This window comes from Pristiophorus japonicus, chromosome 6, assembly GCF_044704955.1.
Source record: "Pristiophorus japonicus isolate sPriJap1 chromosome 6, sPriJap1.hap1, whole genome shotgun sequence".
NCBI lineage: Eukaryota > Metazoa > Chordata > Chondrichthyes > Pristiophoridae > Pristiophorus > Pristiophorus japonicus.
Genome location: NC_091982.1, coordinates 264,649,575 through 264,937,932, shown reverse-complemented (window position 1 = coordinate 264,937,932; position 288,358 = coordinate 264,649,575). Strand labels below are relative to the sequence as shown.

The 288,358-nt window shown below is 44.4% G+C and overlaps 1 protein-coding gene and 1 pseudogene across 6 annotated transcripts; both read right to left on the bottom strand.

Annotated features, from left to right (window-relative positions):
* Positions 1–46,864: 46,864 nt before the first annotated feature.
* tnk2b (tyrosine kinase, non-receptor, 2b) lies at positions 46,865–279,538 on the bottom strand. Of its 6 annotated transcripts, none has more exons than XM_070883932.1 (16): positions 279,362–279,538; positions 111,446–111,623; positions 109,146–109,216; positions 101,880–102,089; positions 99,281–99,433; positions 97,056–97,333; positions 93,344–93,470; positions 86,705–86,851; positions 85,766–85,860; positions 75,062–75,256; positions 73,186–73,277; positions 69,340–69,459; positions 62,029–63,485; positions 50,041–50,136; positions 47,758–47,885; positions 46,865–47,167 (listed from the first exon to the last, which is right to left on the bottom strand). In XM_070883932.1, exons 2-16 carry the CDS (start codon positions 111,606–111,608, stop codon positions 47,161–47,163), a joined length of 3,339 nt encoding a protein of 1,112 aa, XP_070740033.1. In that variant the 5' UTR covers positions 111,609–111,623; positions 279,362–279,538; the 3' UTR covers positions 46,865–47,160. The 6 variants fall into 6 exon arrangements, with proteins under 6 accessions (XP_070740033.1, XP_070740030.1, XP_070740032.1 ...); XM_070883929.1 differs by lacking the exon at positions 279,362–279,538 and adding an exon at positions 229,404–229,519; XM_070883931.1 differs by lacking the exon at positions 279,362–279,538 and adding an exon at positions 229,404–229,519 and having other exon boundaries at positions 69,415–69,459.
* LOC139266337 (U2 spliceosomal RNA) lies at positions 77,617–77,817 on the bottom strand (annotated as a pseudogene).
* Positions 279,539–288,358: the final 8,820 nt, after the last annotated feature.

Below are 288,358 nucleotides of genomic sequence, written 5' to 3'. Positions count from 1 at the left end.
ACTCGCCCAGATGGGTGCAACTGCAACAACAGTCAAGAAGCTCTACACCATCCAGAACAGAGCAGTTTTCTTGATTGATGCCCCTACCACTGGGCTCAATATCCACCTCCCCCTCCCCCCCCACCCCCCCACCATTGGCACTCTGTCACTGCAGTATATACGGTCTACAGGATGCACTGCAGCAAATCACCAAGGTTAGTTTGACAATAGCTCACTCCCCTGCGACTTCTATCACCAAGAAGAACAAGAGCGCCAGTGTTGTGGAAACACCATCACCTCCAAATCACACATCATCCTCACTTGTTCACTGTTCATTCCCTCCGGAGTTTATGTAGACAATTTTACGCCTTAATTCTTAAGAATGACGTGTAATTACTGCCTGACTTTTTGCTGTTCACCTCACAAGGCAGGATTCTTCATATCACCTTGCAGTGAGATGCACATAATATTCCTTGCCTGGGCTGTTGTGTGCATGCACTGCATAGCTATACAGTACAATAATCTCCCACAATACAGAAAGAACATCAGCATCTTCAGTGACCTAGAAAAGTGATATCTTTGTATCCTAGGGAAACCCACTGTCAATGATATATTAATATAATAAATATTAATAGTATTAATGTCAATTAACCATTAGTATCCTTGGGTCCATAATAATTTGTGGATTTGAATGGCCCTACTTCAGGAAATGGTACGATATGCACTCCATTGCCAGACCCGTGTGACTCGTCTCAATGCCCTTCCTCATTCTGCAGTAATGGAGGAACCTGTGTACCCAACCCTGACGATGGCTGCAAACCATTCTGCCAATGCCCAAGTCAGTACAGTGGGAAGCGGTGCACATTTGCAAGATTGCAGTTCACTGCAGAACTATTGCCAAGTACGTAAATACATCTGCTGTACTGTTACTTTAGAAACGTGTTTGTTGCTCAAAGTTTGGTTTTCAGTTTTGTTACGAATGAATTATTGTAAATATAGATAAGACTGCTCCCATCAAGTATTTAAATCATACATTTAGTATGTCAAGTAGTAGAAAATCTTTATTTATAAAATATAATAAGGATTTTCAAAAGTTGATTGAGATAAATATCATGATTCACTTTTTTTAAACTTTAAAATTCTTTGAAAAATATATTTTTAAACTATTTTATGAAAGGGTTAGAAAGTATATGGGGTACTTTTTGTTTAAGGAAAACTAAAACTGGCCATAACTGCTGGCTATGTTCAAAACAAAGTCTATTTTCTATCCAACATAGAGACGTTTGACCAGAGTCTCACTCCCTGCAAGGCCACTCTGGTGACATCAAAAGTTCCAGAGCAGCTTCACTAGAAATAGAAGGGGTCGGACTTCAAACCAGCCTAAGGTGCATAGTAGTGTCTCCTGCCCATGGGAAACCCTGCTCCAGGCTGAAATATTCCTCTCTGAACACTGGTCAATTTCTGTACGTGATTTTTGTGGGTGTTGATTAGTCTTATCATTGTATTATATAGCCCTAGTATAACTTCTGGTGACTTGTAGGGCTACATTTTCTAACTATTAACTATCAATGGGAGTTAAATCTAGCCCTAGTACTCTAATGTTCTGGCTATATAATACAATAAAAAATAACTCTCTGCAGATCACACCATTAAATCTCCAACTGCCATAACCCCTTTCCCTAACCACATTTTTTCCCTGTTCCATCAACCTGTTCTGACCTTTCCTCAATTTCTTCTACCTGAGTATATGAAAAGTATTATTGAAACTATTATTTCTTGTATTACTCCACTGAACTTCTGGCCTTTCTTACCACCATTTCTTGCCTCTGTTGGTCTCTTTCTCCACCATCAACTTCCTAACATGCTTTTTATGTCCCTCCTCCAGCTGAACCTCAAAGCTCAACGGTCTTCTATTTGGTCCCACACAAGTCACATGTCACTGATGAAACTTTCACAATCACCAAGAGCATGTGAAACACTATCCTTTCACTTCCTTGTGTCACTAAGGCCCTGATCTAAATGTATTAACACAGTTCTTTCAATGTGAAACTATTCTTCCAACCACTCAAAATACAGCTTAAACATTGAATTAGTCTTTAAACAAATTAAATTTTGTTCTATTTATCTTAAAACTGTCAACTGTTGTTGAAGGAAGTTGATGAATATAGAATGGAATCACCAGCAAAATTGGGAAGATGATGAGAGAAAGGGGCCAGAAAGGGAGAGAGAAAAGAGCACTTAGAAACTAGTGAGGTAATGGGAAAATGTGCCAGGTAATGAATGGTAGCTATTAGTTAAATCTGTGACAAACTGGGATAGATTTTGAACTTACTGCACGAGCATAAAATTGACGTTTTGTATCAGCCGCCGGTTATAGTAACTGCCCGATTTTCATTCTGTTGAAATCAATAGAAAATGAAAATTGGATGGTTTCTATAATGGAGGGCTGATCCGCAGTAACCTGAAAATCTACCTCATGTATCCATGAAAAATTTGGAGAAGATTTTCATTGATCTATCAAATGGTATGGACAAGATCACGGTGTAATGGTGTAGGTGGCTGTGAGTAGGTGGAAGTAATTGTGAACAAGGACTGGAATGGACGGAGGCCTGAGAAATCCCTGAGTAAAGTCAGATGACTTTTCTTGTTACTACAGCACAAATAAAGCAATTTAGGAGAAAATTAGATATCCACAAACGTATTGGGGCTGAATTTGTGGCCCCTACGAGTGCGTACATACCCAAGATCCGACACTTCGGGAACAGGCATGCACTGTAACCCAGAACTTGCGATTGGTCAAGAATCCTCCTGTCAGATCGTACAAATCTGACAGAAAAGGGCATTGGCAGGCGGAGAGTTGGGCTATTTGCCCAACTTCTGCCCAACAAAAGCCCTTGAAATTCTTATGCCTGGTAAAAGCAAGCGTAAGGCTTGCTTTGATCAGCACAAGTGCTTTAAAAATAGAAAAATAAAATGTCATCACTCATTTATACATTAAAAACCCTTTCCAATAAGGTAAGTTTATGTTTAGCCCCGTTAAAACATAATTTTTTTAAATAACATTTTTGTTTAAAATATTTAATTAAATAGCATTTTAATTCATTTTAAATATGTAATTGTATTTATTTATTTATTTTTTAACTGATCCCCATTTATACTGAAGTATGAATGTGGATTCCCTTCTTTGATTGGTTGGGCCAGTCCATGTGATCCCAGGGACACTTGCGAACCACATGCGCCCCTGGGATAGGTGGGCCTCTACGCAGGCCTACGCAAGTCACCGAACCTCCGGACCACCAGGAAAATTCGTCATTTGTATTGCAGGTCGGAGGCATTCACTGCGGGAAGCCTCCGACCGCAAATTTTGGGCCATTGTTTATATGATTTTAGTGCTGTCATCTTCTATTGTGATCAGCAAATACACCTGAAAAAATAAAATACTAATTATGGGAAAATATATTTTGCTGTTTTTGTTTCCAGCTGTGCCAAAAAGATCAGTCAATATTACACTGCGACTACAAGGTGTTAATGTGAGTGTCTTAAATAACAGAAACAGCACAGATTACATCTCTCTGACTATTATCATCACAGAAAAGGTATGATCTGATTTCGTGGCTTAATACGTGTTTAGTGATATTCAGCAGTGTTGTGTCAGACAGCACAAGTGCAAATTGTTCTAAAATAAGTTGTTCTCCAATATTATAAAAATATGGGAATAGATTTTCAGTAATTTAGTGAAGCAGATCGCCTGCCTTTTATAAAACCCGCCCAATTTTCATTCAATGAATTCTAGAAAGGGCAGGTGATCACATCTGCCAGATTGCCACCCAAGAAGTGAAGATGAAAATTTACCTCATGGAATTTAATTAGCCAGTTATATTATTTTGCATCAATGCAAATTGATTTCTGATGCACAGGACACAAAACCAGAAGCCAGAAATCTAATTGTGGACCACATGATAAGCAAGAGGGTTAAGCCTAACCCATGTAGACAATGTCCCACTGCTTTGGTTTCTCAGAGCCAAGTTTAAAAAGTTCTAAAAATCAGCAAAAAGATCCAAACACAATATTATTGGATCACCTGGACTTTCATTTTGAATGATCAGTGGATGATGAACTTAATGTTAAATATTCTACGTGCATTCAGAAGCCAGTGAATGGAGCTGGCATTGGGACAGCTCTGTTGAGAACTTCAGTGATGGCAACATAACTGAGGTTTGTAGGCCCTACATCACATTGTACAGAAACCAGGCTGAGAGGAATCATAACAAGGAGAAGGCAGGAAAATATAAAAATGAATTTATGATGATAACTAGCAGGTGTCCAAGCCATTGTCTTTGTGGGCACATGGGTGTATACAATGGAGCCTCAAGTGCAACTTATAAAGTTTAAATCCATGTTCCCACTAATTTGCATATTAACCTTTCTTAACAGATCTTGGTGTTCTAATTTAGGATTCATCCACAGAGGCAACAGTACTAAAATGTAGCCTTTTACAAACCTCCAAACTCACAAAATTCAAAAAGGACAAGTCAGCTAACAAAGAATACAAGTGCAAATGTCACATGTAAACAGTGTCAGGGGACAGGACAAAGTGTCCAGGGCCCAGGCCCCTGGAAGATTCCCCTCCATTCCACCCTTGGGCTGCCATTTGGAAGCTGACTGTCGACCCCATCAAGTGGTGATGAAGGCCCTGATTTCTCCCAATGGCAGGAGAAGGCCATGAAGTGGTCTCCTTGCCTTCCAGTTGGCCCCACACTTACTGCTAAAGGTCTCATTCTCGGGCAAAGTCTTCAGTATGAGCCTTCCTTTCAATCTTTGGGGCAATTCTGCCCCTTTAAAGTCCCTCCCCATCTCTTCTGATGAAACATTACTGGAGCTTCCTCGCTGGCCCCCGATGCAGGAAATGCCTGAGAGATGGGGTAGCTATGGAGAGATGTGGAAAAACCCCCACACAGGCACTTCTCATTTCGAAAAGGTGAATCCCCACACCCATATCAATATTTGAATCAGCAATAAAATTAATATGGAAACTAACAGTTGTATAAATGTTATTTAAATGAGCAGCATTTTGAAATCATTTCTCGCTTTCCAACTGAATTCAGAACAGGAAATATTTTATGTTCTGATGGTTTCTAAAATATCTTAAACATATCATACAAAGTACATAATATGCTTAGTAATTATTATTTAACTCATAAGTTAGACAATTATTGGAGTTGAAATTACTAAATTTGCATTTGTCTGAAATTCCATTGTTTATTATTTTAGTAAAGGAATTAACATATTTATTTTAAATAGGTTTTCGCCTTACCTTCACATACATTTATCTCTCCAAACACAAACATGATTGTTATTAATATTAGTCTTATTTCAATTCCAAGCATTTTATAGAAGATTTATTTAACTGTTCATTTAAATTTCATAGGTCCTTCAAATTATGTCCAGATTTCAAAGGTTTGATGACAATTCGAAGCCGAATTTCTGGTTGGTATTTTTGAAATTTTGATCAGTAAATTTGCTTGTTTATTTTAAAACCACACAGTGTATTAAAGAAAGTATTTCTTTAAAATTATCTATCATTTATATATTTGAGTTCAAATTCAACCCATAGATGAGAATAAATAATGGCCCAGAAATTGTGGTCGGAGGCCTCCCACCAGAACGATTTCTACGAATTTACCTGGTGGTGCAGGAGGTTCGGTTGCTTGTGGTCCTGGGCCTCCGGGCAAAGGACTGCGTACACGCTACGTATTTCAGGGACGTAGGCGCTTTTCACGCGACCCTGGGATCATGTGGGCCGGCCCAACTAATCAACCTTGGGATATTCCCATTCATAATTGTGATGAGTTCCATATGTATGGAATCACCATAAGTATGAAAGGGAATGCCTGCAAAAACACACACTTAAATATATATTTTTTAAATCACATATTTAAAATTAATCAAAATGGAATTTAATGATTTAAAACAAAAATTTAATTTTTTGGAAAATAAATTTACATATTTTAAAGGGTCTAAAAATTAACGTATTTTATTTAACAGCATTTTGAATGTTTAAATTATTGAAAAAAAAGTATTTTTCTGTCCTTTAAAAGTCTTACGCTAATAAAAGCATGTCTTATGCCTGCTTTTATCAGTTGTAAGATATTTATGGGCATTCTGGGCAGAAGTTGGGCAAATAGTCCAACTCTTCACCCGCGGAGGCTGTTTACTTCCAGATGCATGCCTAAACCCGGAACCTGCGAGGTTCCTACGGGCGTGTGCACACCTCATACACACCCATAGGGACCACGAATTCAGGGCCAATAAGTATCAATTCAGTAAAACAAAAGCAAAATATTGCAGATGTTGGAAATCTGAAATAAAAACAGAACATGCTGGAAATACTCAGCAATTCAGGCAGCAGCTTTGGAGAAAGAAACAGAGGGCCCGAAATTCATCGCACTACCGCTAACAGCCGCCCGAAAGTCCCAGTTTGGTGAAAAAAAACTCATGGACCGCCGACCTACTGCCCGGCGGTAAATTCATCAGAGAAGTATCGCCGGTGGTAGTCCATGCTGCCCGCCTATGGGAAAATCCCCAAAAACACAAGTTTCATCTTTAAGATCGTGTAAGATCCTGTTACCGCCTGGCAGAAAGACATTTTGAAAAAGGTGGTCTTACCTCAATCTTGAGTGGACAGTACGGACAATGGAGCTGAGCCATTCAAAACAGTACATCCCAGGTCTGACTCACTATTTGAGTAGTTGTTGGATCACTGCAACCATCTCTGCTCACACCATTACACAAAGTAAGAAGCCTGCGTTGAGGGAGAACAAATACATTTTTTGGGTCATAGAAATTTCCTCCGATCAATTTTAATTCCAGACTCCCCACAGCTCTCCGGAATATCACGTTGTAGTAGGGGATGCAGAGATCAAAGTTTGGCTGCAAGATCTTGGTCATTTGAATATTGATGTTCACCTCCGAGCCATCAGTTTTTCTTTGCAATTTGAGAACGAGCACCTCGGATAGTTTCACAGGCAGGTAGCGCATGGTGCCATCAAAAGCGGTGACTTCTCCAGTAACTGGCCGATGCTCCCTCAACATTCCATTCCGACATTCGATATTGGGCCTGAAGGTGATGTGGTACTGATACACGGACTCGTTCCTGCAGTGTATCTTGGTATCATTTAGTGCCAGAGGTATGGGCATCTCCGATGATCCCTTCTTCACAGCCGGCTCCTTGGTGAGTGATCTTCTGATTGGGCATCTGAAAAGCCACCTTTGAGAACCACTTGGTCATTGCCTTATTCAGGCTGGCAACGCGTCCAACGATCGACTGCTTTCCCCTGATGGGGTCGTGGTACACGTCGTTTCTGATCACCATCAGCTGTTTCAGCGGGATAGCCACACCCCACAGCTCGCTGCCCAGTTCACTGTTGTTCTGTAGCAGGATCCATTTGAAAATTACATTTCCAGGTCTTGAAAGGGGACTGTACCCCTCCTCCTCTTCCATTTCATCTTTATTGAGCACATTGAAATTGTGCACCCCCTGCTTCAGTATAGGTTTCCACCTTGGAAACGGGAGCATTTCCTCAACAGTGGCTGAGGTGGCAGGGATTCTGACAATTTTAGCAGACTGCACTACATTTAAAGGACATTTGTGTGTTTCTCAGCACATAGCCCTCATTATCTAAAGGTTAAGACACTGATGGAGTGGTTAAAAAAAGTATCTGTATTGAATTGTACAACATTCAAAAGTGGCAGAAGATTCAAACATGTCAAGCAAAATATTTTACACAATTTCCAAAAATTTAGCATCAAAAGGCAACATCTTAAGCACCAGTGAACCCCATTCTCCTCTGGATGGGTTACCCATCCTCACACCGACCCACATCCTGCCCCTCACCATATCGGTACCATCATGTTGTGCAGCCGTGCACCTGGAGCACTGCTGTCGTGTTCGTCGGGGAGAGGATGGCGGCGCTGAGCTAGAAGACGCTGGCATCTCCGGACCTTCTGGTTCTGTTGACCTGGCTGGTATGGTATGGGGGGCTGGTTCCATGCCATATCCCGAGACCATCGATTGTCGCTGCACCGCAGTGATCGGCAGCAACATACTGTTGGTATGCTGCTCTGCAAACGAGGCGATGTTGGCAGCTATCCTAGCCACGGCCTGGAGGAGCTCTTGACCTAGGTCAACGCTTGTCCTCGACAGCTGAACCATTTCCTGCATTGCTTCCGCCGTCTTGCATCATTATCTGCTTGCTGCATCAACCTGGATGGATGCGACGTAGAGGCTTTAACGGCACGGGCACAGTACTTCACAACGCTTGGTCCTGCTTCCTCCGAGTCGAAGCCCAGAAACTCGGACCCGTTACCAATGTTGTGCGCACAGGTGGCACACATGTCAAGAGGATGAAGTCCTCCTCTTCCATCTCCTCGAGCTTAAGTGGGACAAACACTGGGCCTTGTCCCTGCTCTTCCTCCTGCTTTCGAAGGATGAGAGGGGATCTCATAGAAACGTATAACATTCTGACGGGACTGGACAGGTTAGATGCGGGAAGAATGTTCCCGATGTTGGGGAAGTCCAGAACCAGGGGACATAGTCTTAGGATAAGGGGTAGGCCATTTAGGACTGAGATGAGGAGAAACTTCTTCACCCAGAGAATTGTTAACCTGTGGAATTCCTACCGCAGAGAGTTGTTGATGCCAGTTCATTGGATACATTCAAGAGGGAGTTAGATATGGCCCTTACGGCTAAAGGGATCAAGGGGTATGGAGAGAAAGCAGGAAAGGGGTACTGAGGTGAATGATCAGCCATGATCTTACCGAATGGTGGTGCAGGCTCGAAGGGCCGAATGGCCTACTCCTGCACCTATTTTCTATGTTTCCTCTCTGTGGGTTGCGGAGATGGATGTGGCGCCTATGGAGGACATTGAGGGGGCGGGGGGGGGTGGAAGGAGCTGCTGTGGTGGGCTCCTGATGAGGTCGAGGTGGATGGTGTTGGTGTTGCATATGGCCTTTGCGTGCCAGAGGTGGATGAGGTGCCTAATTCAGTGCTATCCAATTCATCACCTGCAAGTACAATACAACATTTCAGTGTTTAGCAGCGGGGGGGTTGGTCATGCTGACGAGTACCGTCACGTATCACAGTCTTATTTCAAGGACCACCAGTGCTACATCACCACACCCTAAATGGCCGACAAATAGTACACTAAAATGCATTTAACATTACATTACATGACCTTGCATGACATGAGTGTAACTCAGACCAGAGATTATGATCAACTTACCAAGCTGTAGCACGGGAACGGCACCATCATGTGTGGTGGCACGGAGATGGTCACCCACCAACGTCAAGGCTCCTCAGTGTCAGTCAGTTCGATGACCTCTGGTGGGGCCCCTCCCGTGCCACACTGCTTTGAGGCGTTCGCTGTTCTTTTCCTCTGCAGAAATAAAAGATGCACTCTTTAACCGGTTTGCAGATGCAACACACACACTACGGCTACATATACTTTTTGAGTAGTACGTGAGTGCAACAATAAGATCTTTATTTACTCTTGCTGCTGCTACCACATCGCTCCATCTCTTCCTGCACTGGTCTCCATCATGAACCATGGTGCCCACTGTGGACATGGCCTCCCCAATCTCCCACCAAATGCATTTATATTGGAGTGGGGCTGGCTTGCCATGATCATCCCGGGTGAGCTCTCTGTAACGGAGATCCACCTCAGTATCAAGTGTGTCCAGCTCATCATCAGTAAACCACGGAACTCTCAGCCTCCCTGCATTGGACTTCCTGGCAATTTTTCTACCACTCATGATAGGTTTTCAAGGTGGATGGCTGATGATTCTTTTCCCTCTCTCTCTCTCACTGATTTCCGTCTCTGACGGTCAGGTGCAAGTTGGTCATGTGCATTGATCCACATCGCAGCTGACCCCTCAGCCCCAATCACGGGAAAAGTGAGGTCAGCATTAAAAAAAACCAACAAAAATCCAAATGTCGCGCATGTGCAGTACACGGCCTCTGATCTTTCCCAAGTCGAGAGGCCTGCACCTACCACCGACTCCGACTACCGGCCGCTGTCTGCCGCTCCGCTCCCGCCGAGGAAACCAGGATGAATCTCACGCCCAATCGGCCCAGCGGTAGTGGGCAGTAAAAACGCAAGGACCACCCGGTAACACCGAGAAACGGGTGGGAACTGCAGTTGACGAATTTTGGGGCCAGAGTTAACATTTCAGGTCAATGACCTTTCATCAGAACTGGGAGAAGTGAGAGATGTAACAGTTTATAAGCAAGTAGAGAGTCAGGGAAAAGTGGGGGAGGGAGAGGAGCAAAGACTAAAGTCTGTGATAGGGGAGAAGGAAGGAGTGATTAAATGACAAAAAGGATTATGCTGCAAGACAAAAGGGAGTAGTAATGGGACAAGTAATGAAACAAAAGATGGGTCTAGAGGAACTGTTGTTGTTAATGGTAAAGCAGAATCATTACCAACACCTGCTGACTGATAAAATGAAAGCGGTGGTTATGCTCTGAAGTTATTGAAATCAGTATCGAGTACGGAAAGTTGTGAAAATAATTTTTTGTTCTGTTTTTTTCACTATAGTTGCAGGCTTGTACATTGTCTAATCTCCCTCAAGAAGGAAGTAGACAATGTTTCCCATATCCCTACTCCTAGTTTTCTGGGATGAGATCTATCTCTGGGAATGGTATTAGCAGAACAGCTTTGACGAGCTACATCTCTTTCTATCAATCTGGGTACATATCAATATATGAACAATGACGGACAGGTAAAGACTATCTGGTGTATCGAGTCTGTCCACACAATTGCGATACCTTGTGTATCACAACTTATACATTCCACCCCACCTGAAACCACGTTAACTCCTGGAAGAGGCCAAAAAACAGATAAACAACCCAAACCAATTTGGGAAAAAAAAATCTGGGAAATTCCTTTCCGACCCAACTAGGTGATCGAAACTAAGTTCAGGAAATCACTTTGGCCATTAAATAACCTGCAGTACCTACCTTCTGTAAGAGTTAATCTCCGCCACAGCCAGAAACAAATCCAGCTTTTGCTAGAATCAAATTCACTGGGTTTATGCTTCTTTCAAATCTGGAAAAACTTGGCTGATGTGTCAAGGCCTTGGTGGTGGATGGGAATAGAATTCATGGCAAGGGCTAAACTTAAAGTCCTAAAAGACAAGGTAAAAGGGAATTCTATTGTGAAGTGCTACCTGTCCAATGACAGAGATCTTAAAATCTTCCTCTTATCCGAGCCGAGCGCAAACATTGGGCTGTTAAACTGTCACTCCCTGTAGTTTGTGAACCTGACAATATGATGGAGTGGTTAACACATTCATAGAAACATAGAAACATAGAAAATAGGTGCAGGAGTAGGCCATTCAGCCCTTCTAGCCTGCACCGCCATTCAATGAGTTCATGGCTGAACATGAAACTTCAGTACCTCATCTAGGCCTTTTTCGGATTTCACTATTCTCTACAGGCCTATATAGACCCATCTGAAATAGCTCAAAAATAGTGTATGTGCTGGAATATTTCTACAGCATTTGTAGAGATGTGGTTTCTGTGGTTTCTTCAACAATTACCAGAGTCAAGTTTGTGAGACATCTCCCCTTACAATACCTCTAGTTATGCCCTTTATTGTGGCACCCGAAATATTAAAATAAAATATATTGAAATAACAAACCTAATAAGCTACAAATAAACATTACTCATTTTTTTTGTCTGTTACCCACCAACAGGCCACAGGGAGAAACAGTAACTGCTGCTGTAGTATCATCATTCAGCTACAATGAAAACAAGACTGTAATTGATTTCCTAAATGACGGATTATACGCTGCAATTCTGAATGCTTTTAACAACGGACAACGGTTTACTCGTGCTCTAAACACTGATGATATTAGTTATAGGCCTTTAGTAAGAAATGACATTCAAGATATAACTAGATGTAAGTGTAAATTTTCACATTTGGTAGGTGACATATGATAAAAAACGCTTTATCTGATTTCCTGAATGACGGATTATACCTTTAACAATTTACGCCGGTTTAGTCGGGACCTGAGTCTGGATGCTATTTCTTTTGAGTGTTTAAGTAGAGCCGATATTGTAGATATGACTAAATGTAAGTGTAAGATTTTAACATAATATTCTACAAACAAAAGAAATCCTACCAAAATGATTTACGGTATGATAGCACTGAGCATGTGCTAGATGACACCATGTGATATTAATGTTTTGTTTACTCTGCATTTCAAAATTTCAGACATATTAAAAATAAATTCTCTGCTATCCATCTAGCCATAGACGAATGTAATTAACCCCAGACAACATAAAGCACATGTAAAGCCCAGTAAGATCTCATTCTTGAATATGCTCTGCACAGCTTAACTTGCAGCAGAGAATCTCTATTCAATATGCAAATCTAAACCATTTAATCACTAACTACATTCTCCTAAACATATTATATTAACTTGTAACATAGTATAGTAATTGAAAAGTACTAGGAGAAACATGTGGCTGTTTCCTTTATCATATTCATAATATATACAAGAATAAATAATACATTTCTGGTATGGACCTCTGCAGAAATATTATGGGGCTTTTGAATACATTCTCCATTTAAAGGGAACTGTAAACATTTGTAAAAATAATGTTATATTAAAGTCTATTTGACAATTTTGGAGGAGGGGGGAATATGACCTAAATTGACAAGAAAAAAGGACAGTGATCAAATAAATCACAGAGCTGGAACAAATTGCCCAAAGAGGTAGGTTGATGTGTTTTCCTTTGTCACCTAATTTTAATGAAACAGTAGACCAGCAGTAACTGTGGGTGACACCAACAGAAAGAGCTAACCCACTATTCATCCATCTTTAGCACTCGAGGGTCCTTCCAGTCAAAAAATATTGAACGTGAATTTAGCAAAAAGAAAAAGAACACCCTTTTCTTTATTAAGGGATTGCTAAAGGCAATTGAAGTGAAAGTTATGCAGAATCACACACGGGGTATAAACAAAATATGAGCATTGAACTCCAGGTCAGACCTTGCTGTGTTGGGCTGAATGAACAGCAACATTTCAATCAGCTCAGGTTTCAAAGAAAAGAGTTATAACAGTTAAATGAACAAGGTTGTATGATTAACCATTTTACAAAAGCCAACATTTGTGAAAGCAGATGTTTTAATTTGCATTAGTCCTCTGGGTTATGCAGTTGCTCTGCCTACACAGTTAACATGCATACACAAGTCACAGAGCATTTCCCTGTCCTTCTGGTTTTTTGATCAGCTCATTATAACAGCAGTTTCCATTTTACACAAGATACATACTGAAAATGAGTGTTTAATTTGAGCTTCAAATCTTGCTAGCAATGTACTGTTGGACATTGTGTCTCCCGTGTATTCAATCTCACCTGTAGTGATTTTTATATGGAATATTGTGAACTTTAATAAAACGTTGTACTTTATTATACACAACCACCACCTCCCCTTTCCAAAAAATTGATCACTTTTTAACTTTTCCAGCAACATCACTAGATTTTAGTATATTCTTCACTGAAATCACACGAATGATTTTTTTTAAATTACCTTAAAAAATACAATTTGAGATCGCATCCATTTGCCAAATCTGTATCCACTGCAATATTCTTTTAGAAATATGAACATTAATCCACCATAACAAATTGAATATTTAACTGTACTTATGAAGTGGATTTACAGTTTCACTGTGGCCCACCAGTCTACCTACACAATTTCCCCAAACATACAGAGGTCTCACCCGCACTTATCCATCTCTCCATTTCTTCCTGGAATCTTTTATTAATCAACTTTGTGGTCAGCTCATTTGTCTGTGTAAACAGTCATTGTGGTTCTACAATCAATTCATTTCATGAAGCTCCTGAGGACCTTTGATATGAAAGGAGTTTTAGAAATACAAGTATTATTATTTCTTGTTTCTAATAATTAATAAGCTTGCAGAATGGGTATATAGCTGGCAAATGAAATTCAACAAATATAAATGTCAGCTATTATATTTTGGTAAGACAAATAGGAAGGTCACATATTACTTAGAAAATAAGAATCTAAATGGGGGGAGGAGCAAAGGGATCTTGGTGAACAAATACACAACTCACAAAGTATCGACACAGGTTAACAAGGCCATAAAAAAAGCAAACTAAGCACTAGGGTTTATTTCTAGAGGGATAGATTTGAAAGTAGGGAAGTTAGGCTAAACTTGTATTGACCATACTGGGAGCACTCTGTGCAATTCTGGTCGCCATATTATAAAATGGATATACAGGCACTGGAGAGGTTGCAGAAGATTTATAAGGATGATACCAGAAATGCGAGGGTACACCTATCAGGACAGGCTGGGGTCCCTTTTCTCTTGAAAAGAGAAGGCTGAGGAGTGACCTAATAGAGGTCTTTACAATCATGAAAGGTTTTGATAGAGTGGATACAGAGAGAGTGTTTCCACTTGTGGGGAAGAGCATAACTAGAGACCATCATTATAAGATAGTCAGCAAGAAATCCAACATGGAATTCAGAAGAAACATCTTTACCCAGTGAGTGGTGAGAATGTGGAACTCGCTGCCACAGGGAGTGGTTGAAGTGAATAGTATCGATGTATTTAAGGGGCGGTTAGATAAGCCTATGAAGGAGAAGAGGTTAGAGGGTTATGCTGATAGCATTAAATGAGGAAAGATGGGAGGAAGCTCGAGTGGAGCATAAACACCAGCATAGACGGATTGGGCCGATTGGCCTGTTTCTGTGATGTATATCCGATGTAATCCTTTGTAATCCTATTTATGGAAAAACTCTGCCCTCAATGCTCCTGTGTGTCTGCATAAGCATCAGTGATTTTCCAAACATTCTTTTGAATTTACACCCATGTGTTTGTGGCACAGAAAGTATTGTAACTTTTATATAATAGGCAATAACATGGAGTGGTGCTGTCAGGTTTGAGTCATGGCAAAGCATTTTTCATTTTGTAGCAGCATCAGAGCAACTGACAGTGCAACATCAGAGCAAGGCCGTGATGTGGGTCTGGTAGGCAGCTATCGGAGAGCCTTCAGGGAGGTAATCTCACACAATATCAACAAAATGTTAAATTAGACCACTGCACCTCCTGGACACTTCAGAAACTGAAGCAATGCCTTTTTTTAAATGTTTTTCGAATATCGAGCGGGGGTGTGGGACTAAGCACGACAGCTCTTTCAAAGAGCCAGCACAGGCACGATGGGCTGAATGGCCTCCTTCTGTGCTGTAAATTTCTTTGACTATGAAAGTCACTGCTCTCAAAACAGTCAGAATTTATCATCTAGGAGAGAGCTCTGTGTATGGATGTACGTAAGTGCGGACTCTCTCCTGGCACTGAGTATGATTTCGAGCCAGGGAGGGCCTACATTATAACTGGCACTTACTGGTCTCAGACCTATATATTTAATATTAACAGTGCTGCCACTGTTGTAGTGAAACTTCCAAATGTTTCTGTTAAATTCACTCATAGCAGGTCAGACTAGAAAAAAACGGCTGATTATAATGACAGGTGGAGAATTGGTGGGTGGCGCCCACATACTTCCCACCTTTTCTTGCTAGCGTGAGCTCTGAGCCTTATTTACATTCTGTTGGTGAGCTGTGGGCTTGCAATCGAGGCCCCTTGTACATCAGAGGACCTCAATTTGCATATTATGTGATAGGCGGGTGCCTATCTCAGGACTGTACCAAAGATGGCAGCAACCAGAGTGGCATTGTAATTGGGGTTCAAAGTGACCCGTTGCCATTTTCGTGCTGCTCCTGCCCTGTTTGCCAGGCAGAGGGAAGGGGTTAAAATTGGCTCTAAAATACTTACATCTTGATTTGAGTGAGCAGCTGCAGAACATGACACCAGATGCTGATTAATGATCTTTATTAAGGCCCTGAACAAGCAAACTTCACCTTCTCTCTGAAATGTTTGCTATGGTCAACCTGTTTGTGCAAGGGTATGAATCCTCAGATAGCACTGAATCACCTTGTACTCACATCAAACTTTTTTTGTTTAAATTAAAAGAAAATATGACCTAAAATGCTCTTATTTTCTTCTTACAGTATCATATGATGAATTGTTGAAATACGCAACTTGCAATGACAGTACTTTTGGTGGATACGTGCTTCAATGGGATGATCAAAGTGGGCTGATTTGCCGATCCCACTGTGATTTGGGTTACTGTAAGCATGAGGCAGAGTGCACGCATCTGACGACTAGAATTTTGTGCAAGTATGAAATGCTTTTATTTCACCAGCTGTAAAAATGCAAGTCTTTCTTTCTTAGTGCAACACATTAATAATACAATACGGTATTATAAACAGAAATCTCAAAATGCCTTCATATCATTTATATACTTTTAAAGTCATTTGCTAGTCCTCTTAAAAGATAACTACTTCATATTTGAGTGAATATTTTCCCTTGAACCTGCACTCTCATGTTTATCAGTCAGAGTTCTAAGAAGCAACATCTGTTATGTCTTAGTTATCTCCGAAATCTCCAACCTCCACAGAATTCTTCCAATTCCAGCCAGCAGTAAACCTAGAGGGTGTCTCAAACATTGGCCATCTAAGAGCACGATGAATGGGCAATGCCTCCAATGGTTTCATTTCTCCTCCAGTACGGTTAGTTTGGTCTAGTGTTGGCAGCTAGGTACAGATACGGTGCTTTCAACGTTCATTATAAATAAACGCTTGAAGAAGAAAAAACTTTGTTGGGTAGACCTTCTCAAGTCTTGAGTAATGGCTAAAGCAGCCTCTGCTAACCTATTTCTTGAAACAGTGTCCAATGGAACAGATAATATAAGAAACAAACAAGATAAAAATGGCATTATATGTAATCTGTGTGGAATGCTTTTCAGACTGCATCCAAGATTGCTTCCCAGATCAGTATGTTTCTAGTGCAGCATTGATTGATCTAGTTCTGGGAAAATAAATGATGCCAATAACTGTCATAAGGGTCAGAGAACAATTAACAAGCGGCAACCACAATATCACGTGCTCTCTTTTCTCTTTCTTTGTGCATTGTCCTGTCTGTTCTCTGTACATTTTCCTCCATTGCTCATGATTCTCTGACTCCCTTTTTATTTTCATGATTTTTTGTTTCAGGAATTCATTTTGTTTTTTATTCCTTCATTATTTCATTTATTCCTCTATCAACTTTTTCATTTATCTTCCCATATCTCGAACTGTTTCATTGGGCCCAAGTTTCCGATGCTGGGGAAAACGGCACACCTCCGAGATTTACATGACCTGCCTGGGATAAAAAGCGCGCTGGAATCTTCCCGAGGAATTCTCCGGTCGACCTGGAGTGTAGCGTGGTACAGCGTAGTCTCCCTGGGGCGGAGCAAGCCGATCACAGCCAGCAGGGGGGCGGGGCTAGGGATCAGCGATCTCCTGAGTGCCAGCAGCGGTGTGTGCGCAATGGCTCACAGCAGGGCGTTGTTCCCCCAGTCTGTGTTTGGGTACCGGGGAGGGATGGAGGAGCGTGGGAAGGGGGCACTCGAAATGATCGAAGGGTCAGAGGAGAGAGCAGGGGTGCTTCCGTCCAGCCTCCTCCCCGCGTTCAGCCACCCACAACCCCCCCACTGCGTTCACCACCCCCCCACAGACACACCCCCCACAGACACATCCCCCACATAACCCCCCCCAACACACACACCCCCCCCACCTTCTCCCCCCCTCACACACATACCCTCCCCCACACCCATCCCCCACACACACACACACCCCCACGCCCCCCCCCCACACACACCCCCATGCCCCCCCCCACACACACCCCCACCCCCCCCCCACACACACCCCCACCCCCCCCACACACACACACACCCCCACCCCCCCCCCACACACACACCCCCCCCCGCCCTCCCCCTGTTGTGATGGTGATGTGTCCTTTGTGTTTAATGTTTCCCACCCCCCGTCTCTGGCTGAGACTGCACTAAACTTAACTCCAGGTAAGGTATTTCAGAACTTACAAAAGTGAACACTTACTCCATTCTAAGTTAGTTTGGAGTAAGTTTTCACTGCCGAAACTTGCAAAACAGGCCAGAGTGGCTGGACACACCCCCTTTTGAAAAAAAATACCTGAACTAAAACGAACCTAAACTAACTCACTAGAACTGGAGCAAACTCAGTGCTGAGAATTGTGATTTCGAAGATACTCCAAACTAGTTGCTCCAAGAAAATTGGAGCAACTTCACCCGAAACTTGGGCCCATTGTCTTTTCAGTGCATCAAAATTACTGAAATGGTCCCACTGATGGCCCTGTGGCTGGTATAGCAGTGAGCCATACAGACTCGAGTTCCATCCCTGGTTGATTACCAAGATGTCTTATCTCAGCCGAGACAACCGTTGGAGCACCACAATTGGCCTCAATGCCCCTGGGCTAGGAAAGGTGGGGTTGGGGAGGAGAAGAGTGACCAAAAAAGCCAAGGACCCGAACCTTAATTGCAATCATTGGTCCTGCTGAAGTGGAGTGAGAAGTGGACCAGACTCAGTCAAATAACCTGCCAAAACTCACACATCGAAAATGCTCACAAAGGGCAGCTGGCACCTGTGGAACAGTATCCCAGCAAGAGTCGACATTTCCCAGCTAAAGTTGACATCCTGAGAGAGAAAAATGGGGAGAAAAGTTTCCAAGGATATCGATGAGATGTCAGAGGTAGGAAAATGTTGAAAGTAAGCTATATCTAAGCAACATGCAGGTTAAGGAGAGTTATGGAACACTATAGTGTTAAATTGAGATCCATGTTCATGATTCTCTGAACAGTGAACTGTCAGCTTTGACTGTGCCGTCAGTGAATTTACAGTCAGTGTGGAGACCAGGCATCTGCCTATGGGAGGGGGGGGGCATGAAAAATCATAGGGCAGCACAACCGCTCAGTCTCTCACACTTCACAGTGTGGGGAGTTAGAGTGTGGCATTGGCAAAGGCCTCCAAGCATTAATCTACTCTTTGTTTGGATGGGACGGAACACGGTTTTGAGACTTTAAAGAAAGGAAAATATAAGAATTACAAATCGAAAAAAATAAAACTGAGGCATTACCCAAGTTATTTAAGCTTCATGAGTGGCTTGTGTGATGATTTTACTGCTATTTATCAGCCATTAGTCAACACTGAAATATCTTAGACTAATGACGTTTGTGTTTATTTCCAGATGTGTTCCACAGAAAATATATTCCACTTACGGTGATCGCTGTGAACACCTATCGCTCAACCTTCGGGCATTTTTTGGCATTCTATTTGGAGTCTTGGGGTTTGTGCTGATTGTATTTTTTGTTGTTGTATGGATATCAAGACCACCTAAAAGAGAAAGACTCGTAAATGACGTGAGCAGGTATGTTATATTGCTTTATATTCCTAAATGCAAAAGAATGTATAAGATATTACTATTTTCATCTCTTTATGGTTTTCAAAATTGTAACATGTATTATATATTAGCATGGGTAATATATTAGCATGGATAGAGGATTGGCTAACTAACAAAAACCAAAGAGTTGGGATAAATGGGTCATTTTCCGGTTGGCAAACAGTGACTAGTGGGGTGCTGCAGGGATCGGTGCTGGGTCTTAAGCTATTTACAAGCTATATTAATGACTTGGATGACGGGACTGAGTGTAATGTAGCCATGTTTGCTGATGATACAAAGATGGGTAGGAAAGTAAATTGTGAGGAGGACACAAAAAATCTGTAATGGGATATAGACAGGCTAAGTGATTGGGCAAAAATTTGGCAGATGGAGTATAATATGGGAAAATGTGAGGTTATCCACTTTGGTAGAAATAATAGAAAAACAAATTATAATTTAAATGGAGAAAAATTGCAAAGTGCTGCAGTACAGAGAGACCTGGGGATCCTTATGCACGAAACACAAAAAGGTTAGCAGCATGCAGGTACAGCAAGTAATCAGGAAGGCAAATGGAATGTTGGCCTTTATTGCAAGGGGGACAGAGTATAAAAGCAAAGAAGTTCTGCTACAACTGTACAGGGTATTGGTGAGGCCACACCTGGAGTACTGCGTACAGTTTTGGTCTCTGTATTTAGGGAAGGATATACTTGCATTGGAGGCTGTTCAAAGAAGGTTCACCAGGTTGAATCCAGAGATGATGGGGGTTGACTTATGAGGATAGGTTGAGTAAGTTCGGCCTATACACATTGGAGTTCAGAAGAATGAGAGGTGATCTTATTGAAACTTATAAGATAATGAGGGGGCTCGACAAGGTGGATGCAGAGAGGATATTTCCACTCATAGGGGAAACTAAAACTAGCGGACATAGTCTTAGAATAAGGGGCCGCCCATTTAAAACTGAGATGAGGAGAAATTTCTTCTCTCAGAGGGTTGTAAATCTGTGGAATTCTCTGCCTCAGTGGAGGCTGGGTCATTGAAGGCAGAGATAGACAGATTTTTGAGCGATAAGAGAGTAAAGGTTTATTGGGCAGGGAAGTGGAGCTGAGTCCATGATCAGATCAGTCATCATCTTATTGAATGGCGGAGCAGGCTCGAGGGGCCAAATGGCCTATTCCTGCTCCTATTTATAATGTTCTTATGTAGGTATGTACTGCTAATCATAAAGTCCTGAATCACAAGATTGTGCTCTGAACTGGAGCTACACTGCCAATCTACCTGAATTACAATTCAATCTACTCAGAGGCAACTATATTTTGTTGTTACTGAGTGTATCATTTAAATCAAAAACGCTGCACAACAATTTGGATCCATGTAATACCTTTAACATAAATGTCCCAAATCAATGGGGCATGGACGAGGTGGGGGATCTACTTGATTTAACTATTTTAAACACAGGTGGCTATACTTTCCGTTTTCGAGGAAAAGGGACAAATCTTCAATATAGCAGGACTTCTACTTGTCCCTGATCCTGCCTCAGGGGTGTTTGCCTCCATTGATGAGTCTTCCTGGAGTGATGGAGTGATTGTTTAAGGTGGTGGATGGGGTGTTGATCAAGCAGGCTGCTTTGTCCTGTATGGTGGTGAGTGTTGTTGGAGCTGCACTCATCCAGGCAAGTGGAGAGTATTTTATCAGGTTAATTATGTCCCCTTATGTGACACTCCTGATGTGCCTTGTAGATGGTGGAAAGGTTTTGGGGAGTCAGGAGGTGAGATCGATAGATTTTTGAATATTAAGGGAATCAAGGAATATGGGAATAGTGCAGGAAAGTGGAGTTGAAGTACAAGATCAGCCATGATTTTACGGAATGGCAGAGCAGGCTTGAGGGGCTGAATGGCCTACTTCTGCTCCTAATTCTTACATTCTCATGTGAGACTCTCGTTGCAGAATACCCAGCCTCTGACCTGCTCTTATAGCCACAGTATTTATGTGGCTGGTCCAGTTAAGTTTCTGGTCAATGGTGACCCTCAGGATGTTAATGGTGGGGATTCAGCGATGGTAATGCCTTTGAATTTAGCACAAAAATCTCAGCAATTTTTAATTTTAAGTAGCCCTGCACTGCCCATAGGATGCAAAGGAGGAATAGGAATCCTTTGTATTCAATGTTAATGAGAAATATGCTGGATGACTTATTTGATTATAATACAGCCACTCATATATGGATGGATATATTGTCCATCCCTTATCTTCGATCAAACCATCTTGGATGCAGCTGCAGCAAGCGGGGAGCCAGCAGATCAGTGCTCCCTCAATTTCCTGTCCAAGTCCACACGTGTAACTCAAGTGGAAAATTTAGGCATGGGTTCTATCTGTGGCTGAAAATATGTTATCCGTGATAAGAGAATATGATCTGTGTACTACTTTCAGATTTTTAATTTTTCTTTGTTGCATTAGATGTCTGAAAGTTTGTACCTCGTGACTGAAATTCATCAGGGCACTGTTTTGAGCACACTGATTAACAACTTATTCATATTAAGTATATTAACTCCATTAAAATTATGCAAACACAAATTTGACAAATACATTAATGAATGTGCTAAAATAGGCATTTGAACCCCTTAGGAAATGAAGACTGTTGTAAGCATTGCATACATCCTCAAACTGCATGCTAATAATCTTGCAGTGTAATTAGTAATACAGTTCCAGTGTCATGAGGCAGTGTTTCTCAGTAAGTTGCTATGTACAAGTTGTTCAGCCAGGTCTGTGATGGAATGAGTTAGAATTCCCATTTGTGGCTCCTGGGAGAAAAACACTACAGCTGTACTGTGAATGAACCATTGAAATCATCACACACATGGTATGAAGCACATTACACCATTCAAGGACCTCTTCTGATTACATGGAATTTTCTTTCTTGCAGCACTGGAAGTGGGGAATATAATGGAAGATACTCTTTACAACAGAATAAATGGTAATGTAAGTACCTTTACCAGAAATGTGAGTATACCTAGCAGGAAAGGATGAACAGGGATTACTTTCGCTTGAAAAAAGGCGGCTGAGGGGTGACTTAATTTTTGGGAAAGAGCATAGCTAGAGGCCATTAATATAAGACAGTCATCAAGAAATCAAATAGGGAATACCCAGAGAGTGATGAGAATGTGGAACACGTTGAAGCGAATAGTATGGATACATTTAAGGGGCAGTTAGATAAGCATATTAGGGAGAAGGGAACAGAGGGTTATGCTGATATCGGGTTAGATGAGGAAAGACGGGAGGAGGCTCGAGTGGAGCATAAACACCAGCATAGACGGATTGGGCCGATTGGCCTGTTTCTGTGCTGTATATCTGATGTAATCTTTTGTAATCCTATTTATGCCAGTTCTCTGCCCTCAATGCTCCTCTGTGTCTGCATAACTATCAGTGATTTTCCAAACATTCTTTTGAATTTACATCCCCTGTGTTTTTGTGGTACAGAGAATGTGAAATCTATTGTAACTTTTATATAATAGGCAATAACATGCAGTTGTGCTGTCAGGTGTGAGTCGTGGCAAAATGGTTTTCATTTTGTCGCAGCACAAAACTGACAGTGCAACACCAGAGCAAGGCCGTGATGTGGGTCAGGTAGGCTGCTGACTGAGAGCCTTCAGGGAGGTAATCTCACACAATATCAACAAAATGTTAAATTAGGCCACTACACCTCCTGGGCACTGCCTTTTTAAAAAGTTTTTAGGATATCGAGCGGGAGTGTGAGACTAAGCACGACAGCTCTTTCAAAGAACCAGCACAGGCACGATGGGCTGAATGGCCTCCTTCTGTGCTGCAAGTTTCTATGATTATGAAAGCCTCTGCTCTCAAAACAGTCAGGGTGTAATTGAGGCTAATAGTTTGGATGCATTTAAGGGGCGTTTGAATAAGCATATGAGGGAGAAGGGAATAGAGGGTTATGCTGAGAGTTAGGTGAGGAAAGACGGGAGGAGGCTCGAGTGGAGCATAAACGCCGGCACGGACTGGTTGGGCCCAATGGCCTGTTTCTGTGTCGTATATCCTGTGTAATCCTGTGTATTAAAGCGATAATTTTACAATTCTGACTGACCTACAGCCCAAGTATGAGTTGGCTCCAGTGTCAGACCCTGAACTTTGCATCGGGCTGCATTTACACTAAAGTGGATTGAGTGCTCTCCAAGACCCTGTGTGATTCTGAGATACCCTATTCTTTTTAGCCCTTTCTTTTCCAATGGCATCCTCCCATCTCCAAAATACCCACTCATAGCTTAATGATCTCTCACTGTGTCCCCAGCCCTTGCTCACACTGTCAAATCTTCTCATGCCCGCCATGCTTCTAAAATCTCTCCTTCTATGTGTAATAACTCATGATTTCTCCGTCACCATTTTATTTCTCCAACCAGTATCAGCTTCGAACCTCATTCTATCACTGCCCATCAATCTTAAGTTGCTCCACTAACCACCATATCAGGGTGATAGTTCCAAACTCTGGTCACTATGTGCTGCTACAGAGCAAATCTTACCTTTCAACCCACCCTTGCTCAACTATTTTTTTTTATTCTTCCAGGTGTACATTTTAGATGACCTACTGAATGTATTTCGCTTATTATACAAGTTTATTTCTTTTAGTATTTGAATAATAAATATAAAGAGAGATCTTTCATTACTCTTTCTCACCCATCACTGGAGCTCTCCATCAGAACCAATTTTGGCTTCTTGCATTATTGGCTTCAGGTTGCCTGAGCGCACTGGGTAATATTGTTGAAAAAAATACTTGCCGTTCATCCTCGATGCTTTGGTCCTCCAGTTTTGCGTCAGTACCTCTGGCCAACTGCTCAATCCATGTTCTCCCCACCGCTGATGTTCCCATGCTGCTCCACAGTTCCACCAGTCTTTGGGCTCTTGCCATCGATTCACAGCCCATACCTTTGTGCTACTCTTTCTTACTCCCGCTCCTTTGGTCACTGCAATTCCTGATTTCCCACAACTTTATTAAGATGAAGAAGGAAGCTGTTCCTGCCAAAGCAGACTAAATTCAAGTCTAAGAAGTCTGTCTTGAAGAGAGCTTATAATTACCACAAATACCTCAGTGGTTCAAGGAGAATGCTCAAAGAGAACACAAAAAGCCTCCCGTAAATAGTGGAGAACCAAGGGTCTAGCGAGAATGAGGAACTGAACGAAATTAGTATTAGTAAAAAAAATAGAAATGGAGAAATTAATGGGACTGAAAGCCGATAAATCCCCAGGACCTGATGGCCTGCATCCTAGGGTTTTGAAAGAGGTGGCTATAGAAATAGTGGATGCATTGGTTGTCATCTTCCAAAATTCCATAGATTCTAGAAAGGTTCCCGCGGATTGGAAGGTAGCGAATGTAACCCTGCTATTTAAGAAAGGAGGGAGAGAGAAAACGGGGAACTACAGACCAGTTAGCCTGACATCAGTAGTAGGGAAAATGCTAGAATCTATTATTAAGGATGTGGTAACAGGGCACTTAGAAAATAATAATAGGACTGGGCAGAGTCAACATGGATTTATGAAAGGGAAATCATGTTTGACAAATCTGTTGAGTTTTTGAGGTTGTAACTAGCAGAATAGATAAGGGAAACCAGTGGATATGGTGTATTTGGATTTTCAGAAGGCATTCGACAAGGTGCCACACAAGAAGTTATTAAACAAAATTAAGGCTCATGGAATTGGGGGTAATATACTTGCATGGATTGAGGATTGGTTAACAGATAGAAAAGAGAGAGTAGGAATAAACGGGTCATTTTCAGGTTGGCAGACTGTAACTAGTGGGGTACCCCAAAGATCGGTGCTGGGGCCCAGCTATTCACAATCTATATCAATGATTTGGATGAGGGAACCAAATGTAATATATCCAAGTTTGCTGATGATACAAAGCTAGGTGGGAATGTACATTGTGAGGAGGATGCAAAGAGACTTCAAAGGGATATAGACCGGCTCAGTGAGTGGGCAAGAACATGGCAAATAGAATATAATGTGGAGAAATGTGAAGTTATTGACTTTGGTAGGAAAAGTAGAAAGAGAGTATTTTTTAAATGGAGAGAGATAGAAACATAGAAAATAGGTGCAGGAGTAGGCCATTTGGCCCTTGGAGCCTGTACCACGATTCAATATAATCATGGCTGATCATGCAACTTCAGGACCTCATTCCTGCTTTCTCTCCATACCCCTTGATCCCTTTAGCCGTAAGGACCACATCTAACTCCCTTTTGAATATATCTAACAAACTGGCCTCAACAACTTTCTGTGGTAGAGAATTCCACAGGTTCACAATTCTCTGAGTGAAGAAGTTTCTCCTCATCTCGGTCCTAAATGGCTTACCCCTTATCCTTAGACTGTGACCCCTGGTTCTGGACTTCCCCAACATTGGGAACATTCTTTCTGCATCTAACCTGTCCAATCCCGTCAGAATTTTATATGTTTCTATGAGGTCCCCTCTCATTCTTCTAAATTCCAGTGAATACAAGCCCAGTCGATCCAGTCTTTCTTCAGATGTCAGTCCTGCCATCCTGGGAATCAGTCTGGCGAACCTTCGTTGCATTCCCTCAATAGCAAGAATGTTCTTCCTCAGATTAGGACCAAAACTGTACACACTATTTCAGGTGAGGCCTCACCAAGGCCCTGTACAACTGCAGTAAAACCTCCCTGCTCCTATACTCAAATCCCCTCGCTATGAAGGCCAACATGCCATTTGCCTTCTTCACCGCCTGCTGTACCTGCATGCCAATTTTCAATGACTGATGTACCATGACACCCAGGTCTCGTTGCACCTCCTCTTTTCCATTCAGATAATATTCTGCCTTCCTGTTTTTGCCATCAAAGTGGATAATCTCACATTTATCCACATTATACTGCAATTGACATGCATTTGCCCACTCACCTAACCTGTCCAAGTCACCTTGCAGCCTCTTAGCATCCCCCTCACAGCTCACACTGCCACCCAGTTTAGTGTCATCTGCAAACTTGGAGATATTACACTCAATTCCTTCGTCCAAATCATTAATGTATATTGTAAATAGCTGGGGCCCCAGCACTGAACCTTGGGAAATGTTGGTGTTCAGAGGGACTTGGGTGTCCTTCTGCATTAATCACGGAAAGTTAACATGCAGGTACAGCAAGCAATTAAGAAAGCAAAGGGTACAGAAACATAGAAAATAGGTGCAGGAGTAGGCCATTCGGCCCTTCGGGCCTGCACCGCCATTCAACAAGATCATGTCTGATCACCCACCCCAGCACCTCCCCCCCCCCCCACGCCCCCTTCACACCCCCGACCCCCTCAGCCGCAAGGACCCACATCCAACTCCCTCCCGAACACAGCCAATGAACTGGCATCAACAACTTTCCGCGGCAGGGAACCCCACAGGCCAACAACTCCCCGAGTGAAGATGTCTCTCTCGATCCCAGCTCCCACCCCCCCTTCTCCGGACCCACCCAACACCGGGAACACTCCCACAGCACCCAACCCGCCCCGTCCCGTCAGAATCCTTCCCAAATGCCGAACACCCCCGGATGTCGAGCCCCCAGCCCCTGCCACCCCGGAGCCACGCCCCCGCGACACCAACCACACCACATCCACCAACCGCCATCTGCACAGTCAACCCGTCCACCCCACTCCGAACACTCCCCGCACCGAGGCACAGAGCCCCCAGGCCCACCCCTCCAACACACTTCGCCCCCCCCAGACCTTCGCTGCAATGTGGCCCCTCCATCCTCCGCCTCCCCTCATCTCCCCTCTGCCTCCCCGCACAGGCTCCCATCTTGGTAACCTTCTGGGGCAGGGAATTTTAGCCCCCAGCGTGGATGTCCTGCTCCCGCCGCAGAATTGGCCTTACCCCCCCTCAATGGAAGCAGAGTGCAATTTCCCCACTCCACTTCCTTTGGGGGCAGTTACCGGGGCACGACTGGATGCTCCTGTGACAGTGGGAACTGGTGCTCTCCTCTCTGTCCTGTGACAGTGGGAACTGGTGCTCTCCTCTCTGTCCTGTGACAGTGGGAACTGGTGCTCTCCACTCTCCCGTCCTGTGACAGTGGGAACTGGTGCTCTCCACTCTCCCGTCCTGTGACAGTGGGAACTGGTGCTCTCCTCTCTGTCCTGTGACAGTGGGAACTGGTGCTCTCCACTCTCCCGTCCTGTGACAGTGGGAACTGGTGCTCTCCACTCTCTGTCCTGTGACAGTGGGAACTGGTGCTCTCCACTCTCCCGTCCTGTGACAGTGGGAACTGGTGCTCTCCACTCTCTGTCCTGTGACAGTGGGAACTGGTGCTCTCCACTCTCCCGTCCTGTGACAGTGGGAACTGGTGCTCTCCACTCTCCCGTCCTGTGACAGTGGGAACTGGTGCTCTCCACTCTCTGTCCTGTGACAGTGGGAACTGGTGCTCTCCACTCTCTGTCCTGTGACAGTGGGAACTGGTGCTCTCCACTCTCCCGTCCTGTGACAGTGGGAACTGGTGCTCTCCACTCTCCCGTCCTGTGACAGTGGGAACTGGTGCTCTCCACTCTCTGTCCTGTGACAGTGGGAACTGGTGCTCTCCACTCTCCCGTCCTGTGACAGTGGGAACTGGTGCTCTCCACTCTCTGTCCTGTGACAGTGGGAACTGGTGCTCTCCACTCTCTGTCCTGTGACAGTGGGAACTGGTGCTCTCCACTCTCTGTCCTGTGACAGTGGGAACTGGTGCTCTCCACTCTCTGTCCTGTGACAGTGGGAACTGCTGCTCTCCACTCTCCCGTCCTGTGACAGTGGGAACTGGTGCTCTCCACTCTCTGTCCTGTGACGGTGGGAACTGGTGCTCTCCACTCTCTGTCCTGTGACAGTGGGAACTGGTGCTCTCCACTCTCTGTCCTGTGACAGTGGGAACTGGTGCTCTCCACTCTCTGTCCTGTGACAGTGGGAACTGGTGCTCTCCACTCTCTGTCCTGTGACAGTGGGAACTGGTGCTCTCCACTCTCTGTCCTGTGACAGTGGGAACTGGTGCTCTCCACTCTCTGCCCTGTGACAGTGGGAACTGGTGCTCTCCACTCTCCCGTCCTGTGACACTTGGAACTGGTGCTCTCCACTCTCTCTCCTGTGACAGTGGGAACTGGTGCTCTCCACTCTCTGTCCTGTGACAGTGGGAACTGGTGCTCTCCACTCTCCCGTCCTGTGACACTTGGAACTGGTGCTCTCCACTCTCTCTCCTGTGACGGTTGGAACTGGTGCTCTCCACTCTCTGTCCTGTGACAGTGGGAACTGGTGCTCTCCACTCTCCCGTCCTGTGACAGTGGGAACTGGTGCTCTCCACTCTCGCGTCCTGTGACACTTGGAACTGGTGCTCTCCACTCTCCCGTCCTGTGACACTTGGAACTGGTGCTCTCCACTCTCTCTCCTGCGACGGTTGGAACTGGTGCTCTCCACTCTCTGTCCTGTGACAGTGGGAACTGGTGCTCTCCACTCTCCCGTCCTATGACAGTGGGAACTGGTGCTCTCCACTCTCCCGTCCTGTGACAGTGGGAACTGGTGCTCTCCACTCTCCTGTCCTGTGACAGTGGGAACTGGTGCTCTCCACTCTCTGTCCTGTGACAGTGGGAACTGGTGCTCTCCACTCTCTGTCCTGTGACAGTGGGAACTGGTGCTCTCCACTCTCCTGTCCTGTGACAGTGGGAACTGGTGCTCTCCACTCTCTGTCCTGTGACAGTGGGAACTGGTGCTCTCCACTCTCTGTCCTGTGACAGTGGGAACTGGTGCTCTCCACTCTCCCGTCCTGTGACAGTGGGAACTGGTGCTCTCCACTCTCCTGTCCTGTGACAGTGGGAACTGGTGCACTCCACTCTCTCTCCTGTGACGGTTGGAACTGGTGCTCTCCACTCTGTCCTGTGACAGTGGGAACTGGTGCTCTCCACTCTCCCGTCCTGTGACAGTGGGAACTGGTGCTCTCCACTCTCTCTCCTGTGATAGTGGGAACTGGTGCTCTCCACTCTCTCTCCTGTGACAGTGGGAACTGGTGCTCTCCACTCTCTGTCCTGTGACAGTGGGAACTGGTGCTCTCCACTCTCTGTCCTGTGACAGTGGGAACTGGTGCTCTCCACTCTCTGTCCTGTGACAGTTTGAACTGGTGCTCTCCACTCTCTCTCCTGTGACAGTGGGAACTGGTGCTCTCCACTCTCTGTCCTGTGACAGTGGGAACTGGTGCTCTCCACTCTCTGTCCTGTGACGGTTAGAACTGGTGCTCTCCACTCTCTCTCCTGTGACACTTGGAACTGGTGCTCTCCACTCTCCCGTATGTTGGCTTTTATTACAAGAGGAATTGACTTTAAGAGTAAAGACGTCTTACTGCAATTATATAGGGCCCTGGTGAGACCACACCTGGAGTATTGTGTAACAGTTTTGGTCTCCTTACTTAAGGAAGGATATATTTTCCATAGGGGGAGTGCAATGGAGGTTCACCAGACTGATTCCTGGGATGGGAGGATTGTCCTTTGAGGAGAGATTGAGTAGACTAGGCCTATATTCTCTATTATGGGATGAATTTCCCTCAGATTTTTCATTTACAATTTTTGCAACCCATTGCGAGCTGTCCATTGAAACCTATTCCATTTACCATTTAAAAGAAGCAGTCCTCGCTTCAGGTTTGCAAAGCTATGGGAGATCAATTAGTACATGGGTTAAGTATCCTTTCCATAAATATTGGTTGCATTTAACAAGTAGGCTAATTAGTTAAACTCTAATTAAATCAAAGAACTTCAAATACTGAAAAAAGTAATAATTCATTCAAGTTGTTCATTTGTTCTGTTCCTTGCACCTTAATTCAGTTCCTTCTCACTTGCTGTCAATTTGCGTCATATTTAGCTGTCTGCCCATTCATTCTCTAATTGTTATGGAAACCAGGTAAAACATAATCTCTAGACTTGGTTATATGCACTAATTTAGTTATTGAATATTTGGTTCATCTAACCCAAAGTGTTGATAAAATATTTCTGGCAAAACTACAGAAAACTCCAGGCTCAGTTCTGTATTGGGTCATTCCATGATCCTGTGCTCACAGGAAGCACAGTTGGGCTACAACAGTGTACCCCACTTCTTGGGAACACAGGATCTCCTGGTATGTTATGTTGAAACTGTAACTACTGTATCAATTATACTTCAAAATTATATTCTTTTTTCAGAAAAATAATGAAAAAGGTCACCGGAAACAGATGCTATTAATCCATCAACGTAGATCTGACAAATTCAATCAAGTGTCTGTCAGTATTTTGCTAAAAATAACACACTAGCCCAAAGGAAATGCTGCACCAAAAACATACTACACTTTTATAGGACCAATCAATATTTTACTGATGTCATCTTTCAGTTACTTAGCCTCTAAATTGACAATATTTTACAATTATAGTTGACAATAAAATTATTTCATGTGAACATCTAATCAAATCATATGTACATTTTATATATTAGCAGTTTAATTTTTGTGAAAAATAAGATCTAATTTTAATACACAAGATGACTTTATTTAAACAAAGCAAAAATAGAACTTATTTTTATGAAGGGGATTGGAGGAGGAGTTGTTCATTTAATGTATTTGAAAGCAAATGATTTAAAAGTTATATAATGTTTTTTAAATCAATGCATTCTATACCAAAATTGTGTAATATCAAACTTTAAAATAAAATAATTAATATGTCTAATCAATGACTGGTGAATGGATTACTTATACAGAGCATTACATTTATGCACTCCAAAATCCATGTACGGGACCAAATAGTTTATGTCTCTTGATCCATTGGATGAAATCTAATTTGTGTGTCATACTTTAGTGCCAGCTGTGGCTCAGTGGATAGCACACTCGCCTCTGAGTCAGAAGGTTTGGGTTCAAGAAATCTAGGCTGACAGGGAGGCTGAGGGAGCACTGCACTGTCGGAGGTGCCATCTTTCAGATGAGACGTTAAACCGAGGTCCCATCTGCTCTGTCAGGTGAACGTAACAGATTCCATGGCACTATTTCGAAGAAGAGTAAGGGAATTATCCCCAGTGTCCTGGCCAATATTTATTCCTCAATCAACATAACAAAAACAGATGATCTGGTCATTATCACATGCTTGTGGGAGCTTGCTGTGCACAAATTGGCTGCTTTGTTTTCCACATTACAACAGTGACTACACTTCAAATGTATTTCATTGGCTGTAAAGCACTTTGAGATGTGTGGTGGTCGTGAAAGGCTCTATATAAATCCAAGTCATTGTTTTTTTTCTTTATACACTCAGCACTACTGACTGATATAAATGAATTGATAAAGTCACTGGTGGCTGCACTCAACTTCAAGATGCAGTTAATAAACTCTATTAAAACACTCCTTCTTGTTAAAACAAGACCTGAAAAAAACTAGAAAAATACAATAGTTCTCACTACTCACATTAGTGCTATTATTAATACAATATACAAAGCAGAGTGACATGATGACACACTGATGATAATGTATTCACACCAATAAGCATAAGATTGTGCCAAAAACTAACGAGTTCAGTTTCTCTCCTTTGTTATTTGGTGGATTTCCCGTCCAGGGTTGTGGTAATTTCCATGGTCTCAGTTTATATTTACTGCATCCTTTTTAACTAATGTTCAGCGCACTTTTATGTTAGCATACTGAAATTTTAACTGGTGCTGAAAAATAGATCACCACAGGAATTTAAAGGTCATTTCTTCCTTAAACATAATAGCAAACATTTATAGAAAAACAATCACCAAGACCATTGGATACCTCGCCCCAGTTATGAATCAATACGTATCTGTTGATTTTTCCTGTCAAGAGTAAAGAATTATGTAATCTCCCTGGTTACGGAACTTCCAAAGTGTTAATACCAGTGCTACTAAGTGGTATCCCTCATGGCACGGAGGTTGGTCCACTACCAATTCATTTTTAAATACACAATTACATTAGATTCTTCTGTGGATTATCTCTCCTTGGGTACGCCACAGAAAAATCCTTTGACTTTTCAATGGAATGCCCAAAGGATGAGGGAAATAAATTACATGGTTTTCACATTGCCAACACTTTTCAGTGTCCTTTTGGTGCAATAATAATGTTGAGCCCACTACCTCAAAATCAGAAAGTAAAAATGTGACGAGACAAATCATCAGCAGGATGTAAAAACTTAACAGCATTACTTTATATCAACTCACCAAGGAGAAAGCAATTTCGAGTTGTTTTTATACACATTTTTACAGGTAGTTCACAGGACTGGAACCAATGTCCTAGGGGGAGTGTTTGCTAGTGCTGTTGGGGAGGAGTTAAACTAATATGGCAGGGGAATGGGAACCTATGCAGGGAGACAGGGGGAAGTAGAATGGGGACAGAATCAAACGATAGAAAGAGGAAAAGTAAAAGTGGAGGGCAGAGAAACCCAAGGCAAAAGGCAAAAAGGGCCACATTACAGCAACATTCTAAAGGGGCAAAGTGTGTTAGAAAGATAAGCCTGAAGGCTCTGTGCCTCAATGCGAGGAGTATTCGGAATAAGGTGGACAAATTAACTGCGCAGATAGCAGTTAACGGATATGATGTGATTGGCATCACGGAGACATGGCTCCAGGGTGACCAAGGCTGGGAACTCAACATCCAGGGGTATTCAACATTTAGTAAGGTTAGACAGAAAGGAAAAGGAGGCGGGGTGGCGTTGCTGGTTAAAGAGGAAATTAATGCAGAAAAGTAAGAAAGGACATTAGATTGGATGATGTGGAATTGGTATGGGTGGAGCTACGGAATACCAAGGGACAGAAAACGCTAGTGGGAGTTGTGTACAGACCACCAAATAGTAGTAGTATGATTGGGGACAGCATCAAACAAGAAATTAAGGATGCATGCAATAAAGGTGCAGCAGTTATCATGGGTGACTTTAATCTACATATTGATCGGGCTAACCAAACTGGTAGCAATGTGGTGGAGGAGGATTTCCTGGAGTGTATTAGGGATGGTTTTCTAGACCAGTATGTCGAGGAACCAACTAGGGAGCTGGCCATCCTAGACTGGGTGATGTGTAATGAGAAAGGACTAATTAGCAATCTTGTTGTGCGAGGCCCCTTGGGGAAGAGTGACCATAATATGGTAGAATTCTTTATTAAGATGGAGAGTGACACAGTTAATTCAGAAACTAGGGTCCTGAACTTAAGGAAAGGTAACTTCGATGGTTTGAGGTGTGAATTGGCTAGAATAGACTGGCAAATGATACTTAAAGGGTTGATGGTGGATAGGCAATGGCAAACATTTAAAGATCACATGGATGAACTTCAGCAATTGTACATCCCTGTCTGGAATAAAAATAAAACGGGGAAGTTGGCTCAACCATGGCTAACAAGGGAAATTAAGGATAGTGTTAAATCCAAGGAAGAGGCATATAAATTGGCCAGAAAAAGCAACCAACCTGAGGACTGGGAGAAATTTAGAATTCAGCAGCGGAGGGCAAAGGGTTTAATTAAGAGGGGAAAATAGAGTACGAGAAGAAGCTTGCCGGGAACATAAAAACTGACTGCAAAAGCTTCTATAGATATGTGAAGAGAAAAAGATTAGTGAAGACAAACGTAGGTCCCTTGCAGTCGGATTCAGGTGAATTTATAATGGGGAACAAAGAAATGGCAGACCAATTGAACAAATATTTTGAATCTGTCTTCACGAAGGAAGACACAAATAACCTTCTGGAAGTACTAGGGGACTGAGGGTCTAGTGAGAAGGAGGAACTGAAGGATATCCTTATCAGGCGGGAAATTGTGATAGGGAAATTGATAGGATTGAAGGCCGATAAATCCCCAGGGCCTGATAGTCTGCATCCCAGAGTACTTAAGGAAGTGGCCCTAGAAATAGTGGATGCATTGGTGATCATTTTCCAATAGTCTATCAACTCTGGATCAGTTCCTATGGACTGGAGGGTAGCTAATGTAACACCACTTTTTAAAAAGGGAGGGAGAGAGAAAGCAGGTAATTATAGACCAGTTAGCCTGACATCAGTAGTGGGGAAAATGTTGGAATCAATTATTAAAAATGAAATAGCAGCGCATTTGGAAAGCAGTGACAGGATCGGTCCAAGTCAGCATGGATTTATGAAGGGGAGATCATGCTTGACAAATCTTCAGGAATGTTTTGAGGATGTAACGAGTAGAGTGGACAAGGGAGAACCAGTGTATGTGGTGTATTTGGACTTTCAAAAGGTTTTTGACAAGGTCCCACACAAGAGATTGGTGTGCAAAATTGTTGTAGGCATTAGGCACCTGCTGAATATATCAAAACACTAGGCATTATGCACCTGCTGAATATATCTAAACTCATACAGGTTTAAAGTGGCCACATATAAAATGGCTGCCCAAGCATGATGGGAACTCAGTTAGTCAAGCAATGACCTGTTGACTGAGGCTGACCGAGCAATGACATAGTGAGGCCCACTACCGGGAATGCCTTGGATCATCCGCTTGAGACAAGATAACTATAACGAACCATTATAGTACCTGGTATGGAATGTCCTAAATCAAGGACTTCGCACAGCAGGGCCCCGAGGAACAGAGATAAGGGGGGGCCTACCTCACATAACGAGGTCATTAGTCAGCCCGAGCTGCCAAGAACCGAACATACAGTCCCTGAGGTATCAGGGGAATTCTATTGGGTAAAAGAAACCTATATGTAATCTATAATCGTTATGATTGGATTGTGTCCAGCCGAAGTGGGCTGAGTAACTGTAATGAACTATTGTAAAACATATAAATATCGATGGATTTCTTTGTTCGGTGGAGTGGAGTGCCTGGAGTTAGACCAGAGGCTCTCTCCCCGCCGGCGTAATAAAAGCCGTTTTGGGATTGGAACCGACCCAGAGTGTCGAGTGATTCTTTCAGGAAAACATTCGCGCTAACAAAAATCAAAGCACATGGTATTGGGGGTAATGTACTGACGTGGATAGAGAACTGGTTGGCAGACAGGAAGCAGAGAGTTGGGATAAACGGATCATTTTCAGAAAGGCAGGCAGTGACTAGTGGAGTGCTGCAGGGCTCAGTGCTGGGACCCCAGCTCTTTACAATATACATTAATAATTTGGATGAAGGAATTGAATGTAATATCTCCAAGTTTGCAGATGACACTAAACTGGGTAGCGGTGTGAGCTGTGAGGAGGATGCTAAGAGGCTGCAGGGTGACTTGGATAGGTTAGGCGAGTGGGCAAATGCATGGCAAATGCAGTATAATGTGGATAAATGTGAGGTTCTCCACTTTGGGGGCAAAAACACGAAGACAGAATATTATCTGAATGGCGGCAGATTAGGAAAAGGGGAGGTGCAACGAGACCTGGGTGTTATGGTTCATCAGTCATTGAAAGTTGGCATACGGGTACAGCAGGCGGTGAAGAAGGCAAATGGTATGTTGGCCTTCATAACTTGGGGATTTGAGTATAGGAGCAGGGACTACAGTTGTACAGGGCCTTGGTGAGGCCTCACCTGGAATATTGTGTTCAGTTTTAGTCTCCTAATCTGAGGAAGGACGTTCTTGCTTTTGAGGGAGTGCAGCGAAGGTTCAGCAGACTGATTCCCGGGATGGCAGGACTGACATATGAGGAGAGACTGAATCAACTGGGCCTTTATACATTGGAGTTTAGAAGGATGAGAGGGAATCTCATAGAAACATAAAAGATTCTGACGGGACTGGACAGGTTAGATGCGGGTAGAATGTTCTCGATGCTGGGGAAGTCCAGAACCAGGGGACAGTCTTAGGATAAGGGGTAGGCCATTGAGGACTGAGACGAGGAGAAACTTCTTCAGTCAGAGTTGTTAACCTGTGGAATTCCCTGCCGCAGAGAGTTGTTGATGCCAGTTCATTGGATATATTCAAGAGGGAGTTAGATATGCCCCTTTAGGCTAAGGGGATCAAGGGGTATGGAGAGAAAGCAGGAAAGGGGTACTGAGGGAATGATCAGCCATGATCTTATTGAATGGCGGTGCAGGCTCGAAGGGCTGAATGGCCCACTCCTGCACCTAATTTCTATGTTTATCGTTGTGTGTCCTTGGTTGTTGGTCACTTAGAAGATGAGAAGGGGGATTTAGTAATGGGAAATGTGGAAATGGCTGAGACCTTAAACAATTATTTTGCTTCGGTCTTCACAGTGGAAGACACAAAAACCATGCCGAAAATTGTTGGTCACGGGAATGTGGGAAGGGAGGACCTTGAGATAATCACTATCACTAGTGGGGTAGTGCTGGACAGGCTAATGGGACTCAAGGTAGACAAGTCCCCTGGTCCTGATGAAATGCATCCCAGGGTATTAAAAGAGATGGCAGAAGTTATAGCAGATGCATTCGTTATAATCTACCAAAATTCTATGGACTCTGGGGAGGTACCAGCGGATTGGAAAGCAGCTAATGTAACGCCTCTGTTTAAAAAGGGGGGCAGACAAAAGGCAGATAACTATAGGCCGGTTAGTTTAACATCTGTAGTGGGGAAAATGCTTGAAGCTATCATTAAGGAAGAAATAGCGGGACATGTAGATAGGAATAGTGCAATCAAGCAGACGCAACATGGATTCATGAAGGGGAAATCATGTTTAACTAATTTACTGGAATTCTTTGAGGATATAACGAGCATGGTGGATAGAGGTGTACCGATGGATGTGGTGTATTTAGATTTCCAAAAGGCATTCGATAAGGTGCCACACAAAAGGTTACTGCAGAAGATAAAGGTATGCATAGTCAGAGGAAATGTATTAGCATGGATCGAGAATTGGCTGGCTAACAGAAAGCAGAGAGTCGGGACAAATGGGTCCTTTTCGGGTTGGAAATCGGTGGTTAGTGGTGTGCCACAGGGATCGGTGCTGGGACCACAACTGTTTACAATATACATAGATGGCCTGGAAGAGGGGAGAGTGTAGTCTAACAAAATCTGCAGATGACACAAAGATTAGTAGGAAAGTGGATTGTGTAGCGGACACAGAGAGGCTGCAAAGAGATTTAGATAGGTTAAGCGAATGGGCTGAGGTTTGGCAGATGGAATACAATGTCGGAAAGTGTGAGGTCATCCACCTTGGAAAAAAAACCGTAAAAGGGAATATTATTTGAATGGGGAAAAATTACAACATGCTGCGGTGCAGAGGGACCTGGGGGTCCTTGTGCATGAATCCCAAAAAGTTAGTTTGCAGGTGCAGCAGATAATCAGGAAGGCGAATGGAATGTTGGCCTTCATTGCGAGAGGGATGGAGTACAAAAGCAGGGAGGTCCTGCTGCAACTGTATAGGGTATTGGTGAGGCCGCACCTGGAGTACTGCGTGCAGTTTTGGTCACCTTACTTAAGGAAGGACATACTGGCCTTGGAGGGGGTACAGAGATGATTCACTAGGCTGATTCCGGAGATGAGGGGGTTACCTTATGATGATAGATTGAGTAGACTGGGTCTTTACTCTTTGGAGTTCAGAAGGATGAGGGGTGATCTTATAGAAACATTTAAAATAATGAAAGGGATAGACAAGATAGAGGCAGAGAGGTTGTTTCCACTGGTCGGGGAGACTAGAACTAGGGGGCACAGCCTCAAAATACGGGGGAGCCAATTTAAAACCGAGTTGAGAAGGAATTTCTTCTCCCAGAGGGTTGTGAATCTGTGGAATTCTCTGCCCAAGGAAGCAGTTGAGGCTAGCTCATTGAATGTATTGAAATCACAGATAGATTTTTAACCGATAAGGGAATTAAGGGTTATGGGGAGCGGGCGGGTAAGTGGAGCTGAGTCCACGGCCAGATCAGCCATGATCTTGTTGAATGGCGGAGCAGGCTCGAGGGGCTAGATGGCCTACTCCTGTTCCTAATTCTTATGTTCTTATGTTTCTCTGACATCCACATTACACTATTGGACTTCTCCATCAAATGACAGATCTGTTTAACCTGGCACAATAGCATCTGTAACAAAGTCAAATGCTCCAGAAAAATAACTGTGAAAAACACATTCCAAATGTGTACTCAAGCTAGAGGTGCCAAAACCATTGAAGCTGCATTCTTTATGTTATGGGACAATAGGAAGGCTGTTATCTCATCTCAGAGATCCATCCCAGCAAACATCCACACCGAATATTGTTGGGATGACCCCATTCATTTCAGGTCAACCGACGCCAGAGTAGTTGGATGAGAGTCCAGTTTGGATGGGGTGCAAGCTGGTTTAATTGGATGGCCTGCTGCCTAACCTCTGGTTAGGAGAGAAGAAAGAGAGATATTGCTCTCCCACTTTGTGACTAAAAGGAAAAAAATAGAAAGACAAACACAGGTGCAAAAGTTAGATGGTTTGTTGAGAGAAAGGCAAGACAGACATACTGCAAAAGCTTCTATAGATGAGAAGAGGAAAAGATTAGTGAACACAAACGTAGGTCCCTTGCAGTCAGAATCAGGTGAATTTATAATGGGGAACAAAGAAATGGCAGACCAATTGAACAAATACTTTGGTTCTGTCTTCACTAAGGAAGACACAAATAACGTTCCGGAAATACTAGGGGACTGAGGGTCTAGCGAGCAGGAGTAACTGAAGGAAATCATTATTAGCCAGGAAATTGTGTTAGGGAAATTGATGGGATTGAAGGCCGATAAACCCCCAGGGCCTGATAGTCTGCATCCCAGAGTACTTAAGGAAGTGGCCCTAGAAATAGTGGATGCATTGGTGATCATTTTCCAACACTCTATCGATTCTGGATCAGTTGCTATGGACTGGAGGGTAGCTAATGTAACACCACTTTTTAAAAAAGGGAGAGAGAAAATGGGTAATTATAGACTGGTTAGGCTGACATCAGTAGTGGGGAAAATGTTGGAATCAATTATTAAAAATGAAATAGCAGCGCATTTGGAAAGCAGTGACAGGATCGGTCCAAGTCAGCATGGATTTCTGAAAGGGAAATCATGCTTGACAAATCTTCTAGAATTCTTTTGAGGATGTAACTAGTAGAGTGCACAAGGGAGAACCAGCGGATGTTGTGTATTTGGACTTTCAAAAAGCTTTTGACAAGGTCCCACACAAGAGATTGGTGTGCAAAATTAAAGTACATGGTATTGGGGGTAATGTATTGACGTGGATAGAGAACTGGTTGGCAGACAGGAAGCAGAGAGTCGGGATAAACGGGTTCTTTTCAGAATGGCGGGCAGTGACTAGTGGGGTGCCTCAGGGCTCAGTGCTGGGACCCCAGCTATTTACAATATTACAATGATTTAGATGAAGGAATTGAGTGTAATATCTCCAAGTTTGCAGATGACACCAAGCTGGGTGGTGGTGTGAGCTGTGAGGAGGATGCTAAGAGGCTGCAGGGTGACTTGGACAGGTTAGGTGAGTGGGCAAATGCATGGCAGATGCAGTATAATGTGGATAAATGTGAGGTTATCCACTTTGGTGGCAAAAACATGAAGGCAGAATATTATCTGAATGGCAGCAGATTAGGAAAAGGGGAGGAGCAACGAGACCTGGGTGTCATGGTACATCAGTCATTGAAAGTTGGCATGCAGGTGCAGCAGGTGGTTAAGAAGGCAAATGGCATGTTGGCCTTCATAGCGAGAGGATTTGAGTATAGGAGCAGGGAGATCTTGCTGCAGCTGTACAGGGCCTTGGTGAGGCCTCACCTCGAATATTGTGTTCAGTTTTGGTCTAATCTGAGGAAGGACGTTCTTGCTATTGAGGGAGTACAGCGAAGGTTCACCAGATTGATTCCTGGGATGGCAGGACTGACATATGAGGAGAGACTGGATCTGTATTCACTGGAATTTAGAAGAATGTGAGGGGATCTCATAGAAACATAAAATTCTGACGGGACTGGACAAGTTAGATGCAGGAAGAATGTTCCCAATGTTGGGGAAGTCCAGAACCAGGGGTCACAGTCTAAGGATAAAGGGTAGGCCATTTAGGACTGAGATGAGGAGAAACGTCTTCACACAGAGAGTTGTTAGCCTGTGGAAATTCTCTTTCGCAGAGAGTTGTTGATGCCAGTTCGTTAGATATATTCAAGAGGGAGTTGGATATGGCCCTTACAGTTAAAGGGATCAAGGGGAGAAAGCAGGAAAAGGGCACTGAGGTGAATGATCAGCCATGATCTTATTGAATGGTGGTGCAGGCTCGAAGGGCCGAATGGCCTACTCCTGCACCTATTTTCTATGTTTACTGGAAGGCTTGGTCATCATCATCATCATTATAGGCAGTCCCTCGAAACGAGGATGACTTGCTTCCATGCCAAAAAAGGATAAGTTCACAGGTGTTCCAATGAAGGACCTAAAATTCTAGGTCCTGAACTACATCCTGAAGGGTGGAAGATGCCTGTGGGTGGATTTTTTTAACGTGGGGTGGTTGTTGCACACCAGCCACCACACGGGCTTGATAGAGCTAGGACTTGGTCCAGTGGCAAGGATTGGTATGTTTCGATGGTCAATAGATCTCCTAAATCTCTCTGCACTTCCACAGTTCCTAGCTTCTCGCTATTTCAAAAATACGCTGATCTATCTTTCTTGGGTCCAAAGTGGATGACTTACACTTCCCCACACTGAACTCCATTTGCCCACTCACTTAATCTATCAACATCACTTTACAATTTTCTGCTCCCATTTACATTACTCACTGCCTAACATAGTGCCGTCAGCAAACTTGGATATACGGCTCTCTATTCCTTTATCTAATTCTTTGATAAATATAGTGAAAAGCTGAGGCCCAGTACAGATCCCTAGGGTCATCAGTAGTCACATCCTGCCAATCAGAGTACATACTCCATTATTCTTACTCTGTCTCCTACCTCCCGGCAAATTCACTAACCAGGTCATTAGATTGCCTCCAATTCCATGTGCTTTCATTTGGAACCTTATTGAGTGCCCTCTGGAAGTCCATGTAATTAACATCCATAGACACTCTCTTATTTCCTACGATTTCTTATGACCTCCTCAAAAAATTCAACTAAATTCGTTAGACATGACTTTCCCTTTACAAATCCATGCTTTGATCAGCCCATATTTGTCCAAGTGCTCAGTCACTCTGTCCCCAATAACAAATTCTAATAACTTCCCACAACTGACATTAAACTAACAAGTCTTGAATTTCCTGGGTCTCTCTTTAACCCGTCTTAAATAATGGAGTGACATTAGATAATAAATTAAACATTTAGCTTAAAATACCTCAGGTCTTTTTATATTAACTCTGGAGTCTCTCCTGATAATCTGTAAACATAGAAACATAGAAATTTACAGAACGGAAGGCGGCCATTTCGGCCCATCGTGTCTGCACCGGCTGACCAAGAGCTACTCAGCCTAATCCCACTTTCCAGCTCTTAGTCTGTAGCCCTGTAGGTTACGGCAGTTTAAGTGCACATCCAAGTATTTTTTAAATATGATGAGGGTTTCTGCCTCTACCACCCTTTCAGGCAGTAAGTTCCAGACCCCCAATACCTTCTGGGTGGAGACATTTCCCCTCATAGCTCCTCTAAACCTCCCCCCAATTATTTTAAATCTATGTCCCCTGGTTGTTGACCCCTCTCCCAAGGGAAACAGATCCTTCCTATCCACTCTATCCAGACGCCTCATAATGTTATACACCTCAATCAGGTCTCCCCTCAGCCTCCTCTGTTCCAAAGAAAACAGACCCATCTTCTCCAATCTTTCCTCATAGCCAAAATTCTCCAGTCCAGGCATCATTCTTGTAAATCTCCTCTGCATCCTTTCCAGTGCAATCACATATTCCTTGTAATGTGGTGACCAGAACTGCACGCAGTACTCCAGCTGTGGCCTAACCAGTGTTTTATACAGTTCAAGCATAACGTCTTTGCTCTTGTATTCCATGCCTCGACTATAAAGGCAAGAATTCCAGATGCCTTCTTAACCACCTTATCTACCTGGGATGCTACCTTTAGGGATCTATGGACCTGCACTCCAAGTGTCATACCATTTCATGTGTATTCCCTTGCCTTGTTAGACCTCACCAAATGCATTACCTCACACTTATCCGGACTGAATTCCATTTGCCACTGTTCGGCCCACCTGACCAGTACATTGATATCTTCCTGCAATCCGCAGCTTTCTTCTTCATTATCAACCACACGGCTTATTTTAGTGACATCTGCAAACTTCTTAATCATACCCCCAACATTCAAGTCCAAGTTATTCTCCTCCATAGGCTGAACCCTTGATCAAATTCACGTATCATCCACAAACTTGCAGACCACTTCCCCAACACCAATATTGAGATAATTTATAAAAATGGTAACTAGCAATGGCTCCAACAACAAATCCTATGGACACTACTGGTAACTGGCATTCAAACAGATCCACCTGAGCCACTGGAACAAGACAACAGTATCTCGGTTTAACATCTCACCTGAAGGACATTTGTACCACAAATACTGTTTTTTAGAATTTTGTGGTTGCTGCAGATATGGTCCATATAAAATCAGCCGGAACATAACTAATGTTTCTCAATACTTCTAATACCTGTAATTTTATAAGTGCAGTGCCAACTTCCTTTCTCTCACAATTGAATTTAAAAAAAAATGTATATTTCAATATAAATAAAAAATGAACCCATATCATTTTATTTCAGAAATAAATGTAGTTTTTATTTTATGAAAAAAAACACAATTTATACAATGCTTTGAACATGCTACTGTGTTTCACACCATATGATAGATTCTCCTTGGACTGGCTAAAGCAAATGAAGGGCTTTGTTGTGTGGCTGTAAATTATTTCTGCACTTCCTTGCTCATATACCAGTGTGGTTCCAGCTATGGCTGATATTCCATTACCAGTATTGGGCAGGGGGAAAGACATGTCGGTACAATTGTCATTTTACTAATGAAGTATCAGCATCTATGCCAATGTTAGAGGTATTTGCACAGGATTATATTTATTTACTGGTGTCTGGGGATCAGTACCAGGACCATAATGGCCAATTGTACTTTTCTGATCCAGAAAATGCTCTTCAAACGCAGAGACCTGTGAAAAATGCAATCGAAAGAGAAAGTGAAATTGGAGAAACACAGCAGCACTGCACTAATGCCCCTTTTCAATTGTGAGCATTCGTTTCACGTTGACGGATACTACAGTGAAATTGTACAGACCTAGTCGATCACGAATAGAAATGCATGTACAGTCTTTACAAATATTTAAGGAATTCAAAGGAAAACATCCAGACAGTTCTTGTATTACAGAGGGAATTACCTCAGGTTTCAATGTACACAACTTTTATTTTTTGTTTTGCAAGGATCCAACAGACCTGAGTTAACACTACCTCAAATGTAGCATTCTGACAATGTTGCAATCCAAGCAATGCTGAGTACAAGACATGCAACAACCAAACTTCTACAAAACAGATTGAAAAATAAAACTTTATACAAATGTGCAGTGTTCAGTTTCTCAGAAATCCCCGGCACCAACAAAATGTCTGTACATAATGTTATTAAATCTTAACATTGCTATTTTGACGGCTTTAAAACACGGAGTTGTTCATTACAGTAACAATGTCTCTTTAATTCACTTACATAGGCCATTTTCAAAATGAATCTGTTAAGCACGCTTCTGACCTCGACATTCGCGTGGCAGGTTTTAGGCCCCAAGCTGACCAATGTTGTCACTCTCTAGCACCACTTCTGTTGGGTATTGTCAGGTCCAGCTTAATGGGGGGGAAGATGAGTAAAACACATTGAAGTGCATGTGCTCAATCACACAACCTACACCGCTGGTAAGATGTTTTAATCTGATTGGAGAGAAAGGCTTTTAGTAGCTCCAGCATGTGTACTGGCAGTCAGCCAAAAACTTCATCTCAAAATACAAACAAGCTTGGTCAACTTGATCCATTTTTTAATAGTTCTCAGGCAGGCACTGTACTGTGCAGAAGACCGTTTCATCTGGGGTGGATAGTTAATAGATTACACTTCACTTGTGGTTGTGATGGAAAAGGTTAGAGATCAAGACAGCCCTGCCCTGACCTCCTGGGGGAAGTCAGAAGTACAATGGCAGGGACCAGCAAGGGGGAAACTGACGGTAGGAGAAGTAGGGGCAACAGGGTGACTGCGTGGTGTCTCGCCCCGATTCTCTGATCCACACTGCCTTTGGTCATGACACCTGCCGGGACCATGGAATCACCCATATACAATTGAAGATTATTTAGTAAATGAATCAAATATTGCTTCCTCAGCCGTGCTTTGCCCTGATGTAGTAACCCTTTGAACAAAGCAAGACCTTTTCCCACGAGAATAACTTGCTGTCTGTTGTAAGTGGCAGCTTTTATGAAGTAGAATTACCAAAATATGCAGAACATAATTTAATCAACATTATCTTTGAATAAATTAAAGGCTGCAATATTGTTCTAGTTTTGATTCTGATACAGAAATGTTACTGCAGTTCTCAGGAAGAATAGAATGCCACAGTCCACAGCATGAATCCCCACTTCGAACAGACTCTACAAGGTTAGCCTCACACTGTCAGTACATGAACAATGATATAAGTTTATTCATACTTGCAATGAATGCACCTCTTATCACTCAAGTGTGGAGTTAGATTGGGTTGAGAATCTGGACAGAAATCAGCAGCTAGTCTATCTGCTCTCCCAGCTAAAGGTCGAGATATAATGAGATGAACACTTTAGCCCCTCCAACCCTCCTTCCTCAGGATGGAGCCAGATTTGGAATAGAACCTCCCAATCTCTCAGTTGTGGGTGGAGTTAGCCTGACAATAGCAGACCTTGAAAAATCTGAGACTGGCCCATCCAATTCCCTACCAGAATGATGATGTTTAAAAACAGGCACCTATGAGCAGATCCACAAGTTAAATTAGCAAGTTCTTATGGTTCCACACAAAGATCCTAAGTATACTGTCGATAGTTACCCACAACATGCACCTTTGTAATACTGGACTGGTATCAAATTTAAACATCGGAGAAATTGTGAAATATCCTGTGTTACCAGAACAGCTGTCTTTTGACATTTATACGGGCTGCCAAGACGGTTTTTGCTGCAGCACTGATTGCAATCTGGATTTTGTGGTACTATAATATTTTTTCAGTTTTGGATTGAATTTAAATCAAGGGCAGAGCAGGGCAATGAGGGAGTATTGCAAGCCTAATAGGTGAAAGGAATCCTTTGAAAGGCAGCTGTTCAGGGAGGGAGACTGGAAGGTAATATAGGTCAGTGAGCACAGGGGTGATGAGTGAATGAAACGTGACGCAGGATAGAATGTGTGCATTTATGGAGGGTGAGGGATGGAAGGCCAGCCAGGAGAGCATTGGAATAGTCGAATATGGAGGCGACAAAGGCATTGGAAAGAGTTTCAACAGCAAATGGGCTGAGGCAGACGAGGTTACAAAGGTGGAAATATGTGGCCTTTGTGATAGAGAGGATACTGAGATTGCGAACAGTACCCTTTAATAACTGATATAATTATAAACTATTTGCAACGAACCACTTAATCTGTGTAGGAGGACGGGTACCTGATTTGATAAAATTGAAAGCCATTACACTCAGGGAGGAGTCTTGAGAAATGTCACTCAGTGTTGTGCGGATTTGATCTAAATTATATTAGAGTGCCAATGCAACACAAGAGGGATACTGTGCCTATAAAAAGAATACATATGGATCTGATTTCTCAAATAAATGTTTGTCATCTTGAGCTAAGTTTCTCTCCTAAATCAATTACTGTCTGTTTATTCATAACTAAACTAAATTTATCATCTCCCCCTTCTTTATTTGCAACACAGATAAAATCGATCACCTCCCAAATTTAATCAATGCTCCCCTATGTTACCCAAGGCTCTGTTGCCACATCATAATCTTGAGCCAGTGGGGCAAGACTGTAAAGTGCAATATAGACTTCTCACTTCCAGTTTTTGTATATCTGTGATTGGTTTGTAGAAAGGGGGTGTTTCTACTGAGGTAACACCAGTTGTATCAGTTCTTTCCTTGGCTCATCATTACTTGCCCTGCTATTAGGAAGCACCAGTGCTCCACCTAGCAAACTAATAAAACTCATTCGAACTTAGGCTGACATTTTACAGGTATCAAGGAACTCTGGAACTTGGAATTTCAAACATTGAGGGCCTTGCGCTCTTACTATTGGGGATAGTGACCCAACCCCAGAACTCTCCTGTAGTTAAGTCTATCTGTGATCTTAAATCCATTGTTCCAATTTACAGGTTTGGTCAGAACTGCAGGAAGGAGGAAGAGGCAATTAAGTGCACTGTAATACTGAGGAAGAGAAATACTTTGAAAGATTTAGCGTGACTAGCTTAATACAAGCGCTCCTTCGGTAAACTAGTGCCAATGGCTTTTAAAAGTCTGCATCTTCTGAACGAATCTAAAATGGATAAAACTTTACCTTGATATGAAATCCAGAACGTTAAACTGAACCATTCAACTGTCTTTTAGAAAAACAAATTAAATAATTATTAGAACATTCAAAATGACAAATTCAATGCAAAATATAAACACAACTGCAATCTACTGTCAACAAATTGTCAAATAAAATTTATATTATATATTTATTTTATATATATATATATATTTATATACAGCAGGCTGTTGGATTACAGTATGCCACAAAATTACAAATATTTTCACCAAGAACAAAACAAATAACCTGTTGCCTTTGAAGAATACTGTTATTTCAGAAGCTGACTCCCATCTCCCAGTAGCACCTCAATTCACAAGCAGTGCGAGGGGGAGTTCGTGACAGTCATTTGCTTCAAGAAAATTGCTCTGGAAAATTCTGTCCGGAGTATGCAGGTCGAATATTCCGCCCTCCCAGCAAGATAAGAAAGATGCTGGGGCAATAATCCAGTTCGTCTCGAGTTCCTTCCTCTGCTGAGAAGCTGGTCAGCGCCTGTAGGTTAACAACAAATGGTTAGTTTGGCTGCTTGTGTGGCTTGAGCTTTTGGCCCTCTTTTATGGCTCTGAGTGGTGTAGACATCACACACATTAAGTTGTTGTTCCATTTAAAGTTTCTGAGACCTTTTCATTATAAGACTATCTTTATGACAGAAAATGTAGCTAAATAAGCATTAAGAACATATGAAATTAATAATCTATATAACTGCAGTTCTGGGCTTACGACAATGTGTGGAGAACCATAGCTTTGGGTGACACAGGGAATTTACTGGGGACATTGCTCACTAATCGTAGCATTACATCCCATCCCCCAAAATGGCATGGTGCCCACAGAATCCAACTGCTGCTCGAGTTCATTTTTTCATGTTCATTTTGTGTAACGAACAGTATGTTGCAACACACACGGCAGAAGTATCTTTGATAGCTCACGTTAGCATAGTAAAGAATCATGAACTACAAACAATGGGAATGAGGATGAGATTATAATATAGTGCAGTAGATCCCTTTTTCTACCCAAAGGGCAGGAACATAGTTTACATCTCCTTCCTTATTTTTTCACATCAATAACCGAAGCAGGAGAAATACCTGTGTCGAGCTGTACTGTAAGTGTCTAGCAGGTGGCAACTGGATAATTCCAGATTCCAGTCAAACATTTCCAGAATCTTCTGACATTCACTTCTCGTCTTCAACCCCAGACAGAACAGCTGCTCAACCTACCAGGAAAACAATGCGAGATGCAGCAGTTAGACCTCACATAGTCACAGATCATTTGAGATCGCTTGGGCTCAGAGCTGGAGGTAAAAAACTCAGCCTTCCATTGCATACAAGTAACTAGAATACCCTTCTACTGGTCACGAGACAAAATCTACTTACATCAAGAAGACTTGGATTGTACTCAATCAGGTACCTTCACTGTGCAAGCATCTGAAACAGCTCTGAATACCAGGGACAGAAACAACATGATATAACAGCAAAACGGAACCACCTCAAACAATAGTAGGAGTAGCTCATGACAAGAACACAAATGCAGAGTTGCGCTAGTAGGAATAAACGATTCAATTTTGCCCTCAAGATTTGAAATGCAGGCTGAATGCTCAGGTACCTGTCTGCCACCTTCCCCAGACTCCACCATATCTTTGCATTTATTGTCAGTTAATCACCACTGCAGTTTTATGGATTATAACCATCACAGAGCTCTCTATAATCAGTGCACTAGCCTGTATCAGTTCTTTGGTTAAAGCAACTCTCCCAGTAGAAGCAAAACATTTAGGCAGGGAGGGGTGATAATATAGCAGAAAGAAGAGACAATAGAAGAGGTTGAGAATCTTGACATTCACACGGATTCACCCAGTCATTTCCCAGAGTGGTCTTCTCAGTTACTAGACTCTACATTGTGCTCTGTGGTGCTCCACATCACCAGAGCGCTCCATATCTTAAATTTGAGTAAACCTTTACAAAAATTAGACATTGAAGCAGCTTTGTAATAGCACAGCCTTCAACATCGGAGAAATGTTAGGTGAAAAACTGATTACACCATTGAAACATGTGTAATGGTGTTTACTTTTTTTTAAAAAGTGAAATACACTATGGTCAGTTACATTTTCAAACCAAGCCATGGCTCAACATAACGATCGACAGAACAATTTAAAGCAGAAAACAGGACCTGTGCCACCATGTGAAGATATATAAAACTACTTCGGTTTGCAACCTTCCAAAGTGTGAGGGTGAGTTTTGTCCTTTTTTAGGAAGTGCTTGTAACAAGAGGAAGCTGGATTGAGCTGTACTTGGGCAGATGCCTGTATCTGTGCTCCTGCTCACATTCATGGATGTGTGGTTTGATTACAAATTACCGTTACACAATGCAGACTGAAAAGAAGTACAGCCACTTTAATTGTTGTCAAACCATGGTCAGCAGATTAAGTAAAACACCCCCCACAGGATATCTCAGTTTGTACAAATCTGTGCTTGACTGTGAACATGGCTGAATATTGATCCAGTATGGCTCAAGTTGAATTTTAAACTATGTGCTCTTATTTTAACAAGTCCAGTTCCTCTTCTCCATAATCTCTGGAGAGCAGGAACCATTAGTTGCGACACCAAGGGCACTGCCACTGCAAGAGTTTGAATAAGAGTTTTTCTGCTTTCTCCGTTAGTGATTACAAACTATTCCCAGGTGAGCAGGGCCAGCCAGGCCCTACACCTGGACCATTAACTCTCTGACTACTGGAAGCTTTTTGCAGCTTTCCAAACTTGTCCTGGTTTCCTGATACATAGCAAGAGTTGCTATCAGAAAATAAATGTATGCACTGAAGTACAGAATATGAAGTAACCAGAAGTAGTAACTCACTCTTTGAAGAATTAAAGAGGAATGTCACTCTTGGGGAAGAGAGACAGGAAGTAGCTTCATCTACAATATTACTCAGTGTGCTAAAATATATTTAGAATTCTACTATCCAAGAGGATGAACTCTAACCTCCTCAGTGCAGATGAAGCCTGTTGGAAACCGACTGATAGAGCAAGGGGAGTTCTTCTTCTAGGGGTTTAATGTAATTAAAAAGTTCAGGCCTGGTTGGTATCCCAGCAAGCTCTTGACTTATTAGTAGCACTGGCGCAGGGATTGACATGCAGGGATAGGAATGCATTTGATCGCCACTCAACCCAGTGAGAACTGTGCAACGGCGGGACTGCCACATACATCACCCAAGATGGTCCTTTGTTGGCAAAACCTCTCAAACGATGGACTTTCGGTACAGTGTTTTCAAAAGGTTAAAAGCTCGAATTTCTCTTATTTTTCAGTGCCCCCACAGCACTGTTCTCACTTAAGGTTGGTGCGATTGAGGTAAAGGGCGGATCCGAGCTCACGGTTACCTTGAGGTACTGTACGGCTTTTTGAATGTTCCAGGTGTGGTTCTGAAGCGCGGTCTGACATTCCTCCGTCGTAACGCCATGAACATTCTCCTGAACCTGAACATAGAAACATTTCTCAACATCTGATTTATTACACCACCGCTCTGGTGTAAATGTGACTGCCTCTGAAAACCACTGTGCCTCTTGTGGAACAGTCCAACAGAAAGCATCAATGTTTACACCACTTTTGCTATGCCTGTAGTGATGGTACAATGTCATTTTTAATTGCTCACAATATTGGGAACTATACCACCTTCAATGAAAGTAATTTTATTCCTCCGAGATCTGCATTTTATATTCTCTTTCATAATTTTTTTTTTAATAACTAAAATATTACATGTGGCATAAACAACTGCTACCAATGGTTTATTAAGCATCCTTGCTTGTTAGTAATGTTTAAGACTGGTATGAATAGTTACACCTTCTACAAATTTGTATGTACAGCTAAATCTGGGTAAACTGGGCACATTTATACAGGTTACCTATGTGCACATGATATGCAACTTACAGTATCTCCTATAGAAATAAATTACAGGTGGCCTTAATGTAATCTAGAGTCAATGAGTTCTACCTGTAACTTTAGTTCATTAGGATCCAGACTTTGATATACATAATTAACCTGCAAATTATGTCAAACTCTTGATTGTGAGTAAGGAGGATGACGGTCAAAACTAACCAGCTGTGCACTATTTATTAATGAATACAAGTTTGACAGCCCTATCATTATTTTAACAATTACTTTGCTATGCTTCCTTAACAATTTTCACCCATTACAGACTGTTCAGAAAACATGCTGTACACTTCTGTTACACAAGACAGACATATCACCGTTATATAAGCAATTATCTAATGGGATATAGTTCTATGGTGATTCAGGCTGTGTTCTCCAAATTGAAGAATTATTAGGTGACAAATGGCACATGAACTCTATCCAGGACAGTATCGCCATGTTTAAGTATTTTACACTTTTGTTACGAACACCACATGGCTGAATTACAGCTGCTACAGATCCCCAAAGTAAGAGCTCCATCTAGTGGTGGAATGTAGATTACATACAATTTGAATTTACTGCACAGGCTCCACATCAATTACAATATGTCCTGTAAGTTTGGACATTTAAAAAAAACACAGGACCAAGAAAAATTTCCCGCCTGGGAAGATTAAGTTCAATACAGTACTGACTGAACTAGCCAGCATATTCTGCCTCTCCCAGTGGAGAACAAGTGGAATTGTGCTGGGATATATCTAGCTGCAGATTTCTATTACTCAACTCGCTGATCGTACTGTAAAATAACCAGCCAGCCTAGCTGCTGTACAAGTAGAATAGGCGAAATGCAGAGAAAATTTACTGGAACACAAATGCAAGTTGCACCTGCAGTAAAGTCTTAAATCTAACTTTCTGAAAATCCAACTTTCTTCATCTAGAGAATGGAACCTTTTAACAGTAAGTATTTGAAGGGGTCAAGGCACCAATCCCTCGGCCGGGCTGAACTAGCTGATCTCAGTTCGGATATCACTTAAGGGATTACAAATAGCCTTATAGCTCCTTCATTCCAATCATGTCAGAATTATTGTTTATCTCCTATGATGGATTGTGTGAACATTCATGCAAGTGCCTGTTGTGGGTCTTCAACTTCTTCCAGATAAAGTTTCAACCACAATTATATGTATAGAATGAAGTACATTTAATCATAACCAGTAACAAGGATAAAACTCATCAGCAAATGCAACAGCACCTCACCTTTCATAGTTCTCTTCCCCCAGAACCTTTTAGGTTTTGCTTTCCACACCCAAATCCCCCTCCCCTTCACCCTGTCTTCCACAGAGCCACAACTCTACTCTCCTATAGTCCAGCCCCTCAGCATTGTTACAGCTGCACGCCAGTAGTGGCTTGTACAGTGATTACTTCAGGTGGGGGGGGGAATTATTTGGTACATTAACTACTTACATCCACAGTTTCAACTGTTCATGCATCATTACAGGATCTCATTTCTTCTCCAATAACTTTCTTACTATTACTGGGAGAAGAATGCCTTGCTGTTATGCTTAGTGCCTACAGCTATGTTCATTGATTCTTTTACACTTTCTGAAAGTTCCTGTATTATCGTCTTGTTAATGCATTCATTTAGGGCTGCATGTGTTCAGTCTGCGCTTACGACCTCTCAATAGGTATTTATTATGCATGCTTAGCAGTCTGTCCTAAAGGGCCTCAAGTGAGGTTTTCTTAAATACTATTCCCCCTCCTCCAGTCATAACTCTATAGTAACCCCTACCGGAGAATGTACATGTCTGGCTGATGGGTAAGGACAGGATCAGAACTCGATCTTAAGTCCCATTATTTTCTCCATTTTTAAAACTTAAATTAAATCCAATTAAGTTCCTCCCTTTGACTTGTTAGTTTCCCTTGTACCACTGGTATTTTGGCCTCTTCCTCCACTGTGAAAGCGGATACAAAGTATTAATTTAATGTCTGCCATTTCCTTATTACCCATTATATCACCTACACCTGTTTTTAATGGGCCCACATCCCCCTTTACCACTCTTTCTCTTAAAATATTTATTAAAACTTTTACTGTTAGATTTGATATCCTTTGCAAGTTTTTTTTCATTTTCCCTTTTTGCACCTCTTATTACTTTCTATTTATCTCTCTCTTGCTTTTTATAGCTCTCCCAGTCTGCTAGAATTCCGTGCATTTGTTTAAGCCATTTATTTTAAACTTGATACTGACTCTTACCTTGTTTGTTGGCCATGGTTGCTTAACTGTATAATTGGAGTTTTTGCCTTTTAGGGGTATGTACTCATTCTGTATTGTACCAAAAACATTTTTAAATACTTCCCACTGTTTGTCTGTGGGTTTACTCATTAACAACTCAGCCCAGTTTACTGTTGTCAATTCATTCTCATCCCTTCAAAGTTTGCCGTACTTAAATTTAAAACCTTGGTTTGTAATTCACGTTTCTCCCTCTCAAACCTAGTATCAAATTCAATCATATTACGGACACTATTCGCAAGACGTTTACTTATAGTCAGATTGTTAACTAATTCTGGTTTGTTGCTTATCACTAAATCTAGTATATCCTTTATCTTGTCAGTTCTAAAACATAATATTCCAGAAAATTATCCTGAATATATTCTAGAAATTCATTGCCATTACTACTTGAGCTATTCTGCTTCTGCCGGTCGATATGAAAATTAAAATCTTCCATTATAACAATGTTGTTTCTGCTATATGCTTCACTGCTCTCAATATTTATACTTCGTCCCAGTACATCACTACTACCAGGAGGTCTGTAGACAAGTCCCACCAGAGTCTTGCATCCTTTACTGTTCCCATACTGTATCCACGATCTGTTCACCCTCACTGATGTCCTTCTCTCCACTGCTGTAATTGCTACTCCTCTTACTTTCTCAATCCTTTCCAAAGATCCTTTAGCCTGTAATATTTATCTCCCAATCATGGCCAGCTTGTATCCAGATCTCTGTAATGGCTACTATATCATACCCTTGAAGCTGATTTTGTGCTCTTAACGCATTTGTTTTATTTCTTACACTACGTGCATTGCACATTGCTATACAGGCATTTTTCAGCTCTCCTGCTTTTTTTTTGAACAGGTATTTTATTATTATGGCCCCACCACTTACACCGCCCATGTTGAAATCGGGCAATCAGGGAAGTCTTGCCAATTGCACAAACCAATTTCTATTCCCATTGCTGTTAATCACAAAGTTGCTGCTTACAGCGAGTTAAGTGCACCATCTATTTTGTGTAGAAGTGTCCAGTGAGTAGTTCGCACCTGGTTAAGGTGCAATTAACTATTATATTTCTTGGTTATGTATCCACACGGGAAATTCAGCTGAAGGGAAGCAAGGCAAAGTTAACTGATCTCTGGACAGCAGCAGTATGGATGCGCAAGTGAGGAGTTTGTAATTCTTTGTCATGTCCCCTCTGTGCGAGAATCGCGCAGTACATTACACGGTATACACTGCACCAGAGAAAAGTATGAGCGGGTCTGAAATGGAGATGTAAAATTCCAGTGAGAGGAGGAGGAGAAACAATGTCACTCTTTAATGCCAAGTACTGTATTAGTTTAGCCTGACTGAAAATTGCTCATTCATTGTGTATAACTGGCACACCCAGGTGATAATCTGCACAGGTGTTACACTAACCTGATACCAGTTTGTAGCGGGATCTTGATAGTTATGCTATCAATCTGTTGTTCAGAGCTTTTAATCAGTTAGACAATAATGGATGATGTGTGCACTGCATGTTTCCCAATCTGAATTTAGGTTGCATGAGAGAAAGTCATCAAACTTGGATGACATCAGTTTCAGCTTTCTCTTAATTTTGCAAGTACATTAAATCCAGATCCACATCTGAAGTCAATAAAAAACCCCACAAAAGTGGACCGTTTGTGCAGTTCCCGTCTTATCGATACATTACAAAACATTATATTATCGACATGTACTTAATTGAGCTCAACTGCCCTTTATGAACACCTAGCATCATAATACAGTCAATGTCCAATTAGATCACTGTTAGCTACCATACACAGCCTTGTAATTACTTTTTAATTACTAGCAGCACTATTGCAGAAAAAGTTTTTTAATTCACATCTCAGCACTAATGATCAGCTAATATTCTCACAAATCTGATCCCAAGATAGAAGAATCACTAACAATTTACAGAAATAACCCTTTCACTGCAAATACATGTCACTCGCCATATAGAACAACAAATCAAAGACTCTTACAGTACAGGAGGCCATTCGGCCAGTCGTGCCTGGGCCCGCTGTGCCTATACTGGCTCTTTGAAAGAGCAGTCATGCTGAGACCCACATCCCTCTTTTTGTCTTTAACCCTGTAAGCTCCTCGTCCTCAAGTACCTGTTCAACTCCCTTTTAAAATTATTTATGGAATCAGCTTCCACCATCTTTTCAGGGAGAGCGTTTCAGATCCCAACATTCGTATTTCCCCTGTCGACCTTTTGCCAACGGTTTTAAACCTCTGGTTATTGACCCACTCACCACAAGGAATAAATTTTCTTTATCTACTCTATCAAAACCTCTCACCATTTTGAAAACCTCTATTAGGCCATATCTTAACATTCTCTGTTCCGAGAACAGTCCTAACTTTTCCAATCTCTCCTCATAACTTAAGTCCCTCATTCCTGGTAACATCCTAGTAAATGTCCTCTGTACCTTTGCTTCAGCCTTTACATCGTTCCTGAAGTGCGGTGCCCACAATGTGATTGGAGTTTAAAGGAGATACAAGGCACTGCAAACTAGGTTGTAAAAACATATTTTTTTTACAAAGACAATTTTTGTTTGCAACAAAATTGGATTGGTCTGTTAGGAACTTTTAATAGTACCTTTCTGTTGTGCAATTTCTCAGATGCCTTTTAGTGTCATGGAACATTTTGTGCAATGGTTTCCTACTATGGATTTTTTGACTTAACATTTCAACAATCTACCAAAATACATGCTGTGCAGTTTATACAGACGGTAAAAAGTTGTAATTACACTGGAAATAGAAAGAAATGTACTTGGCCAAAAAAGTTGATGGATCCACACAATAAAAGAAAGCATCTTCCACAACCTCAGGAAGAACTTGCCTTTATATAGCGCCTTTCATGACCATCGGATGTCCAAAGCCCTTCACAACCAATGAAGTACTGTTGCAGTGTAGTCACTGTTGTAATGCAGTAAATGTGGCAGCAAATTTGTGCAACGGTGCCACAAACAGCAATGTGATAATGGCCAGATCATCTGGGGTTTTTTCCCCCAAAGTGATGTTGGTTGAGGAATAAATATTGGTCAGGACACCTGAGAGAACTCCCATGCTCTTCTTTGAAATAGTGCCATGGGAGCTTCAACATTTATCTGGGAGAGCAGATGGGGCCTCGGTTTAACATCTCATCTAAAAGATGGCACCTCTGACAGTCTTTATAGCAGCACTCAACAACAACTTGTATTTATATAGCGCCTTTAATGTAGTAAAATGTCCCAAGGTGCTTCACAGGAGTGTTATAAGACAATTGGACATCGCGCCACATAAGGAGAAATTAGAACAGATTACCAAAAGCTTGGTCAAGGAGCTTCATAAAGGAGGAAAGAGCAGTAGAGAGGCAGAGAGGTTTAGGGAGGGAATGTCAGAGCTTAGGGCCCAGGCAGCTCAAGGCATGGCAACCAAATGTTGAGCGATTAAAAGCAGGGATGCTCAAGAGTGCAGAATTAGAGGAGCACAGATATCTCGGGGGTGGAGGAGATTACAGAGATAAGGAGGGCTGAGGCCATGGAGGGATTTAAAAACAAGGATGTGGATTTTAAAATCGAGGTGAGGCTTAACCGGGAGTCAATGTGGGTCAGCGAGCAGAGCGGTGAAGGGTGAACGAGACTTGGTGCGAGTTAGGACACAGGCTGCCAAATTTTGGATCGCCTTTAGTTTACGCAGGGAGGACAGCCAGGAGTGAGTTGCAGTAATCAAGTCTACAGGTAACAAAGGCATGGATGAGGGCTTCAGCAGAGGATGAGCTGAGGCAAGGGTGGAGACGAGCGATGTTATGGAGGTGGAAACAGGCAGTGCATTATGGCGCGGATATGTGGTCGGAAGCTCATTCGGGGTCAAGTATGACACCAAGATTGCAAACAGTCTGGTTCAGCCTCAGACAGAAGTTGGGGAGCGGGATGGAGTTGGTGACTAGGGAACACAGTTTGTGGCAGGGTCTGAAGACATTTGGAGAAAATGTCTGCTCATCCAGTACTGAATGTCAGACATGCAGTCTGACAATTGAGAGACAGCGGAGGGGTCAAGAGAAGTGATGGTGAGGTAGAGCTGGGTGTCATCAGCGTACATGTGGAAACTGATTTGTGTTTTCAGATGATGTCGCCGAGGACCAGCATATAGATGAGAAATAGGAGGGGCCAAGGATAGATCCTTGGGGGACACCAGAGGTAACGATGCGGGGGGGGGGGGGGGGGGGGAAGAGAAGCCGTTGCAGGTGATTCTCTGACTACGATGAGAGGGATAAGAATGGAACCAGGCGAGTGCAGTCCCACCCAGCTGGACCATGGTGGAGAGGCGTTGGAGGAGGATGGTGTTCTCAATCATGTCAAAGGCTGCAGACAGGTCGAGAAGGATGAGGAGGGATAGTTTGCCCTTTGTCACAGTCACAAAGGATGCCATCTGTGACGTTTCAGTAATGTGGCAGGGACGGAAAACTGATTGGAGGGATTCAAACAGAAAGATGGGCATGGATTTGGGAGGTGATAACACGTTTAAGGACTTTGGAGAGAAAAGGGAGGTTAGAGATAGGGCTGTAGTTTGCAAGGACAGGGGGTGATGATGGCAGATTTTCAGGAGGGGGGCACAGTACCCGAGGAGAGGTGCAAACTAGTGAGTAAGGACAGCTATTTCTACCGAAATAAACAGAGAGCTTAAGACACAACAACTGGCAACTTTGAAATTGATGTTCTGCAATTAGTTAACTCACTAGTTCGCACCTCACTAAGGTGCATTGAATGCAAGAGCAAACATAAGTAAATAGCACCTCATTAATGTTACAGTTTGAACTAACCACTGACTACAGTTAACATCAAGCTAGTTACAAGTGCACCTCCTCACGTGAGTTCGGGGCCCAGAAGAGGCGAGGGCCCAGGGGCAGCACGGGTCAGCCCACACTGCGATATGTGTGCGCACTGGGTCCGTGCAGCAGAGCTGGTCTCCAGTCGTCTTGGGTAATCCTTGCCAGTGGACCAAGACCTAGCTCTGTCAAGCCCATGTGGTGTGCAACAGTCACCAAACGTTAAAAAAATCCACGCAGAGACATCTTCCACCCTTCAATATGTAGTTTGGGACCTGGTATGTCAGGTTCTTCATTGAAACACCTTTGAACTCATCCCTTTTTGGTGTGGAAGCAAGTCACCCTCGATACAAGGGACCGTCTAAGAAGAAGAAACCTGAGGAGAGAGAACTGTTAACAAAGTTAGCTAACATGGGAGTCAGAAAAGGAAGTTGAGTGGTCAGCAGGTAAGTGGGAATAAGGTCGAGGGAGCAGGAAGTGGGTCTGATAGACAAGGTGAGCATGGAGATGTCTTGAGGGGAGATCAGAGAGAAACTGGAGAAAGATGCAAATTCAGGGCTAGGGCAAAGGGAAACCTTAGAGGAAGTTTGACCTGGTGGACTAGGGGAAGAAAGGGAAGTGGCTGATGCAGCTGATCGGATGGTCGCAATCTTAGAGACAAAGAAGTCTATGACTGAGTTCCTCACACTTGTTGGAGGTGAGGGTGGAGGAGACAGGGGAAAGCAGTAGAGAATAGTAACTGGGGTTTATCTTTGCATTCATAATGATCCTGGAATAGTGGGCAGTTTTGGCAGACATGGGCAGGACCTGATAATGCATTATGTGGTCCAGCCAGATCTGGTGGTGAATGGCTCAACCGGTTGTCCACCAAATCCATTCCAAGTCTGCATCCCTTGGACTTAATAGAATGAAGATGAGGACCGTACCAGGGAAAGGGCCATGGTGAAAGAGAGTAATGGTATTAATAGGGACTGGGGAATCAATGGTGGCAGTGACGCTGTAGTTGAGCAGATCAGTAGCTGAAGAAATGTCGGGATGAATGGAGAGCCAAAGACGGGACAGTTGGGAATTTGTAGATGAAGTTGTAAGAGAGTTGGGAGTTTTTTCCAGGGGCTAACACAGAAGGATGTAGGGTTTGGGGGGAGGGAGATGTGGGTGGAGAGCGATACAAGGAAGTAGTCAGTGATGGCCGCATCTGCGATTGACACGATGGGAGTACAGAGGCCACGAGAGATGGCAAGATCGAGGGGGTGGCCATGAATATGGGTTGGGGAGTTTAGATGGAGGGAGAGATTAAGGGAGGATAGGAGGGTAGTGAACTCAGAGGAGCAAGAGCATGATGAATTGAGATGGAGATTGAAATCATCAAGGATGAAAAGTTGCTTGGTAGAGACTGAGGTAGGCCTTTAAATCAATGATAAGTGAAGATTTGGGTCCTTAATAGGGAGACAACAGGTACGAGGAACCTCACATGCGCTACACGGCGAGCTGTGCAACTTGCCATAACATGTGTGGGTGCCTTGTCACTGTCCTCCTGGCCACAGTTTAGGGTACGGTGTGTGTTGGCATACCATACCGCGTCAAACAGTGGCCCATCAAGTGGAAGCGTGGAGTTTCAGCCTCGCTGAATCTAATCATGTTAGGCACCAAACCTATATATGAGCATATATTTTCATATTCGGCCTCCAGATAATGCCTTCCTGCAAGCATCATCACGAGGTCTCAGAGAATCTTCATCAACTGTACAATGGATATCTGCTGTATGTATGTGGGCAGAACTCCCACAGGAAATTTTGTGACATGCCAACCATCTTCAAGTTGCAGTCCCTCAAGTCCAATGACACTTACCAGGCTTACTCATCACCAACTGCTTAATGTGTGTGGTTTTGGCAACAAGATGTGTCCACCATACCTCGGGCGCCTATTATCAGCAAGGGCAGACATCAACGACGAGGTCCAACACTGCCTCCAGTGCGCCAGCGCAGCCTTCGGCCGCCTGAGGAAGAGAGTGTTCAAAGGTCAGGACCTCAAATCTGCCACCAAGCTCATGGTCTACAGGGCTGTAGTGATACCTGCCCTCCTGTGTGGCTCAGAGACGTGGACTATATACAGTAGACACCTCAAATTGCTGGAGAAATACCACCAACGATGTCTCCAGAAGATCCTGCCAATCTCCTGGAAGGACAGATGCACCAACTTTAGCGTCCTCGATCAGGCCAACATCCCCAGCATCGAAGCACTACCACACTCAACCAGTTCCATTGGGCAGGCCACATTGTTCGCATGCCTGATACAAGACTCCCAAAGCAAGCGTTCTACTGGGCACTCCTACACAGCAAGTGCTCCCCAGTTGGGCAGAGGAAACGTTTCAAGGACACCCTCAAAGCCTCCTTGATAAAATGCAACATCCCACCGACACCTGGGAATCCCTGGCCAAAGACCGCCCTGAGTGGAGGAAGAGCATCCGGGAGGATGCTGAGCATCTCGAGTCTCATAGCCGAGAGCATGCAGAAACCAACGCAGGCAGCGGAAGGAGCGTGCGACAAACCAGTCCCACCCACCCTTTCCTTCAACGACGGTCTGTCCCACCTGTGACAGAGACTGTAATTCCTGTATTGGACTGTTCTGTCACCTAAGAACTCACTTTGAGAGTGGAAGCAAGTCTTCTCGATTTCGAGGGACTGCCTGTGATGATGATGATGATGGCTTCTTGTCTAGACTACTCAGTGATAAGTCCATCTTCTTTTTCTGCAATCATTTTCTTTTTGTAGCAAACCCACCTCACAGCTTGGCCCTGGGATCTCGCACATGAGCCAGAGGAAGCCCTTCACACTGAAGTGTGGAGATCACTTCTTTTCATTGAACTGGTTCATTAAAGCCTTTTTAGATTGCAGCAAACTCTAGGTTTTCCAACCTTCATACTATGGTAAATTGATTCAAACATCAACTCATTATGTTGTTCTCTCCACACACAAAATATGTCCTCACTGGTTTGTTGTCCCAGAAGAAACCTTTTGGACAATGATTAATGACATACTTTAGCCAATGGAAACATTATTTATGATTTTTTTTTGTGTATTTACATGTCCACGTGGATGAATGTAAACTATTGATACTGTTTCATCTTCCCAATGACACTTTTGGCCTCGCAACATACATCATAATCGGTGCTCTACGATCCTTCAGCCGTGGAATATTGCCTCCACTGTAATTTTCCCTTGCAATCCTTCCCCAAACAATTTCCCCATTGTGATGGCATAGGAACCAACACCTGGTGTATCAATACTAATTATTCAGTGTCCAAATATTGTCATTTGACACCAACTTGCATTAATTCCGATTGATCTGCCTCTTGTTAATCCCCATGCATTTCTCACCAGCACATTTCATCTACAAGCGAAGTGCGCAAAGTGCAAAATGCATGGACAACATAACCCCATTGCTCTCAACTAATTATTCAAAAGGTTTTGCAGACAATGAGTCAACTTAAGTAGGTCACAGTATGAAATAGATAGGGATTAACAGCCTGCAGATCAATGGCAATTAGATGTCTATCAGATTAAGAACATCAGGCATTGGTACAAATCAGACAGCAACTGTGAAGAGAGAAGCATAGGGTTAACGTTTCAAGCCGATGACATTTTGCCAGAACTGATGAAAGGCCAGCGACCTGTTACCCCTACGTTTCTCTCCCCACAAATGCTGCTGATCTGCTGAGTGTTTTCAGTATTTTCTACTCCAAATCGGTGGGATTTTACTTGAGTGGCAATATCAGGCCGTATAGTTGTACAACCCATTTGTTAACACTAGGTGAGAGCGTTAAATCTGAAACTGTTGATTGTGCTACTTAAATATCAAGGAGACTGTAAAATGCCATTACAACAAGAGCTGTCAATCAAAATCATGGGCTTTTATAGGCATACGGGGGAGGGGAGATAGTCCAGATCCCAATACTATCAAAACATTACATTTACAGACCACTGATTCTTGCTGTAACTGAGTCCTAGCAGCAGTTGATGGCAGAAAGCAAGTTCCACAACACTAATATATAGCGCATTGTTAGCGAGTCTTTGGACTTCAGGTCCGGCCCCATACAAGTGAAATTATCAACCCCAAAGTGAACAATGCTTTTACTTCATCTACACAACACACTGGGAGGAGATCCATTCTTACATTAATCAAGCACACCCCTGTCATTCAGACTGAGGAATTCAGCACAGACTAAAATAAGATAAAAATTAGCATGGTTTTGTTTAGGTTTAAATCCATTCCAGACGCTCTGCATCAGCCTGTACCAAAACCAATACTGCTGCTGTGAGTGTCCGCTCTACTCAGCATTTCATCAGCAAATTTGCATTATACTACTTACTATTTTAATTTTGTCCGAAGGTGTAATACTATCTGTCTTGCCACTTGAGCTCTCAAAAGACATTTTTTGCAGACTATGAGAATTTTTCATTGTTGTAATCCCAGGCCCTGTGTTGCTATTGTTGGATGAAAAGTTGGCTTTGTACTCAGGATGTTGCACCATAGGCCTCACTGTTGCCGTGGTCACAGATTTTTTGGAGCAGAGTTCATCCATACTCTCAGCCTCTTTGAAAAATTTTTCATATTTGTCCAGGTAAGAAGGCCTCTCTGGAAGCAAATAATAATGGGTGCTGCTAACCTTCTTTCCATCTTTTACTATTGGCAGGATGCAAGGTCCCTTTGTGTTGTCCTTTCCTTGTGCTTGAATAACTTTGGGTGAGGCATATTTTGGGTCAGAGGCAAAGCTTTGGGTGGTGGGCATCAACTTGCTGGGAGATGTTGAGAGGTATGAACCTACAGTTAATGTTGCCATTGAAGATGCAGTTGTCCTTTGTTGGGGAGAACTGACAGGAATTGCCATAGGACTTGGAGTTCTTGAGGATGGCTGGGACAATGGATCCCTGGGAGGAATTTGTGGCGGCTTATCCTCCTCACCTCCAGATGCAGGCGACATCTCGCCAGACCATCGGCCTATCTCATTTTTCCTTAAAGGTCGAGGAGGAATGGGAATTCGTGGTGGGATCTGAGGTCGATCATCTGAAATAGTTGGAGATACACTTGCTGACAAGCAGGTGGGACTTGGAGTAGAGGCTGGAGTTGAAATAACAGGGACATGAAGTCTTTTCATGCATTCTTGTTGAAGTTCCTCAAATATCTCAGCTGACTGAGAGAAGCTGGTCTGTTTCAACTGCCTAGGCGGTAGAAACAAATTATCCTCCACTCTGAGTTTTCCTTTGCCATCGGTGTCATGCACAAATGCATAATTAGTTTTTCCTGCTTCTTTAGTTCTTGGCAATTGAACAGTCCCATATTTTGATACTTCACTTATTAACCCAGAATCTAGACTGTTAATGGAAGAGACTTCAAAATCATCTTCATCCTGAGCAACATCATCATAGGCTGGAGGCGGAGGCAGGGGTTTGGAATCCCAATCAACAATAGGAACAGGGTGCAGAGGCCTGGGCAAAGTTCTGGTTGGACTCTGGGGTGGTGTTCTGTCCAGTAGCGAATACGAATCCAATACTAGCTTGGCCAGTGTAGGAATAGCGTTCTCCAGCACTGGGGATGGAGTCTGACTTGTCTGTTCATCTCCAAAGTCAATCAGAGCCACCTCATTACTTGTATGACCTGAAGATTTATTCCAGTCTGATTGCTTCTCACCTAACTTTGTGGCGAAAACACGAGCAGCAGGTTTGTTGAGCTTTAAAGACTTTATTGGGCCCTGTTTCTTCAGACTGAGCTTCTTTAGAGGTAAAGAGACTGCAGCTTCCTCCTCAATCACAGGGTCATAGACAGGCTCTGAAATATATGCAAGAACAGAATTATTCATCTCAGAATTCAGAAATTAAATGATTTTAAAAAGGTCACTACAGTGCATTCCTTTTGAGTATTTACCCTGCCATTATTGTATGTAATGTATTTGTTATGAATATGCACTTGAGCAGAATTCATCATGATCTATTATGTAGGCATGAATGCTTTCCTTTACCATCGAAATTTACAACACAGAAGGAGGCCGTGCAGCCCATCCCGTCTATGCCAGCACTTTGCTGGTGCAGTCCAAAACTATTCCACTGTCCTGCTCTCTTCCCATAGCCCTGCATCTTCCTCGGCTTCAAATATTAATCAAATTTTCTCTTAAAAGATGCAACAGTCTCTGCCTCAATCACTTCCTTTGGCAAAGCATCCATGCTCCAACAACCTTTTGCATGGAGACTTTTTTGCTACAATTTAAAATTGATACTCATCACATACTCCACAAAATAGTCCTTCCCTATTCACTATCCTTCCTAATTTTATAAACCTCCATGAAATCTTTTAGTCAGTTCTGCTTCAGTGGAAATAGTCCCAGTATCTCAAGTCTCTCCTCATAATTATAGTTTCCCATTCCAAAACTTGAGGTCATCCAAAACTCAGCAGCCCATGTCCTTTAACTTGCACCAAGTCATGATCACCCATCACCCCTGTGCTTTCTGACCTACCAGTTATAATATTTTTCAGCCTCACAACCTGACAAGATGTCTGCACTCCTCAAATTCTGTCCTCTTGAACATCCCTCATTATAACTGCTCAACCATCGGTGGCCGTGCCTTCAGCTGTTTGGGCCCTAAGCTCTGGAACTCCCTCTCTAAACCAATCCGCCTCGCTACCTCTCTTTCCTCCTTTAAGACGCTCCTTAAAACCTACCTCTTTAACCAAGCTTTTGGTCATCTGCCTTAATTTCGTGGCTCGGTGTTAAATTTATCTGTTTTGTCTTGTAACTCTGCTGTGAAGCGCCTTGGGATGTGTTACGACATTAAAAGCGCTATATAAATAAAAGTTATTATTCCTGGTGATGCTACGTTGTATATTCTCTGGGGCTGTAATGGCCTTTCTGTAATGGCGTGCCCAAAATTGCAAACCACAGTGGTCTAACAATGCTTAGGACAGATTTTTAAAATTACTTTTATGTTCCTATACTCTATGTTCCTTATTTATAAAACCCAAAATGCTGTTAGTTTTTTTTTGTCTTTATCTACCTGTACTTGCATTCTCAATGAATTATTGATTTGAAACCCTAGCTCTCTGTTTATCCACAGCCTCTAGCATCGTTCCATTGAGCATGTATTCCCATCGCTTGTCTGGCCATCCCATTCACCAGCCTATGTCTTCCTGAACTTAAATCAACAAATTCCCATTGTATATCCTCTATTAACACCACAATCTGATGCACTGTGATTCAGTGATGTGCAGAACTCTGAGGCACAGTGCTGGAGAAGTTGCAGGACAATATCCATGTGGCACCTGAAGTGTTGTTGCCATAAATGTATTGATTTAATGGCCTTATATCTGCATTGTTATTTTTATTTTTGAAAAGAACTAATATCTTTGCGCTTTTATGCCCTCAGAATGTCCCACAGTGCTTCACAGCCAAATCATTAGTTTTGAACTGTAGTCACAATTATTATGTACGCAAACATAGCAACCAATTCATAGTATTCAACATGGCCACACAAACAAGTGACCACGTAATTTTTTTTTTTGGTCGTGATGGTTGAGGGATAAATATTGGCCAAGACATTGGGAGAATTCTCCTGCTGCTCTTCGAATAGCGCCATGGGATCTTTTACATCCACTTAAAACAGGCAGGAGTCTTTACATTAACTTCTCATCTGAAAGACAGTACTGTACCTCTAACAATACAGCACTCCCGCAGTGCTGTACTGAAATGTCTGCCTAGCTTGTATACTCAAGTCCTGAAGTGCAGCTTGAAGCCACAATCTTCTGACCCAAAGGCAACAATGCTACCAGTAAGCCAAGTTGACATTTAACATTTTTAAATGAAGTTTCACTTTTTTTTTAAAAAAGTATTGCGGCCACATTTTTGGAAACAAACTTTCAGCCGAGTGAAATGGCTTTACTAATTTTCAGCATTCAGTGAGACAATCTTTCAATGATTGTTGCAGTATTCTGATGAGAAACCACTGTGTGAATGAACATAAATGAAGTCATTAACTTCATGGCAGGATCTTATGGGTTAACATCACTGAATAATAAAATAAAATGCTTGCCCTAATGTCCATGAAATTGCTATAAAGACGAATAGTATAGGTAGCATTTAGCTTCCAAACTTTATTCTGTTAATGGGCATGCCAAGATCGGCTCTGGTAGTGACAGAGGTAGTGCAGTTTACAGGTTAAATCTGCACTTAACACACAACAGTAAAATATGCTATGAATCATGTGGGACCTCAGTTCATTTAAATTCTACTTTTCAGCTAGTAGACATCAACTGCCAGCTAATAAAGATCAATATCAGGTTAGGTACTGCAGCACCGAAAATAGAACAGATTAAATGACTAATGTAGTGTAGTTTACCATGTCTGTATTGGCTGTTAAAAGATAAGCGGATGAATGAATTTATTCACTGCAATATTGCTCTTTTATATCCAGCTAAACGGCTGAAATAGTCAGAAGCTGCTGGCATCAGGGCCAGGAAATACAACAAGAATGACACAAAATGTATATCTAGGTAGTAGATTGTTTAATTCAGATAGAACAAATGAATATAAAGAAAAATATATCAAATTAAAACAATTATAATTTCAGTACACCCCTTTAAATATTAAGCTCTATTAAAAGCAAAAGGATTTAAAAAAAAAAAATCAAATTGGGGAATAAGCTGAAAAACTCGAGTTTTCTCTCTTATAGCAAAGTCAAACACTTGATGAGTCAATGTCTTTCTCGTCTTCCCTGGTCTGTGCCTTGAAGCAAACATCAAACACTGCCAGGCTGTCAATGGTATGCTAGAAAAATAGACTGTAATGGTTGTCATTGTAGACTGCAGTGTCAGTAAATAGTATGTGATGTGAACGGAGAGATACTGTGAGTGACTGCCAGTTAAGCGGTCAGTAAATTGAGTTATTTTTCTCAAAAGATACAAGAAAACACACACACTCATAAAGCATGCAGGAAATGACAAAGTGATGGTTAGTAAAACTGGAAAAAACGGAAAACCTGCACAGAAATTTCCTACAATTGAGACACTGAGGTTCACGTACAATTTGGAATTATAAATTCACAACAGGAACACAGAAATGGATTGAAAACCTAACTTTTCAATACTGGAGGTGATAACACTGAGCTTAACTTGGTTAGCTAGAGAAAATATAGTAGATTTCATATGTAGAAATAAACAGAAAGAAGTTACTGTTTTTCTTTGCTTACTGACGCATTTCTGATTTTTACCTGGTTCGAACAGCTACTATTCTGCACTGTAAGCCGCCTTTCACTCTACCAATCAAGAATGTCCAAAGACTAACCAAAGCCCCTTTGTGAAAAGTGATGTAACCAATTGTTGGAAACTTGATTCCATCAATGGATTATGTACTTCATCACGGACAGTTATAGTGGAACTGACATTATGTTGTGAAAAGACTGATTTTTGGTGTTGTAACATAAAATATACTCCTACCATAGACAATGAGAGTGTATATTACATTTGGACAAGCATGACAGTATCAAATACTCCAAGGTCAGGAATAGCAGATTTCGATAGAGATGCATCCCTTATCTTCTTCCAATTTCAGAAGAACACGCCATTTCTGAGTAAGACTGCCAAATTAGAGACAGTTTTATGTTGTGAGCCTCTATCCAATGGGTTAAACCTCCGCAAACTCATTTCAATTAGGACCCTTGCAGCTAGCAGATAGATGAGGCTTTGATCTCAACAGTTCAGGCGGAATTTTAACTTAGATTGTTGAGGTGAAATGCCAGTGTCTAACCCATTGGCCCACACAACCCCATAAATTTTTATATTATAGAAAGGGTTGCATTTATATAGCACCTTTCACGACCATCGGACATCCCAAAGTGCTTTACAGCCAGTGTAGAACTGTTTTTTGAAGTGCAGTTACTGTTGTAATGTAGGAAACCTCTGCAGTCAATGTGTGTACAGCAAACACCCACAAACAGCAATGTGATAGTGAGAAAATGACCAGATAATCTGTTTTAGTGATCTTGATTGAAAGATAAATATTGGCCAGAACACTAGAGATCACCCCCCTTGCTCTTCTTCAAAATAGTGCCATGGGATCTTTTACGTCCACCTGAGAGAGTAGACGGAGCCTCGGTTTAACGGCTCATCTGAATGTATATAACATATTTTATATGTTAATTGTGTGTTCAGTGTTGTTCACTAGGTCTCTTGCTGGTTTGTTTCATGGCTGTAGCAAGTCTGAGAAAAATGTCTCAGTTTTTCTTAAATTGGCCTCAGGTTTTTTTTTTAAACCTCTCCTAGAGCTGGATGCTCTCTCCCGCTCTTCTCTCTGTATGTTCGAATAATTGTAGCAAAGAAAGAGATTGAATTTATATTTAAGGAGTTAGATGAAGTCCTTAATACTAGGGGGATCAAGGGGTATGGCGAGAAAGCAGGAATGGGGTACTGAGGTTGCATGTTCAGCCATGAACTCATTGAATGGCGGTGCAGGCTAGAAGGGCCGAATGGCCTACTCCTGCACCTATTTTCTATGTTTCTATATTCGGCCTTTCACATCCTCAGGATGCCCCACAACATTTCATAGCCAATGAATTACTTTTGAAGTGTAGGCAAATGGGGCAGCGAATGTGTGCACAACACGGTTACAAAAACAGGAAATGACATAAATGGCTAGTTAATCTGTTTTGGTGGTGTTAGTAGTTATGTTGGTCAGGGCAAAAAAAAAATCATTACTCTTCTTCAAATAGTGTTCTACTTTTCTTGTGTCGAACTGAACAGGCAGACGGGACCTCGGATGAACATTTCATTCGAAAGAAAGCACATCTGGCAAATGCAGCATTCCCTGCAATGGTGTGTCGGTGTAAATTATGTCCTCAAGTCTTGGAGTGGGGTGCGAAGTCACCACCCCGACTCAGAGGTAAGAATGGTACCACTGAGCAAAGCTGGCACAAGTAATATATTATAAGGAAAAAGCACGCTTATGTCAGTAACTGTAATATTCTTGTATTATATTTGTAATTCGTGACTTCAGGTTGCTCCCAGTGGTAGAACTGAAACTAACAGTACTGCACACAATTGTTATATAGCTTAAAACTGCCCTCGCCAGATACAATTTAAGTTTGGAAAGTCAAAATCCATAATTGTACTGATCAGCATTTTCCAGTTACAGGGGACACAGTACAAAAATTTCACACACTATGCATTATAGAAATACTTGTGTAAAAAATATCTGACCATGACAGCAGGTAAGAATGAGAGATTCATGGGCAAAACAGAAAGGAGAAACATATGCTGGGATTTAACAACATTGTTTTATCTCAACAAGGCCGTAATATGCTTCATGATGCAGAACTCGTGGAACTAGTTTGTCAGCAGTGACTGCCAACGAATTTCTAAAGCTCTTTGGCAGTTGAAATTGAATATTAATTAAATATGGGAGAGTGGACATGAAAGGAAATTTCTGCTTCACTAATCTCTGTCTATACAAGTGTTCCATTAAGTTCCTCTCATTTACAACACAACGCAATGGCCAGACTGTGTTCAAGTGTGAGTTAATGGTAAATGAGCTCAACAGCATTCACTGTTCAACACACAGAGTGTCTCAATCTCAGTTCTGTGCAGATCCCCCATCACACAGCAAACCATGCCTCCAGAGTGATGGTACATCACATAATACCTTTGAGAAGAGGGGCTAAAATGGAACAGAGTGGGCAGGAACATCTTTTAAACTGGAGAAAACGCCGTAACTTACTCTTGCCAAAGATGGTCGGCTGAGGGGGGCGTGGAGGAGGCTCCTCTGCAAATGTTAAAAGAGAGAGACAGCATAGGAAGAAAAGTCCAAAGTCATTAGCACAATCACACCAATAGACAAGGTGCGTAGCTCACATCATTTAATCCTTAAAGACCATCTGGCGGACATTTATTGAAAAAGAATTGGCAGTAACCTGCACAGTGTGATGCTTTTCCACAATAGATCCCTAATTCAGGGACTACAAATTCAGATTTCAATTGCAACTGTATTTTTACCTTTATTAAAACTAGTTTGTCCCAACTGGATGCCAGTTTTTGGCCAAGATATCCTATACACACTGCTCAGCAGTGGAGCTCTCCCCCTGGAGCAGAAATACATGTCCCGCCAGTCACAGAGATACATGACCCAGACCCCTTTGGCTGTATGGTCTAAAGATATACACACACGGCAGGTAGTAAAAGACAGATGAATAGATTCTAAATATATTCAAAAGGGAGTTAGATGAAGTCCTTACTACTCGGGGGATCAAGGGGTATGGCGAGAAAGCTGGAAGGGAGTACTGAAGTTTCATGTTCAGCCATGAACTCATTGAATGGCGGTGCAGGCTAGAAGGGCTGAATGGCCTGCTCCTGCTCCTATTTTCTATGTTTCTATCAGTAAAGCAACAGGCAAGAACCACCCCTTGCACCTCACAACTCTATTTACTAGTGAGTGCCAAGATAGTTCACATCCACACCCACCAATTATTCGTGAGTTTAGTCATCTTATAGGGGGCCCAGGAGAGGCGTGAATTCGGGGCCCAGGGGTAGCACAGGCCAGCCCACACTGCGATATGTGTGCACACTAGGTCCATGCAACAAAGCTGGTCTCCAGTCAACTTGGTTAATCCTTGCCACTGGACCAAGACCAAGCTCTGTCAAGCCCGTGTGGTGGCTGGTGTGCAACGGTCACCCCACGTTAAAAAGATCCAAGCACAGACATCTTCCACCCTCCAACATGTAGTTCAGGACCTGGAATATTAGGTCCTTCATTGAAACACCTGTGAATGCATCCCTTTTTGGCATGGAAGCAAGTCATCCTCATTTCAAGACCACAAAGAGTGAAACCTTGTGTGAACAAATGATCTCACGTGAGTGAGAATGGAAGCCTAACCTCCTCTACATTACCTGTCCATGCAGCAGTGCTGGTATTGTTGATTACGGAGAAATTCAGTGTGTCACTAATTAAAGGCGCTGTGACATCCATTTAATGGTCACCACTTCAGTACTCATAAACTACATTAGGTGTAATCAGTCATAGTTTTCTCCAAGTTAGGTGCACATTTAAGGGTTAATGATTGTGTTTTACTCAAAGAGCAAAAAAAAAATCCAACTTAGAGATATTTAAATAAGGCACAATAACTTAAGAAAATATCCATCGAATAATTTTATATTTCAATACCTGTACCTATCTTTGTAAAAATATACAGAACATATAATGCAAATGCGCCCCTAGTGGCAATAAAAGTATTCAGAAATATTGTTAGTGCACAAATTACTTTTTGATGGTTAATAAATGAATAATTTCTACATAATTATTCATTTTTAAAGTAGAATGACAGTATAGAAATAGTACTTTCATTGGGCTCAATTTTCCCCGAGCCCGTTTTCTGGCATATTGCCAGAGTTGTGCCGCTTAATTAGGTAAATAAATGAGCCAGAAAAAAATCTCTGAAGTTTCCTCAAAGTTTGAGCTGTAATCTGCAGCCGCGCAGCGTGACCAGTCGCCTCGAGGTGGGGGGGGGGGGTGGAGCCTGTGGTCTGCGCTGGAAAAAGGAGTTGGGCCTTCTGCGCATGCGCGGGGAGAAAAAACTGACGTTCTTGACGGCGCTGAAATGGCCGCACATGCGCAGTAGAGCTCAGAGAAAGGCGAATGGCAAGCAGTGTTGGCTTGTGGATGGCAGCCATGAGGTGGCAACAGGGAATGAACAGTCAGCATCAAGCCACAGGACTCATTTTAGGTCCTTCAAGACTGCTCAGTGGTAGTAAGTAAAACCGCCACCTAGTTTGGAGACTGGGCTTAAAGGACTCAAGTCAGAGTAAGGTAAAATGAATAGGGAGCATAATTATGACAGAAAGCAGGCATGACAAGAATTTCAATTACAGGAAATAAGTCTGACAGTTTAGTGTAAGAGAGAGGGAGAAGATGAGATGGAATAGAACAAATTTGAGAGGAATGGCATCACGATTACAATACCAGGCAACTGATGTATCTCTGAAGAGACTGAACTCATAACTATTACCCAATACCATCAAAAGATCAGTGATGCCAACCTAACGCAGCAACTGAAGTATTTCCTTGTAGTCTAAAGAGTTTCACTGCAAATGGAAGCAACAGTGATGTCCTACTATGCAAGAACAATTCTACTGTCTGTAAACTCTCCATTTTACTAGGGGTTGTACTTTGAGCTAACTCCCTCCCCCGCCAAGCCTCTCCAGTCCCGAGTGCAGTGCCTTCCCGGTCTGTGGCCCCCCCCCCCCCCGCCCGCCGAGAGTGTGCCTGCCGGTCAGTTTGCTCTCTCCCTCCCGTCGAGCCTCTCCGGTCCCGAGTGCAGTGCCTTCCCGGTCTGTGGCCCCTGAGTGCGGTGCCTGTCGGCCGGTCAGTTTGCTCTCTCCCTCCCGTCGAGCCTCTCCGGTCCCGAGTGCAGTGCCTTACCGGTCTGTGGCCCCCGAGTGCGGTGCCTGTCGGCCGGTCAGTTTGCTCTCTCCCCCGCCAAGCCTCTCCAGTCCCCGAATGAGTGCCGGTCCTGGTCCGCTTCACTTCCCGCCCCTAACCCAGGCCGAACGGCCTCCGATGTACTTACCTGCGCCGATTGTTTAACTCTCCCCGAGGGTTTTCTCGAGAGGCCTCATACGCTGGCCTAAGTAGAAATGGAGTAACTATCAGCTGGCCAAAGTTGCCTAAATGGCCAGAATTGGCGCAGGTGGCTGGTAACGCCCCCTTTTGAGGGAAAAAAAACTTAGCTAAAAAAAAAAGGTAACTAATTGAGTTACACAGGTGTAAATTAATTGGGGAAACTGGGGATTTTTAAGTTAGGCCAGAAAAAGCAGCCTACTCCAAAAAAACGAGCCCATAATAAGTACTATTACTTCCCCATTTAGTTCAGTAAACAAGATCCAGTATCACCTCCATTATGGTTTTCTAAACTCGTGAAGAGAGTCACTAAACTGATGTCAAGCATAATCCTATTAGTGAGCAACTCCAGCTATTCTTCTTCATGTTGGCAGTTTCTTACACTATGGGTCTTGGCTCTTCAACCCAGGTTTCTCAATATATATATATATTTATATATATAAAAAGTATCCTTTCTGATCCGATAGGATATCAAAGCTTTAAAACCCCAGTACCATTTGAGCAAACAGATAGGATTGTCATTTTACAGTGTACACTCAACAGGCTCTCGAAGTGTGTGGTCACTAATGCACAAGGATGGTATGACAAAAAGGTCTGAACTGAAGGGCAGGATAGAGCCTTTGCACTTTTTAATGTAACATCTGCAATATTGCATATATTACAGCTGTATCCCTAAATATTCTCTAGGAATGCAGTACTGACCTAAGGATCAGATTGGTAAATTTTCATTATGTACATTAGTGTAAATTGATGTTCGTATTTATTAAGACACAAGTGCCTCTGTAGATTGAAGCATTGAACATGTAACAAAGCCAGATAAAGCAGAGAAAATAAAATTTGCATAAAGCATGAGATTGGGATTCTACTTGTAGTTCTTACTTTTTGATCTTCCTGGTAGCTGGGTTGGCCTGGTCGGCTTCGTATCTAGTCCAAGGACATCTGGAGGATCCATGGGATTGCCCAGATACAACCTGTGAGAAGACAAACCAGCCACCATAAAATGTGGACAAGTAATAACACCTGGGGAATTATAACAGCTTAGCATTGAGTTACAGTGCAACAATCACCAATTAGGTTAGAAGCATGGCTCCAGATGTTAGGAGTATACTTGTTCTGTTTTTAGTTGTATAGTCTGGGCCTTGACAAGGATAGCCAGTATCAATGTTATCCCCAGGTAGATGAAGTAAGCAACTTATAATTTCAGTATTAATAAGCAACTGCTGTGAGGCTTTCACGGTATTTATCTAGTCATGGCATGTATGGTATAAGTGCAGCTGATCGCAGACTGCTGCTGCTGCAAAAAAGCAGTGGTCACTACGATAAAGTGTATCTACAACTTAATCCACAGAGGAGCATAGTGCATGGTGCAAAATAGGAACATAGGAATGTCCAGGACTGAAAAAGACCATTGTAGTTCAACTGGCTGATCCCAGTGTCTAGGAAATAGGATATCCAGCAATACCTCTCATTATAGAGCTGGGGTTTATACCATTTTCATTTTTTTTAAAACTGAAATTAAGAAAACTGTACTTAAAAGTTTGAGCCGAAGTAGGTCTAGATCTGGCTCTTCCAGCAGCTAAGCTAATCAATAATACCGATATTCTGCTAGACAGGGAAGGGTGGATGATGTTTCTGTGTAGTCATGCGATCAGAAAAGACAAAGACATCATGGAACTGTTCTCTTGGGTCGTAAACAGCAGTGTATTCAGTCAGCTTCATTCAATCAGTCCATGCAGGTTTACCACTTGGACATGCATGTAAAATATTAACTCCTAAAATCTGAAGAAAGCACTAACTTTACAAGAGGAACTCTAGAAAAACAACTCAAAAAGCATAAATAGACCAAAGTTGACCAACAATCCTCAATTATCCACAGTATAAAAGTCCAATTTTTGAATATAGTCAATCACTTTCTATTCTAATATGTAATCCAGTCCCGCTCTGCCACACGCAATTAATCCGAGATCAGTAATGTCATCACTGCATTTCATCCCAGCCCCATACACAGTAGAACTCAGTCATCTCACTAACCTGTTAATCATGTCAGCAAATCAAAATATAAGATAGTTGCCTCGATAGATTTTAATATTTTGCAATTTAATTTCGAAGTATAATAATGGTAGGTGTAAAGTTGGTTAATGACTAGTAACAAGATAAAATATTTTGATAAATTTATATTTTATCTGTAAGGGAGTGGGGCACTACAATCAGCCTCTGAATATGGGGAGGGCGGGGAATTCAACAAGACAATTTCTCCTTCTGATCATTAATAAAGCTGGAAGCAGCGTGTGTGTATGTGTGGCAACAGAATGTGACTTGGTTATTAAATGCCCATGGTCAAGTTGCTTGTATGAACTTGGACAGTGAGTTTCCACATGAATAGTTGTAGGCAAAATACCAGATGCTGCCAGCACCATAACTCAGCATTAGTCACTGCCTTAGAGAGAAATGATGCACTGGGAGGCAGAACAGAGGAACAAGTGTGTAGCAGTATAAATGCAAGTTGTTGTTGTTGTTGTTGTAGTAAAGGCAAAAATGGAGGTGAGCAACTTAATGCTGAAATATGGATTGTGCAAAACAATACAATTAAACTCCCAAATATGGAGCCTGTTTTCATACGTTTAAAGAAACAGCCCTTCTCCATAGAAATTAAAGTGGAAGTGAAAGTGTGGCTTTTAAGTATACATACATTGAAACGGGTCTACAGTTCAGTGGAGCAAGGCATGTTCCAGCATATATGCAAACTCCTACGTACTCATCTATTTTGTCAGGAAAGCCCCAGCAGCGCTCAAGTTTGGTGTCTCCGTGCCCCGTGTGAATAAAGCTGTTCTTGAGCGGATGGCTGATGTCATGGGCTGAAAGGCCTGCGACGGATGTCACTGTGTTTCGTGGGAACTGTCCCACCTTCAGTGTGCGCTTGTTCTGACCTCTCCACCAAAAATTTTCAGCCCTGCAAAAAGGGAGGTAAAATGCTTATTAAAATTCTAAGACCCTGATACGATGACTATTTAGGCAGACAGCGGACAGCCTATTTTGTTAGTCGTCTTATGTTTATGAAAATTCAATCTAATTAGCATATATGTTAATATGTTGTAGTTGTTAGCAATGGCAAATACACTCTCTCCAAGTTTCAACGGTGGGAAGAGTATATTTGTGTTTACGTATGCCAAAATTAGTGGCCATTAGTACTTAATTGCTATGTTCTTTTTACTGTAAGATAATATACCCTCCAAACTTCACGCTGATTATGGGTTTTGAGGTATTGATAAATCTGGAAATATTTGTGTTACGAGTGCACTCCTCACACTCCAACAGGAAAATTAAATGTGGCTTACAAATTGTTGTAATAAAAACAAAAATGTCATTAAAATTCTACTCTCCCTGAATAAGAGATACCAGGTTTGATTTCCAGTCTATGCAGTTGTTTGGTAGAGTTGGGTGCTGAAATTGACAGGGTGTTTCTCTGCTCATGGCAGCTTCCTAAAGTGCTTCTAATGGGTTTAGGTCCATAAAATCAAGTGACCCATGCCACAGAGCTGTATTTGACTACAAGAAGTTCCAATAGGAGCAGTCCTTCTCACATCTAAAGCAGTGAAGTAAACAGGGAAGAGGAGCAGGGAGAAAATTGGATAAAGAGGTTAAGGTACCAAAAGAGTGGGTGCAGGGCACACAAGATGTCAAATTTGAGAGAGTATGGTCTTAGGAGACGGAAGGGAAAGCGGAACGAGGTACAAAAATGCAAATTGGCATTTCTTCAGGACATGGAACATGCTTGTTGGATTCAGTGCCTATGAAAGGCAATTTACTGCAGCAGGGGTTTGTGCAGGGTGGGAGGGAGCCCGAAAAAGTCAGGAACACAGAGGTCCTGCCGAATTTAATGGCAGGACCTCATTATCATTTTTTAATCCATTTCCCGACCAGCAGCCCGCCAGTTGGGAAAACCAGCGGTAGAAAGCCGCATGGTCGGTCCCCAGCAACCAGGAAACATCGCGGATGGGTGGGTGGAGTCGGACCGGCAATCGGGAGGGAGGAGGTCCTGGAGACATCACGTTTGGGGGGGCAGCCCATCGCGGCAGGGGATTTGCTTGATCCGTGCAGGAGCAATCTTGCTTCTCTTGGCTCACAAGCAGTGCCCTTAAAAAAGCACTTACTTGCTAGATCAGGCTGCTCCTAACTCCCGACCCACAGCCTTTTAATTCAAATGGCTGCCAAAATCTAAGGAATGGTGCCTCCTTAACATATGATCACCGACCCGCCTCTCCAGAGTGGGTTACTCGGATGCCCCCAAACCCGCCGCGGTTAAACAAGAGGTAGGTGCGTTCGTGGCGGATTGGGATTGGGATCGGGATCGGGACCCTCTCCCACCCATCGTGGGATTTAAAATTTCCCCCAATGTCATACACTATCCAGCTCACAATATTGTTTCTCTATAATCACAATAATCTAGCATACATAGCTCTATCTCTACATAATGTAAAGTCAGTAACAGTAATCGATAACCAACTCCAACATAGCTGATCGAAGAAAACCTTTGCATCCTATAGCATCTAAATTTTCATGCAGTGATGTCACCGCGATAGAGATTTGCTTTGTTTTGAATGTTAAAATTATAGACTTGTAAAATTCCTTCATGGGGAGTTTGTGTCTGACCTGTATGATCATTTTAAATTGATTACTGATGGCTGGGATCAGTCAATCCAGATAGAATACACACATTACATATACCAGGACTCCCACTATTCATGTCTGTTCTCTCCACAGATGCTGACAGACCTGCTATATATTTCCAGTTTATTCTGTTTTTGATCCATGGCTCATAGCTATGTAAATAGAGTGACTTTCACTTCTGTTTTGTCTCTAATCTCTTTAATTACATTCGAAGAAACCGGGAATGGCCACAAATAGGATATGGGTTGTGGAAGCTTTCTCACCTTATTGTTCAGCACCCAAGTGGGTTGGTTGAAACAGTCTGTTTGATCTGACAATTAATCAGTTATGGAATAGAAGACCAACAGACAGCCTTTCACACTATCGCGGTGCAGAAAGATGTAACTGTTCAAAAACTGGATTCCCAGCCTGTGCGACAAAGCAATTGTTTGGGATTGTTAATCCATGAAGGCGTGTGAGCTTCTTGCAGTAGATATTTCAACTAGAATGTCTGGTGTTTTTTTTTTAATGTTTTATTCGTTGCCAATCTTTCCAATTCTTTGTCAGATCAACTTGTCAGATCATAAACACCAAAGGTCACCTTGCGCACATCAAGGATCACTCTCCACCAATGATTTTGCTCTTAGCCAAAAGGCCTAGAGCCAAGGCTGCACCATTCCTGGAAGTACTGCAATACCAGGTTCGTGCCATGGGGGTGGACGGGTCAAGCCCCCCACCCACCTCCTATTTCCAAAAAGCTTAGGAGAACCACCTTCCTGATCCAGGGAGAACCACTTTCTGGTCATGGTTACTCCCCTGTCAGGTCAGGTACGCATGATCTTAGCCAAAAGGCCGAGAAGCAATGTCTGGTGTTGCTGGTGACTAACAGCTCCATGCACAGAACCTTCCTGACAGAGAGATAAATACTGGAGCTTTTTCCTAGTTCACTCGCTCCCTTTTCACTGTTCTGACACATTGGTGAAGGCAAGCAGAAGACTGCATGAGTTTGCCTTTTGCACATGTAAGCATTTTATCAAGAACACAATTTACTTAAATGCATGAGAATAATTTGAGGATTCTGGAACAGATTTATATAAGTTATGAAGTCCTGTGATTTATCAATCTGCTGTTGTTTGATTCTTGCTCCTGCTATAATTATTTCTTAATAAATCTGATTCATAGTTTTAGCCTGTCACAGTGTTATTTTTCTGTCAGTCAACAACAATTTGCATTTAAATAGCACTTTTAATATAAAGCGATTTCCTGAGGTTCTTTACAAATAAGTGTAAGTAAATTCTGATGCTGAGCCAGGGAGGGAGAGATTGGTCATCAGGAATAATCTTTAATATGTCTGCAAGTTTCTAAAAGTGGCGAGAGAGATGGGATAGTTTAGGAAAGGGCATACCAAAGACTAGGACCAAGGCAGCTGTAAAGGAAATCCATATTATTTTCACTGTGTACTTCATCGGTAAATGGAATTATTTTTCACTGAGGGCACATTAATTCTGAGATTACTTCTCGCATAAGTTCACATGTTGGTTCATAGCGAGCATGAACTTGTCTGTTAAAGTGGCCCTTTGCATTGTGCACAAGATAAGGTATCTGGAGGACACCCAAACCATAATAACCGCATGCAGTGTTTATACTTTAGGACATTTCAGGTCAGGAGTTTCATATGCCGTGGATGGAAGTAAACCCACATTATTTGCCAAAATTAAAACTGCCTGACATCTAAAGTTATGGCAACATTTAAGACTCTCAAGATACCAGATTATGGTAGACACCTATAAAGATTGAGTGATACAGGTATTAAGTTGCCAATTTCATTAATCCACAGTGAATTTACCACAGTATAAGTAATATTCAGGATGGAGAAAAAAAATGGCACGTAAACGATTGCCCTCTCTCACATTTCTCTGGAGGACTAAAGCTGTTACAAGGATCAGACATCTGGTATTTTAATCTAGACAGGCAATGTGGAATGTTACTTTAAGGAGGCTTTTCACTGTTTGAGCGAAGGGAAGAGCCCAGAAGAATTGCATCTCATTTTCATCTCAATGAAGTAATGCACAACACATTTTTTTCTTGACAAATTAGCGAATCATAATACAACTGTTCTCACAACAATTTACAAGACCAACAATGCCCTTTCAGTGTGAAACTTTAGATTTTTTTATTTTGAGGTCATCCTTGGAAAGAGTTGGAATGCTGTAAATAGCCCTATACCAACAAAATGCTGAATGCCATGTACAAGCCCAGAGTTCAAATACAAGACTGCACTCATTCAATGTTCTTTGTATTAGGGCCACTAGATGGAGCACTTTGTAGGACAGAAGGAGATAAAGCTGAAAGCAACAGTTCTACTCCACGGAAGAATTACTTCTGCTTGCTAATTGTTAAGTTGCATTAGCTCTGAAAAAGCCTGTTAACTCTGCGTGCCACCATCTTGGCTAAAGCATAGGAATCTAACATTGGGTGTAGTAAAGAGGAAGAGACCGGGGTCAAAGGCACAAAGTTGTCATGCAAAATTTAAGGGATACAAGCTTCTGCTGACACTGATAATTCCTTGCTGGGTGCAGATAATTCAGAAAGTATTCAATCATTTTTCATATAATGGAGAAATCAAATATCAATTTGACAACATGCATGCTAGTAATAAGAAATAGGAGCAGGAGTAGGCCACCTGGCCCCTCGAGCCTGCTCCGCCATTTAATAAGATCATGGCCGATCTGATCATGGATTCAGCTCCACTTCCCTGCCCACTCCCCATAACCCTTTACTCCCTTATCACTCAAATATCTGTCTATCTCCACCTTAAATATATTCAATGACCCAGCCTCCACAGCTCTTTGGGGCAGAGAATTCCATAGATTTACAACCCTCAGAGAAGAAATTCCTCCTCATCTCAGTTTTAAATGGGTGGCCCCTTATTCTGAGACTATGTCCCCTGGTTTTAGTTTCCCCTATGAGTGGAAATATCCTCTCTGCATCCACCTTGTCGAGCCCCCTCATTATCTTATATGTTTCGATAAGATCACTTCTCATTCTTCTGAACTCCAATGTGTATAGGCCCAACCTACTCAAACTATCTTCGGAAGTCAACCCCCTCATCTCCGGAATCAACCTAGTGAACCTTCTCTGAACAGCCTCCAATGCAAGTATATCCTTCCTTAAATATGGAGTCCAAAACTGTACGCAGTACTCCAGGTGTGGCCTCACCAATATCCTGTACAGTTGTAGCAGGATGTCTCTGTTTTTGTACTCTATCCCCCTTGCAATAAAGGCCAACATTCCATTTGCCTTCCTGATTAATTTCTGTACCTGTATACTAACTTTTTGTGTTTCATGCACAAGGACCCCCAGGTCCCTCTGTAATGCAGCACTTTGCAATTTTTCTCCATTTAAATTATAATTTGCTTTTCTATTTTTTTCTGCCAGAGTGAATAACCTCATTTTTTCCCACATTATACTCTATCTGCCAAATTTTTGCCCACTCATTTAGCCTGTCTGTATCCCTTTGCACATTTTTTGTGTCCTCCTCACAATTTGCTTTCCCGCCCATCTTTGTATTATCAGCAAAACTTGGCTACATTACACTCGGTCCCTTCATCCAAGTCATTAATATCGATTGTAAATAGTTGAGGACCCAGCACCGATCCCTGCGGCACAGCACTAGTCACTGCCAACTGGAAAATAACCCATTTATCCCGACTCTCTGTTTTCTGTTAGTTAGCCAATCCTAATATATTATCCGTGTTAATATATTACCCCCAACCCCGTGAACTTTTATCTTGTGCAGTAACCGTTTATGTGGCAACTTATCGAATGCCTTCTGGGAATCCAAATACACCACATCCACTGGTTCCCCTTTATCCACCCTGCTCATTACATCCTCAAAAGAACTCCAGAAAATTTGTCAAACATGATTTCCCTTTCATAAAACCATGCCGACTCTGCTTGATTGAATTATACTTTTCTAAATGTCCCGCTACTGCTTCCTTAATAATGGACTCCAGCATGTTCCCATGTTAGGCTAACTGATCTATGATCCTGCTTTTTGTCTGCCTCCTTTTTAAAATAGGGGCTTTACATTTGCGGTTTTCCAATCCGCTGGGACCGCCCCAGAATCCAAGGAATTTTGGTAGATTACATCCAATACATCCACTATCTCTACTTCTTTTAAGACCCTAGGATGCAAGCCATCAGGTCCAGGAGACTTGTCTGCCTTTAGTCCCATTATTTTGCCGAGTACTACTTCTTTAGTGATAGTAATTGTATTAAGTTCATCCCTTCCTATAGCCCCTTGATTATCCACTATTGGGATGTTTTTAGTGTCTTCTACCAAGAAGACCAATACTAAATATTTGTTCAACATCTTTGCCATTTCCCTGTTCTCCATTATTAATTCCCCAAGTCTCATCCTCCAGGGGACCAACATTTATTTTAGCCACTCTTTTCCTTTTTATGTAGAAACTCTTACTATCTGTTTTTATATTTTGTGCTCGTTTACTTTCAGGGTGCGAGAAGTGAAGCTCAGGGCAGGGAGGCAGTGGTAATCCTTGGAGCCCGATCTTGTGGTTTTCTGCTGCTATCCCACCCAATTGCAGAGGACAATCCAGAGGAAAATAAGTCTGGAATGAATGAATTCAGCAGGTAACAGAACAGAGGCTGGAGAAATCAACCCCCACAAAAGCTTCCTGCCATTTAAATTAATGTTGTACAAAGGACATGCTAGAATCAATACTGACAGCACTTTTTAAATTGTAAATAATAAACAGCCTACCAAACTCCCCTCAAAAAATGAATATATAATCGAATATTCTTAGCCTATAACCCACGCACAGTGAGTCCTGTAACCTTTGGGACAATAATGTACACTATGGGGCTCAATCACAGTTAGCACTTGTACATAAAAAAAGCAACTATTCATAATACTACACTGACTATGGATGAATGGAAGAGCCACTTTAAGCCTAACGCACTAATTCATTAAAACTACCATTGGAGTAATAACATAACACTAGCTTTAACCACAGAGTATAGACTGGTCTAGCTCAATAAAGGAAATCAGTGTGCACACGTGCAAACATTATTTTTTGATTTATACTCCGTCCAACAGTGTAGCTACTGTTAGGGGGCCTATAGACGACACCCACCATCAACTTTTTCCTCTTATTATTCCTCATCTCCACCGAAACTGATTCAACATCTTGATTTTCTGAGCCAATATCGTTTCTCACCGTCACACTGATCTCATCCTTTATTAACAGTGCTACCCCACCACCTTTTCATTTCTGTCTGTCCTTCCGAATTGTCAAATACCCCTGAATATTTAGTTCCCAGTCCAGGTCACCTTGCAGCCACGTCTCTGTAATGGCCATTAGATGATACCCATTTGTATCTATTTGTGCCGTCAACGCCTCTATTTTGTTACGAATGCTGCATGCATTCAGATAAAGAGCTTTTAAATTTGTTCTTTTACCATTTTTCCCTGCTTTGACCCCACTTTCTGATTCACCTTTATGTTTATACATTCTGTCCCTTCCTGTCACGCTCTGGTTTTCATATCCCCCAGTGCTACCCTGCTCTATTGCTGCCGCCTTATTCTATGACTTTTTAAATTTTCGCTCATTGAATCCTCCCGCCCCCCACTAATTAGTTTAAAGCCCTCTCTACAGCCCGTGATATTTGATTCGCCAGGACCCTAGTCCCAGCACAGTCTAAGTGGAGCCCGTCCCAACGGAACAGTTCAATGAAGTTAATTAAAATGGTCTTGTCTTTCCATCACTTTGCACCGGACACACTGGAAGGGCTTTTTAATTAACAGAAAATCTGAATACAGATCAATCAAGTCCCAGTTTATAAAGCCACTGTACAAATAGCTCTAATCAAAAACTGTCAGTGGAGTTTAAAGGCTCACCCTCAGTAAATTGTTTCATGGAACCTACTGCACAATGAACATTTCATTTGTTATTTTTGTGGGGTGTGAAATAAATAAATGCAACTTTGTTTTCTTTCATACCTGACATCTCTGTACCCTTTCCTGGAGGGAGGCTAAATAAGGATCCACTTTGATCTTAGTTGAGCTGATGAGTAGTATCATTCCATTAAACAAACACTATGGCACTTGGCCACTCTCCATTGAACTGATCAGTGTTCCTTCCAGACAGCAACACACTGAGGAAAGGTACTTTCTTATACACAGCCTGGCAGTTGCTGTCTGCAGTTATCAGGGACTGGCTTTTATCCTCATTATCTAAATAATATTCCAAGTGTGGGTTTGTGCCCTGCAACCATTCATGTTTGTGGCCTGATCCACTGGCCAAAACATGCCGCATACACAGAATAACATCCGTGAGAGGCGGTGTGCCGAAAGGTTATTGGAGGCTCTCGCAGGGATCAGCTAACATGAGGAACAGCACAGTATTCAGAAACTCTACACCTCAACCTGTTTCCAGAATCAGTTTGCAACATGCCAGAGCCACACAAGTGGAAAATTACTCAATGAGTGGGTGGATAGAGACTGATGCCAAGTTTTACTCAACAACCTCAGTCAAAAAAATCTCAAGTGCTGGTGCCGATCTATATTGAGAGCTGTATGGTGTCTAATGGAGCTATCTGAATATAATTAACTTCCAAAAAAATCCCTCTACATCACGTTTTTTTTCCCCCCCTCATATCCAACCATTTGTGAATTTCCAGGATTGTACTCTGTGTTTCCAAACCACTTCTGGTTTGCGCTGGTCTGAATTCCATCAAGGGCACAACAACTTGTATTTATACAGCGCCTTTAATGTGGTGAAACATCCCAAGGTGCTTCACAGGAGTATTAGGAGACAAAAAATTACACAAAAGCACCTTCCTCTCAACTTTTCTTTCACCACACCCAATTTTCTTCCCTTCTTCCTGAACTTCCGGATTCTTCCTGCAGTACAGGCCCACAAGCATCACCCCTTTTGGTACATTGCACACATGCCCATGCTTCACGTGTGAGCCTGGACAATGAACTTGGCAGGCTAATCAATTGTCTGGGGCACCACAGTAGAGTCGAAGCCTATCCACATCCAATTTCCTGCAGGAGTCACTGGCCCCCAATCGGGTACACTGGCCCCCAATCGGGTACACTGGCCCCCAATCGGGTACACTGGCCCCATGTTTCTCCAATCAAAAATGATGGTGTCCACCTATCTGTACATATGTTTCTCTGAGCACCGTCAGCGCCCCCAAAAAAATCACTAAAGGAAACTGGACTGCCGCGCTGGCGTTAACCGAGTCCATCTCCGGGGGTGGTGCTAACAGCATGTGCCTAAAATGGACTGTGCATGCGTTATAAAAAAAAGACCAATTCATTGCTCCTGCGCAATCGACCGAGGGGACTTGCAGCTATGAGGAAGAAAACCCACTTTGCACACTATCTGACACTGACTGGTTTCTCCCATCGGGAGCTGAGTAAATTAATTAATTCATTACAAATCATTGAAACTGAAAAGTGTAAAAAAACAAATCTATATACATGATTTTTATCGCAATAATTGTGTGCCAATGGCATGACTACCGAAGGTAGCGAGGAATTTGGTAAGGTGCTGCATTAAGTTGATAGAAAATAGCCAGGGAGGCCCTTCGACTGGGGATAGGAGCGGGCCAGCACCAATTTCTTTGGGCTTTTTCCTACAGTGTTGCTTGTGTCTGTGCGGTTTCAAAAAAAATCGTTATTGGGGAAAGTTGGCCTTATGGCCAGAAAGGGCGCGTAAACTGCTTTTTAATGTATACCAGCGGCAGAATGTATGGCGGCAAACATTCTGGCGCTGGTAGTCGGCACCAGCGCCCCAACATTGGGGAAACTGGTAACTAACCTTCAGCGCCAGAAAAATCGCTGGTCTGAAAAATAGGAGCCAGTATTCCTGGTTAATTTATCACCACTTTGCCAAGATCAAGATCAGCTATCTCAGCACAGACCAGGATCAAACCTAAAACCTGGCAGGTCTACCTTTGTTCAGTGCCAAATAAGTTTATGCCTTTACCAAATTAGAGATATGGGGAATTTTTCTTTGTCATTCTTTCTTCAGTAAGGAAGGCACTAAAGCTCAACATTTGATGGTGGCCTGACTGGCCTCCAACCTCCTGTGTGGGCACAAAAAGAAACCTGCAGAGACACTCCTAGGAACTCACTTGGTTGCATGCAAATCGTCTCACTTAGTATAAAATTTAATTTTCCAAAGGGACACTTTTGACAGAAATTGTTAACTTTCATTCTTGTTAAATTTGTCATTTAAAACAATGATAATTCTAATTTTCGTCAATAATTACACTAGTCCTTTGCTATTTTGTTACCAAAAAGCAAGCAAAGGACATTATCAAAGTGGAGAAAAACCATAAAATTCCACTGATTCCTAGGTGTGTTGTGTTGGTGCTTATTTTTATATTAACCCAAAAAATATTTTTCCCCCTGCCAGTTGTCTGACAAGTTTCTTGCATCTTTTCCTAAAGGCATTGACTCTTTGCAGGGCAATTACATGGGCGCCCACTAGTACAGTGCCCAATTTTCTACCAGTTACATGTGAGCCTCGACAGCGTGTGTTGGCGTGCTATTCAACCTCAGGGGGCATCACAGATGAACCGAATCTCTTCATCTAATGTCTACATGTGCATTTCCCACAAGGGTCCCTGGATAGTAAACAAAGCAGCATGCGCTTTTTCTCACCTTGCCCAGGATGCCATGGCCAGTTGCTGTGCTGGCCGAGATCAGCAGTATGCCGTTGTTTTACGGACAATAAAATCCTGTTACAGCTGCAATATGCAGACACACACGTACCTGCCCTCGATGACCGTGATGACATCATTCATCTGAATTTGCAGTTTGTCCACTTCACTGAAGTCCTGCAGAGCTCGCATGTCTGTAGGCTGGGCCTGTGCCACAAATACATCTTTTAGCATTGCAGACACAAAACTCAATCTCTCAAACAAGGTATTACTTTGCCAGTGGAGTAATAATTCAGACAAAAAGAATGTGAAAACCAGGACACGCTAACACCAAAAGGAAGGACCCATTTCCATCCACAAACACAGGGGCACCCAAAATCAATCCAGAACTCCAAGTAGAAACCTGGGAAGTGTGTTCATTTCTCAGCAGGAAGGATGGAGAGAAAGGAAGAGTTAATCCCGGCTGCTCGTGGTTTCTGTTGCAACCATGTACAACATACAACTGGATGAGGCTTGTGCCTTTCCAGGAAAGGGATTAGTGAACTGAGAAGAGAATCGAGAGGGAGGAATAATTACTCTTCAAGTTTAAAACAAATTCAAGTATCACTGAACATTTGGGAGCTATGTAGAAAATTCTGTATTAAATTCAAAAGCTATGCATAGATTCTGAACATCAGCATTTTGGGTTCAAATTACATTCTGCTGGCCCATAACCTGAGCAGCACTCTGGCAGCCCGCAGCCTCTCAGCAGTTTCAATTTTTGCTGGAGTTGAGCTGCTTTCTTTTGCCTGTAGAATTTTCTAAAGGTTGATCCTGTGTTTAAAGAGCTAACTATTTTTAATTGAACTTTTTAGCCTATTTTTGACAGGAGTTATTCGTAATTACTGGCTTTCATCGGTCCTCTCCCCGCTGTCTGTGGCATGTCTGCGCTTTGTCCCTGCTTCAATTCCCAACACGCTGAAACAGATTTGAGATCATTCCGAGCAATAAGTATACCATTATCACCAGCACAGAGTGCCCCGTGGATAATGGTATCAGTATGTTAACTCACCTCGATCAGAAAGTCTCGGAGTGCCACAAACGTGGGTCGATCCTCAGGTTTGTGCGCCCAGCACTGCAGCATCACATTGTAAATATCCTGGGGACAGTCTTCAGGCCTTTGCAACCTCTCACCCTCCTTATCAATCTTGTGCAAGATCTGAAAAGGGGGAAAATATTAGTGTTGCAACCTACAAAGACATAGGGCCAGGTGAACAAATAAATCAGCATAGCCCCACATACAATCCACACACAACTGTGCATGTACACACATCTGTAATTACACATACAATCCACACACAGAACTGTGCATGTACACACACATCTGTAATTACACATACAATCCACACACAGAACTGTGCATGTACACACACATCTGTAATTACACATTCACAAGCTCAGCACAAAAGCTCCAAACTACATGTGAAAACAGCTGCACTCGCATATACTCGAGCCAAAGAGACAAACAAAAACACACAGATAGTGAAACACACACAAGCACCTGTACACACAAATCTGTAGACATACATACACATATCCACGCCATCACTAAGACCACCTATTTCTACTTCTGTAACATCGCCCGACTCCACCACTGCCTCAGCTCATCTGTTGCTGAAGCCCTCATCCATGCTTTTGTTACCTCTAGTCTTTACTATTCCAACATACTCCTGTCCGGCCTCTCACCTTTTACCCTCTGTAAACTTGAGACCATCCAAAACTCATGTTCTAACTTGCACCACTTCCCGTTCACCCATCACCCCTGTGCTTGCTCCTGGATAAGCAATGCCTCGATTGAAAAATTCTCATCCATGTTTTCAAATCCATCCATGGCCTCGCCCCTACCCATCTCTGTAATCACCTCCAGTCCGACAACCCTCAGATATCGGCATTCCTCCAATTCTGGCCTCTTGAGCAGCCCCAATTTTAATCGCTCCACCATTGGTGGCCGTGCCTCCAGCTGCCTAGGCCCTATGCTCTGGAATTCCCTTCCTAAACCTCTCTACCTCTTTTTCCTCCTTTAAGACGCTCCTTAAAACCAACCTCTTTGACCAAGCTTTTGGTCATCTGCCCCAGTGTCAAATTTTGTTTAATTCACTCTTGTGAAGCGTCTTAGGACTACATTAAAGGCACACCATATAAATACTAGTTGTTTTTGCATAGACTAACTTTTAATAAATTTGCTGACACAGACTGTAGTGTATGAAATGATACAATGAACTCCGTACTGTGAGCCAGTGACTCGGTGTAACCTGGTCAGTCTTTAATGACTTCCAGAAGTGAAGATACAAAGGTGAAGTTCAGGTTATATACCGGGCCCAGCACGAGTATACCTATGACCCCGGGACCTCCGACAGTAGTGCCCCCTGGTGGTGGGCAGACCTTATTTACATACGTTACATCATTCTCCTTCCTTCCCCCCCCCCCCCCAGTTCTTGGCACAAGTCCATATTACAAGTTGAGACAGTCCGGAGTCCTTTGCTCCCTGGTTGACCGTCTCAGTACAATCCCACTGCTTTCCGAGTCTCACGACATGGGGCTGGGCGTTGACCACAGTGGGTTCTTCTGATGGCTGGGCGTGAGTTGGTTGGTCGTCTAAGTTCGCAGTGTCTTCTTCCAACTGTTCCGGTTCGTCAATGTGTCTTAGCTTGGTTTGATCAAGGTGTTTCCTGCACATCTGCCCATTCTTGAGCTTAACCAGATATACCCGGTTACCCTCCTTATCCGTAACATTGCCCAGGAGCCACTTGGGCCCTTGACCATGGTTAAGTACATGCACCGGGTCATTTACAGATATGTCGCGTGACACTGCGGTGTGGTCGTGATACCACTGCTGGCGTTGACGTCGAATTTCGACATGACCGTTAAGGTCAGGATGGACTAGAGAGAGCCTGGTTTTGAGGCCTCTCATCATCAATAGTTCTGCAGGCGGGACCCCGGTGAGCGTGTGTGGCCTTGTCCTGTAACTGAGCAGTATGCATGACAGGCGTGTCTGCAAGGAACCGTGAGTTATGCATTTCAGGCTCTGCTTGAAGGTTTGAACTGCCCGCTCCGCTTGACCATTGGACGTGGGTTTGAACGGGGCTGACCTCACGTGTTTTATGCCGTTGCGTTTCATGAACTCTTGAAACTCCAGGCTTGTGAAACATGGTCCGTTGTCGCTGACAACGATCTCTGGCAGATCATGTGTGGCAAACACGGCTCTCAGGTTCTCAATGATGGCAGTGGAAGTGCTGGATGACATGATGACACATTCTATCCACTTGGAGTATGCATCCACCACCACAAAAAACATTTTACCAAGGAAGGAGCCCCGCAAAGTCGATGTGTATTCTAGACCACGGTTTGGATGGCCATGACTACAGACTGAGCGGAGCTTTTTTTTGGGTCATTGCTTAACTGCCTGCAAGTGCTGCACTGATGCACGCATGACTAAGTCCGAGTCAATGCCAGGCCACCAAACATGGGACCTGGCGATGGCCTTCATCATCACAATACCGGGATGCGTACTATGTAACTCCCGTACAAATCTCACCCTGCCTTTCTTGGGTATTACAACACGATTAGCCAACAGTAAACAGTGGGACTGGATGGAAAGCTCATCTTTGCGACGGCTGTACGGTTTGGTTTCATCACCCATTTCCTTGGGGATGGTCGACCAGTCCCCGTTAAGAACAGAATGTTTTACAACTGATAGGGTCGGATCCTGGCTGGTCCAGGTCTTAACTTGTTGAGCAGTGACAGGCGACCCTTCACTCTCAAATGCATCCATGACCACGAGTAGCTCTGCGGGCATTGGCGTTTCCACCTCGATATGGGCAACGGTAACCGGCTCAATGCATCAGCACAGTTGTCGGTGCCTGGTCTATAGTGAATGACATAATCATAGGCCGATAATGTCAGTGCCCACCTCTGGATACGGGACGACGCGTTGGTATTGATACCTTTATGTTCCGAGAACGACGATACAAGCGGCTTGTGATCGGTTTCCAACTCGAAGCGAAGCCCAAACAGGTATTGGTGCATTTTTTTACCCCATAAACACATGCTAAAGCCTCTTTCTCTACCATGCCATTGGCTCTTTCCGCCTTGGACAGGCATCAAGACGTGTATGCAACTGGTTGTAGTTTGGCTTGCTGGAGTACGCAGCTGACCCCATAGGACGATGCATCACAGGTCAAAACTAGACACTTGCCTGGGTCATACAGTACCAGTAGCTTGTGGGAACACAACAGGTTTCTAGCCTTCTCAAAGGCTCTGTCTTGAAGTTCGCCCCACACTCCATCGTCTCCTTTCCTGAGTAGCTTGTGCAAAGGCTCTAACACTGTGCTCAATTTGGGCAAGAAGTTACCGAAGTAGTTGAGAAGACCCAGGAACGAACGCAGCTCTGTCACGTTCTGGGGCCTGGGCGCATTTTTGATGGCCTCTGTTTTCACATCTGTAGGCCTGATTCTGTCTGCAGCAATCTTGCGTCCAAGGAATTCGACCTCTGGTGCCACGAAAACGCACTTCGAACATTTCAGCCCGAGTCCCACTTTGTCCAGACGAAGCAGAACCTCTTCCAGATTGTGCAGGTGCTCGCCGGTGTCATGACCTGTGACTAGGGTGGCGTCTTGGGGGGGTCGTGGGGATGGATTTCAATAGGCTCTCCATGTTTCTCTGAAATATGGCTGCCGCCAAACGAATGCCAAAAGGGCACCTGTTGTAAATAAACAGTCCTTTGTGCATGTTTATGCATGTAAGTTTACTTGATGATTCAACCAGTTCCTGTGTCATGTAGGCCGATGTTAGATCCAATTTGGTGAACGATTTTCCCAAGGCTAGCGTTGCAAACAGGTCATCAGCTTTCGGTAGCGGGTACTGATCTTGTTTCAAAACTCGGTTGATCGTGACCTTGTAGTCTCCACAAATCCTGACCTTGCTTTCGCTCTTTAACAACGTAACAATGGGGCTGGCCCATTCATTAAATTTGACCGGTGAGACGACCCCCTTGCGTTGTAGCCGGTACAATTCGAGCTCGACCTTTTCTCTCATCGTGTGCGGGACTGCCCTGGCTTTGAGATGGATGGGCCTTGCGTCTGGGCCGAGGTGAATCTGCACCTTGGCTCCCTTGAAGCTGCCAATTCCTGGTTCAAACAGTGAGGGAAATTTGCTCAGCACTTGAGCACAAATCATCATCCGCTGATGACAAAGCTTTGATATCATACCAGTTCCATTTTATTTTCTCGAGCCAACTCCTGCCGAATAACGATGGGCCGTTGCCCGGGATAATCCATAACGGTAGATCATGAACCGCTCCTTCGTACGATACTCTTACTGCTGCACTACCGATCACTGGTATGAGCTCTTTGGTGTAGGTACGCAACTTCGCATTAATCGGACTCAGCTTGGGTCTCTTTGCCTTGGTCTCCCACAGCTTTTCGAAAGTCCTCTGGCTCATTATCGATTAACTCGCACCCATGTCTAATTCCATGGATTTTTAATTTGACCTCCATCATTATTGGTTGGCTCTTTGTTAGGAATACACGTACGCTATGCACTTTCTCCTCGGAGCTCTCAAATGTCTCGGGCTGCATCGCCAGATCCATGCTGAATTGATCATCCTCCACGTGGTGTGTCGCAGCTCGCTTGCTCTGCTGTGGACACGTCCGCTGAAGATGCCCTGTCTTCGCACACCCTCTGCATACATACTGCCTGAAGCGGCACTGATGGGGTCGGTGATTGCCCCCGCAATGCCAACACATTGAGCTCAGATTTGCGCCCGATGGCAGTGCTTTGAGCGGCTCCCATTCTCGCATACGCAGTCGAGTAGGCCCTTGGTGGCGAACTGAGAGCGGCTCCCGGTCTTGCAGACGCAGTCAAGTAGGCCCTGCCATGTGCAGCTCTGCCGGCCATCGATACAATTTTGTACATAATACTTGCCGTGGAGTTCCTGTTTTGATGTGATATCTGCTTCGTGCTTTTCTGTGTGGACAAGCAAGCCTAGGCGATGGTGATGACCTTGCTGAGTTCCGGTGTCTCCGCAGCCAGCAGCTTACTTCAGATCGCCTCGTGGTTGACCCCGATCACGAAAAAGTCACGCAGCATGTCTTCCAACGCAGGCCCAAATTTGCAAGGCCTTGCAAGACATCTCATGTCGGCAACAAATGCTGCTATGCTCTGGCCTTCTGGACGAACGTACGTATAGAAGCGATATCTGGATATGAGGATTCCTTCCGTGGGTTTAAGGTGTTCCCGAACTAGAGCACACCGTTCTTTGTAATCTTTTCTGTAGGAAGAGTGTGTGAGAGCCGATTCTTGATGAGTGCATAGATCGTGGGGCCACAGACGGTGAGAAGAACTGCCCTGTGCTTCTCTGCATCCTCGACTTTGTTTAGGTCGTTTGCCAAAAAAGACGATCCGTGAAATCTCCCCATTCCTCTCCCTCATTGAATCTCTCGAGAATTCCAACAATACTCGATCGTGCTGTGCTCGCCGTACCTTTGTGTGGGTTCGTATTTGCCTCGTTGCCAGTTGTAGTGTATGAAATGATACAATGAACTTCGTACTGTGAGCCAGTGACTAGGCGTAACTTGGTCAGTCTTTAATGGCTTCCAGGAGTGAAGATACAAAGGTGAAGTTCAGGTTATATACCAGGCCCAGCACGAGTGTACTATGACCCCGGGACATCGGACAATAGTGCCCCCTGTTGCACATACATACATGTACATACATTACAGAGTTTACCATGAAGGAGCTCCGCATAAAGCATTTGCTTTGGGAGTCTTGTGTCTGGCATGCGAACTTTGTGGCCTGCCCAGCGAAGCTGATCGAGTGTGGTCACTGCTTCAATACTGGGGATATTAGCCTGGTCGAGAACACTGATGTTGGTGCGCCTGTCCTCCCAGGGATTTGCAGGATCTTGCGGAGACATCGTTGGTGATATATCTCCAGCGACTTGAGGTGCCTTCTATACATCGTCCATGCCTGAGATCCATACAGGAGGGTGGGTATTACTACAGCCTCCCTAAGCAAATGCTTTATGCGGAGCTCCTTCATGGTAAACGAGTCAAAGGAGGACAGCGGAAACGTTATAAGGACACCCTCAAAGCCTCCCTGGTAAAGTGCAACATCACTACTGACCCCTGGGAGACCCTGGCCAAAGACCGCCCGAGGTGGAGAGAGTACATCCGGGAGGACGTTGAGCTCTTCGAGTCCCAACGCAAAGAGCGTGAAGAGGCCAAGCGCAGGCAGCGGAAGGAACGCGCGGCAAACCAGCCTCACCCACCCCTTCCCTCGACGAATGTCTGTCCCACCTGTAACAGGGTCTGTGGCTCTCGTATCGGACTATTCAGCCATCAAAGAACTCACTTTGGGAGTGGAAGCAAGTCTTCCTCGATTCCGAGGGACTGCCTATGATGATGACATTACAGAGACCAAAATAGATCGACAGATATACCCACTCTAAGGCACATGGAGAGAGTAAGATAGACATAGATATACCCACTCTGAGGCACAGAGTAAAATAGTCATACAGATATACCCACACTGAGGCACATACATACAGACAGACATCTTTGAGCCACATGTGCATAGTGAAACGTACAAAAAACACACTAGCATACAGAACTCGCTATACCCACACAGATATAGACAAATCTGAATCCAATACCTGACTCCCATTGAGGCCTATCCAAGGCTCCTGGCCATATGTATACATCTCCCACAGAGTGACGCCAAACATCCAGGTATCGCTGGCATGTGAGAATGTCCGAGTCTTCAGACTTTCAGGGGCACACCTTCCAAAATAAACAGACCAATCATCATTATCATTATCATCATTTGTTAACAACAGTAAAAGATAAATTCAAGGCTGTGCTATGAAAACTCTTACAAATGGAATAATTCTGCAGCTCATTATTCATGGTTGAGGACCACAAAGGCACATAATTAAAACAAACTCACAGGGATGACCCAAATAAGTATAATTACTACCGAGAACACCAACAAATCCTTCATACTCTTGTGTCAGGTGTTCCCAGATCACTTTACAAAGTGCAACCGCACCCCCTGCAGGCAGAGGTCCAGTGTGGCGTTACACCATCAAAACTTCAGGGCCAAATTCCCCACAGCTCTACCCCACCTGGGCACCCATGGATAGCTAGTGGGCACTAGCGTTTCCAGGAGCATAGGGCAGGCGTTCGAAAAGGATGCATCTGAACTGGCAGGAGCACTCATCAGCCCTGTGAGATTGAGGTGCCTCCCACTTATCCCCACAAACTTTGGTGGAGTCAGCACTATAGGGTTGTGATCCTGCATGTGATCCCAGTGTATCTGCCAGGAGCGTGGTCCATGGATTTTTGCCCCTACTCATAATTAAACCAAGAAAACAAAAGTGGATACTGATCACTTAAAAGGGGAGTGATTATTTAAAGTACTTTACTCATTCCAGCAAAGTTATGATAAAATTAAATGCAGTTGCACAGTCCCAACTACTTCACTGCAATATTGTAGAGAAAGCATTATTGAGTAGATGCATAATATATATTGGACTTATCGGCAATTAGTAGCAAATTAGCAATAAATGTACAGCAGTATCACTCATTAGTTCTGTAATGAGTATAATGACTCAAAAGACGTGTAACTGTATACTGCCTCAGGTGTAAACCTGATCCAACTTTATTCGCAGCCAAAGTAACCTGCGTAACATGGTACCTGCGCTTATATACCAGTGACCGCGCACACACGGCCCGATGACCTCTGACAGTGGCGCCCCCTGGTGTCTGGTGATGCCAAGCATAAATACATAACAAGTTCTTTAGTGTGATCAAAAGTACTTGGTGCTTAAATCCTCCATCAGATTACAGACCCATTGTTAATTCTAGGTTTACAACAGGGGTGTATGGTGCAATAGTAAAACACTTATGAATGTTACTGATGGATGTGATTGACGATTATGCAACATCCTTAGCACAAAAGCTCTTTCCTCTCAACATCACTGGCATTATCAAGTACATCAATGGAAAATAACGCACTGCAACTTGTTTATAAAACAGCTTTGATAAGAATTAAATTAGTGTAGTGCAGTAAATGTCACTGCACTACTCTGCAGTCAGAACAGACACACACAATGTCACTGCACTAAGCTGGAGTTAGGACACAAACACACAATGGGCTCAATTTTTTGACGCGCACCGGGTTTTTTTTTGGAGTAAATTAAAATCTCCAAGTTTCCCCAAAGTTTCTGTGCCAGCGTAATTCACTTAGGTACGATTTTTTTTTTACCTCATTGGGGGCGTAACCTGCCACCCTGGCCATTTAAGCAAGTTTGGCCAACTATGATTTTTTGAGCATCTGAGCAGTTAACAAAATCAGATCAGGTAAGAGAATCAGCGTAGAAAATCCAGTTCCACAGCTGGGACAGCAGCGGCAGAGGAGAGAGGAGGGGGAGGGGGGGATTCGGTCAGGGCTAGGAGCGGCACTGGCTCCAGGGCAGGGCGGCCTTTCAGCCTGGGCTAGGAGCGGCACTGGGAACTAGCTCCGGGGCAAGGAGGCCTTTCGGCCCGAGCAAGAAGCGGTAGCAACTCCGGGGAGGAGGGAGGCCTTTCGGCCTGGGCTAGGAGTAGCACCGGGAACCGGCTCCAGGGGAGGGGAGGCTTTTTGGCCTGGGCTAGGAGCAGCACCGGGAACCGGCAGGGGGTGGGAGGTGCCTTTCCATTTCATACAGTTTACAGGATAGACTTTTGGCACAAAGACTCTTCAATATTTTCATGTTGGTAAGCTGCTGCCTTAAATAGCTGCAATGTGCAAGGTGTGTGCAGGTTGCTGTGAGCTGGCTTGTACGTTTCACTTTCCAGCCTCAGCCCGCAGTGTGTCCCTCGTTACCCTGGCAATCCAATCTTTTTGCCGCACATCTTAGGCTCCACCCACAGAGCTTAAGGACAATGTGCGCCAGGCCACATTCACAAGTTAAAACAGGGAAACTTTCAACCTTTTTTTGGTGTAGTCGGGCCCTCTTCAAATACGCCAAAAAACGGCATTGGGGAAAATTGAGCCCAATGTCCCTGCACTGCTCTGCACAGTTAGAACAATAAATCCTTGGAACAGGGCTGCTGCAGCCCCAAACACTTTTTTTTAAAAAGTACTCGCATTTAATTGAGTACATTCATGCAGATGAATGAAAATGTTTTAACACAGTGTCCAACACCTGGCAATGTAAGTGGTGGCAGTTATTGCAGCCTCACTCCTGACGACCGTTTCTTTCTGTCACCTCTTCATCAGTTTCCACTTCTGCCGCCTGCTCCGCTTTTTCCAACTCCTTCACCATTTCAGACCTGAGCCATTAACTTCTCTTTACACGTCCTTCTCCCGCTTTTTCTCTTTCCCTCAATGGTCAATATCGAATCTGTTGTAAAATTGTTGTGAAGCACCTTGGGATGTTTTACTACATTCAAGGCGCTATATAAATAAGTTATTATCTCCTGCAATTTGGAGCTGGGCGTGCCGATGCTGTAGCCAAAGCACTGCGTGGCCTCAGACAGCAGGCACTCCCACCTGGCTTTCTCCTCTCTTTGCTTAATCTTCAGCTTGTGCTTCTCCCGCCTCCAGTCTTCAACCACCTCGGGCATGTTGGCCATGTCTGCCCCAATCAGCTTTTGTCTCACCACTGCTTCTCCTGGGGCTCCAGCTCCTTGGCCCGGAGGCTGGACTCCCACTCGCTCTGGTTCCGGACCATCTCCTGCAGCTGCCCCGGGGGCTGGACCACAGTGAGGCGGCCAGGACCCCCGAGGCGGCTCCGTATCTGCCGTACAGTCTGCACTCGGCCCGACATTGCCACTCCAGGCTCTCCCAGTCCAGCAGTTATCAGCCGCTCAGGGCCAGGCGTTATAACAGGCCACGGACATCCTGGAAACCCCAGGAGGCTGAAAATCAGTCCCAGCGGCACAAACCCAATTCCTCGGGCCATTTAAAACCCCCAAGAGGTCCCCATTAAGGGCACCATTATTTTGGGATTGGCTAAATGTTTGTGTCATGAAGTTACTGGGAATATCGAGGTCCACAACTTCATTAAAAATGAATAAATTAAAACAAATTCCACTGCCCGCCACCCCCTCCCTTGCCCTCCCGGTTCTGTTCCACATAACAGGTCTTTCACATTGTAATACGCCCACAAAGCATTTAACTGTAAGATTGATAGGAACAGTTTCTTCCACTCCCATCGATTTTATCACACTGGGCTATATCTTTCTTCAACAAGATTAATCAAAACCATTGATGCTTATACGAGTTCTTCCATGACTGCACATTTCTGACTGTTTGAACTGTGCAGGTTCCAGCTCTGCATGCGTGACATGATTGCAGTGCAAATAACTTTCCACACGTACCAGGCAAAGGGGACCTTGCGATGTTCCTGCATGACATAGTGATCATCGTTCTGTGGAAGAGCTCTCATGAGTCCAAAATCTCCAATTTTCACTAACTCGTTCGAAGCCAGCAAGATATTCCTGGCTGCCAGGTCCCGGTGAATGAAACGCTTGGCCTCGAGGTAGGCCATGCCATTTGCTATCTGTATTGCATACTGGCACAGTGTCGAGATGAGAAAGTAGCCTTGGTTTTTTCGCAAACGATCTAGTAAAGAACCAAGTGGAGCCAGTTCAGTAACCTGGAGAAAGCAAGATGGATATTGTCAAAGGAATCTGTAAGAAGTAATAAAAAGCAAGTGGGTTTGGCCTGACAATAAGTGCATTCTTTATGGAACAATGCAATACAATACTGGGAGGACAGACGCACCAAAGTTAGCGTCCTCGTCCAGGCCAACATCCCCATCATTGAAGCACTGACCTCACTTGATCAGCTCCGCTGGGCAGGCCACATTGTTCGCATGCCAGACACGAGACTCCCAAAGCAAGCGCTCTACTCGGAACTCCTTCACGACAAACGAGCTAAAGGTGGGCAGTGGAAACGTTACAAGGACACCCTCAAAGCCTCGCTGATAAAGTGCAACATCCCCACTGACACCTGAGAGTCCCTGGCCAAAGACCGCCCTAAGTGGAGGAAGTGGATCCGGGAGGGCGCTGAACACCTCGAGTCTCATCGTCGAGAGCATGCAGAAATCAAGCGCAGGCAGCGGAAAGAGCGTGCGGCAAACCAGTCCCACCCACCCCTTCCCTCAACCACTGTCTGTCCCACCTGTGACAGAGACTAGTCCCAGCATGAGGTTCAATGTTTCCATCCTCTGCTGACTATTGATCCCTCTCCTTAACATTTGTCTGAGGCTGAACCACACCTTTCGCAACCTTTGTGTCATATTTGACCCTGAAATGAGCTTCTGACCACATATCTGCAGCATAACTAAGACTGCCTATTTGCACCTCTAGAACATCGCCTGTCTCCTCCCTTGCCTCAGCTCATACGCTGCTGAAACGCTCATCCATGCCTTTGTTACCTCTAGACTTTACTATTCCAACGCGCTCCCGGATGGCTTCCCACGCTTTACCCTACATAAACTTGAGGTCATCCAAAACTCGGCTGCCTGTGTCCAAACTTGCACCAAGTCCCGTTCACCCATCACCTGGAAAATTGTTAAGTCCAGTTCGTTGGATATATTCAAGAGGGAGTTAGATGTGGCCCTTACGGCTGAAGGGATCAGGGGGTTTGGAGAGAAGGCGGGAGTGGGGTACTGAAGTTGCATGATCAGCCATGATCATATTGAATGGCGGTGCAGGCTCGAAGGGCCGAATGGCCTGCTCCTGCACCTATTTTCTATGTTTCTATGTGCTCACTGACCTACATTGGCTCCCAGTTAAGCAACGTCTCGATTTCAAAATTCTCATCATTGTTTTCAAATCCCTCCATGGCCTTGCCCCTCCCTATCTATGTAATCTCCTCCAGCCCCTCAACCCCACCCTAAGATATCTGCGCCCCTCTAATTCTACCCTCTTGAGCATCTCTGATTATCATCGCTCAACCATAGGTGGCCGTGCCTTCTGTTGCCTAGGCCGTATGCTCTGAAATTCCATGCCTCTCCACCTCTTTCCCCCTTTAAGATGCTCCTTAAAATCTACCTTTGACCAAGCTGTTGGTCATTGCCCTAATTTCTCCTTATATGGCTCGGTGTCAAACGTTTGGCTTATAATAGTCCCATGAAGCACCTTGGGACGTTTTAGTACGTTAAAGGCACAATATAAATACAAGTTGTTGTTGTTGTTGTTGTTGTTAAGTGAGTGAGTTTGGCCAATCTCCATCCGGTTCTCAGTGGGCACAACACAAAACCGCTTCAAATTAAGTGCAACTGGTTTTAACGTGGCAGCTTCTCTCAGCGAGACCATAAATGTTGAAAATGGAAACCGTACACTGCTGAACTGCAGCTAAGACACATTATCAGGGTGTATAAGTGGGAGCACAAATTGCAGCTGCTCTGTGCTGTTACAGATCTCGGACTGGTCCTGTCAATTTGTGCACAGTGGAAAACTACAGACATTTTCCGGCACTAGCAGTACCCAGGCTTTAAAAAAAACTTACCTGGAGAGAAGCGGATACGAGGCAGAAATTGGGACAAAATAAATCAAATTTAACTGTTTCTCTATAATCTCTCTAAATTGCTACTTACCATTTTCATAGGGTGGGTCAGTACGACACCGTACAGGCGGATAAGGTTGAGATGGTCGAGTGAATGCATGGCATTAACTTCTCGTATAAAATCATCCAGAGCATCAGGTTGGTTTAATACATCGGTTTTCAAGCACTTCACAGCCACATTCATCTGGTAAAAAGTAAGCCTGAGTTAGCTCCAAGTGCCAGTCACCTTTTTACACTGCCATCCAGATATGCCTAGTTCCCACTATTAATATGGATAATGTTACTCCTGAAAATCTTTCACAGAATTTATCCTGAACTAAAGGTCACAAGGATTCAGTTCAGTACAATTCGCAGTTTTAACAACATTCATTCTCAAGGCAGACTGATAAAGAAATTCAGCCTCACCAGTCTTGGAATTTCTGTCAGTATTGACATAGCATTTACCACATAAACAGGCCAATCAGCTCATCAGGTCCGCGCCGGTGTTTATATTCCACACGCGAATCCTCCCACCCGCTTCATCTACCACTGTCAACATATCCCGCTATTCCTTTGTCTCTCATGTGCTTACCTAGCTTCCCATTAAATGCATCTATGCTATTCGTCTCAACTACTCCTTGTTGTTTTTATTCATTCATGGGAGGTGGGCATCTCTGGCAAGGCCAGCATTTATTGCCCGCCCCTAATTGCCCTTGAGAAGGTGGTGGTGAGCTGCCTTCTTGAACCACTGCAGTCCATGTGGTGAAGGTACTCCCACAGTGCTGTTGGGTAGGGATTTCTAGGATTTTGAAGGAATGGCGATATATTTCCAAGTCAGGATGGTATGCGACTTGGACGGGAACTTGGAGGTGGTGGTGTTCCCAAGCACCTGCAGCTCTTGTACCTTCTAGGTGGTAGAGGTTGCGGGTTTGGGAGGTGCTATCGAAGAAGCCTTGGCGAGTTTCTGTATTGCATCTTGTAGACGGTGCACACTGTAGCCACAGTACGCCCATGGTGGAGGGAGTGAATGCTTAAAGTGGTGCTTGGGGTGCCAATCAAATGGGCTGCTTTTTCCTGGATGGTTGTTGGAGCTGCACTCATCCAGGCAAGTGGAGAGTATTCCATCACACTCTTGACTTGTGCCTTGTAGATGGTGGAAAGTCTTTGGGGTGTCAGTGGGAAGTCACTCGCTGCAGAATACCCAGGCTCTGACCTGCTCTTGTAGTCACAGTATTTATGTGGCTGGTCCAGTTAAGTTTCTGGTTAATGGTGACCCCCATGATGTTGATGGTAGGGGACTTGATGATCATAATGCCTTTGAATGTCATGGGAAGGTAGTTAGAATCACTCTTGTTGGAGATGGGTCATTGCCTGGCACTTGTGCGGCACAAATGTTACTTGCCACTTATCAGCCCAAACCTGAATGTTATCCAGGTCTCGCTGCATGCGGGCACAGATTGTGTTAGTGAGTTCCACATTCTAAACACTCTCTGGGTAATGAAGTTTCTCCTGAATTCCCTATTGGATTTATTGGTGACTATCTTATATTTATTTCTCCTAGTTCTGGTCTCACACTCAAGTAGAAACATCTTCGCTACAGCTACCCTATTAAACCCTATATTAATCTTAGGTCACCCCTCAGTCTTCTCTTTTCTAGAGCAAAGAGCCCCTGCCTGTTCAATCTTTCCCGACAGGTATAAACGCTCAGTTTTGGTGTCATTCTACTATATCCAGAATTTGTAATAAGGGCCGCATTGCCAGTGCAGCGGTTTTGAGTAGGCAGGTGGTGGGAAGTATAGCCAGGTGAGGAAACTTCAGTGAGGGGCAAGGTGCGATCATCTGTGAGCCATGCTTCCGTCAAGGCCATGGTGTTTATGCAATTATTCACAGTAAGGTTGTGAGTGGCAAGGGCCTTATCTGCAAGTGAATAGACATTCTGGAAGATGCAGCAGAGGTGCGGTGATATTTGATCCGCTGGCAAGAGTCCAAGGAATCAGCAGTGCGAGGGTACGTGAGACGGGAAGAAGGTTGATATGATTATCCCCCAGCAGGCCTGGAACAGAAGGGGGAGAGGGGGGAGAAAGAAAAAGAGAGAGAGAGAGAGAGAGAGAGAGAGAGCGAGCGCGAGCACGCAGTTGGGCTTGCTGGGAGGCAATAACGAGTGGTTCATGGGCCCTTCGGAGAATGCCAACAGAGGCACAGAGGAAAGCTGTGGGCTTATCCAAGAAGTATGCAAGCCTGGGACAGTGGCAGGAGAGAAGGAAGGATTGATGTAGGGATTTGGGGGAGGGGTGGGGGGGGATGTAGCCTAGAGAGGAGAAATGAAAGATGGCATGACTTAGTGACAAGATGAGGAGGAGATTGGAGAGAAAGGCGAAGACGAGTAAAGAGAAGAAAACAAAATAAGATGTAATGGGCTCGGGTTTGGCAGCCAAAGTGAGCACATGAATGGACACAGAGGAAATTCGGATTACATCGGCAATAATAAAGATTAGGCTAGATATGTCCTGGTTATACAATAAAAAGATATAGTGAGTGATCTTAATAGTGATAAGTAGATAACCATGTATATCCTGATTGTAACTATCAGTGGCTTTGCTTTAAATTTTAATCTAATTTTTGGAGTCATCGCCCTGTGAATCTGTACTTACAAATTTTCCAGATGGTGACTGCCATTCACCCCGCCTCACAACTCCAAAGGACCCGTCACCCAGTTTCTCGTGAAGCGTTAGATCTTTCTCACTGATCAGACAGGTCAGTGTCTGGTTCCCTTCAGGTGGTGGAGGAGGAGTTGGTAGCTTGCGAAATGTTGTTCCTGGCTGAGGCTGGAATTCGGATTCAGGACGTTTTCCGCTAAACACCTGGAAATATACAAACACAACCGTGAAAAGCCTGGAGACCTGCTGACGTGAATCTGCACCAACAATGTGCCCGAATCAAAGTCCAACAAATCTAACTAAAGCATATCTATTGTGCCAATATGACATTCCGTTTTCCACATCAAGCATTCTTGTGGAATGAGCTAGCCAGTTCAGTGCCAACAAGTGGCCTTGTTAAAACAATAATACATTTGACAAATGGTCAGTTACATTTCATTTCTTTTCTCACTGGTGGCTGTTAGGTGATGTGAATGAGATGCACTTCCACAAATGAACAGGGAAGCACACTGACTTCCAAATGTAGGAGATTTAGAACTGAGAGCAGGAGGAACTTCTTCACACACGAGATTTGGGAGACTGTGGAATTCATTCCCAGGCTTTGTGGCTGAGACAGAAGCTATGCCAGCATTCAAGATTAGATTGAATAGATGGATGATGGCAAAGAGATCGAGAGAAAATGGGAACAGGGTGGATAGATGTGATTAGAACTATTTGCTCACATAGAAAGTAAAGAATGACACGGATTGGTTGGGCCAAATGACCTGTTTCTATGTTGTAACTTCTATAACAGTATACAACTGCATAACAATATATTGTGGAACAATAAACAGATCTCCGCTTCTTTTAAAACTGACCCCGACCCCACTTGCACTGCCGTATACAGCTGGCCTCTTCCACACGACATACAATGCCCCAGACACATTTCATTTGCACCTTTTAATTTTGTACAGTCACCCAAAAAGGTCAGTCATTTCCAGTAACTGGGAAAGATCATAAGAACATAAGAATTAGGAACAGGAGTAGGCCATCTAGCCCCTCGAGCCTGCTCCACCATTCAACAAGATCATGGCTGATCTGGCCGTGGACTCAGCTCCACTTACACGCCCGCTCCCCGTAACCCTTAATTCCCTTATTGGTTAAAAATCTATCTATCTGTGACTTGAATACATTCAATGAGCTAGCCTCAACTGCTTCCTTGGGCAGAGAATTCCACAGATTCACAACCCTCTGGGAGAAGAAATTCCTTCTCAACTCGGTTTTAAATTGGCTCCCCCGTATTTTGAGGCTGTGCCCCCTAGTTCTAGTCTCCCCGACCAGTGGAAACAACCTCTCCGCCTCTATCTTGTCTATCCCTTTCATTATTTTAAATGTTTCTAAAGAGCACCCCTCATCCTTCTGAACTCCATCTATCATCATAAGGTAAACCCCTCATCTCCGGAATCAGCCTAGTGTCATCTCTGTACTCCCTCCAAAGCTAGTATATTCTTCCTTAAGAAAGGTGACCAAAACTGCACGCAGTACTCCAGGTGCGGCCTCACCAATACCCTGTACAGTTGCAGCAGGACCTCCCTGCTTTTGTACTCCATCCCTCTCGCAATGAAGGCCAACATTCCATTCGCCTTCCTGATTACCTGCTGCACCTGCAAACTAACTTTTTGGGATTCATGCACAAGGACCCCCAGGTCCCTCTGCACCGCAGCATGTTGTAATTTCTCCCCATTCAAATAATATTCCCTTTTACTGTTTTTTTTTCCCCCCCAAGGTGGATGACCTCACATTTTCCGACATTGTAATCCATCTGCCAAACCTTAGCCCATTCGCTTAACCTATCTAAATCTCTTTGAAGCCTCTCTGTGTCCTCTACACAATCTGCAGTCCTTTTCATTTATGAATAGTAATTTACAGCACCCAAACAAATGTGTGTTGTCTGTTCGTAGCTATTTGGTCTATTGACTCATCAATCCTTACAGTCCATTAAAATTTGGGTGACCCCAGTTCAAAGATATTGGGGGTAAAATTCAACGTTGGCGATGGCACAGAGCAGGGGTAGCAGATCATCTGTCAGCTTTACACCCTGCCCAATTTTCCGAGACATTGACATTAATGGACACTCAGACTGGGACAGAGAGAAGAAACCATAGACAGCAGGGAACCAGAAGAGACACGTTTTCACCAGGAGAAGCAGAGTAAGCCAACGAATCAGTGAGCATCATCCCTGCCCAGACATCTTCAAGATCACAGCCACTGTGTGAGGAGGTGTCGTGTGTTCTCCCAACCAAGCCTTAGAAGGGTTTTAGTGGGGAGGACCATAGGGGTACACCCAGTCAGCCGGTAGATTCGGGGGTACACTGAGGATACGAGCAGAGGGTTTAGACCTTGGGTACTTTGTGATAGGGGCGGTTTAGACACGCCAGGGTATTGGGTTGTACTACATCGTCACTGTGTTTACTTGTAGTTTTGCTGTGTTGAGGTAACTTTAATAAAGCATTAACGGTTGAGACCGAGGTATTTGTCCGTGACTCATTTATCTGTTCAGTAGATGGTTAGCATCTCAGTCCCGCCACCAAGTGGAAGCGCAGCGCAAAATTTCGCGTTCACTTACCCTCGGGGGCGGTAGGCCCAATTTAGCTGGTGGGGCAGGACTTCGGTGCCTGGCACAGGAAGTTCCGCCTCGCAGCTATTAACCGTCCCAAACCGGGACAGTACGCAATTTTGCGCTCTTAGTTTCTAGAGCACAGAGTGAGAGTGCGACCATTGGATGGAGTACAAGAAGGTAGCATAATGTTGTATAACAGTCAAGTGAAGACATTAAAGCCCTAAAGTGAAAGTTGAAAATGTGCATCAAGATATAATAAACATACTTCTGAGGTGGGTTTACACAGCAGCTTTGGTGTTGCTGCTGAAATGGTGATTGATCCAGAATCACTTCAAATCGAACTAGAAGTACAGGACTGAAAGTCCAGCAACGTGTAAATGTCAATGTTTTTTCTCTCTGAGCTGGACCATCGTGTGCAGCATTAACTTTGTTTGGCTCTTGTGTAGTTTTTAACGACTTAGCAGCTTTTTGCCGCTTTGCTAATTATAGCAATTCAACTATTCTCGGGGTTTATATTTAATTCAAACTAGGAGACTCTTGTTCAGATTATAACAAATGCTTTTAATACAGTGAGGCCACCGCCACAGGTTGGGGCTATAAATAGAGCTGGAGTGTCGGGCCCTGGAACATCGTGGGCGAAAATGTGGCGAATGAGGGTACGGGGCCCAGGGGCAGCACGAGCCAGCACACACTGCGTATGTATACGCACTAGGTCCATGCAGCAGAGCAGGTCTCCAGTCGTCCTGGTTAACCCTTGCCACTGGATAAAGGCCTAGCTCTGTCGAGCCGTGTGGTGGCTGATGTGCAATGGCCACCACACGTTAAAAAAATCCACACACAGGCATCTTCCACCCTCTCAATTAAGTCCTTCATTGAAACATCTGTGAACTCTTGTGGAAGCAAGTCATCCTCGCTCGAGGGACTGCCCATGATGATGGTGATTACAGTAATCACTCCCAGGTCTAGAACTATTGTAACGTGGGGGTGCGTCAAAGGGAAACCACTTACTAAAACCAGGCTGCCGAACAACTCATTGCAACCAAGAGATATGGGAAAGAGTTCAAAGACTCAAATGAAACTGGCTGCCCACTAGAAACAGGAAGCAGGTGAAAGGGTTACATTTCCACTGTACTGGGGCTAAGTTGTCCATTAGCGAACTGCAATTATAAGAGGAAGATCAAAAGTCTTAGTCCTGTACTGTAAAAGACTGCTCGTTAAAAATAATGCTGCTGTAAATAGGAGGCACTTTATTTAAACCCATTCCTCGCCAAAGAATTTCCTGAGATTTGTGTTCACCCCGAATGATAAAAGCAAGTGTAGGTTTTGTCACAGAGAAGCTGTGATCTGCTGATTGATTGGTACCAGGACCTTGAGCTGCTGATTACACTATCAGGCACTGCTGCCAAAAACGGCAATATACACATGTAATTTTAGAAGCTACTTAATCCTGGATATCCTGTTTGTTTGTACTCCTGGCACACAGAGATAGAGAGAGAGAGAGAGAGAGAGAGAGAGACAGAGAGATTTCAACCAAGGGTCCACAGAAATTCTGGGCCAAACATAATACCGTAAAAGAACAGTCACAGATTGCATTACAGCCCAGGATGTAACAGCTGATAAGAGTTTGATACAAAGCACAAACAACCCCCACAAGAATGGAGTCAATTTTCTTTCGATCCAAACCAGTTCACATTCTCTCCTGAAACAAATCAAGTCTAGTGTTCCAATGGACAGTTACGTTCATAGAAACATAGAAAATAGGTGCAGGAGTAGGCCATTCGGCCCTTCAAGCCTGCACCACCATTCAATAAGATCATGGCTGATCATTCCCTCAGTACCCCTTTCCTGCTTTCTCTCCATACCTCTTGATCCCCTTCAAATGGGACAAAACTTCTCAGAAACTGTGTAAAGCTCAAAAGTGAGCAATTACTGCAATTCCATGATGTCTACATTCACAAGTGTAATGTGATGACTAAAAGTAGGGACTCTTTTCTACACCCCCGCTCCCCACCCCCAAAAAACACAAGCCACGCAACGGAAAAATCTCAGGTATCAGCCAAATCTTCTCTAGATCCTATTTCTATTGAGCGAACACTATTAAAAGTAAGACTACCGATCCTAATTGGTTATCTCACATTTTGTAGTTGCCCAGCATCCAGTCCAAGGCTATGAAACAGCACTTAGTGTGGCATTTCTCTGAAATGGATGCAGCTCACTTAGATAGCAATCCTCACTGGTCAGGAACTGCAGTTCTTTTCAGAGAGCCCCACTGACTGCAACATTTGGTGGGGAAGCTTTACGAATAAACGGCAATCTCTCTTTACTGACTATCACACTATTAATCAGTTGACAAACCAATGTTCAATACCACGACCTGACTCCATGAAGGAATTTAAATAATGGCTTATAACACGTATAAAATGCTCCAGTTACCCATATCTTTTTGTTACAGTTGCAATTCATATAAACTACGATTCCCAATGACATAAGGAGCTTTGTGAATCACTGGAAATGTAGATCGGCTGCCAAGAAAATGCTACTTTAATCTGAGAAAGTGAGAGAGAAAAAACAGTGCGTTTGTGGAGAAGTAACTTTAGACACAGAAGTGGAAATTCGACATACAGACCTGGGAGTGCTGCCACATATGCCCTGGTACATCCTATTCAAATCAGCTGCTCATTGTTAGTTGTTAGAGCCTGCTGAAAGCAGCTACTGTCATGGCAATGGCCCCAAGTTTCCCCAACCCCTTTTTCCAGCGCACTTGCCCATGGTGCGCCGACTTTCTACTCCAAAAACAGCGCCGAAAATGTAGCTCCGTATTCTCCCCGCTCCGTGGACTGTCCTTGGGCTTGGCGTGGCATGACAAAAGCAGTGTGGGGGGAGGGGGCAGAGCTACAGCCCTGCGCCGAACACAGTGCCGGCAGCTGTCCACATGTGCAGTAGCTCCTCGCCCTCCCAGCACATCCTGCCGACTCGCCACACCCAGCCCTGGCCGAAGGGCTTGTCGCGTTCTCCTGCCGGTGCATTCTGTGAGTTCTCTCTCCTGGATGAGTTCTCCCGCCCCTATCCCCGGCCGAGTGGCCTCCCGGCCCGCTGACTTCCCCGGCCCAATATGAAGGTAGGACTTAAGTTTTATTTTTTTATTTATTTACTTTTTAATTATTATTGATGATTTTTATGCTCCATGAATGTTGTTAAGGTGTTTAGTGCTCTGCAAGGTCCTCTGTGCTTCCCTTTCCCCCACCTATCTCTGTCTACCTGCGCTGATTTCTTAACTCTCCGTAAGGTTTTTCTGTGTGGACACAAGTGACCACATACGCTGGCCTAAGTTAGTTTGGAGCAACTATTAGCTGGCCAAACTGGCTTAAATGGCCAAAACAGGCAACGCCCCATTTTGAACAAAACTAAACTAAACTAAAAAAAGCCTAACTAACTCACTTACACTGGAGCAAATGAAATGTGCAGAATTGCGACTTTTAAGATACTCCAGAAAAATAAAGTTGCTCCAAAAAAAAACGGAGCAACTCCTGGGGAAACTTGGGCCCAATGAAACATCCCTCTCTCAACAGAAACTCTCAGACAGATCTATGAAAATCACTGACCCTTACCACAATTCAAGCGCTATTCCAACTACACCAGGTTAATCATCATCATTATAGGCAGTCCCTCAGAATCGAGGAAGACTTGCTTCCACTCCTGAAGTGAGTTCTTTGGTGACTGAACAGTCCAATACGAGAGCCACAGACTCTGTCACAGGTGGGACAGATAATCATTGAGGGAAGGGGTGGGTTAGTCAACTGAGGTAACCCAATCAATACCCTGTTTATATTACCAAGGACATGCTGGGTGATTCCATCCCTGGCATGAACTTGGAAACTACATGAAATAATCCTGAATCACCTACTGCATCTCCCAAAATATGTTTCAAAATGTAAACATCTCACTCGCAAACATCCATCCTATTTATTTTACTTTTTAAAAAATATCAGCATTTTATCTTCCTCACCTGCTTTACCTTCCTCTCCCAAATGGGTTATGTTTCCACGGGCCCTGGTTGCCTTCTGTACCTTACCCTACAGCCACTGTTCATGTGTGAGCCTTGACTGCAAATACCAACAGATAATTCAACTACAGCTTCTCAAAAATGAAACTAATACCAGATGGGTAGCCCCTCACTCGTTCCATTCTCTTCTCCCATTGCTAGATCCCCAAACTGCATGGGGATCTGGTGGGGGGACCCCTTCAATAGTTCTCTCATAATTCTAATTTCTTCCACCAGTCACTGGGCAACTACCAAGATAAGAGGTGTGAAGCAGGCTCTGACAGGAGGGGCAGGCACCTTTGGGTACTCAGGAGTTGGGAGTGAAGGTCACTCACCTATTAATGGTCAGTGAGTTCCTGAATTTTGTTTCACATCTGAGACAAAGGTCTGAAGTGAGTCCAGGTACAGTAAAAAGTGAGTCTTTTAATACTCCAAAACGATGTCAGACTCAGCAAAATTAACATCGAAGTCTGACCTTTACCCATATTAGACACAATAGAAGACAGCATGCAGAGGTCATTTTATGCCTTTTCAGAAATGAGGTAAATGAGGGATAGCATTTGAAACTCTTTTCAATGCGGATACAATAATCACATATACATCACAGTCACAGGCATACCTTGCTCATCCAGGATTTACGCTTACACATTGCTCTCCTTCGTTTTACAGCTTCCCATAGCCTCCTCTGGCCTGTGGACACACAATGGATTGTGTTATTTTCTAGCAGGAGCCGCTAAGTTTGTTTAGTGATTTTCACATACCAATCCATCTCCATCTTAGGTCTTTCTAACAGTAACATTATATAATGAGGATGTGCAAGGCACTATACAAGTACAATTTTTTTCTTTTTAAGAAGAGCATCAGGTTAGAAAATTAATTGGATAGCACACCAAATACGCCTCTACTCCAAACCGTACATTAATAATTCATAAAAGGCCATACCAGACGGCGAGATATTTTGCCATGAAGTCCTGTCGAGTGAATTTTCATTGTTATTGTCGCTATGTGTAATTTAAACAAACAGTCTTCACGTGGAAAACGTCTATTACCAGCCAGGCTTAAAACATGTCAGACAATTGCAATCCCCAACCCCACAGCACCTGAGCACAAATCAGATAGTGCACCTGACCTGCATGCCACCAAACGGGACCTGAACTTGCCCGTATTTTGAGGGTACAGGTCATTTTAACGGCTCCGACGCTCCAGTAACAGGAATGCCCCTTGAAGGGAGCTTGTGGGTGAGAAAACTGTACTGTTGCTGCAGGCTTGAGATGACTACAGTATTGCTAATGACCGCTGGCTTTGAATCCTTCAGGCTGCTATCCAAAAACAGCAGTCAGTGGGCCTCCAGTCCCATTGCTTGTTCTATTGCCCCTGTAAGTAAATAAGGGTACTCTTCTTTTTGGTCCCTTTAGGTATTTTCTGCCTGCTCCTTCACAGATCCAGGTAGAAATAAAGCTGGAATCCATCCACAAGAGTTTTCTAAACCCTTTTCAGAACATATTTCTCACACTATTGAGTAAGCAACAGGACTTCTGGATAAACAGTCTTTTGTAGACTTTCATGCAATATTGTACCTGGACAATCATTTCATTCATAGAGTTTAGATCTCCAGCCAGAGCTAAAGACTTCAGAATAATCCCTCGTACTTAAATAGTCAAAAGTCTCAGAAGCCAGAGATTTTTAATATCAGTGATTAAAGAAACAATGGCTCAAATTATTCTACAGAATGCTGATAAATAGGTGCTCCCGTATTATCTGATTTCCAAGGAACTGTAAAATGCCTTGGCCAAATACAACTTAATTAGCACCTAGAGCAAAGCCCATGTGTTCTGACTGATTTCTAGATCAATCAATTTGACTTTACCATGTCACAATTGATCTCCAGGTGTCCATTTTGAAATTGGGAAAGAAAAAACGCTTTTGTTTTAATTAAACTAAGAAATCAAATACAAAAATATGTCCGATTGTAAGATGTCCTGCTGATAGCTGGGATAATACAGGATTCACAGTAGTCTGTCCTCTCTGCTGCCTTTCAGAAAGAATAGCCAACAACAACTTGTCTACGAAAGAAGCATTATCAAACAAAATTTGACACAGAGCCACACCAGGAAATATTAGGACAGGTGACCAAATACTTGATCAGAGAGGTAGGTTTTAAGGCACAAAAGTAGGAGCGAGGGATAGAGAGGTGGTGAGGCTTATGGAAGGAATTCCACAGCTCAGGGCACAGGTAGCTGATGGCACAGCTGCCAAATGGTGAAGTGAATAAAATCGGGGATGTATTAAGAGGCCAGAATAGGAGGAGCGCAGAGATCTCGAAGGGTTGTGGGGCTGGAGGAGGTTACAGAGATAGGGAGGGGCTAGGCCATGGAGGGATTTGAAAACAAGAATGAGCATTTTAAAATCGAGGCATTGCCATACTGGGACTAAACGTAGGTCAGCGAGCACAGGGGTGATGGGTGAACAGGACTTGGAGTTAGGATAGGGGCAACAGAGTTTTGGATGAGCTCAAATTTATGGAGGGTGGAAGATGGGAGGTGAGCCAGACGAGCATTGAAATAGTCAAGTCTAGAGGTAACAAAGGCATAGATGATGGTTTTCAGCAGATGAGCTGAGTCAGAGGCTGAGACGGGCGATGCTACGGAGGTGGAAGTAGGCGATCTTGGTGATGGAGCAGATATGTGGTTGGAGGCTCATCTCAGGGTCAAATAGGTATTGCATGCTACCTTATTCTACCTTATTTTAAGCTTGTATACACAATCATGTACTGATAATGACTATCCTGTAGCATTTAGAAACATATATTTTATAAATATATAAATATAACACTTGTATGTGCCCATGTAGGGTTATTTTGCATTACAAAAATCCTAGATAGAAAGAAATATAAAAAGTACTGCAAAGAATAGCACTTACCGGGACGGCCCATTCCGATTTTCTCAAGATCCTCATTTTTCACATAGTCAAAGTGGGAGAGCCGTGTAACATTGAGGTGGTCACGGATGCGTTGGAAATACTGCTGCAACTGTACCTCAGTGAGAAGTTCAAGAAGCCACTCTGTTCCCTCATCTGACTGCATGCTCCCACTGAGCTTCTGGAAGAGAAAGAATCAAACAGCATTAGAATGCTGACTGGACACGGAGCAAGAAACACTGCAAAACACACAAAAGGTGCTCGAACAAAATGTCAGAGAATTAATTCATTACCCAGCGAAAAATGGGGTTATAAGAAACATTTACAACTTCAGAGTATCGGATTTACAAACTGTGCATTGTATGTAGGAGTGCGGTTTGAATGCTGCAGGGGGATGTCTTTACACAAAGGAGAACTATACCTCCCCTACTCCCCTATTTGATTTGAATTGATAATTTTTTGGTGAGATAGTCTTGTATTTTTCAAGGTGCAGGATGCTAGTGAGGGGAAATGGAACCGTTTTAACACTCCTGATACCTGGTGCAGATGGGATAGATTCAGAATCAAGCTCCCCCTCTAACCCCAGGAGCAATTAGCATCAGTGTGACAGGTCCATTCCCAAACCATTGTCTAAGGGAAGTTACCACTTTTCCAAACAATGGAGAGTTTTGCCAGTAGGAATTGACTTCAAAATGTCCAGAATTGCTTCACAGAGGACTCTTACAGCGTGCAGAGAAAGACAACTTTCATGTGTCCCATTAAGTTGAGCTTGAACAGAAGTTCTAGATGAGAAAGATCAGTGTTCCTATGCATTGTGCCATTAAGTGCTTCAAAATGTATTATTTATTTTGAGGTATTGATAAATATCTATCTATATTTTACTCCCTTCCTTTGCTGCTTGAACACGAGCTATGGCTGCAATAACAGATAAATTGATCATTCTGAAATTGGAAATCAGTGCAGCGTGGGAGTGAATCTGCCTTTCTGCATTCCATCTGCTGATCCACTGCCAGGGCCACCATTGCTTGTTTTACAAATCTATTTGTCAGTTTTCCCTCAGATTTTCTTCCTTTCCTGAAGCAGTTGGCTCGTCGGGCAACGTGGTTCTACAGTGCCAGAAGTCTTCCAGCACCTTGGTCAAGTATCCATTTTTGGTGTGTGAACCTCGCAAGTAACTACTGAACTGTGGCGTCCATCACAGCTACACCCAATCTTGCCAAAACCCAACATCTGCACTTCCAACAGCAGTCACTGAATAGCAAGGCAGCACAGGAAACCTTGCTAATTAGTTTCCTCCCCCCCCGGGGGTCCCCTGCCACCTCCCCAGATTACCAGGATTTATTTTTGAACAATTATAATCAGCATTCTCTCCACAGTTCAGCAACAAAAAAAAACAACAGACAAAGCCAGAATCTTTCCTCAATGCCAAATTTTTCTAAGTGAACCTATCAAAGCGTTTTTTTGAGCTCATTTTTATTGAATGACAACCAACCTCCTCCTCACCACCCCCACCAGCAAAGGTAGAATTTTTAATTTTGCATTCATCCACACATGCTGCCGATATCATGTTTACAGGCAACTTGTAGTATGGTGATGCCAGTTTCAAAGTTACTCCCACAGAAGAAGATTTAAGTCAGACTCCTTGCTTATCCAACCACCATGTGACCTCTGGGGCATGCCAGGACATGTACCTCATTCTAATTTGGTGCTAGCCAACAGTATGAATTTGCTCAAGAATTCAATGCAAAAAAGGAGTCCTGGACCCTGCTGTACGGAATCTAAATGTTACTTGATTAGTGCACGCTGAGCACAAAAGGAGGTTCAGAATATCCCAATTCACAACTTGCTTCCAACCTCCCACTGTTCAGAAAATACAGAACCCAGGACCTTGGATCCACGCTTCTTTTGGCTGTTAGTTAGAAATGTTCCATTGTGGAAAATAAGCCAAAGTTATGACTAACACATTTTTTTCATCTGTTGGTGTTGGCACAAATGGTATAAGCTACATATTTTCTGCTGTGCTGCAGAGTGTTTCTTTTTCTTTAAATATTTTTTGAGAGTTGTTTGTTTTCCCCCTGTAAAGGCCACTCATGACCACACATCCTCCTGCCACCAACAGGGAGACACTGTCTGGGCCACAGACAGAGCCACAAGAGATGCTACTCTGATTGGTGGCACGAAGAGTTATTTGCGTGTGATAATCAGAGGAATTACTTCCATAAAGGCACAACCACGGGGGAGAAGATTGCATTCACCTTCGCCAGCCAGTTACCAAACTAAAATATTTGATGACCATTCCACCAAGATCATAGAGTGCAGTGACCCGAGTGGCTGGGAAAGCAAAGGATAGTAAGCCAAAGAGAGGGGGAGTTAATATTGAAGTCCAACTTATCTGACCTGAAGCTATTAGCATCACTCTGCTGCACTGCATCTTCTTGTCTACTAAACCCAACCAATGTGCTCCAGCAAAGTTACCGCTGAGGGCCACGATATGATGTTTTGGTAAGTTTGCCATTTTAAGAATGCTGTTGGCAACCTGCTTAGTGCCTTTGTTCCCACACTGAAAAGATGGAGAAAATAACTGCAATAAAAGTAAACACATCTAAAGAAAGGTCAAATAACAAGAGAGCACATCATAAAGGCAAATGAAATGATTGGGAGAGCAGATTTGGGGCTTTACCAAATCTGCTTTTTAGTTTTTCCTTCCGTGATATTTACCTTAATTTCTCTGGAAACCTGTGCTTTCATCCAAGGAAGTCTGCTTTTGTGGCCTTGCCATAATCACTTCCATTTTATGACTGGCTGGCAACAACAGGAAGCGAGAGGTGCCTTACACTTCCCCTTCCTATTTCCCTCACTTAAGATAGGATATCCCAGCTTACATTGCTCCAACTACTGACCCAGCAAGGGAGAGAGAAAGTTATTCCCAAATGTAGTGACGAAGTCAGTCAGGCATCCCTGCCTACAGGCACAGTATGATGACTCAAATCCAAGATTGTCTTCCTTTTGCCATAGTTCTGCTACCACCTGCAGTTGGTTGGCTGGATCTTGCATTACTGACTTTAAAAAAAATTTCTTTTTAACCCCCTTCTATTTTTCTCTGCAGTTACATTTGCTCACCATGGTGAGGCCTGACAGCAGTAGGTAAGCAGTCTTTGAATAAAGTCTGAAAGAGTAGCCAGCCACTGGACAATGTCCCTGTCATTACATTACTCAGTGATTTGGAGGGCAATATGTTAAAATTGTGCAAATCTTGGCAAAAATGTTATGTCATTCAGAATGGGCTGACTCACTGGCCTGTGTCTATTAGCAGTCTAATTACACACCTGATCACATCATCACTTTTATTCATATTGTCAAACATCCCTGCCTACAGACACAATAAGATGCAACAATATCGTAATCTACAACACGCACTAGCTGAAAGCTGATAATCCATTGTGTGTGTGATACCATATGGCTCGTCTATGCCTCCTGCAAATGTAAACTGTACACCGGGTAATTATTATGCCGGAAATACCTAGTATTTCCTACATGTACAATAGAGTTGGTATACGACTGAATAAGCTGTGTTAACAATGGCATTTCAGACACAACTTTCTTTCTTTCAACTGGTACCATACAACAGAATCAAGAATGGTAGACTTCTACATTTCAAATGCTAGGCAGCTCTTGTATGATATGCTGACCGACCAAAATCAGTGTGACATTATATGCTTCGGATTGTATTAAAGCAACATTCTCATCTGGTTAATAAAAGTACTAGTCAAACTGACAAATAGGGGGAGTGCCATAAAAACAGTGATTGCATCTCTCACTAAATATTTATCGTAATTTTAATTACAAGACTTTTTTCAGAAGGAGGTGTATTAGATGATGGAATGCCTTCCCACAAGTGGCAATTGAGGTGGACTATACCATCATTTAATGGCCCGAATGGCTTCCATTTGTGCTGTAAACCATATGATTCTATGATCCCAAAGTGTAAAGTTTGTGCTGCATCTGCTAATGGCCTCCGCTGATGGATTTACTTCCAGTCATGTACGTAAAGCACACAGGATAATTATGAACAGTACATAGATACATAAGCTGCATGCTTAAATTTGAGCCATGGGTACCAGTTCAGCTTGTTTTTATAGAACTTCCCATCTTAGTTAGCATGCTCCCTAGTCCCATGTGACAACAGCTCAGTTTGTACAGTGCAAACATGTACAAACATAGATCCAAACATGGACTTTACACAAGTTCAGAAAATAGGGCTGATTCAGGTGAATGTTGTAGATAGTGAACCTGCAGCTCACTAGAGTTGGCACAATATTGCCAAGATGTAAAACATCTTTAATAGAAAATTAATGATCACGCACAGGGATGAAAATCAATACTGCTAGACCAAACCCAGCACATTTAGCAACACAGGTGGGAGTGTGAATAGACCAGTTAGTACATTCCAACACCAATGCATGTTCCTGGGGCTGAGCTCCCACATACAGGATGCTTCTTGCACAGGCTTTTTTCAAGCTGCCTCCAGTAAATATTTGCAAAGACAAGGTACAATAAGCACACTTCACTTTCTATTACAGTGGTGGACCAGGGTTTTTTTTTACTGCAGACCAGTGACTTTTATCAGCTTCAAATTCAAGTCCGGTAATAACCTCAAAGTTGCAGAATCAGCAGTAAATTGCCACAGAAACTCGAAATGTGGTGTGGTTGTTCCAGAAAGAGAGTTTCATGTATTCTCCTCACCCATTCCCTATTGATTGGTCCCAATTACTCTGGTCATTTGTCACAACTCAATGGAAGAAGCCAGGTAGCACTGCTAATCATAGTTTATAAATTGTAATACTTTACATCACAAAAAAATTGCAACACTGCATGGCAAAGTCCTACATTCCTAAAGTGACTATGACTTACTAACAATAATACAGTACTGTGAGGTCTTACATACAATAATGTGCACTCACATACACAACAGAATAAAAACAGAAAATACTGGAAATAACAGCATGTCTGTGAGCATCTGAAAAGTGGAAAGACTGCAATCTATCTCCTCTTTTCAGATACTGACAGACCCAGATAATTTGAAACACTAAACAGTCACTTGTCTTCAACAAACGTCTTCTTAAATACACAGGGCCAGGGAACTAAGCCTTCATCTGCATCAATCCTTACTAGCCCACAGTTTCAGAATTAGCAGAATAATTCTTCTTCGAATTTCTAGCATTTTATATTTTTCTTCCGATCCGTTGCATAAATATGATTTGTGCTGATTTTCCAAAGTAAAATTGTGCATATGTTAGAACTATCAATATTCACTTTTGTAAAACTTTTTGCACACATCATCAATCCTAAAGTGCAGATCGATTTTTCAATGTATAATAGTGGATGTTATGTGGAGGAAAATAAATCACATTCCTGAATATCTAAACATCTTTTGTGCTGGAACATAAGTGACTTGAGGAACAGATCAGGAACTTCATTACACACAAGAGTGTACAGTTTAAAAATGTTAGAGAGCAGTTACAGAACAGGGAGTTACTTCTCAGCAGGGAGGAAGGGGAAGGGGGTAAGGAGCCTTGAGAATAAAAGTCATAACAGCCCTCTTTGCCTTATTCAGAACTGCTCCTCCTACCATATAAACCCAGAGTGATGTTAACAGCAGTTATGCAGCCTCCCCTCAAGAGAACGCATTAGTGAGCGTTCTGTGCTGACAAGATGGGAAGGAGTAGGGTGGGGTGGGAAGAGGATAAGGAGTTGTGAGGAAGGAAAGGATGAAGCTGACGGCCTGACATGATGCTACAGCTGGAGTAAATGTCACCTCCTAGTAACCAGACTCTGAAGTAAATCACCTGCTTCTATAAATTTAAGGAGCTTGCAATTCGTACAAGCTGACACACAGCAGGATGTAGGGTTTAAGTTTCAGACACGCTAGGAAAGGTCCGTTAGTTCATGCCTCGTCAGCAACCCAAATACTGAACACACAAGAGCCACAGTAACGGACAACCGCTGGGCCAGCCTAAAGGTTCCTGCGAATAGCACAGAAAGCATCTTCTGCTTTAAACAGTCACTTGTTTTAAACAGCCATTCTCTTACAGGCAGAAGGCCAGGGTTGGAAACCAGATTTTCATCTATTAACCTTTCTCTGCACCAAACTAAAATAATAAAAAATCCAAATTTGTTTGAAGAATATAAGGCATTAACTATTTCCAGTGTTAATTATAATACTATGAATTAGAAAATGCGCTGTGTTCACAGATGTCAAAAATTACATTGAAGTGTGCAGTAGAGCAAAGACCTTAAAATAAAGATATGGATTACGAATGAATTTGGACAGATTGCAGAGGTGGGTGCAAGCCTGGCAAATGTCTTTTAATGTAGATAATTGTGAAATTATGAACAGTATTTGAGTGGAGACTACAACGTGGGTCTGTTAAAGGTGACAGGAAGGGAGACACTTGGGAGTAGTCATTGATCATTCCCTAAAAGTTCAAACTCAATGTCAAGTGGCTGTAGTTAAAGCAAACAAGATCCTGGGCTCTCTTGCCCAGACTATTCAGTAAAAACTCAAGCCATAATTGGGTTAATAGATAGCCTTGGTGAGACCTACTGTCTTTCCCAGTACAGCCTCCAATTGTTTTTTAAAGTCACTTTTATATTGCACAGCACTCTTCTTAGTGCCACTTGATTCCCAAAGTGACAATCTTGTGCAGCCAGCTGTATACAAATCAAATTTAAAACTGCCAGGCACGCCAAGGTCAGCGGCTGTAAAGATCCATTTTAAGCTGGACTTCCAGGCCATCAGACTGAGTTAGTCTTGGTAGTTTTACATTTGGCTCACAGCCAACTGCACAACACCCAGGCTTCAAAGATCCGCCAGCATTAGCACAATGTAAAATCATCATCATCATAGGCAGTCCCTCGGAATCGAGGAAGACTTGCTTCCACTCTAAAAATGAGCCCTTAGGTGTCTGAACAGTCCAATACGAGAACCACAGTCCCTGTCACAGGTGGGACAGATAGTCTTTGAGGGAAAGGGTGGGTGGGACAGGTTTTCCGCACGCTCTTTCCACTGCTTGCGCTTGATTTCTGCATGCTCCTGGCGACGAGACTCGAGGTGCTGTGCGCACTCCCGGATGCACTTCCTCCACTTAGGGTGATCTTTGGCCAGGGACTCCCAGGTGTCGGTGGGGATGTTGCACTTTATCAGGGAAGCTTTGAGGATGTCCTTGTAACGTTTCCTCTGCACACCTTTGGCTCGTTTGCCGTGAAGGAGTTCCGAGTAGAGTGCGTGCTTTGGGAGTCTCGTGTCTGGCATGTGAACTATGTGGCCTGCCCAGCGGAGCTGATTAAGTATGGTCAGTGCTTCAATGCTGGGTTAGATGGCCTGGTCGAGGACACGAATGAGTCCAGTGTCCTGGTCCCAACCAGTCTTTCTAGCAACCTGTCCCAGCAACTCTGGTGACAACTCTCCTTTTCCCGTAATATTTGAAATGCAGACACCAAGATTTGACCACCAAGAACAAGTAAAGCAGACCAAGTACTGGACAAAACATGGACTTCCCGAAGATATAAAATAGTCTACAGGGCTGCTCATGATATATTTGAATTTAGTTTCAAACATCTGAGAATTGTAATCTTGAGCAGAGTTTTCCTTGCACACGTACAATGAAAATGTTCATAGCCTGACCAATGTCAGAAAATAAATCACTCTGAATTTCAAATACTGTATCCAGGAACAATGCTTAAGCAAATATAAAGACTGAAATCCTTGTTAAAGATAGCATCCAACCTTCAGAAATGGGCACACAAAACCTGAGATGGATGCAGGAAACTTGAGGATTAATATACAGAATGGATCCAAATAAATTAGGCAATGAGTATTTACTAATTTAAATATTAGCACACGGATCAATGGGATATTTACTTGTGATGAGAGTCGCTGAGAGAACTAGTTAAAGGAAACGCGCTTTGTTTCACTGAGTTTTTCAACTGGTAGTGCTGCTATTTTTAAATGGGGTGTCTGCACCTGTAGTTTCTCACAGTGGGGCACGGCAGCAAGCCTGAAGTAAAGCTGAGGCTGACATTAAAAAGACTATTTTAATACTTTTTTTCTTTTGCTTTGCACGTGTCACACTTTGAGGTGCTATATATATTATCCGAACCCCATGAGAGGCGAATTAGCCAATTTGAAGATGGAGTTGAAGGATCTTCCAGCTTGCCTAGAATCCATTAGTAAACCCAGCCGGTAGGTCAATAACTCGTGCTGGAATCCTGTGCTTTACTAATTAAAGTCATTGATTAGAAAATCAGTACTGATTTTAGTTGTCCTGCGAACCAACTGTAAACCGAAGTAGAAAGGATAAATTGGGGAAGATGGAGACAGAAAGGTTGAATCTGTGGAGCTTTACTCTTCAATACCCACCAATGGTAAGGATGTGCTCCAGTGTGTTCATTTTCATAGCCTGAGAAGACACTTTATTTGATGATTTTAAAAGTACAATCGTCTTTTATGTGAAGATAATCTGTTTTACACAATAGGTTTTCAAATTGGGGTCCCTAGACTCTCGGGAGAGAGTTAAGAGAATCCCCCCCCCCCCCCATTCCCCCCACACAGAAATGTCATCATCCTATTGCTGTAATTTTTGATTTACTAACATGTTATTTTTGTTGCTGGATGATAATAAAGGTCTGGAATTTCTACATGGTTTGCCAGATGTCCTGCTGTAACATCGTGGAAACCCTGGAGAAACAGCCATTTTTAAGCTATTTACACCCCCACTCAAGGGGTGCAGCGGAATTTATGTTGGGACACCTGGGGAATCCTGCAGGAATTTCAGAGGAAAATCTTTTGCTGTAATGATAGCACTGTTTTTTCTGGGGTAGCTGACACTATTTTTCAGAAGACAGATTTGTACAAGTGCGCCAATTGTGCAGAAGGTCCCCATATAGAAAAGTTTGAAAATCACTTTTACTCACCAAAAAACATTGATTTGTGAACAATAATCAAGTGGCCTAACTTTCTTTAGTACTGTCTTCACTGAGCAGGCTGCTCAATTTAAGAATACACTACTACTTCCCAAACCCACAGAAACAAACCAACTTTTTGAAAATTTTTGAGGAGGTAACCAGGAGGGTCGATGAGGGTAGTGCGTACGATGTAGTATATATGGACTTTAGCAAGGCTTTTGATAAGTTGCCACATGGTAGACTGGTCACGAAGGTTAAAGCCCATGGGATACAGGGCAAAGTGGCAAGTTGGATCCAAAATTGACTTGGAGGTAGGAAGCAAAGGGTAACGATTGATGGATGTTTTTGTGACTGGAAGGATGTTTCCAGTGGGGTTCCGCAGGGCTCAGTACTGGGTCCCTTGCATTTTGTGGTGTATATCAACGATTTAGATTTGAATATAGGGACTATGATTAAGAAGTTTGCAGACGACACTAAAATTGGCTGTGTGGTTGATAATGAAGAGGAAAGTCATGGGCTGCAGGAGGATATCAATCTACTGGTCAGGTGGGCAGAGCAGTGGCAAATGGAATTTAATTCTGAGAAGTGGGAGGTGATGCACTTTGGAAGGGCTAATAAGGAAAGGGTATACACATTAAATGGTAGGCCACTTAATAGTGTAGATGAAGAAAGGGACCTTGGAGTGGTTATCCACAGAACTCTTTTTTTGGGAGGAAACTAAAACATTAAATCATTAAATCGTGTCCCCCCGATCTGGGGGGCACACCAAACATTTCCAAGGCCCTTTTTTTTGTGGTTTTTCTTTGTGTTTTTGTTTTTTTTTATTTTTTGGACACTAAAATAATTTTTTTTTCTCTCCAAGGGGACACTAAAAACACCGGTAATTAAAACAAATTAAACTTTAAACATAAAATCAAATTAAAATTTGGTTGCCGGGCGTGATAATGCACTCCAGTCCCTCCGGTGCCCACCTCTCGTGGAAGGCCGCGAGCGTACCGGTGGACACCGCGTGCTCCATCTCCAAGGACACCCTGGCGCGGATGTACACGCGGAAGAGAGGCAGGCAGTCAGGCTGAACGACCCCCTCGACCGCCCGCTGCCTGGACCGGCTGATGGCCCCCTTGGCCGTGCCCAGGAGCAGTCCTACGAGGAGGCCCTCAGACCTACCCGCTCCCCTCCGCACAGGGTGCCCAAAGATCAGGAGTGTGGGATTGAAGTGCAGCCAGAATTTCAGGAGCAGCCCCTTTAAATAATAAAACGGGCTGCAACCTCGTGCATTCGGTAAAAACATGGAACACGGACTCTTCCAGACCGCAGAAATTGCAGGCGGCCTGGGAGCCCGTGAACCGGCTTAAAAATTTATTGCACGGGACTGCTCCGTGCATTACCCTCCAGGCCAAGTCCCCGATAAATAATGGGAGGACTCCCGCGTAGAGTGCCCTCCATCGGGGACCCCCGCCTCCTCCGGACGGCAAGATGGTATGCCATGGCGTGTCCGGACGGCAGGCGAGGATGGCAAAGTTGAGAGTGTGCAGGAGCAGCCCGTACAGGAAACCCCTCCGCGCGGAACTGAAAGGCACGGAGGGGATTTCCTCGAGGCGGCTCAAGTTGTGAGGCGCCGGCTCCCGAGGGAGGTTCCGGGGTTTGGCGCCGATGAGGAATTCCGTCCGGACGGGGGTCCGTTCGGACGGGATTTCCCCACGTGGTTGAGCCTCCTCGACACACCTAACGGAGTCGGGGCCCAGAGCTGTTTTTAGCGACTCGATGGCATCGGCCACGCGGCGGACGTTGGCAGAATTTAGGTGCCGCGCCAGCGTGTCTGGCGCCATCCAGCCCGCTCCTCCGCCATCGAGCAGGTCCCTGACCCTGGTCACCTCACCAGCCACAGCCCTCTCGTCTGACCGCCACCTAAAACCTCGGTCGTGGAGGTACGGATTCCCGAGCAGCGGCTCCTGCAGGACAGCCGCCACTCCAGCCGGTGGAGAGCTGCGCTTGGTGGAGACATTGTTCCAGACCCTGATGAGTTCCTTGTAAAAGACAGGCAGCTCCTGACGCCCCCTAAGCTCTCAAACAGGAGCTGCGTGTCGTAGTTGAGGCCGTGCTGCTGGCGGACGAAATACGTCGCCAGAGCACGCCACCTGGGAGGGGGCTCGACGTAAAGGTATCTCTGCAGGGTCTGAAGACGGAAAGTCGCGAGCTGGGTGCTGACGCACACCAACGACTGACCGCCCTCCTCAAGCGGGAGACTCAAGACCGCGGCAGAGATCCAGTGCTTCCTGTTGTTCCAGAAGAAGTCCACCAGCTTCTTCTGTATCTTGGTGACAAACGCAGGGGGAGGGGTCAAAGTGACCAGCCGGTACCACAACATGGCGGCCACCAGCTGGTTTATGACTAGCGCTCGACCCCTGTAGGACAGCACTCGGAGCAGTCCTGTCCAGCGCCCTAGGCGTGCGGCGACCTTGGCCTCCAGCTCTTGCCAGTTCGCCGGCCAGGCTTCCTCGTCGGGGCTAAGGTAGACTCCCAGATAGAGGAGATGGGTCACCACAGATCACTGAAAGTAGCAGGCCAGGTGGATAAGGTGGTTAAGAAGGCATACGGAATGTTTGCCTTTATTGGCCGGGGCATAGAATATAAGAGCATGGAGGTTATGCTTAAATTGTATAATACTTTGGATAGGCAACAGTTGGAGTACTGCGTGCAGTTCTGGTCGCCGTATTGTAGGAAGGATGTGATTGCACTAGAGAGGGTGCAGAGGAGATTTACTAGGATACTGCCTGGAATGGAGAATCTTAGTTATGAGAACAGATTGGATAGGCTGGGTTTATTCTCATTGGAACAGAGGAGGTTGAGAGGAGACCTCATTGGAGGTGTACAAAATATTGAGGGGCCTGGACATAGTGGATAGTAAGGGCCTATTTCCATTGGTGGAGAGTCTATTACGATAAGGCATAATTTTGAGGTGGTTGGTGGAAGGTTTAGAGGGCATTTGAGGGGGACTTTTTTACGCAGAGGGTTGTGGGGATCTGGAACTCGCTGCCTGGAAGAGTGGTGGATGCAGAAACCCTCACCACTTTTAAGAGATGGTTGGATGGGCACTTAAAGTGCAGTAACCTGCAGGGTTACGGACCTAGAGCTGGTAATTGGGATTAGACTGGATGACCTTTTGTTGGACGGCGCAGATATAATGGTAAGTACTGCAGGGAATAGAATATGGCCAGGACAATCGCCTGGATGGGTTGGAGAGGAATTTTGCCAGATTTTTTCTCCCTAAATTGGCCTGGGTTTTTATCTGGTTTTTGCCTCTCCCTGGCTACGGTTGGGGTGGAGTGTAGAATGTTTCAGTATATGAGGTGTTGCAGTTATGTGAGGCGGACTGGTTGGGTTGGGTGCTCTTTGCCTTTTCATCATTATTCATAGGTTTATATGAAACCTTTAGGGCTACTGACCAGGGGCTGTGCAGTTCTTTATTGGCCGGCACGGACACGATGGGCAGAAATGGCCTCCTTCTGCGCTGTAAATTTCAATGTTCTATGTTTCTAAATGTAAAATGCACATGTGAAAGGATTCAGTGAGTTCTGAGAATTCACTCAAAATAAGCATAAATCTGGCTCAGGGTCAATTCAGTAAGGTTGGGTTCATTCAAATCAGACCTTTTGGTTCAATGCACATTTAGAAATAATCACTTCTCTACCCAAGCAAGGGGTTGCATGGACAATGTAACAGAAACATAGAAACATAGAAAATAGGTGCAGGAGCAGGCCATTCGACACTTCGAGCCTGCACCAGAATTCAATAAGATCATGGCTGATCATTCAGCTCAGTACCCTTTTCCTGCTTTCTCTCCATACCCCTTGATCCCTTTAACCCTAAGCGTCATATATAACTCCCTCTTGAATATATCCAACGAACTGGCATCAACAACTCTCTGCGGTCGGGAATTCCACAGGTTAACAACTCTCAGAGTGAAGAAGTTTCTCCTCATCTCGGTCCTAAATGGCTTACCCCTTATCCTTAGACTGTGTCCCCTGGTTCTGGACTTCCCCCACATCGGGAACATTCTTCTTGCATCTAACCTGTCCAGTCCCATCAGAATTTTATATGTTTCTATGAGATCCCCGCTCAACCTTCTAAACACCAGTGAATACAGGCCCAGTCAATCCAGTCTCTCCTCATATGTCAGTCCTGCCATCCCGGGAATCAGTCTGGTGAACCTTCGCTGCACTCCCTCGATAGCAAGAATGTCCTTCCTCAGATTAGGAGACCAAACCTGAACACAATATTCCAGGTGAGACCTCACGAAGGCCCTGTACAGCTGCAGCAAGACCTCCCTGCTCCTATACTCAAATCCCTTAGCTATGAAGGCCAACATACAATTTGCCTTCTTCACTGCCTGCTGTACCTGCATGCCAACTTTCAATGACTGAGGTACCATGACACTCAGGTCTCGTTGCACCTCCCCTTTTCCTAATCTGCCACCATTCGGATAATATTCTGCCTTCGTGTTTTTGACATCAAAGTGGATAACCTCACATTTATCCACATTATACTGCATCTGCCATGCATTTGCCCACTCACCTAACCTGTCCAAGTCACCCTGCAGCCTTTTAGCATCCTCCTCACAGCTCACACTGCCACCTGCAAATTTGGAGATATTACATTCAATTCCTGCATCCAAATCATTAATGTATATTGTAAATAGCTGGGGTCCCAGCACTGAGACCTGTGGCACTCCACTAGTCACTGCCTGCCATTCTGAAAAGGACCCGTTTATCCCGACTCTCTGCTTCCTGTCTGCCAACCAGCTCTCTATCCACGTCAGTACATTACCTCCAATACCATGTGTTTTAATTTTGCACACCAATCTCTTTTGTGGGACCTTGTCAAAAGCCTTTTGAAAGTCCAAATACACCACATCCACTGGTTCTCCCTTGTCCACTCTACTAGTTACATCCTCAAAAAATTCTAGAAGATTTGTCAAGCAGAATTTCCCTTTCATAAATCCATGCTGACTTAGACCGATCCCATCACAGCTTTCGAAATGTGCTGCTATTTCATCTTTAATAATTGATTCCAACATTTTCCCCAGTACTGATATCTGGCTAACCAGTCTATAATTACCCACCTTCTCTCTCCCTGCCTTCTTAAAAAGTGGTGTTACATTAGCTACCGTCCAGTCCATAGGAACCGATCCAGAGTCGATAAGACTGTTGGAAAATGATCACCAATGCATCCACTATTTCTAGGGCTACTTCCTTAAGTACTCTGGGATGCAGACCATCAGGTCCCGGGGATTTATCGGCCTTCAATCCCATTAATTTTCCTAATACAATTTCCCACCTAATAAGGATTTCCTTCAGTGCCTCCTTCTCACTAGACCCTCGGTCCCTTAGTATTTCCGGAAGGTTATTTGTGTCTTCCTTCGTGAAGACAGAACCAAAGTATTTGTTTAACTGATCCGCCATTTCTTTGTTCCCCATTATAAATTCACCTGAATCTGACTGCAAGGGACCTACGCTTGTCTTCACTAATCTTTTTCTCTTCACATATCTATAGAAGCTTTTGCAGTCAGTTTTTATGTTCTCAGCAAGCTTCCTCTCATACTCTATTTTCCCCCTCCTAATAAACCCTTTGTCCTCCTCTGCTGTATTATAAAATTCTCCCAGTCCTCAAGTTTTCTGCTTTTTCTAGCCAATTTATATGCCTCTTCCTTGGATTTAACACTATCCTTAATTTCCCTTGTTAGCCACAGTTGAGCCACCTTCCCCGTTTTATTTTTACTCCAGACAGGGATGTACAATTGTTGAAGTTCATCCATGAGATCTTTAAATGTTTGCCATTGTCTATTCACCGTCAACCCTTTAAGTATCACTCGCCAGTCTATTCTAGCCAATTCATGCCCCATACCATCGAAGTTACCTTTCCTTAAGTTCAGGACCCTAGTCTCTGAACCGTCATCCTTCATGCGCACACTCTCGGACTGTCTTAATAAAGAATTCTACCATATTATGGTCACTCTTCCCCAAGGGGCCTCGCACAACAAGATTGCTAATTAGTCCTTTCTCATTACACATCACCCAGTCTAGGATGGCCAGCCCTCTAGTTGGCTCCTCGACATATTGGTCTAAAAAACCATCCCTAATACACTCCAGGAAATCCTCCTCCACCGTATTGCTACCAGTTTGGTTAGCCCAATCTATTATGTAGATTAAAGTCGCCCATGATAACTGCTGTACCTTTATTGCACACATCCCTAATTTCTTATTTGATGTTGTCCCCAACCTCACTACTACTGTATGGTGGTCTGTACACAACTCCCACTAGCGTTTTCTGCCCTCTGGTACTCTGTAGCTCCACCCATACAGATTCCACATCATCCAAGCAAATGTCCTTCCTTACTATTGCATTAATTTCCTCTTTAACCAGCAACGCCACCACACCTCCTTTTCCTTTCTGTCTATCCTTCCTGAATGTTGAATACCCCTGGATGTTGAGTTCCCAGCCTTGGTCACCCTGGAGCCATGTCTCCGTGATGCCAATTACATCATATCCGTTAACTGCTATCTGCGCAGTTAATTCGTCCACCTTATTGCGAATACTCCTCGCATTGAGGCACAGAGCCTTCAGGCTTGTCTTTTTGACACACTTTTGCCCCTTTAGAATTTTGCTGTAATGTGGCCCTTTTTGCTTTTTGACTTGGGTTTCTCTGCCCTTCACTTTTACTTTTCTTCTTTCTATCTTTTGCTTCTCCCCCCATTCTACTTTCCTCTGTCTCCCTGCATAGCTTCCCATCCCCCTGCCATATTAGTTTAACCCCTCCCCAACAGCACTAGCAAACACTCCCCCTAAGACACTGAATCCGGTCCTGCCCAGGTGCAGACCGTCCGGTTTGGCCACATCTAACTCCCTTTTGAATATATCTAACGAACTGGCCTCAACAACTTTCTGTGGTAGAGAATTCCACAGGTTCACAATTCTGAGTGAAGAAGTTCGGTCCTAAATAGCTTACCCCTTATCCTTAGACTGTGACCCCTGGCTACAGAGAAGGAACCACCTCCTGTTTTAGAAACATACAAAATAGGTGCAGGAGAAGGCCATTCGGCCCTTCGAGCCTGCACCGCCATTCAATGAGTTCATGGCTGAACATGCAACTTCAGTACCCCATTCCTGCATCCTCGACATACCCCTTGATCCCCCTAGTAGTAATGACTACATCTAACTCCTTTTTGAATACATTTAGTGAATTGGCCTCAACAACTTTCTGTGGTAGAGAATTCCACAGGTTCACCACTCTCTGGGTGAAGAAGTTTCTCCTCATCTCGGTCCTAAATGGCTTACCCCTTATCCTTAGACTGTGACCCCTGGTTCTGGACTTCCCCAACATTGGGAACATTCTTCCTGCATCTAACCTGTCTAAACCCGTCAGAATTTTAAACGTTTCTATGAGATCCCCTCTCATTCGTCTGAACTCCAGTGAATACAAGCCCAGTTGATCCAGTCTTTCTTGATAGGTCAATCCCGCCATCCCGAGAATCAGTCTGGTGAACCTTCGCTGCATTCCCTCAATAGCAAGAATATCCTTCCTCAAGTTAGGAGACCAAAACTAGACACAATACTCCAGGTGTGGCCTCACCAAGGCCCTGTACAACTGTAGCAACACCTCCCTGCCCCTGTACTCAAATCCCCTCGCTATGAAGGCCAACATGCCATTTGCTTTCTTAACCGCCTGCTGTACCTGCATGCCAACCTTCAATAACTGACGTACCATGGCACCCAGGTCTTGTTGTACCTCCCCTTTTCCTAATCTGTCACCATTCAGATAATAGTCTGTCTCTCTGTTTTTACCACCGAAGTGGATAACCTAACATTTATCCACATTATACTGCATCTGCCATGCATTTGCCCACTCACCTAACCTTTAAGAAGTAAATTCAGTCAATCTACATTGGTGCAAAGACCCATAAAGGTGAAGGCACTTTACTTAAACTGACTTGAAATTAGGTAGTTTTCAGTGAAAAACAGAAATTGATAGATTCTTGTTCGGAAAGGGATATGGAGCTAAGGAGGATAAATGGAGTTGAGGTACAGACCAGCCATGATTTAACTGAATGCCAAAGCAGGCTCAAGGGGACGAATGGCCTACTCTTGTGCTTATGTTCCTAAAAGTCAGATCAATCTTTATTTCAGAAATTATGTCGCCTTCATTTGTTTCTGTAAACATGTCGTTATGACTCCAGGCAAGTGGGAAAAGGGAACAGTGTTCCTTTAAAAAGGTGATTAAGTGCATGCCAGGCAGCCAAAACGACCAAATAAAACCTTAGATCAGAAAACTGTGCAAGCATTATCGGAAGAAGAGCATTACTAGAGAAAATTTGCCCTTCACTCCAAACAAAACACTTCCCTCTTCTCCCAAGTCCCCACAGAGGTCCTTCTGAGGAACTGTGTCTGCTCAGGAACAAAAGAAGCAGTGAGGCCCTTTTCAGATGCTGGTAACCCAGCCTCAGCTCATTCACTTGTAATTGGTTCCTGTAGCCTGGCTTTAAGAGATGATGGCAATCTTCACTTCCTTTCCTCTTCTTTCACGTGTTAATTGTTAATGGTGTTCAGGGGTCAGGAAGGCAGCTCGGCCTGCTTACCAACCTCCGCAATGGGTCCCCAGTTGTGGATCACTGCAGGCAAAAAACCTTGTATTCAGCTGCGGTCTTTGTGCAACTTCACAGCCGGTCTATACCCATACTCTTTACAAAATAGGAACAATACATATCTCCCTGCTTTAACAGCAGAGCTTTCAGAAACATAAATCTTTTTGCTATGTGACAGATGAAGTGCTGACCTTTAACCCCTCGCACACTGACTAACCGTTGCAAATTTCACATCGGAAAATTGAAAAGGGTACAACAGCGTGAAGCGTTTAATTAATTTCTAAATATTCTAAATTATCAAAAAACAGAACTTTAGTCACATTCAAATTAGGATACAAGTATGTGCTTGTACCTCTCTTGTTAAATTTCCTATTCCATATCACCAAATCACTTGATCATCAGTGCAACACATATTCTGGGATACAAGCTAAAGATTTATAATAGTTTAGTCAGGCAATTATAGTGCAGATTCACCAAGCAATCAAGTCCATGAGCCTTCGAGACCAGCAACTTTCATCCCAAAATATTCTTCCTGCCTAAAATGTTGCTGAGCCTGAGATTCCTGTGAGAGCGCGGTGAAGGAGTCAGACAACATGATGCCTCCAGACTGACCCCTGGTCACAGCATGAACCTCGAAGACCTTTTATTGATTCAGGAAATTGTTTAATGGTTCCTCGAAGGATGACCCTTTGTATTGGATCCCATTTATATCCAACTTCGGAACACGTTAATGGAAGTCAACATTTACTTAAAAAAAACCTATTTAATGTAAAAGAAAATGCAACAATTACTATCAACTATACTAGTGGGAGCAGAAACTCATGATTTAAAAATTAAAAATGAGGCAATGAATATGCTGAAATTAGTAATGAACCTTTTTTTTTAAAAAATAGTGCTCGATTTAAAAAGTTTAAAGGAGACATTAAATCAATTGCCTCAATCCTGTGTATATATATATATATATATTTAATTGCTCATGCTGTCAGTGCTCTCATTTCTATATTTTACGTAAATCTATTGCTCAGACACCTTCCACAGACAGACATTTTATACATAAAGTTCCCCTGGAGTGATGTTGTGAATGGGGAATGATATCCAAAGCTGACTGCCGATACTAATCCCCATTCATCGTTGTTCTTTCTATACAAACTTTTTTTCTCTACTGAGCTTCAGTTTTACAGCATCAAAAAGAGAGTACCAGTAACTGGAGATACTGGGGCCAAAATTCAGAGCATGGTTAAGTCCCATTACCGCCATTTTGCGGCGGCCATTCGGTGGAATCGAGTGGCCGCCATGTTAAGAGTCCATCGGCCGCCACGATTGAAATTCACCTCGGGGATTTTTCGGACTGTGCCCACTTGCGCCCCGCTGCTGCTGACCACTTCAAGCACATCATCAAAGCACGCACTGCCGCTCTCCCGCACCTCCATCCCACTCCAGGTGAAATTTACCTTAAAAACTCAATGAGCCGCCGTGCAGTGCCCACGAGAGCTTTTTCTGGCAAAGTGGAGAAAATCGATCGGAAGCCCGCCTCATCGCACCAGATGGTAAAAACATTTTAAAAATAGGTAGGTACACCAGCTTTCTGGCGGGCCTGAATTTCAGCCCCACTGGCTCGTTATAATGTTTCAGAATATGAGTCAATTCTGATCAATTAAATTCACATTAAACAGCAGAATCTTCAAACATGGGTTTCTGCTTAAAGATCACAAATTCAGCTCTTATTTAGTCCACCACTACCTCAAATACAACTGATGGTTAGTGCCATAGTTTTGCTGACTGTGCGAATGAACCCACCCATATGGAGCAGCAACGCGGTGTCCTGATTGGTGACCTGTACAAATCCTACCTCCATCCCATACTCACACAGGCTCCAGTAAGAGCTGAAATGGGGTTGTAAGTCATGACACTGAATCATCTGTCGCTGTTGTTTCACCTACTGCTGCTGATAAATGGATTTACAGGACTACTATTTAAAGCAGGAGGCATCAGATTCTACTGGCGGATGTATTAGTAGCTGAGGTATCATCAAATATTTGGTGAGCAGGGTCATAGATTGCAAATGTAGAATTGTATGCACTAATTCCAAATACTGCCACTGCCCTTTCCCCACCAACATGTTCAAATGGCGGTGAATGTCCAGTGGGACCCAGAGCATGCTCACTGGAACATTTTGAACTTTTACTTAAAAAAAAAGGATTATTCTGGTTAATATTTAGCTGCTTATTACTTCACAGTTGCTAGATTTTTAATCTATGAACGGCAAAATAACTGACATTGGAGTTTAGCAGACTAACCAGCCAATCGCTTCAATAAAAGCTACTTCTCCCCTCTCGCAGAGACACACTACCTCACTCAGACACTCTGAGGGATAGATTTTCTGGTCCGTTGCACACTGGGTTTTGCCCCGGAGCAGCGGTGAGGTCTCCAGAGCCCCGCCGCGATCCTCTGGTTGGGTTTAGCAGTGGCGCTGAGCAACACCGCTGGGAATGTCCCTGGTTGTGACACCGGCGCGAGTTTTGAGTCTTGCCCGACCCGTCCGCCCGGAAGTGCGTCCGCAATGACCGCCTGGGAAATCAGAGTGGTCCAGCCTTGCCGGCAGCAGTGAGCAAGGTCGTGTACTGCGAAAGTGCGAGTGTTTTCGGTTTTAAATGTTTGTGCGATTTGTGTTGTGGTGGCGTGGGCAATGTTTTAGGAATGTTTTTTTTTAAAGTTTACCCTCCCCAGGCCTCTCTCGGAGCGCTCACAGCGCAGTTCTTTAGTTCGGAAACTTCCCTTCCTTGCGCCAAGGGAGGTGTACAACATGTTCCTCCCTCAGCGCTGCGCCCCGACACAGGGCCCAGATGCCCAAACTTAAATATTAAAACGCAAATTATTCCCAGCCGCTAACTTCCTGCCCCGCCGCTATTATCACCCCAAAAACAGAAAAACTGAAAATCCAGCCCTCTCTCACAGCACCACGCTCCCCTTCTCAGAGACTCTCTCCAAACCGTACTCCCGGAGAGACACTCTCTCCAACACCTTCCCTCTCTCACAGCACCACGCTCCCCTTCTCAGAGACTCTCTCCAAACCGTACTCTCGGAGAGACACTCTCTCCAACACCTTCCCTCTCACAGCACCGCTCTCCCCTTCTCAGAGACTCTCTCCAAACCGTACTCTCGGAAAGACACTCTCTCCAACACCTTCCCTCTCACAGCACCGCTCTCCTCTCAGAAACACGATCTCCAACCCATCCCTCTCTGAGGTACTCTCCCCCTTCAGTCAGTTCATAGAGGCACTCCTCCTTCTGGACATGCTCCTACACACCATGCCAGCAAACAGATCCTCGCTGACATTGCTGCTTCTCTTTGGGATGGAACTCCATGCTGCACAAGGGAGTTCCAGAATAATGAATGGAAATGAATTCCTACTTTCTCACTTGCAGCACAGTCCAGTAATGAGGCAGGTGCAGCAGCATCAGGGATGAGCTGCAGCCATGATGAAGAACGGTGAGTGGACTGCAGTGACTTTGCAGACACATCGCTTGGGGCAGCAAACCTGCTTCAGAAGCCGGGTTTGGGACAGAAATTTGCACTTTGATCAAATTTGTCAAATCACGTTGCCCAACCCTGATAAAGTAGTTCCTGCAAAGTCACAAATTCCAGCAATGAATTCAATTATTAGGGGACCAATATAGTCTACTTAGAATCATAGAATGGTTACAGCACAGAAGGTGGCCATTCAGCCCGGCGAACTCGTGCCAGCTCTCTGCAAGAGCACTTCGGTTAGTCCCACTCCTACGCCCATTCCTCGTAGCCCTGCAAATATTTTTCTTTCAGGTACTTAGCCAACACCCTTTTGAAAGCAGTGATCAAGTCTTTCGGGCAGTGTATTCCAGATCCTAACCACTCACTGTGTAAAAATGTTTTTCCTCATGTCGCCTTTGGTTCTTTTGCCAATTACCTTAAATCAATGTTCTCTGGCTCTCGACTCTTCTGCCAATGGGAACAGTTTCTCTCTATCTACTTTGACCAGACACCTCATGATTTTGAACACTTCCATCAAATCTCTTCTCAATCATCTCTGCTCTAAAGGAGAACCCCAGCTTTTCCAGTCTATCCATGTAACTGAAGTCCATCATTGGAATCATTCTTGTAAATCTTTTCTGTACCCTATCTAAGGTCTTCACATCCTTCCTAAAGTGTGGTGCCCAGAATTGGACACAATACTCCAGTTGAGGCCGAACCAGTGTTTTATACAGGTTCATTATAATTTCCACACTTTTGTACTGTATACTTATATTCATGAAGCCCAGTATCCAGTAAGCTATTTTAATTGCTTTCTCAACCTGCTCTGCACTGTCAACGATTTGTGCAGATATACCCCCAGGTCTCTCTGTTCATGCACCCCCTTTAGGATTGTACTATTCAGTTTATATTTCCTCAAACAAAACATGGTTTAAAACTGCACTATCTGCAAACCACAGGAGGGATATGTTTTTTCAAATACATTTGTACAATTAGTAATATTATGCACCATATAACTTTCCACCGCCCACAATATAAATCACTAAGACTAACCAGGCTTCAGTAAGCATTTCTAGGCACCCCAACCCTCTCATTAGCATTTATTACACAACATTACATCACTTGGAAAGTACACCTCTGTACAATATGTAACCTGTAACGCACACAATATGAATATGAAGGCAGGGCTCACGGGATATAGGAGTCCCACCTGTGATAGATGATTTAATAAACTCAATCATACCTCCATTTATTCGGTTCAGCGTACACTGCAAACATCGCTGAAGACCCACCAGATAAGACTGACAAAGAAATAAGTGCACAATGCAAAACTTTAATTGTCAACAAACAGGAAAGGTGTTGCATCAAATAAACATATCGGATTAGAAAGTGATTAAAATCTTCATAACGGTTAATCACTATATTACATTTAGTCAAATCAGATCTATCAATATAAATAAATCTTTAGTAACCAAATGTATAAATGACTAAAGTACTGATTTGCAGTAGTACTTTCATCAGGTAAAACATGAAGTGCGATAAGAAACCTATGGGGGTGGATTCTCGGTCAGATCAGAGATCTTTCTTGTTTAATTTCACAAGGCTCTAAGTTTAATACTGCTTTATTGAGACTGTGCAGCAGCATCTGCCTTTATCTGTGTTAACTGGCCTATTTAGTGGGAGGAAAGCAATTACTCTTTCTGCCAAAGTTGCTCTGTTTCACAGGTGTAAATATTGTAAAGAAAAAATGAACTTGCGTTTATATAGCACCTTACATGACCTCAGGATATCCCAAAGTGCTTTACAACCAATGAAGTAGTTTGAAGTGTGGTCCCCGTTGCAATCTAGGAAATGAGGCAGCCAATAGGCACATATCCCACAAACAGCAATGTTCCACAAACAGCAATGAGATGATCTATTTTAGCTGTTGGTTGAGGGATAAATGTTGGCCAGGACATCCTCTGCTCTTCTTCGAATAGTGCCATGGGGTATTTTATGCCCACTTACCATTCTATGATTTCATCCAAAAGACGCCACTTCCGACAGGCAGCACTCCCTCAGTACTACACTGAAGTGCTAGCCTAGGTTATGTACGCAAATCTCTGGAGTGTGGCACCCGACCATCTGAGTCAGAGGCCAGAGTGCTACCACTAAACCAAGGACAGACTGTCTCTTTCAAACCTATTTGTGTTCCACTAAGGGTGTATTGTTGTGTTGCCATGCTGGTCAATAAAGCAAATAAGGCAGGTGGAATTCTTTAATCCAGCTAAACATCATTAGGACAATATTCCTCTTGATCATCACCAATAACAGCATAGCATTTCATAAGAATTTTAAATTCCAGTCCTTCAATATGCATAAAACAGAATTTCATGCAAGGTACTACTGAACTAAAACAGACATTCTTTCACTCATGAGAAAGTCCTTCACAAACTTGATACAACTGAACTGTTTGTAATGAACGGTCTTTCCGGGAAAATGAAGCCAAAAGTCATGCAAACAGGAAGGGGAAGCTGTGTATCCAACTTTACAAACTGATTAAAATTCAACCTGAGAGCATGAGAATATTGGTGCAATATCCTAGAATCCTTACAGACACATACTACTGAATATTACAGATCGCAGAGAAAACAACTCTGTACGACACACAACTTTAACTTATTGTGGATTTCGGGATGACCCTACTAGTGCTTTACAACAGTCAGCTGGCAGCAAACTTCATTTGAGTTGTGTGAAAAACAGTTTTTTCAAATGTCCCACTTCCATATGCTCCTCATTCTCAGGAGCATTCTCTGGTGATTCAAAACAAGAGCTAAAAACTCACCCACAATTAATTCAGTTGAGGTGGCAGAAGGATATGATTCTATTTTGGCACAAATATATGATTTTAACAGTTAACTATTAATTTGATACGGGCAGACAGAAATACTGACCAAAGTCTAATTATAAGATTTGTTACATGTGCTGTTCATTGCACGACACATAAAATTGAATTTTTCCACAATTGCAATATGGGGCTACATTACCGTAAAGGCATTTTATTCGAGGCATTCATCCGCATTAAAAATAAACAGGGAGTGGCGACTAGAGAGCTAATGGGAGAAAAACCTGCCAGGAAGCTGAGCCCTGCCCGTTCACACCATCATTGAAATGTAGCAGACCAGAAAGGGGAGGCCAGCAATGGGGATGAGCATAAGAAATAGGAGCAGGAGTAGGCCACCTGGCCCCTCGAGCCTGCTCCGCCATTCAATGTCATGGCTGATCTGATCATGGACTCAGCTCCACTTCCCCGCCCGCTCTCCATAACCCTTTACTCCTTTATCGCTCAAAAATCTGTATCTCTGCCTTAAATATATTCAATATCCTAGCCTCCACAGCTCTCTGGGGCAGAGAATTCCACAGATTTACAACCCTCAGGGAAGAAATTCCTCTTCATCTCAGTTTTAAATGGGCGGCCCCTAATTTTACTATGAGTGGAAATATCCTCTCTGCATCCACCTTGTCGAGCCCCCTCATTACCTTATATGTTTCAATAAAATCACCTCTCATTCTTCTGAACTACAATGAGTATAGGCCCAACCTACTCAAACTATCTTCATAAGTCAACCCCCATATCTCCACAATTAACCTAGTGAACCTTCTTTGAACAGCCTCCAATGCAAGTATATCCTTCCTTAAATATGGAGACCAAAACTGTATACAGTACTCTAGGTGTGGCCTCACCAATACCCTGTACAGTTGTAGCAGGACTTCTCTGCTTTTATACTCTATCCCCCTTGCAATAAAGGCCAACATTCCATTTGCCTTCCTGATCACTTGCTGTACCTGCATACTAACTTTTTGTGTTTCATGCACAAGGACTCCCAGGTCCCTCTGTTCTGCAGCACTTTGCAATTGTTCTCCATTTAAATTATAATTTGCTTTTCTATTTTTTTCTGACAAAATGGATAACCTCACATTGTCCCACATTACACTCCATCTGCCAAATTTTTGCCCACTCACTTAGCCTGTCTATATCCCTTTGCACAATTTTTGTGTCCTCCTCACAATTTGCTTTCTCACCCATCTTTGTATTATCAGCAAACATGGCTACATTACACTCGGTCCCTTCATCCAAATCATTAATTTAGATTGTAAATAGTTGAGGACCCAACACCGATTCCTGCGGCACCCCACTAGTTACTGTTTGCCAACCAGAAAATGACCCATTTATCCTGACTCTCTGTTTTCTGTTAGTTAGCCAATCCTCTATCCATGCTAATATATTACCCCTAACCCTGTGAACTTTTATCTTGTGCAGCAACCGTTTATGTGGCACTTTATCGAATGACTTCTGGGAATCCAAATACACCACATCCACTGGTTCCCCTTTATCCACCCTGCTCGTTACATCCTCAAAAGAACTCCAGCAAATTTGTCAAACATGATTTCCCTTTCATAAAACCATGCTGACTCTGCTTGACTGAATCATGCTTTTCCAAATGTCCCGCTACTGCTTCCTTAATAATGGACTCCAGCATTTTCCCAACGACAAATGTTAGGCTAACTGGTCTACTGTTTCCTGCTTTTTGTCTGCCTCCTTTTTTTAAATAGGGGCGTTAAATTTGCGGTTTTCCAATCCGCTGGGACCGTCCCAGAATCCAGGGAATTTTGGTAGATTACAACCAATGCATCCGCTATCTCTGCAGCCATTTCTTTTAAGACCCTAGGATGCAAGCCATCAGGTCCAGGGGACTTGTCCGCCTTTAGTCCCATTATTTTGCCGAGTACTACTTCTTTAGTGATAGTAATTGTATTAAGTTCATCCCTTCCTATAGCCCCTTGATTATCCACTATTGGGATGTTTTTAGTGTCTTCTACCAAGAAGACCAATACAAAATATTTGTTCAACATCTTTGCCATTCCCTGTTCTCCATTATTAATTCCCCAAGTCTCATCCTCCAGGGGACCAACATTTATTTTAGCCACTCTTTTCCTTTTTATGTAGAAACTCTTACTATCTGTTTTTATATTTTGTGCTCGTTTACTTTCAGGGTGCGAGAAGTGAAGCTCAGGGCAGGGAGGCAGTGGTAATCCTTGGAGCCCGATCTTGTGGTTTTCTGCTGCTATCCCACCCAATTGCAGAGGACAATCCAGAGGAAAATAAGTCTGGAATGAATGAATTCAGCAGGTAACAGAACAGAGGCTGGAGAAATCAACCCCCACAAAAGCTTCCTGCCATTTAAATTAATGTTGTACAAAGGACATGCTAGAATCAATACTGACAGCACTTTTTAAGTTGTAAATAATAAACAGCCTACCAAACTCCCCTCAAAAAATGAATATGAAATCGAATATTCTTAGCCTATAACTCACTCACAGTGAGTTCTGTAACCTTTGGGACAATAATGTACACTATGGGGCTCAATCACAGTTAGCACTTGTACATAAAAAAAGCAACTATTCATAATACTACACTGACTATGGATGAATGGAAGAGCCACTTTAAGCCTAATACACTCATTCATTAAAACTACCATTGGAGTAATAACATAACACTAGCTTTAACCACAGAGTATAGACTGGTCCAGCTCAATAAAGGAAATCAGTGTGCAAACACAAGGATTTTATCTTTCTCGCTACTTCAGCTTTTAAGACGAGCACTGAACTTGCTAGAATATAATCCACTTCTGTGTAGGCCATCTTGAAGTATGAATGATGCAGCTGGGAGTAAAGTGTTTCTTCCCCAAAAGCACAGTGCTGTTACTGTTCTGTAAAATGGCTTTAAGCAGCTTTGCTCTATGTGGCACATTTCACACTGAGCAAATGAATTTGATTTTGTGAGTATCGACCAAGTTTGTTATCTGCAAGTCTCGCATTCTACACAAACAACGGTACAGTCAAAAATACTGCGCCAATTACAGTCAGCCCAGCAGGAAACGGAGTGGTCACGAGCAATCATCTCTTGAAGTGGACTATTCAACGCCTCCTCTGGCTAAATATTTTTGATTATGCAGCCGGTTAACAAAACAGGCCAACATTGGCTGCTGGCGCACTCATCCACAATCTTTACTGCTTATGAAGCACTCAGAACAGATCTCAGTAATCATCTGGAAAATTCAGTTTGTCATCCTCTTTTCTGAAATGGAAGAGATCGCATCATATACAAGGTAAGTGGATTTACAGATAACACTTGGTCCATGTGACCTCCTGGACGGGTTTCAATCGCCTGAAGAGGTCAGAGAGGAATTTTCCACAGTCTTCTTTCCTTTATTGGCCCTGGGGTTTTCTGCCTCTCCCAGAACATTACATGGCTGCAGGGTCGGGCAGGGTTGGTGGAATGGGAGGTGTCTAGTCATCATGAGGTTTAATGGACCAGCTGATCTGCTACCACGTCATATATATCTCCCCCACCCCGTTTCTCCCCTCTCTACTTCTTAAAAGCCCAGAACCTCTGGAGTCAACTGAGCTGCCCTTTGTTATTTTACAGCGCTGCTGACTGAAGGAAAGACAAATGAAATAAATGCTGTGGAACAGGCTCGCGTTCTTAGTCAGGGAAAATACACGGTGCACAAGACCTAAAACAAACGTATACTTTCACAGGTACATGCATAGGATGGTTACAGCACGGAAGGCAGCCATTCAGCCCGTCCAGCTCCCTGCAAGAGCACCCTAGCCAGTCCCACTCCCCTGCCCTTTCCCCGTAGCCCTGCAATTTTTTCCCTTCAGGTACTTATCCAATGCCCTTTTGAAAGCCGTGATTGACTCTGCCTCCATCACCCTTTCAGGCAGTGCATTCCAGAGCCTAACTACTCGCTGTGAAAAAGGTTATTCTTATGTCGCCTTTGGTTCTTTTGCCAATCACTTTAAATCTGTGTCCTCTGGTTCTCGACCCTTCTGCCAATGGGAACAGTTTCTCTCTATCCAGACCCATGATGATTTTGAACATCTTTATCAAATCTCCTCTCAATCTTCTCTGCTCCAAGGAGAACAACCCCAGCTTCTCCAGTCTATCCACATCACTGAAGTCCCTCATCCCTGGAATCATTCTTGTAAATCTTTTCTGCTCCCTCTCTAAGGCCTTCCTAAAGTGCGGTGCCTAGAATTGGACATAATACTCCAGTTGAGGCCGAATCAGTGTTTTATACAGGTTCGTCATAATTTCCACGCTTTTGTTCTCTGTGCCTCTATTTATGAAGCCCAGGATCCTATAAGCTTTTTTAACTGCTTTCTCAACCTGCCAAGCCACCTTCAACGATTTGTGCACATATACCCCTAGGCCTCTCTGTTCATGCACCCCCTTTAGGATTGTACCCTTCAGTTTAGATTTCCTCTCCTCATTCTTTCGACCAAAATGTATAATTTCACAATTTTCTGCATTACATTTCATCTGCCACTTGACTGCCCAGCCCACCAGCCTGTCTATGTCCTCTTGAAGTCTATCACTATCCTCCTCACTGTTCATTATACTTCCAACTTTGGGTCATCTGCAAATGTTGAAATTGTGCCCTGTACACCCACATCCAAGTCATGTGCCAATTGAAAGATTGTCTTTCCATTCCTATTAGCAGTGCAGTGATAGCAGGAAGTGATGGACAGACAAGGAAAAGCAGTAGATTTTGAAACAAATCTGTCAATGGGATAAGACACAGCTTCAAATCCTGCCCTGGTTTGAAGAGACGGTACCAGTCCAAAGTGAACATTCTGCGGCACAAAGTTCTCCAAGTGCACTACAAATTAGCACTAGGTTGGCAATTTTCACTTGGACAGACCCTGAGCATACAGTATACAGGAAATGAAATGTCACGCTGATAGACGTGTGTGTGTGTGTGGGGGGGGCACAAGGGAAAGAGTGCAGACAAGGTTGAGAGTTCAGAAGAAAAGAGCCAATGTTCAAAAATTTGCACTTGAAATGAAACACCCCACCCTCCGAGAAAAATCTGACCTCTTATATTCAACACAGCTTTGATTGCTCAAGAATACACACAGAAAGCAACTTTATTAGTATTTAAATAAGATGTGATGATGTGAAAGCTGCTGACTCTCTCCACAGGCATATGAAGATCCACTGTGCCAGATTGGTAAAATACAAGAATCTCATCTACCCAGTCTGAAAAACAATAACTTGCAACAGCTGTAGCCTCAGCCAGAGACAGGACACCAAGGAAAACCCTGCTGAAGGATCTCTCCAACAAAATGGACAAAACAAATGTGGCTAATGAACTGATATAATGTGACATCCTTTTCCACAAACATGGTCAATTCAAAGGGATTTTTTTCAACAAGGTGAAGGCCTTAAATTAGTACCATTCGCTGCATTTCCCCCTTTCAATATTCATCTCACTTCTGTCATTTTAAAAATAGCCCTCAGATAAAAGTGTGCCTGATACAGATCAGCATGACATAACGGGACCTCTGATTAGTATCTGACACAGGCTACCCTTAACTTGCCAATGGTTCGTGCAGTTACTAGCTACAAAGTGCAACCATGGGGATACAATAGCACTCGGAGTCACAGACATTTTACTCATTGTGTAATACGGATGATATTGATGCAGAGGTTGTGCTCTTTGGGCCTTTTTCACTGTACTTTTATACTACAGGTGCAGTGAGATACAATCAATAGGTGTGCATACATCACTGCTCCATTCCTCACAACCAAAGAAATCAACGGCATAAAACCTACAGAAAATAACCCTCAAACCCAAACAGATACAACAGCTGATAATTATGCAATCTTTTCTACTCTTGCTATCCTTATTCTCTTCCAGTTTGTTGGCTGCCTCAAAGTTGTTTTTGTACACTTCCTCCCATCTGCTCCACACCTGTCTTGCTGTTTGATTTCCTCCACTTTGCTCTGATCTGCTTGCTCTCCGGCTTTGCTTTCCATTTCTTTCACTGAATCACCACCCACACCATCTGCATCCCATGTCGCTGCAGTTGTATCACATGACCTCACTGATGTATTCATTCGCCAATGATTTGACATTATCTCCTAAACCATCACCAGAATAACTGCACCCTGCAAACCTAGTTGGTACAGGTTGAACCTCCCTTATCCAGAACTCCCTTATCCAGGACCACCCCTCGTCCAGAACCATTCCCGGCCACCGGGTGGCGTATACGCAGAATTTTGACGTAAACAAATTGAAGTCTTTCCTCACTGCCGACTCCCGCAATCGCTGGCCTGACCCCACAATCCACCGCCCCCCCACCCTCCATGATCTCTCTGCTGCACTCCAATATCCCCTTGCTTAGTACCTGTACCATCCAATTTAACGTGACCATCCCTCGTCCGGAAAAATCCCTTATCCAGAACAGGCCAGGTCCCGAGGGTTCCGGGTAAAGGAGGTTCAACCTGCACTGGGGTTAGATGCCTTCAGATTGATTGGCAGGATGATTCAAAGCAACAACTTGCATTTAAATAGCACCTTTAACGTAGTAAAATGTCCCAAGGCACTTCACAGGAGCATTATGAAACAAAATATTAGGACAGATGACCTAAGGAGAGTCTTAAAGGAGGAAAGAGAGGTTTAGGAACAGGATTAGGCCATTCAGCTCCTTGAGCCTGCTCCGCCATTCAATGAGATCATGGCTGATCTGTGATCTAACTCCATATACCCGCCATAGGTCCATCCCTTAATACCTTTGGTTAACAGAAAGCTATCAATCTCCGATTTAAAATGAACAATTGATCTAGCATCAATTGCTGTAGGTGGAAGAGAGTTCCAAACTTCTACCGCCCTGTGTGTGTAACTTCCTAATTTCACTCCTGAAAGTTCTGACTAATTTTTAGACTATGCCCCCTAGTCCGAGAATTCCCAACCAATGGAACTGGTTTCTTTCTAACTACCCTATCTGTTTCCCTTAATATCTTGAAAATTTTGCTCAGATCACCCCTTAACCTTCTAAATTCTAGGGAATACAACCCTAATTTGTGTAATTTTAGAGAGGGAATTCCAGAGCTTATGGACTTGGCAGCTGAAGATACGATCGCCAATGGTGGAGCGATTAAAATCGGGGATGCTCAAGAGACCAGAATTGGAGGAGCGCAGATAACTTTGAAGGTTGTAGAGATTAAAGAGATTAAAGAGATAGCAGTGGCCCCCATCACAATAAACACAGGCCAGGAGCACCTCAACATCAGTAACACCACCAAGGAGTATTCTGGGGTGGGGATCTCATCCAGCAGATATCCACTGGGGCAAGGAATTGACTTTTTTTTTTAAATCAGTTATTCAATATATTATAGTAGTTTTTTACCCAATAAACAATAGGAGAATATTGGGCACAAAATGTAATTCTCCCTGCCCTCCACATTTTCATTTTACTTTATGCTTTACATACTGGAGGTTAACATAGGGTTAACTTTTCTATGTCTACAGCGAGGTGCCTTGCCTGCCACCAGAGTACAGTGCGAAATTTTGGGTACGTTGCCTGTGATTTTCTGTCCAAGGTTGGAAAATCATGGGCAATACGTCTGCAATTTTCCAATACTAGCTAGGGGCAGGTGAGGTAGCTTGCTGACAGCATAGACACAGAAAATTTAGGTCAGTATACACTTGATGAGCAAACGAGGGAAGAAGGATAAAAATTAGGCAGGGTTCCCATTCCTGATTATCATTTAGCGGCTCCTGTTGGAAAGAGAACATGTGGAGGTTGAGCGAGGACAGGATCGAACACAGCTATGGTTGAATTGTCTGAGGAGAGGGCAAGAGAATTGAGAGGGGGAGAGAGAGAGAGATAAACAAATATGACTGGTGCTCAGAAAAAAAACCAAATAGCTGCAAACACACAAAAGTCAGTATCTGAAAAAAGGTAGATGAACGTTTAAAGTGCAGATCTGACCGGATGAGCATTTACAAATGGAACATTTAGCTGTCTTTTCTTTATAAAAGACCTGCTGTGTATTTCCGGCCTTTTGTGACTCGAGTTCAGATTTTCTGCACTTGCAGCTTTCTTCTTTTAAACTGTAACCAGCTCAACCCAAGAGATAATTCCTGAAACCCCATCAGCATCGATCGATTGGTTGCTGATAAAGTTTAGCATCAAATCAGTAATCCACTTCCCATTAGATCAGCTGTCCTCCAGTGGACTAGCGTTACAAGAAATGTTCACATTTTAAAGATTTCAAGTGGCTTCTAAACAAATTATCTTCACCGTGAGGGAAAATCAGTTATGGGCCAGCTAGGGAACACTTCACAGAAAACAATCAGCAAGTTATTTCTTTTAAACTACTTTTTTTAAATCATTCTTTGTAGTGACTTCTCAACTAAGCCATAGGATGTTTTACAGCTGCTGATGTGACTTTTATGACACTAAGGGATATAGTTTCCTTTGGTTGTTAACATAAATGAAAAAGTTTGTGTAAATGCAAAACAGAGAAAACTATCTTGTAGCTGCATTAGTGAGCAGAGAAAATTGCATCCCTAAATGTGTTAAGCTCCACACCAGGCAAAGGTACCTGCACACATTGCACTGAAACCTTCATTATGAGGTTGCCATAATAACATACAGCAAATGAGCATATATCCAGATATGGGATACACATGTACACACTGGTATTCACTCATGTCAGGTGTATGTGCGACATAAGTGAATTCTCTTCTGCTACTCACCAGTCTTAGGAAAAGTAGCACTTTTCAATTTTTTAAATCTAGGCCCGTCAACAACTGCTAGTAATTGCATACAAAAAAAATATCAAAACCACCCAACTTACTTTATAAACATGAAAACGTGCCAGAAAAGGAATGGATCTCTTCAGCTTGTCAAAACGACGCATGCCTGTGCCGTGTTCTGTTTCCTTTACTTTCTTAGTTGTCAAGTTTACAATGTTCTCCCTTTAAGCAACTCCAGAATTCTAACTTATCCATTCCACTCTCCCTGGAGTAAAAATTCCTCAACTTCCCATGACATGGAAAACTGCCGCTTTTTCTCAGGGGCACAATTCTACATCCCAACATTTTCCGTTTTCTTGGAATTATAAATGCAGAACTCGTTTTGCATGCTCACTGTTCACGACTCAAGTGATTTCTTTCCTTGTCGATGGAATAAACAGCAGCTTTCTCCAATAACATTCGTCTCAAAGCTGCCATACACTGCAGGAGTCGACCGAGTACTGAATGGTAAAACTCTGCTGCTCTGCTATTCAACTGCAGCACAATTTGGACCGAAGCCAGGAGGTCAATATTAACTGGAGGATGGAGAGTTCATTTCCTGTGGGCCCCTCAGCTGATGGTTTAACAAGGCGATTCTCCACGCCTCCTCACATACCGCCACCCCCCAACCAGCACAGGAGCTCACAAGATAAAGCAGTGCTGTACTCCAGCCCTGCATTTAAAGCTGGAGAAGGCTAACCTGCGGTTTATTGTCTAAACCCCCAGTGAAATCAGTCAGAAACAGAGAAACTCTCAGCTGTGCACTCCCCAGTCTCCATTCAATTTAAAGGGACCGTGTTTTAACAGAAGCTGTTTGATGAGAATTGCTCTTTATTCTTTAAAGAGCCAGCTGTCAAATGTGTAATTTTCATCAAAATGTAATCACATTCAAGTGATACTGTTTCAATGTAATATACACCAAACCATGCATTTGTAAACAGATGGAAACAGATTTGCCCTGCATTTTAGCGTGATGGTAGAGCTTTAATGATTCAAGACTTTCAGTGACTCCATTATAGACAAGGCCGCGAGAATTCTGCAAACCCAACAAAACTCTCAAGCAAGAGAATATAGATTCTGCAACAGATCGCCCCAGTTTCTGAGATACGTTATGGAGTGGGACTATTCATATTTATATCTTAAAGTGTAACAGCAGCAATTTTTAGATTTAAAAAAATAACAATTTAGAGCCACTTGATCTATAAACATATAGGCTCATAATTTGAAGCCGATTCTCCGCGCCTCCTCACATACGGCCACCCCCCACAACCAGCAAAGCAAAGGCGCTAACCGCTGGCCCTAAATCCTTGCGATCTCTGCGGCAAGAAGTTTGCCTTTTTCGACGTTCAATTGATTTCAGCGCTCGTAATGGGAATCCCAAGTGCAATGCTGCAGTGACGTAAACAAGCTGTCTAAGCAGCCAATCACATTGCAGAATTCTCAGAGACAGGAAACGAGAAGCTGATTTTATCCGGACTTTTAAAAAATGTTAGAGTGAAATAAAGATTGGGATTCTCACATGGGGATAAGGTAGAAGCTGAAATATCATGAACAAACTTTTCTTTTATTGTTTTTTAAAAATTGTAATCAGAATGGAGAAATTTGACACTCCACAAATATAAAAATTAGTTTTCTAAGCCCAGCACATTTGTTTACCAGTCAATACGCTGTTAAAACCCCAGTTACACCTATTCCAACAAGGCTCAACATTTAATGGGGTACTGAACAGCAATATTACCGCAAAAAAAGACCAAGCTTTCATTAGTTTCAATAATTGGCAGCTATGGAGAGGGGGTGGGTAGACAGCGCAGCCAGTGACGGAGTAGTGAATGACCGCAGCTTCAGGGTCCCGGCATTTAGATGCGCATGCACAAAATCCTGAAGATGGGTAATAACGGCGAACGCTGCCAGTATTCCCCACCGCAAATTTAGGGCCCTAGTACTTGGAGACGAAGGGAACAATGCAACAGAGCAGGAGCTGGAGCAGCAGAACAGAAAGCAACCAAACCAGCCCCCAGGAACAATCAAACAGCCACTCTGCTACTCCACAACTAGCGTACCTTCAAGAAGGGAAGACTCTGGACCTATCCAGTATGGCAACGGGTGCAGTGTCATTAGACTCAAGTTTCGGGTGGAGTTGCTCCCAGTTTTTTGGAGCAACTAATTTAATTTGGAGTATGTTAGAAATTGCAATTCTCGGATATTAGTTTGCTCCAGTTCTAGTGAGTTAGTTTAGGTTGGCTTTAGGTAAGATATTTCTTTTTCAAAAGGGGGTGTGTCCAGCCACTCAGGCCTGTTTTGCAATTTTTGGCAGTGAAAACTTACTACAAACTAACTTAGAATGGAGTAAGTGTCCATTTTTGTAAGTTCTGAAAAACCTTACCTCGAGTTAAGTTTAGTGCAGTCTCAGCCAGAGACGGTGTGTGGGAAGCATTAAACACAAAGGACACATCAACATCACAACAGGGGGAGGGGGGGGGGAAGGGAAGTTAGAGGATTTTCCATAAACACCTACACAACACATTAAAGAAGCAAAGTACATTTAAAGCAGTAAGCACTAAACAAAGCAGTACATTTACGATGCACAAAAAGTAATAAGCAATTAATTAATAAAAAATAGAAGGAACCCTGCACCTAAATCTCCAAGACCAAAGTAATAAGCAATCAATCAATAAAAAATAAAAAAATAGAAGTCCTAACTTTACGTGAAGGGAAGCTGTTTCTGTCAATGTCTCTGTCAGTCTCTCTCTCTGACAGTGAGGGGTGGGGGCGGGGTAGGGGTAGGGTGTGTGTGGGCGTGGGTAGGGGTAGGGGGGGTGTGTGCGGGGGGGTGTGTGGGGGGGGGTGTGTGGGGGGGGGGTGTGTGTGGGGGGGGGGTGTGTGGGGGGGTGTGTGTGGGGGGGTGTGTGGGGGGGGGTGTGTGGGGGGGGGGGGTGTGGTGAGGGTGTGTGTGTGGGGTGGGGGGGGTTGCGTGGGGTGGGGGGGGTTGCGTGGGGTGGGGGGGGTTGCGTGGGGTGGGGGGGGTTGCGTGGGGTGGGGGGGGTTGCGTGGGGTGGGGGGGGTTGCGTGGGGTGGGGGGGGTTGCGTGGGGTGGGGGGGGTTGCGTGGGGTGGGGGGGGTTGCGTGGGGTGGGGGGGGTTGCGTGGGGTGGGGGGGGGGGTTGCGTGGGGTGGGGGGGGGGTTGCGTGGGGTGGGGGGGTGTTGGGGGGGGTTGCGTGGGGTGGGGGGGTTTGCGTGGGGTGGGGGGGGTTGCGTGGGGTGGGGGGGTTGCGTGGGGTGGGGGGGTTGCGTGGGGTGGGGGGTTGCGTGGGGGGGGTTGCGTGGGGGTTGCGTGGGGGGGGTTGCGTGGGGGTTGCGTGGGGGGGGTTGCGTGGGGGTTGCGTGGGGGGGGTTGCGTGGGGGTTGCGTGGGGTGGGGGGAGTTGCGTGGGGTGGGGGGAGTTGCGTGGGGTGGGGGGAGTTGCGTGGGGTGGGGGGAGTTGCGTGGGGTGGGGGGAGTTGCGTGGGGTGGGGGGAGTTGCGTGGGGTGGGGGGAGTTGCGTGGGGTGGGGGGAGTTGCGTGGGGTGGGGGGAGTTGCGTGGGGTGGGGGGAGTTGCGTGGGGTGGGGGGAGTTGCGTGGGGTGGGGGGAGTTGCGTGGGGTGGGGGTGAACGCGGGGGAGGGGGGTGAACGCGGGGGAGGGGGGTGAACGCGGGGGAGGGGGGTGAACGCGGGGGAGGGGGGTGAACGCGGGGGAGGGGGGTGAACGTGGGGGGCGGGAGGGGAGGCTGGACGGAGGCACCCCTGCTCTCTCCTCCTGCCCTTCGATCATTTCGAGTGCCCCCCCAACCCACGCTCCTCCATCCCTTGCCATGTTTCTCTCCCACCGATCAGCTCCCCAGTGCTCCCTTCCTACGCTCCTCCATCCCTCCCCAGTACCCACACCATTCTGAAACAGACTGTGGAAAACGCCCTGCTGAGCCATTGCGCAGGGGCGCACGTTGCAACTCGCACACGCAACGAAGCCGGCAGTCTTCAGACACGCAGGGGCTTAGCCCCAGGGAGACTGCGCCACACCGCACCACGGTCCAGGAGGACCGGAGAATTGCAGCAAAATATTCCGGCGCACCTTCGAGCCCAGGCAGGTCACATAAGACTCGGAGGTGTGCCGTTTTCACCTGATGCCGAAACTTGGGCCTATTAGAACTGACATAATTAACACCAGGATGGGGAGCAGGATAGGTGGCACTAGTACAATGGGCCTTTACAGCCAGCTTGTTAGCCGATATACAAGTTTCATAGGAGCAAAAATAATGGCCTACAAATTGCGGCCTTCCCGGGTCCGTACGGAGTGTGTACGGAGTGTGTACGGAGTGTGTACGGAGTGTGTACGGAGTGTGTACGGTGTGTGTACGGTGTGTGTACGGTGTGTGTACGGTGTGTGTACGGAGTGTGTACGGAGTGTGTACGGAGTGTACACAGACTCGGGAATGCATCGCAAAAGTGAGTTTTCAGCACGCAATATGCATGTGCTGAAAACCAGCTTTTCGGATCTGTCCAGCTAGAGCTGGACAGATCCTCCATATCCCCACATCCAGGACATTCGCATGATTGCGGAATTTACCCATCTCTTGCCCAACAGATGTCCTGAAAACTTGGGCCTGATAAAAGCAGGCGCATAGCCTACTTTTACTGGCGTAAGACTTTTAAAACACGCTTAAAACATAAAAAATAAAATTTTAAAACACATTTTATTTTTAAAAACCCTGCCCACTATGTTAAATTTATTTTAATGCATAATTTTTAAAACCTTTTTTAAAAATGGAAATATTTTTTAATAACTAATTTAAATTAAATTTGTGTATTTTTTATTAATGTTTTGTGTGTTGGGGGAGGGGTTCTCATTCATAATAATGGGAACTCCAACTTTGAGCTCCCATTATTATGAATGGGAACTTTACCTTGATTGGCTGCCCAGAGCCATGTGACTGCAGCTCCAGCTCCAGCTCTGCGCACATCCTGACTGCGTGTCGGAGTGCATGCACGTCAGTGGAGGCCTCAGGACCGGGATCTCTCGTCGGCGCAGCAGCTTCAGGTAAGTGCGCTTCTTTTTTCCAGAATCCAGTCGAACACCCATGGGAAGGAGAAACCGGGATTTCTGGGTCACTAGATTTCTATAACTAACAAAACCAACTCTTAAACCTGTCATGCCACCACTGCTGATCCGGAACCTAATTCTGGGGCATAATTCTGCAGCCATTTACTTCAAAATGCAACAAAGGAGCAATTCTGAGGAGAGGAATTCTAAGGCAATTTCCAAGGCTGTTGAACACCACCAGCCTTGATTGGAGAGAGGCTTTTCTCTACACGAATGGAGGCCATTGTTAAAATAGGTCTAGTACAGTAAGCCTCAGACACAATTGGAAATGTGTCTACTGCTGGAGAAATTAAAGAAATACAGTGCTAAAGACACATATCCAGTCTGGATTTCTTTGAGTTTTTCATTTGACCTCGAAGTAATGCCCCTGCTGTATGCTGTACTCAGATGATGTTAATTTCTCAGACAGCTTTGTATAAGGAGCGACTGCAAAAACTTGGCCAACATTTTAACCTGAAACCAAGATTTTAAAAAGCCAAGCAGCTGACAGACTACCAAGGAAAAAACCTGGTCTCTTTATAACTCTAGTGTTACGGCATTTGGCAGCAGCATGTGACAGGAAGAGACATAAAAAGAACATCAACAATGCAGCAACTAAATTAACAGTTTACAAAGCCTCCTTGATAATACAGCATTGATTAGCTCCCAACAAGCTTGTTAGGACAAGGCTTCACTGTATTTAGAAAATAAGTGATAAACTTTGCAATTCAGATTATATAAAGTATTTAATACAAAATACATTATGCATGTTGTGTATGCAGATAATCTTTATAATAAACATTTTGTGTCTGTCATCTACACCATGCGTGTTAAGTCTGTGTGCTAACCGAGTCAATTTCCTTCGTTTTTTTCTTCTTCCTGATTAGTCGTTTTGATTATTTTCATTATTCATCAATCATGTTTCACAAAACCTTTCTCCCCAATTTCATTTTTCTGCCCAAATACATTCTACCAAAAAGCTTCCACCCAAGCACATTGTAATGTTTTGTTCCGGCCCACTGCCCCCTGTCTCTCTACACGCCTTCAGGAGCTTGTTTCTCCAACCACTGCTGCAGAAAGAGAAAAGTGACGGTGAAAAGAGAGGAGAGAAAAGTAAAGGAGGAGAAGGCGAGGGGAAAGAACAGCAGTATGACAACGAACAACTAACACCTGTGTTTATTTATTTTGGCAGCACTGCGCCAAGCAATGGGGAGAGAAAGGAGAAAGACACAGAAAACAATTCTGTTTCCAGGTAAGAATAGAGCAGGAGAAAGACGATCAGTGGGGTGGGGGAGGACAAATGTGAGAACAACGGAGAGGACATTCTCAGAAACCCGGTTGATGGGTGCGATGGAAGAAAAGACACACACACACAAACACGGTGATGGCAGCAAAAGGGGAAGACAGATGTGGAATGATCCTACTTGGGGGCGAGGTGGGTGAGAGAGATAGAGACCCTGTTGAGCAAGGGAAACCTATACTTTCCAATAGGTAATAGTGTGTAGACTACTTGACTACAGCACTTATTTAGTGCCAAATTTCAAAATTGATCAATCTCAATAGCAGGCCATGCCAGTTGAACCCACTATCCAGTTCACTGTGGGGATCTCCAGCTAACTGTACATGGAGCCAGGTATGGGCTGGGGGAGAGTGGGGTTGGCGTTAAGGATCAATCATGCCCCGGAACTCTTATCCAGAAAAACTAGAGATGGTGTTACTGTACAACCGGAAAATGTGGCCTTTTAGTTGCAGCCAATGTACCTCTCAGGATTCAACTGCCAGGGTGAGGAGGAATTTCAGAAGTTACATAGGGCAAGGGCAAGGCAGGGGACGTTCAATGCATTGCTTTGAATTGGTCTGCGCATTCTGCTTCAAGGAGAGCTTGGGAGAGCCAACCTTCACGATTCTCTCATCAGCAGGTGGAGTGCAGATACTTCATAGAGGGTATTTTTAGAAAGGCAAGCAACTAATTTAGTATCGTGAAGCACTGTACTGTACCATTCATATGGTGTCACGAGACTCCCAAAGCAAGCGCTCTACTTGGAACTCGTCCACGGCAAGTGAGCCAAAGGTGGGCAGCGGAAACGTTACAAGGACACCCTCAAAGCCTCCCTGATAAAGTGTGACATCCCCACCGACACCTGGGAGTCCCTGGCCAAAGACCACCCTAAGTGGAGGAAGTGCATCCGGGAGGGCGCTGAGCACCTCGAGTCTCATCACCGAGAGCATGCAGAAATCAAGCGCAGGCAGAAGGAGCGTGCGGCCATCCAGACTCCCCACCCACCCTTTCCTTCAACCACTGTCTGTCCCACCTGTGACAGAGACTGTGGCTCTCGTATTGGACTGTTCAGTCACCTAAGGACTCATGCTAAGAGTGGAAGCAAGTCTTCCTCGATCCCGAGGGACTGCCTATGATGATGACTGTATAGTTCAATATAACCCTTGAACACCCACTCAGTGTTGTGAATATGTGTGATGGCTGAATTGAATAAATATGAAATGGATTAAGAACTTTGCTCCCACCCAGCATTTTTTTTAAAAACTTTTATTTAAGGAAACTTGCTCTCTGCCCCCACACACCATTGTGAGCCTCTTTCTCTGTCCCTTTCGCTCCCCGTTCCCAGCTGCTCCCTACTCCCCATCAGCTCAGTGGGTCATGCACTCTCCTCTGAGTCAGAAGGTTGTGGGTCCAAGACTGACACTCGAGTGCAGTGCTGAGGGAATGCTGCACTGGTGGAGGTGCCGTCTTTCGATGAGACGTTACCGAGGTCCTCGTGCAATCTTTCTTCCTTTCACTAGTTTTTTTCCTTTCATTGACCCCAGCTAATTTTCTTTGTCCCAGCTCCACACGACCTCCATCGATTCCATCCAATGTCTCAAACCCAGCCCTCCTTTGCACTTCCTTCGGACATCAGCCTCCAGCCCCAACCCCTCACCCAACCCTGCCCCTTATCTCTCTTTCTCACCTATAAATCCCTCTCCTTTTCGCCACCCAATCCCAACCACAACCCAGTACTTTCTGGCTACCATCTTGCTCGATATGTGGTAAACCCCAGAAACTGAGTACAACGATAAACGAATATGTGGGAAGGATGTACAGAACAATTGAGAGGAGATAGAGTGCAGAAAAAAAGATTATGAAAAACTGTTGCACGTAGAGACACATACTACAACGAAAATAGCATGAGACAGCCATAGAGAGAGAGTAAATGAAACATAGAAACATAGAAAATAGGTGCAGGAGTAGGCCATTCGGCCCTTCGAGCCTGCACCGCCATTCAATGAGTTCATGACTGAACATGCAACTTCAGTACCCCATTCCTGCTTTCTCGCCATACCCCTTGATCCCCCTAGTAGTAAGGACTACATCTAACTCCTTTTTGAATATATTTAGTGAATTGGCCTCAACAACTTCCTGTGGTAGAGAATTCCACAGGTTCACCACTCTCTGGGTGAAGAAGTTTCTCCTCATCTCGGTCCTAAATGGCTTACCCCTTATCCTTAGACTGTGACCCCTGGTTCTGGACTTCCCCAACATTGGGAACATTCTTCCTGCATCCAACCTGTCTAAACCCGTCAGAATTTTAAACGCTTCTATGAGATCCCCTCTCATTCTTCTGAACACCACTGAATATGAGCCCAGTTGATCCAGTCTTTCTTGATATATCAGTCCCGCCATCCCGGAAATCAGTCTGGTGAACCATCGCTGCACTCCCTCAATAGCAAGAATGTCCTTCCTCAAGTTAGGAGACCAAAACTGTACACAATACTCCAGGTGTGGCCTCACCAAGGCCCTGTACAACTGAAGTAACACCTCTCTGCCCCTGTACTCAAATCCCCTCGCTATGAAGGCCAACATGCCATTTGCTTTCTTAACCGCCTGCTGTATCTGCATGCCAACCTTCAATGACTGATGTACCATGACACCCAGGTCTCGTTGCACCTCCCCTTTTTCTAATCTGTCACCATTCAGATAATAGTCTGTCTCTGTTTTTACCACCAAAGTGGATAACCTCACATTTATCCACATTATACTTCATCTGTCATGCATTTGCCCACTCACCTAACCTATCCAAGTCACTCTGCAGTCTCATAGCATCCTCCTCGCAGCTCACACTGCCACCCAACTTACTGTCATCTGCAAATTTGGAGATGCTACATTTAATCCCCCCTGTCTAAATCATTAATGTACAATGTAAACAGCTGGGGCCCCAGCACAGAACATTGCGGTACCCCACTAGTCACTGCCTGCCATTCTGAAAAGTACCCATTTACTCCTACTCTTTGCTTCCTGTCTGACAACCAGTTCTCAATCCACGTCAGCACACTACCCCCAATCCCATGTGCTTTAACTTTGCACATTAATCTCTTGTGTAGGACCTTGTCGAAAGCCTTCTGAAAGTCCAAATACACCACATCAACTGGTTCTCCCTTATCCACTCTACTGGAAACATCCTCAAAAAATTCCAGAAGATTTGTCAAGCATGATTTCCCTTTCACAAATCCATGCTGACTTGGACCTATCATGTCACCTCTTTCCAAATGCACTGCTATGACATCCTTAATAATTGATTCCATCATTTTACCCACTACCGATGTCAGGCTGACCGGTCTATAATTCCGTTTTCTCTCTCCCTCCTTTTTTAAAAAGTGGGGTTACATTGGCTACCCTCCACTCCATAGGAACTGATCCAGAGTCTATGGAATGTTGGAAAATGACTGTCAAAGCATCCGCTATTTCCAAGGCCCCCTCCTTAAGTACTCTGGGACGCAGTCCATCAGGCCCTGGGGATTTATCGGCCTTCAATCCCATCAATTTCCCCAATACAATTTCCCGGCTAATAAGGATTTCCCTCAGTTCATCCTTCTTACTCGACCCCCTGACCCTTTTTATATCCGGAAGGTTGTTTGTGTCCGCCTTAGTGAATACCGAACCAAAGTACTTGTTCAATTGGTCTGCCATTTCTTTGTTCCCTGTTTATGACTTCCCCTGATTCTGACTGCAGGGGACCTACATTTGCCTTTACCAACCTTTTTCTCTTTACATATCTATAGAAGCTTTTGCAATCCGCCTTAATGTTCCCTGCAAGCTTCCTCTCGTACTCTATTTTCCCTGCCCTAATCAAACCCTTTGTCCTCCTCTGCTGAGTTCTAAATTTCTCCCAGTCCCCGGGTTCGCTGCTATTTCTGGCCAATTTGTATGCCACTTCCTTGGCTTTAATACTATCCCTGATTTCCCTTGATAGCCACGGCTGAGCCACCTTCCCTTTTTCATTTTTACGGCAGACAGGGATGTACAATTGTTGTAGTTCATCCATGCGGTCTCTAAATGTCTGCCATTGCCCATCCACTGTCAACCCCTAAGTATCATTCGCCAATCTATCCTAGCCAATTCACGCCTCATACCTTCAAAGCTACCCTTCTTTAAGTTCTGGACCATGGTCTCTGAATTAACTGTTTCATTCTCCATCCTAATGTAGAATTCCATCATATTATGGTCACTCTTCCTCAAGGGGCCTCGCACAACGAGATTGCTAATTAATCCTCTCTCATTACACAACACCCAGTCTAAGATGGCCTTCCCCCCTAGTTGGTTCCTCGACATATTGATTGAGAAAACCATCCCTTATGCACTCCAGGAAATCCTCCTCCACCGTATTGCTTCCAGTTTGGTTAGCCCAATCTATATGCATATTAAAGTCACCCATGATAACTGCTGCACCGTTATTGCATGCACCCCTAATTTCCTCTTTGATGTCCTCCCCAACATCACAAGATGAACACAAAGAGAAAAAAGTGAGCAAGAATGGAAAACACCGAGGACAGAGATAACTTTTGTGTCTCTGAGCATCACAAAACATCAACTTAAATAACAGTGTGTGTTACTGGTTATAGTGGTCCTGTAAGAGGTGTGTGTATGAGTAAGAGAGAGACTGTGTGCATGTGAAATATATTTTGTATAACGTGGCATAATGCAAGATGTTCTCCAACTCACCATAAGCAATATCAAGGAAGAACCAATAGTTAAATATTTTGAACTATTTTTTGATTCAAAGCTGATTAAAGTTTAAATTTATTTGTAACATTTGATGAAGTTGCAGTGTCCCTGATCGATCCCAAATGTTGTGATGAACCCCATTTTCTGAATAATATGGAACACTATATTTAAGCAGCATAGCTTCTAAAATGCTTCCTGGTCTACGATATTTAACAGATGCACTGTCCTGTTAAACTTTGAAATTTTCATTTTAGCATTTATACGCCAATTGACAGTTCCTTGTGAACTTTCAGAAGGAAATGGAACCAATGAGTACCTGCCTGCAGATAAACACTAAGCTTCCTGTCAGGTCAATCGTTCAGTGACCCCCACGGTCTCCCACAAACCATCCAACACTAACAAAGCAACGGCACTGAAGAGCACAGGTAGACAAAGGAAAACAGCAACACTCCTGAAACAGAAAAGTCCCCAGATCCCTCTCCTCCATTTTTCTTCCTCTTTTAAAAGTGATACTTTCCTGCCCTCATTTTCTCTCTTTACAGGTCACTGGCTACGTTCTCTTCCCGAGCAGACAGCAGCATTGTTTGGGCCACAGTCCCACAGACACTTGCAGTTCATTTCATGATCGGCCACTAGATGGCATGTTTCTACAAGGCAAGCTGGTCATTATTTTTTTCAGATAGAATACTGTACTTCACTTGTAGATAATAGTTCATTTACTGAGGTATTAAGGACCGGAATAGAGCTGGAGTGATGAACAGTCCAGTCATGACTTTAAAGTTGCAAATCATATACTTGTCCATTTGCGATAGAAGGATGTCTTCATAATATCATCCTCGGCAGTCCCTCGAGTCGAGGATGACTTGCTTCCACGCCCAAAAGTTCACAGGTGTTTCAATGAAGGACCTAATATTCCAGATCCCGAACTACATCCTGAAGGGTGGAAGATGCCTATGCGTGGATTGTTTTAACGTGGGGTGGCCGTTGCACACCAGCCACCACACGGACTTGACAGAGCTAGGTCTTGGTCCAGTGGCAAGGATTACCCAAGACGACTAGAGACCTGCTCTGCTGCACGGACCTAGTGCACACACATATCGCAGTGTGGGCTGGCCTATGTGGTCTATGACTGCAGGTCAAGAAATATCATTTTGACAAGGTCCCACACAAGAGATTAGTGTGCAAAATTAAAGCACATGGTATTGGGGGTAATGTATTGACGTGGATAGAGAACTGGTTGGCAGACAGGAAGCAAAGAATAGTAATAAACGGATCCTTTTCAGAATGGCAGGCAGTGACTAGTGGGATACCGCAAGGTTCAATGCTGGGACCCCAGCTATTTACAATATACATTAATGATTTAGACGAAGGAATTGAAGGTAATATCTCCAAGTTTGGAGATGACACCAAGCTGGGTGGCAGTGCAAGCTATGAGGAGGATGCTAAGAGACTGCAGGAGGACTTGGACAGGTTAGGTGAGTGGGCAAATGCATGGCAGATGCAGCGAAGGTTCACCAGACTGATTCCAGGGATGGCTGGACTGTCATATGAGGAGAGACTGGATCAACTGGGCCTTTATTCACTGGAGTTTAGAAGGATGAGAGGGGATCTCATAGAAACGTATAAGATTCTGACGGGATTGGACAGGTTAGATGCGGGAAGAACGTTCCCGATGTTGGGGAAGTCCAGAACCAGGGACATAGTCTTCGGATAAGGGGTAGGCCATTTAGGACTGAGATGAGGAGAAATTTCTTCACTCAGAGAGTTGTTAACTTGTGGAATTCCCTGCCGCAGAGAGTTGTTGATGCCAGTCCATTGGATATATTCAAGCGGGAGTTAGATATGGCCCTTACGGCTAAGGGGATCAAGGGGTATGGAGAGAAAGCAAGAAAGGGGTACTGAGGTGAATGATCAGCCAAGATCTTATTGAATGGCGGTGCAGGCTCGAAGGGCCTACTCATGCACCTATTTTCTATGTTTCTATGCAGTATAATGTGGATAAATGTGAGGTTATCCACTTTGGTGGCAAAAACGGGAAGGCAGATTATCTGAATGGTGACAGATTAGTAAAAGGGGAGGTGCAAAGAGACCTGGGTGTCATGGTGCATCAGTCACTGAAGGTTGGCATGCAGATACAGCAGGCAGTAAAGAAAGTAAATGGCATGCTGGCCTTCATAGCGAGGGGATTTGAGTATAGGAGTAGGGAGGTCTTACTGCAGTTGTACAGGGCCTTGGTGAGACCACACCTTGAGTATTGTGTTCAGTTTTGGTCTCCTAATCTGAGGAAGGACGTTCTTGCTATTGAGGGAGTGCAGCGAAGGTTCACCAGACTGATTCCCGGGATGGCAGGACTGACATATGAGGAAAGACTGGATCGGCTAGACTTATACTCACTGGAATTTACAAGAATGAGAGGAGATCTCATAGAAACTTATAAAATTCTGACGGGACTGGACAAGTTAGATGCAGGAAGAATGTTCCCGATATTGGGAGAAGTCCAGAACCAGGGGTCACAGTCTAAGGATAAGGGGTAAGCCATATAGAACCGAGATGAGGAGAAACTTTTTCACTCAGAGAATTGTGAACCTGTGGAATTCTCTGCGACAGAAAATTGTTGAGTCCAGTTCGTTGGACATATTCAAAAGGGAGTTAGATGTGGCCCTTACGGCTAAAGGGATCAAGGGGTATGGAGAGAAAGCAGGAATGGGGTACTGAGGTTGCATGATCAGCCATGATCATATTGAATGGCGGTGCAGGCTCAAAGGGCCGAATGGCCTACTCCTGCATCTATTTTCTATGTTTCTATGACTTATTAATCAATGTAACCCCAATTACTGACACTGGCAACCCCTAGTAGTTCTTTAATTCTACTTCACAATATCCAACATGAGAAATCACAGAAAGGGGATTTTACAGCTGTGATCCTCTGTGCCCTATTAAAGAGGAAACTGAACCTGTTAAACCAGGTTACTGATTGGCCCTCACTGCCCCGTCAGACCAAGAGCTGTTACTGCAGCTTTGTAGCTGTGGTACAGTGACAGTGTACAATTTCCTCAGCAATTGGCCGGCCGATCACTCCCGCCAGTATTGCGCCCCCACTGAAGTTAAATTTTACCATCTCGTGTGCTGTTACAGTTAGAAACATAGAAACATAGAAACATAGAAAATAGGTGCAGGAGCAGGCCATTCAGCCCTTCTAGCCTGCACCGCCATTCAATGAGTTCATGGCTGAACATGAAACTTCAGTACCCCCTTCCTGCTTTCTCGCCATAACCCTTGATCCCCCGAGTAGTAAGGACTTCATCTAACTCCCTTTTGAATATATTTAGTGAATTGGCCTCAACTACTTTCTGTGGCAGAGAATTCCACAGGTTCACCACTCTCTGGGTGAAGAAGTTTCTCCTCATCTCGGTCCTAAATGGCTTACCCCTTATCCTCAGACTGTGACCCCTGGTTCTGGACTTCCCCAACATTGGGAACATTCTTTCTGCATCTAACCTGTCTAAACCCGTCAGAATTTTAAACGTTTCTATGAGGTCTCCTCTCATTCTTCTGAACTCCAGTGAATACAAGCCCAGTTGATCCAATCTTTCTTGATAGGTCAGTCCCGCCATCCCGGGAATCAGTCTGGTGAACCTTCGCTGCACTCCCTCAATAGCAAGAATGTCCTTCCTCAAGTTAGGAGACCAAAACTGTACACAATACTCCAGGTGTGGCCTCACCAAGGCCCTGTACAACTGTAGCAACACCTCCCTGCCCCTGTACTCAAATCCCCTCGCTATGAAGGCCAACATGCCATTTGCTTTCTTAACCGCCTGCTGTACCTGCATGCCAACCTTCAATGACTGATGTACCATGACACCCAGGTCTCGTTGCACCTTCCCTTTTCCTAATCTGTCACCATTCAGATAATAGTCTGTCTCTCTGTTTTTACCACCAAAGTGGATAACCTCACATTTATCCACATTATACTTCATCTGCCATGCATTTGCCCACTCACCTAACCTATCCAAGTCACTCTGCAGCCTCATAGCATCCTCCTCGCAGCTCACACTGCCACCCAACTTAGTATCATCCGCAAATTTGGAGATACTGCATTTAATCCCCTCGTCTAAATCATTAATGTACAATGTAAACAGCTGGGGCCCCAGCACAGAACATTGCGGTACCCCACTAGTCACTGCCTGCCATTCTGAAAAGTACCCATTTACTCCTACTCTTTGCTTCCTGTCTGACAACCAGTTCTCAATCCACGTCAGCACACTACCCCCAATCCCATGTGCTTTAACTTTGCACATTAATCTCTTGTGTGGGACCTTGTCGAAAGCCTTCTGAAAGTCCAACTATACCACATCAACTGGTTCTCCTTTGTCCACTTTACTGGAAACATCCTCAAAAAATTCCAGAAGATTTGTCAAGCATGATTTCCCTTTCACAAATCCATGCTGACTTGGACCTATCATGTCACCATTTTCCAGATGCACTGCTATGACATCCTTAATAATTGATTCCATCATTTTACCCACTACTGAGGTCAGGCTGACCGGTCTATAATTCCCTGTTTTCTCTCTCCCTCCTTTTTTAAAAAGTGGGGTTACATTGGCTACCCTCCACTCCATAGGAACTGATCCAGAGTCAATGGAATGTTGGAAAATGACTGTCAATGCATCCGCTATTTCCAAGGCCACCTCCTTAAGTACTCTAGGATGCAGTCCATCAGGCCCTGGGGATTTATCGGCCTTCAATCCCATCAATTTCCCCAACAGCTTGGCTCAGTCGAGAGCACTCTGAGTCACAGGTGTAAGATCAAGCCATACTCCAGCACTTGAGCATATTCTAGGCTGACAATTCGGTACAATAATGATGGAGAGTTGCATTGTCAGGCGTTCTGGGGTGGTCATACCATGAATTTGTAACTTTAATATACAGTTTATGACATGGTGGGCAAGTGCCTTTAAAAAAAAATCAACTCGGTTTCAATGCGACACACAGAAGGAAGGTTAGCCGGTTCCTCTTTCACTGTCTACATTTTGTATCAATCAGGGCAAATTCCTCCCTTCAGCTCATAGGTGTTTCTTTCTACATTGTCACTGCCATTTCCAACCTCTCGAAAGCTGCAGGCCCTTTGTTGTTGCAGCAAAGCTTTCTAGTGTTAATGGCCCACTCAATAGAGATTCAGAGAAAAATGTTTTAAAAAATGAGTTTTTCTTTTAAAAACACACTTTGTGAGATTCGGATTAGTCATAAACAACCTCACCAGTAAAATATTTGCTCTCTATCAAAACACAGTATTAAACTTGCACTCCAATAATACATCTCACAGGCAAACAACACAAGCTCACAGAGCTATGATTTTCATGCTGCAGCCAAAGTCATTACATACCTCACTTCAGACATTATATAAATATTCAAGCGGTTTCAGTTTGATTCGGAATCAAAATATTATCTAAGCGAATCCTAAACTCCAGTATAGAACATTCCAATTACTCCTTTAACTGCATACATTAAACACAAGAGTGAATTTATACTCTTCAACACGCAACTCTCAGACTTCACTATTTCCCTTTTTGCGATCACAAAATTGTCTTCACATTCTCAGCTTTGACCTCTCCAGTACGTTTCTTTTTCTATATCAGTAGGTAACATTTAGCATTGTTGTTGCCAAATTAAGTTAATCTAGGGGTTAAGTCATGACAGGAGAGTTCGGACACATGTTATACTCCTCCTGTACTATGTGGGAAGTCAGGGACGCCTCCAGTGTCCCTGACGACTACGTGTGCGGGAAGTGTAACCGTCTGCAGATCCTAACCGACCGCATTGTGGCACTGGAGCTGTGGGTGGATTCACTCTGGAGCATCCACGATGCTGAGAATGACGTGAGTAGCACGTGTAGCGAGTTGGTCTTATCGCAGGTGAAGGGTCCACAGCCAGATAGGGAATGGAAGACCAACAGGAAGAGCAGTGGAAGGAAGGTAGTGCAAGGGTCCCCAGGGGTCATCCCCCTGCAGAACAGATACACCACTTTGGGTACTGTTGGGGGAGATGACTCATCAGGGGAGAGCAGCAGCAGCCAAGTTCATGGCACCGTGGGTAGCTCTGCTGCACAGGAGGGCAGGAAAAAGAGTGGGAGAGTTATAGTGATAGGGGATTCAATTGTAAGGGGAATAGATAGGCGTTTCTGCGGCCGTAACCGAGATGGTCTCCAGGATGGTATGTTGCCTCCCTGGTGCAAGGGTCAAGGATGTCTCGGAGTGGGTGCAGGACATTCTAAAAAGGGAGGGAGAACAGCCAGTTGTCGTGGTGCACATTGGTACCAACGATGTAGGTAAAAAACGGGATGAGGTTCTACGAGACGAATTTAGGGAGCTAGGAGTTAAATTAAAAAGTAGGACCTCAAAAGTAGTAATCTCAGGATTGCTACCAGTGCCACGTGCTAGTCAGAGTAGGAATCGCAGGATAGCTCAGATGAATACGTGGCTTGAGCAGTGGTGCAGCAGGGAGGGATTCAAATTCCTGGGGCATTGGAACCGGTTCTGGGGGAGGTGGGACCAGTACAAACCGGACCGTCTGCACCTGGGCAGGACTGGAACCAATGTCCTGGGGGGAGTGTTTGCGAGTGCTGTTGGGGAGGAGTTAAACTAATATGGCAGGGGGATGGTAACCTATGCAGGGAGACAGAGGGAAATAAAATGGAGTCAGAAGCAAAAGATAGCAAGGAGAATAGTAAAAGTGGAGGGCAGAGAAACCCAAGGCAAAAAACAAAAAGGGCCACATTACAGCAAAGTTCTAAAGGGGCAAAGTATGTTAAAAAGACAAGCCTGAAGGCTCTGTGCCTCAATGCTAGGAGTATTCGGCATAAGTTGGAAGAATTAACTGCACAGATAGCAGTTAACGGATATGATATAATTGGCATCACGGAGACATGACTCCAGGGTGACCAAGGCTGGGAACTCAACATCCAGGGGTATTCAACATTTAGGAAGGATAGACAGAAAGGAAAAGGAGGTGGGGTGGCGTTGCTGGTTAAAGAAGAAATTAATGCAATAGTAAGGAAGGACATTAGCTTGGATGATGTGGAATCGGTATGTGTGGAGCTACGGAATACCAAAGGGCAGAAAACGCTAGTGGGAGTTGTGTACAGACCACCAAACAGTAGGAGAGAGGTTGGGGACAGCATCAAACAAGAAATAAGGGATGCGTGCAATAAAGATTCAGCAGTTATCATGGGCGACTTTAATCTACATATTGATTGGGCTAACCAAACTGATAGCGATGCGGTGGAGGAGGATTTCCTGGAGTGTATTAGGGATGGTTTTCTAAAAAAATATGTCGAGGAACCAACTACAGAACTGGCCATCCTAGACTGGGTGATGTGTAATGAGAAGGGACAAATTAGCAATCTTGTTGTGCGAGGCCCCTTGAGGAAGAGTGACCATAATATGGTAGAATTCTTTATTAAGATGGAGAGTGACACAGTTAATTCAGAAACTAGAGTCCTGAACTTAAGGAAAGGTAACTTCGATAGTATGGAGATGTGAATTGGCTAGAATAGACTGGCAAATGATACTTAAAGGGTTGACGGTGGATAGGCAATGGCAAACATTTAAAGATCACATGGATGAACTTCAACAATTGTACATTCCTGTCTGGAGTAAAAATAAAACGGGGAAGGTGACTCAATCGTGGCTAACAAGGAAATTAAGGATAGTGTTAAATCCAAGGAAGAGGCATATAAATTGGCCAGAAAAAGCAGCAAATCTGAGGACTGGGAGAAATTTAGAATTCAGCAGAGGAGGACTAAGGGTTTAATTAAGAGGGTGGAAATAGAGTACGAGAGGAAGCTTGCCGGGAACATAAAAACTGACTGCAAAAGCTTCTATAGATATGTGAAGAGAAAAAGATTAGTGAAGACAAGCGTAGGTCCCCTTGCAGTCGGATTCAGGTGAATTTATAATGGGGAACAAAGAAATGACAGACCAACTGAACAAATACTTTGGTTCTGTCTTCACGAAGGAAGACACAAATAACCTTCCGGAAATACTAGGGGACAGTGGGTCTAGTGAGAAGGAGGAACTGAAGGATATCCTTATTAGGCAGGAAATTGTGTTCGGGAAATTGATGGGATTGAAGGCCGATAAATCCCCGGGGCCTGATAGTCTGCATCCCAGAGTACTTAAGCAAGTGGCCCTAGAAATAGTGGATGCATTGGTGATCATTTTCAAACAGTCTATCGATTCTGGATCAGTTCCTATGGACTGGAGGGTAGCTAATGTAATACCAGTTTTTGAAAAAGGAGGGAGAGAGAAAACAGGTAATTATAGACCGGTTACCCTGACATCAGTAGTGGGGAAAATGTTGGAATCAATCATTAAGGATGAAATAGCAGCGCATTTGGAAAGCAGTGACAGGATCGGTCCAAGTCAGCATGGATTTGTGAAAGGGAAATCATTCTTGACGAATCTTCTGGAGTTTTTTTGAGGATGTAACTAGCAGAGTGGACAAGAGAGAACCAGTGGATGTGGTGTATTTGGACTTTCAAAAGGCTTTTGACAAAGTCCCACACAAGAGATTGGTGTGCAAAATCAAAGCGCATGGTATTGGGGGTAATGTACTGACGTGGATAGAGAGCTGGTTGGCAGACAGGAAGCAGAGAGTTGGGATAAACGGGTCCTTTTCAGAATGACAGGCAGTGACTAGTGGAGTGCCTCAGGGCTCAGTGCTGGGACCCCAGCTATTTACAATATACATTAATGATTTAGATGAAGGAATTGAGTGTAATATCTCCAAGTTTGCAGATGACACTAAACTGGGTGGAGGTGTGAGCTGTGAGGAGGACGCTAAGAGGCTACAGGGTGACTTGGACAGGTTAGGTGAGTGGGCAAATGCATGACAGATGCAGTCTAATATGGATAAATGTGAGGTTATCCACTTTGGGGGCAAAAACACAAAGGCAGAATATTATTTAAATGGTGGCAGATTAGGAAAAGGGGAGGTGCAACAAGACCTGGGTGTTATGGCTTATCAGTCATTGAAAGTTGGCATGTAGGTACAGCAAGCGGTGAAGGCGGCAAATGGTATGTTGGCCTTCATAGCTAGGGGATTTGAGTATAGGAGCAGCGAGGTCTGACTGCAGTTGTACAGGGCCTTGGTGAGGCCTCACCTGGAATATTGTGTTCAGTTTTGGTCTCTTAATTTGAGGAAGGACGTTCTTGCTATTGAGAGAGTGCAGCGAATATTGACCAGACTGATTCCTGGGATGGCTGGACTGACATATGAGGAGAGACTGGATCAACTGGGCCTTTATACACTGGAGTTTAGAAGGATGAGAGGGGATCTCATAGAAACGTATAAGATTCTGACGGGACTGGACAAGTTAGATGTAGGAAGAATGTTCCTCATGTTGGAGACGTCCAGAACCAGAGAACACAGTCTTTGGATAAAGGGTAGGCCATTTAGGACTGAGATGAGGAGAGATTTCTTCACTCAGAGTTGTTAACCTGTGGAATTCCCTGCCGCAGAGAGTTGTTGATGCCAGTTCATTGGATATATTCAAGAGGGAGTTAGATATGGCCCTTACGGCTGAAGGGATGAAGGGGTATGGCGAGAAAGCAAGAAAGGGGTACTGAGGGAATGATCAGCCATGATCTTATTGAATGGTGGTGCAGGCTCGAAGGGCCGGATGACCTACTCCTGCACCTATTTTTCTATGTTTCTAACTACTGTAATCATCTTGCACAAAAATGATTAATATTTTTCCTACAACACAGCAGAAATGACCTGTACATACGATTAAAAAAAATAACTCGAGATGTTTTGTCCTCGACAGGGTCTACTGTTAGATTAAAGTCCATCCCAGCTTATAATATAGTTTGCTCAATAATATTGTCCAAGCTTGGTTCAGTAAAGATGTATTCTTCACAAAGGGCCCACTAGTTTATTATAGAAACATAGAAAATAGGTACAGGAGTAGGCCATTCGGCCCTTCAAGCCTGCACCGCCATTCAATGAGTTCATGGCTGAACATGCAACTTCAGTACCCCATTCCTGCTTTCTCGCCATACCCCTTGATCCCCCTAGTAGTAAGGACTTCACCTAACTATTTTTTGAATATATACAACAGATATTCCATTTATAAAACAGACCCACAGCAGCGAAACCATCTATAGTACAGATATTGTCGGTCAAGTTTCTTGACCTTTACAGGGACATCTATTCTATAAGTGAGACAATATACAGGAGGTATATCTGTCATCCATTCAGTGGCCATATTCGATTAATATTAAGATTCCTACATCGATACACCAGATTCATTAAAAATTCCATACAGTTTTCACGAATGGAATATATGCTTGGCTCTTTATTTAATATCGACAGGATACCTGGTGGAAAAGAACCAAAATATTCAGCATGTCTCACATACAGACGCACATCCAGCTCATCTCAGGAGTCACGTAACAAAACTATACAGTGTACTGCTGGTCACCAACTGCCTGTTTGTAATAAATTAAACATATCAATAAAAAGAGTTAAATAAAAAGATTACTTGTCATGATAATTCACACCATGTTACAAAGTTACATTTCTATTTCTGCACTTTACCTGTGTTAGATACTGCAGCTAACCACTTAATGAAGGATTAACACAAGTGCAGTCCCCATGATTAAATGTTATCTCCGAGGGATGGTCCCTTTGCACAGGGGAGGAATGTCTGGAACTCACTCTAGAAGGGTCACATGCACAAGGGAACACCCTGGATTGTGAATGTCTGGATTCACTCTGGAGCATCCACGATGCTGAGAATGACGTGAGTATCACGTGTAGCGAGTTGGTCTTACCGCAGGAGAAGGGTCCACAGCCAGCGAGGGAATGGAAGACCAGCAGGAAGAGTAGTGCAAGGAAGGTAGTGCAGGGGTCCCCTGTGGTCATCCCACTGCAAAACAGATACACTGCTTTGAGTGCTGTGAGATTAAACTTCATCCTATGTGTGTATACACAACTAGGGAATCTTACAGATGATAGGATAAACGTACTCCACCCCACCACAAAATCTAACCTTTAGGAGTTACCTGGGTCCTGTATCACAACTGCCAAAATGTGCATGTCTCCCTTGCTCACTTCTCTCATGCTTGTGCTTCTCAAGATCAACTGACTTTATACAGACAAAACACACCTCTCTGCAGAGATTGAGGGAAAGAAATGAACTGTAGATGGCTCAGTGAATTCTCTCCAGGTCATATTATGCACACAACTTTCTTCTACACTTCCAACCCTGCCATTTATTGCTGGCTGCCCCGATTTTTTTTGTTTTTGGTCGAGAAACTAACCAAGCCTGACTCCATCCGCCTTTTAAATCGAGGCTTCCCCTGTTTTTTTGTTCTGTGATTACTCTGTTTTCCTTGCTAGTGTTTTCATGGCTGCCTGTGAAATCCCCAAAACCGTGCTTTATTTTCCTGTTTTCCTATTGTTACATAACAGAGTATCTTCTGACACATCTTAAGTAATACCACAGGAAATTGACGATTATTTAAAAGCCTTGTCTGTGTGAATATCGTGTTGTAGCGTGCCTTCCCTTCCACCAATCAGATTGCAGAACCAGATACAGCTGGCCTTTCAACCAATCACAACTTTGAACCGCATTCAGATCCCAGAGACTGTTGTTGAACCAATCAGATCTCAGAACCATCTCACTGGAGACCACTCCCATCCCCAAACCAGCTCAAAACGTAACTCATAGGCCCCAAGTTTCCACATGATTTACTCCTGATTTTTTAGGAGCAACTGGTGTAGAACGGAGTATTTTCAAAATCGGAATTCTCGCCATTTAGTTTGCTCCAGTTCTAGTCAGTTAGAACAGTTTCACTTTGGAACAGAATTTTTTTTTCAAAAGGGGGCGTGTACGGCCACTTACGCCTGTTTTCAAAGTTTCGTCAGTGAAAACTTACTCCAAACTAACTTAGAATGGAGTAAGTGAAGATTTTTGTACGCTCGAAAAAACCTTGTCTACACTTTAGAAAATCAGGCGTAGGTTACAAATCAGGCGTAGGGAATGGGGGGAGGGGTTTAAAGGGAAGTTTACAAACATTAAACACTTCAGTTTTACAAATCAAGAGCCATCATCAATAATAAATGATAAATACATCAATAAATCAACCAATAAATCAAAAAAAATTAATAAGAAATAATTTTTTTTTTTAAATCAATAAATAAAACATTTTCTACTTACCGACTGCAGCACCGGGAGCCCTCCAACAGCGTGCTGGGATGTCCCCCCCTGCACCTCCCCCAGTGTTTCTCTGTCAGTGTCTCTATCTCTCTCTGTCTGTCTGTGTGTCTCTCACTCTGTCTGTCAGTGTCTGTGTTTCTGACAGCGAGGGGAGGGGGGGGGAGGGGGGAGCAGAGGGAGGGAAGGGGGAGGGATGGGGGAGAAGGGGGAGGGAGGGAGAAGTGGATAAAGGGGAGATGAGGGGGAAAGGAGACTGGGGGGGGAAGGAGATTGGGGGGGGGGAGGAGATTGGGGGGGGGGAAGGAGATTGGGGGGGGGGAAGGAGATTGGGGGGGGGAAGGAGATTGGGGGGGGGGGGAAGGAGATTGGGGGGGGGAAGGAGATTGGGGGGGGGGGAAGGAGATTGGGGGGGGGAAGGAGATTGGGGGGGGGAAGGAGATTGGGGGGGGGAGGAGATTGGGGGGGGGGGGAAGGAGATTGGGAGTGGAAGGAGATGGGGGGGGAAGGAGATTGGGGGGGGGAAGGAGATTTGGAGTGGAAGGAGATGGGGGGGGAAGGAGATGGGGGGGGGAAAGGAGATGGGGGGGTAAAGGAGAAGGGGGGGGAAAAGGAGAAGGGGGGGGAAAAGGAGAAGGGGGGGGAAAGGAGAAGGGGGGGGGGGAAAGGAGAAGGGGGAGAAAAGGAGAAGGGGGGAAAAGGAGAAGGGGGGAGGGGGAAAGGAGAAGGGGGAGGGAGGCTGAATGGGCCGGGCCCGAGACTTCAGGCAGGGCCCGTCCCCAGCACCAGATTTACAGATAGGCGGCGTTGGGTCGAGTCGGGGGGGTGGTGGAAGGGAGGTCGGTTCGGTTCGGGGGGAGGGAGGGAGAGGGAGGTCAGGTCGGGGGGAGGGAGGTCAGGTCGGATCCAGTCCGGGGGCGGGAGGGGGGAAGGGGGAGCGGGAGTCGGGTCAGGGTCGGTGTCGGGTCCAGTGTCTTGGGCGGCGGGGGTGAAGCGGGTGTCAGGTCGGTGTCGGGTCCGGTCCGGGGGCAGGGAGTCGAGTCGGGTCGGGAGGAAGCAGGAGCTGGCCGTGGGAGGAGCCTTATTCACACAGCCCCAGTGAGGCCATTGGGCCAGGGCTAGGGGCTGCGTGCTTCGGGCCCCTCCCACACAGTTTTGGGCGCCTGGAGCTACTGCACATGCGCGCCCACTGTAGCGTGCATGTGCAGAGGTCCCGGCACTGTTTTTAGCGCAGGGACCTGGCTCCGCCCCCTACAGCTCCTGCTGCGCTGCGCCGAGGGCCAGAGGACCTGCAGGGAGCTGGAGAATCTGGAGGGTTTTTTTTTTAGGCGCACTTTGTGGCGCGAAAAACGGGCGTCCAGGTCGGGATTGCGCCGTTCTAGGCGCGGCTCGAAACTTGGGCCCTTTAACTGCGCCTTCAGCTACCTCCCACAAGATCTTCATTTCCTGCTCTCTTTCCACTGCTCACCAATAAAGCACCAACAGACATTTTGTTAACATTAAGGACAATATATAAATGGAAGTATTGTTACTGTTCTTATTGGTTGCTTTCATGACTGAATCTCTCACATTCTACAAACCAATCTGACTGCTGAGTTTCCCAGAAAGCCTATCGCATAATTACCAAATTGTCTAACATACAGGCTCATGAGTTGCTGAGGGACTGACCACATACAAGTAAGTCCAAGCTCAAACTCCATGCAACAGAGAATTAGAAAAGTGTTCCCAGCAGAAGGAGCCTCCAAAGATCCTCTACAGTCTGGCTCCAATTATTCATCCTACCACTGAACAGCCCAGCCGTGGACAGTCCATTCATCAGATTCTCCCACTCCAGAAAAATATGTGGTACCATGAGTGGTGAGCAATAAAAGGAAGTGGGTAAAATCAAAAAATGCATAAAACCAAACGCTATTTTTTTTTTATTGTGCTTATCAAGGTAGAATCATAGAATGATATAGCACAGAAGGAGGCCATTCAGCCCATTGCACCTGTGCTGGCTCTTTAAAAGAGCTATCCAATTCGTCCCACTCCCATGGCCTATCCTTATGGCCCTGCCAATTTTCTCCTTCAAGTATTTATCCAATTCCCTTTTGAAAGTTAATATTGAATCTACTTCCACCACCCTTTCAGATTCCAGATCATAACAACTCGCTGCATGAAAAAGGTAAGGGATGTCAGTGCTAGGGAATGGAACACTTTCCACTTCAGACACTAGTGGAAGTACTCATATTTCAGGCATAGCACGGGCAGATGCTGAGTAAAGCTCCCTCCCTTCTAGCTGAACAATGTGCTGCAGGTCCAACCTCGGAACAGCACACTAATGTATTGGTGTGCCATTATTTCCCATTTCTCACACCAACTGTCCTTCGCTTCGGCCTCTCTGAGTGACAGACAATTGGTGCTGAATAAGGAGCAGTTTTGTGCTGTAGACCTCTGCCTAGTAAGAACTGTTTTGCAATTGCCCAAATTAATTTTGCACCAAGCCCTTACCGCCGGCAGACTGAGAAGACTTCATCCCACCAGTTTGGGCTGGGTTTCAGCTCAGGTGAAAGCCAGAATCTAACCCACTGCACCACCCAGTTCCCTCAGATCAGAAAAAAAACAATCAGCAAAATATACCAAGAACAATTTTTCCAATTACTAGCACCTCTCCCATGGTGTCACACATTGGCCAAGAAGCACAAGGCTGAGAGTGAATGGCAGGCAAAGGGGGAGACCATTTGTGAGCAGGACAGTGGATTTAAGATAGGACGGGGACTGAGTGGTAGGCAAGACCTCAGGCTTTCTGAGGAGTAGAGGCCTGGGAGCAAGTGGAAGGGCAAATCCAAGAAACAGAACAGAGTAAGTGTGAAAGAATGGGAGGTCCAGACAGCTCGCAGGAGGGGGAAGGGACAGGTTTGGGCTAAGGTGGGCCGAGTAGTAGCAGGGCCAGGAACCTGCAGCTGGTGTTATGGAATAAGTTAGAATTTAGTTTTCTTTTTTGTATGTTTGCTGGGCTGCAAGTAAGGAGGTGTCATTGCAACTGAAAGGAAACCAACACTTTGTTTGCCCCAGTTTTCTGATTTGTTTTTCCACAGTAAAAAGTGAGCTAATCAGAAAGAGAAACTGAAAATGATCTTCTCCTTATTCGAGTCGGTTCAGTGTTTCTACCGTGGTAAAAACAGCCGAATAACTGGGGCAAGAGTTCTATCTTGAACCACCAAAAATTCCTATATGAGGCTGGCTACACAGAAAAAAAATTAGATAAATTCACATCGTTACCAGCAAAAGCTGTCTATTTCTATAGTGAGTTTGAAGTCTGGTTCATACTTGATACATTCCTTCACTAATCGAGTACCTGCACGAAATTATCTCCTTTATGACATGCTTCCAGAAACAGCCTCATAAAGCACTTGTACTTCATTCACAGCGAAACAGTGACCAGAAGCATTTGTCTCATAGGTTTCCGTCTCACTCTCTGGAATTCCCTTATGCTTCTTCACCTCCCTCTGCTCCCTTAAGACCCTCCTTAAAACAAATTTCTTGGACCGTGCTTTCGGTCAGCCTTCCTCATCCCACCCTCTTTTGTCAGACTGCTTGTCCAACACACAGTTCTGGATGAGCAGAAATTTTCTCCAATTGAATATTGGGAAGACCAAAGCCATTGTTTCCGGTCCCCGCCACAAACTCCGTTCCCTAGCCACTGACTCCATCCCTCTCCCCAACTTCTGTCTGAGGCTGAACCAGGCTGTTCGCAACCTTGGGGTCACCTTTGACCAAAATGACTTTTCGACCACATATCCGCGGCATAACTAAGACCACCTATTTCCACCTCCGTAACATCCCCCTTCTGCCGCTGAAGCCCTCATCCATGCCTTTGTTACCTCCAGACTTGACTATTCCAATGCACACCTGGCTGGCCTCCCACATTTTACCCTCCGTAAACTAGAAGTAATCCAAAACTCAGCAGCCTGTATCCTAACTCGCACCAAGTCCTGCTCACGCATCACCACTGTGCTCGCTGACCGACACTGGCTTCCGGTTAAGCAACGTCTCGCTTTCAAAATTCTCATCCTTATTTTCAAATCCCTCCATGGCCTCACCCTTCCCTATCTCTTTAATCTCCTTTAGCCCCACAACCCCCCGACCCAGAGATGTCTGCGCTCCTCTAATTCTGCCCACTTGAGCATCCCTGATTATAATCACTCAATCATGTTGGCTGTGCCTTCTGTTGCCTAGGCCCCAAGCTCTGGAACTCCCTGCCTAAACCTCTCCGCCTCTCTATCCTCCTTCAAGACACTCCTTAAAACCTACCTCTTTGACCAAGCTTTTGGTCACCTTTGCTAATTTATGTGGCTGTCAAATTGTTTTATCTCATAATACTCCTGTGAAGCATTTTGGGACGTTTCATTACGTTAAAGGCGATATATAAATATAAGTTGTTGCTTAGCTTGTGTCCACTTGAATTTTGCCTCCGTGAAGCAACTTGGGACTTTTTAATACGTTAAAGTTGCCATGTAAATATATGTATCTGGTTTCTTCAGTAGGTCAACAGAATTTTCACCACATTTCACTGAGGAAGCATGCAAATGAAGCCTCAGGAAACTCTATGTGGTACAGTTTGGCATTTCACTACAACTATACCTTTATTATTGGCAGCTGGGGTTTCACTTTTACAAATGTTTCCAGTGGTGCGAAAAGCCTATTACAACACTTCGTTAATGAGGATTTAAAATTTGAGTCATAAGATGGAGCTTTCCTCACTGTAGCAAAGTGCTTATCTCAAAAGATAAAAACCCTACTGCTCAAAATACAACAAGGACACCATGGGAACTAACATGCCCTCCAGCTTTGATCATTTACAAAGATAACCTGGGCAGCAAGTGGCTGGCTGCATCTTGGCAATTGCATAAGGATAACAAGCTAAACAGTAAATCAAAGTGTTACATATGTATTCTTGTATTTACTCTGTACAGCCACCAGAGGGCTCATACCCTGGAGTCAGATAGGGAATGGAAGACCAGCAGGAAGAGCAGTGCAAGGAAGGTAGTGCGGGGGTCCCCTGCGGTCATCCCCCTGCAAAACAGATACACTGATTTGAGTACTGTTGAGGGGGATGACTCATCAGAGGAGGGCAGCAGCAGCCAAGTTCATGGCACCGTGGCTGGCTCTGTTGCACAGAAGGGCAGGAAAAAGAGTGGGAGAGCAATAGTGATAGGGGATTCAATTGTGAGGGGAATAGATAGGCGTTTCTGTGGCCGCAACCGAGACTCCAGGATGGCATGTTGCCTCCCTGGTGCAAGGGTCAAGGATGTCTCGGAGCGGGTGCAGGACATTCTAAAAAGGGAGGGAGAACAGCCAGTTGTCGTGGTGCACATTGGTACCAATGACATAGGTAAAAAAAAAGGGATGAGGTCCGACGAGACGAATTTAAGGAGCTAGGAGCTAAATTAAAAAGTAGGACCTCAAAAGTAGTAATCTCAGGATTGCTACCAGTGCCACGTGCTAGTCAGAGTAGGAATCGCAGGATAGCGCAGATGAATACGTGGCTTGAGCAGTGGTGCAGCAGGGAGGGATTCAAATTCCTGGGGCACTGGAACAGGTTCTGGGGGAGGTGGGACCAGTACAAACCGGACGGTCTTCACCTGGGCAGGACCGGAACCAATGTCCGAGGGGGAGAGTTTGTTAGTGCTGTTGGAGAGGAGTTAAACTAATATGGCAGGGGGATGGGAACCAATGCAAGGAGACAGGGGGAAACAAAAAGGAGACAAAAGCAAAAGACAGAAAGGAGATGAGTAAAAGTGGAGGGCAGAGAAACCCAAGGCAGAAAACAAAAAGAGCCACTTAATATAAAGGGGCTGCAGGAGGGGTCAAAACTAAAAATCATGGTTTAAAAACTAGGACTAAAACACTCTACCTAAACGCACGCAGCATTCGAAATAAAGTAAATGAGTTGACGGCACAAATCATTACAAATGGGTATTATTTGGTGGCCATTACGGAAACATGGTTGCAGGGTGGCCAAGACTGGGAATTAAACATACAGGGGTATCTGACGATTCGGAAAGATAGACAAGAAGGGAAAGGAGGTGGGGTAGCTCTGTTAATAAAGGATGATATCAGGGCAGTTGTGAGAGACGATATTGTCTCTAATGAACAAAATGTTGAATCATTGTGGGTGGAGATTAGAGATAGTAAAGGGAAAAAGTCACTGGTGGGCATAGTTGATAGGCCCCCAAATAATAACTTCATGGTGGGGCGGGCAATAATCAAGGGAATAGTGGAGGCATGTGAAAAAGGAACGGCAGTAGTCATTGGGGATTTTAACCTACATATCGATTGGTCAACTCAAATCGCACAGGGTAGCCTGGAGGAGGAATTCATAGAATGCATACGGGATTGTTTCTTAGAACAGTATGTTACAGAACCTACAAGGGAGCAAGCTATCTTAGATCTGGTCCTGTGTAATGAGACAGGAAAAATAAACGATCTCCGAGTAAAAGATCCTCTCGGAATGAGTGATCACAGTATGGTTGAATTTGTAATAGAGATTGAGGGTGAGGAAGTTGTGTCAGAAACGAGCGTACTATGATTAAACAAAGGGGACTACAGTGGGATGAGGGCAGAGTTGGCTGAGGTAGACTGGAAACAGACTAAACGGTGGCACAATTGAGGAACAGTGGAGGACTTTTAAGGAGCTCTTTCATAGTGCGCAACAAAAATATATTCCAGTGAAAAAGAAGGGTGGTAAGAGAAGGGATAACCAGCCCTGGGTAACCAAGGAAATAAAGGAGAGTATCAAATCAAAGACCAATGCGTATAAGGTGACCAAGGTTAGTGGGAAACTAGAGGATTGGGAAAATTTTAAACAACAGCAAAGAATGACAAAAAAAGCAATAAAGAAAGGAAAGATAGATTACGAAGGTAAACTTGCGCAAAACATAAAAACAGATAGTAAAAGCTTTTACCGATATATAAAATGGAAAAGAGTGACTAAAGTAAATGTTGGTCCCTTAAAAGATGAGAAGGGGGATTTAATATTGGGAAATGTGGAAATGGCTGAGACCTTAAACAATTATTTTGCTTCGGTCTTCACAGTGGAAGACACAAAAACCATGCCAAAAATTGCTGGTCACAGGAATGTGGGAAGGGAGGACCTTGAGACAATCACTATCACTAGGGGGGTAGTGCTGGACAGGCTAATGGGACTCAAGGTAGACAAGTCCCCTGGTCCTGATGAAATGCATCCCAGGGTATTAAAAGAGATGGCGGAAGTTATAGCAGATGCATTCGTTATAATCTACCAAAATTCTCTGGACTCTGGGGACGTACCAGCGGATTGTAAAGCAGCTAATGTAACGCCTCTGTTTAAAAAAGGGGGCAGACAAAAGGCAGGTAACGATAGGCCGGTTAGTTAAACATCTGCAGTGGGAAAAATGCTTGAAACTATCATTAAGGAAGAAATAGCGGGACATTTAGATAGGAATAGTGCAATCACACAGACGCAACATGAATTCATGAAGGGAAATCATGTTTAACTAATTTACTGGAATTCTTTGAGGATACAACGAGCATGGTGGATAGAGGTGTACCGATGGATGTGGTGTATTTACATTTTCAAAAAGCATTCGATAAGGTGCCACACAAAAGGTTACTGCAGAAGATAGAGGTACGCGGAGTCAGAAGAAATGTCTTAGCATGGATGGAGAATTGGCTGGCTAACAGAAAGCAGAGAGTCGGGATAAATGGGTCCTTTTCGGGTTGGAAATCGGTGGTTAGTGGTGTGCCACAGGGATCGGTGCTGGGACCACAACTGTTTACAATATACATAGATGACCTGGAAGAGGGGACAGAGTGTAGTGTAACAATTTGCAGATGACACAAAGATTAGTGGGAAAGCGGGTTTTGTAGAGGACACAGAGAGGCTGCAAAGAGATTTGGATAGGTTAAGCGAATGGGCTAAGGTTTGGCAGATGGAATACAATGTCGGAAAGTGTGAGGTCATCCACCTTGGAGAAAAAAAAACAGTAAAAGGGAATATTATTTGAATGGGGAGAAATTACAACATGCTGAGGTGCAGAGGGACCTGGGGGTCCTTGTGCATGAAACTCCAAAAAGTTAGTTTGCAGGTGCAGCAGGTAATCAGGAAGGCGAATGGAATGTTGGCCTTCATTGCAAGAGGGATGGAGTACAAAAGCAGGAAGGTCCTGCTGCAACTGTATCGGGTATTGGTAAGGCCGCACCTGGAGTACTGCGTGCAGTTTTGGTCACCTTACTTAAGGAAGGATATACTGGCTTTGGAGGGGGTACAGAGACGATTCACTAGGCTGATTCCGGAGATGAGGGGGTTACCTTATGATGATAGATTGAGTAGACTGGGTCTTTACTCGTTGGAGTTCAGAAGGATGAGGGGTGATCTTATAGAAACATTTAAAATAATGAAAGGGATAGACAAGATAGAGGCTGAGAGGTTGTTTCCACTGGTCGGGGAGACTAGAACTCGGGGGCACAGCCTCAAAATACGGGGGGGAGCCAATTTAAAACAGAGTTGAGAAGGAATTTCTTCTCCCAGAGGGTTGTGAATCTGTGGAATTCTCTGCCCAAGGAAGCAGTTGAGGCTAGCTCATTGAATGTATTCAAGTCACAGATAGATAGATTTTTAACCAATAAGGGAATTAAGGGTTACGGGGAGCGGGCGGGTAAGTGGAGTTTAGTCCACGGCCAGATCAGCCATGATCTTGTTGAATGGCGGAGCAGGCTCGAGGGGCTACTCCTGTTCCTAATTCTTATGTTCTTATGTTTTTATGTAACGTATGGCCTCATGAAGAATCTGCTCACTCCAGCAAAACCCACAGAGAAATCGTACGACGATTTGTGCACACTGGTCCGAGGGCATTTGAACCCGAAGGAAGTGGTGAGTTATGTCACCGAGCTAATATGCCTTGCAGGACATTTGGAGCACATGCTCAGAGACTTTTTCGTACTTGGCATTGGCCACGAAAACATTACTTCACAAACTTTTGACTGTAGAGACCCCAAACTTAAGGCATAGCGATAGCCCAGGCGTTCATTGCCACCAGTGACAATACGAAGCAAATCTCTCAGCACACAAGTGCTGCTACAAGTACTGTGAGCAAAGTGATGTTGTTTTCAAATTGTAACGTACAGGGCAGGTCACACATACCTGCACCTGCACATCCGCAGACGTCTCAGAGTCCACCATCAAGGGTGATGAATGCAAAGCCATTAACACCTTGTTGGCGCTGCTGGGGTGATCATCGTTTCCATTCATGTCGATTCAAAGAGTACGTTTGCAAGGGCTGTGGCACAATGGGACAATGTTGAACTAAATGGACTCCCAGTGTCAATGGAGCTGGACACGGGCGCGAGCCAGTCCATCATGGGTAAAAAGACTTTCGAAAGGTTATGGGGCAACAAAGCCTCAAGGCCAGTCTTAACTCCAGTTCGCACGAAACTAAGAACTTACACGAAAGAACTGATTCCGGTCATCGGCAGTGCTACCGTAAAGGTCTCCTACGATGGAGCGGTGTGCAAGCTACCACTCTGGGTGGTACCGGGCGATGGTCCCACGCTGCTCGGCAGCAGCTGGCTGGGAAAGATACGCTGGAACTGGGACGACGGCCGAGCACTATCGCCCGCTGACAGACGACAGGCGGGAGGCCTATAAAAAGGCCCAGCGTTGGTGAGTCGGCAAGAGGCTATAGGGAGCAGGCAAAGAAGTAGAAGGAAATCGAAAGGTGACGTCACAGCCAAGGGGGTAAGGGATTGGCTGGTGATTGGTAAGTGTTTTTTCTTTTTCTTTTCTCTATCAGTGAGCAACCTTTAGCATTGTTGCTGCCAATTTAAGTTAATCTTAAGGGTTAAGTCATGGCAGGACAGCTCGGACACGTGTTATGCTCCTCCTGTACTATGTGGGAATTCAGGGACGCTTCAGGTGTCCCTGACGACTACATGTGCGGGAAGTGTATCCGCCTCCAGCTCCTGACGGACCGCATTGCGGTACTGGAGCAGCGGGTGGATTCAGTCTGGAGCATGCACAATGCTGAGAATGACATGAGTAGCACGTCTAGCGAGTTGGTCTCGCCTCAGGTAAAGGGTAAACAGCCAGATAGTAAATGGGTGACCAGCAGGAAGAGCAGTGTAAGGAAGGTAGTGCAGGGGTCCCCTGCGGTCATCCTCCTACAAAACAGATACAACCGCTTTGGGTGCTGTTGAGGGGGATGACTCATCAGGGGAGGGCAGCAGCAGCCAAGTTCATGGCACCGTGGGTGGCTCTGCTGCACAGGAGGGCAGGAAAAAGAGTGGGAGAGCGATAGTGATAGGGGATTCAATTGTAAGGGGACTAGATCGGCGCCTCTGCGGCCACGAACGATATTCCAGGATGGTATGTTGCCTCCCTGGTGCAAAGGTCAAGGATGTCTCGGAGCGGGTGCAGGACATTCTGAAAAGGGAGGGTGAACAGCCAATTGTCGTGGTGCATACAGGTACCAACGATGCAAATAAAAAATGGGATGAGGTCCTACGAGACGAATTTAGGAAGCTAGGAGCTAAATTTAAAAAGTAGGACCTCAAAAGTAGTAATCTCAGGATTGCTACCAGTGCCATGTGCTAGTCAGAGTAGGAATCGCAGGATAGCTCAGATGAATACGTGGCTTGAGCAGTGGTGCAGCAGGGAGGGATTCAAATTCCAGGGACATTGGAACCGGTTCTGGGGGAGGTGGGACCAATACAAACCGGACCGTCTGCACCTGGGCAGGACTGGAAGCAATGTTCTAGGGGGACTGTTTGCTCGTGCTGTTGGGGAGGTGTTAAACTAACATGGGAGAGGGATGGGAACCTATGCAGGGAGACAGAGGGAAATAAAATGAAGGCAGAAGCAAAAGATAGAAAGGAGAATTGGAGGGCAGAGAAACCCAAGGCAAAAAACAAAAAGGGCCACATTACAGCAAAATTCTAAAGGAGCAAAGTGCGTTAGAAAGACAAGCCTGAAGGCTCTGTGCCTCAATGCTAGGAGTATTCGGCATAAGTTGGAAGAATTAACTGCGCAGACAGCAGTTAATGGTTATGATGTAATTGGCATCACGGAGACATGGCTCCAGGGTGACCAAGGCTGGGAACTCAACATCCAGGGGTATTCAACATTTAGGAAGGATAGACAGAAAGGAAAAGGAGCGTTACTGGTTAAAGAGGAAATTAATGCAATAGTAAGGAGAAACATTAGCCTGGATGATGTAGAATCGGTATGGGTGGAGCTGCGGAATTCCAAAGGACAGAAAACATTAGTGGGAGTTGTGTATCGACCACCAAACAGTAGGAGAGAGGTTGGGGACAGCATCAAACAAGAAATAAGGGATGTGTGCAATAAAGGTACAACAGTTATCATGGGCGACTTTAATCTACATTTTGATTGGGCTAACCAAACTGGTAGCAATGCGATGGAGGAGGATTTTCTGGCATGTATTAGGGATAGTTTTCTTGACCAATATGTCGAGGAACCAACTACAGAACTGGCCATCCTAGATTGGGTGATGTGAAATGAGAAGGGACAAATTAGCAATCTTGTTGTGTGAGGCCCCTTGGGAAAGAGTGACCATAATATGGTAGAATTCTTTATTAAGATGGAGAGTGACACAGTTAATTCGAAAACTAGGGTCCTGAACTTAAGGAAAGGTAACTTCGGTGGTATGAGGTGTGAATTGGCTAGAATAGACTGGCAAATGATACTTAAAGGGTTGACGGTGGATAGGCAATGGCAAACATTTAAAGATCACATGGATGAACTTCAGCAATTGTACATCCCTGTCTGGAGTAAAAATAAAACGGGGAAGGTGGCTCAACCATGGCTAACAAGGGAAATTGAGGATAATGTTAAAGCCAAGGAAGAGGCATATAAATTGGCTAGAAAAAGCAACAAACCTGAGGACTGAGAAATTTAGAATTCAGCAGAGAAGCACTAAGGGTTTAATTAAGAGGGGGAAAACAGTATATGAGAGGAAGCTTACAGGGAACATAAAAACTGACTGCAAAAGCGTCCATAAATATGTGAAGAGAAAAAGATTAGTGAAGTCAAACGTAGGTCCCTTGCAGTCGGATTCAGGTGAATTTATAATGGGGAACAAAGGAATGGCAGAGCAATTGAACAAATACTTTGATTCTGTCTTCATGAAGGAAGACACAAATAACCTTCCAAATGTACTAGGGGACAGTGGGTCGAGTGAGAAGGAGGAACTGAAGGATATCCTTATTAGGCGGGAAATTGTCTTAGAGAAATTGATGGTACTGAAGGCCGATAAATCCCCGGGGCCTGACAGTCTGGATCCCAGAGTACTTAAGGAAGTGGCCCTAGAAATAGTGGATGCATTGGTGATCACTTTCCAACAGTCTTTCGACTCTGGATCAGTTCCTATGGACTGGAGGGTAGCTAATGTAACACCACTTTTTGAAAAAGGAGGGAGCGAAAACGGGTAATTAGAGACTGTTTAGCCTGACATCAGTAGTGGGGAAAATGTTGGAATCAATCATTAAGAATGAAATAGCAGCGCATTTGGAAAGCAGTGACCGGATCAGACCAAGTCAGCATGGATTTACGAAAGGGAAATCATGCTTGACGAATCTTCTGGAATTTTTTTGAGGATGCAACTAGCAGAGTGGACAAGGGAGAACCAGTGGATGTGGTGTATTTGGACGTTCAAAGGGCTTTTGACAAGGACCCGCACAAGAGATTGGTGTGCAAAGTCAAAGCGCATGGTACTGTACTGACTTGGATAGAGAACTGGTTGGCAGATAGGAAGCAGAGAGTCGGGATAAACGGGTCCTTTTCAGAATGGCAGGCAATGACTAGTGGGGTGCCGCAGGGCTCAGTGCTGGGACTCAGCTCTTTACAATATACATTAACGATTTAGATGAAGGAATAGAGTGTAATATCTCCAAGTTTGCAGATGACACTAAACTGGGTGGAGGTGTGAGCTGTGAGGAGGACGCTAAGAGGCTGCAGGGTGACTTGGACAGTTTAAGTGAGTGGGCAAATGCATGGCAGATGCAGTATAATGTGGATAAATGTGAGGTTATCCATTTTGGGGGCAAAAACACGAAGGCAAAACATTATCTGAATGGTGGCAGATTAGGAAAAGGAGAGGTGCAAACAAATTTCTTTCGCTGTTCAAACCAGGCATCGGGAAATTCCAAGGAGCAAAAGTGCAGATCCACCTAATTCCGGGGGTGCAACCCATCCACCATAAGGCGAGAGCAGTACCGTACATGATGAGAGAAAAGGTAGAGGTCGAGCTAGACCGGCTGCAAAGAGAGGGCATCATTTCCCCGATCGAGTTCAACGAGTGGGCCAGTCCTATCGTCCCAGTCCTCAAGGGAGACGGCACCGTCAGAATCTGTGGCGATTACAAAGTAACTATCAATCGTTTCTCCCTGCAGGACCTATACCCACTACCAAAGGCCGACGACCTCTTTGCAACGCTGGCGGGAGGAAAGACATTCACGAAGCTGGATCTGACTTCAGCCGACATGACGCAGGAACTGGAGGAATCATCAAAGGCCCTCCTCACCTGCATCAACACGCACAAAGGTCTTTTTGTTTATAACAGATGCCCGTTTGGAATCCGATCAGTGGCAGCGATATTCCAGAGAAACATGGAAAGCTTACATTAGTCGGTCCCGCACACCGTGGTCTTCCAGGACAACATCTTGGTCACAGGTCGGAACACATTCAAACATCTGCAGAACCTGGAGGAGGTTCTTAGTCGACTCAACCGTGTGGGGCTCAGGTTAAAACGCTCGAAGTGTGTTTTCCTGGCGCCTGAAGTGGAGTTCCTGGGAAGGAGGATTGCGGCGAATGGCATCAGGCCCACCAACGCGAAGACAGAGGCAATCGAGAACGCACCGAGGCCACAGAACGTGACGGAGCTGCAGTCGTTTCTGGGACTCCTGAACTACTTTGATAACTTCTTACCGGGTCTCAGTACACTGTTAGAACCACTGCATTTCTTACTACGAAAAGGGGACGAATGGGTTTGCGGCAAAAGCCAAGAAAATGCCTTTGTAAAAGCGAGAAAATTGTTATGCTCAAACAAATTGCTTGTGTTGTATGATCCATGTAAGCGTTTGGTACTAGCATGTGATGCGTCGTCATATGGCGTCGGGTGCGTATTGCAACAAGCTAATGATTTCGGGAAACTGCAACCGGTTGCTTATGCATCCAGGAGTCTGTCTAAGGCTGAGAGAGCTTACAGCATGATTGTGAAAGAAGCGTTAGCATGTGTCTATGGGGTAAAGAAAATACATCAATACCTGGTTGGCCTAAAATTTGAATTGGAAACTGACCATAAGCCACTTATATCCCTGTTCTCGGAGAGCAAAGGGATAAATACCAACGCATCGGCCTGTATCCAGAGATGGGCGCTCACGTTGTCCGCATACAACTACGCCATCTGCCACAGGCCAGGCAGAGAAAACTGCGCCGATGCTCTCAGTAGGCTGCCATTGCCCACCACAGGCGTGGAAATGGCACACAGCTCGCATATCTAGCCATGGTTATGGAAGTATTTGAGTGTGAGCAATCACCTGTCACTGCCCGGCAGATCAAAACCTGGACAAGCCAGTACCCCTTATTATCTCTAATCAAAAGCTGTGTGCTTCACAGGAGCTAGTCCAGTGTCCCAGTGGAAATGCAGGAAGAGATAAAGCCGTTCCAGCGGCGCAAAGATGAAATGTCAATACAGGCAGACTGCCTTCTGTGGGGCAATCAAGTAGTGGTCCCCAAGAAGGGCAGAAACACCTTCAACAATGACCTCCACAGTACCCACCTAGCCATCGTAATGATGAAAGCAATAGCCAGATCCCACGTGTGGTGGCCCGGTATCGATGCGGACTTAACGAATCCTGCGTTCACAGATGTAATACATGCTCGGAGTTAAGCAATGTACCCAAGGAGGCGCCGCTAAGTTTATGGTCTTGGCCCTCCAAACCGTGGTCTAGGGTACACGTCGACTATGCAGGCCCGTCCTTGGGTAAAATGTTCCTTGTAGGTGTAGACGCGTACTCCAAGTAGATTGAATGTGAGATAATGTCAGCTAGCACGTCCGCTGCCACTACTGAAAGCCTGCGGGCCATGTTTGCCACACATGGCCTACTCGATGTCCGGGTGAGCGACAACGGGCCATGTTTTACCAGTGCTGAGTTCAAAGAATTCATGACCCGTAACGGGATCAAACATGTCACATCTGCCCCGTTTAAACCAGCGTCCAATGGTCAGGCAGAGAGAGCAGTGCAAACCATCAAGCAAGGCTTGAAGCGGGTAACTGAAGGCTCACTGCAGACTCGCCTATCCTGAGTCCTGCTTAGCTATCGCACGAGACCTCACTCACTCACTGGGATCCCACCTGCTGAACTACTCATGAAAAGAGCACTTAAGACAAGGCTCTCGTTAGTTCACCCTGATCTACATGAACAGGTAGAGAGCAGGTGGCTTCAACAAAGTGCATACCATGATAGCGCAAATGTGTCACGCGAGATTGAAATCAATGATCCTGTATTTGTATTAAATTATGGACAAGGTCCCAAGTGGCTTCCCGGCACTGTCGTGGCCAAAGAAGGAGCAGGGTATTTCGGGTCAAACTTTCAAATGGACTCATTCACCGGAAACACTTGAACCAAATCAAACTCAGATTCACGGACTACCCTGAGCAACCCACCTTGGACCCTACCTTTTTTGATCCCCCAACATACACACCAGCGGCAACCGGCACCAGGGTTGACCACGAAGCAAAACCCATCATCCACAGCAGCCCAGCAGGGCCCAACACACCAGGCAGCCCAGCAAGGCCAGCTGCACCGCAGCCCAGCGAGGGCCCAACACACCAGGCAGCCCAGCAAGGCCAGCTGCACAGCAGCCCAGCGAGGGCCCAACAAATGATTCAACAACACCAGCTTTCACACCGAGACGATCAACCAGAGCAAGAAGGGGCCCAGATCGACTCACATTGTAAATAGTTACACTATTAACTTTGCGGGGGGGGGGGGGGGGGCGCGGGGGGGTGTATATTTGTATTTACTCTGTACAGCCACCAGAGGGTTCACCCCCTGGAGTCCCAAGGGATCCCATAATCCCTTGGGAGCACAGGTATTTAAGGAGGCTTCACAGGTTGGAGAGGCACTCTGGAGACCTGCAATAAAAGACTACGGTTACACTTTACTTTGAGCTGAGTGTTCAGTCTGACTCTTTCTCCATACATAACACAAAGCACTATTATTTCAATAATAAAAAAAACATTAATCTTCTCAGCATCCATGCCAACAGGAATGTGGTAGTGGCAGGCGACAGTATAATCAGAGGGATTGATTCTGGTCTCTGCAGCCGTGACAGGGAATTCCAGAGGTTGTGTTACTTACCCAGTGCCAGGGTTAAGGATACCTCCTCACGGCTGGAGAAGAACTTGGAGTGGGAGGGGTAGGATCCAGTTGTGGTGGTCCATGTAGGAACCAATGACATAAGTAGAACCAGGTTCTGCCGAGGGAGTTTGAGGAGCAAGGATCCAAATTAAAAAGCAGAACCTCAAAGTAATAATCTCTGGATTGTTACCTGAGCAACGCGCAAATTGGCATAGGGACAAACAGATTAGAGGTTTAAATGCTGGCTCAAAATGTGGTGTGGGAGGAAGGGCTTTCAGTTCCTGGGGCACTGCCGCCAGTACTGGGGAAAGAGGAATCTGTTCCGCTTAAACTGGGCTGGGACCAGTGTCCTGGCGAACCAAATACCTAGGGCAGGAGACAAGGTTTTACGCGAATGAAGGGTGGGGTGGGAGGTTTCAAGAAAGAGTAAATTTAAAAGCAGCAAGAGAAATGCCAAGGCTCTCGAGCAGAGCAGAGTTTTGGGTAAAAATAAGCAGAATGGGTCAGGAAGGGACAGAGAAAGTAACAAAGGTAATAAGACATCAATGACTAAGATGACATCAGGGAAGAATAGAAATAAGTCAAAGCTGAAGGCACTATATCTGAATGCGCGAAGCATTCGCAACAAAACAGATGAATTAATAGCGCAGATAGAAATTAAAAGGTTTGATCTAATAGCCATTACGGAGACGTGGTTGCAAAACAGTCAAGGTTGGGAACTAAATATTCCAGGATACTTAACTTTTAGAAGAGATAGGCAAAATGGAAAAGGACGGGTGGCCCTGATAATAAAGGATGGGATAAAGAAAATAGAGAGAAAGGATCTTAGCTCTGAAAATCAAGAAGCAGAATCAGTTTGGGTGGAGCTAAGAAACAGCAAGGGGCAGAAAACTTTGGTTGGAGTTTTTTTTTTTTAAAACAGGCTCCAAACAATTGTTGTAATGTAGGGCAGAGTATAAATCAGGAAATTAGAAACGCATGTAATAAGGATAATACAGTAATCATGGGGGACTTTAATCTACATATAGACTGGGCAAAACAAATTTGCAGTCATAGTGTAGAGGATGAATTCATGGACTGTATACAAGATGGTTTTCTAAATCAGCATGTTGAGGAACCAACTGGGGAACAGGCTATTTTACATCTGGTATTGTACAATAAAAAAAGTTAATTAATAAGCTTGTAGTGAAGGGGCCTTTAAGGAAGAGTGACCATAATATGATATAATTTTATACTGAGTTTGAAAGTGATTTAGTTAAATCCGAAACTAGGGTCTTAAATCTAAACAAAGCAAACTACATAAGTATGAGGGGCGAGTTGGATAAGGTAGATTGGGAATCTACATTACAAGGTATGACAATAGACAAGCATGGATAGCATTTAAAAGAATTAATACATAATTTGACAAATATACATTCCTTCAAAGCACAAAACCCCATAGGAAAAGTGGTCCAACCGTGGCTAACAAGAGAAATTAAAAATAGTATTAGATCAAAGGAAGATGTTAATGTTGCCAAAAAGAGTAGTAAGCTTGAGGTTTGGAAAGATTCTAGAATTCAGCTAAGGAGGACCAAGAAATTGATAGAGAAAATAGATTGAGAGAGTAAACCAGCGAGACATAAAAACAGACGAAAAAGCTTCTATAGGTATGGAAAAAGGAAAAGATTAGCGAAAGTAAATGTGGTTCCCTTACAGGCTGAGACAGGAGAAATTATAATGGGGAATAAGAAAAAGGCAGAGAAATTAAACTAATACATTGCGTCCTCTTCCGTGAAGATAGACACAAAGAAAATTGCTGGAAATAGTGGAGAATCAAGGTTCGACCGATAATGAGGAAGAGATTAGTATTAGTAAAAAAATGGTACTGGAGAAATTAATGGGACTGAAAGCCGATAAATCCCCAGGACCTGATGGCCTGCATTTTAGGGTTTTGAAAGAGGTGGCTATAGAAATAGTGGATGCATTGGTTGTCATCTTCCAAAATTCCATAGATTCGAGACTGGTTTCTGCAGATTGGAAGGTAGCAAATGTTACCCTGCTATTTAAGAAAGAAGGGAGAGAGAAAATGGGGAACTACAGACAAGATAGCCTGATATCAGTAGTAGGGAAAATACTGGAATCTATTATTAAGGACGTGGTAACTGGGCACTTAGAAAATAATAAAATTGGACAGAGTCAGCACAAAAGGGAAATCATGTTTGACAAATATGAGTTTTTTGAGGTTGTAACTAGCAGAATAGTTAAGGGAGAACCAGTGGATGTGGTGTATTTGGATTTTCAGGAGGCATTTGATAAGGTGCCACACAAGAGGTTATTAAACAAAATGGGATTGAGGGTAATATACGAGCATGGATTGAGGATTGGTTAACGGACAGAAAACAGAGTAGGAATAAATGGGTAATTTTCATGTTGGCAGGCTGTAACTAGTGGGGTACCACAAGGATCGGGGATTAAGCCTCAGCTATTCACAAAATATATCAATGATTTGGATCAAGGGACCAAACGTAATACAGGTTGAACCTCCCTTATCCAGAACTCCCTTATCCAGAACCACCCCTTGTCCAGAACCATTCCCGGCCACCAGGTGGCGCATGCGCAGAACTCCACCATGAACAAATTGAAGTCTTTCTTCGCTGCCAACTCCCGCAATCGCTGGCCTGACCCCGCGATCCACCGCCCCCCACCGCCCCACACCCCCCATGATCTCTCTGCCACACTCCCAGCCCCAAGCCAGCCAGCCCAGATATCTCCTTGCTCAGTACCTGTACCATCCAATTTAACATGACCACCCCTTATCCTGAAAAATCCCTTATCCAGAACAGGCAGGTCCTGGATAAGGGAGGTTCAACCTGTATATCCAAGTTTGCTGATGATACAAAGCTTTGTGGGAATGTAAGTTGTGCGGAAGATGCAAAGAGGCTTCAAAGTGATATAGAAAGGCTAAGTGAGTGGGCAAGAATCTGGCAAATGGGATATAATGTGGAGAAATGTGAAGTTTCACTTTGGTCGGAAAAACAGAAAAGCAGAGTATTTTTTAAATGGTGAAAGATTGGGAAATGTCTGTGTTCAGAGGGACTGGGCGTCCTTGTACACCAATCACTGAAAGTTAACATGCAAGTACAGCAAGCAATGAGAGCAAATGGTATGTTGGCCTTTATTACAAAAGGATTTGAGTATGAGTAAAGACGTCTTACTGCAATTATATCAGGTCCTGGTGAAACCACGCCTGGAGAATTGTGTACAGTTTTGGTTTCCTTATCTAAGGAAGGATATATTTGCCATAGAGGGAGTGCAACAAAGATTCACCAGCCTGATTCCTGGGATGGGGGGGATTGTCTTATAAGGCGAAATTGAGTAGACTAGGTCTATAGAATTTAGAAGAATGAGAGGTGATCTCACTGAAACATATAAAACTCTTAGAGCTTGACAGGGAGTATGTTTTCTGGTTGGGGTGTCTAGAACCAGGGGTCACAGACTCAGTGTAAGAGGATTGAGATGAGGATAAATTTCTCCACTCAGAGTTGTGAATCATAGAAACATAGAAAATAGGTGCAGGAGTAGGCCATTCGGCCCTTCGAGCCTGCACCACCATTCAATGAGATCATGGCTGATCATTCACCTCAGTTACCCCTTTTCTGCTTTCTCTCCATACCCCTTGATCCCTTTAGCCGTAAGGGCCATATCTAACTCCCTCTTGAATATATCCAATGAACTGGCATCAACAACTCTCTGCGGTAGGAATTCCACAGGTTAACAACTCTCTGAGTGAAGAAGTTTCTCCTCATCTCAGTCCTAAATAGCTTACCCCTTATCCTTAGATTATGTCCCCTGGTTCTGGACTTCCCCAACATCGGGAACATTCTTCTTGCATCTAACCTGTCCAGTCCCGTCAGAATTTTATATGTTTCTATGAGATCCCCTGCCAACCTTCTAAACTCCAGTGAATACAGGCCCAGTCGATCCAGTCTCTCCTCATATGTCAGTCCTGCCATCCCGGGAATCAGTCTGGTGAACCTTCGCTGCACTCCCTCAATAGCAAAAATGTCCTTCCTCAGATTAGGAGACCAAACCTGAACACAATATTCCAGGTGAGGCCTCACCAAGGCCCTGTACAACTGCAGCAAGACCTCCCTGCTCCTATACTCAAATCCCCTAGCTATGAAGGCCAACATACCATTTACCTTCTTCACCGCCTGCTGTACCTTCATGCCAACTTTCAATGACTGATGTACCATGACACCCAGGTCTCGTTGCACCTCCCCTTGTCCTAATCTGCCACCATTCAGATAATATTCTGCCTTCGTGTTTTTGCCCCAAAAGTGGATAACCTCACATTTATCCACATTATACTGCCATGCGTTTGCCCACTCACCTAACCTGTCCAAGTCACTCTGCAGCCTCTTAGCATCCTCCTCACAGCTCACACCGCCACTCAGCTTAGTGTCATCTGCAAACTTGGAGATATTACACTCAATTCCTTCATCCAAATCATTAATGTATATTGTAAATAGCTGGGGTCCCAGCACTGAGCCCTGCCGCACCCCACTAGTCACTGCCTGCCATTCTGAAAAGGACCCGTTTATCCTGACTCTCTGCTTCCTGTCTGCCAACCAGTTCTCTATCCATGTCAGTACACTACCCCAATACCATGTGCTTTAATTTTGCACACCAATCTCTTGTGTGGGACCTTGTCAAAAGCCTTTTGAAAGTCCAAATACACCACTTCCACTGGTTCTCCCTTGTCCACTCTACCAGTTACATCCTCAAAAAATTCTAGAAGATTTGTCAAGCATGATTTCCCTTTCATAAATCCATGCTGACTTGGACCGATCCAGTCACTGGTTTTCAAATGTGCTATTTCATCTTTAATAATTGATTCCAACATTTTCCCCACTACTGATGTCAGGCTAACCGGTCTATAATTACCCGTTTTCTCTGTCCCTCCTTTCTTAAAAAGTGGTGTTTTGAGGAATTGAAGGAGAAAAGATTCTGATAGATTTATTGGACTACTGTCAACATAAGAAATAGGAGCAGGAGTATGTCATTTGGTCCCTCGAGAATCTTTGAGGGCTGTGGAAGCTCAGTCGTTGAGTATATTCAAGACAGGGATCGATAGACTTTTGGATATTAAGGGAATCAAGGGATATGGGGATTATGCAGGCAAGTGCAATTGAGGTAGAAGATCAGCCATGATCATATTGAATGGTGGAGCAGGCTCGAGGGGCTAAATGGCATACTCCTGCTTCTATTTCTTATGTTCTTATGTTGGCAATAATCCAATAAATGTATCAGAACCTTTTCCCCTTCAATTCCTCAAAACACCAGTTTTTTGTGGAAGCAGTGCCTTATTGGAGAAAAATGTGCATAAATTTCTCAATAGTTGAGGGCGGGGGGAGGGGGCGAGGGTGGAAGACACAGCTCTGTAGCTACAACACTGGACCAGTGAATTCTCAATTAATTCTATTTGAATCCCAACTCAATTGGGATTCACTAACTTTTCCAAGGATCAGATATGCCCAATGTTGGCTGGAGAAAGATCACTTCTCCTTTAATGCATTGAAGCCCTTTTGCAAGGCAACTAAACTAGGGCACTGACCACTTGTCTGAAAATGTCAATGGGCTAACCAGGGACTAGCTAGGAGGGAAAATAAGAAAACAAAAACTAGTTAAAATGATCTTTTCTGGTTTTAAGACTCATCATTAACCTGCAGGAGTTGTTCAAATTTATGTTTATCTTAAAGGTATACATGGAAAAAGCTGGCAACTCTCTGTAGCAAAAAGTGGGAAATTATACAAAGCTATGTTATTTTTATGCAGACTGTATTACTTTCTGCATACCTGTAATATTAAATAATATTGTAGTCAAAGCGTGATGGCCACTGCAACTTTTCAACAAAATATATACGAGTAGTTAGAGAGCTATGCAGCATGTTAACATGAACAGCTATACCATCTCGGTGTAGGTTGTCACCAGCAATAAGCTACTAAACCTTCACTTTGCCTCAATATTGAAGTGACTGCACTCTGCTATCCCTGCAGTGAATAATTACTGCCCCATTTCAATCTCACCCGTCCCAGATGCCAGGAATATTACAGCAGATGCTGGCACAGGACGATTTCACAACAAACTGGTTTCTTCCATTGGATCCCATCTCCACTAAACAGTCTTGATAATCACATTCTGATCTAATATTGAAGGAGGAAATTGCTGATTCTCCACTTATTATTTTTAAACCTGTCCTGGAAAGCAGACTGAGGGTTATTTTGATTATTATAGACTGTCTACATAAATACTGAATGGAATTCTGCGTGTCTGAATTCCAACTAGATTTGCAGTGACAATTTCTATGGCAACAGACTTAATACTGCCCTGGAGGAATCATTAAAATTGAAACGAGGTGGGGAGCTTGGGAGAACGGTTGGAGAACTTTAACTGTTTCATGAACAATGACCGATTCCTTACAGCTTCAGCTGTAAAACAAATTAACAGAAGGCATCTTCCAATGATTTCTGACCTACAAACACCTTTAACTCGATGACTTATTTTTGATCGAAACAAATATCTTTACTCGATAGGAATATTACGGTCACTAAACAGGCCTGTATTTCACTCCAATAGCTAAATGGGGGGGGAACAGAAATTAATCAAAGCAAATCATCACACAATGCTTGCCAGCTATAAACAGAACTTCAGAATTAATTTAAGAATAAGAAAATAATCAGTGCAAAATAGAAGCAAGTGACTCATTTCTCAATCACAAAACAAGCCCACTGTAAATTGACTCACGTGATCAGTTCCTCAGCTTCTCTTCTGCAGACAGCTGCAAAATTCATTAACCCTTTGAAGTGCTATGCTGCCAGGCGAAATACATCCATGTTTAAAACAAACAGATCAAAACTCAAGCTCCCAAGCGAGATGCTGAGCAAAGACAGCATTATCGTCACAAACCAGCCACTAAAGGCACAATTGTTTTAATTTTGCTGGAGCCAAATAATAGGACCACGAAGAACCAACTGGACACATCCTTGACTGTAATATTCCTTAAATGAAAGATAAATTGTAATTCTGTTCTATTATCCAGTGCAAAAAATGCTTGTCTGTCTGTCTGAAGAAAAATTAATATATTTTTAGTTTTTTGCCAAGCTGGAACATCTCATCCCAATGAGCTGGGACTAGAATGTTTCCGAAGCATGAATGACAATCGGTGTAATGTACGAGTACCACATTGCTGCAAGATTCTTTATAGCATGTACTGTTTGCAAGGGCATAAAATGTATTTACATTACACAGCTATACCTCCTCTTCCTCGCTTGATAGCCGCTGGTATTCTGACTGCTCGCTCATGTCTGGGTGATTTATTTCAGATCTCCACAATGGAACATGCAAGATGCACTCTGTGAGGGAAACTAGCTGTTTTCAAGGATGCTGCATTAAAAATGCATTGCTCCTTTCTCGCTGTCCTCAACTTCACCCTTCCCTCTGGGGCTCTTCCTCTGTGCTGCAGTTTGCAAGTCCCCCAAATGTTTCACACATTTACTGGCACAGCGACACCGCGAACACACACTGTATATGTGTGCCACTCTCTCTCCCACAAGCACAACCTCTCAGGCTGCATCAGCTGCTTTTAAACGATTCAGCTTCTGCTTTACTGGTTTAGAGATGCTGCATTAAAAACACATGATCACTCCCTCTGTCTATCCATCCTTTTGTCATTCTCACACACAACGTAGACTCTCACTATGTATTCCTGTTCCTCGGTCTCTCTGTCAATTGCTCTGCTTCTCTCCCTTTTTGTAATCATTCATTACGTACTATTTGCCTCGCACTCTTCGACTCTCTACATCTGTTTTTTCCAGCTAGTGTGACTGGCTCTGTCCTTTGCCGAGCAGCTGTGTGACTGTATGTCCATACACTGGGACACAGATGTACACACAGACAGCAGTGACACTCCGTGCTGAGTACTGCCTAGCTCACTGGGAAAATTACCCTGCTTCATTATTGACTTGGGAGAGGGAGAAAAAAGGGGGAAGAGCAGTAATATTGATCCAATCAGAGCTTATTAAAATAGAAAAAGACACTGCTTGCAATAGAAACTGCTAAAACATCCATTCTTTTAGAATAGTGAATTCCTTCAATGTCACCTTTACACTGGTGCCAGTTTAGTTTGGATTCTCGGTGGTCAGTGTCTGAAAACTGGCTCCTGATGTTTACAATGCTAATGTGGTTCCATTAACCCAGCAACAGAATCTGTAAGCTTCTTGGCACTGTGAGCATTTCATTGTTCATTTATCTTGGCTATATGATATACAAGTTAACCCAAAACATCCTGTGCTTTAACAGCATTGTCACCAATCATCTCATCAAAACGTCACTATCAGACTCCACATGCACAAAAAATATCAAAACTCGGTTCCCAGCATTATGTGACAATCACATTGTGTGCTTTTTCAACGAGAGCTGCTGTGGACATGGTGCAAATATTCCATTCAAAAACCAACAATCTTGTGAAAATAAATCATCCAAGAAATGATAAGCTTTTCTCTCCCTTCATCAACCTTTGGTATATCAAAGGAATGAGATGGAGCAGAAATCCTGCCAAGCAACCCATGCCAGATTCAACATGATCCTCTCAGCTCAGGTACGCTCTCAATTCTTTTAAAAATGAAGCATTTCCAAATTAGGAAGGCTTCAAACATGTTTAATGTCAGAAAGTCAAGACAGCCTGCTGCAAAAATTCAGCTGTAACATTACCACATCGATTAAAACCAAGATTTGACATTTAGACGATGCAAGCTTAGGCACGGAGCATGCTCCAGGAGTTGAATTCAAAAGGTCCAACAGGTGATGTGGAACAATACACGAATGTCCACTGAAAAGGAATATTTTGGGTGAAGCAGTATCGACTGCGGATACAATCTACGAAGGTACAGCTTAAACAAACAGTCTTCCACTGACTAAGTTGGGAACCGCACAGATGAGGGTCTCAGCTTATCCCTGCATTTTCCTGAAATTACCTAATTTCATAGTGAATTGCAATTGGAAGAACTTCCTTGAAACATTATCTTGAATTTCATTTCTTTTTATAATATGCCCATTTTAGCCTCATTGTTGACACTTCTGGCCACTTGCATCCTATCGCCAAGAGGACCAGTCAATGGATTGCTCCCAGACCACTGCCAGTGCCAATATAGGCAATAGAGGGCATACTAGAGTGGCTGTGAGGATATTCCTGTGGATTCTGTAATGACTCAAGAGTCTGGTTACTGTAAACTCACTCAGCTGCAACCTGATGCATCTTTATTCCAGCCCAAGAGTGCCAGCGTGACAAAGACACCCAGCTTATATACAGGTGACCAAGCACACGCCACATGCGTCCTGGCCGATGACCTCCGACTACGGCGCCCTCTGGTGTCTGGTGACCCCCAAGCATTAATAGATAACAACATCCCCCTTTTAAAATCTTAACAACAGTCTTTTTACAAATTAAGACGGTCTGGGGCTTTCCTCTCACGAGTTGATCGTCTCAGGTCAACTTTGTCTCTGGGCGAGGGTTCTGAGTCCGTTGAGACTGAGGGCTGAGTAGCCGATCTGACGGGAGTGGTCATGACCACATCAGAGACTGAAGGTTCAGAGTCAGTAATGTCAGCAGAGTCCTCTGATGAGTGAACAATGGTTGGGTTGGTCACTGACTGCATCTTCCTCACTCGGTTCCAGTTCATCCGTGTGCCGCAGTTTAACCTGGTCAAGGTGTTTCCTGCATGTTTGCCCATTCTTGAGCACAACTATACACACTCTGTTACCCTCATTGGCTGTAACAGTGCCGGCAATCCACTTTGGACCTTGACCATAGTTCAGTACATAAACCGGATCGTTGACCGAGATGTCACGTGACACGATCATGACACCATTGCTGACTTTGACGTCTGTTTTCAACACGATCATTCAAGTCAGGATGAAGAGAAAGCCTGGTCTTGAGATTTCTCTTCAGCAGTAGTTCAGCAGGAGAACCCCAGTAAGTGTATGGGGTCTTGACCTGTAACTGAGCAATATACATGACAACCGTCTCTGCAGTGAGCCCTGAGTCACACGTTTCATACTTTGCTTGATCGTTTGAATGGCATTAGAAGCAGGCTTGAATGGAGCTGATCTCACACATCTGATGCCATAGAGTTTCATGAACTCCTGGAACACAAGACTTGTGAAGCAAGATCTGTTGTCGCTCACAACAATGTTAGGCAAACCATGAGTAACAAACATGATACAAAGGCTCTCAATGGTAGCTGTAGACATGCTGGATTTCATAACAACACATTCTATCCTCTTAGAATATGCATCTACGATGACAAAAAATATCTTTCCTAGAAACGGACTTCAGTAAACTCTCCATATTCCTCTGAAATATGGCTGCAGCCGAACGGATCCCAAAAGGACACCTGTTGTAGACGAACAGTCCTTTATAGGTGTTGATGCAGGTGAGTTTCTTCGAATTGTCAACAAGCTCCTAGGTCATATAGGCTGACGTCAGATCCAGTTTCGAGAACGACTTTCCATCAGCTAGCATGGCAAACAGATGATCAGCCCTTGGTAACGGATCCTGATCCTGGGACGATCCATAATAGTAGCTCGTGAACCACACCGTTATATGACACCTCGATTGCTGCACTGCCGAGCACCGGTATGAGTTCCTTAGTGTAAGTACGCAACCTGGCATTGACTGGACTCAGCTTCGATTTCGCAGCCTTAGTGTCCCACAGCTTGTCGCATGTCCTTTGGCCCATTATCGACTGGCTCGCTCCCGTGTCCAGCTCCATTGATACAGGCACGCCATTCAGCTTCACATGAACGACTATCGGCTGGCTCTTGCTCAGGAACAAACACAGTCAATTTACTTCCCCTCAGATTGCGTATCCGGGCCATCGCTGAACTGGTCCTCATTAACCACATGGTGAGCCGCACCACACTTGCTCCGTTGTGGACACATCCTGTGAAGATACCCCACTTTCGAACATCCATTGCACGAGTATTCTCTAAACTGACACTGATGAGGCCGATGATTGTCCCCACAATGCCAACAGGGTGAAATCTGGATCGAACCAGTTGGTGGGCTCTGAGCAACGGCAGGTTTCACGTAAGCAACTCTGCCCGAAGACGACGCCATCTTGTTTACAGTACTTGCCATGGAACTCCGACTCATCGATGATATCTGCCTCAAATTATCATACATCGTCATGCGTGCCTGGGCAGTCGCGATGGCCTTTTTCAAATCCAGCGTCTCTGCAGCCAACAGCTTCCTGAGGATCGCATCATGGCTGATGCCTATCACGAAGACATCACGCAGCATGTCTTCCAGCATGTTCCCGAACTTACACGGCTCAGCAATACGTCGCAGGTCGGCGACAAATCCCGACACATCCTGGCCCTCAGCACCAACATGTGTGTAGAACCGACAGCGTGATATGATGATCCCCCCTTTTGGCCTCAGAAGGTTACCCACCAACGTACACAATTCCTCGTACCCTTTTTCCGCCAGACGTACAGGCGAGAGAAGATTCTTCATGAGGCCGTAAATTTTCGGATCACAAACGGTGAGGAGAACTGCCCTGCGCTTAACTGCATAGGCCTCTGCCTCCATGCCGTTAGCCACAAAATACTGATCCAGGCAGTCGACAAAATCCGCCCAAACCTCGCCCTCCACGAATCTCTCTAGGATTCCAACAGTGTCCATTGTACATGCGAAGGCTCTTAAATTACCTCCTCGCTAATTGTAATGACTCAAGAGTCTGGTTACTGTAAACTCACTCAGCTGCAACCTGATCCATCTTTATTCCAGCCCAAGAGTGCCAGCGTGACAAAGACACCCAGCTTATATACAGGTGACCACGCACACATGCCACATGCGTACAGCCCGATGACCTCCGACCGCGGCGCCCTCTGGTGTCTGGTGACCCCCAAGCATTAATATATAACAGATACCTTCCCCCATTTGCAAGAAGGTGCCTCATTTTTGATCAATAGCTCCATACATAGCACAATTCATGTCCAGTGGGTAAAATGGGGGATTTAAACTTGCTCTGTAGCACTGCATACTGATGCTCCAAGCATGCTGTCCTACTGCACTGCTCCACCTTTCTGAAGTTTTTATTTAGCTTGCTTGTATCAGATGGTTATGCATTTTACAACCCATCTCTTTGGCAGCACAGACTTTGGGTGCATGTAATAAGAATATAAGAACATAAGAAATAGGAACAGGAGTAGGCCATACGACCCTTCGAGCCTGCTCCGCCATTCAATAAGATCACGGACTCAGCTCCACTTCCCTGCCCGCTCCCCATAACCCCTTATTGGTCCATTTCTGTCTTAAATTTATTCAATGTCCCAACTTCCACAGCTCTCTGAAGCAGCGATTTCAACAGATTTACAACCCTCAGAGAAGAAATTTCTCATCTCTGTTTTAAATAGGCGGCCCCTTATTCTAAGATTGTGCCCTCTAGTTCTAGTCTCCCCCATCAGTGGAAATATCCTCTCTGCATCCACCTTGTCAAGCCCCCTCATAATCTTATACGTTTCAATAAGATCACCTCTCATTCTTCTAAATTTCAATGAGTAGAGGCCCAACCTACTCAACCTTTCCTCATAAGTCAACCTCCTCATCCCCGGAATCAACCTAGTGAACCTTCTCTGAACTGCCTCCAAAGCAAGATATCCTTTCGTAAATATGGAAACCAAAACTGCACGCAGTACTCTAGGTGTGACCTCACCAATACCTTGTATAACTGTAGCAAGGCTTCCCTGCTTTTATACTCCATCCCCTTTGCAATAAAGGCCAAGATACCATTGGCCTTCCTGATCACTTGCTGTACCTGCATACTAACCTTTTGTGTTTCATGCACAAGTACCCCCAGGTCCCACTGTACTGTGGCACTTTGCAATCTTTCTCCATTTAAATAATAACTTGCTCTTTGATTTTTTTCTGCCAGAGTGCATGACCTCACACTTTCCAACATTGCACTCCATTTGCCAAATGTTTGCCCACTCACTTAGCCTGTCTCTGTCCTTTTGCAGATTGTGTGTGTCCTCCTCACACATTGCTTTTCCTCCCATCTTTGTATCATCAGCAAACTTGGCTACGTTACACTCAGTCCCTTCTTCCAAGTCGTTAATATAGATTGTAAATAGTTGGGGTCCCAGCACTGATCCCTGCGGCATCTCACTAGTTACTGGTTGCCAACCAGAGAATGAACCATTTATCCCGACTCTCTGTTTTCTGTTAGCCAATCCTCTATCCATGCTAATATATTACCCCCAACCCTGTGAACCTTTATCTTGTGCAGTAACCTTTTATGTGGCAGCTTGTCAAATACCTTCTGGAAGTCAAATACACCACATCCACTGGTTCCCCTTTATCCACCCTGTTCGTTACATCCTCGAAGAACTTCAGCAAATTTGTCAAACATGACTTTCCCTTCATAAATCCATGCTGACTCTGCCTGGCCGAATTATGCTTTTCCAAATGTCCTGCTATTGCTTCTTTAATAATGGACTCCAACATATTCCTAACCATAGATGTTAGGCTAACTGGTCTATAGTTTCCTGCTTTCTGCTTCGTTTTTTATATAGGGGGGCGTTACATTTACAATTTTCCAATCTGCTGGGACCTCCCCAGAATCAAGGGAATTTTGGTAAATTACAACCAATGCAACCACAATCCCTGCCGCTACTTCTCTTAAGACCTTAAGATGCAAGCCATCAGGTCCAGGCGATTTATCTGCCTTTCGTCCCATTATCTTACTGAGTACCACTTCCTTAGTGATTGTGATTGTGATAAGTTCCTCCCCCCCCTATAGCCCCTTGGCTGTCCACTGTTGGAATATTGTAATTCAATCGGCGACATCTCCTTTATGTGAGTGTCATTCAGACCATTAACACCGGTGCAAAACATCATTGACCAAAACAAAAGCAGAGACAGAAATAAATAGTCCAGCAGTCCTGGAAGAATCCTGCTCCAATCTAAATCTAGGCCTGTACCCATAAACAAGCCACAATCGCAAGGTTTTAATAGAATTCTGGAATTAGAGCCTTCCTTCCATCTCATACTTCAGCTCAAACATCTGCAAGTGCCCCACAGCTGCACTGTAAAGGGGACTTGCAGCGACTCTGAACATCAACATTTCATCCTGGGTTGTGTGCCAAAGGAAACAGAGTCCCTGAAGGCAGCCTGCACTGAAATACATCTGCAGGGGGTTTCTGGAGGTTAATAGGGTGACAGAGTCAGTCGTCAAACACAACAGTAAAAATGTCATAGGCTCAAAGAAAAAAAATCAATGCACATAGTCCTGGCTGAACTCATGCAAGGATAGATTAAGCCAAACATTGTGATGGGGCGTGCGGAGACTGCGTTCTGAGGACTGCAGACAGATATTTTTATTTTATTTGTCATTATACATTTATATATATATGCACAATGACAAATAAAATAGATGTACATACCCCCCCACATGCACATACATATTATACATATAGAAAATGTTGGAAATCTCAGCGGGTTAGGCAGCATCTGTGGAGAGAAAAACAGAGTTAATGTTTTGGGTCGACACACACACACACACGCACGCACGCACACACACACGCGCGCGCGCACACACACACACACACACGCACACACACACACGCACACACACACACGCACGCACACACACACGCGCACACACACACGCGCACACACACACGCGCACACACACACGCGCACACACACACGCGCACACACACACGCGCACACACACACGCGCACACACACGCGCGCACACACACGCGCGCACACACACGCACGCACACACACACACGCACACACACGCGCGCACACACACGCACACACACACACACGCACACACACACCACCCCCCCCCGCCTGCCGAATGAGGTGCTGCTAATGAAGCTGTGCTCGTGGTTACCATGTGTTGATGGTTTATTTGAGTGCATTTCAAATCTATATTTAGGTCTGTGCCAGCTGCAGGGCACTGCTTTCAAAACTAAATATAGATTAGTGTCAAAGGGCTTATTATAACCAGGTACGTTTTTTTTTAAATAGCAAACTTTTCTTATCTGTAATGTTCAATACAATAAAATCATAGCAGTATCCCTGCAGTCACTGAGACAATTAAATGTGTAACCTTTTGAGAAAATAACCACACATTTCCAGAAAAATATCTGTCTCTGTGCTCACACACTTTCTCATCATCCCCATTGAATTTTTTTTACCATTGCAAGTCACATACCCATTTTAGCTACAAAGTACTAAGAATGCCTTATGGTTTATTGCAAGGATATGGCAAGCAACATGGACAACAGAGTCTGAACTCACATTGGCAATGTGTACTGCCTTATACAGTCGCATAGCCAAACTGTCGAGATGACAAGGTCACTATTGGGCTGTTTAAACTTTTGATGCTCAAAATAAGAAAGAATCAATTAGCACTGCCTCAAAAGACTTGCCCCGTACAAATGTGCATGCTGTCTGTGTTAGTGGCTACTCACTGTTCTATCCTTCAGCTTACACACACACACACACAGAAAGCAGCCACTTACACCGTGTAAAGATGCCGACTTTGTTAACTACTCCATTTTATAAAACCTGGCATCAAAAACTGCCAGGACAAGAAGCTTGTCTATATCGTACAACACACTGAACATTAATAAAATGGATAAAATTAATAAAAAAGAAAAGCATAAAGAATAAAATAAAGTGCTTCACAAAACTAATACTATTTATGAGAATAAAACTGCCTTATTTTATCTAATATATTCAATTTGGTATGTGGGGCATGCATTTCATTGAAAACTCATTCTATGTATCCGCAGTACCTGTTATGCCTGTAGGCAGCGCTGTGATCGATAGTTTCAATGTTCAAGGTGTCACACTATGTAACACAAAATGGGCTGGATTTTCGGTGCGAAAACGGTAGTTTTACGCCAAAATTACCGTTTTTGTTGCGCTATTTTTAGGCTGAACCTTCAGCCTTTACGCATCGGTAAAGTCTGTGTTGCACAAGGATTCGTGGCGCAAACCATGAGTTTCGGCAACTTTAATCTGGGGCAGGTAGCGCTGCGAGGGGGGCCTGGGGGGGGGGGGGGGATTTCAAAAAACATTAAAAAAACGCTAACCTACTAAATCTCTGAAAAATAATTTAAAAATAAAAACTTTAACTTATCTTTTTGCAGGTCTTCATACTTACCGCTGCTGCAGGGCTGCACCGACAGGTTTGACCCTGTCGGTATTCTGGACATGGAGTAAGGGTCGGGAGTGTAACGCAATCCACGGTGTTGCATGCCGCTTCACGTCGGCGCAACTCTCCCCGGTGGTACGTGGAAGCGCTGCCGCAAAGAAGTGGCCGAGGATCCCGTTGACCGGGTTTTCGCCGCGGAGGGTCAAATCGCGAGAAACCGGTTGCAAAGTTGGTGAAAATCCAGCACAACAGCTGGTATTTTATAGTGCAAGTATATCACCTGTGGTTGCACACTGATCACCGGGGATGGGGAGGAGGAGTGTTGAGGAATATAGGAACATGGAGGCCATTTAGCGTGTTGAGCCTGTTCCGCCATTCAATTCGATCATGGCTGGTCTGGACCCCATTTACCTGCATTTGATGCATATCCCTCAATACGCTTGCCTATAAAAACCTGTCGATCTCAGCCTTGAAAACGTTAATTGACTTAGATTGCATCCACAGTCTTTTGGGTCATCTTAATTCATCCATCCAGGAAAAAAGCTTGTCCCCACACAACTCAGCAGCGACTAAATGATTCCAGGGTTTTAATTCCACTGCCCGACCTGGATATCCATTCCAAGTGTAAAGAACTTCCTAACATTAGTTGTACGCTTGCCTTTCACCATTTTGAACCTGTGCCTCCTTGCTGCACCATCAAAAGTGAATTTGATGCAATACTCGGGATTCAACTTTTCTGTAACACCCTTCAGCATTCAATTTGCTCAGTTTATTGCTTCTCCACAGTGATTGGACAGACATATTACGTGGCAGGTGTCAGCTGTGGCGTAGTGGGTAGCACCCTCACCTCTGAAGGTTGTGGGTTCAAGTTCCACTCCAGGGACTTGATAATAATCTAGGCTGACACTCCAGTGCAGTACTGAGGGAGTGCTGCACTGTCGGAGGTGCCACTTTTCGGATGAGAATTAAACCGAGGTCCCGTCTGCTCTCTCAGGTGGACGTAAAAGATCCCATGGCACTATTCCGAAGAGCAGGGGAGTTATGCCTGGTGTTCTGGCCAATATTTATCCCTCAATCAACATCACTAAAAACGAATCATCTGGTCATTATCACTGCTGTTTGTGGGAGCTTACTGTGCACAAACTGGCTGCTACATATCCTACATTACAATTGTGACTACACTTCAAAAAGTACTTCACTGGCTGTAAAGCACTTTGGGACATCCAGTGGTCTTGAAAAGCGCATTATAAATGTACGGCTTTCTTTCAGGTCCAGGAGAAACTAGGAGTTACTCAAGTGAAATGTAATTTGCAAGTGAGAAATTTTCAAGTGGCAGCACGAGGATATTTATAGATTTGTTTGAATGCGAGCGTTTTCGACAATAGATTATGTCTGTGTAATATGTCCGTATAAACAGCAGGTGGCGCTTCAATTCCTGACAAATATGAAGCAAATTGTTTCAAAGCACCTCACCAGATGGGGCGACACAAAAACCCACAGACAGAACGAGACAAAAAAGCCATAAACCCTACAAATGTACTGCGACTAGTGTAGATAAACACAAACCAGCCATTGTGATGACAGACAGGCCACCTTATTTCATAACCCAATATACACAAGTAATTGAAACCTTGCTGAAAGATATCTGTATTGTCAGTAAAGGCTGCATGTTCATCACATGACACACACATACTGCCTCACAAAGTCTGCTCCCCACTGTCATTACTGCCTGTGTATTTACAGTTCAAAATTCACTCTCCGTTATTGACTACAAAAACTTACACTTACATCGAGCCTCCCGTGTAAAACAATACCTCCAAGCATTTTACAAGGGGGAGAGAGAGATGGAAAATTGAAGGGCAGCCGTAGCCAAGGTGAGGTTTTTAAAGAGGCTTTTGAAGGGAGATGGAGGGGCAGTAAGGTCAGTAGCTTTGGAACATAATCTTAAGGAGCTGAAGCATAGTTACTGGAAGATCAGCTTCTGATGTGGGAGTGAAGGAATTGGGGAATGAGCAGTGAAACAGGGCTCAAAATTGGCCCACCCCGTTTTTCAGTACACTCACCAGAGACACACCGACTTTGTGTGGGCTGAAAAGGGCGCCGATAAAATCTCCCCCGATTCTGGCCGCTGTATTGCCTCTCCCGGGGCTTGGCGCGGCTTGGCCAGTCGATTGGGGGCCCTGCGCCAGAAACAGTTACGGCAGCTCTCCACATGCGCATTGGAGTGAGCGCGCATGCGCAGTGGCTCTTGCCCCCAGCCTCTGTGCGCGTGCTGCAGCGTGGGACCCGATGCGTCCCCCCCTATCCCAGGCCGAGCGGCCTCCCGCACAGGCCAGCCCGCTGCCTTCCCTTTCAGGTTGGTGCAGGGCCCAAACTGGGGCAGCGGGGAGAGTTTTGATCCGGGTTGGGGGGGGGGGGGGGGGTGATAACTGTGTAGCCAGTAATTTTAATGAGCTTACTCAAGACTTTCCTTAACCCTGTTGATGAAAATACTTCCCTAACCAAGTTAAAAGAAAATACTTACAAATACATCATAATCAATCTTAAACATTAGATTTGGTGGAATAATTTTGCTTGAATTTTCAAAATATTTAAAAGCATAAAACACACAGTAAATTTCCTGACTATATGGTATAAAATATTTCTATGATGGTGGGTGAGCTTAGGCGGCTGGGAGAACCTAAGAACAACGAGCAGGAGGTACTTCGATTTTTTATTTGGACATTTTGAAAAAATTATGTAAATATGTTTTGTCTCTACTTTTTTTATTTTTGTAGTTTAAGCTTCTATGAATGCTTCTGTTGTATAGTAAATTAACTTTGCAAAGTTTGTCATATGATGTCCTGTATAGCTGTTTGATCCTATTCACATTCTTTAGTCAAGCCATTAAGTTCGGCTGGTCTCCGATGTACCTACCTGCGCTGATTTCTTAACTCTCCGCAAGGGTTTTCTGTGAGGCCACAAGTGGCCACATACGCTGGCCTAAGTTAGTTTGGAGTAACTATTAGCCATCCAAAGTGGCCTAAATGGCCAAAATGAACATTGGTGGCTGATAACGCCCCCTTTTGAAAAAAACTAAATGAATCTAAAAAAAATCCTAACTAACTCACTTACACTGGCACAAACTGAATGTGCAAAATGGGGATTTTTAAGATACTCCAGAAAAATCAAGTTGCTCCAAAAAAAAGGAGCAACTCCTGGCCAATTTTAAGCCCACAGAGTCAGAGGACCAGATGGTGTAGGCTGGGACATACAATTGGAGAAGATCGTTCATTAAGAGTGGAACAAGGTCATGCTGGATTCTGAAACAAGGATGAGGAATTTAACATCAATGGATTGCAACATCTGACAGGATGAGGTACCAGAGGGAACCGTGCACTTCTGGAACTGTACTCTAAAACATCTCTGGGAACTGCCATTTACTGAGTTAAACTGCAGTGTTCTAGAACATAGGAGTCCAAACTTTAATCTGTGGGCCACATGCTTCCCTCAAACCCTAGCAATCCGGCCTTTGTACCATACAGACCAGGAATGTCCTAGATGCTGGGTTAACTAAATCTAACTGGGGAGCAGAGAGCTATGATTGACCTCAGCATCCCCAGGTTAGGGAGGGAGTGACTCCAGACCTGATATGTCGTCATCAAGTAAGTGCAGAATCAAGGTTGTTGGGATGTTCCATTGCTTGAATAGTCCATTGTTGATTCATGAGATATCGGAGGACACGCAAATTTAAAAAGAGCAGAAGCACAGGTCGCCAGATTAACAATCTAGAAACACTATCCTGTACTTCTGAAAGTGCAGGATTGTTTATTCCTTCGCAAGTGAAACTCCGAAACATCTATTCATCCCCACTGTTCAATCTTCGTCAATTGCATTTTCACATGTGTCATTTGCTTGCACCCAACAGCACAGGGACCATAACATTCCAGGGAACATTTGAGCCAACATGGAAACAAAACATCCAGGCAGACTCTGATTAAGTACGGATTGGTCAAGATCGGTGTTTGCTCTAAATTGTCTTTGTTGCGTACGGCCTGTTTATTCCAATACGCGGTACCTTTCAATTTGCTGCGCAGCCCCAAGCGCATGGTGTCTTAGAGGAAACAACTTATGAGCGGCCTGCGCGGTACCTCCCAGTACCTCCCCCGTTTCGGATGCCCCCAAAAGTACGTTACCATCCTCCGCCTGCTCCACGACGACATGCAGGCCATGATCCTTACCAACGGATCCATCACAGACCCAATCCACGCTTGTACCGGGGTCAAGCAGGGCTGCGTCATCGCCCCAACCCTCTTCTCAATCTCCCTCGCTGCCATGCTCCACCTCACAGTCGACAAGCTCCCCGCTGGAGTGAAACTACAGAACCAGTGGGAACCTGTTCAACCTTCGCCGTCTCCAGGCTAGATCCAAGACCACCACAACCTCTGTCGTCAAGCTACAGTACGTGGACGATGCGTGCGTCTGTGCACACACAGAGACTAAACTCCAGGACATAGTCGACGTATTTACTGAGGCGTATGAAAGCATGGGCCTTACGCTAAACATCAGTAAGACAAAGGTCCTCCACCAGCCTGTCCTCACCACACAGCACTGACCCCCAGTCACCAAGATCCATGGCGCAGCCTTGGACAACGTGGACCACTTCCCTTAGCTCGGGAGGCTCCTATCCACAAGAGCAGGCATTGACGACGAGATACCACACCGCCTCCAGTGCAGCCTTTGGTCGCCTTCGGAAAAGAGTGTTTGAAAACCAGGCCCTCAACACGGTCACCAGGCGGTGAAGAAGGCAAATGGTATGTTGGCCTTCATAGCTAGGGGATTTGAGTATAGGAGCAGGGAGGTCTTGCTGCAGCTGTACAGGGCCTTGGTGAAGCCTCACCTGGAATATTGTGTTAGTTTTGGTCTCCTAATCTGAGGAAGGACGTTCTTGCTATTGAGGGAGTGCAGCGAAGGTTCACCAGACTGATTCCCGGGATGGTAGGACTGACATACGAGGAGAGACTGGATCGACTGGGCCTGTATTCACTGGAGTTTAGAAGGATGAGAGGGAATCTCATAGAAACACACAAAATTCTGATGGGACTGGACAGGTTAGATGCAGGAAGAATGTTCCCGATGTTGGGGAAGTCCAGAACCAGGGGTCACAGTCTAAGGATAAGGGGTAAGCCATTTAGGACCGAGATGAGGAGAAACTTCTTCACCCAGAGAGTGGTTAACCTGTGGAATTCTCTTCCGCAGAGAATTGTTGATACCAGTTCGTTAGATATATTCAAGAGGGAGTTGGATATGGCCCTTACGGCTAAAGGGATCAAGGGGTATGGAGAGAAAGCAGGAAAGAGGGACTGAGGTGAATGATCAACCATGATCTTGTTGAATGGTGGTGCAGGCTCGAAGGGCCAAATGGCCGACTCCTGCACCTATTTTCTATGTTTTTATGTTACCAAGCTCATGGTCTATAGGGCTGTAGTAATACCCACCCTCCTGTATGGCTCAGAGATGTGGACCATGTACAGTAGACACATCAAGTCGCTGGAGAAATACCATCAACGATGTCTCGCAAGATCCTACAAATCCCCTGGGAGGACAAATGCACCAACATTAACATCCTCGACCAGGCCAACATCCCCAGCATTGAAGCACTGACCACACTTGATCAGCTCCGCTGGTTAGGCCACATAGTTCGCATGCCAGACATGAGACTCCCAAAGCAAGCGCTCTACTCGGAATTCCTTCACGGCAAATAAGCCAAAGGTGGGCAGCGGAAACGTAACAAGGACACCCTCAAAGCCTCACTGATAAACATAGAAACATAGAAAATAGGTGCAGGAGTAGGCCATTCGGCCCTTCTAGCCTGCACCGCCATTCAATGAGTTCATGGCTGAACATGCAACTTCAGTACCCCATTCCTGCTTTCTCACCATACCCCTTGATCCCCCTAGTAGTAAGGACTTCATCTAACTCCTTTTTGAATATATTTAGTGAATTGGCCTCAACAACTTTCTGTGGTAGAGAATTCCACAGGTTCACCACTCTCTGGGTGAAGAAGTTCCTCCGCATCTCGGTCCTAAATGGCTTACCCCTTATCCTTGGACTGTGTCCCCTGGTTCTGGACTTCCCCAACATTGGGAACATTCTTCCTGCATCTAACCTGTCTAACCCCGTCAGAATTTTAAATGTTTCGATGAGGTCCCCTCTCATTCTTCTGAACTCCAGTGAATACAAGCCCAGTTGATCCAGTCTTTCTTGATAGATCAGTCCCGCCATCCCGGGAATCAGTCTGGTGAACCTTCGCTGCACTCCCTCAATAGCAAGAATGTCCTTCCTCAGGTTAGGAGATCAAAACTGTACACAATACTCCAGGTGTGGCCTCACCAAGGCCCTGTACAACTGTAGCAACACCTCCCTGCCCCTGTACTCAAATCCCCTTGCTATGAAGGCCAACATGCCATTTGCTTTCTTAACCGCCTGCTGTACCTGCATGCCAACCTTCAATGACTGATGTACCATGACACCCAGGTCTCTTTGCACCTCCCCTTTTCCTAATCTGTCACCATTCAGATAATAGTCTGTCTCTCTGTTTTTACCACCAAAGTGGATAACCTCACATTTATCCACATTATACTTCATCTGCCATGCATTTGCCCACTCACCTAACCTATCCAAGTCGCTCTGCAGCCTCATAGCATCCTCCTCGCAGCTCACACTGCCACCCAACTTAGTGTCATCCGCAAATTTGGAGATACTACATTTAATCCCCTCGTCTAAATCATTAATGTACAGTGTAAACAGCTGGGGCCCCAGCACAGAACATTGCCGTACCCCACTAGTCACTGCCTGCCATTCTGAAAAGTACCCATTTACTCCGACTCTTTGCTTCCTGTCTGACAACCAGTTCTCAATCCATGTCAGCACACTACCCCCAATCCCATGTGCTTTAACTTTGCACATTAATCTCTTATGTGGGACCTTGTCGAAAGCCTTCTGAAAGTCCAAATATACCACATCAACTGGTTCTCCCTTGTCCACTCTACTGGAAACATCCTCAAAAAATTCCAGAAGATTTGTCAAGCATGATTTCCCTTTCACAAATCCATGCTGACTTGGACCTATCATGTCACCTCTTTCCAAATGCACTGCTATGACATCCTTAATAATTGATTCCATCATTTTACCCACTACCGATGTCAGGCTGACCGGTCTATAATTCCCTGTTATCTCTCTCCCTCCTTTTTTAAAAAGTGGGGTTACATCGGCTACCCTCCACTCCATAGGAATTGATCCAGAGTCGATGGAATGTTGGAAAATGACTGTCAATGCATCCACTATTTCCAAGGCCACCTCCTGAAGTACTCTGGGATGCAATCCATCAGGCCCTGGGGATTTATCGGCCTTCAATCCCATCAATTTCCCCAACATAATTTCCCGACTAATAAGGATTTCCCTCAGTTCCTCCTCCTTACGAGACCCTCCGACCCCTTTTATATCCGGAAGGTTGTTTGTGTCCTCTTCAGTGAATACCGAACCAAAGTACTTGTTCAATTGGTCTGCCATTTCTTTGTTCCCCGTTATGACTTCCCCTGATTCTGACTGCAGGGGACCTACGTTTGTCTTTACTAACCTTTTTCTCCTTACATATCTATAGAAACTTTTGCAATCCGTCTTAATGTTCCCTGCAAGCTTCTTCTCGTACTCCATTTTCCCTGCCCTAATCAAACCCTTTGTCCTCCTCTGCTGAGTTCTAAATTTCTCCCAGTCCCCGGGTTCGCTGCTATTTCTGGCCAATTTGTATGCCACTTCCTTGGCTTTAATACTATCCCTGATTTCCCTTGATAGCCACGGTTGAGCCACCTTCCCTTTTTTATTTTTACGCCAGACAGGAATGTACAATTGTTGTAGTTCATCCATGCGGTCTATAAATGTCTGCCATTGCCCATCCACAGTCAACCCCTTCAGTATCATTCGCCAATCTATCCTAGCCAATTCACGCCTCATACCTTCAAAGTTACCCTTCTTTAAGTTCTGGACCATGGTCTCTGAATTAACTGTTTTATTCTCCATCCTAATGCAGAATTCCACCATGTTATGGTCACTCTTCCCCAAGGGGTCTCGCACAACGAGATTGCTAATTAATCCTCTCTCATTACACAACACCCAGTCTAAGATGGCCTCCCCCCTAGTTGGTTCCTCGACATATTGGTCTAGAAAACCATCCCTTATGCACTCCAGGAAATCCTCCTCCACCATATTGCTTCCAGTTTGGTTAACCCAATCTATGTGCATATTAAAGTCACCCATTATAACTGCTGCACCTTTATTGCACGCACCCCTAATTTCCTGTTTGATGCCCTCCCCAACATCACTGCTACTGTTTGGAGGTCTGTACACATCTCCCACTAACGTTTTTTGCCCTTTGGTGTTCTGCAGCTCTACCTATATAGATTCCACATCCTTCCGAACTATTGCCTTAATTTCCTCCTTAACCAGCAATGCTACCCCACCTGCATAAAGTGCAACATCCCCACTGACACCTGGGAGTCCCTGTCCAGAGACCGCCCTAAGTGGAGGAAGTGCATCCGGGAGGGCGCTGAGCTCCTCGAGTCTCGTCGCCGAGAGCATGCAGAAATCAAGCGGCAAACCAGTCCCACCCACCCCTTCCCTCAATGACTATCTGTCCCACCTGCGACAGGCACTGTGGCTCTCATAAACAGCCACCTAAGAACTCATGTTTAGAGTGGAAGCAAGTCTTCTTCGATTCTGAGGAACTGTCTATGATGATGGATGAACCTCCCAGATTGCTGCATTGCTGTACACACACAGATTAGAGGGAATATTGGTCAAGATTGCCACCGACTGCAATAGAAAACTGCAGAAACTTGCTCATGGGGCCTGCTCGGTCTGTCCAGCTAAGTTGCCCTGCCAGGTACATTTAATAAAAGCCCACTCTTGCAAACTGCTTTGGGTTGTGCTCGACAACTTCTTGCTGTCTCAACACTAAGGCAATATACAAAAATAAACAGTTTATGACAGCTATAATGACTGGCCCATCTGATATACTAGTCGGGCTGCAATCTAAACTTTTAATTGGGTAGGTATCTCTGAAGATAACTCTTTGTAAGCAGAATCCAACTGCATAGAAACATCAAAACATTGATTAAACCAAAATCCCATACGGTCAAGTAAGTAAAACAGTTACGATAGGCTAAGTAGTGATAGGTTGTTTCTACTGGTCAGTGAGGTCATGAATTTATGATAATCACAAAATAAAGTAAAATAACTCTACACTGAGGGTGCTTAGAATATAGAAATTCTGCCACAAACTGTCATGGAAGTGGGGTCCATAAATTCTTCTAAAAGTTAATTTGATTGTTGCTCAAAACAGAATATTAAATGGCATGGGGAATGAACAAGATTAGAAGACATGTGCTGGGGATTTCCACTTACCAGTCCACAATTTAACTGGTATTAAAATTTATGGAGGGGAAACCACATGCTGGTGATGCACAAACGGAAAACCCTGGCCCGGGTGTCTAAAATTGTATGCAGTACTTTAAATAGAGCCATATCAGTTATCTACACGAGGTTAGAATCATATGCAAAGTGTGCACTAAAATGATAAACAGATTGTAATAAAGAAAATGTTATTTTTTTAAATGATTGAAGTAATTGGTTTTCAATAAGTTGTTTGATTGTGACCTGTGCCTCTTCGAACACACTCACTGCTGGTTGGAGCCTGAAGTGTCTCCACTGCAGGGGCAATCTGCAAACTTATTTTATCCCATCTAAATCTTCTAGTATTTGCTCACTGTGCATGAAAATTCACGATTGGCTAAAGGAGAGATTGAAAGGGAAAAGGCAATGGGTACTGCCTATAAAGGATAACCAATGGACAGGAAAAATAAGCAAATAAAAGTTTTAAATAAAATCTGCTCAGTTGGACATAATTTAAACCCTTCATTGCGGTTGCGGCGTTTCTGCGGCCGCAACCGAGACTCCAGGCTGGTACGTTGCCTCCCTGGTGCAAGGGTCAAGGATGTCTCGGAGTGGGTGCAGGACATTCTGAAAAGGGAGGGTGAACAGCCAGTTGTCGTGGTGCATATAGATAGCAACGATATAGGTAAAAAAAACGGGATGAGGCGCTACGAGGCGAATTTAGGGAGCTAGGAGCTAAATTAAAAAGTAGGACCTCAAAAGTAGTCATCTCAGGATTGCTACCAGTGCCACGTGCTAGTCAGAGTAGGAATCGCAGGATAGCTCAGATGAATACGTGGCTTGAGGAGTGGTGCAGAAGGGAGGGATTCAAATTCCTGGGACATTGGAACCGGTTCTGGGGGAGGTGGGACCAGTACAAACCAGACGGTCTGCACCTGGACAGGACCAGAACCAATATCCGAGGGGGAGTGTTTGCTAGTGCTGTTGGGGAGGAGTTAAACTAATATGGCAGGGGGATGGGAACCTATGCAGGGAGACAGAGGGAAATAAAAAGGAGGCAGATGCAAAATATAGAAAGGAGAATAGTAAAAGTGGAGGGCAGAGAAACCCAAGGCAAAAAACAAAATTCTAAAGGAGCAAAGTGTGTTTAAAAAAACAAGCATGAAGGCTCTGTGCCTCAATGCGAGGAGTATTCGGAATAAGGTGGATGAATTAACTGCGCAGATAGCAGTTGACGGATACGATGTGATTGGCATCACGGAGACATGACTCCAGGGTGACCAAGGCTGGGAACTCAACATCCAGGGCTATGCAGCATTTAGGAAGGATAGACAGAAAGGAAAAGGAAGCGGGGTGGTGTTGCTGGTTAAAGATGAAATCAATGCAATAGTAAGGAGGGACATTAGCTTGGATGATGTGGAATTGGTATGGTGGAGCTGTGGAATTCCAATGGGCAGAAAACGCTAGTGGGTGTTGTGTACTGGCCACCAAATAGTAGTAGTGAAGTTAGGGACAGCATCAAACAAGAAATAAGGGATGTGTGCAATAAAGGTACAGCAGTAATCATGGGCGACTTTACTCGACATATTGATTGGGCTAACCTAACTGGTAGCAATGCGGTGGAGGAGGATTTCCTGGAGTATATTAGGGATGGTTTTCTAGACCAATATGTCGAGGAACCAACCAGGGAGCTGGCCATCCTAGACTGGGTGATGTGTAATGAAAAGGGACTAATTAGCAACCTTGTTGTGCGAGGCCCCTTGGGGAAGAATGACCATAATATGGTAGAATTCTTTATTAAGATGGAGTGTGACAAAGTTCATTCAGAAACTCAGGTCCTGAACTTAAGGAAAGGTAACTTCGACGGTATGAGGCGTGAATTGGCGAGAATAGACTGGCAAAGGATACTTAAAGGGTTGACGGTGGATAAGCAATGGCAAACATTTAAAGATCACACGGATGAACTTCAGCCATTGTACATCCCGGTCTGGAGTAAAAATAAAATGGGGAAGGTGGCTCAACTGTGGCTAACAAGAGAAATTAAGGATAGTGTTAAAGCCAAGGAAGAGGCATATAAATTGTCTAGAAAAAGCAACAAACCTGAGGACTAGGAGAAATTTAGAATTCAACAGAGGAGGACAAAGGGTTTAATTAAGAGGGGGAAAATAGAGTACGAGAGGAAGCTTGCAGGGAATATAAAAACTGACTGCAAAAGCTTCTATAAATATGTGAAGAGAAAAAGATTAGTAAAGACAAACGTAGGTCCCTTACAGTCGGATTCAGGTGAAATTATAATGGGAAACAAAGAAATGGCAGACCAATTGAACCAATACTTCGGTTCTGTCTTCACAAAGGAAGATACAAATAACCTTCTGAAGGTACTAGGGGACAGTGGGTCTCGTGAGAAAGAAGAACTGAAGGATATCCTTATTAGGCAGGAAATTGTATTCGGGAAATTGATGGGATTGAAGGCCTGATAGTCTGCATCCCAGAGTGCTCAAGGAAGTGGCCCTAGAAATAGTGGATGCATTGGTGATCATTTTTCAACAGTTTATCGACTCTGGATCAGTTCCCATGGTCTGGAGGCTAGCTAATGCAACACCACTTTTTAAAAAAGGAGGGAGAGAAAACGGGTAATTATAGACTGGTTAGCTTGACATCAGTAGTGGAGAAAATGTTGGAATTGATCATGAAGGACGAAATAGCAGCGCATTTGGAAAGCGGTGACAGGATCAGATCAAGTCAGCATGGATTTATGAAAGGGAAATCATGCTTGACGAATCTTCTGGAATTTTTTGAGTGGACAAGGGAAAACCAGTGGATGTGGTGTATTTGGACTTTCAGAAGGTTTTTGACAAGGTCCCGCACAAGAGATTGTTGTGCAAAATCAAAGCACGTGGTATTGGGGGTAATGTACTGATGTGGATAGGGAACTGGTTGGCAGATAGGAAGCAGAGATAAACAGGTCCTTTTCAGAATGGCAGGCAGTGACGAGTGGAGTGCCGCAGGGCTCAGTGCTGGGACCCCAGCTCTTTACAATATACATTAACGATTTGGATGAAGGAATTGAGTGTAATATCTCCAAGTTTGCAGATGACACTAAACTGGGTAGCGGAGTGAGCTGCGAGGAGGACGCTAAGAGGCTGCAGAGTGACTTGGACAGATTAGGTGAGTGGGCAAATGCATGGCAGATGCAGTATAATGTGGATAAATGTGAGGTTATCCATTTTGATGGCAAAAACAGGGAGGCAGAATATTATTGGAATGGTGGCAGATTAGGAAAAGGGGAGGTGCAACAAGACCTGGGTGTCATGGTTCATCAGTTACTGAAAGTGGGCATGCAGGTACAGCAGGCAGTAAATAAGGCAAATGTTCTGTTGGCCTTCATAGCTAGGAGATTTGAATATAGAAGCAGGGAGTCTTACTGCTGTTGTACAGGGCCTTAGTGAGGCCTCACCTGGAATATTGTGTTCAGTTTTGGTCTCCTAGAGTGAGGAAGGACGTTCTTGCTATTGAGGGAGTGCAGCGAAGGTTCACCAGACTGATTCCAGGAATGGCTGGGCTGACATAAGAAGAAAGACTGGATCAATTAGGCTTATATTCACTGGAATTTAGAAGAATGAGAGGGGATCTCATAGAAACATATAAAATTCTGACGGGATTGGAAAGGTTAAATGCAGGAAGAACGTTCCCGTTGTTGGGGAAGTCCAGAACCAGGGGTCACAATCTAAGGATAAGGGGTAAGCCATTTAGGACCGAGAACAGGAGAAACTTCTTCACTCAGAGAATTGTGAACCTGTGGAATATTCTACTACAGAAAGTTGTTGAGGCCAATTCATTAGATATATTCAAAAGGGTGTTAGAACATAAGAACATAAGAATTAGGAACAGGAGTAGGCCATCTAGCCCCTCGAGCCTGCTCCGCCATTCAACAAGATCATGGCTGATCTGGCCGTGGACTCAGCTCCACTTACCCGCCTGCTCCCCGTAACCCTTAATTCCCTTATTGGTTAAAAATCTATCTATCTGTGATTTGAATACATTCAATGAGCTAGCCTCAACTGCTTCTTTGGGCAGAGAATTCCACAGATTCACAACCCTCTGGGAGAAGAAATTCCTTCTCAACTCTGTTTTAAATTGGCTCCCCCGTATTTTGAGGCTGTGCCCCCTAGTTCTAGTCTCCCCGACCAGTGGAAACAACCTCTCTGCCTTTATCTTGTCTATCCCTTTCATTATTTTAAATGTTTCTATAAGATCACCCCTCATCCTTCTGAACTCCAACGAGTAAAGACCCAGTCTGCTCAATCTATCATCATAAAGGTAACCCTCTCATCTCCGGAATCAGCCTAGTGAATCATCTCTGTACCCCCTCCAAAGCTAGTATATATTTCCTTAAGTAAGGTGACCAAAACTGCAGGCCCTTACATCTAAGGGTATGTCGAGGAAGCATGAATGGGGTACTGAAGTTGCATGATCAGCCATGATCATATTGAATGGCGGTGCAGGCTCGAGGGGCCGAATGGCCTACTCCTGCACCTATTTTCTATGTTTCTATGTTTCTTGCAGGCCAGCGATCCACTCCCCAGCAGTATTTAAAAACCAGCAGCGCAAGACTTCTATAAATATCCCGGTTTGCCGTTTTTTGCCAAAAACAGCAAAATATTGCCCAAACAACAGGCACAAGGTTGGGGAATTTCCAGCCCTAACTGTTATATTAACTGCTTTGTTAACCTGTACTGTCACATTCAAAGATTTGTGCAGAAACACCCCCAGGTCTCTGTTTTTGCATCCCTTTAAAATTGTACCATTTAGTGTGTATAGTCTTTTCTCATTCTTCCTTCCAAAATGTATCGCCTCACTTTTCTGCGTTAAAGTTAATCTGCCATGTGTCCACCCATTCCACCTATGCCCTATTGAAATCCAGCACTATCTTCCTCACTGTTTGATACACTTCCAAGTTTTGTGTCATCAGTAAATTGCAAAATTGTGCCATGTAGCCTCAAGTCCATCAAAAACGCCAGTGGTCCCTTGGGGAACTCCACTGTATACCTCCCTCCAGTCCAAAAAACAACCATTGACCACAACGCTATCCCTTACCCAAAGTTTTATCCATGCTGCTACTGCCCCTTTTATCCCATGGGCTTTCATTTCGCTAACAAGCCTATTATGTAGTACGTTGAACCTCCCTTATCCAGCACTCTCGGGACCTGGCCTGTCTTGAACGAGGAATTTTGCCGGATGAGGGGAGGTCTCGTGTTTGGGTGGACTGCGCCTTTTGGTGCTGTTGCTGGGATAAGTATATGTGTGCACGCCGATTGGCTGGACCGACTGTCAGTCAGTCAGCCAGCCAGCCAGCCAGCCAATCAGTGTGCAGGGGGCCCAGAAGAGCTGGCGGGCCCCGGAACAGTCGGCCCGATCCCCCGAGGGAGCGCTGTGGGGAGGAACGGCCAGCCCAAGGACTGTGATTGCAGGAATTCCAGCAGGGCGACGAGGAGGAAGCAACCGATTAAGGAGAAAGATTATATTGGTGAGTAGGATTTCGACAGTCACGTTCTGCGCATGTGCCACCCGACGGCCGCGAATGGTGGTGCCGGATAAGGGAGTCCCAGATAAGACAGGTTCAACCTGTACTTCATCAAATACCTCTTGGACGTCCATATACACAATATCAACTGCACTGCCCTCACCCACCTTCTCTGTTACCTCATTCAAATACTCAATCAAGTTAGTCAAACACAATTTGCCCCAACAAATCTGTGCTGGCTCTCCTTTATTAGTCTATGTGTGTCCAAGTGACTGTTAACTTTCTCCCGGATTATTGTTTCTAAACGTTTCCCTACCACCGATGTTAAACTGACTGGCCTGTAATTGCCAGTTTGTCCTTCTCCCCTTTTTTTGAACAAGGGTGTAACATTTGCAATCCATCAGTCGTTTGGCACCATCAGTGTCTGAGATTGGCCGGCACCTCCACAATTTCTGCCCTTATTTCCCTCAACAACCTCGGGTGCATCCCGTCTTCGTGACTTAGCCACTTTAAGTACCGCCAGCTTTTCTAGTACCTCCTCTCTATCTATTTTTATCTCATCCAATATTCCAACAATCTCGTTTACTATAGCTTTGGCAAAGGCCTCTTCCTTGGTGAACACCGATGTAAAGTACTCATTTGTTACCTCAGCCATGCCTTCTGCCTCCACCAATAGTTCTCCATTTTGGTCCCTAATCAGCCCCACCGCCCCTCCGACAACCATTTTACAGCTCATATGCTTAAAGCAGACCTTTGGATTCCCTTTTATGCTAGCCGACAATCTATTCTCATATTGTCTCTTTGTCTCTCTTATATCCTTGAGGTGACCAAACCGGACACAATCCTTTAGATGCAACCAGACCAAAGCGTTGTACAAAGAAAAGATTGTACTGAAAGTTTTATATTTAAGCACCCTAGATATACAGCTTAATGCCCTGTTCTCTTTTTGGAACAGTCGCTTGACAATGGTCATGAGACTTCAATGACTCATGAACTACAACTCCCAGGTTCTTCTCCCACTCAGTAACCTTGACCACACGACCCTGCATGGGGAATGATGCTCAGAATTGGCCCTGTCCAATTGCATCACTCTGTACTTGTCTATATTGAAAGGTATCTGAGTGACATGGGCCCATTCCTCACTGCTTCTACAAATTACTTTATTTATCCAAGGTCCTAATACCCACGCATATCTTCACGTCATCTGCAAATTTGTGGATTGATTTTGCCACCTCCTGTTGCCCCCGATCTAGATGATAAAGATGAAGAACAATGATCCCAACAACAATTCCTAAAGATTGCCACCTGACCAGCACCCACATAAAGCAGCCACGATGAATAACTGTTCTCAGTGTACACAAATGCAACCAATGTTCAATCCAACCTAAAATCAGCCAGTCAATTCCACAAGACATAACTTTACTTCGTAGCCTTTTGTGCAACACTTTATCAAAGGCTTTTTGATACACAATATCTACCAGGTTTTCAAGTTCCTCAAAAAATTCAATTAAGTTACTGAAACGAGACTTCCTTTTCCAGAAGCTATGCTGCAAATGCCTAATAGTCCCTCAATTTCATGTTCACACAACATATCTCTAATTATACCTTCTAGCAACGTGCCTACAACAGAGATTAAACTAATGAGCATATAGTGTCCTGGTTTTGACTTTCTCCCCTTTTAAAATATAGGGATCGACCTCTCTCCATGGGAACAATCCCAGTCTTCAGTGAGCTGTTAAATATATGAGCCACTACATTAGTGCAGTCTATAGGAAATTCTCTTTATTCTGGCTACAGCATTAAGATGCCTGACTCTATGATATATCGATTTAAAAAGTCAAATTAATTCCATCTCCAATTTAAGCTACAAGCTAAATGAATAATGCAACAGAGAGGTCTTTGTGAGAGATACTGGAAGCATAATGCATTTTAAACATTGTACCTTTCTAGTTGTAGTAACAATGCACCAACGGGAGCTAGACTTGCAGCCACGCTCTAGCTCTTCAGTGAGGAAGTGCTTTACAGTTGTTATTTTTTTGTTCCGATTTCCTGTCATGCTGCCGTATTACCCACATTCCTTTAACTGATTTGTTAATAATGAACCACACCTGCAAATGTGGTTTAACATACACAGATCAGCTAAACGAACTCCATCCGTAAGAAAAAAGTGCCCTGAAGGACACTTTACCATGGTTGTAAGTAGAGAAGGCCATAATGATAGCATGTGATCATATCTGGCACTAGATATGTAAAACTTTATCTAAACTATCTTTCAATTGAAAACCAGCAAAGAAAGCACTGCACAAGTTTGTACTGGAGTAAAATAGGTGTCATATACAGCTGTACAAATAAAGCTTTTGATCTACACTGGGGGCATGCAGAGGAGTTTGCAGAACAGACTGTCCTCGGACACAAACCTTCACTGCACTACACCGCACCTAAAAATAATGTTTTTCACAACAGAGCAATATCACCCCTTTAAGGACCTGACAACATAGAAATATAGAAAATAGGTGCAGGAGTAGGCCATTCGGCCCTTCGAGCCTGCACCACCATTCAATGAGTTCATGGCTGAACATGCAACTTCAGTACCCCATTCCTGCTTTCTCGCCATACCCCTTAATACCCCTAGTAGTAAGGACTACATCCAACTCCTTTTGAAATATATTTAGTGAATTGGCCTCAACAACTTCCTGTGGTAGAGAATTCCACAGGTTCACCACTCTCTGGGTGAAGAAGTTTCTCCTCATCTCGGTCCTAAATGGCTTACCCCTTATCCTTAGACTGTGACCCCTGGTTCTGGACTTCCACAACATTGGGAACATTCCTCCTGCATCTAACCTGTCTAAACCGTCAGAATTTTAAACGTTTCTATGAGATCCCCTCTCATTCTTCTGAACTCCAGTGAATACAAGCCCAGTTGATCCAGTCTTTCTTGATATGTCAGTCCCGCCATCCCGGGAATCAGTCTGGTGAACCTTCGCTGCACTCCCTCAATAGCAAGAATGTCCTTCCTCAGGTTAGGAGATCAAAACTGTACACAATACTCCAGGTGTGGCCTCACCAAGGCCCTGTACAACTGTAGTAACACCTCCCTGCCCCTGTACTCAAATCCCCTCGCTATGAAGGCCAACATGCCATTTGCTTTCTTAACCGCCTGCTGTACCTGCATGCTAACCTTCAATGACTGATGTACCATGACACCCAGGAATGCAAATGTTTTGTGAAAGTTAATGCCTTGACCCATTTCTTTTTAAATATACAAAATAGGTCAGCATTGGCAATACCCATTTTCTGCTGAATAGCTGTGTGGTCGTATCAGAGAAGCAGCCCATCTCCTAATTGATGTGGATGTATTCATATAGTACTTTTAAAGTATAAAAAAGCCAAATAAACACATTAACAATCCCAACAAAGAATTCCATGCAGGTCACTCATAGAATAATTCTCTGATGACCCAAACATCAATGGCACCCCACAATGCAGAATTCCCAAGAATTAAACTCCATCCCAACCATAAAGAATTCATGTGTACTAAATTCCATCCCTGTTACATCTATTGCATCACATTCCAATGATCCAAACCCTTCATATGCTTAAAACAACAGCTGTCCAAGGTAAAACTAGGATGTCGGTCAGGAAGTAGATGAAAAGATGAAGCACATCGCACTAGTTGGGGAAGTGATGATGGATTGCGAAGAGGTACTGAATGAACTTCCCTGAGGCTCGTTTCTTTACACAAAAAGTTCCCATCTCTAAGTGCTTCTATATTACTACTTAAATTGCGAGCAGATGCTAGGGTACCCTGCTTGGGTAAAGTTAAATACATTTTCCTAGTTCCATTCGTTACAATGCTGAAAAAAACTCTTAGGTGAGGTCAATTTCATGAAAACTTGGGTTCATGGTTCAGGGTCTTTTTAATGTTTTTTATTTCTATTTCTTTTTTCCTCCCCATGCTTTGATCATTCCTCAGCTGTGCCAACAGGAGATTGTTAATCAGCCCCTGCCAAGTTCCTCTTGAGTTGGCATCTAGAAATCATGAGGAAGTGTCATTCCATCCAATGGGACAGCATGTTGGACCACCAAACTTCATCACCAATTTCCACACTATTCTATCATTGAGTCCATATTAAATAGTGATATTTTTTGTGCTAGAGGCAAGGGATGCTGCTGCTGTGGAATGTAACACATTTCCACTTTTCCTGCAGTGTCAGCATTAGACACTCACAGGTCGGGTAAAATATAGACTGGAGAATAAAGCTCCGTCCACTTTGTCCGAACAGTGTGCCTTAAACCCAGCCTCAGAGGAGCATCAGTCATCATCATCAAAGGCAGTCCCTCGAACGAGGATGACTTGCTTCCACATGGAGTTCACAGATGTTTCAATGAAGGACCCGATGTTCCAGTCCTGAACTCTAATTAAGGGGGTGGAAGATGCCTGTGCGTGGATTTGTTTAACGTGTGGTGACCATCGCACAGCAGCCACCACACGGGCTCGACAGTGTGGACTGTCCCACTTCCCATCCTATGCATCCTTATGATCTCTTGACGGACATGGCCTAATTTAGTGACAGCATGTCCTGAATTATTGGCAGTTTTTTAAAAACTGGGTCCGTGCCCACTAGAAACTGAATTGACGATGCCAACTCTTAAAGCTTGCAGAGAGAGAGAGCTTCCATCTCATCAGCTACATATTGAGCTGTGGAACACCATCATTATGGATGTGATAAATTGGTAGTGTTCTAGCACTCAAGCTGTTGATAATGTGCTATGATGGGTGGAAAAGCTTGTGATTTTTAATTGAAGGAAGCATTTGTTTGCATTTCAACTGAAAAGAATGCATGTTTTGTGCAAATTCTGTGTTCATTAAGGAATTGAACACGAGTGCTGGGGAAGGTGCAGACCGATTAATGCTGCCTCTATTCTGCCCCTCTAATGTGCCTCAACCCCACCCTCAAAAGACTGACATTTTTCCATTTCCTACATCAGCTATCCCATGGCCTCTAACTGGGATTAATAGTTTAGTGATAATTAATGCATATTATTGTTAGAATATACTTCCCCCATATTTAAATGCCCGTATAAAACTCAATCCTTCAAAGACTCTCACGGATAGTTATTTTAATTTTAAAACAGAGACATAAAGCACCAAGTACAATGCTTCAATTGGCGGTGTAATGTACATAGGTGGAAGGGTTGGAATAACAGAAGTGTGACATGTATTAGGTGTCTCTTATTGTTCGATCAGTTTTAGCATTCACAGCCTGATTCAAGATCACTATGATCCTCTGGCTTTGATCAAAGGAAATATCACTCATAGTGCATGAGCTCATTTTATACCACACTTTACATCAGATTAACAGCCAACAAATAGGCCGAAGAAAGAACCAGAAGCTGCCGCCAGCAAAATCCCTGTGGGATCCAGAGCGTCAGAGAGCAACCTACACACCATCAGCACAGTCACTTCAAAGACAGCCTTAATTATTCCAGTTTTGTTTCAACTCCAAATAAAATGTCTTTTTATCGTGAAAAACACAGTTGAGAGAAATTCCCACATTGTAACGCTGCAAGAGTGATGCTGAACAGCACCTTCTGAATTTGATCACTGAACTCAATATACAGAAGGTTGACCTTGAGCCCCTTGTCTGTATTTGTATTCAAACTCATCGACCCTCATTCAGCAAGTTCCACATGTCTAGAGCACGTGACAGAGGGGCTCCACTCTAAGCATTATACAACTAATCCTGCTTTACTTTGCCTATAGGTAGTCAAATCACAGAGCAGGAGTTCTCATCCTTTTTGTTTGAGGCCTCCCCCATCCCTCCCATGTTATAAAAATTCCACAGATCCCCTGTAACACAAAACAACAACTTGTGTTGATATAGCAACTTTAACCCAAGGCACTTCACAGGAGCGTTATCAAACAAAATTTCACATCGAACCACATAAGGAGATATTAGGTCAGATGATCAACGACTTGGTCAAAGATAGGTCTTAAGGAGTGTCATAAAGGAGGAAAGAAAGGTAGAGAGGCGGAGGGGTTTAGGAGAGCTTAGGCCCTTGGCAGCTGAAGCCATGATTGCCAATAGAGGAGTGATTAAAATGAGGGATGCTCAAGAGGCCAGAATTGGAGGAGCGCAGATATCTCGGACGGTTACATAGGATTATGAAGGATATACAGCGCAGAAACAGGCCATTTGGCCCAACCAGCCCATGCCGGCATTTAAGATCCACTCGAACTTCCTTTCGTCTGCCTTCATCGAACTCTATCAGTATAACTCACTATTCCCTTCTCCTTCATATGCTTGTCTAGCCTCCCCTTAAATGCATCGAGACTATTTGTTTCAACCCCTCCCGTGGCAGCGAGTTCCACACTCTCGCCCGCTCTCTGGGTGAAGAACTTTCTTTTGAATTCCCCATCTGATTTCTTGGTGACTATCTTATACAGATGGTCGCTAGTTTTGCTTTCCGCACAAGTGGAAACAGTCTCTCTGTATCTACTATATCAAAACCTCTCATATTTTAAAGGCATCTATGAGGTCACCCCTCAGCCTACTCTTCTGAAGAGAAGCGAGATCCAGCCTATGCATCTTTTCCTGGTATCATCCTTTGTAAATCTTTTTTGCCCCCTTTCCACTGCCTCTATATCCATTTTATAATATGGCGACCAGAATTGTGCACAGTACTCCAAGTGTGCTCTAACCAAGGTTTGATACAAGTTTAGCATAACTTCTCCACTTTTAATTCTATCCCACTAGAAATAAACCTTAGTTCTTGGATGGCTTTTTTTATAGACTTCGTAACCTGTGTTGCTACTTTTAATTATTTGTGTATTTGTTCTCCGAGATCACTTTGTTCTTCTACCCCATTTGGATTCTTATTTTCCAAGTAATATGTGACCTTACTTTTCTATCCAAAATGTTATCTCATATTTATCGGTGTTGAAATTCTGCAAGTTTATTAATGTCTTCCTGTAATTTGTTACAGTCCTCTTCAGCATTTATTATCCCAATTTGTCATCCGCAAATTTAGAAATTGTGTTTTTGATTGCAATGTCTAAATCATCAATATAGATTGTGAACTACAGTGGTTGCAGCACTGATCTTTGTGGGACCCCACTTTCCACCACTCTGAGGGGCCAAGTTTCAGCCTGAGTTGCTCCTGTTTTTTTGGAGCAACTGGTTTAGAATGGAGTATCTTAGAAATTGCAATTCTCGGCATTTAGTTTGCTCCAGTTCTAGTCAGTTAGAACAGTTTCAGTTTGGAACAGATTTTTTTTTCTCAAAAGGGGGCGTGTCCGGCCACTTACGCCCGTTTTGAAAGTTTAGGCAGTGAAAACTTACTCCAAACTAACTTAGAATGGAGTCAGTGTAGATTTTTGTACGCTCAGAAAAATCTTGCCTACACTTAGAAAATCAGGCGTAGGTTACAAATCAGGCGTAGGGAATGGGGGGGGGGGGTTTAAAGGGAAGTTTACAAACATTAAACACTTCAGTTTTACAAATAAAGAGCCATCATCAATAATAAATGATAAATACATCAATAAATCAACCAATAAATCAATCAAAAAAAATTAATAAAATTTTTTTTTAAATCAATAAAACAAAAAATGTTCTACTTATCGACTGCAGCACCGGGAGGCCCCACCCCCCCCCCACCCACCCACCCCCCCACAGTGTGTCTCTGTCAGTGTCTCTATCTCTTTGTCTGTCTGTCTGTGTGTGTCTCACTCTCTGTCTGTCAGTGTCTGTGTTTCTGACAGCGAGGGGAGGGGGAGGAGGAGGAGGGGGAGAGAGAGGGAGGGGGAGAGAGAGGGAGGGGGAGAGGGGGAGAGGGGGAGGGAGAGGGAGAGGGAGAGGGAGGGGGAGGGGGAGGGGGAGGGGGAGAGGGGGAGGGGAGAGGGGAGAGGGGCAGTCGAGCCGGGTCCGGGGTGGGGGAGGAGTCGAGTCGAGTCGAGTCGGGTCCGGTAGCGGAGCAGAAGTCGGGTCGAGTACAGGTCGGGGGAGCGGGAGTCGAGTCGGGGGGGGGTGGGGGGAGCGGGGAGCGGGGGTCGGGGAGAGTCGTGTCGGGAGCTGGGGGGAGGGGGAGGTTTCAGAGAGCCAGCTGAAGGGAGGAAGCAGGAGCTGGCCGTGGGAGGAGCTTTATCCACGCAGCCCCAGTGAGGCCATTGGGCCAGGGCTAGGGGCTGCGTTCTTCGGGCCCCTCCCACACATTTTTGGGCGCCTGGAGCTACTGCACTTGCGCGCCCACTGTAGCGCGCATGTGCAGAGGTCCCGGCACTGTTTTCAGCGCAGGCACCTGGCTCCGCCCCCTACAGCTCGTGCTGCGCTGCGCCCAGCTCGAGGGCCTGCAGGGAGCCGGAGAATAGGTAAGTTTTTTATTGGCGCACTTTCGGGCGCGAAAAACGGGCGTCCAGGTCGGGGCTGCGCCATTCTAGGCGCGGCCCGAAACTTGGGCCCTGAATAACTACCCTTTTACTCTCTGCTTTCTGTCTAACCCTAACCAGTAACCATTTCTCTTCATTGACAGGCACTCGCTGACCCCTCCAGACCTCTCACCTGCTGCATCTTCAGCAGACAGCACCGCCTGCACATGCTCAGCTCACGTTACCCAGTAATTGACGTGAGCTCCAGACCAATAGGAACAGGGGCTTGAGGACTGAGTGGGTCCTCCAACCAGTGTGTGTGAGGGGCGGGATGTTGTGTAGAATCAGTTTATTTTTGGCAAACCCCTTAAAGCCTTCTGCTCCGGTTGAAAACCCTTGCTAATACTATTAGTATTAGGCAGCCCCTCGTATCAAGGATGACACGCTTCCACACCAAAAATAGATGCGTTCACAGGTGTTTCAATGAAGGACCTGACAATCTAGGTCCCTCACTACATACTAAAGGGTGGAAGATGCCTGTGCGTGGATTCTTTTAACGTGGGGAGGCTGTTGCACACCAGCCACCACACGGGCTAGACAGAGTTAGGCCTTGATGCAGTGGCAAGGTTAACCAAGACGACTGGAGACCAAGCTCTGCTGCATGGATCTAATGTTCACGCATGCTCCTACTATCCATTGATCGCAGTGTGGGCTGGCCCGTGTTGCCCCTGGGCCCTCGCCTCTTCTCTTTATAGAGCCCTGCTATAGAGCAGCATTGACAGCATCTGCTATAAAGTCCATGCACGGTATTTCAAATGGAAAAGCCGGTGAGCGGACTGCACAGTACCTTGCAGATTACTGTGCAGCCGCGTACGCGCACAGCTTAGAGGGAACATTAGCACCAAGAGATCTTTTATGTCCACCTTCACAGGCAGACAGCACCCCAGTTTAATGTCTCATCCGAAAGACTGCACCTTCAACAGTGTAGCATTCCCTCAGTACTGCACTGAAAGATTAGCTTAGATTATGTGAATCCTGCAGCAGGGCTTGAACCCACAACCTTCTGGCTCAGAGCTGTGTGTGCTACCACTGGGCCAAACTGGTACTGTCCAGATGGCATGTAGAATGAGGATGTAGCAGTCTACATCCTGTCTGCCAAACAAGAGGGGGCAATGGTAACCAGGGTGGGGGGGGGGGGGGGGGGGAAAGGAGAACAAAAAACATCCCATAATTAAACGTTTCATGATCTCCTTTACTAAGGGATTTTATAAACTCAATAAATGACTTGGAGTTTACAAACTGAATTGTAGTCTGCAACTCCTTTTAATTTTAAATGACTGCTTTATCTTATCTGAATATTCCCAGTTTTGAATCAGTAATCATTTTGTGAAAGTTAAAAACAGAACCACCTATACTGAAAAAAATAATCAGCAGATGCTCCTGCTCGAACTTGAGAGAAACACTGAACATTGAGTAAACTTACACACCTCTCAGGTATTCCATTTGCATATTACAGTTAGCACTATCAAGGTCAGAGCTCAGGAAACGGTTAGAAGCTGTGACAGAGGCACCCACACACATTACAATCTCACCGAGATTACTAAAGCTGGGGTTACGCAACTTATTTACAGTTAGACACACAGACGAGGTTGTTATTATTCACAAAAAAACAGTGACTGTGTCAGGAAGTAATTGAGACTTGCAGCTTGTACTGTGTTCTTATTTAGCAGTGAAAATGAAAGCCTATCCTAACCACCTTCTGGTGCAGCTCCTCAAAATACTGGGAGCTCAGTGTAGCTCCACACCATTGGCACAATGTACTGCTGGCAATGATATAGCTTCTATTAATGAAGTTGCAACATGCTGAACTTGGAGTGGAAGCCTGGGGGGGGTTAACAACCACGAGGCGGAATTTCCTGCGCCAGGCACGGATGTCCCGCCCCACGATTTATATTTGACTTACCGCTCCCGATAGCAAGTGGAGCACAAAATATCGCGCTCCACTTGCTCTGTGGGACGCGAGAAGGGTGAAAGGACTCCACAAAGGGCGCAGCGCCACGCTTGACAGGGAGGGGTCAAGCTGCCGCCGCTGCAGGCAGGAAACGGGACCATCCTTGGACCAACAGGGAGCGGGGCGCTGTGGCAGCAGCCCAGCACACAAGTGGAGTGCCAGCCTACAAGATTGCAGCACGGACCCCGTGATCGAGGAGGAAGGCGGCCATTTTTTACGTTCCCCACCTCCCCTTTGATTAATCGCCCTGTCAGCGGTCTACAGCCCAGTACACACCCCCTGAAGCTGTGGTGGGCATCACCCGCGGCAGCTTCAGAAAGTGCTAACAAATTTTCGCTCCAGGACGACAATGGGTCACTACACATGGCAGTGGGGCACTGCCGGTTAGAGCAGGCCTTCACCAGTTATTGCCGCCACTATACTCCCACGGAACTTTGCGGCACGGTCGGTAGAGGCGCCCCGCTCAGGCGGAAAGTCGCTTGTGCGAACGGGAGGCGCCCCGAATTCCTCCCCCATAGCGTTGCACCCATAATCCCACTGAACACGGTACTGATTTGGAGTGTGCTGCCAAGGGACAAAGCTGACAGGAAGACACAAACTTACTCGCAGGGAGAAAGGGGCAAACATTGGAAGGATAGTAAATGCTCTGTATACTCAGGCAGCATTTGCAAAATGTATTGCACTGGAGTATGTGCGTCAGGCAGCAGTATACCAAGCACCAGATTTAGAAGAAAGCACATTCACCGTCACTACTCTTCCCGATTACTCTTTGTGCAAAAAATGTCCTCACTCGTCCTAAATTTATCTTTTACTCGTTTGAATCTTTGTCTCCTTATTCTACTCACAATTTAATGTTAATAATATGTTGACTTTACCTTTTCCATTCCCTTAACTATCTTTTATGGGCTCAAATTTCCCCAAGAGTTGCCCCTTTTTTTTTTGGAGTAAGTAGCTTTTTTTCGAGTAACTTAAAAATCACAAATTTCCCCATTTAACATGCTCCAGTGTAAGTCAGTTAGTTAGGTTTTTTTCTAGTTTCGTTTGTTCTCTCCAAAAGGGAGCGTGACAAGTACTTACACCTCTTCTGGCCATAAAAGCAAATTTGGCCAGCTGCAAGTTACTCCAAACTAACTTAGGCCAGTGTATGTGACCACTTTTGTAGGCACAAAAAAACCTTACCTACATTTAAGAAATCAGCGCAGGTAGCCAGTGATGGAGGGGGGTGAGTTAGAGGATTCTAAAGCACAAAAGACCTTCACAACATCACCAGCACAACAGCTGCACAACATCATCAAAAATAAATGAAAGATAAATCAGCTACTGAAAATAGAGCAGTCCCACCTTGCCGACTGTAGAACGCCCCGGCTAGCCCTCCCGCCAGGGCTAGGGGCGGCAGGCACACATGACCTTGGGGGGGGGGATTTTTACGTTTTACAGTTGTCCCTAAATGTTGCGTGGTCCTAATGGAGCATGATTCAGTTTTAATGCAAAATATCTTTTATTGGATATTTTACAATGCACTTCAACAACAATAACAACAACAACAGCAAAGAAAGGCTGCACCCGTCCCTCACCCACATCTCGGAGAAAGTGCACTTCCTCATAGGGTCGGTGATGGTGATGGGGGGTTTGGGGGCCCGGCTTGGGTCTGACCGGTGGCTGATGCGTGGATTGAAGGGGGAGTGGCATTTGAGTATCCGGCCTTTGTGCCCTTATTGCAGAAACCAGCTCCCTCATGGCATCTGCCATCGTTTGCACACCCTCTGAAATGCCCGCCCTCACTTCCCGTCTCAGTGCTGAGATTTCACCCGACAGTGTCACTACCTCATCACGCACCCCACTGACAGCCGCCACGAGTGATCTTGTGAGGGCATTGGTCTCCTCACCCAATGACACAACCTGATTAACCTCTGCTGAGGGCTGCACCTCAGGAGAGACTGGTCGGCTTCTCCTTCCCCTCGCCGTGGGTCTGCCTAGTGGCACCCCTCCAGTGTGAGGCACAGGCTGGGACGGTGGGGGACTGGGTGTCCCAAGATGCATTTCACCGCCACTGGGACCCGCGATCTCGGGAGGTGTGAACCCATGGAATGTTGCCGAGGAGCTCATGGAGGTTTCTGGCGGTGTGAAGCACTGTACTATCGACTGATCCATATCGCGGGCAGCATTCTCCCATGAACACATTTCCATGGACCCCTCCTCCCCCCACCCGCCTTGGTCTGGAGTGCACGCATCTGGATCCTCTGGTGGATCTTCAGGATGTTGAGGAGTGTCGTCTTCTTCTGCAAAATACAACAGAACAGTCAAAGGGTTATCAGCACAGGAGGGGGCAGGATGGGTGGCATGAGTCGTCTGACGCATAGCAGGCCAGTCCACAGGTTGATTTGAAGGGCCACTATGCATTTTAATGACTCGCCCTCACCCTCGCGTGTGGATCCAGCTTGTGCAAAGCTGATTCTTTTTCTGCTGGTGTGACTTAGCAAGACAGCAACCCTCTGTTCCAGGGGTGTCAGTTGGTGCAGATTTGGCGGACCTTTTCCTGTTCTAAGTCTTTCCCTTTTGGTGTAAGCCAATTTCTTCTGCAATGAAAATATTCATTTTCAGACATGGTGCGTTTCTGATGGGTGGGACACATACAGATGGTCACATTTTCCATTGCAATTCAATTTAAAAATGAAGATATAACTTACACTGACTACTTGACCAACGTCCTGCCGTTTCTTCTTGCACTGGTTGCCAGATCTTGCGGTATTGACTCCTGCGGAGTATCCTCCTGCAACTAGGTTCCATCTTCTTCTCATTTCCTTGGGTAAAACTTTTGACGGACCACTCTTGCTGATATCCAGCTCCAGCCATTTCTCCTCAATGACAATCACTAGTTTCTCCACTTCCTCATGGAGGAAATTCTTTGTTCGTGTTGTACGCTCTTGCGCCATTCGTGTATTGGACTCACACTCAGGTAATGTTCAAAAATCACATTTCTCACCTTTCTTCCACCTATCCAGCACTCCTTTCCACTCCCTCAGTCACACAAAAAACAATATTTAAACCTTACCTTTATATATGCTCCATTACCAATGATTCTGATGACGCTCTCCCTTTAATTGGCCGATTGCCAAGCTTCCTGTTGCACTGCGCATGCGCTGAACTGCCCATTGCGCATGCGCGCACGCTCAAACGGACACGCGTCCCCCTGCCGGCACTCCACAAGACGCTGGGACAAAGCCCCACTCCCCTGCTGGCCACGCTGAGCAAGAGCAGCCAAAGCTCCACCCCCTCAGGCTCTGCAGCGCCGCGTCGATGGATCCAGACGATGAGGGAGCGGCCAAAGTTGAAGGTAAGTTTTTTGCCGTTTTTTAGGGCTCACAAAGTCGCCGTGCTTCTGCTAACTATGCCGCTCTAGGCGGCTGGGGAAATTTGGGCCCTAAATCTCTATCAGAACATCTATCAGATGCACCCTATCTAGCTGAAAAGCCCAATTGTATCCAGTCCTTCTTCATAACTCATACCTTTTGCAATAGGGGTCAATTTTGAGACTCTTCTCTGCATTGCCTCCAGCACTTAATTATCTTCATTCTGCCTCGGTGACCAGAACTGAACGCAGTATACAAGGTGCAGTCTGATCAGAGCATTATATAGTTTGGTCAAGACTTGCTCTGACTTATAATCTACTGTTTCGGCTATGTAGTTTAACATTCTATTGACATTGTTGATTTGTACTTTGAATTAGGGCATGTGCAATCAGGGAACTAATAGTTGAATGGATAGCAAATTGGCTAAAAAATAGAAGGCAGAGAGTAGGGATAAAGGGAAGTTTCTGAGCAGTACTAAGATATTACATAGTGGTACATGAATGTGTACAAGTACAAAACACTAAGATAACTAATGACTGGATACATGTCTGTATTCTCCACTAAGAAGAATATTTACATACCTGGCCACTCATGTTTCCCGCTGTTTTTCTTTTCCCGTACAAGTTGATAGCAAGCCTCAAGAGCATTCTCCCACTAAAATAAATTTGACTTTAAAGCAGCCAGAGGCAACGCTTCGCTGTTGTGCTCTTAAGTCCACAATTAACCTACAGATGCCAAATGTCAATACAGGCACCACCCTACACCACATCTGCAGAAGCTCCAATGAAAATACAGAAAAGTGACTTCACCATTTCTCCCCCTCACTGCACAACACTGACTTAGCTCTGAGGTCACTTTCCTCATTTCCACCCTCTAAAACCAAATGTGTCAGGATGATGTCAAAGCAAAAAATGTACGATGTGGAGGTGGAAACTGTCTGGAATATCATTCAGCCTGTGGCTAGTAAGCAAACCCTTTGACCAAGTGAACACACTCTCAGTTTCAAAGACAATCTAATGTTGAATACTAATTTCTTAACAGAATTTCTTTAGTGTCTCAGGTTACATCTCCCAATTACGTGGACATGATATGTCCTTCTATCATGTTAATTCTGACATAAGGTTTCCATCTAAAACTTTATACCTGTGCTTTTTGCTGACAAAGCAGCTGTGTCATTCCAGAATGTTCTCTGTGATTTCCAGCATTTGTAAATTTCCGTTTTATCCAAGGACTTTTTTGAATCTTGTCATTTAGACTCAAACCTCAAATCAAACGGTGGGATTTACAAACTGGATCACCGCTCCAAAGTTCACACTGAACTGTGTCGGAAGGTGAAGTGAGGGTCACAAAGTTTAATCCTATTACATGCGGTGAAAATCTGTGACTAGGGAACATTCATGATAAATATGTCAAAACCTTTCAAAACAACCAATAGTGCTCAACAAATGAGTACCAGAAATAAAATGGTTTACTAATTCTTGAAGGAGATCTAATAACATAATTATCTTGCAATAAAAAATGATTAGAATCTTTCTCTGAATAGTCAAACATTTTACCCCAGCAGACTGTTCACAAACAGTTTCATTTGCTCTATTGCAACATCACTTACAGTACATGTGGCAGCAAATGAGGCTCATACGCTAAACTCCTGTGTTTACATCAGCAAAACTGGCTTACTTTTCCCAGTGGTGGAATCATAGACAAACATTTCTGTATGTTGAGAATTATGACGCTGGGATAAGGAAGCCAGTTTTAGTAATGTAAACACAGGGGCCTGATGTATGGGCATTGCTGTCGTGTGATCAGAATTAGAGAAAAAACAAATATGAAAGTGCCGCAAGTCCAAGCAACACTAGCCCCTTTCAAGCAGTTCCAGTTTAAACAGGCACATTTTGAAGCAGAACACAAATTTCATTCATCTTTGTTTTGAAACTGTTCAACTCTGAACTCTCTCAAGTAATCAAGTTGATCAAAAATTTGAGAGGTGGAACACAGCTGTGTAGCAGTACATTGAAGTACATCAGTGCAATGGAGCTTTGCTTTCATCCCCCGCGCTGCTGTTCCCAATTTTAGCCACATGGGTGGCACAGGCTGCACATTTCCCAGCACAAAGAAGTGGGGGAAATTATCCCCAATACACAGGAGCCTCGCAGCTGCTTCACTGCACCATTAACAGACCAATAGTATACAGCCCAGGGAGACGGAGTGGGGAAGGAGGTTACTTTGAAATTTAAAAAAGTGAGCAGAAAAATAACTAATTTAAAACTCATCCGAAATATCCTTCCAGGACAGTTCAAGGTCATGCAATGATCAGATTCATCAGTGTGAGTCATTGGATCATCAGCTGACATCTATTTGGAGGGCACTCAATGGGTTCAATTTTCGCCAAAGCTATTTATTGGCATACTTGAAGGGCCCCAAGTACGCCAAAAATAAATCTTCCAAGTTTCCCGTTTGATTTCTTCATTTTGATGGCGCCTAGCCAGTCATTTAGTTTTGGGTGTGGAGCCTTGATCTGCGCCAAAAATATCGGGTTGCCATGGTAACCAGGGACACAATGCGGGCTGAGGCTGGAAAGTGAAGCTTATAGTCAGCTCACAGCAACCTGCACAAGCACCTTAAACATTGCAGCAACTTACCTCCATTCAATTATTAAAGTCTACCCACCCTCCCTCTCCCCCCTGGTGCCGGTCCCGATCCCCGCACCTATCCAAGGCCGAATGGCCTCCTCCCTCCTGGTACCCGCAGCTAACTGTACCCAAAAGGCTTACCCCCTCCCCTCTCTCTTACCTCTCCTGCTGCTGCTGTGCCGATTTCCTTAACTCACCAGAAGGTTTTTCTACAGAGACCACATACGCTGGCTTAAGAACTGGAGTAACTCTGAGTTGGCCAAACTTGCCTAACTGGCCAGAATTGGCATTGGTGGCAGGTCACGCCACCTTTGACCGAAAAAAAAACTAACCTAAAAAAAAAATCATAACTGGTGCAAACTGATTGGGGAAACTTGTTTTTTTTAAAAACTTAGGCCAAAAAAACAGCGCAAATCACTGGGGAAAATTGATCCTAATATGAGGAAAACTTGGTTTCTATACCTGCCCAGGATGGCTAAACCCGATTGCTCTGGAGGTAGCTGATTTCCTTTGTGCATAATGATTCGCAAAATCATAACAATGTTCTACATAAACAAGTTTATGATTTCACTACACACAGCAAACATATAGCTAAGGAATACTTGCCAGACTCTCTGCCATTTCTTGGAAAAACAAATTACTTAAACTTTAATGTCAAAGCTTTCTAGTAAATGCTTTTATTTTCTTTAAGCATTTCAGCATTTATTGTCTAGCCATGGTTGCCATGAGGTGTAAATGGGCTGCCTTCCTAACTCATTGCAGTCCTTTTGCTGATGGTGAATTATGGCGTTAATTAGGAATTTGCAAGGTTTTGACCTATGGAATAATGATATCTGTCCAAGTCAGGTTCGTGTGCGACTATAGAGGAATCTGGAGGAAATGGTGCACCCATAAAAAAGATGTCGTTAGTGGTTGAGGTCACAGGGCTAGTAAGAGCTGTTAAAGTAAATATGGTGAGATGCCGCAGTGCATCCTGTAGATATTACATACTATAGTCACAGTCCAGTGATGATGGAGGGGATGGATAATGAGTCCAGTGGCAGAATTGCAAGTGATCTGCTTTGTCCTTAGTGCACAGCATCTTGAGCATTGTTGTAGCTGCACCTAACTATACAACTGGTCAGCATTCCATCACACTCCTGGCTTTTGCCTTGTAGATCTGGACAGGGTCCGAGGGTCAGAACGAGAGCCACTCATTGCAGAGTACCTACCTGCTCTTCTAACCAGTGCTGATATAGTTAGAACAGTTAAGTTTCTGGTCAATCAACGCTGTAAGGAGTAGATAATTGGGCTTTTCCTTATTGAGATGGTCATTTCCTGGCACTTACTTGGTGCAAAAGGTAGCTACCACTTGTTAGTCAAAACCTAGATTGCTGTCCAGGTCCTGCTGACAGTTGGTAAAGGCTGCTTCATTATTAGAAGCGGTGTGACAAGAACTGAACACTGTGTAATCATCAGCGAAAAGCCCCACTCATCTCATGACGGAGGAAAGGTCATTAATGAAGCGACTGAGGATTGCTGAGCTGAGAACATTGTCCAGAGGAACTCCTGCGGCGATTAGCTGGGGTTCAATGACGAGTCTCCACTAATCACAACCATCTGTGCATGTGGCGGGTATGACTCATCATTATTAGATATTTTATCACACAACACTCAACATGAATGTCTGCCTTCTTGCCAAGGACAGTATCTTTTCTATGAGCAGGGAGCTTGTTAATAACATTTGCTCATCTGTTTTTGTGTTGGATTTTACCTCGAGCATACCAAACATGATTTTTGAAGCACATCACTATCATACTCCTCCATGCACAATAAGGTTTAACTTGGTTTCATTTCTGATCGCCTACCATGTTATGATTAATTATTCTGTTACTATTCGCCCGTGCCTTCAGGTTGAATGAAAAAAATTACAAATATTAAAGCATATTGCAGAGGTTTATATTGAAGCCTATCCAATGTCTGCAGCAATGTAAACTTTCACTATCAGCCAATGCAGGTTTCAGAATGTCCCAGGAACTGAATCTGCTAGAAATCTCCAATGCCCTATGAAAATGAACAGTATAAGAAATAAATACTCTCTGCCTAAATAGATCCCAGCAGTGTAAACAGAATATCCAAGAGAAACATTATTTCCTCGATTTAGTTCACTCATAGCACACTCAGCCGACTTCCTGCCTGCATGTCCCACTGCTTCTTATCGTTTATTAATCGAGCGGAAGAATAGAAACGAATCACACAAGGAACTGATTCAGTTTAACAAAGAGACAAATAAAATGATTGCCAGTCAGTCATATGGTAAACAGAAGGGAACTTCAAAAATGTGGCTTGAATCAGGTCTCACTGCTCTGCTATGGAACTGTCTCCAAACTATTAGCACCTATCGCAAACTTACAATGCTTCATATTCTTCATGTTGGAGAGGGAAGAGAATATTTCAAATCATAGAGAGAGAGATAAAGTGATTAGTTATTCAGGGTACATCATTTTGGAACAGGCAAAATCTGTATCGCAGGGGTATAGAAGTATTTAAAATAAATTACTGATTTCCGGCCATAAAATATCTACAATGAAAAATATTTCATGATCATTCACTTTCATTTCTCAATTGATTAAAGCCCATCACAAGGCAGAGAGTGGAATTGAAACAGACATGGTATTTTTATCACAATGACAATCAGCACAAGTGAAGTCATGTTTTGTGACACAATGATGCATTTTGACACTCACTGCACTAATTTATTGGCAAACAAAAAACTTTTGATGATGACTGTGGCCCTTTAATTCCAAACACTGTCCATTAACCCCTTCAAAATGTCTTCTGTGTCCCAGCCTAATATACATCAGACCAGGATCCATTGCTCATTTTCATCTCTGACTAGTTTGTTTTAAACCTAATATTATTGTCCTGTGACCCCTTTAATTGTCCCCTTCACACCCTGCTTGTTACTGTAGAAAACATGTTCACAATGCAATGCAGGGATTTCCTGGGGCAACAGAGAATAATGGAGAGAGACAGATGAAGTACTGAACAAATAGAGAACAATGAAAGAAGATAAAAGAATCATTTTACCTACCTCATTTGAAGCTCAAAAATTACTCAGATGAGGGAGCAGCTGGACTTTGTGTGTTTTCAGAAGCCTCTGAATTCTTGCATATAAAATGGGTGCACTAGTAATCCTGAGACCTGGTCTGCTCGAGTAAGCTTCTTAAAGGGAGATTAATGTTCCATAATTGTCATTAAAAATATTTCTCCTTGCATTTACAATGACATTTTGCAGCATTTTTGCCTCATGCATTAGTTCCTTTTCCTGGATTGCTTTCTGTGTTGCTGTTATTTAAATAGGACCAGACAAAGTGATAAGGACAGGAATTCCTTCGGGGCTCCCATAATTCTGTGTGATTTAGATCAGGATAAGAAGTTTATGAGGGGCCACTAAATGCAGGTGCAACAAAATGGGAGTATTTTGTGTGTACACGTCACTATCCCGGGATTGCATTTAGGGACCCCTCCACACATAACTAGGCGTGTCAGTGGAGACCTGCTTTGCCACTTCCACTTCACGAGAGGTTGCCAGAGTCCTGCAATATCCTGCAGGATGACTGACAGATAGCATCAAGAACAGGGATAGATTTTCCTGTCGTAGAGAAGGTTACCATAGTCTGAAGCAATTTGCGCTATCAAATCTTTCCAAGCCACTGCAGGTACTTGTGCCACATCAAGCAGTCTAGTGAACACTTGGTGTCGAGTGACTGACATGACATTTGCATTGGACAGACAACACCATCATTTTCCCTGTGGGAAAGACACATAACTGGTGGGAGGGGGGCTGGTGGGTGGGTAGGGGGGGCCTGTATTAGGAGACTGGGCTAACCTCTGCACTTATAGAAGCAGAGCAAGGTTTCAAGCGGAAACCTGAGCATAGTCAGCAGCAGGTAGCGTGTGTTCTTCACCTTTGGCACAGTGAAAGGGCAACGATTGTGTACAATGCTTCAAATGGTTTCTCAGAAAATGCTGTAGTTGCCAGTTTATTTATTTTTTATGTTCCTGGGATGCAGGCCTCGCTGACCACAGGAAATGTGTGCAATAATAAGCAGCACACTGCCATTCACCTTCCTCTGTACTGATCTTCAACTGAAGCCATCAGCAAAAAATGCAGCCAGGAAAAGCACCAAAAGACAGCCCAAGTTGTGTGCTTTTTGCTATCTCAGTGTTTCTTCCATTCAAATAACTTCATCATGCTATACTTTGCAAATATTACCAAGTCAAACATAAGCAGAAACTGATCTTAGTTTTGACTTATTGTCATAATGATGCACACACCTCTGCTTTGCAGGTTATGATGAACCATGGAGCCAATGTCCAGAGACCCCAACCAAATATGGGGCCCCTGGTAAAAGTCAGCATAATGCAGAAAAACAGCACAGCACCTCTGAATCAGTTTCATTTAAGGTTAGGATAAATGTTGTTTGCTTGGCTGGTGAATTACTTCCAGGCTTTATTAGTAATAAAGTGCGTAAACATTCAACAGGTCAATTTCTTCATGCGTTTGACAACATGTTTGTGATTTAGTCGATCTTTGGGGGGGGGGGGGGGTGAAGAGAGGCCCCATAATGTTCTTGGTGCCCAGTGTTCCATGAATTCTTAATCCAGCTCTACATTCTTTCATAAATGTCATCTTTTACAGACAATACAGGTTAGCATAAATGCTGGTTGCTTGGCTGATGAGTTACTTCAAGCCTACAGGCACAGGACACCAAGTTCATGGGTTCGCACCCCAGTGCACAATGGGCAGGACGCAGAGAATCGTGTTAAAGGGATGGAGACAAAATCAGAGATCAATCATACCAAGACATTCCTCCACTAATAGATTACAGAGCAAGACGCTGGAAGAAGACAGCGATCAGCTTATTTTCCTGTTATCTCGGCCAGAGAAGTTAAACAAAAGCGAGGAAAAGCTGAGAATTTCTATTTCCTAACAGTTTTTCCGAAACATAGTGGATTGGCGAAGAGGCTATTTCCTCTCCATGGATCCAACCTGCAATTAAAAGCAGAACAAGCAACTCAGAAAAACCTACTGTGCACATGACTAGAAATGCAAGGTTTTAATCTACTTTGCATAAGGCAAATCGCAGCCATATGCCAAGCACAAAGCAGCCTGTGACAGAAGCCAACTAAACCAGTAAGAAACAAGATTTGGATTCTAATTCAATCCACCAGTTATCAGAATTCTCAAAAGTCTCCAACACAATGGCAAAGGAAAATTCCAGAACAAAAGAATAATGACCATGGCATAAAAGGAAAACATTCCTATTTGCTCAGATTTTCCTGTCAAAGTAACAGTGAGGCCAATGGCATTCGCCGATATTATGCTTAAATGATGCAGCAACTTCAGGCGAGGGACAGATTCGTGATTAAACTCAAACATCCAAAAGCTGCTGTCCGAGTAGCGCCAATCCCTGGTTAGCTTCGCAAAAACGGCATTTCACTGCCTCACCATTGAAATGCAAGGAAAGATGTGAAATTGCTGTAGTTTGTGCAGTAGATACGAACTAAACTCGTCGTATTTCAGTCGGAGTACCCTTTTGATAATGTGATAATTGTTAATTACTGATCAACAACCTCTGGCACTGAAAATTAACTATGAGACGTGTGGAGTCTCATTCCTTCAAGTTTTAATTGTTGTTGGAAATTTTTTTAACGTACAATTTAAAATTATTTTTCTTTTACTTTTCTTTTCTGTATCTTTTTTCTCTCTCAATCCAATCTTTCGTTCCCTCTCTATTGCTCTTTCTGTATCAGATTTGGCATCGAATTCACCCACACTAATTTATACTTCCTTCTCAGTCCTTGCACTGTTAATTCCACAATCCTTCAATCTGATTGTTTAAGGAAGATACCATGTTGGTTGCCTTGTTCACTCAAGTCCCTGATGCCCTGTTTCTCTCACTGCACCGTTATCAGCTCGCACTTTCAGCAACTTGCCATGCAAAAAATTTTAAAAACTAAACATGCAAGGCCACATTTAACAAACAGCCCTGCTACAGCAAAATTTGGCCCATTATATTCTATTTTATCTGTAACATTATATTTATTGCAGCTGCTACTGTAGGTACAGAGTGAACCTTTACTATTGTTACATCCATCACCCCTGTGCTCGCTGACCTACATTGGCTCCTAGTCCATCGACGCCTCGATTTTAAAATGCTCATCCTGGTTTTCAAATCCCTCATGGCCTTGCCCCTTCCTACCACTGTAACCTTCCCCAGCGCTACAACTCTCCGAGATCTCGCTGATCTTCCAAATTCTGGCCTCTTGCGCATCCCCGATTTTCTTTGCTTTCACTCCCTTTGTGGATTCTGATATTATTCCTTTCCTTGATGGTCTACAGCAAGATGCTTCTCAGATCACGGGTCTCCAGATAAAACCTCTGTACACAACAAGATTCAATTTCCATCACCGTGGTAAAACACTTTAACACCAATATTGCAGTTAAGCTGGGCAGTGGTCCGGGAGGTCTCGCAAGATCGCTCACCAGCATTATAAAGGAAATATCCACGCATGCGCAAAAATTTGAATGGGCCGTACAGTCAGTTGAAGGGCCTGGGCACCCAAAAAAAAATCACAAGGAACATTATTTAGAACGGCAGGGATTTTTTTTTCAACCTGTATGACAGGCCAAGGCCAGTAATGCCAGAAACCACAATAGGCCAAGGGTAGTAGGAGGAGAAACTCTGGGTAACGATTAGGTCACATCGATCTTTGGTTTTAAAAGCCTTAAGGTTGTAATAGAAAAGGAACTCCTGAGGAAGGTAAGGAGTTCCACAGCTGTTATGTCCCGGGAAAGAATGAGAGGAAAGGGCACAGCAAGAGTTAACCAGCATTTTTACATTTAGTGATTCCTGTAGTTGCAAGAGTCAGTCCGACATGCATGTATTGGCTTCCCCTACTTACACTGCTGAAAGCAATTCTCTTTATCCCAATGGCAAAATGGTAAATTCATGGAATTGTTGGTCTACAGTTTCGCTGTCTGGATTAAGAAGCTGAGTTTAGCAATGTAAATGTGGATTCAGATTTCTGCAACCTGGACTACGGAGTGCTAAATGTAAAAGTGTCCAACGGAACAGCAATTTAAACAGTTTAGTGAAGGAGTGTAACTGTGCCATGGAATGATAGGACACTGGCTTAGACCTGTAATTTCCCACGTAGCGAGCGAGCTCCCACTTTCAGTCATGCCTGTCTAAAAATTGTACCAAGCACTTATTCAGAAGAAAAGTGAGGAAATAAAGAGGAACACTTTATCCCCAGAGTGTCTCTCCTCTCCTCTCCTCCCACAGTCTGGCAGCTGATTGCATTGGTAGAAGCATGAGAGAAGTCGCCTTCTTAGCTCAACTGTGGGTGCATGCCACAGCCCAGTGAGATTTATGATAACTAAAAATAAACTATTTAATATACAAGTACAACTGTGCGAAGTGAGATTCTACAATGCAGCCTGTATATAATGCTGCATATAAAAGAATTTCTGCGTAGGTTTACAATCCTGATCAAGGATAAGTTCATCAATTTATGCCAACAAGCAAAAGGTATAAAAATCTAACCACGCTGGCATACGTGGATCACCTTTGGCTGGAGAACAATAGGAATACCGCACTGCACAAAGATAAAGATAAAATGATGCACCGATGCCATATTCATAACTCACACAAAACACGGCAGAGACAAGAGAATTATATGCATGAAGTGAATAACTCAGTGTTTTACTCTTCAGAATAACCCAAGAGTGCCCCAAATCATGCGTTTATGATGTAAACAAATGAATGCTTTCAAAGGCTTGCAATGTACATTTACTGATCCCACTGCCTTCACGGTGGGGCGGACAATAATCAAGGGAATAATAGAGGCATGTGAAAAAGGAACGGCAGTAATCATGGGGGATTTTAACCTACATATCGATTGGTCAAATCAAATCGCACGGGGTAGCCTGGAGGAGGAATTCATAGAATGCATACGGGATTGTTTCTTAGAACAGTATGTTACAGAACCTACAAGGAAGCAAGCTATCTTAGATCTGGTCCTGTGTAATGAGACAGGAATAATAAACAATCTCCTAGTAAAAGATCCTCTCGGAATGAGTGATCACAGTATGGTTGAATTTGTAATACAGATTGAGGGTGAGGAAGTAGTGTCTCAAACGAGCGTACTATGCTTAAACAAAGGGGACTACAGTGGGATGAGGGCAGAGTTGGCTAAAGTAGACTGGAAACACAGACTAAACGGTGGCACAATTGAGAAACAGTGGAGGACTTTTAAGGAGCTCTCTCATAGTGCTCAACAAAAGTGAAAAAGGGCAGTAAGAGAAGGGATAACCAGCCGTGGATAACCAAGGAAATAAAGGAGTATCAAATTAAAAACCAATGCGTATAAGGTGGCCAAGGTTAGTGGGAAACTAGAAGATTGGGAAAATTTTAAACAACAGCAAAGAATGACTAAGAAAGCAATAAAGAAAGGAAAGATAGATTACGAAAGTAAACTTGCGCAAAACATAAAAACAGATAGTAAAAGCTTTTACCGATATATAAAACGGAAGAGAGTGACTAAAGTAAATGTTGGTCCCTTAGAAGATGAGAAGGGGGATTTAACAATGGGAAATGTGGAAATGGCTGAGACCTTAAACAATTATTTTGCTTCGGTCTTCACAGTGGAAGACACAAAAACCATGCCAAAAATTGCTGGTCACGGGAATGTGGGAAGGGAGGACCTTGAGACAATCACTATCACTAGAGAGGTAGTGCTGGACAGGCTAATGGGACTCAAGGTAGACAAGTCCCCTGGTCCTGATGAAATGCATCCCAGGGTATTAAAAGAGATGGCAGAAGTTATAGCAGATGCATTCTTATAATCTACCAAAATTCTCTGGACTCTGGGGAGGTACCAGCGGATTGGAAAGCAGCTAATGCAATACCTCTGTTTAAAAAAGGGGGCAGACAAAAGGCAGGTAACTATAGGCCGGTTAGTTTAACATCTGTAGTGGGGAAAATACTTGAAGCTATCATTAAGGAAGAAATAGTGGGACATCTAGGAAGAAAGAGTGGGACATCTAGATAGGAATAGTGCAATCATGCAGACGCAACATGGATTCATGAAGGGGAAATCATGTTCAACTAATTTACTGGAATTCTTTGAGGATATAACGAGCATGCTGGATAGAGGTGTACCGATGGATGTGGTGTATTTAGATTTTCAAAAGGCATTCGATAAGGTGCCACACAAAAGGTTACTGCAGAAGATAAAGGTACACGGAGTCAGAGGAAATGTATTAGCATGGATAGAGAATTGGCTGGCGAACAGAAAGCAGAGAGTTGGGATAAATGGGTCCTTTTCGGGTTGGAAATCAGTGGTTAGTGGTGTGCCACAGGGATCGGAGCTGGGACCACAACTGTTTACAATATAAATAGATGACCTGGAAGAGGGGACAGAGTGTAGTGTAACAACATTTGCAGATGACACAAAGATTAGTGGGAAAGCGGGTTGTGTAGAGGACACAGAGAGGCTGCAAAGAGATTTGGATAGGTTAAGCGAATGGGCTAAGGTTTGGCAGATGGAATACAATGTCGGAAAATGTGAGATCATCCACCTTGGAAAAAAAATAGTAAAAGGGAATATTATTTGAATGGGGAGAAATTACAACATGCTGCGGTGCAGAGGGACCTGGGGGTCCTTGTGCATGAATCCCAAAAAGTTAGTTTGCAGGTGCAGCAGGTAATCAGGAAGGCAAATGGAATGTTGGCCTTCATTGCGAGAGGGATGGAGTACAAAAGCAGGGAGGTCCTGCTGCAACTGTACAGGGTATTGGTGAGGCCGCACCTGGAGTACTGCGTGCAGTTTTGGTCACCTTACTTAAGGAAGGATATACTGGCTTTGGAGGGGGTACAGAGACGATTCACTGGGTTAATTCCGGAGATGAGGGGGTTACCTTATGCTGATAGATTGAGTAGACTGGGTCTTTACTCGTTGGAGTTCAGAAGAATGAGGGGTGATCTTATGGAAACATTTAAAATAATGAAAGGGATAGACAAGATAGAGGCAGAGAGGTTGTTTCCACTGGTCGGGGAGACTAGAACTAGGGGGCACAGCCTCAAAATACGGGGGAGCCAATTTAAAACCGAGTTGAGAAGGAATTTCTTCTCCCAGAGGGTTGTGAATCTGTGGAATTCTCTGCCCAAGGAAGCAGTTGAGGCTAGCTCATTGAATGTATTCAAGTCACAGATAGATAGATTTTTAACCAATAAGGGAATTAAGGGTTACGGGGAGCGGGCGGGTAAGTGGAGCTGAGTTCACGTCCAGATCAGCCATGATGTTTTTGAATGGCGGAGCCGGCTCAAGCGGCTAGATGGCCTACTCCTGTTCCTAATTCTTATGTTATGTTCTATGCCTTCGGTGTTAAGGTGATTGGTGCGTGAGTAGGTACAGCAGGAGCAGCGAGCTCGGGATGAAGGAGTGACGAGTGATCGTGGAGCGATGTGATCGGGGCCCAGGAGAGGCGAGGGCCTCGGGACAGCACGGGCCAGCCCACACTGCAATGTGTGTGCGCACTAGGTCCATGCAGCAGAGCTGGACTCCAGTCGTCTTGAATAATCCTTGCCACTGGACCAAGGCTCTGTCAAGCCCGTGTGGTGGCTGGTGTGCAATGGTCACCACACATTAAAAAAAATCCACGCGCAGGCATCTTCCACCCTTCAACATGTAGTTCGGAACCTGGAATATTAGGTCTTTCATTGAAACATCTGTGAACTCATCCCTTTTTGGCGTGGAAGTAAGTCATCTTCGATACGAGGAACCGCCTATGATGCTGATGATGTAAGGCAAGTAGCATTACTATCTCCACCAATGTGAAGAAGCACCTCAAGGTATTTTCCCTAGTGTTGTCAGTGCCAACAGATCCAGTGCTGTCGCAACCAGCAGTGTGTACCAACAATACCAGCCAGTTTTAACATAAAAACATAAGAAGCAGGAGTAGACCATTTGGCCCCTTGAGCCTGCTCCACCATTCAATAAGATCATGGACTCAGCTCCACTTCCCTGCCCGCTCCCCATAACCCTTTACTCCCTTATCGCTCAAAAATCTGTCCATCTCCGTCTTAAATATATTCAATGACCCAGCCTCCACAGCTCTGTGGTGCAGAGAATTCCATAGATTTACAACCCTCAGAGAAGAAATTTCTCCTCATCTCAGTTTTAAATGAGCGGCCCCTTATTCTAAGTCTACGTCCCCTAGTTTTAGTTTCCCATATCAGTGGAAATATCCTCTGTGCATCTGCCTTGTCGAGCCCCCTTCATTATCTTATAAGTTTCAATAAGATCACCTCTCATTCTTCTGAACTCCAATGTGTATAGGCCCATACTACTCAACCTATCCTCAAAAGTCAACCCCCTCATCTCCGGAATCAACCCAGTGAACCTTCTCTGAACTGCCTCCAATGCAAGTATATCCCTCGCCTGCATCTGCGCACATTCAGAGGCTGAGCTCCAGGACATAGTCAACGTATTTACTGAGGCATATGAAAGCATGGGCCTTACACTAAACATCCATAAGACAAAGGTCTCCACCAGCCTGTCCTCGCCGCACAGCACTGCCCCCTAGTCAGGAAGATCCACGGCACGGCCCTAGACAACGTGGACCATTTTCCATGCCTCGAGAGCCTCTTATCAACAAAAGCAGACATTGATGAAGAGATTCAACACCGCCTCCAGTGTGCCAGCGCAGCCTTCGGCTGCCTGAGGAAAAAGTGTTTGAAGATCAGGCCCTCAAATCTACCACCAAGCTCATGGTCGGTCTACAGAGCTGTAGTAATACCCGCCCTCTTGTGTGGCTCAGAGACATGGACCATGTACAGTAGACACCTCAAGTCGCTGGAGAAATACCACCAACGCTGTCTCCGCGAGATCCTACAAATCCCCTGGGAGGACAGATGCACCAACATTAGCGTCCTCGACCAGGCCAACATCCCCAGCATTGAAGCACTGATCACACTTGATCAGCTCTGCTGGGCAGGCCACATAGTTCGAATGACAGACACGAGACTCCCAAAGCAAGTGCTCTACTCGGTGCTCCTTCACGGCAAACGAGGCAAAAGTGGACAGAGGAAACGTTACAAGGACACCCTCAAAGCCTCCCTGACAAAGTGCAACATCCCCACCGACACCTGGGAGTCCCTGGCCTAAGTGGAGAAAGTGCATCCGGGAGGACGCTGAGCGCCTTGAGTCTCATCGCTGAGTGCATGCAGAAATCAAGCACAGGCAGCGGAAAGAATGCGCGGCAAACCTGTCCCACCCTCCCTTACCCTCAACGACTGACTGTCCCCACCTGTGGCAGGGACAGTGACTCTCGTATTGGACTGTTCAGCCACTTAAGGACTCATTCGATGGACTCAAGTTTCGGCCTGAGTTGCTCCTATTTTTTTGGAGCAACTAGTTTAGAATGGAGCATCTTAGAAATTGCAATTCTCGGCATTTAGTTTGCTCCAGTTCTAGTGAGTTAGAATAGTTTCATTTTAGAACAGATTTTTTTTTCAAAAGGGAGCGTGTCCAGCCACTTACGCCTGTTTTGAAAGTTTAGGCAGCGAAAACTTACTCCAAACTAACTTAGAATGGAGTAAGTGTAGATTTTTGTACACTCAGAAAAACCTTACCTACACTTAGAAATCAGACGTAGGAACAAGAGATTGGGGGGAGGGTGGGGGGGGGGGGGGGGGGGGGAAGAGGGAAGTTTACCAACATTAAACACATCACTTTTACAAATAAAGAGCCATCATCAATAATAAATAAATCAATCAAAAAAAAATAAAAAATAAAAAAAATAAATCAATAAATAAAAAATTAATTTCTACTCACTGACTGCAGCACCGGGATCCCTCCAACAGTGTGCTGGGCCGGGGCCCCCTCAGCGTCTCTCTCTCTGTCTGAGAAGAGAAGAGTCGGGGGGGGGGAGGAGAAGAGTCGGGGGGGGGGAGGAGAAGAGTCGGGGAGGGGGGGAGAAGAGTCGGGGGGGGGAGAGAAGAGTCGGGGGGGAGAGAAGAGTCGGGGGGGGGGAGGAGAGAAGAGTCGGGGGGGGAGAGAAGAGTCGGGGGGGGGAGAAGAGTCGGGGGGGGAGAGAAGAGTCGGGGGGGAGAGAAGAGTCGGGGGGGGGGAGGAGAGAAGAGTCGGGGGGGGGGAGAAGAGTCGGGGGGGGGAGAGAAGAGTCGGGGGGGGAGAGAAGAGTCGGGGGGGGAGAGAAGAGTCGGGGGGGAGAGAAGAGTCGGGGGGGAGAGAAGAGTCGGGGGGGAGAGAAGAGTCGGGGGGGAGAGAAGAGTCGGGGGGGGGAGAGAAGAGTCGGGGGGGGAGAGAAGAGTCGGGGGGGAGAGAAGAGTCGGGGGGGAGAGAAGAGTCGGGGGGGAGAGAAGAGTCGGGGGGGAGAGAAGAGTCGGGGGGGGAGAGAAGAGTCGGGGGGGGGAGAAGAGTCGGGGGGGGGAGAAGAGTCGGGGGGGGGAGAAGAGTCGGGGGGGGGAGAAGAGTCGGGGGGGGGAGAAGAGTCGGGGGGGGGAGAGAAGAGTCGGGGGGGAGAGAAGAGTCGGGGGGGGGAGGAGAGAAGAGTCGGGGGGGGGGAGGAGAGAAGAGTCGGGGGGGGGGAGGAGAGAAGAGTCGGGGGGGGGGGAGGAGAGAAGAGTCGGGGGGGGAGAGAAGAGTCGGGGGGGAGAGAAGAGTCGGGGGGGGAGAGAAGAGTCGGGGGGGAGAGAAGAGTCGGGGGGGGAGAGAAGAGTCGGGGGGGAGAGAAGAGTCGGGGGGGGAGAGAAGAGTCGGGGGGGGAGAGAAGAGTCGGGGGGGGAGAGAAGAGTCGGGGGGGAGAGAAGAGTCGGGGGGGAGAGAAGAGTCGGGGGGGAGAGAAGAGTCGGGGGGGAGAGAAGAGTCGGGGGGGAGAGAAGAGTCGGGGGGGGAGAGAAGAGTCGGGGGGGAGAGAAGAGTCGGGGGGGAGAGAAGAGTCGGGGGGGAGAGAAGAGTCGGGGGGGGAGAGAAGAGTCGGGGGGGAGAGAAGAGTCGGGGGGGGGAGAAGAGTCGGGGGGGAGAGAAGAGTCGGGGGGGAGAAGAGTCGGGGGGGGAGAGAAGAGTCGGGGGGGAGAAGAGTCGGGGGGGGAGAGAAGAGTCGGGGGGGGGAAGAGAAGAGTCGGGGGGGGAGAGAAGAGCCGGGGGGGAGAGAAGAGTCGGGGGGGAGAGAAGAGTCGGGGGGGAGAGAAGAGTCGGGGGGGGGGAGGAGAGAAGAGTCGGGGGGGGAGAGAAGAGTCGGGGGGGAGAGAAGAGTCGGGGGGGGAGAGAAGAGTCGGGGGGGGAGAGAAGAGTCGGGGGGGGAGAGAAGAGTCGGGGGGGGAGAGAAGAGTCGGGGGGGGAGAGAAGAGTCGGGGGGGAGAGAAGAGTCGGGGGGGGGAGAAGAGTCGGGGGGGGGAGAAGAGTCGGGGGGGGAGAGAAGAGTCGGGGGGGAGAGAAGAGTCGGGGGGGAGAGAAGAGTCGGGGGGGAGAGAAGAGTCGGGGGGGAGAGAAGAGTCGGGGGGGAGAGAAGAGTCGGGGGGGAGGAGAGAAGAGTCGGGGGGGGGGAGGAGAGAAGAGTCGGGGGGGGAGAGAAGAGTCGGGGGGGGAGAGAAGAGTCGGGGGGGAGAGAAGAGTCGGGGGGGAGAGAAGAGTCGGGGGGGAGAGAAGAGTCGGGGGGGGAGGAGAGAAGAGTCGGGGGGGGAGAGAAGAGTCGGGGGGGGAGAGAAGAGTCGGGGGGGGAGAGAAGAGTCGGGGGGGGAGAGAAGAGTCGGGGGGGGAGAGAAGAGTCGGGGGGGGAGAGAAGAGTCGGGGGGGAGAGAAGAGTCGGGGGGGAGAGAAGAGTCGGGGGGGAGAGAAGAGTCGGGGGGGAGAGAAGAGTCGGGGGGGAGAGAAGAGTCGGGGGGGGAGAGAAGAGTCGGGGGGGGAGAGAAGAGTCGGGGGGGGAGAGAAGAGTCGGGGGGGGAGAGAAGAGTCGGGGGGGGAGAGAAGAGTCGGGGGGGGAGAGAAGAGTCGGGGGGGGAGAGAAGAGTCGGGGGGGGAGAGAAGAGTCGGGGGGGGGAGAAGAGTCGGGGGGGGGAGAAGAGTCGGGGGGGGGAGAAGAGTCGGGGGGGGAGAGAAGAGTCGGGGGGGAGAGAAGAGTCGGGGGGGAGAGAAGAGTCGGGGGGGGGGAGAAGAGTCGGGGGGGGGGAGAAGAGTCGGGGGGGGGGAGAAGAGTCGGGGGGGGAGAGAAGAGTCGGGGGGGGAGAGAAGAGTCGGGGGGGGAGAGAAGAGTCGGGGGGGGAGAGAAGAGTCGGGGGGGGAGAGAAGAGTCGGGGGGGGGAGAAGAGTCGGGGGGGAGAGAAGAGTCGGGGGGGAGAGAAGAGTCGGGGGGGGAGAGAAGAGTCGGGGGGGGGAGAAGAGTCGGGGGGGGAGAGAAGAGTCGGGGGGGGAGAGAAGAGTCGGGGGGGAGAGAAGAGTCTGGGGGGGGGGGGGGGAAGAGAAGAGTCTGGGGGGGGGGGGGGGGAAGAGGGGGTGGGAGAGAGCCGGAGCGGGACCTGAACGGGAGGGAGGGAGGGAGGGGGGAGCTGAAGCTGAAGAGGAGGGAGTCCCAAGTCCGATCTACGCCGCCCCGGGGAGCCCATTCGGCCAGGGCTAGGGGCGGCATGCTTCGGGCCCCTCCCACACAGCCTAGGGGGCCTGGAGCAACTGCACGTGCGCACACTCTAGCGCACATGTGCAGAGGTGGCGGCACTGTTTTGAGCGCCGGGACCTGGCTCCGCCCCCGAGCCTTGTGCTGCTCCATCTTATGGAGATGCGCCATTTTTCCAGAGGGCTGAAACTTGAGCCCTAAGAGTGGAAGCAAGTCTTCCTCGATTCCAAGGGACTGCCGATGATGATGACCCTTTCTTAAATACAGAGACCAAAACTGCACGCAGTACTCGAGGTGTGGCCTCGCCAATACCCTGTACAGTTGTTGCAGGACTTCTCTGCTTTTATACTCCATCCCCCTCGCAATAAAGGCCAACATTCCTGATTACTTCCTGTACCTGCATACTACCTTTTTGTGTTTCATGCACAAGGACCCCGAGGTCTCTCTCTACTGCAGCACTTTGGCAGAAATAATAGAAAAGCAAATTAAAATTTAAATGGATAAAATTTGCAAAGTGGATAACCTCACATTTTCCCACATTGTACTCCAGCTGCCAAATGTTTGCCCACTCACTGAGCCTGTCTGTATCGCTTTGCAGATGTTTCGTGTCCTCCTCACAATTTGCTTTCCCGCCCATCTTTGTATCATCAGCAAAACTGCCGTCATTTTCTGGCCGTAAACAGACTGCCAGCCCAGCCCAGCCCACCACAGTACAGCCCAGCCCAGCACAGTACAGCCCAGCCCAGCCCAACACAGTACAGGCCAGCCCAGCCCAGTACAGGCCAGCCCAGCCCAGCCCACCACAGTACAGGCCAGCCCAGCCCAGCCCAGTACAGGCCAGCCCAGCCCACCACAGTACAGGCCAGCCCAGCCCAGCCCAGTACAGGCCAGCCCAGCCCAGCCCACCACAGTACAGGCCAGCCCAGCCCAACACAGTACAGGCCAGCCCAGCCCAGCCCACCACAGTACAGGCCAGCCCAGCCCACCACAGTACAGGCCAGCCCAGCCCAGCCCAGGCCAGCCCAGCCCAGCCCAACACAGTACAAGGCCAGCCCAGCCCAGCCCACCACAGTACAGGCCAGCCCAGCCCAGCCCATCACAGTACAGGCCAGCCCAGCCCAGCCCGCCACAGTCCAGGCCAGTCCAGCCCAGCCCAACACAGTACAGGCCAGCCGTGAAGGGCCAGTAGCATGCATCATAGATTACTTAGCAAGATAAAGAGTTATATTTCTGTAACGAAAATAGTTATTTTCTACACATGGTCAAGTGTTTAAAAACAACTATTGAAGCTTGGAATAATTCTTGCTCTCTGGGTATTGACATCAACAATAGGATGATGCTGATTAAATAGTAAACTACTCTATACAAACGTGCACACAAGTCAATGAAAATGGAATAGTTCAATCTGAATGTATATGCTGGTCACAACAAATACTGAGAGTCTCCCAATATTTAGGGCTCAATTTTCTCCAATGCCATTTTTTGGCGTATTGTTGAGTAATGCCCAATTTTCTTGGTCCCAACTACTCCAAAAAAAGGTACCAAGTTTCCCCGTTGTATTTTTTTTTTAATTGGTGCCGCACAGTCTGTCCTGTAGCCTCAGTGGGTGGAGCTTAATGTCTGCGCCGAAAAAACGATGCCACCCCTTCTGCGCTTAAGTGAGAAAAAAAAAGGACGTTTTTGACATGATTTCTATGGGCGCGCATGTCCAGTACAGCTCCCGGTCTGCATTCTGCCATTTTTAAAGAGCCAGTTGTGTGAGAGAACTTGAATTCTCAGTTGAAAAATTGAAGCTGCAATACAGGATGCAATGCAGCGCAAGGACTAAGAATTTCTTAGTGGAGGCACTAGATAGTGATTGAGGGCACATGGCACGAGCTGGACACCAGCAGAGGTCACATAAAAGTTCCACCAAAACAAAAGACGAAAAAATGAGCTCAAGTTTCGGACCCCCACTAGAACGGTGCACATCGGAGAGGCCCGCCTAATTGGTGGAACTGAAAAAGCGCAGAATACTTACCTCGCGATTCTCCAATATCTGTCGGCCCGTTTGCAGCTCAACGCGGTACAGCAGGGGGCGGAGCTACAGCCCTGCGCCAAAGAGAGTGCCGGCGGGTGCGCAGTCGCTCCTGGCCCTCCCAGCGCGTCCTGTCTCCGGGCGGCGACCCTATCCCTGGCCGAAGGGACGTCGCCCCTATCCCGGGCCAAGTGGCCTGCCTGCCCTTACCTCCTCGGGGGCGGGGCCTGCCTGCCCTTACCTCCTCGGGGGCGGGGCCTGCCTGCCCTTACCTCCTCGGGGGCGGGGCCTGCCTGCCCTTACCTCCTCGGGGGCGGGGCCTGCCTGCCCTTACCTCCTCGGCAGCGGGACCCGCCCGAACTCTTCAGCATCTCGTCGGGGGGGCGGGCCCCACCCGAACTCTTCATCTCGTCGGGGGGGGGGGGCCTGCCAAACCAGCGCTTCAGCAGGCTGTTGGAGGGCTCCCGGTGCTGCAGTAGATGAGTAGATACTTTAATTTATTTATTTATTGATTGATTTTTTTTTTGATTGATTTATTGGTTGATTTATTGATTTATTTATCATTTATTATTGATGATGGCTCTTTATTGGTAAAAGTGAAGTGTTTAATGTTTGTAAAATCACCGAACTTCCCTCGAACTTCCCTTCCCACCCAGCTTTCGCTACCGGCACCTAACTTATAAAGTGTAGGCAAAGTTTCTCTGAGCATACAAAAATCGACATTTACTCCGTTCTAAGTTAGTTTGGAGTAACTTTTCGCTGCCTAAACTTGCAAAACAGGCATAAGTGGCTGGTAACACCCCCTTTTGAAAAAAAACTGTACTAAAACGAAACTATTCTAACTAACTAGAACTGGAGCAAACTAAATGCCAAGAATTGCAATTTCTACGATACTCCATACGAAACTAGTTGCTCCAAAAAAAATAGGAGAAACTCGAGGAAACTTTAGCCCATAGGAACTAACTTGCAGAAGATTACTGTGCAATGGTGACCACCCCGAGGTCTGGCGGCCAGTGCAAAAAGAAGTGGCAGGATCTTGGTCAAGTAGTTAGTGTAAGTAATATTTTAATTTATCAATGGAATTGCAATTGTAAATGTGACCATCTGTATATGTCCCACCCAGCAGAAAGACACCCTCTCTGAAAAGTTATGTTTTCATCTTTGCAGAGGAAAGTGGCACTTAAACGAGAAAGAACTCGAACAGGAGGAAGCCCGGCAAATCTGCAGCCACTGACACCCTTGGAAGAGAGGGTCGCTGCTTTGATGGGTCCTGCCTGGAGAAAAGCAACCATCACTGCACAAGCCGGGCCCACACTCGAGGGAGAGCGTAAGTCCTGCAAATTCCACAGTCTGGCTTTGCTAAATGTTAAGCTGCTTCGGTTCCTGGGCATGTCTCCGTCAGCTCCGCTTCGGTTGATGCAATGTGCTATCATTCATCATGGTCCTTCAAATCAGCCTGCTCCCTGCGCTGTGTGAGCTTACTCATACCACCCACCCTGCCCCCTCCTCTGCTGCTAACCATTTGTCTGTTATATTTTGCAGAACTTGAGGCCAACCCTGACGATGCAGAAAAAGACTAAGACGTGGACGAGCCTGAAGAGGATAATATCTTCCAATCCCACCTTCCAGACCAAGAGCATGGGTTGAGGAGGAGAGGGAGGGAATGGATGAAGGCCCCCACTGATGTACTCACTCTAGAGGAGGTGCCAGCCCCTTTCCCAGAGTGGTGTGTGGGTTGGTGGGACATTCCACGGTCTCTCACCGTCCGAGGCTGGGGATCCCAGTGGGTGCAGCGAGGCCCCAGGGCCCCATCATCAAAGGCTGCGGGTCCCAGTGGGATTCAGCAAGGCAGTCCCAGGGCCCCACCGTCTGAGGCTGCGGGGGTCCCAGTGGGATTCAGCAAGGCAGTCCCAGGGCCCCACCGTCTGAGGCTGCGGGTCCCAGTGGATTGCAGCAAGGCACACCCAGGGTGAGGATGGGAAGGAGAGCTCGACAGCACTCTCCTGGGGTGCAGGATCTAACAGATGTGGTTCAGATGTCGGCAATGAGTGCGGAGAGCATTGACCTTACCCGATCACTCCTGGATACCATCAGTGGGGTGGGTGATGAGGTATCGGGACTGTCGGGAGAAGTAACAACACTCTCACAAGAAATGGGAACAGTGTCCGGGAACATGAGGGAGGGAATGTCTCAGTCAGCCGAAACTATGTCGGTGAACATGAGGGAGGGAATGTCGTAGGCAGCTGATGTCCTGTCAGTAAACATGAGTGAGGGAATGTTGCAGGTAGTTGAGACACTGTTGCTCAACATAAGGGAGGGCATGGCACAGGTAGCTGAGACACTGTCAGGACACGAGGGAGGGAATGTCGGAGTTAGCTGCTGCAATAAGGGAACACGCGCAGACCCCGCACCCATTGACAGAATCAAACTGCCACTCCCACTCCAATCCCCAGACCAGCCTCTGAAGAGGCCCAAGCCAGGCCCTCCACGTTACCATCTGCCCCCCCCCCCACCCCCCATCAAGAAGTGCGCATTACCCGAGATGTTCAAAGAATAAGCTTGATACTAACCCGAGAAACGCTGCGCCACCATCTTGTGGGCAGGGGTGGTCACCAAGACCAAGCGCAGCGGGTGGTCTGAGAATAAGGTGGAGGAGAGATGGGCACAACTTTTCTTTGCTGCTGTTATTATTATTGTTGTACAAAAAAACTTCTCATTTGAGAACAGTAAGTTATGTAAATTTACAAACTTTAAGATCACTTACAAACTTGTAAGTGAACTTAACAGAAAACTTTAATATTTGATACAAGAATATTTTTATTAAAGTTAAGTTAAATGCTAACAAATGTTTGTTAAACTTTTGAATGAAAAAATATTTTACATTGTAACTGAATCATTTACATTACTTATTCCATTTACACAACACATTACGGAACAGGTCCAAACAGTAAAGATGGTCCATGTGGAATAGTTGCCGCTGAGCCTTCAGGCAGCAAAGTGTTCACGGATAAGCTGCTGGTGCAAGGCTTGAGCAATCATTAAAGGCTCACGATGGCCCGTCCTCCTCCGCCATCGATCTCGGGGTTCAGGTCATTGCATGGCTTCCTCGTCCTCCTCCTCATCACTCCTCCTTGTTGTCTGCATCTTCCTCATCATCATCAGCCACTCTCACCTCAGGTGGGTCTTCTAATACCAGCTGCTGCTGCCTCATGATGGCTAAGTTATGCAGCATGCAGCACACAACAGTGAACTGACCGACAATCTCAGGAGAGTATTGCAAGTAGCCTCCGGAATGGTCCAGGCATCGGAAACGCCGTTTCAAGATGCCAATGGTCCTCTCTATTATGCTGCGTGTCACAATGTGCGCCATGTTGTATTCCCGGTCAGCTTCCGCCCGGGTTACGTGTAGGAGCATCATCATGAGCCAGGTGGCGAGGCTGTACCCTTTGTCTCCCAGCAGCCAGCTCTGCCCTTCTGGGGAAACATGGCAGATATAGCGCTCTCGCATAGGATGAACACATCATGGGTGTACCCAGGGTATCTCACATCAACTGACGTGATGCGATGCATGTCGTCACACACAAGTTGCACATTAACGGAGTGGAAGCCCTATCTGTTCCTGTACATCTCTGAATCCTCCTAAAGGTGCTCACAAGGCGATGTGGGTACAATCATTGCAGCCCTGTACCTTTGGGAAGCTAGCAATCCTGGAGAAGCCCACAGCCCTTTCACGCATTGCCTGTGCGGTCATGGGGAACTTTATGTAGTCATTCCTCCAGGCATATAGTGCAGCAGTCACTTGCCGAATGCAGGTATGTGTTGCATGTTGAGAAATGGAGCACACATCTCCAGTTGTAGCCTGGAACGATCCAGATGCATAGAATGAAAGTGCAGCTGTAACCTTCACTTCAACTGACAAAGCCGTCCTCCTGATGCTTCTAGGTTGCAGGTCTGCTTTTACTAACTCACTGATCTCAGTTACAACTTCTTTACGGAAAAACAGCCTTCTGACACAGTCTGCATCACTCAGGTGCAGGATCGAACGCCTGTCTCGATATACCCAATGTGGGTAAGGCCTCCTGCCCTGCCCCCTACGTGCTCTGAGGTTCCTCATGCGATGACGTCGAATCAATTGTCGCCTCCGCAGCACCATCATGCAGAAGGATTGCACAAGGTATGACATTGTCAGTGTTGCCCCCATGATTAAATTGTACCTTTGCAAGAAGCTCAAAATGGCAGACAGGACAAGGTTCTTTGTTCTGTTTCCCCAATGTTGACACCCTAGTATGGACCACACCCAGGTCTGAGCAGGCACAATGATCGGGAAACCCCACCTGGGCTTCATTTGATGCATAGTGTAGGCTTCTCCTGCCTTCCGTTCGCCTTCCACAACTTCGCCCCCCGCCCCCAACCCGGGGCTTCTTTTCAAGCCGAGCCCCAAGCTCGTGTCTGAGCAAGGGACCGATTCTGCCGAATGATGCTCCGACCCTCGAGCCTGGTTTGAAGATGTTCGGTGGTGGTGTGTCAGTTTTAAAAAATCAAAACTTAAAAGAATCCATTAAACTTCCATTTCCTGCATTTTAAGTTTTAAAAATGTAACCTTGATTATGGATATTTGTGTGTTCTTGTCTCCCTCCAAAACTTCGCATAAAAACAATGGCGTCTTTCTGCACCGATTTTTTAATGTGCTGTGCGCTGTTTCTCTCAAGTGCCCAGAAGATTTTTCATGAGTGGTCACATACGTCGGCCTAGGAGAAATTTAAATTGGCCAAACTTCCATAATTGTGAAAAACTGGCTCAGACATCAGGTGACGCAAAAAAAAAACTAACCTAAAAAAAAAATCATAACAAATGAGTTATGCTGGGGAAACTCGGATTTTTTAATTTAGGCCAAAAAAAGTGGCGGGCGCCAAAAAAAGTGCAAATCACTGGGAAACATTGATCCCATGGTGTCAGCATTACAGCAGCTAATCCAGATATTGGTTGTGTAGCATTTTGATGGACCAGTCTGAACATTCTGTCAGGATTAACTCACACTGATGGAAACACTCTTTTTTAAAATCCCAACAACAGGTTTTCTAGGAAAAGAAAATTCTGTTCAGAGCAAGAGTCTTATGCTTTGCTGAGTGAATTAATTTCCTATTGGTTTCAGCACCACTAATTTAGGAGGTACAAAGTCTCTCCACACGTTTGTTTTCTTTCTACCCCAGTGGGCTTGCGACTGTTGTTATTGTAGTCACTGCCACCATTCAGTAGATACAAGCAGAGTACATTACTGACCATTGCAAGTCCACTTTCAAACAACACAGCTCCCTCCTTCATTTGCCCAACCAACTAATGGTTCAACTAAGTTATCCAGTAGATTTTATGCTGCAAAATGATGCATTGGCTGTTATTACCGGAATGGAAACTTTCCATACAGGCCCTAGCCCTGGAACGGCACACTTTGAACATCTCACTGCCGTGGCACCATGTTGGTTTCCATGAAATACTCCGATCAGACATCGGGCTATGGGCATTTATTAGCCCTGAATATTCAGAGGAAGCTGAAGCTATCTGTACTAATGTTAGTTCAGCTCCCTCCCTGAATCAGGCTCTGTAACCACTCATAGCGCTCATTAAGAAAACAAAAATATAGCTCAGGTTAACAGAAAAACCAAAAGAATGTTAAAATCTGTCACAATTCTTAACAAATATTTGATTTTTTTGAAAGCTGTACTAATGATGAGACTTCCCCCTAACAAAAAATAGTGAAGGTGGAATTTTTGCACCAGATATTCATTCTAAAAAAGAACAATTACACTAAAAGTGTACAGAATGTGTGTTTGTCCATATATTGTGCACAGAACCAGGAATACTTTAAAAGTTGCAAAGGAACACTCAGTGCTAAGGTTAATTGAACACATTACAATTTACAATTGGGTGACATTCCATGAACACAATCACAAGTTCAACAGAGATTTGGAGAGCCTTGGTGCAAATAAAATATTGCAGAGTCTTTTTGTAAAAGCATCTTGGTGTCATAACATTCTCCTGGAACTACGCAGGTAACTTCCAAAGCACCTCTAAAAAAGCAATTAAAATTCTCATGGATAAGTAACTGCATCAAAACTCACAATTTTCCTCAGAAACTTCATATTCTTGAGCGTGTTGTGCAGGTTGCCGCTTGATGGAAGCGATCTGACAACAATCTTGCCATGGAGTCAGTCTCGTTCTGTCTACAGCTGGAGGAGTCTGACACAGATTGTGCTGTGCAAAGCAAGTGGGTCAAGGACTCTCTTTTCCTGTGTAAATTAGCAAACACAACTTTGCTGTTCAATGTGACACGACACAGCTGTAGACCCAGATTTAAGATAATCTTGTCGTTTGGTTTGTGGATTGGAAGGAAGCTTTCTCCCGTTACATTTATAAGAGCGAAGTATTGCATTAAAATGGGAGGTGCTTATTGAAAGTATGATTTTAAAAGTGTGGTTATCTTTTATATTCAAAAGGTTATCCTTTAGGGATTAGGTTTTGCAAATAGTTTGTCTGATGATAATTCTTTTCTATTACTCTGCTGAATAAACTGGAATAGCTCTCAATTACTGTGATAAATGCTACAGTAAACACTTACCATTGTATGTAAACAAAAAATCTGTATTGTCAGCACGGAATGCTCAGATTAGCTCATTAAATGTTAATTGGGACCCAAGAGACAGAAATGGAAACATTCAGCGCTTTTCCATTCCTGATTTTCCACTGCAGCTTGGATTTCGGTAAGGAAACTAATTGAGCAGCTCTAGCATATTTGTGTTGCGTGCTTTTACACTGCATTATTGCCACTGGGTCCTGAAGCAGAATCTCATCCAGATATCTGCACAGCAAGTGTAAAATTGCTGGGATTTATCAAGTTCTTCACACTCTCTGATAAAGGGAACCTCCTAGTAACTTCAGAGAGTTCAGGAAGTTTTATATTTGCTTGGAGCCGCTGAACAAGACCTATAATTAACGAATCCGGAAGCACTCGTACTGGTCTTGTGCGTATACTTATACCATTTTTCCTGTCAAACATACCTCAAATAAAGTTCAAAATTCCATGCTTCACCATTAATGTCTTTAAGAAAAACAAACTCATCGGTACATTTAGATCTGTCATTCCGTAGCTTTCAGGCAGATTGGTTGCACAGATGACACTGAAGCATGCTGGGGTTGGCTACACAGAATGTTTGCCAGGACGCACAAGTTTCAATCTGTCACCAAGGTTAGTTCTTTAGTTCAGCAGAGAAATATACTTCTAGGAAATGTCATGAACTCAAGACTCAAGAGTTCTCAGAAGGAGACAGCCTCAAATGGAAAACACTGTGTGAACACTCCAAATGTAAAGGGAGAAAGCTTCCTTTACAAACCAAGCAAAAGGATTATTTTAAATCTGGGTCGACAATTGTGTGTCACGATGAACAGCGAAGATTTGTTTGCTGATTTGCACAGGAACAGGGAGTCCATGACCCACTTGCTCTTCGACACACACTAATATGTCATTTGAATAATTTCCTTCTGAATGTTCGAATTGTTTTTGTTTTTATTTCCAGTGCAAAGTAAAAAAGCCAAAAAGCTTTCCAAAAATATTTGGAGTGATTTCCCACAAACAGAAAATATATGACTAACCAATAGTCTGTTTTTATTGGTGTTGGTCCAGGGAGCTTGATTGGCCAGGACCACTGAGATAATTGAAACAAAAACAGAAAATGCTAGAAGCACTCAGTAGGCCAGGCACAGCACGTGTGGAGAGAAGTGACAAGTTAACATTTCAGGCACTGCCCTGCATCAGAATCCCTGGATTTCAGCAATTGCAGTCCTTTGTTTTTTTTCCACTGAGAGAATGACCTGCTTTTCTTTAAATAACATTATAGGGCCTTTTAGGTCGCCAGCTTCACGACCTGCGTGAAAGATGGCACCTTCGACAACGCATCGCTCCTTCCATGCTGCACTGATGTTTCAGCCGAGAAGCACATCTATATTGGGGCTTGAACTCACAACCTTCCGACACTTGGATTAAGTAAACCAAACTGACATTATAATGGTGCATAAAATTGTCAAATGTCAATGATACTATCAGTTAGTATCACAAATCAAAGAAGTCACCACAAGGGGCCCTCGCTTTGCTCGTTCTGTATGTGCATCTTAGTACACAGCAGCACCATTTTGTTTCCTTAACTGCTCCGATCAACTTCGGGGAGGTTGGCCACGCAGTATAATAAAAGTACTATTACACAACTTAAAGTGGCAATTACTGTACTTCAGTGATGATAAAGGGCCTATTTACTGTTCATAATGAGGAGATCATTATTGTAATCTACGCTGCTTATACTGGTGTGTTCAAATTACAGAACCAGGCATTCAAAAAAATATTATCCAGTTTGCACATGCTTCCATAGAAATGAATGCAGAGTAAAGTGCTACTTTGACCCTTCTATATTGGCTTTCAGTGGGGTGTTTGCACCATTGGTTCTGAAGTGCAAGCCCTGCACAGCAAGCAGCAACTCCCTGCCAGACTTGTCAGATCAGCTCTCTGGAAACTCGTGTTCTTTCTAAACAAGTCGGCTTGGCGGCTGGATTAAGAAATACTGGCAGCTGACTGCACAAGGTCTGCACTCCAGGAACTGGCAGTGCTACACGCCAATAACATGCATTTAAAAGATACTTTAAAGCACGCTACCCAACACAAGAATACTCAATAGCAGCAAAAGACCTGCCATCAAATACAAGACAAACCCGAAGGGTTAAAATCACACCATTGCCGCATGAAGACATAAAAATAAAAACTGAACTCATTTCTCGAGTCCCAAACCTACTGCTACGAACTCTTGCCTACTGAACCAAATGGATAAAAAGGAAAAACTGGAACACTGAAATAAAAACAGAAAATGATGAAAATATGTAGGTGGTCAGTTAGCAGCTGTGAGATAGGGTGTGCATCCTTCATCGATCAAATGGATATAAAAAAAAGGGAGAGAGAAAGGGAGAAAATAGGAAGTAAATTGAACAGTGGCTGGTAACAGTATCAGCAAGGAATCGATTGGGAGGAATTACAGAGCCTGACAGTCTGAGATTGCAGGATTAACATTAGTACCTACATCCATTAACTCGGTTATTCAAGACCTTAAATTGCTGGTTTAGCAATTTTTCCCAGCCATTTCCTAAAGATGTTCTCAATACAATAGAATCATAGAACAGGGCAGCCAATTTTCACATAGCAAGGTCGTGCAAACAGCAATGGGATATATGACTCAATAATTTATTGATGTTGGTTGAGGGATAAATATTGGCCAGAGCACTGAGGAGAACACATAGGGTCATAGGGGTCAAGTTTCGGCCTGAGTTGCTCCAATTTTTTTTAGAAGCAACTGGTTTAGAATGGAGTATCTTAGAAATTGCAATTCTCAGCATTTAGTTTGCTCCAGTTCTAGTCAGTTAGAACAGTTTCATTTTGTAACAGACTTTTTTTTTCCAAAAGGTGGCGTGTCCGGCCACTTACGCCCGTTTTGAAAGTTTAGGCAGCGAAAGCTTACTCCAAACTAACAGAATGGAGTAAGTCTAGATTTTTGTATGCTCAGAAAAACCTTGCCTACACTTTAGAAATCAGGCGTAGGGATGGGTTTGGGGGGGGGAGGGGGGGGGGGGAGGGAAGTAATTACATTTTACAAGCTTTCAACAGTCCTACTTATACAAATAAAGAGCCATCCTGAATAAAAAATGATAACCAAAGCAAATACATGATATTGAATATTCCACCTGTGTGAAGCAGCAGCAGCCTTCGAGCTGCGGTGCTTCAGGCAGGCCTTCCTTCCATGTCGGAGACAGGGGCGGTGTCAGTGGCTCGACAGCAGCCGAAGACACAGCAAGCAGCCTTGGAGCTGCGAGGGAGGCTGAGGCCATTCGGCCAGTGACAGGGAGAGGCAGCCAGATAGCCAGTTTGAAACTTACATTTGTAATTGCAGAATGGGTGCTGCATTGTCAACACCACGGATTATGCAATGGTTCGCCAGCAATTCACTGCATAGGAGAAAATTGATTAGAGCTCACCGCACCAGGAACGTCATAGCCCGTAGGCTGATGGGCAGGAGACCTTACCCACGTCGGCAATATCGAGCCAGGCGCTCATACCTGGACATGAGCGAGGCTGATTGTGTCAAAAGGCTGCGTTTCCGCAGAGAAGTTGTCGTTGAGATCTGTGATATGCTGAGCGCAGATTTTCAGCCCAGAAGCAGAATGCCAACTGCCTTGTCTGTTGAAGTGAAGGTAACAGCTGCACTTGCCTTCTATTCCTCGGGATCGTTTCAGGCTACAACTGGAGATGTGTGCGCCATCACTCAACGTGCAATACATGCCTGCGTTTACTAGGTCACGGCTGCACTGTACGGGCGGAGGAATGACTTCATCAATTTCCCAATGACCGCACAAGCGATCCATGAGGGGACTGTGGGCTTCTTCAGGATTGCTGACTTCCCAAAGGTACAGGGCTGCATTGATTGTACCCACATCGCCTTGCGAGCACCTGTGGAGGATTCCGAGCAGTACAGGAATAGAAAAGGTTTCCACCCCATCAATGTGCAGTTCGTGTGTGACGACAAGCAGCGCATCATGTCAGTCGATGCGAGATACCCTGGCAGCACCCACGATGCGTTCATCCTATGCGACAGCGTTATATCTCACATGTTTGAGCAACAGCCAGAAGGGCAGAGCTGGCTACTGGGAGACAAAGAGTACGGCCTGACCACCTGGCTCATGACGCCCCTACGCGTGACACGGACAGAAGCTGACCGTCAATACAACATGGCTCACATTGCGACGCACAGCATAATTGAGAGGACCATTGGCATATTGAAACAACGATTCCGATGCCTGGACCATTCCGGAGGCCACTTGCAATACTCTCCTCAGATTGTAGGTCACTTCACTGTTGTGTGCTGCATGCTCCATAACTTAGCCATCATGAGGCAACAGGAGCTGGTAGTGGAACCAGAAGACCCACGTGAGAGTCCAGTGCCTGATGATAGTATTTTGGAAGAGCAGGATGTGGATGATGACGACGATCAGGAAAACATGCAAGTGCCTGATGCCGGAGCACGAGGTCGGAGGAGGGCCGTCCATCGCGCTCCTTTAACGATTGCTCGAGCCTTGCGCCAGCAGCTCATCCGTGAACGCTTCAATTACTGATGCCTGAGGGCTCTGCGACCACTGTTGTGCATGGACATGTTTATTCTTTGTAGTTGTTCCTACGTTGTGTTGTGTTAATGGAAGATGAATCAGTTTTAATAAAAAATATTTTATTGAAAAGTTAACGTCACTGTAATAAAATATTTGTTGTATCAAACTTCACTTTTTAATGTGACTCTTGAAGATCACTTAAAAACTTTAAGATCACTTATAAACTTGTAAAGTTACAGAACAATTTCAATGTGAAAAATCTTACACTCTGTTAAGATCACTTAGACTTCAGGATCACTTTTTAGGTGCAAAATTAAATAAGATACAAAATGTGAGAGCAGTTACACTATAAGATCACTTAAAAACCATAAGATCCCTTATAAGTTGTAAAGTTACAAAACTTACAAAACAATTTCAATTTGAAAAACGCTACTACAGCTACATCAAGAACAAGAACAAAAGCAGCAAAGAAAGGCTGCAACCATGTCTCATCCATATCTCAGTGAATGTTCACTTCTTCATGGGGGTGTCATTTGATTGGCCGGACTGTGTGCCCTTATTGCAGCAGCTATCTCCATGAGGGCCTGTGCCGTAATTTGCATGCCCTCCCTGACGGCCTGCCATCGATTGCACTCCCTCGGACATTCCCTCCCTAAGTTCCCGTGTCATTACTGCTATTTCTCCCGTCAGGACCGTCACCTCTTCACCCACTGCACTGACGCTGCCGATGAGTGATCGGGTCAGCTCATTGGTCTCATACCCAATGCCACAACCTGAGCCGCATCTGTTGCACGCTGCATCTCAGGAGAGCACATCTCCAATCTCCTTCTCCTCTGCCTGGGTCTGCCTCGCGCACCACTACACGGGGAGGTGCGGGCAGGGACGGTGGGACACTTGGTGTTCCAAACGGCAGTACTAGAGAGAGAGGCGCGGGCTGGGACGGTGGGACACTCGGTGTTCCAAACAGCACCACTACACGGGGAGGCGTGGGCTGAGACGGTGGGACACTCGGTGCTCCAGACGGCAGTACTAGAGAGAGAGGCACGGGCTGGGACGGTGGGATGCTCAGTGCTCCAGACGGCAGTACTAGAGAGAGGGGCGCGGGCTGGGACGGTGGGGTGCTAGGTGTTCCAGACAACAGCACTCGAGTGCGAGCCGTGGGCTGGGACGGTGGGTGAATGGGTGTAAACTGCTCCATTATATCACCAGCACCACTGGGACCTGCAACGTCGGAATCAAAACCATAGAAGGTGGAACCAGAACCTATTGCAAGGGATTGAAACTCTGATGCCCCTTAATGGGGGCTCATAAACATTAATTTGGAAGCTCTCCCCGTAGACATTTCAGTCATCGCCGCCATCATCCAGTCTGGATCGTCCGCATCTGGTTGCACTGGTTCATCATCATCATCATCATCATCATGTTCTACAAAATACATCAGAACAGTCAAATGTTTAACAGCAAGGGAGGGGGCCGGATGGGTGGCATGAGTACTCTCACACATAGCAGGCCAGGCAGCAGGTTGATTTAAAAGGCCACGATGCATTTTCAGGACTTACCCTCTTCCTCGCGTGCGGGCCCAGCTTGTGCTGTACTGATTGCTTTTCTCCATGTCCGACTCATCATAGCAGCTACCCTCTGTTCCAAGGGTGTCAGTGGATGCAGATTGGGCATGCCTGCTCCTGATCGAGTTGCTTCCCTTTTGTTGTGGGCCAATTTCTTCTGCAAAGAGTAAAATAACTTTTTACAGAGTGCGTCTTTCTGCAGGGTGGGACATACAGATAGTCACATTACAATTACGATTACATTAAAAAATGAAAATATTACTTACACTAACTACTTGACCAAGGTCGTGCCATTTCTTTTTACACTGGCTTCCAGATCTCATGGTATGCACCACTGCGCAGTAATCTTCTGCAACTTGCTTCCAGTGTTTCTTCATTTCTTTAGGTGGCACTTTTATGCGACCTCTGTCGCTGGTATCTAGCTCCTGCCATCTCTGCTCAATGACGTTGACTAATATCGCCACTTCCTCATGCAAGAAAAGTTTTGTTCTTGGTGGACGTTGTTCCATTGCTGTATTGATTTGACACTCTTATTTTTCAAAGCACACAGTCCTTATTTTGCATGCACCTATGCAGCACTGTTCTGGAAGTTTAGCAGTGAAAAGCAGCACTCACTGATTTCAGCAGGTGATTTATTCAACAGTGCTGCTAAAAGCACTCCTTCAGACACCAAAAAATCACCAAAATTCAATCCCAAGCCTTTCCAGAGGTCCACGAGACAAATCAGCACTTTACTTTAAGTTCCTTTAAAAATGGCCGAGTGCCAATGTTTCTGGGCTACTGCGCGTGTGCGCGCTCCAACGCGCAGGCGCAGGGCTGCCGGCACGACGTTCCCTCATTTGACTTAGCCCCGCCCCCTCCACTTGCAGAATCAGCGCGACTCTGTGGCTCCGCCCCCCCGCTGCTGTCTGCGCGCAGCGTCGAGCTCCGAGGGACCTGCAGGGAGCCCGAGAATTACGAGGTAGATTTTTGTTGCTTTTAGGCGCGAAAAACCAGCGTCCATGTCGGGGCTGCACTGTTCTAGGCGCAGCCCGAAACTTGACCCCACAGAATGATACAGCAGAGTGAAGCCATTTGGCCCATCATGCCTGTGCCTGCTCTTTGAAAGAGCTATCAAATTAATCCCAATCCCCTGCTCTTTCCCCAAACCCTGATCTTTTTCTTTTCAAGTATATCTCAAATTCCCTTTTGATAGTTACAATTGAATCTGCTTCCACCACCCTTTCAGGCAGTGTATTCCAAGATCACAACTCAAAAAAATTATCATCTCCCCTCTGGTTCTTTTGCCACTCTCAGTTTAAGTAAAAATCAACTGAAATACACAGACAAAACAGAAAACAATATACAACAATGCAACATAAACTGCTTTTACATTGTAGCCCGGATTAAGGAGAACTACCTGAGTCACTCCCCTGTATGTAGTTTGTAACATTCAGCTGGTCTTGCTACAGGTCGACTACACTGTGGGTGTTCAATGCCATGATGTCACTCCGAAAACAATGGTAAAGTTTGTGCATGCTGGCATTATGAGGGAACTTCAAAATGTCACGATCGAAAGAATCTACTGACACAGCAACATGTTCACTAACCCAGTAAGACTAGCACTAGCCTGGATGGCCAAATGAAAAACAGATGGTCCCCACCACCGGTCTAAACCAAATCTGGTACTTTCACGCTGCTATCCAGCTGGCTCTGGGAGCCTACACTATGGGAGCTATTGGTCAAAGAGCATGATGAAAGCAGCTGACGTGGACTTGAATACTGCCACCTCTGGAGCCAGTGCCCAAATCAAATCCAGACAAGTGGCATTGATGTCTACTCTCTGATAGTTATAAGGGTCCTAAGTAAAATGACTTCTGACAGCTTCAATTCAGTGAAAGATATTTGCACTGAGCTTTAAAAAAGTTGAATAAAAATGATTTATTTACTTAGTACTAACATATTCACCTTTGATGAACAGAAAATCCTCCCTCCAAAAAATCTCCATTTCTTTAACCAAATTAAAAAGTACACTCATGGCAATATTCTCTTCTGTAAAGACCAAAGGTTCATGAAAGCACCTTCATGGACCATCAGTCCAAACCATAAGTGCCAGTATGGATTCAGATTTGAATTCCTATTAGGCATCCTACTGAGTTAAAGGCCTTCTGATATTACTTTAAACTAAGTCTGTAAGAATGGCCTTAAGGGGTATAATAAGTCAAGCCAAAGATTGCTGGATCTCTCCTCTCTTAAGCACACGGCAAATGCAGGACCTTCCTCCACAGACAAAGAAGCAGGCTGTGTGCTTTGCCCGAGGGAAGTAAAGTATACCTTTTTTATTCTAACATAATTGTATCTGTTGTAACTAAGTAGTTCGTAGGATAGCTGACGGCTGCTGATAGATGTGTATGTGTGTGTGTGTTTAATAAACTATTCCAAATTGTTTTTAAAAAGTAGGTTTTGCTGTCAATTTAATGCCAGAGATTTAGAAATCTTACAAGATGTCAGCATATACTTAGGGGTAGAGTTTCCGCTTTGGCACAATTGGAAAATTGTGGTGAAAATGCGCTTGAAATTGTTACAATTCAAAGGTACACTAAAACTCACTTGCATAATCGCCAACATAAAATCTTCCATGAGCCAGCGCAATCGGGCAGCGTAATAGAACAGAATTGTTTAGGTTTTTATCTTTCCATCTAAAAAGAATTCCTTGATGTATTCAAGAGAGATAACCTGGTGCAATTTTATCAATATAACTAAAAATGGGTTTAGCAGCAAAAAAATCACTGAAAATAACTTTTTTAAAAACTGCACTGAACCATTTAATAGTTTCATTGTGTACACTAGTCAGAATTAGAAAATTAAATATTTTTTGATACAAAAAAACTTTTTAAACGTGCCTGCGTGCCTAAAAAAATTAGCGCAATTTGAAGAACGTGCCCGAGCCAAAGCTGGGGGTGTGGTCAGTTTTATGGGTGAGGTAATCATCCGGGCAAATTGAATCTGAAACCAGTGTAATAGATCGCAGAAAACACGAACACAAGTGGTTTTGGGGGAAACTCACTTACATTTAAAATTCACTGATCTTTTGCGCTAGTTTGGCCGATTCTGCCCAAATTGCGCTGATATTACTGGCGGAAACAAGACCCCTTGGACTGTATGTAAAAGTGGGATCACAAATAAACTCCAAAATGCGAGCATCAATGGTCAAACTATTATAAAAAGAATACTAGATTAACTTATTCTGAAAAAGTGCCCCAAACTGAAAAGTATAACCCATCTCTTTTTTTCAGATGTTAGTGTATTTCCAGCATTTTGTAATTTATTTTGCTGTTTTTTCTTATTGTTGTTTCTATTGGATTTGTTCAAGACTTCTATCCCCACATTTTCCAAGTGGATAAGTACAGTATGATGATGCCACAGATCATTGCTAATGAATTTTCCAGAACACATCTTTCTGCGCAATATACAGTAATTCAAATACTTAATCGCAAGAGATAGACTACAGAGATCTTTTTTTAAAACTTAAGCAACATCCCTGCACTTTCTAAATGTACAGCTATAATGTAGCTTAAATCAAAACTAGACAATTTACTGTTCAGTTAGCTGTTGCTGAAGTATTACATTATCAGTCATGTCATGCAGTAAACCTTCAACTTGTACATCACCCTTTAAGTATGACACAGCAATTCTATTGCACTTAGTGTGCTCACTGTATAACAAGCAACATCTGCCTTATTGAAAATAAAACAAACACTATTTACTATAAATAATAGCAGTAGAATCCATCAATAGTATTCATACAACTATTTAAAATTATTTCAAATACTGTCTGTCATATATAAACCATGCTATCTCCCAATACCACCTCAGAAAGAACACCTAAATATGACCCCTACTACCACCAACCTCCAAACTACCTTTCAACATTGCTCTGACAAAAGCACTTTGGCCCCAATGTATTAATTGCACAAATATATAAATGTCTTTCATAGTGGGAGATGAGAGAAGTGGCGAGGCAAAAGACATGCTCTAGTTTTAGAATTATGTCCCGAGGATCTGATCCATGTCCGAATTGGACTTGTTGTATGGTTACATTTACACAACAGTAGTTGCCTGGCAGTTAATTATTTAATGGCAAACGGTTTTAAATAAGCATTCAAGAACCAAAAATGGAGTAGAAATACCTTGTTGTTTCAAGCTAGGTGCTCATTGATTGAGTCTATGGTTGATGGCAGATCAGCCTGAATCAGGAATGAAATGTCAGGTCTCCACAGGGATGTGCCACAATCCCATATTAAGACGGTTTTATGCAAACTGCAAGGACATTTGTCATAAATTATATCTGAGACGCAAGAGAAATTATATGAAGCATTTGCCCATAAAGTGTCTTGCCACCTCAATTACTTCTTTCTTGCTTTGTCGATTGTTGAGAAACTTTTAAAAATCTGCCAGCGACACCAGCATGTCAAAAACAATGACATTGTTGATTTTCACTGCTAATGTTTAGGAGAAGGCATAGAGCTGGAATTTACAAATGAATAATCTGACGGACCTGCCTTCTCCAAAATCAGAATCCTGTAGGTTTTTGCTTCAATCTCCTGAATGTTTGTTATCAGGTTGCAGGACACGGATTTCCTTACAATGGTACTCTAGTGACCGCCCGGGGCAGCTGAGATCATTATCCTTCAGATAAAGCACCATGAGACCAGACTACCACAAAAAACAGCCATCGATAAACCAATGCTGATTAGCAGCAGCAAGTCACCACTGATTCCAACCCATGTAATTTAGTCGTGTTCATGTCTGCATAAATGGGCTAGAAGGAAAATAAAAGTATTCACTGGTTACTGACAGAATAATTGACAGACATCATTCTGTACATGTACAGAACATGGCAGGTTACATCAATTGTAACGACAGCCAAAGAATCAGATCAGATTACTGCCTTAAATTCACGTACATCTATCCATTATCCAACATTCCACTGCCTCCAAAAGTTAGTGATGGGATAAATAACATGAATGAAACACAGTACAGAACTAACACAAAGTGCCTCAACTTTATTGCAGTCATGTAATGAATTAAATATTTTCAAACTCAATGCCTGGGCGAGGGATGTTCCAATGAATATTAAAAGCAGTTTTTTTTAATGTAGTGTAATACTCTCTTACCACAAACTACAAGATAACACACTCAGGTTACTTATGGGACTTCACTAGGCATCAACATAACTGAAAATTAGAGATTTCAGGATTACCGAATTCCCAGTTGTGTGTGTTCAGAAAGTTCCATCAATAATATTTTTAAAAATGTAATGTTTTCGATGGCACAACCCTCACTATCAATATCTGAAGGCAATTTTCCCTTATAGCTACTCGAGAAACCATAACACTCTCGACAGTACGCCCCACTGTAATATATATTTTATACAGAAGTATATTGTAACAGACTATTTCATAGCTTCTCCACCAACAAAAGAATCATGTAAAAGACGTCCTTAGAATAGCAAATGGCCTCTAAAAGCCTGCTATAAAAGGTGCGGGAAATAATTCTGCATAATGTCTGGATTCATTTACAGTCTCAGCAGGAATCTAACTCAAACACACATATACAATCAAGCTGTTCCTACTTTAAGGATCAAATAAGGCAAATTATCTATTCACTGTGAAGAGGAGTTAACTGTTCATAGTGAGCACACTAACCTCAGTTTGAAATCTTGCACCATCAATATGTCTCAGAAGCAACAAGTAAAAAGAGGCGTGACGAAAGCAAAAGGTTTCACCCACACATTCACAAGGTGACACCAGGAACAGGTTCAACGTGACTACAGGAATTGAAACATCAGTCTGTCAAATGAAACCCAACATGAGCCTTATATTGGAAATCAATCACTATTGGATTTCCGCTGAAGCTTCCAACACAGGTATTTAAAATGATTTTTTGTTTGAAAGGCAGCCTATTCGTCTGGTTATTTACCACAGCGTGCATCTATGTTTTCTCAGTTTAATATGGTAAATATATAAAGAGCTAATGTAGAAGAGAGGTTATATAACATACAACAATCCAAGTGCATTGTTTTTCATTTATTCTAAAATTTCTCCAATCACATAATTAAAAAATTATAGCTCGGCAAAATTATAATTTTAGGTTCCACTTTGTGAAACGGTCTTTTTAAATCAGGGGAAATCATGCTTCCACATTTTTTCATTTCAAATCCTAAATTCTCATTTATTGTCAGTGAGACTTTGTTTATTGCAAGAAAAGAAAGCAAAAGCCATTTGGTTTGTGTCTAGAATGATGACTGCCCATTGGCAAGTGAAGAAAACTTTGAGTTGAGCTGCTGACCACTCACTAAATGAATTTAGTAAATGCACATTTGCTATCAACAAGGCTAATCAAGTACTAAACACTGATACCCACTTCTCCTCTGACCTGTGCTTCCCCATCCTCACTCAATCCGGCCCTCTACATAAACTCCCTAACCCATACCCACAGACACCGAGTTGACCTCGTCATCTCTGGGGGACTCTCTGCCCCTCAAGATTTTAATCATTAATAAGGCTCTCGACAGTTTCCTTGTCTCCCTTACCATGCACATTGCCTTACCTCCTCCCACTCCACTCCACTCAGTATCTCCCCAAACTCCGTCACTAATTCAAACTCAAACCTCTAAGTTACTCTTTGTCTCTCCTGCAAGATATCACTGCTGCTGTGGACTTGCTTAACTATTCCCTTCCCCGTGTCCACATTTCCCACCCCTGCCATGCCCCTCGGTACAGTTCCCATCTTCGCTGCTTCAGGTCAGAGGACCGTAAACTTGAGCGTGCCTGGCAGATATCCGATCTGGTCATTAGATCTGTCTCGTCCATATCAAATATCACTGCATCTCACTCACCCAAAATTGATTCCTTCTCCAGGATGATCTGGATTTTGTTGCCTCCATCTGTGCATCTTTTTCTGCTGCTACCTTCCATCCTCTCCCCCCTTGCTCCTCATCTTCCCCCAGAGCCCAACCATTCTAGCCCTGTTTCCCCCATTACCATGCAGTTACTCCCAAGTTATTATTGTTCTGGGTAGATCGTGATGGTATCAGATTGGAAATCAAAACACATAATTTCAATCTTGTAGAACTGACTGTACGGCAAATAAAAGCCAAGGAATAAACTGGATTTTTTTTTGTTGCAGGTAATCCTTAAATCTTAAGACAAAGGCATTGGTAATTAGTTTATACCAGCGGCATTGTTATATATACCTTCCGAAAAAGACAAAACACAAACACTTCACCACTGAGATATAACAGACTTACCTTTTTATTGAACAGAAGCCCGCTACATTATGGTGAGTGAACACAACCATGACACAGACCAAGATGGCCATAAATCGATGAAACCCACATTTTAAAGCAGTAAGATCAACTGAGACATTTTCTGAGGGCTGTTTGGCAATTCAGATGAACATAGTTTCCTTCGGAGGAGTGGTAAGTTGATATTTAAAAATTAACATTGCGTTTACTGCCACCTAGTGCAGGGAATGCTGACTCAGCTGATGCATTCATAATAAATGCACAAGGCCACAGAAGCTGAAAGTGGACTGAACGTCGATCTAAATAGGACAAACTAGGGCAATTGGATAGCTGTAATGGATTTTTATTGTTCTTAACTGCCAAAGTTTTGACAAACGAGTTTTAATGCATACAACAGCAATAGAGGGAAATACAGCAAGTCAAAACTAATTTAACAACTCACATTTATGTAGCATCAATCAATATCAGACAAAAATACATCAGGCTTTTCCAAATGCACTGCACACTGCAGTATTAAGCGGAGGGCAGAGGGAAATTTCTCAGCCAGGGTGCACACTTCCAATCGCTTATCTAGCAATGTGTACATGACAGCAGTGAGCTGGGCTGTGATGCCCCCTCCCCACCAGACTGAGTAGACTGGCATTCAATGTCAGTTTACAATTGAAAAATAGCCACGTGAGCAAAGTATTAGAGGGCTGCGAGCATCCACTGCTCTCAGGGGAGGTGATGTAAAAGAGATTAGTATATTAAAAGAAAAATAGATTTGCTTTCATCAATTATTGGGGGGAAAAATTATACTTTTGACATTGGATACATCATCAAACTCTAATCTGGTATTTTAGCAATAATATACACACAGCACAGGGAATTAATTAATTGTAGGGCGAGGCCAGGATTTGAGCTATCCCAACTCCCAGCATGTCCTCAATCTTCCTGCTGCACATGCAAGTAAAATATTGCTCTCCAAAAATGTATTTGAATAGGAGATAACTAGTAAGGTGTTTCCTTTTAAAAATAACCAGTTATTAAAACAAGGAACACAGCCTGTCTTACCAAAATGTCCTCAATCATCTACACAAGTGTTTATGAAGAATACAAATGGCAAAGAACAAGTGCAGATTATTGATCACGGCAACAGGACTAAGGTATTACAAAAGGTTTAGCTACAAGCAATGCAAGATCATTCTCTCCATCAGCAAGAACCAGCTTAGAATCTTTCCTGACTTCTACATTGAAAAACATTTTACCAACACTTACATTTCCTAATCTTACTGGAAATTTACAGGGTTTTCATTGGAGCGTGATTCACATGCAAGTTAGAAAACCAAAAAAGGACAATTCATTGAAGGGTTAATTCACTAAACCCCCCCCCCCCCCCACAGCTGAATTAAGCAGATACTAGGGCTCCTGGTAACAAGTTGAAGAACAATGGCAGGTCAACAATTCTGCAGTGTTATCCTCTCCTACCCAAGCACAGGCTTGAAACGGTTAACAACAAATCCAAGCTCCCCTTTTTTTGGCAGAGCAACGTCAATCTGTTGCCAAGAGTATAGTGTTGTTTGGCACGTGGCAAGCTAGTTCTGCTGCAACTGGGAGGGGCAGCCAAACTTCTAGCAGAGATAACAGGTAAAGTTAATCTGAGTGACTCAGTATCAGCAGCAGGATCTTCCTATTGCCTAATTTGTGATTTCATGACCTTACTCGACGATGTCAGGTGAGCTGAGCACTGTGCTCTGCTCTGATGACATTTGATCTTCTGATAAAATAGGACATGCTGGCAGTCGGTGGGGCAGCGCAGCCTCCAGATATGGTGAGTATTAGTTGCCTTTTCATAGCTTGTTCATTTCGGTCAAATTTTGTTTATTGTTAATATTTAGTGGTTTGTGTTTTCGAGGCCCCACCCAGTCCCTGTGGAATACTCTTAAAGATACCACATGTTCCAGTTCTGAATCCTACAAGAGATGCTTATTGCTTAAAAGGTACAATCCACTTAGAATAGCTCAGAGTAGTAAAGACACAAATTTGCATGTATATCTGACTTTTCACATTTTCAGGACATCGTAAAGCATTTCAAAGCCATGAATTACTTCTAAAGTGTAGTCACTGTTGTTATACATGAAAATACAGCACTCAATTTATGTACAGCAAGGTCCCACAAACAGCTATGAGATAAACAACCAGTTAATTTGCTCTGATGGTTTTGATTGAGAGTTAAATATTGGCCAGGACATCAAGAGAACTCCCGTGCTCTAACTCAATTAGTCCCATGGGATCTTTTATATCCACCTGAACAGACAGAGCCTCAGTTTAACATCTCATTCAAAACTGAAGTCAATGGGAATCAGGGGGAAAACCCTCCACTGGCTGCAGTCATACCCAGCACAAAGGAAGCTGGTTGTGGTTGTTGGAGGTCAATCATCCCAGCTCCAGGACATCGCTGCAGGAGTTCCTCAGAGTAGTGTTTTAGGCCCAACCATCTTCAGCTGCTTCATCAATGACCTTCCCTCCATCATGAGGTCAGAAATGAGGATGTTCACTGATCTATGACTGCACAGTGTTCAGTTCCATTCGCAACTCATCAGAAAATGAAGAAGTCCATGCCCACATGCAGTAAGACCTGGATAACATTCAGGTTTGGGCTGGTAAGTGGCAAGTAACATTCGCGCCACACAAGTGCCAGGCAATGACCATCTCCAACAAGCGAGAGTCTAACCACCTCCCCATGATATTCAACGGCATTACCATCGCCGAATCCCCCACCATCAACATCCTGAGGGGCACCACTGACCAGAAACTGGACCAGCCACATAAATACTCTTGCAACAAGTGCGGGTCAGAGGCTGGGTATTCTGCGGCGAGTGTCTCACCTCCTGACTTCCCAAAGCCCTTCCACCATCTCCAAGGCACAAGTCAGGAGTGTGATGGAATACTCTCCACTTGCCTGGATGAGTGCAGCTCCAATAACACTCAAGAAGCTCGACACCATCCAGGACAAAGCAGCCCGCTTGATTGGCACCCATCTTCAACATTCACTCCCTCCTCACAGTGGTTGTAGTGTGTACCCACGGTTTCTTCGGCAGCATCTCCCAAACCCGCAATCTCTACCACCTAGAAGGACAATGGAAGCAAGCGCATGGGAGCACCATCACCTGCAAGTTCCCCTCCAAGTTACACACCACCCGGACTTGGAAATATATCGCTCTTACTTCATCGTCATTGGGTCAAAATCCTGGAACTCCCTCCCTAACAGCACTGTGGGAGTACCTTCACCACAAGGACTGCAGCGGTTCAAGGTGGCGGCTTACCACCACCTCCTCAAGGGCAATTAGGGATGGGCAATAAATGCCGGCCTTACCAGCGACGCCCACCTCCCGGAATTAATTTTTTAAAAAAGATAGCACCACCTACAATGCAGCACTCCCTCAGTAGTGCTCTGAAGTATCAGCTTAGATTAGGTGCTCAAATCCCAGTGTAAGGCTTGAACCTTCTGAGTCAGAGGTAAAAGTGTGAGCACCGAGTCAAACTGCCATCATAATGTAATTACCATTATAACCAAAAAAAATCAACAATTCTTTGATCCCCAGCCTGTACCGAGTTAGAAACATAGAAAATAGGTGCAGGACTAGGGCATTCAGCCCTTCGAGCCTGCACCACCATTCACTATGATCAAGGCTGATCATGCAACTTCAGTACCCCATATCCTGGGAACAAATAAAGAAAAAGTCTCTGCATCTTGCAGTAGCCAGTTTTAATACTGTTGGTGCTGTACCCAGCTTCTGTGACCAACAAGAAATAATCTAATAATAATCCATCATATACTAACTGCTTCAATTCTGCCCCGACTAATATTACAAAGATAGTGTTATTTCTTCTCATTTATGGTCGTCAGAATCCCTGAGGTACTCTGTAAAGGTAATTTTGTACGTTTTGTTAATTTTCTTTATTTTTTCTCGTATTTATTTGTTCACTTGTTGGATAAACTCTCTGGTTATTAAGTTCTAAAGTAAAGCATTGCATTTTTCCATATGAAATGTTGCACCTTCTTCCAATTCGTCTCATTTAGAAGTACACTTTCCATTTTGATATTAGCTTTTAGTATGTTTATATAGTATGGTGCTGCCTCTATCCTCCTCCAGCCCTACTTCAAACCATCGAAACACCAGCAACATTGTATGATGAGGGGATCCGTCATCATGGTCAGCTCGAGCAACAGGAACATCCATTTATGTCAGCAGAAGAAAACATGACTAATCAATAACGAGCAGCTCTAACAGGGCATGTGATGGCAATAGGCAAGCAACATCCACATTTTGGATGGAGAGCAGGCATGTCTCATTATGTGAGTCAACATTCGCAGGAATCACTCTGAAGTCAAAGTATCGCTCGCAACTGTTGGGCAAAAATCTAGAAACTGCACCAAGATGTGCTGTGACTGATAGATTTAAACCAGAATTTTGAACTTTGGTCAAAGATAAAGACATCAAAGTTTTGCACTGAATGATGGTAGTTGTTTGTTAAGTAAATATACCATGTATTGTGTCGAATGTGTTTTCCACGAAAATTAGTGCACTAAAACGGTGTCACCATAGACACACCTGAGGCAAGTCAGCGATTTCCATTGAAAAACATCGATTTATGCAACAAGTTTGTATACAATTTGATGTGAGTCAGGTAAGCCCCTAATTGTGTAATCATTGGAATCCCTACATGGAAACAAGGAGCACCAGCTGTAAGTGTTCATAAAATAAAAAACAAAAAGGGAGGTTAGAAAACATAGAAAACATAGAAAATAGGTGCAGGAGTAGGCCATTCGGCCCTTCTAGCCTGCACCGCCATTCAATGAGTTCATGGCTGAACATGCAACTTCAGTACCCCATTCCTGCTTTCTCACCATACCCCTTGATTCCCCTAGTAGTAAGGACTTCATCTAACTCCTTTTTGAATATATTTAGTGAATTGGCCTCAACTACCTTCTGTGGTAGAGAATTCCACAGGTTCACCACTCTCTGGGTGAAGAAATTCCTCCTCATCTCGGTCCTAAATGGCTTCCCCCTTATCCTTAGACTGTGTCCCCTGGTTCTGGACTTCCCCAACATTGGGAACATTCTTCCTGCATCTAACCTGTCTAACCCCGTCAGAATTTTAAACGTTTCTATGAGGTCCCCTCTCATTCTTCTGAACTCCAGTGAATACAAGCCCAGTTGATCCAGTCTTTCTTGATAGGTCAGTCCCGCCATCCCGGGAATCAGTCTGGTGAACCTTCGCTGCACTCCCTCAATAGCAAGAATGTTCTTCCTCAGGTTAGGAGACCAAAACTGTACACAATACTCCAGGTGTGGCCTCACCAAGGCCCTGTACAATTGTAGCAACACCTCCCTGCCCTTGTACTCAAATCCCCTCGCTATGAAGGCCAACATGCCATTTGCTTTCTTAACCGCCTGCTGTACCTGCATGCCAACCTTCAATGACTGATGTACCATGACACCCAGGTCTCTTTGCACCTGCCCTTTTCCTAATCTGTCACCATTCAGATAATAGTCTGTCTCTCTGTTTTTACCACCAAAGTGGATAACCTCACATTTATCCACATTATATTTCATCTGCCATGCATTTGCCCACTCACCTAACCTATCCAAGTCGCTCTGCAGCCTCATAGAATCCTCCTTGCAGCTCACACTGCCACCCAACTTAGTGTCATCCGCAAATTTGGAGATACTACATTTAATCCCCTCGTCTAAATCATTAATGTACAGTGTAAACAGCTGGGGCCCCAGCACAGAACCTTGCGGTACCCCACTAGTCACTGCCTGCCATTCTGAAAAGTCCCCATTTACTCCTACTCTTTGCTTCCTGTCTGACAACCAGTTCTCAATCCATGTCAGCACACTACCCCCAATCCCATGTGCTTTAACTTTGCACATTAATCTCTTGTGTGGGACCTTGTCGAAAGCCTTCTGAAAGTCCAAATATACCACATCAACTGGTTCTCCCTTGTCCACTCTACTGGAAACATCCTCAAAAAATTCCAGAAGATTGGTCAAGCATGATTTCCCTTTCACAAATCCATGCTGACTTGGACCTATCATATTACCTCTTTCCAAATGCACTGCGATGACATCCTTAATAATTGATTCCATCATTTTACCCACTACCGATGTCAGGCTGACCGGTCTGTAATTCCCTGTTTTCTCTCTCCCTCCTTTTTTAAAAAGTGGGGTTACATTGGCTACCCTCCACTCCATAGGAACTGATCCAGAGTCAATGGAATGTTGGAAAATGACTGTCAATGCATCCACTATTTCCAAGGCCACTTCCTTAAGTACTCTAAGATGCAGTCCATCAGGCCCTGGGGATTTATCGGCCTTCAATCCCATCAATTTCCCCAACACAATTTCCCGACTAATAAGGATTTCCCTCAGTTCCTCCTCCTTACGAGACCCTCCGACCCCTTTTATATCCGGAAGGTTGTTTGTGTCCTCCTCAGTGAATACCGAACCAAAGTACTTGTTCAATTGGTCCGCCATTTCTTTGTTCCCCGTTATGACTTCCCCTGATTCTGACTGCAGGGGACCTACGTTTGTCTTTACTAACCTTTTTCTCTTTACATATCTATAGAAACTTTTGCAATCCGTCTTAATATTCCCTGCAAGCTTCTTCTCATACTCCATTTTCCCTGCCCTAATCAAACCCTTTGTCCTCCTCTGCTGAGTTCTAAATTTCTCCCAGTCCCCGGGTTCTCTGCTATTTCTGGCCAATTTGTATGCCACTTCCTTGGCTTTAATGCTATCCCTGATTTCCCTTGATAGCCACGGTTGAGCCACCTTCCCTTTTTTATTTTTACGACAGACAGGAATGTACAATTGTTGTAGTTCATCCATGCGGTCTCTAAATGTCTGCCATTGCCCATCCACAGTCAACCCCTTCAGTATCATTCGCCAATCTATCCTAGCCAATTCACGCCTCATACCTTCAAAGTTACCCTTCTTTAAGTTCTGGACCATGGTCTCTGAATTAACTGTTTCATTCTCCATCCTAATGCAGAATTCCACCATATTATGGTCACTCTTCCCCAAGGGGCCTCGCACAACGAGATTGCTAATTAATCCTCTCTCATTACACAACACCCAGTCTAAGATGGCCTCCCCCCTAGTTGGTTCCTCGACATATTGGTCTAAAAAACCATCCCTTATGCACTCCAGGAAATCCTCCTCTACCGTATTGCTTCCAGTTTGGTTAACCCAATCTATGTGCATATTAAAGTCACCCATTATAACTGCTGCACCTTTATTGCACGCACCCCTAATTTCATGTTTGATGCCCTCCCCAACATCACTACTACTGTTTGGAGGTCTGTACACAACTCCCACTAACGTTTTTTGTCCTTTGGTATTCTGCAGCTCTACCCATATAGATTCCACATCATCCAAGCTAATGTCCTTCCGAACTATTGCCTTAATTTGCTCCTTAACCAGCAATGCTACCCCACCTCCTTTTCCTTTTATTCTATCTTTCCTGAATGTTGAATACCCCTGGATGTTGAGTTCCCAGCCCTGATCATCCTGGAGCCACGTCTCCGTAATCCCAATCACATCATATTTGTTAACATCTATTTGCACAGTTAATTCATCCACTTTATTGCGGATACTCCTTGCATTAAGACACAAAGCCTTCAGGCTTGTTCTTTTAACACCCTTTGTCCTTTTAGAATTTTGCTGTACAGTGGCCCTTTTTGTTCTCTGCCCTCCACTTTTCCTCATCTCCTTTCTGTCTTTTGCTTTTGCCTCCTTTTTGTTTCCCTCTGTCTCCCTGCATTGGTTCCCATCCCCCTGCCATATCAGTTTAAATCCTCCCCAACAGCACTAGCAAACACTCCCCCTAGGACATTGGTTCCGGTCCTGCCCAGGTGCAGACCGTCCGGTTTGTACTGGTCCCACCTCCCCCAGAACCGGTTCCAATGCCCCAGGAATTTGAATCCCTCCCTGTTGCACCACTGCTCAAGCCACGCTATCCTGCGATTCCTACTCTGACTATCACGTGGCACTGGTAGCAATCCCGAGATTACTACTTTTGAGGTCCTACTTTTTAATTTAGCTCCTAGCTCCTTAAATTCGTTTCGTAGGACCTCATCCCTCTTTTTACCTATGTCGTTGGTACCAATGTGCACCACGACAACTGGCTGTTCTCCCTCCCTTTTTAGAATGTCCTGCACCCGCTCCGAGACATCCTTGACCCTTGCACCAGGGAGGCAACATACCATCCTGGAGTCTCGGTTGCGACCGCAGAAATGCCTATCTATTCCCCTCACCATTGAATCCCCAATCACTATTGCTCTCCCACTCTTTTTCCTGCCCTCCTGTGCAGCAGAGCCAGCCACGGTGCCATGAACTTGGCTGCTGCTGCCCTCCCCTGATGAGTCATCCCCCTCAACAGTACCTTAGACTGTGTTACCTTTGTTACCTCTAGACTTTACTATTCCAACGCACTCCTGGTTGGCCTCCCATCTTCCACTCTCCATAAACTTAAGGTCATCCAAAACTCTGCTGTCTGTATCCCAACTCACACCAAGTCCCATTCATCCATCACCTCTGTGTTTGCTGACCTACATTGGCTCCCGGTTAAGTAATGCCTCGATTTAAAAATTCTCATCCTCCTTTCAAATCCCTCCATGGCCTTGTTCCTCCCTATCTATGTAACCTCCTCCACCCCTACAACCCTCCGAGATATCTACGCTCCTCCAATTCTGGTCTCTTGCGCAACCTCGATTTTAATCGCTCCACCTTTGGTGGTTGTGCTTTCATCTGCCTAGGCCCTAAGCTCGGGAATTCCCTTCCTAAACCCCTCCTCCTCGCTAACTCTCTTTCCTCCTTTTAAGATGCTCCTTAAGAAAGACTTACTTTTATAAACATTATAAGCTTAAAACCTATTTCCAATGCCCTAATATCTCCTTATGTGGCTTGGTGTCAAATTTTGTTTGATAACATACCTGTGAAGCGCCTTGGGATGTTTTACTATGTTAAAGGTGCTATATAAATGCAAGTTGTTGCTGTTAATGGCCAAAGGCGAGTTGGAGATTGCTTGCTGGATGACAAGGAAGAGATGTGGCAGTTCCTTACAAGGTCAAAGGCCAAAGAAATTGATTGATGAAGGATTGAGGGCGGAGCTCTCACCCTGGGCAATGGTGGAGTGCTCGACATTAATGGGCCAAGGCATGAAGGGGCAGGGGAAAATCAGCCAGGCTTTTGCTCCTGGCCACTATCTAGTGACTCTAAATGGAAAATGCACTTGTGCCGATGTCAGGTGATGACAACATCATCATGTTTGGTTCTGATGCCTCCCACGGTTTAACAACCAACCAACATCCATTGTCTAGATGACAGCCACTTGGGTATTGAGAAGGCAGCTGGTGTCCATGGAACCATACCCCAAACATGAATCTGCACCTTCATGAAAGGAGGGGAGAATATTGGCAGGGTGCAAATCCTCATACAACTGCAGTTTTACTGTTTTGTATGCATCGCGATATAAGGACTCTATGGCTGCCAATTCCTGCTTCCATTGTGCATTCTAACCCTCATTACCCTGTCACCCTGCTGTACAGTCACAGAACCTCTTCAGTCACTATCTAATCCTGGATTACCATAGGACCAGGTGGCTTGAAAGTGCCCCGCCTAAAATCATTAGTCAATTAATAAACAGCTTAAAAAAAAGTCCATTGTACAGGTAAATACACCATTAAGGAGTTATTCTCTTGTAATCACTGAGACAGATGATGAATTCATATGAAACCATTAGATATATTTGAGCTGACATTAAAATCCTACAGCAATGTTTTTTTAAAACACGGATACATTGGGGGGGCAGGAAAGAATGAGAAGACGTTGTCTGGTCTGAGGTTTACAAGGTAAGCCTCACCTTTGTCACGAGCTTCTGAAATATAATATTCTCTGCCTTTTATCAGGCACTTAACTTTTAAATATGCATTCGAGAAGGCTAAACACTTTGGAACCAGTAAAATACCTGGCTGCCAAGGACTATTTCATATACTGAAGGTACAGTGAATAATTTTGGATTCCGAGCACCACATTGTAAAGCTAGTGGGAACTGAGCAGTAAGCTGGAGTGTTCTGCCCCCACAGCAGTGCAGCTGTGGCTCAGTAGGTAGCACTCTCACCTGAGTCAGAAGGTTGTGGGTTCAAGTTCCGCTCCAGAGACTTGAGCACATAATCGTGTCTGACACTCCATTGCAGTACTGAGGAAGGACTGTTCAGTCAGCGGTGCCGTCTTTCGGATGAGGCATTAAGCCAAGGCCCCGTCAGGTCGGAGTGCCAATATTTATCCCTCAACGAACATCACTAAAAAAGAGACACAATCTGGTCATTATCTCATTGCTGTTTGTGGGACCACGCTGTGTGCAAATTGGCTGCTGAGTTTCCTAAATTACAACAATGGCTACACTTCAAAAAGTACTTCATTGGCAGTAAAACGTTTTGGGACATCCGGTGGCTGTGAAAGTGCAACATAAATGCAAGTCTTTCTTTTTCAGATAGTTATTCGACAGCATGTGAACAGATAATGTGATAAAATAGATTACAAACTCCTCATTCATAAACATTTTTTGTTTTTTTATAGAAACCAAATATTGTGCAGTGGTAAATGTGTTTTACTTGTGAGGTAGACTTTATAAATCAGGAGTAATTCTTGCTCCGTAATCATCAGGGTTTTCTCATTCCAACAAATCAGTTCCTTTTCTCATGTTCCTTCACTGACATAACTCTCTAGCAACCTCTAGGGTACTGCAACCACACACAGATTAGCCCGTTATAACTTTGGCTAGCAGCATTAACACATGTCGTCAGAATTTATAATGGAACCATCTGAAGAGCATGCAATTCACCAGCAATTGTCAGATTGTGCACCATGTCACTATTATACCAGGTCCTGAAGACAAAATCCAGGCATGTGATTGGATTTACATGGGTAGATTGAGTGCAGCTGCCCCAGGTGACTTGACAGGCTGTCTGTGAGGAATGAGGGCAAAATGTTTCTTTGGAAAATTTCTTTTTTTATCACAGCGCCAATGTTCTGGGTTGGATTCTAAAAGGGTCAGTAGAAGCAGACAAAAGGCTGGCTGCCTTACCAGATGGTCAGTGCACGTTCCAATCCAAAGGCTGCTTTTCACTTGAATGCATTTGTCAGTTTTGATGCATGTTTGATTAGGTCTTGGTTGAGTCACTAGGAGAAACGTCTTACCACAGCCATAGTGGGAGTGTAAAATAAAATGATAAAAGCCCATGGACCTACTCCAATACTTTAAAACACTGGTTGTGCAGAGCCAACAAATAGAAGCTTTCCTCTTTAAACAGAAGAGTGCATCCAGCCTCACTGGCACCACACAAATAAACTCACGAGCTGCTACAGTCAGGAGGAATGCAAATGATATTTCTAATTCCTAATTCATAGGCACAACATGTGTGGTCAGCAATTTGGAGCAGGCAATGCACACAAAGCTTGCATTGATGAAAAGTCATGAGGACACTTTCATTTACTTTCTACATTTAATTTGATTAGTGCACAATTATTTGGAGCCTTTGGGGGAAGAGAGTGTTAACTATTACAGCACCATCTGAAATACCTTTCTAAACTCAAAAGCAAATTGCACAATACATCCTTCTCGAGCACGAACTTCAGAAAAAGATTTCCTTCGTTTTCAGAAAAAGCTTGCAACTCTCATAAACCCTGCTTAAAGTCATTGGTATTTCAGGAGATAACTTGCAGTGCACAGAACAGTACAGTAAACTTGAAAACTAAACGCACACTCGAAGGTGCTTTGTCCAGCGAATTGCCTCTTCAATGATCTGCATCACAGAAGGCTCAGATGCAAGTTCACTCTTGTCATTCCCAATACAGTGAGTTAGAAATCTCATCCATGCCATCTGGAACAAGAGCTCGGTGAAGGCCAAGCGGCCCTGGGCCAATTTAGCACAAGGTTAGGTAGATGGCACAAGGCAAACATTACTACAGGTTGACAGCCCTATTGGCCAGGGAACTGCGGGATGAATGCAGGAGCAGGTACAGGAAATAGCTATTAGGCTCAACAAGCTCACTCCACACCTTTTTGATCGATCACAACCGCACCTTCCTGTCTTCTCACGATATCCTGCAATCCCTTGCCTTTCCAGAAATTGTCTCTTCCACCCACATATAGGCTCAATTTTCCCCAGTGATTTGCACCATTTCTTTTGAGCAGGCTGCTCTTTTTGGCCTAAGTTGAAAATCCCCAGTTTCCCCAATCAAGTTGCACCAGTGTAACTCAGTTAGTTACGATTTTTTTAGGTCCGTTTTTTTTTCAGCCAAAGGGGGCGTAACCAGCCACCTACACCTCTTCTGGCCATTTAGAGAAGATTGGCCAGCTGAGAGTTACTCCAGTTCTGATTAGGCCAGCGTATGTGGCCTGTCCTGAAAAACCTTCCCTAGAGTTAAGGAAATTGGCGCAGGTAAGGAAAACGGCGCAGCAGATGCCCGGACACACAAAGAATTGAAAAACACACAGCAGCAACTTATTTCCAACCCCGCCCGAATGCTGTCCGGCCCCTGGTTCACACACACAGATAGGTGAGTGTGTGTGAGTGAGTGTGTGAACCGGGAAGCCCGTCGGGCGTGGGAGCTGGCTGTATGCTTCACTTTGCAGCCTCAGCTGGCATTGTGTCCCTGGTTACCACGGCAGCCCCATCTTTTTGGCACAGATCAAGGCTCCACCCCCAAAACTAAAGGTCGGGTTAGGCCATGCCAAAATGAGGAAATCCGCCGGGGAAACTTAAAACATTTTTTTGGTGTACATGGGACCCCAAAAAAAAAATCAGGCAAAAGTACTGCAAAAAAATGCTTTGGGGAAAATTGAGCCCATAGTTTCTACTTCAATGGCCTTCCCAGTAATTTATTCTGCAATGGAAAATATATTCCACCTAACCTCACTGCTTACTCCCAAAATTTGCTTAATTTTTAAACTGATTATCCATGGTATATTTCCCACATTGCTCAACCAAATTGCAGGATCAACTTTGTCAATATTCTTCGAGGGGATTTTTAGGACAGTTATGTATGCAACACCTTGTAACCAGCATTCTACCACCACCAGAGGGCGCATCTGTTGGGAGTCCCAGGGGATCCCAGCATTCCTTCGGAGCACTGCATATAAGCAGGCCTCCCATGCTGTGCCAGCACTCTGGAGTCAGAATAAAGAGACTAAGGCCACACTTACTCAAATCTATAGTACTCAGTCACATTGCTTTATTTGAGACTTAACAAGGACAACTGTAAAGGAACAAAAAAGGCAACAAAACTTTTAAAAATAGCTCTAAAATGGTACAGCTCCCTGGCAAAATACATGAATGTCGTGGCCAATAATTGAGTGCATTGCAGCTTATTCAGACTCTAGTTTTAATGCAGCACATGTCAGTGAGTAACTTCAGTAATAAGCTGTGTTGCAAAATATACTGTTCAGTGTTTGTTTTCTTACTGATACACCATCACTGCTGTACTTTGAAGAGCTTAAAGGATACGTGCGCCTGCATTGACATGTGTCCTGATCTGTGCTGTGCACGTACTTGTTGCCTCAACAACCTGATGAATCAGTGACCTTTAGCACAATGCTTTTGGACTTTTGGGAGGGGAACAAGCCATCTTTCTTCCACTGCCTGCTCTTTATTTTCATTTAAGCGTTTTATTCCCATTTCATCACAAGTTTTGGTTTGCATTGTTACATCATCATTTGTTACACCATCATTTCTGGACAATGCGGGAAGCACCATAGCAGCCTTGCTCGTTTATTTACGTTCTACAACAAAGTGCCTGTTTGAATGTTTTGATCTGCACAGTCATGGATTAAAACTCCGAGCATCATAAGAATTCAGTTTCCACCTTGCTGTGAATTATAGATTTTAAAATTCTCAACCTTGTTTTCAAATCCCTCCATGACTTCGCTCCTCCCTATCTTTGTAACCTCCTCCAGCCTTACAACCCTCCGCGATATTGGCACTTCTCTAATTCTGGCCTCTTGCGCATCCCCGCTTTAAATCGCTCCACCATTGGCAGCCATGCTTTTAACTGCCTAGACCCCAACTCTGGAATTCCCGCCCTAAACCTCTCCCTCCTCCTTTAAGACGCTCCTTAAAACCTACCTCTTTGACCAAACATTTGGTCCCTCGATGCCAAATCTCGATTGCTCACACTCTTGTGAAGCGCCTTGGGATGTTTAATTCCATTAAAGGCGCTATGTGAATGCAAGTTGTTGTTCTAGAAAGGCAAATAGGACATTAGCAGAACAATGATCTTGTAGTGTAGAACCCATTAGGATGGCTTAGGAGTATGGCCCTACCTATTCCACTTAAAAGCATTTATTATATATACATACCGAAAGAACTTTGCTTTAATAGTGCAAATTTTCTGTAGCTGCACATACTAATTGTTTTACAACCAGCATCCTGATCACACAACAGTTGCAGATACAGTCAGAACTCCGGTTAGTAAGGGATCAAGGTCAGGGTTCAAACTCAAAGGATCCCAGAAATCATATTGAAATTTCCTAATGAGAACTGCTCAAATTTACTCCATACATCTGCAAGAAGTGCAGGTTTTGCAGAGATATCCTTTGATTCCTGGTAATTGGGTCTAAGGTATCAAATTCCACATTTCTGACTAGCAGAAACTCAACTAACGTTTGATGAATGAGAACAGAGGCTATTCACAAGGAAACATGGCATTCAAGATAAACGAATGGTCTCCACCCAAAATATCAATGTCTTTTCTCTTTCAGATGGTGATGGACCTATTGCGTATTTCCAGTATTTGTTTTTTTATTTAAACTACTCAAGTACAAGTTGTGATGACAACGATTACAAGCATGTGCTCAAAGAGTCTCTCTCTCCAAGGCATTGTATTGTATATGAAAACACACAGCTGAAACACTACAAACAGAACTGGAGGTAGAAAAACTGTTCCTGCAGGATTAATCCACTTGGGGGCCAAGTGACCTTTGAAGCTTTCAAAATAATTACACAACTTATCAGACTATCTTTGGGGGAAACAGCCAACCCCAATTATTAATATAGTAAGCAAGCTATACCTCATTACCGCACAAGTAGCGGATGGTTGACAGGTACCATATCTTTCACAGCTAACCAGCTGACCACACAACACTTGACAAAGTACATAATCCTATTGCTACAATAAATGCGTGGGAAAAATTAATCTTTTGCAATGGCAAGAGGTCCCCATAGATTTTTATGTGTATAAACTTTGGATAAAGACAGACAATTTATATAACCGCTTTCACACTGTCATGATGTCCCAAAGCTCCTCACAGGCAATGAATTATTTTTGAAGTGCAGTCACTGTTCTGTATGGCAGCTAATTTGCATACAGCAATGAGATAAAGGACTGAAAAACTGTTTTGGTGATGATAGCGGAATGAGAAATGTCGGAGAATTCCCCTTCAAATAATCCTCTTCTTCAACTAGTTCCATGTGATCTCTTCTGCCCACCTGAACAAGTAGATGGGGCCTATATTTACATCTATCCAAAAGGCAGCACCAACAACACTAAGGTGTCAGCCTAGAATTACATGCTCAAGTCAGGAGTGTACCAACAACTTTCTGACTCAGAGGCCACTAAATCAAACTGACACCAGTCATCATTTTAACAGGTATTCTAAATGTTCTGGAAGAGCCTAGTCACTATTTTTATTATGAGAATTTTATGCACAGTCATAATTTTGGTATAGGTCGATGTTTTCACAGCATAAATACTTTTGCAACACAAATGTTACAATGATATTGCATAATCAGAAAGAAAAAGATAACTTGACTGGGATAAAAATGCCTCTAACTTAAAAGTATGGGTGCTTGTTTTCGCTGGGGCAGAATGATACTGATTTGTGCTGTGGTACCATGGTGCATTGACAAAGCCAATTGCGGCTCTTAGATACTGCATCACACTGGCAGGATCACATCAGTCCCTCAAGTGGATACCAGTACAGCTATCCTGCTACCAGAGATTTCTCCTTTTTTATTTGGTACTACTACCATTAGTTGCTCAGCTAGACAATGGTTTGCCACCATTGCTGCCCCCCAAATGGTATGCCCAAGTCTCTTGAGGAACAAGACTGCAGACCATAGGAATTGCTACATGATTGGATTGCAGTCATGAAGCACCAGGACTTTATTCAAGTCAAATTTACTGCCTGGTTACTATTGAAGGAAGTGAATAATCCACCATTGAGGGGAACAGTACCATTTTGGGTAGAACCAGTGGCAAAACTAACATTAAAACCATAATTAAACATAGTTGTATTATGAAATCCTGCGAAAAGGCAGGGGAGGTGGGAAATTCATGCTCATTGTCCCAATATCTTTCCCTTTATAATTTTCAACTCTCTCAGCACCTCGTACCAATCCCCAACCAAGGGGAAAGGCAGCCAGACAAACTCTCAGCACCTCGTACCAATCCCCAACCAAGGGGAAAGGCAGCCAGACAAACTCTCAGCACCTCGTACCAATCCCCAACCAAGGGGAAAGACAGCCAGACAAACTCTCAGCACCTCGTACCAATCCCCAACCAAGGGGAAAGGCAGCCAGACAAACTCTCAGCACCTCGTACCAATCTCCAACCAAGGGGAAAGGCAGCCAGACAAACTCTCAGACCTCGGCCAATGCAACTTGACAACCAACCCCTAGGTGTGGAACTGCGACCCAGAATCCACCTGTCCCGTGAATTTAACACCATGCCAAAGTTCTTCCCTTCACCTGGTCCCATGCCCTCAAAGCCCATCTGAAATCAGGAACTCACTGTGTGCATTTGGATAATTAGCCAGGGGAAGGCAAGAAACAACACTGGAATGCTTCAACAAAAACAAAGAAAAACTTCCATTTATATTGCGTCTTTCACGACCACCAGACTTCCCAAAGTGCTTTACAGCCAATTAAGTACTTTTTGAAGTGTATGTAGGAATCATGGCAGTCAATTTGTGCACAGCAAGCTCCCATAAACACAAACTTGATAATGACCAGATAATCTGTTTTAGATGTTGGTTGAAGGATAACTATTAGCTAGGACACTGGGGATAACTCATCTGCTCTTCTTCGAGATAGTGCCATGGGATCTTTTAAATTTACCTGAGAGCGCAGACGGGGCCTCAGTTTAATATTTTATCCGAAAGACAACACCTCCAACAGTGCAGCACTCCCTCAGTACTGCACTGGAATGTCAGGCTAGATTTTGTGCTCAAGTCTTTGGAGTGAGTCCCTTAGAAGATGAGAAGGGGATTTAATAATGGGAAATGTGGAAATGGCTGAGACCTTAACAATTATTTTGCTTCGGTCTTCACAGTGGAAGACACAAAAACCATGCCAAAAATTGCTGGTCACGGGAATGTGGGAAGGGAGGACCTTGAGACAATCACTATCACTATGGGGGTAGTGCTGGACAGGCTAATGGGACTCAAAGTAGACAAGTCCCCTGGTCCTGATGAAATGCATCCCAGGGTATTAAAAGAGATGGTGGAAGTTATAGCAGATGCATTCGTTATAATCTACCAAAATTCTCTGGACTCTGGGGAGGTACCAGTGGATTGGAAAGCAGCTAATGTAACGCCTCTGTTTAAAAAAGGGGGCAGACAAAAGGCAGGTAACTATAGGCCGGTTAGTTTAACATCTGTAGTGGGGAAAATGCTTGAAGCTATCATTAAGGAAGAAATAGCAGGACATGTAAATAGGAATAGTGCAATCAAGCAGACGCAACATGGATTCATGAAGGGGAAATCATGTTTAACTAATTTACTGGAATTCTTTGAGGATATAACGAGCATGGTGGATAGAGGTGTACCGATGGATGTGGTGTATTTAGAGTTCCAAAAGGTATTCGATAAGGTGCCACACAAAAGGTTACTGCAGAAGATAAAGGTACGCGGAGTCAGAGGAAATGTATTAGCATGGATCAAGAATTGGCTGGCTAACAGAAAGCAGAGAGTCGGGATAAATGGGTCCTTTTCGGGTTGGAAATCGGTGGTTAGTGTTGTGCCACAGGGATCGGAGCTGGGACCACAACTGTTTACAATATGCATAGATGACCTGGAAGAGGGGACAGAGTGTAGTGTAACAAAATTTGCAGATGACACAAAGATTAGTGGGAAAGCAGGTTGTGTAGAGGACACAGAGAGGCTGCAAAGGGATTTAGCTAGGTTAAGCGAATGGGCTAAGGTTTGGCAGATGGAGTACAATGTCGGAAAGTGTGAGGTCATCCACCTTGGGGAAAAAAAAACAGTAAAAGGGAATATTATTTGAATGGGGAGAAATTACAACATGCTGCGGTGCAGAGAGACCTGGGGGTCCTTGTGCATGAATCCCAAAAAGTTAGTTTGCAGGTAATCAGGAAGGCGAATAGAATGTTGGCCTTCATTGCGAGAGGGATGGAGTACAAAAGCAGGGAGGTCCTGCTGCAACTGTACAGGGTATTGGTGAGGCCGCACCTGGAGTACTGCGTGCAATTTTGGTCACCTTACTTAAGGAAGGATATACTAGCCTTGGAGGGGGTACAGAGACGATTCACTAGGCTGATTCCGGAGATGAGGGGGTTACCTTATGATGATAGATTGAGTAGACTGGGTCTTTATTCGTTGGAGTTCAGAAGGATGAGGGCTGATCTTATAGAAACATTTAAAATAATGAAAGGGATAGACAAGATAGAGGCAGAGAGGTTGTTTCCACTGGTCGGGGAGACTAGAACTAGGGGGCACAACCTCAAAATACGGGGGAGCCAATTTAAAACCGAGTTGAGAAGGAATTTCTTCTCCCAGAGGGTTGTGAATCTGTGGAATTCTCTGCCCAAGGAAGCAGTTGAGGCTAGCTCATTGAATGTATTCAAGTCATAGATAGATAGATTTTTAACCAATAAAGGAATTAAGGGTTACGGGGAGAGGGCGGGTAAGTGGAGCTGAGTACACGGCCAGATCAGCCATGATCTTGTTGAATGGCGGAGCAGGCTCGAGGGGCTAGATGGCCTACTCCTGTTCCTAATTCTTATGTTCTTATGTTCTTATGAACCCATAACCTTCTGACTCAGAGGCGAGAGTGCTACGAACTATCCTCCAACAGGTTAAAGAAAAGGCGGGGGGAAT

Coding starts and splice junctions, on each gene's coding strand:
- tnk2b (XM_070883929.1), bottom strand. CDS start 229,469: ATGCTCTTGAGGCTTGCTATCAACTTGTACGGGAAAAGAAAAACAGCG. Junction 63,486..69,339: donor TTTAGCCCCTCTTCTCAAAG/GTATTATGTGAT, acceptor CATATATTTCAG/AGCCTGTCTATGACCCTGTG. Junction 47,886..50,040: donor AAGCCGTACAGTACCTCAAG/GTAACCGTGAGC, acceptor TTTTCCTGGTAG/GTTGAGCAGCTGTTCTGTCT.